This window comes from Passer montanus, unplaced genomic scaffold, assembly GCF_014805655.1.
Source record: "Passer montanus isolate IOZ18808 unplaced genomic scaffold, ASM1480565v1 scaffold45, whole genome shotgun sequence".
Taxonomy (NCBI): Eukaryota; Metazoa; Chordata; class Aves; order Passeriformes; family Passeridae; genus Passer; species Passer montanus.
Window position 1 is genome coordinate 2113600 of NW_024369373.1, and position 261281 is coordinate 2374880.

The 261281-nt window shown below is 42.4% G+C and overlaps 3 protein-coding genes and 1 long non-coding RNA gene across 7 annotated transcripts; 1 reads left to right on the forward strand and 3 right to left on the reverse strand.

Moving 5' to 3' along the window:
* Positions 1–18293: 18293 nt before the first annotated feature.
* SDR42E1 (short chain dehydrogenase/reductase family 42E, member 1) lies at positions 18294–21744 on the forward strand. The gene is made up of 3 exons (XM_039721272.1): positions 18294–18427; positions 18630–18718; positions 19985–21744. The coding sequence occupies exons 2-3, from the start codon at positions 18651–18653 to the stop codon at positions 21090–21092; spliced, it is 1176 nt and encodes a 391-aa protein (XP_039577206.1). The 5' UTR covers positions 18294–18427; positions 18630–18650; the 3' UTR covers positions 21093–21744.
* Positions 21745–25611: 3867 nt separating this feature from the next.
* PLCG2 (phospholipase C gamma 2) lies at positions 25612–81323 on the reverse strand. Of its 4 annotated transcripts, none has more exons than XM_039721392.1 (33): positions 81223–81323; positions 77501–77734; positions 64966–65106; positions 62332–62425; positions 61136–61183; positions 58657–58741; positions 57814–57897; positions 56427–56470; positions 55233–55305; positions 54255–54356; positions 53983–54101; positions 53020–53105; positions 51993–52113; positions 50785–50953; positions 48870–48974; positions 48557–48646; positions 47830–48008; positions 47249–47449; positions 45873–45992; positions 44640–44820; positions 43374–43442; positions 42135–42244; positions 41236–41332; positions 40349–40415; positions 39943–40100; positions 37224–37326; positions 36058–36267; positions 35324–35469; positions 34199–34313; positions 32849–33016; positions 32460–32548; positions 28904–29088; positions 28099–28141 (listed from the first exon to the last, which is right to left on the reverse strand). In XM_039721392.1, exons 2-33 carry the CDS (start codon positions 77694–77696, stop codon positions 28099–28101), a joined length of 3798 nt encoding a protein of 1265 aa, XP_039577326.1. In that variant the 5' UTR covers positions 77697–77734; positions 81223–81323. The 4 variants fall into 4 exon arrangements, with proteins under 4 accessions (XP_039577325.1, XP_039577326.1, XP_039577328.1 ...); XM_039721394.1 differs by having other exon boundaries at positions 81193–81297; XM_039721395.1 differs by lacking the exon at positions 81223–81323 and adding an exon at positions 78423–78533.
* A 2096-nt stretch (positions 81324–83419) lies between these two features.
* On the reverse strand, positions 83420–88349 carry LOC120508121. The gene is made up of 3 exons (XR_005628931.1): positions 88218–88349; positions 88013–88106; positions 83420–83958 (listed from the first exon to the last, which is right to left on the reverse strand). It is a non-coding gene; the product is annotated as an uncharacterized LOC120508121 (long non-coding RNA).
* A 22480-nt stretch (positions 88350–110829) lies between these two features.
* LOC120508047 (c-Maf inducing protein) lies at positions 110830–240634 on the reverse strand. Its single transcript, XM_039721323.1, has 21 exons — positions 239617–240634; positions 171903–172028; positions 163135–163185; positions 145271–145432; positions 144073–144114; positions 141408–141470; positions 139928–140008; positions 136689–136792; positions 136034–136138; positions 134929–135282; positions 127503–127568; positions 126410–126436; positions 125912–125960; positions 124359–124466; positions 121750–121866; positions 120224–120364; positions 119260–119307; positions 118375–118521; positions 116786–116891; positions 115625–115695; positions 110830–112796 (listed from the first exon to the last, which is right to left on the reverse strand). Exons 1-21 carry the CDS (start codon positions 239911–239913, stop codon positions 112743–112745), a joined length of 2319 nt encoding a protein of 772 aa, XP_039577257.1. The 5' UTR covers positions 239914–240634; the 3' UTR covers positions 110830–112742.
* Positions 240635–261281: the final 20647 nt, after the last annotated feature.

The following is a 261281-nucleotide window of genomic DNA, read 5'->3' on the forward strand; positions in this document are numbered from 1 at the left end:
TTCCCCACTGAAATGGGGTTTGTGCTCGTGCACAGCCCCTCCCTCAGACCCAGCTGGCAGGATGGGGAATATTTGGAAAGCTGGGGGTGCCACATGCATTCCTTATACACCCACCCACAGTGGTGCAAGGACACACCTGTCTGCACCCACACCCCTGCACAACAGCTGAGGGGACTGACTGAATCAATGCTCACTTTATCATTTTGAAATAAAACACAACCACTGAAGGCTTCCTTTAATGAGAGGTTGACCATGTGTTCGCCCAGGTGGGTGAATAAAATTCCATGTAAACACGTAGATCATACACACCAGAAAGGAGGTTATGATCTAAAACTGGCTGAAAAATGCCAGCATGGAGTACCCACTTCACAAAGCCCCTGCACTTCCCTGACACCAGCAATGACTGATTGCTGCTTGAGGATTTTTCAGCACAATTTTGCCACAAGGTAACTTTTATCATCCTGTGCCAACTACTCATCTTGAAAAAACACCCACATTTCTCTTTACACTTTTGAGATGTCTCCAGCTCTAAAAAGCTGCACAGCAACCCAGGGTTGTCATTGACTTTGCATTATTTCCTATTTCTCTATGCCATGCTAACTCATGGTATGAATATACACCATTATCTCACCTTCTCCTCATAGTTTCCTAGAAAAAGGAAGGTTCCTCCAAATTGTCAGGATTTTGCATCACCATGACATCTGTGTTCCAACGAGAATGGATTAAAGTTAATTGATGTGGGGCTAAGCTCACCCTACCCTTGCCAGGACAGTTATTTCTTCCAGGAGAAGAGGAATGGCTTTTCAGAGCCACCTCACAATAACCCAGTGCCCTGTCCCTTGATACCATGGCAAGTACAGAGTGTGCACTAATGCCTGGACCCTGAGTCCAGAGTCAGTCCATGCCAGAGGAAAACAGCAGCAGAGAAATGATCCTGAGCATCCTCCTGGCACCTGGGCCATTGCTGGCCCTCACTGAGCACTTTGTGCCTGTTCCTGATGTTTCTCCTGGGGACTTTGCAAGATCTCACACGTGCCCTACCACCTAAATCTCTTCATGGTACGTGGTGACTCTGGACAGTCAATAATTCAATGGCAAAAGTCAATTATTCAATGGCAAAAGTCAATTATTCAATGGCAAAAGAAGATGGCTTTCCTGGAGAACAATCACTCCATGGTAATCAGCAACATGAACAGCCAGTCTCTAAAAATTCAGCTTGTCTTCCTTCAAATCCATCAGTCACAGCATCTTTTAGCTGCTGCAGTATCCCTGTCCCCAGGACACAGCAAGGACACCTCTCCAGTGTGTGGGACCTTTGTCACAGACATCAAATTGTTGACTCCATTCTGGAGGCTAAATCACTTCTTCACAGACATTTACTTACTTCCTCCCCATTTCTTGAAGCTTTTGTCCTGTCATACTGTGCTGGCTTTATGTTTTTCAGCATGATGGATGCACCCTGTGCTTTTGCTTGCTTTCTTAACACACACAAAAAAAAAAAAAAAGGGCAGAAGAAGGTTCAGGTTGCCCAGTTCCTTTGAAATGCGGGAAGCTGAGTCTGGTCACACCTCTTTCAAATACACCACCAAGCTCTTTTTTGGTTTTTCCTTGGTAATGAGATCTCTTCTTGCTTTTCATGGCTCCCTTTTGAGTTCAGTGATTTTCCTGATGTTTATAATTTTTTTAAGCTTCTGTGACTTTCCAGCATAGTAGAAGCTTCCAGTTCAACCACGAGGTTTTCAGGCATGTCTCTGTTACCTCATCCTGCATTGTTTTTCAATTCTTTGGCACTTTTCCCATGGGCTTTCTTTGCACTTTCCAATAATTTACTAGTCAGTATTTTTTCCTTTCAGCACTTTCCCTTCAGCCAGAAGTGCCACGTGTCATATCCAATAGCTGCTGTCCCAGCTGGATACAAGTGATATTCTTCTGTCCCAAGTGGAACATCAATTTCACTGTCTAGAAGCATGAAGCACTTTTTCTACACTTCCAATCTCTGTTTCCGTTTTCTCTGCTGGTCACAGATTTGTTTTTCATTTCAGGTTATAATTTCCCACAGAACTCTTCAATTTACTGTTCTGTTTTGCCTGCTGATTCAGGCTTTTTCAGCTGTGGCTCCTGAGAGCTCCTGCTCCCTGTGCTTCTTGTTCTTTTGTGGCTTGGGTCAGGGCTCTGCGTTTCAGGTTCTGTAGGGAGGTTCTGGTATACCAGGTTTTTCCTGGAAAATAATTTCAGCATAAAACAGGTTGGAATCTGTTTCAACAAATGAGTCATTAAGCAAGACAGAAACAATATTCTAGTGATTAAGTACATATAGGACCTGTAGGAAAAAAAAATTACTTTTATTGCTGCAGCTTCTGAGAGAATACATTTGGATTTGGGTGGACTTAATGGCTACATGAACACCTGTCAGGATGTCACTTGTGGATGCAGAAACTGTTGAACTCCCCTAAACAAAATTCATTTGGGCAAACAGATTTTCCTCTTATAAATTCTGTAGAGCTCCTGTACAAAGGTCAAGATAATCCTCTTCTTTCAGCCTGTTCTCTCTTCATGCACTCAACTTGAAACACGTGAATTGTCCCAGTAAAGACAACAAAACCATTACTCTGCCTAAAGCTAGAAATGCAGCCAAGTACCTTTTTGAATTAAGATCTCTGAACTCACAGGCATAAACTGAATTAAGGCAAAAAAAGATTATGTACAAGTGAAAATAAAGCTGTGCAACCTGTCCTTTGTCTTCAAACTGTTTATTTAATAGACCCTTAGGGATCATAATTCCTGTCAAATAAAGTGTATACCTATTAAAGAAAAGTAAGAAATATCTTTTACCTCTAAGCTGCTGGAGATTTTGTTTTTAGAAATATAATAATGGTAAATATTGTAAATTCAGAGATAAACAATAGATCCTGAAGATCATCCCTTGGCAGTGAACAAAAAACTGTAGCACATCATTCCTCAAAATTCAATACCAACAAAAGACAATAATAATAACAACAGCAACAATAACAACAATTTCCTCAGCTAAATCTCCTCTTATTTTCTCAAATGGAAAAAAGAACCTCAGAGTGAAGAATGTACTGATGGCAAATGTGGACCTGTAAATTAAGACAGGGGCTGTAAGTTTTGCCTCAGTATTTACAAGAACTCTAATCACCCTCTGTTAATTTCCTGCAACAGACAAAACATCAGAGAAATCATTAAAATTATGAGCACTCCTTTGTATTTGCAAGGGAGGTTTTCCCCCTGAACTCTCCAGGCATCCATGTATCTCTGGGCTATCAGGAACAGCTAAAAGGGGATTGCACTCTTTCCAAAATAAGTAACTTTTATCAACCCAATTGTGATTATTTTCCAAGAGGATAGAATTAGAAAACCTAAAGGCAATTAGGCACTCTTTAGAAATTTAGCCAGAATCATCTCCAGGTTATCCTCATGAGATATTACACTTGCTTGCCTTTTTTCTGTCATCCAATAACATGAAACCATTTTCAGAAAACCATCAGTGAAAGAAGAAAAGATACCACTTCATCTTAGTGCACTCCTCTGACAGCAGAGACTGTTCCCTAAAACTTCCTCTGGTATATTCAGAGTAACATCCCAGCCCTGCCTAGGACAGCACAGCACAGTGCTGCCTCAAAAAATGAGAAATAAAGACATAAGCTGTACTCTCAACAGGAAGTTTAGTTTGTTTTTCCAACTAGATTTTCATTATATCTCCCTATGCCCTTCCCTTCTCTGCAGCTTTGCCTCTCTGAAGCTAATGGCAGCATCTCTGTGCTTAGAACACAAAGGATTTCCACATTTCCATAGCCCACAGCCTGATCATTTCTTTGCAGGTGCTTCCTGAAAAGCAAATGCAGTTTTGCCTGCCTTACTTCTGATGCTCTGCCCTAACCACAAGTCATACCAGCCATATCTACATCAGATAAAAACCACACTTTGCATCATCTTTCTGTAATTGTCTCCTGCATGTCTTCAAACATTGGCAGGTTGGAGACACATCTGGTTTACATCCAGCCTTTTCCATTACATCTTAATATCAGACCACAAAATGTCTTCAAACATTTAGGTATTATCTATGCAAAAGTCACACAATTTTGAGGAAGTTAAATTCATGAATAGTAGTGTAAATATAGAGGTAAACCCAGAAAATTAGGCAAGCATGGTAATTGTGATTAAAGCACATGTGGACAGAGACACTCTCTCTAATTTTGGGGAAGTTAAATTCATTAATAGCAGTGTAAATATAGAGGTAAACCCAGAAATTAGGCAAGCATGGTAATTGTGATTAAAGCACATGTGGACAGAGACACTCTCTCAAAGAGTCCCTTCAAAGTGGGGGATTTACAACATCACCAACATAACTTGTCATACACTGTAGACAGTGACAACATTAAAAATCAATCACACACAACTTAGAGCACCAGAACGTGTCTGAGCTTTGACTCTGCAAAAGGGAAGAAAGGAAATGGGTGGCAGCATCTCCCCGTTGTTGTTTGGGTTATTAACTAAGCACATTTGGGTTATTAACTAAGCACATCTGCCACGTGCCTTCCCTCCACCTGCAAACTCTTACAAACATCTCTGCCTCTCAGCAGTGGAATTTGCTTATTTTTAGGTTTTCCTCAGAGTTACATCAGCCAGCCTTTGAAATGAAAAACGAGCCATGATTCAGAAAGCATTAAGCAATCAGCCATGACAAAGTGTCACCTGCCCCCAGCGCTCCCTGTTTGCTGTCACTTGAAGGACAAGCCCCTCACTTCCAAAGGCTGCAGCCATGTGTTTTTCCTTTTTGAGGAATTGTGACCTCACTCTGTGTGTAAGCAATGGCTTACATTATTGCTGTGATTGAATGCTGTGTACTGGATGTCCCCAGTTTCCCCTTCAGTGCTGAGATCTGAAGGACGTTCCCATTCCTGGCGTTTTTCAGCCGTTTTTGTGCTGCAATTGTCAGGAATGACTCGGTGACAGATGATTCTGCCATGGAGCAGGGGGACCAAGGACCCTCAAGGTCCCTTTCAGGATCTGGGGGGGTTTGATGGTTCTGTGGCAGGCAGCATTTTAGTTAAATGGTGTTTTTCCTCTGGGCAATCCACTGACTATGGAAAATCTGTGTATTCAATGTAATTTTTTGTTGGTTTGCTTCCCTTTATTACATTGTCCATCTTAAACATTTTTTCTCATGCAGTAACCTTTCCCCTGACTCAAAAGCTGTTTGGATGTAAGCAAATTTAATCCCATTAAAATCACCATGACTATCCACTCATAAAACTCTACAGATGATTTAACAGGCTGCTGAATGACAGTCCTGAGACCCATTAGGCCTAAATGTCCCCCGAGAGCCCAAACTCACAGACACTTATGCACATTCTTAAAAATAAACACACATATTCACATGCAAGTAAAGCAAGAAATATTCACAGCTATGTTTTTAAACATGCACACCTGCAGAATTAGAGCCTGCCTTAAAAACCTTCCCCACCTGGATTTGAGATATGATAACTGATTCATGCAAAAGAGCCTACACCATAAAACTATTTATTTCTACTTTCCAGGTGACACAACTAGCAAGTGTAACTTTAAAATGAACTTTTCCAACTTTTAAAATTGGTATTAAAATATTGCCAGGCTCCAGGTGGAGGTCATTCCCAAACAGGCACAGATTCTATGGGGATAAGTCTGCATAGACACTTCAAAATAATCATCCCTTGTAAGAGATCCCTTCCTGAGCTGTGCAGAGCTCGTAACTTGTTTTATTAATAGTGTAAATTATCGCTTCACTTTTATTTTTTAATTTCCAAACTGTTTTTAACAATATATACGACAGCCTGAGGGCAAACGTCTCTCTTGGAGGCATGCAAACTTTGCTGGAATCACTAAGGGTTAGGCAGGCATAGCTTCAAAGGCAGATTTGGGACCTATAACATTAATTCATCCACCAAATGGAGCTCCAAAATCCATTAAGGAAAAATAACTAGTAACCATCTGTCTTTATTCATCAGGCTGAAAGCAGTTAATCAAACGTAGTGGACATTTTTACTTTCTTCTTTCTCTCTCAACAGCTTTGAACACAGATGCAGCCTTTCCATAATTAAGTTGAGCATTGTAGCTCCTAGACAGATTAATTCTGGAGAGCTTGTCAAAAATGTCAGATGGCAGACAGGTTCTGTGTCTTATCCCTGGGATTTCTGGGATTTTTATATTTATATCTACATATATGGGCAGATTCAGAACACTGTTATTAAAATGAATAGCCCTTTGTAATTCTTAACCCATTCTCTATATCGTGGTGAAGTTTTTCTCTCTCTGTTAGGGATGCAAGTCAGGATAGGACCTCAGCAGTGAGCAAATGTCCCCAGGAACTGAGCAGAAATATGGGATGCAAATGGGCACCAGAAGGGAAATACTTCTGCTCACCACCGAACCAGACTTTTAACTGAGGGGCAAAAATTGCTGTAAACACATTGACAGTGCTCTGAAACAACATAAAGGTGTTCCAGATTACAGGAGTTCCATTCTAACAGGCTGGAATATCATTAAATAGCTCATGCCTAAGAGCTATTCCAGGCACGTGCTTTCAGGAAAGTTCTCAGACAGTTTCTATCAACTTTAAAAGCATACACACAAGTATCCAAGGAGGTTTTTAGTTCTCAATTACTTTTAACAAGGAGCTCTTATATGGGTTTGATTCCCTTTTTCTGAGTTCTAATATTTTAAAGCAGAGAGCATATCCAATTCTTAAGGTTTTATGTTACCTGTTAAATATTATGTTTTTTCAATTTAAGTCTACAGTCAAATTTATGGACTGAAGCTAGGATTTAAAAGACCCTAGGAGTAATTTTTGCTTCCTTCAAACTGGGTTTTTAAAGAAAGTAAAAGATCATGTCAAACACATCTTCGTGCAGATAAAATAAGAATTTCAATGTCATTTAAAAGTTCAAAGTTTAAAAGTTTTTACCATTATAACTGATTACAAAGAAGAGTTGAGTACCATTACATTTGATAAAATAATGCAGCTTGAAAATGAGAGGTGCCAAATAATGAGAATGGTCCCAGAGAAAGCCACTCAATGACTGAAGCAGAGAGACAGGTGGGGAGGTTTTCCAAGCAGCCATTAAAACTGGACCACAGGAAGCACTGAGGCAAATCAGTAGATATTGATCAAACTAAACTAATAAAATTCAAACTAAATCAAAAAATGTATATGGAGTATGTCTGTATCCTTAGGAGTATAATTTTCCCTTCATGTGTTTAGCTGCTGATAACTGATTCATCCTCAGTCTTCTATCCCCACAGTTACATTGAAAATGGCAAATGGAAATGAGGCACCCAAATGCATTTGGAAAAGTGGGAAAGAATTAAGCACTTCTAGATAACAGACTCTACAGCAGGAAAGAGAGAAGAGGTATTTTAAATAAAAACTCTGCTGGCACAATCTCTCTTTCAAGGGTGCTTCTTTCCACCAGAATATTTAACCACCCAACTGTCATAAATGCTCCAAGATGTGAATACCATTCCCACAGAACACATCAATGAACTGAAGCAGAGAGATCACCTTCTGTTTAGTGAAACATCCCAGCCTGGATCGTGGCTCTCAGTCCTGTGCTCAAACACTCAGGGCTCATCCTGATGGGAAATGCTCTTGGAGCACACACAGGCGACACCCCATCAAAGAACACTTTACAGACACCACAACAAAGGTCAGCTGACAGTTGTGTTGGAGATGCTGATACAGAATTTAACTGGAGAATGAGTAAAAGTAAGAAGATGGCCAGCTGAGAAAATCCAAAGTGGGCAGTGGAGACTGGGAGGGCTCATCAGAAAGGTGTCAGCATCTCTCTGAATCAGACAGAAGTGTAAGAAATGTTTACAAATGTACATATGTAAATGGGCAGACACAGGTGGGGAAAAATTGCTTTTACACAGAAAGACAAGGAAAGAAGATATTATTAATCCATGGGAATCATGCCAAAAGCATGAATAAAACTATCATGCATGAAGATTTTGCCCATGGCCAACTGTAACTATGACACACCTGGCCTCAGTGTTGTGACTCAAAGACAAAGTGTTTCTTACACACAAGATAATCCTCTTCTATCTACTTAACTGATGTTATCATCCTCACTTGGTTAATGTCTGTTACCAGAAACAAAGTTTCAGCATTGATAAATCCAAGCACAATTACTGAAGATAAATAAATTATTTTTTTTTAATTACAGGAGTTTTAAAATTCTGAAGGTGAAGCTCTTCCTACTCTTTTGAAGGCACAGGTTGCTCAAACTTGAACCAACCTGCCAACAAAACAAGTGTCAAATCCAAGATCCTCAGTGAGGCACAAACTGTACCTGCATTGCAGCAGAGGCACATTGAGCTGGAATTTATGGACAAAGCAGCAGTGAGATGCTAATCCGGGCAAGGCTCCTACAGTGTGCTGTTCTGCAGAATTGCTACAGGTTCAGTCCTGAACACTGCCTCAGTTTCACAATTCTGGGAGGATTCTTTGCACTCTTCCCTCTTCTATCACCTTTCACACATCTTCCTTGCTCCAAGTCCAGCTGGAAGGAGCTGAGGGGGCCCCTGCCACCCACTGTGTTCCTCCTGAGAACAGAAGTACCATGAAAAACTCTGGATTTAACCAACAGGTCAGAGTGGAGATACCTCACAGATGGAAAAAGTACAAACCTGAGTCTCAAATGAGTATTTTTAAGGGCTAAGAACCACAGAATCATTTAGGTTGGAAAAGACCCCCTAGGATCATTGGACTGATGACAGGAATTGGTAACACTGAAGTCTTTAAAACTGGAACTTTATACTCTGTGAAATTTTGTGAGCATGTTAAACAGCTACTGCAACCTCACGAGGCTAAAGCACGATCCAGCCTTGTACACACCTGCACAAACAGGAATGCATTCAACAAATTATCCATGGATGTAAAAGTTCAAGTTTACAGTAAATGCCAGACAAAAAATAAAGAGGGAAATACAAAGATTTCTAATGAAAAAGGGGAGAAGTGGCAACAGTTGTTTTCATCCATTCTTCTGAATGCCATCACATGCTTGTGTTTGTGCTGCTATAAATATGTCCTTTTGTAATCTCTAAAATGCCAGAGAACACAGAAAGCTTTTATAAAATCAGTATTTACAGTAAAGGATCTTGAAGACTTGGATGAATGGTGTTAAAGGTTTACATTTGATACCTCAAATGTAAACTGCAAAAGAACAGTTCAACTACTAAAAGAGTCAAAATTGGACAGCTCCATCACCCAGAGACTTCAGAGAGTGCAGCTGAAATACAACACTCATAACTCAAAGGCTGCAGATGCAGCCACAGAACACTGGCCCCAGAAGGGAAAAAATTACTCTGACAACTTTTCTTAGAGTGCTGTTGTGAAGCCTTCAGCATGAGGCACAAAACAAGCTCCAACTACTTCATGTGAACTATACTCTGTAGTACTCACATACAGATGTTTAATTTAGCCATAATTTATACACTAGATATTTCTCTATTTATTCCATAAAGGAAGAAAGTAAATTAAAAGTTTGTAACATACAGCACCTTCGCCCCAAGATATCAGTGATGATAATCACTTCAGCTGTTATGGCCAGAAGCACCAAGCAGTCAATTTGTTCAAGAAATTCAGTGACCCAAATAATCTAATAATTCTCATTTGAAGAAGTCTAAATTATGGAACTCAATAATAATGTAACATTGGAGCAAGACTATCTGGGAAAACTGGATTTGGTGGCAACAGATGTTAACTGAGACCCCTTTTTAAAGTGTAATTTACAGGAGATGCAGCCCTGCCTCCTTGTTTAGCCCTGCCTGGACTGCTTCTTTTTGTAGCAGAGATGATGAGGGATTTTCCAGCCAAATGAGAAGAATGACTGTAGCCTGTTCTCACTGGGGACATCCCACATTTGAAATTCTCTTCAGGTTAATAAACTTCAGGACACCAGGGGAAGCCCATCATGAACAAACCCCTTGCTGGCATGGCAGAGTGACCCATTTGCACACAAGACACAGGGAGTTTGGCTGCACAATATATTCTTACTGACACCTCCAAACTCTGAGTCATTTTGGTTTCTCAATTACAATTATGGAAGGCATTTTCTTCATAAACAGATAAAACATGATGGGAGGTGGGATGGCTCTGCCTGATAAGCTAATAATGTGCATGCTGTTGAAATGTGATTAGCTGCCTGCTTGAGTTGATGCCTGTTCCTAGCAGAGATTACCTTTATTTATGGCAGAAGGGAAAGGAGCCAGGACCAGAATTGCACAGGATACACAAATGGTGAAATCTGCTGGCTTTGCCATTAACGATATGGCACTGAAGGGATTCTCAGTGGCTACTCAAAGTGCTCCCACATGCTTTCCCAGAGCAATTTTTAAAAGGGCAAAGGAGCTCAGGCGATGCAAACTCAAAGACTTGAGGAAAGAATTGCACCAGATAATGTTTTCTCTTGGAAAGTGTTAAAAAAACAACTGCTAAATCAGGCCCTCTTTGCTTTTTTTTTTTTTTTTTGTTGGTAACTTGTAGATTACGTATTCTACTTGAGAAACCTTCATTATACAAGAAAGCAAATTACTAGAACATGTTGTTCCTCTAAGTCATCTAGAAGAACATTTCAGCTTATACAGTTTGTCCATAATGTGTTTGATGTTTGATTCTTCCATGATCCTATGATGAATGAAGAATTAAGCTGATGTATGACTGGAATTAATCCAGTGTTTTCCACTGGCACAAATTCTGTTTCTGTGGGCTGGATACTCTCTGAAAGACATTGAAGCAGCACTTCAAATGCAAAGCTCCTTCAGAACTGCTTTACCATAAGAATCAAAGAAAAAATCAGATATTTCAATTCCCTCGTTATTCAGATCTTGCTTCTCCTTCAAAAGATGCAAAAAATCAAATTTAGTTATAACCAGATGCTGCACCCACAACTTCTGCCACAAGGAGTGAAAATTAGGAGCAAGAATAGCTGGCAGTAAATTACTGTAAGTTATAGCACACCTCCAGTTGAATAGCTCCTACCTTCTTTGTGTTATCATTCCAGGATAAAACATGTCCAAATAAGGCTTTTGAACAGAAGAAAAATGTATGTTAAACTATCTCATCTTTGTAACATCAGTAATTTTTCCCCATTTTAGACTTATTGGATTTATTTTGTTTTGACTAAGTGCTTTGAACCTTCAAAATTTTTGGTTCTGAACAAATCCCTTTTAAAGGAAAACTCAGGCTTGTGTCAGAAACTCTTATCTTGAAATAGCTCAGAACAGAGTCACACATCAGGCCATGATAAAATGCTTATGAATTCTGCAATCATTAGTTTCGTGGAACAGAATAAATCAGTATCAAAGATACAAGAGTGTGGTGCTCCTGCAAACACCAAGATGCCATTAAGGAAGTCTTATGGAGGTTATCTTGCTCAAGCACAGCTGAAGCAAGAGATTTTGTCTTCTTTTGAGTTTGTTTCCCCCTACTTCCCCTACTCTTACCTAATCTTTCCTCTGCAAAATTATGTAATTTTTGGAATGTTTTCAAGGTCACCACAGAACTAAATGGCAGTAACATTTTTTAAGCCAGTGTCCTGATTTCATGCAGCTCTAAGTGCCTGAAAATGAGAGACCACTGCCTAGACCTTGAACACAGAACCAGGAATATGAAAGCACCAGGAGTGTGAAGACAGAAAACATTTCTTCAGCAAATACACTTCCTTTCCCTCTCATCAAGTGCATTTTCCACTGAGAAACCCACAGAAATGCTACAACAAATTCAGGGCCTGTGTTCTTGCTGACACATCTCATCCTCACCACCAGTGTCTGCAGACTTCCTACACACACACAGAAAATTAGCACAGTACAAGATTTGGTTTAATGAACACATTTTGCCTTGAGTTGGTTCCACATATGGTATCTACAGCACATGATTAGCTGCCTGTGAAGCTGAAAGATGCCTTAGATCCTTCCAAAAGATCAAAGTAGTACCATCAACTGGGTGTTCAATTATTAGTGTCAACGATTCATAACAGACCAACCTCATCTTGCTTTTGCTGGAGGGTAAGATTTCTGAAAAGCCATGGATAGCTGAATTAAATTATAAATCACTTCAACAAGAAGCCTTTCCTTGTTATTACTGTGGTAAATAAGGGCATCTGGATGCACATCAATCACACCTGAAACTGAATCAGACAATTACTGGAATGTAAGTGTATAATTACCTTCTGAAACTGCCTCCTATTGAGAATATAGAAGACTTGCTTTAAGTAACAGAATCAAAGACATTCAGCATTCCAAAACCTGTCCTCCCCTGCTCTGAGAGCAAAAACATCTGTGAGAGTATTTGGAATAATGTTTTACTAGTCTTTCCATAAGACATTTCTTAACATACTAACTTTTACAGTATATAGTCCTTTCAGGTACAAAGAGGCTCAACCCTTGAGCCCCTGCAGTCCTGTGTGCAATATTGAAATTATTAAGGAGGGTACAGGATGAGCTAAAATTTGGCTTTTACTTCCAAGGTGCTGCAATTACAGAGAATCACCTTGTACTGCTAAGGACTAATATTAGTGCAACATGTTATGCAAACAGATATCAACACCTCAGAACATCAGGTAACACATCAGGTCAAATTACCACTTAAAAAAACACATGAGGCTTAAGAGAGCTTAAGATCAATATCACAGGAGCAAACACTGACTTCAGACACCTGGACTGAAGTGCTCAGCAGTGGGTGAGTCCCCGCAGACTCTGTTCAGCTCCATGGAGGTTATGAAGATTAATATATACTCATTCTAAGAACTGGGTTATTGATGTGCCCTGCAGGGTACACAAAGAGACACAGAGATCACAAACAGCAACTTGTCATCAAAGTAAAAAGGGAGAACACAGTCCTGTGCTCAACCGTTCACTTATCCCAATATATGCAAACTTTCTTCCCTTCCCTTTAGGATAAATAACTGCTACTTTTGGAAATGGGATCATCTACATTTTTTGAAGCATTACAGAATGGAAAATAAGTTAATTTCTGATGGCTCTACAGAATGTATGCATCACTTCCTACTGCTGAATGCACACCTCAGAATCAAGCTTGCTCCCTAAGAATCTTCACCAAGAGAATTCAAAGCATTTTCAGCGTCTTTTACAGTAATGATTTTTTCATAACTAGCTCAGTGAGGATGACCACAGTGCAACCCACCCAGAAAATCCAAGTTAGCCAGTGCATGACTACTGAGCCTAAATTGTTGTGCCCTGTGAAGGAAGGCTGCTCTGTGCCAGCCTGTTGTTTACACCACACAGGGCACATGTGCTGTGTGAAACACCTCACTGGAACTAAGCCCTACATCAAATTCAACAGTGACATTAATGCTGTCAGTGCTCCAGCAGTGCCACAACAGCTCCCTCTCCTAGGACACGGGTGTTATCTGAGTATGGAACTGCAGAAGGAACCATGCAGACACTTAAAGTAGTTGGTTTGACTTGGCAGCTGCCCAGCCTGTTCTTTTGGGGTGAAACAGATGAAGTTTGAGCAGTTTGTCCCTTCTGAAAGCTGACTGCACCCTCCTAGACCCACACTCCCAGGGGAAGGGGGAGGTGGAAGGTTCCCTCCTACACAGCCTTGAGCAGAGCTGCCTCGAGCAAATGAGCAGGGACAGAACCCTGTGAGCAGGGACAGCACCACATCCCCCTCCCTCCATGGGTTCTTCACTGGATCTTGCTTCTGGACATGCATGGAAAGGAACTTGTTAGCTACAGGTTAACATTCACCCCAAAATCAACACCCACACTCAAGATGATCCCAAAACTCTAATAAAATGGAGGTTTATTTTTTGACAGTACAGAAAGAATTACATAACAAACATAAAAATCTTCCTTCATCCAAGGACCTCAAAATAAAAAAAAATACTCTGCAAACAGTCTGATCCTTTCCAAGGCTGTCGAGTAGAGGCTACTTTCCATTTTGATAAGGAATTCACTACTCCCTGCACCTCCTTCTAGTCAGAACTAAAATGTTTATAAAGTCATATCTCCTAAAGCGAGAGAGCACAGCAGAATTAGATTAGGAAAATTATACAAAGCAACTGCTTGGATGAACAATTCAGTGAATGGCATTCACTAAGCAGTAAATACAATAAATACTGAAATCCTTTTCCTTTCTCAGTGTGGAAAAAATAGGTTAAGTTTTTGCATTACTGGAACTCAGAGGAAAAAGCAACTAGAAGCTCTTTGGATGGTCATCTCCACATCACCAGATGTGACACTTCCAGAAGCAACACTGTACAGTCAACAGCTGCCCTAAGCTGGTGCTAACGTTTTCAAAGGGTGTAACTTGCACACTTCTCTGAGCTCTTTAAGCTCCACAAATCTGATTTCCTGGTTTATTTTTACAGCAGCTCCCATCTGAGCATGAGAAACACAAATGAAACCAGCACAACTATAACCTCAGGCAGAGAGAGTTCAATGACACCTTTGTCAGAGAACACAAATCAATGCTCTGAAGGTCACTAAGGAAACCTCTGCCAGAGCCAAGATGAAAATCCAGACTAGCATTTTTATCCATAACATTCCCCCCTTGAAACATATTCCAGTCTCATCTAGATTGAATGTTGGATTCTAATTTTGAATATTACAATTTTAATTTCCCTCACAATGTATGTTCTGTTTTCACCTCTTCAGTACTATTTTAACCAACTGGTTTTATATGTTTTAATAAGGCCATAAATATGGTTGATTCTACCTAGTTTTAAATCTTGTTCTCTTCTCTCATGGCATTGTTCAATTAAAAAAAAAAACAAACCACAATTAAGTAATGCCTACAAGAAATCAATCAAATAGTAAGAAAACAGTAAGCTAAGGTTTATTTGTTTATTTCCCCAAATGAAATATTGCCCTGCTTCCTGAAATAGTACTGCTGGCATGCTTTCTATTTTGATGACCAAAATAATTTTACTAGCTAAGTATTTTAAATTGCAAAGGGAACCATATGAACTAACATACTCTGAAAGAATAATCAATTATATCATTGCTTATTCTTTCTAACTTGCACTGTTTACAGCAGCTGCTTATTTAGCTGATTTAAGGATTCCTTTGCAGCCCATTTCAGGTTCACTGCAGATAATTCCCAGTTACACTGCAAATCCTTCTATCCTGACACATTTTGCCCTAACGTGCAATTCAAGGTATCAATGCAATCTCTTCAAGTGGTCTCATTCCCTGCATGCTGAGATATGTGCAAGGCATGCTCCAAAAGCCTGGATCTTTAAGGAGAAAAGTAGGGTTTACATGTTTTTTTTAAAGAAGGACATAATCTCAGGCCTACACTCTATTATGTATAAAATAAAACTGGAAATCCATTCATTTGATGGCAAAACAGAACTTATGATACATTCAGAAAGTCCATAAAACCTTAGGAAAAGCAGAGTCTCACAGGAAATGAAAAACCAGTAATAAATGGGTTGTGCAAAACTGAGATCTGAGAGTGTCAAGTCTTAACACATCTGTCAATGTCAAAGGAGGACAATATTTACCCACAGCTTTCACAGATGTCACTGTTCTGAAGGAATGAATCTTCCTCACTAGTCTCTGAAGCCAAAAAAGGACAGCTCACTATAATGAGAAATAAAACTGATAGTGGCTTAAGAGCAACATTTTTATAGTATCTAAACCACAGCCTTATTATAGTCACAATATCCATAATTCTGAGATAACCTGTCACAGTTCACTTTCTGTAGATGACACACCAGGCAGAGAGCAAGAGAAAGCAAAAAGTACAGAGAGGGGTCTCAGTCCTGCAAATTGTCCTGGATGGACACAGCACAAAGTCCAGGGGACAGACAGACGTCATCCTGAGGCTAACAGCTGCCTGTTCAAACAGAGGGATTGACTCACACAACACGGAGGGCGAGGTCACTGCTCAGAGAGCACCAAGCTCTGGGAGTTATGAGGAGAAAGTGGCTGAACATGGAGTTTCCATCCTCAGAGATATTCAATGCCAACACAAACCCATGGAACCCCTCTGGATGGACCTGCTTTGTGCAGGGGTTCAGCAGGGCAATATTCTTCCAGCCTCAGATATTCTGTGATCTTTCAATATTCTATTCAAACACAATTTCTTTGATCAAAAGAGAGCCACCAAATGCCCTAATCTCAGTAAGACTCCTCAAAGGTAAAAAAAACTTTGTGTCCACAGATCTCAGGGAAAGTTCAGGACTCTTTTGGACTTTGCAGGTGATTAACACTTGGGAAAATAGTCTCAAAATCTTCATCAAGATTATGCATAAATCCTGAAGGCACATGCAGCCATACAGAATCCTTATATTTAGTATTCAGGAATATGTAAGGGATTTTTCTGCTTGTGAGCTAGAATTCTTACACCTCTGTGAGCACGCCATTGATTATATGTCTGGATGGTATCTTAGGGGATGCCTCAAGGCTGTTTCAAACCCACTCTCCTGCTATAGACAGGAGACAGGGCAATCAGCTATGACTGAGGGATGCCCTCCACACCAGACACTCTGCACATCCCCCCAGGTGCAGCAGCTCTGTATAACCAGGTACAGCACCAGCTCCTTCTTGAAATTTCTATTTAAGAGTCCCAGAGGTTCACCAGCAAGAAATCATTGCTAAAGAAAAAAAAATCTTTAGTACTTGCAGAATTCTTAGAATCTGCTTAGTTCTAACTCTTGCCAGCCATCCATCAAAAATACAACAGAGCCTACTGCATCTACTTCTGTCAAGGTTTTGCAAAACAGAAAGGAGTTTTGCAGAGTTTTAAGTAGCTTTGACACTGAATCCACTCTCCAGCATTCCCCAAGTGGCTCAGTTCTGCCAATGAAAAATGGAATACACCACAAGCCAGACTTTGATCGTAAGTCTTCATTGTTTTCCTATTACAGCTCTCTCTCACAGACAGCTGGGACTGCTGACGTGAACTCAGGAGCAGTTCTGCTGCAGCCAGGCAGTGCTGGGCAGGGTCTCCCCACTGCCAAAAACATCTCAACCTCTGCACAGGGCACAGCAGACTGCTGTGAGTGTGCTCCATAGCTCAGGCACATGATAAACCAGCAGGGGGTGGGACAGCCACTTTGATCCAGGGAGATGCTGAGGGCACAGCTCCCCCAGATGTGGTGGGACATTCAGTGTGGTACCTCACAGCACCAGGGAATCAGAGACTCACTAAGGCTGGAAAAGACCTCCAGGATCATCAAGTCCAGCTTTTGAACTAACACCACCTAAACCACAGCACTGGCATGTCCAGTGATTTCTGGAACACCTCCAGGTTGGTAACTCCAGCACTTCCCTGGGTGGCCCATTCCAATGCTTGACAATCCTTCCCATGAAGAAATGCTCAGCAGCAAGTCCAGAAACTCCCATGTCCACCCAAATTACCCAGAGTCAAGGGCTCCTCAGCCCCTCTTAAGTGTCCCAGACCTCTGCAGAGCCTCACCCCCTGGGATGACACTTGCAGGCACCCCCTGAGGGAATCACAGGGTGGTTTGGGTTGGAAGGGACCTTGAGGATCATGTAGTCCCAGACCCCTGCCATGGGCAGGGACACCTTCCACTGGACCAGGCTGCTCCAAGGCCAGGGATGGGGCAGCCACAGCTTCTCTGGGCAACCTGTGCCAGGGCCTCACCACCCTCAGAGGGAAGAATTTCTTCCTAACATCTGATCTAACCCTACTCTTTCAGTGTGAAGCCATTCCTCCTTGTCCTGTCATTCCATATATTACAAACAGTCTTGCCCCATCCTTCCTCTGAGCTCCCTTCAGCTACTGAAAGACCACAATTAGGTCACCCTGGAGCCTTCTCTTTTCCAGGATGAACAATCCCAGTTCTCCCAGCTGGAGGGAACTCTGCAGGAGGGGTCTCACCTGAGCGGGGCAGAGGGGCAGAATCCCCCCGTTCCCTGCTGCCCACACGGGGGGATCAGCCCGGGGCACGGGGGGATCAGGGCTGGGAAATGGGGGGGATCAGCCCAGGGATTCGTGGCCAGAGCATGTCCAGCTCCCAGCCAAAACACCCCGAGCTCTTCTCCCACAGCTGCTCCAGCCCCGATCGATCCCGGGGGCTGCCCCGACCCGTTTCGCTCCCGCGGGTTGCGGTACAAACAGCGGGCCGGGACAGGCTCTGATTTCAGCACCGAGCCGCCATCCCAGAGCGCCTCAGGCTGAGAGGGGAGGGCAGCAGCAGCATCACCGGCCCGGCACAGAAATCCACAGGAGCACGGCTGGCCAGGCCAGCACAGCCAGGGCACCACAGGCCAGGCAGCACAGGCCAGGCACCACAGGCCAGGCAGCACAGGCCGAGCTCCCCGCCGCCATCTCGGCCGGCCCCCGCCCCGCCCGGCTCCATTTCCCGGGATCGGCGCCGCCCCGGGAATCGGCAGGGACGGGCACGGACGGGCCGGGACGGCAGCGCCGCAGGTACGGGGGACCCGGGGTGGCACGGCCCCATCACAGCGCTCCCTCCTCCGGGAACAGCTTCCCTGTGGAGCCATCCCGGCCCTGAGTCGCCTCCTGCTCCCCGGCGGCTGGGCAAGCGAAGGGCCGGAATTGAAGCGAGAGCAGTGAATAAGGCCGGGAAACGCGGACTGGCTTTAATGGGTGTGTTTGCTGTGTTTTGTAGGTCAGTTCCAGCACACAGAGGATGGAAGAAGGAAACGCTGCCAAGGAAAGAGTCCTCATTACTGGAGGAGGGGGTTATTTTGGCTTCCGGTTAGTGCATTAAATAGTTATTACATACCGGAATAAATGTAAGAGGTTGCTGCTGGGGAGGCAGCAAAATCCAGCTGTAGAAGGGAGACCTGTGGGCCTGAGACACCTGATCCAGGTGTTCCCATCTTCTGGTTCATTCGGGGTCTCAGTTTTAAACCCACCTCATTTTCTCTGATTCCAGAGGCTACAGCCTCTCTAACGCTGTTATCCCGTTTCCAAGTGTCAGGCAGCAGCTCCTGGCAGACATTTACCTGTGTGCTCACCTCTGTAGAGGGGTGGATCACCATCGTCAGCCTGCTCTGAAGGACAAGCCTACACTTGTACACACATTTTTCTTTTGACCTGCAAATAGTTATATGTGTGCTTAGCTCTATAGGTTAACAACTCCAGCTGAACTCTCAATAATATATTATTTTCATGAACAGTGGTGGTTTAGGATTAGGGTTGTTAATAAGGTGCACATTTCCGTTTGAAATGGACTTCAGTGAAATCCATTTTCCCTTGCTGTAGCTGGCTCTGCAGGCCATGTAAAGAAAAAATCCTATTTTGAGCCCTAGACAATAACTGCTCACAGAGGGGAGAGAGATCACAGTCAGGACCAGAAAATAAAGTAAATTTCAAGTCAGGGGAAGGAAAAAAAATCTCAGGAGATGCCTAACTGACTTCTGCTTGGCTTTTCCCTCTGCTCTCATGCCCTTAAAGCACAACAGACATACAAAAATGTAGGAAAGGGGAAGAGAAACACCAGAGTTTGTGTCAATACCTTTGACTTGGAGTAAAATGTAGACGTGTAGCAAAGCATTCATAGCAGCTTAGAAGCATCTCTCCCACTCCTCCATAAATTTCAAACAATGGCGAAGATCAGCCTGTTGTTTTGCCAGAACTGGGATGGCACAAAAGCAGTAAGATAAAACAAGTAAACCTTTTTTTAAAAAAAATATCTGGCAATAGTTGCACATCTGAAAATTGCTGTTGCTGATCTGAAGGGGACGGAACTTCAGTTATTTCTTTTCAGAATTTTCATTTACAGCAGTTCTGCCTCTTTTTTCTTTTTTTCTCCAAGTATTGATGGAATGTGAGAAATCAGTTCAGTACCTAAACTATCACAGCTGAATCCTCCCTATCGTGGGGGGCTGAGCATTTAAAAGACTCCCACCACAAGAATAATCAGCATAAAAACAGTTAATAGTCTCCTCTCCCTTCCAGGTGAGATGTTTCATGCACCATGGTGCTGTATCCTAACGTATGGTTTCTGTCATGCTTCAGTTTAGGTTGTGCCATATATCAGAAGGGAGTCGATGTGATCCTCTTTGATGTGGTGAAGCCACTTCAAGCCGTGCCAGAGGGAATGAAGTTCATGCAGGGGGATATCTGCTGCCTGTCTCAAGTGGAAGAAGCTCTCAGAGATGTAATCTGTGTATTCCATATCGCTTCCTATGGAATGTCCGGCAGGGAGCAGCTGAACCGAAAACTTATAGAAGATGTTAACGTGCAAGGAACAGAAAATGTCATCCAGGCCTGCAAGAGCAGGGGAGTGCCAAGCCTGGTTTACACAAGTACCTACAACGTGATATTTGGAGGCCAGGTTATAGAAAACGGGGACGAGTCTCTGCCTTATCTGCCTCTGCACCTTCACCCTGATCACTACTCCCGAACGAAATCTTTAGCTGAAATGAAGGTGCTGGAGGCAAACGGTGCCGAGCTGGGAAATGGGAGAGGTGTCCTGAGGACCTGTGCTCTCCGGCCAGCAGGGATCTACGGGCCTGGGGAGCAGAGACACCTGCCAAGAATAGTCAGCTACATTGAAAGGGGACTGTTTAAATTCGTGTACGGAGACCCGCTGAGTCTGGTAGAGTTTGTGCACGTGGACAACCTGGTCCAGGCTCATGTCCTTGCCTCCGAGGCCCTCAGAGCCGGCAAGCAGCACATTGCTGCAGGCCAGGCCTATTTTATTTCTGATGGCAGGCCTGTAAATAACTTTGAATTTTTCCGACCGCTAGTGGAAGGTTTGGGTTACAAATTCCCAACGTGGCGCCTTCCCCTCTCCCTGGTCTATTTTTTTGCATTCCTCACTGAAATAGTTCATTTTCTTGTGGGGCACATTTATAACTTCCAGCCCCTCCTCACTCGCACAGAGGTTTACAAAACTGGTGTCACACATTATTTCAGCATGGAGAAGGCCAGGAGGGAGCTGGGCTATGAGCCCCAGCAGTACAGCCTGGATGAAGTGGTGGAGTGGTTTAGATCCCAGGGATGTGGACCAAAGCCAAGAAATTACAGCCTGATGCACCTGGTTAGGGATGGAGGACTGCTTGTGCTGCTGGTTGCTGTGCTGGTCTCCTGGTTTCCATCTGCAGTGACATTTTCACTCTGAAAGATGAAATGCTGAGGACAGAATTTAGTTATGTTCTCTGCTCACTCTTGGTTTTGACGGACAGGTAATAAAAGATTTTTTTAAAAATACGTATTTGTGTGATTGAGGTAAATAACAGCTTTATCCTCAAGGAACGGAACTGCTGAGTAAAAAGGTGCAATTTTTTATATATTCATTCTCTTCAAAGTAAAATTGATCAGATCACTAACAAGATGAATCTCAGCATTACTGCAAACAGCATTTTATTCTCAGGTACAACAGCACAGTACAGTGAATGGAACAAATCTCCTTAGGCTGACTCTTCCTCCCTGATGGGATTATACTCCTGATCCCTGCCCTTTATTCCTAAAGAGTTTGTGTTACGTGATCTGGAGGAGAATAAACTTACTCTTTGATCACATTCCAAACCCCAGCTCTGCTTCCCAGCTTGGATGTATATATGCCTAACCAAGATTAACTGATAAACTTCTAGACAATAAATAAATGAGGTTTTTACATTAATACATTCTGGTATGCTTTTCCTGAGTTAACTCTGATATCTAATGACATTTCTGGAAAATGCACTGTGCTTAATCTAAATTACAGCAAAGTGCTTGAAGCACCACAGATTTGTAGATTTTTTCTAACAGTAAAATATGCCTGTTTAAAATGAATGAGCCAGCTGAAGTGCATTCATAAATAAACCTATGATTTTTTCCAGCATCATTGAATGGTTAAACAAATAATTCATCAAAGACATTTGGTAAGTGATTGCATTCACGTTCCACTATTTATAAAACACTTTGCCTTTAATAATATTTCTTTAACACCTGACACCATCTAAATAGAATTTCAGCTTTGTGATAAGAAGATAAACACTTGCTACAAGGAAACTCATAATTTTGTGGAATTTTAAGATTAGAAGACTAAAAGTACAGGTCACAGCTGTCCTATGCAATTCCATCTGCCAATTTAATACATAAACTGAGAAACTTCACCTCAGATTTTAAACACAAAGTTGTTTTCCCTTAATTCATCAGCATTGCAGCTTCTATACCCCTTGATAAAAGCAGAATCCTTCAAGAATTTAAAACTTCTCTTTAAACTTTAGTCTTTCCATTTTAATGGCTGAAGCTACACTGGTCTTAAATTAATAGTAGCTTCCAGATACTTCTGTTCAACTCTGCTGCAGCTGAAATGGGCAAGTGAAGAATAAGAAGCAGAGCAGTTCCATTGCACTGTTAGAGGATTTTCAGAAAACAAGAGACCTAAAGAGATGAACCAAGTTAGAAATCCACAGCCACCCCTGCTTAGAAGATGCAGATTTTTACAGCTCATGGTGACTGAAGACAGCATTATTTTTTGACTGTTGAGTTCTCTTCCTGATAAGTTTACCTTAAAAAAAAAAAACAAAACAGCCCACACTGTTGATAACTTTTTGTATTTTTATGCTTCAAGTCTGACTTTTCTCTCTCATTCCTCTACCAGTAAGTAGACCATGAAAGAAACTAAATTTAATACTTAGCTTGAGGGACAGCTCAAGAGGGAACTCACTTTTTTTCCCTCTCCAATAGCAAATAAGCTGTTTTTGTAGCAGGAGTGTTCACTCTCTTATAAAGAGCTTATGTGGCTCCAACTGAGCGCTGATGGCACAAGGGCCACTCTCCTGGAGTCATTAATATACAACATCATCTGCAGAAAGAAGAAATCTTCTTTTTAATAAAACAGAAAAAAGACATCCATGACCTCATGAAAGCACTGGGCCAATGCTCTCCTTCCAACAGCTCTGTTTTATCAAGTGGAAACCACTTTGTTCTTTTCCCCTTTAAGTTCTCTGGCTTTGACACAATGTTATCAGAAATAGATTACAAAATTCTAATGCCAGCAGAAGACAAAACCAAAACGTAGAAGAAATTGCACAAGCCTGTTGCACAGAAACAGCATCGGTATTTCATGCCAAGTCTTCTAAAAAAATTGTTTTTAACATAGGGAACTGAACTCCTGTGCCTCAGAGGAATTTTTCTCTGCTATTTGTAATCTTTTAGCAAACCTCAGCTACTGTTATTTATAATTATCTCAACGGTGGGGTTAGTGAAAATCATCTATGGTAGAGTCCTTAAGCCAAGAGTCCTAAATCCACACTTCAGTACCAGCTGAGGCTCAGGCCCTGCTCAGCTTTTGAGGTACAGCAACAGTTCCTGACAAGACAAAAACAGCCCAACAAAACCCCAGATACCAGAAGTCCTGCAGGAGCTGAGCTCAACACGTGCAGGTAGCAGCACTCCTGACAAAAATAGTACAAAAAAAACCCCAGATACCAAAAGTCCTGCAGGAGCTGAGCTCAACACGTGCAGCTTTTCATCTGCCTGGAGTCAAGGCCAGAACTGTCTGATAACAGAGCAGGAGGCATTGTTTTGTCCCAGTGGCCCAAGAGTGTCCTCCAGCACACGGGATCAATGTGGGGACACACCCCAGAGCCATCATCAGTGCACTGATTAATTCCCCATCAATTAGCTCCATCTATTAAACAAAACACAAGTCCTGACCACAGCAGAGGTGAAGGATACACTTACTCTTCCCAAAAGGAAAACAGGCAGTCTGTGGCTTAAGGAGATACTCTAAAATGGCTTGAAAATTCCAGACCTGTAAAGACAGCCACAGCTGCTCTATTTGAAGTATTTTATGAGAATTCTCTCTCCTTTCTCCTGTTTTTTTTTTTCTGGTTTTTTTTTTTTTTTTTTAATCATTACTCCTCGTGAATGAATAGCTGGGTAAACCAGGGTAATTAATTCAAGTGTTGTGTTGTCTCTTTTCAAATTTTCATCTTACCCGTTCTCCTGAAACTGAATTTTCAAAAATGCAACTAAAAATTGGAAAAGCAGAATGAAAATATAGCTCAGATTCAATTTTTCCTAGTCTTAAAATTACTGAACAATTGATAGGTGCCTCACTACAAAGAATGATGCTGATGTTTAAAGTGAATAGTTTAAGAATACTTGGTCAGCTACCTAGCCTCAGACACAGCATTTCAAGGTACAAATTTGCAAGATATACATGAAAACTTGTACTTCTCATGTGTATTTAAATATATTTATTTTAGATGCTTAATCAAAGCAGATTTTTCTAGGCCCTTCTCCTAGGGGACATAACCAAAATGTCCCTTTGTTTCTATTTATTAATTATTTCCACATACTTTCCAAAGTATAGTGTCTTATTTAATAATTAATGTAATTTAATAATTAATAATTCACTATGTGCTGTTCAGAGAAAAGGGTCCTGAAGGCTGATAATTTACACATATTGTAAAGAATCTGAGATTAAACTGTAATTCAGGAGTGCTTTACTTAAGTCAAGCTCACAATGCTCTGTTTTGCTGGAGTAACAGCTAAAAATGTAGACTAGCAATGAATTCAACTTCTTTTAATTTAATTTAAATTCTTTTAAAACTAATAGCTGAGCATGTTTATAAATATTGTTATGGATCAGAAGATAAATTCATCTCTGAACTGATTCTGAAGGTTAATTTTCATTATATTTAACTTCTATTTCTCATGCTATAAAGAGAATTTCAGTCTGGAACAAAGCCAGCTAGTTGGACTGCAGTTAGAAATGCTGACACATGACTGAAGCAGACCTCAACCACTGCACTTCAGCTTCCACACCACATTCAGATTTTTCCAGCTGGTTTGGAGAATTCAAAGATAATGGCTGGTACACAGCTCACACCTTCTCTGAGGTTAAAGAACTGCAAAACTAACAAAATGCTTTCAACAGAGAAATATATAGATCTGTTGGGGCAGAAAAAAGTGAAAATACAGGCAACAAAACACCTAAATGTAGTAATGTTTTGGACTCCAGAACTCAAGCACACCAATACTCCCTAAGTTTGGCTGATTTAATGACCTTCTAGAAGATTAGGCTACAGACACCTCATATGGATTCATGTTCAATAAGCAAGTAATTCTGATCAAAAGATGAGAAAAAATTTGTTCCCAAGATTCCCAACAATTTTAAAAATCACCTCATAAAGACAGAGTGCATCCACCCAGCAGCAGTTCTCCCTGCGCAACCTCATAGGCAGAAAGTGTTCTGATAAAATTTTTTTGTAAACATCAATATTACTGTTCTTCCAGATTACCACAAATTTAATCTTTGCCTTGCCCAGATTTTGTTGTTCAAGCTCATAAAAATCTGACTCTCACTAGAGCTGGAGTTTGTATCTGCCTCACTGAAAAAGGTTGGTTTGGAGTCACAAGTTAAACTCGATCTTTGACCTTTTCCTTCTGCCTCGTGTGTTTGGAGCCAGAGGAAGTGCAATGATAACCATGTCTGCTGAAACAATCTTTAAGTCAGTTCATCTTAAACACACAGAAATGCCCTTCTTCCAACCTCTAACAGAGCACACCATACCACACCAGCAGATCATGTCTCAGAAAGAACTCGCTGCTTCAAATGACTGGCAAAAATCATGAAATTCAACGAGCAATGCATAAACAAAGAAACACCTGGCATCATTCACATCAATGTGAGATATCAACAATTATTTATTAAAATAAGTTATTCCAGTGATTTAAAACAGTTTCTATAACAATTTAACAATTGTTAACTTCAAAAATTTATAAATGTTTTCCCTCATGGATTAAAAAAAATAGCACACACATTCAAACCTACTTTCATACTCAAACACCTGCAACTGTGATAAAGTTGCTACAGAGTCTGCCCCAAGGAAGAACTGAGAGGTGAGGTCTTGGAGATAAAACACAGAATGCAAGAACCAAGAGAAGAGTTAAAAAATAGCCTTGCCCATCACTTGCAAGTCAGCAGAAGAGTCACTGCAGTATTTTCATTCTGCACACAGTGTAACATCATATTCTGGGGAAAAATTTTACAGTAAAACAAAATGCATCTGCATAAATACTGATGGCATACCTTTTATAACCCCTGACATTGTTCATGAGTGGAGAATGTGCACAGCACTTTTCAAAGGACTACAAAATGAGCCAATTCTTAAATATTTGCACAAGAGCAGCATGAGGGACTCACTCCTGTGTCCATCACACAGTGGCTGTGCTGTGTCAGGAATACACACACCAGTGGAGGAAGCCAGGACAAATGGACAGTTTGGTAGGGTCTGCTCTAGAACTGAGCTTAAAAAGAATTCTGACAGGTGGAATAATCCACACATGAATAATAAAGATAAAACCAGCTCTATACAGCAGTCTAGGTTATAGCTCCACCTCCCAAATCCACAGTTGATGTGATTTTTTTTTTCCTTTGTTTGAGCAGGGCTTACACCCATCTAATTCTTGAACAGGTCAATCACAGCTGGGTACTGAAGAGATTTCAGGAAGGAGGATGAAAAGCAGAGAATTGCCTTTAACTTTTCTCTGGTTTTCAGTTCGGTGATTAGTAATTAATTTCTTTATAATAAAAAATTTACAGAAGCCACCCCATTGTGGGATACACTATTATAACACTTTCATCTCTGAGACAAGACTGTCTTTACAGAACAGCTGAAACCTCAAGGGGGTTCCTCAAACCATCATCTGTGAATGCACAATGGCATCAATTAATCGCCTCTTGAAACAACAGAACTCACAGCGTGGGGAGCAAGAGAAATTGAAAATTGCTGAGGCAGCTGCATCAGGCCATGAATCCCAAATCCCTGCAAGTCCTCTGTGATCAGAAGTACAGCTCTGTGGAAGCAGCATTTTGTGCCTCAGGCAGTCACTCCGAAAACTAAACTCCTCTGCACACATTTGAACACTGAAATTGGGAATACAGATAGAAAAACTCATCCCGTGTAGAGATAAGACAACCACGAGTTTGATGGTAACAATATAGCACAAAGGAACAACACATACACAGATTATGACAACTGCTGTTAAATATTCCATCAAAGGCCTTTAGCTCTGCTCTGGCAGGAAAATACACTTGCTAATCTAACAAGTGTTCTCATCTGCAGCTTTATGTTCTTGATTTGATTAAAGGCACCAGAAGGATGTACCTCTATATTTGTGCACACTATCATTCTTGGATTAGTTACGTTTTGGGAAAACAGTCTACATTTACAGAACACTATCATTTGACTATCGTCTATGTAGGATTGCAAGATTAAAAATTGACAGTTCATTTAAAAATTCATTTCTAAGCACATTAGCAGCTGAAAGGATTTGCAGAAATGATACTGTACAAAAGTAAGCGCTTCTCAGAATTTTAAATACCTTCCTTTTCTGCAAACAAACAGATATCTCTTACTGCATATCTTAAAACTTTTCCTTCCAGTGCCTCGAGGCTGTGAACAGAAGTTCACAGGGGCTATGAATAGAGGTTCACACATTGCTCCTTTCTTGAACCTTTAAAGAGAGTTCAACAGGAAAAACACAACTACAGTAACAGAGGGTATTTGCTTTCAACAAAATTAACATACTATCTTGTTCTCAAAAATGTAACAGAAATTTTTTAATAAGAAACAATAGCTGCCCAAAATATTTTATACAGTATCAGCAGCATAATCTGCTGTCTTGAGGACTGTAACATACATGACGTGACAATGCTGGTGTAGAAGTGCTTTTACAGCATTTAATAAATTAAAAACTCACTGCTAGTTAATCTTGAGGAACCAGGTTGTTTAAGTGGTTTTATTCCATGCATGCAAATTGTTGTGATTGTCTTATCTGTGAGTGTACACACTGGGCTTGTGTACACACACGCAGGAGATGATTTGTACTTCAGGTACTGATAATGAGAAGTGAGGTCCATCCAACTACACATCCTCAAGTTTTAAAAATCTTGAATACACAGAAGTTCTGGCCTGCACAGAGGGTATGCTTTGTACAGAATATAAATTATTAGATATTAAAACAGTTTTTCTTAGAAGAAAAATTATAAAGGAAATCCATATTTCCTCTTCCTTCTCTTCTTCCAGTCACTCTGTCTGATGAGACCGTCACTGAGTAGGATGACCAGGATAAATTCATCTCTTCCTGAATTGCACCATAAAGCACACATCAAAGAACGATGGGCTCTAAGAGTAGAATTTGCTGTTACTGACTTTCTTCTCCTTTAATCTTAAGGGAAAAGAAAAGGAAAAAGTCAAGCCTAATAGGAATTTCTCAGAGGAAAACAGTCTATCAAATTCAATGTACTCGGATACCAGTGGCAAGTAATGTATCAGCAATGAGCACTGCAATTTTTCCCTCAATAAATGGGAGCAAACAAGTGATTCACGCGGCTCTTCAGAACACACAAAAAAGAGCAAAAATATTTAAAATCTTGAGATCGACTCAAAACTTCCTCTTGGTACATGAAGCCTCCCTCTCTCTCCCTCACACCCAGCCCAAAGGTGGCAGCAAAGGAGAAGGAACCTTCCCCTGAGCTCTGGCTAATGCACTGAACACTGAACTGACAATGCTGTGCTGTTACAACTCAATACTGGTTTTATCTTTTGTGGTTTGTGTATCTGTTCCCACATATCTCATATGTGCATGACATTTCCAGGGACATAACTCTGATAGTGTAGAAAGAGTGAAGAGGTTTATTTATTTGTCTGTATATACTCCCAGGCTTTCCTCCCAGAGAGCAGCAGAGAGGGATATAAAACCTGACTGGATTACAAGTGTCACTGTGATCACTGCACACATTCCTCAGCTTCTGCTGGCCTCTAGTGGCTTGAGGCCCAGCCTGGCTTCTCTACAGCCCTTCCTCATTCCAGATGAGCTCATCCTACCCTCACCACTCTTTAGATGTTCCCTTTGATATGTCTGAGGTTTCCTTACCATAAATCCTGTCTAGACAGAGCTGCAGAGAAGGGAGAATGATCATCAACCCACCTGCGGTTGCAAGTCTCTTGATAAATCTGTAGTTTGTGCTCATTGACGTTGAATTCTTTCAGAATAGCATCCCTGTTGGGATTCCTCAGGTTCATGTGGCTGTCATAGAGGAACAGCTGGGTGTTCAGCTCCTCCTGGCGCTTCCGAAGTTGCCGACAGGAGGAATAAAGCTCTTCCTCACTTTCCTTCAAAGGAATATTGGAAATCAAGGTGATTTTGTAAAATGCGTTCCCAAAATGACACAGAACCAGCAGAGTTTGGGGGGATGAGTTTGTTTTCCTAACCACATTTTAGTAACTGTATAGAATATTTTATTCATTCAGAACATTATTTATTAGCTTGATAGATGCTTCTGGAATGTTTCTGGAAACAAATTAACTTAGAAAGCACTAAAAAAACCCAAAAAACCTCAGCCCCACAGTATGACCAGCCATACTCTCTGACAGGGGCATCAGGGACATTCTAGCACAGGTTGCAAAATTTGTGTATCTAAACACTTCTATTGGAATATTTTTCTCTAATAGACCATGCTATTCTGTTGAGGAAAGAACAGAAAATAGTGTATCATGATGGCTTATCAGATTATATTAATATTAAAAATACATTTTTAAAATATTTAGGTTTTGGCTTTTCCATATTTGTGTATCATGTGACAAACTGACAATCCTGGGGATTTTCTATTGAAATGTAGACTAAAGGTCAAAATATTGACTGGTAAACAGGACCCCTTACAGCAGCAAATACTCAGATGTACCAAGAAAGAAGGACAGATCCTGTATTTCTATTGTAACTATGGCAATTCAGTACTTGCAAAGGAACCAAATAGGTCTGAGTTTCTATTGTGGCCCACAGTAGAAGGTCTCAAAATATTCTACAACCATAAGCAATAATCATGATTCCCTTTAGGATTTCAAATTATTTTAATACTTCAAAACTTTGGATGCAGAAGCTGCCTCTTTACAGAGTTACTAGTGGGGAATAGAACTGGCAGGACTGAAGTCTTAATTTTCACATCAGCAGCAAAACAAGATACTCCTTCTACAAGAAATGACATGCAATCAATAAATGTAATAAATCCAAACATTTTCAGAGGCAGCATACTAATAAGAATGCCTCTTTCTGCATTCAGTCCAGATCTAGGAAAATTGATAGCTTAGCAACATACCCAAGAGGTTTCAGTTACAGCAACAAGATCCTTTCCTAAACCCTTTTTTCCTCCTGAAACATTCCTATGCAGGCATGGGTTGGAGCAACTGAAACAGCCTCAGTGCTACGCTACTGATCAAGACTTAAAGAGTAATTTATTTAATTTTCACTTGTAAAGGGTTAGGAAACTTTGTATTCCCAAATCACAAAAGAAATGCAGATTGCTAATTACCAATTTGCAGGTGTAATCATCAAGATGCATAAGGACCACTGTTAGTTCTTGTAAACACATGTATCCACAAAGGTACAGCTTAAACTGTATTTTAAGATGTCCCCTTCAATCTCTAAGTCAAGAACATATACACCATTGAGGCTGACTGTAGTCAGAAAAAGCTGAAGAAATACATGCACTTTCTGAAGGAAGTAAAGCAATTTTCAAGCAAATAAGTCATGCCTTTAAGTGTAACAACCACCTCACTATACTATGATTCCTACAATATCAAAAAACATGTTTAATTTGTACAGGAACTACTAAGGCCCCACATAATAATTCACAAATGTGCATGTTTATGTCTACAATGTTTTCACTTTACTATTCCTGATAAACTCTACAGCCATCTGTAATTCCTCATTATAATCTTGTATTTCATCTCCAAGAACATGCAGATGGGCTCTGTATATAAACAGGCCTATTATTAAATATCATTATTTTATGGAAGGCCATCACTTTTTAAAAAGAAGAAGAGGAACAGAGGCAGCCTTGATCTTTTCTGATGCTTCTCGAATAACCTGTCTAGAGTTGACAACTGTGGTGAGTCTGGGTTGGTTGCAGGCTGCCAAACAAAAGGAAGTTTTTGGAAGTTGTCCTGCACTGCATTGCCACCAGGCATTGTAAAAACACTGAGCTGAGCTGCATCTTCATTTGGCTTAACGAGCAGAAGGGGATTCTAGAGTGTGAAATGTGCTACTGTCAAAGGAGTCAGTGCTGACAGATTGGGGGACAGACTGCTGCTATGAACAACATTTGAGAGCTGCTCCTGCCCCAGGCAATAATGATCTGGATTCCTGAAGAGAAACCACGGCAGGAGGGATTTGAATGTATCCACAAGTGATGTCCATGCTCAGCATTAGCAATGGTGACTTTATCAGTTTTCTCTAAGGGAGCAAGCCCAAAACCAGCAGCTTACCAGGCCTCCCCTATGAGATCTGACTCACTGAAATATGAACAATTTAAATATTATCTTGAAAGGATACGGGTCTCCTCTTCACACACACATCCCTGGTCTCAGCTTTTGATCTCTCCTGCTCTCAGAACCCTTGGCTGGCCCACAGAAGGAACTTAGAGGAACCTACCACAGCTTTCAAACACTGTCATTGCACACACTGTCCTTTTACATCAGGTGTTATAAAGTGGCTTCATAAAAACCTCCACAAAGGATGTTTGAAAAAGGCTTCCACTCCTCTGGGAAGAACAATGTGACTGAATTCAGAAATTTCCAGTTCAGTGTATGCAGGTACAAATCCCTCCAGAGACATAATGACTTAGAGTTCACAGAAGTTGATGTTTCAATCAGGAAAATAATGTCACTAGTGTGAAGTGCAGCGTGGGCCTGAATGGTTTGACAGACTAAAAATAAGAACTTGAATTTTTTTTTTTCTCTGAATCAGAAGGGTGCTGGAAAGCACCCTGAAATAGGCACTTCCCAGAAGCATCTTTAAACTTTCATCATATCACAAGTGTATTTAAATTATGTAATATATTATTGAGAAAGAGTCTGAGAAATATCCTACAAATCAACATATACAGCAGCATCCTTGGAACACCAACAAATACTGTTCACAGATCAGCTGCTTTAATGCCTGGATTCATGAGCACCATTATTTTTCCCCTATGTATTTTAAAATACTACTATTTCAAGTAGGTGTTTAGAGAGGCTTAAAGAAGGATATTAGTAGTTCTTTAAGAACCAGATATGTCTTCTACTTGATGGGTTGTTTAATTTAATGAAATACTGGGAGAAATTACTATCTTCTATTGCTAAAGTGATTTCTTTTTATGTAAGACCTATAAAAAAAAGATTAATCTATGAAGGCAAAGCTGATTTTAGCCAGCTTTGCATGGCATCAGTCAGTTAACAAGGAAAGACAACAACCACGCTGTTACAGCAAAAACTATTGGAGGTAATGAGGCTTTGTTTGTGTGTTATTTCTTTTAACAACCGTGTAATCTGTCCACCCAGAAGGAGAGTAACTCCGTTTTGCTATTTGTCTTCCCCAGTACCTGCAGAAGAAATGCCTGACAACAGCACATCAGACACAGATCAGAAAACTGAATCCTCAGTTCCTGGTTCCCACAAAGAGCTGATAACAAACACCCTAAGTGCCCACAACAAACCCCAGTGCTTCTCACCAGAACCTGTTGCATCTCACAGTGCACCAGGAGCGAGGCCAGCTCTATAGCTTCACTGTAGCCATTCTTGAGAGGAACTGACCTAAAACCTGCGGCGGGGGAAGGAAAACAAAGGGCAATTATAGAGTCCATCAAGGGAGAATTTGCAGTCACAGAAATAGTGCACACTTTGAACATTCTTCAGTGCTCAAATGCTCCTCTGCTGAGAGCAGGCTCCACTATGGCAATTGCAGAGGAGCAAAAGGCAAGACTGGCAAAATTGAGAAACACCTGGTTTCACATGCTTGAAAAGTAAAGCCAGAGGAAGGAGCAGGAGAGAGTCTGGCATCAGAGAGGAAGGCACAGCTCACTAATGCTCAGCAGCACCTCATTATAACTGCTGCTCTCACCTGATTTGATTCCTTTGATGGGAAAAGTGGCATGTGCTAAGAAGTTGGGATCACTGAACATATCCTCCTCATAAACAACAAAGCGCAGGAACGCCAGATTTGGGTCGTAAATTTCAAACCTCACTTGCTCTGCATAAGGTGCCCAAATTGGATTAAGGCCATTGTCATCTGTAATGAAAAAGAAACATTTGCAGTATGAAGCAATAATTTCACTTCGTTCACATATGAGTATGTATCCCAGGAAATTTTCTAGGGATACAGAAGCCCAAAAATCCTATTTGCCATCTGTCTCCTGTTGTAACCTTGCTTCAGAAAGTTTGTATTTGTTTAGTCGGTGGTGGGGGTGGGAGGAAACTTGGCAGGGATGAAAATCCATGAAGAAAAGCTATTATTTGTATTCAAACATATAAAACCGCTTAGGACATGTAAAGAAAAGAAAAAGCTAATTAATTTCTCACATTCATAAGCCTCATGTTCCATATCCAAGAGAAAGCAGGAAAAGCACTAGGAAGACTCATGTACCTTGGTCCAATTTTTGTAGTTATGCACAGAACACCAAAATTTGGTTTAAGTGACACAGACAGGAAGTTTGTTTTCTAAACCCTTGGTCACTTCCCAGAGATAGTTTAAATCATAATAATCTTCTCTGAAGTACTGAGGAGCAACAATGCACATTCTGCTCCTAATGCTGTGGTTATTTTCCACTGGTATCACTGGTTTGGATAATCAGAACCAAAGTCTGTTTTTTACCAGAGGAACACTGTTGCATCAAAAAACACTGAATGGTGAAATATGAAGTGGCTGAAACATTGCCCCACTTCAGCACACTTAAGTTCATGCACACATAAACACATTCCTTATCCAGAACTCCCCAGGACTAAGCTTTGATCAAACTCCTAATGCATTTCAAGTTAAAATATTTTACAGCCCTATACACCCAAGCTGCATCCAAAGGGATGTCTTAGAACCTCAGTTTAAATAAACACAGTCTGGAGCTCAAAGTAGTAACTCCCCATTTGGACCAGACTGACTAGCACTGTTGGAGGCAATCTCAAGACAGTCATTTTTTTAAAATATGCAAATACAGAAACTTATGCATGGGCAACAACACAACAGAATGGGACTTTTTTTTTTCCCAAACTGCAATAGTATGTTTTTTTCTAAATTTGGTATACATTGAAGTTTCTCAAATTAACAGACCCCAAGACAAGCAAAAGAACAAGAGTTTGTGACTCATCAGTCTAGAGCTATAGTTAACTTACTCCCCCTATAATGTTCATCCTCTGCTCACTTTAAGTACCCTAGAAGTAGAACCATATCCCTGCAACACAGAAACACACAGATACTCACTCACAACTGTTGTCTTGAATTTGTTGTTGTCATATTCAGCCCCACAAATTTCAACCTCTACAAAGGGACAGGCAATGCTTCTACCAAGTTTAGGGAGATGACGAGCACCTAAAACCTGCAAAAGCAACTGTAAATTAGAACCACCTCCAAAGGAAACTTGGCATCATTTTTGCTAACAGAAGGTAGCCTACAGAACTAGAGGGGGGAAAAATCCAGAACATGGAAAAGCACACATTCTCTCTCTCTTGAATATGTTTGCATGTATTATCTGTGCCAACAATAACAATACCTCCAGTAGTCTGGGTAACTCAATGATTTTCATTGTAAGAAAAAAAAAAAAAAAGACAATGTAGCTGACATTCATAACACACAGTGTGCAGCTCCAAGACAGGCCTGTAGCACAAGTTTTGTTATCTTTCTTCTGTGTTTATTACATACCCATTTCAAGACATTTCTGCTTTGCATTCACAGGCCCTATTTACCTCACCTTTAAGCTGCAGTGGAGAGTAATTAATGTGTTTCTTCTTTCTCAGAAAACATACTTTTAAAGAACCTGTCTTACTGCATAGCAACTGAGAACAGAAACAAGTTCAACCCTGCTTGGCACCCAGTCAAGATGGCAACATTTTCCAATGATAAACTCATCTCTTTAAGAAAAATGAGAATGACATTCAGATTAAGCCATAGTGTATTAAATAGGAAGTGGGGGATCAGCTTATTAGGTTTTCTGTTTCATTTCTATATTTCATTCTAAATATCTTTCTTTCACACTCAAAATCCCTGAACTAGTTAGTCTGCTGCTACTCAATCTCCAATAGGACCCATCTACTAAGAACTCATTTGATTGGAAATTCAAGTTAGTTAATTTGATGCATTTATTAGCAATTACACAAAATCATCCCAGGATTGTGTTTTCAGTCCTATGGCTTGTTCTTCATTAGCATGATAAAGACATGTATTTCTTTTCAGGAACCAGTGAAGTTAGTTTTATCCTCACACACACTGACATTTAAAAACAGTATTTTGACAATCTGTCAAATCTTGCTCTGAAACATAATAGCTTCATTTTTAATTTTATAGAGATTTATGACTTGTAAAAAACCATAATTTACTAAAGAGATTTACCCTCACTGTCATAATCATCTGCAATTTCCTCTTGGAGTCATTTGGCATTGGGTCATACTCCTCATTTCTCATACTCTCTGGCTGCAGCACGTAGCCAGTGCGTCCATTCAGGGAGAACAGGGCATGGTTCAATTGCATGTATTTATCTGGGGAGAGAGTTAAACAGTCACAACACAAGATTCCCTGGAATAAAGCTAAGGAAATACCAGATTAATGTCACCTCTCTGCAATTCTTTCTGGTCACCAGTTCATCAGAAGGAGCTGGAAAGGTGGGAGACTTGGTTCCTTCAGTAACTGAATCTGACAGGCCATTTTGCACCAATTCTAATCCCAAAAAAACCCATTTCCATCCCCAGTCAGCTTCCTATCAGTGTATCACAAACTAGCTGGCCCTCACCAGGAAGTGGAATACAGCCTTCCTGTGGCTGTATTCATCCATCTGAAACTCACTTTAAATATATCTGCTTGCTTCCTACACAGAGATGAAAGTGAAATAAATCTTTCAGGACTTGGGGGCAGTTAGGCTCAGAGACAAGGCTTTTGGAGACCCAGAAGCTTTCTGGGGCCCAGCTCTGGATGGCAACCCACACATGAAAAAGCAAACTTCGAACACCGCTTCTTGCAGAGAAGTTCAAATAATCAGGATGGTGATTAGAAGGGCAGAAGGGCCATAAAGGGGCTCATTTACAGTGAAACAGAAGGTGGATTAGATTCTTTTTCAAAGAGAAAATTACCTGGAGTTTGGAAGTTCAGAGCCACCATCTGGGAGCCACAAAGCCAGAGGCGAAATGGGTCATAGTTGGATGAGTCAACCCTCTGTCCTTTGGGGTACACACGAGTCAGGCCCTTCAGGTTGTACTTCAACAACTCCAGTGGCTTTTGCTTAACGATGCTCTCTGCCTTGGTTTCCACAAAAGAACGGATTTCTCTGAAATCAGGATTGTCTACACAGGGGTCGGAGGAAAAAACGTGGTTATCAAAGGAAGAAAGAAGTTGACATTTATACTGTATTTTCACCAAGACTTTGTTTTACTTTGTTTTGCCTTGTCCTTTAATGCAATAATTGGCACAGTTTTCAGGCAGTCACAGCAAACTGGTTGAAAATCATGCCTGAAAGTTAAAATTGCCTTCCTGCCACATGCTTTACAGAAGGGCAGATAAGAGCCTGCAGTCATGTTCTCATCTTATCATTGCTAATAACGTACTTCTGATCACTATAACACATATTTAAATGAGACATCTTTTCCTGGGTCTAAATGGGGAGAAGAAAGGGTGAGCCAGGGTTAGCCAATGTCTCAAAAAATGACTATAATTATAATGTCTTAAATGCAGTGACAGCTTATTAAAAACATTTGCAAAGAAACTTAAAGAAGAAGAGCACATTTACTGGCTTCTCCAGCAGCAATGACAAAAAACTGGAATTAAAAGTACATATTTCATTGTCAGAATCCACAGCTGCACTTACACAGGCCCAGTTATGTTATGAAGCCATACATCATTCCAACAGCTTAGTCCTGGCAAACATGTTCTTACAGTAAAATTAAAAAATGCACAGTAAACCTATTTATGAAGGTTTTTTACAAACAAATCACAAGTGTTCAGCCAGAGTTTTTAATCTCAAAAAGTCAATTGACACATAACTAGCGAGCTTCCCCATGGAATATACATCTGAGAGGGTGTCTCTAGTCAATTAATTAAAATTTGTGACAGTTCTTTTGTGATAGATGAACAGCACCAAGTCCCCTGGTGTACAATTTCAAAGTGCTATTGAAAACCGCCTGGGTGAAGCAGAGCTTTGTTTTCCAGTAGGACAGATTTTATCTTCAGACCTAAAATCCCAACTAACATCTGTAAAGATAGCAGAAAGGGTAAAAATCAGATGCAATATTAAAGGCAATACCTAAATTGTCCTTGGTTTTGCTTGTTGGCTTGCAGTAGATTACTAGATCAGATAATTCAATAGCAATTAACTGATTCTTTTCCCAGTATTTCCTCCTGTTCTCCTGAAAAACATACCAAAGTTTTAGATTCTAGGAACACTGAGTATTATGGTGCAGTAGCTCCAGGGTGCACTCTAATGAATTCCTTCTTTGGTGCCAGATTCCTATCTGATACCTTAGACACTTGCACAGATGTGATGCACTTTCAGACCCAGCTCAGAGAACAGGTAATAACCAAATGGTGAGGTTTAGTTGGGGATGTACTTTCAGGGGTGTTTTTGGTGGGGAGAAAAGTGTTGTTTTATAAGCAAGGGTTCCAGTTCTTCCCTGATCAGTCATGCTCAGAATCCTGGCAACATTTTTTTTTCTTTTAATGTGGCTCTACTCAACTCAATTTTAGTTACATTCTTAACCCTATACCTCATATAAATGCAAATGTATGCAGAAAAAATGCAAAGGGTAGTAAAGTGTTTCTGTATCTATTTATAATCCTTGGCAGAACTTGAGTCTTGTTAGTAACTCCCAAACAGTGAAATTCAAACCCTCTGAGCATCATTCCTATGTTGTTTTCTATTTGTGCACCAAACCCATCATGTTCTGTATGGAAAATCATGTGCAAGCTTGTTAAACCCCCAGCACCAAACCTGCTCTCTCTACTTCCACGTTTGCAAGCACCTGCTCTGTGGAAGCTGAGCAGTGTTCCCTGCCAGCAGAGACTGGGAACTGCTAAAAGCAGCAGAAATGTCCTGAGTGGAGACATTTGGGCTGGAGGCTTTTCAGGCATAAGAAGCAGCTACAGGATAAAGCATGTTAGAGGAGTCCCATACTGAACAGTGATTAGCTTTGGCACAAAAGATCATGAAGCAGCAGCAATCAGGAAGCCTTCCAAAAGAATTCCCTCAACAAGACAAACATAAAAGGAATGAAAATCAGAACCAAGGAGCCACAGGTTTCCAGAATATCTCACTGAACCAGAGATTATACATTAAAGTCAAAGAAAAAGAAAGAGGAATACAGTGTTTTTACTAGGAAATAACATTGGGAAAAAGCTGTACAAACCTCATTGTACTTAGTGATCCACCACAGTTCCCAGACATTGCTCAAGAGTGACCAGAGCTCTGAGCAGCAAAAGATCACTTTTTGGTGGCATGGGCTCATTTCTAGCCAGAACCCTCTAGAGATAACCAAACAGGAGAGCAAAGAACAGCCACCCCAGGGAGCATGGCAAGTGTCAGTACTGAGCAGAGAAGAGACAAGAAGCTTAGTTTTATTTTTTGTGCGTAACAGACATTGTCCAAAACCAAACTCATTTAAAAATCCCCCTGTATCACATTGCAGCACAGTCTTAACTCACTGTGCTTTTTCCTTCCCCAAAATTCAGCCTCATAACTGTACTGGCAACAAGGGCTTTTCCTCATCTTCATCCCCTCCCCAAGCAGCAGTCAGTCTGTCATGTGAACTTTGTAGAGGCCACGCTGTGAGAAAAGCCTCCCAGCTGACAGAAATGAGTTTTAAAGCATCTTTGAACACAGACTGTTTAATACTCCTCCAACTCTATGGAGAGAGAAAAAGCTGCCAGGCTCCTGAAGAGCAATTGTTGTAGCATAAAAAACATTCAATTTGGAGACACTTCTTTTAGGTCATGTTTCCCTTTTTCTCATTTTTACTTCTAAATGAAAGCCTGGCACAAGAACTGTATCTCTCCTCCCCCAACAATAGGTCAACAGCTCCTGTTGCTTCTCCCCTTGCTGTATTTACAGTCCTCTGCTTGAGATATCAACTTGTCTGCTATAAATAGGATCAGGACAACCCTCAGAGCACTTCCACTCTGTACGACAGATAAACAGCATGAGCCTGAAACACTGGAACACATTTTCCATCAACCATATCACCCACTTAACAATAAAAGATGAATAAAAGCAACAAAAAGAGAGTATCCTTAAGCACAGCCAAAGTAAGGACTTTTTGGTCAAATCAGACTTCTTAAATACTAGAAAAGATTACAGGGAGGTAAATTAGTACATCAGAACAGGAAAAGTAAGTCTTGAAGAAAGTCTTTAAGTGGCAGTAGAGGTACATAGAAGATAAACTTAGGCAAAATCCTTGAATCTCTAGGCAAGTATTTGGAAATACTATTATTGAAGAACTGGGAAATTAGTTACAAATAAAGTATTAGCCAAACAATCCTCTATCAGTGCCACTGCATTCACTGGAAAACAGAGTTAGCAAAGAGGATAAGAACAGTTTAGGGAATGGCAGCTCAGATTTCACACACCCTCACTGGTGGATTCACAGTCCTGAAAAGAACAGTCTGATATCAGAGCTTCTGCTGCTCAACACTGGGATGAACCAGTGTGACCAGATGGAAAATTGTAGTGGTATCCACTCTGGCCTAGCAAGCACACTTCACTGAGGGGCAGGGGCAACACAGCCAGTACTCTGCTGGAGAACTCCTGTTAACACCAATTTACACAAAATGCTCATTCATGTACTATTCCCCAGAGAGGTTATGGAACAAGATGCACAGCATCAATAAAATGCAGACAACAGCAATGTGCAAGAGGGTGAAGGACCATGTGAGAGCAACATTTAGCAGTATAGGGCAGCTAAAGACAAAAGCTATTGCAAATTTATAGCAGTACATTATTAAAACAACAACAGATAAATTTGCAGCAATACCTCTTCTGCTGTTTTCCAAGTGATCTCACGGATACTTTGGTACCATTCAAAGAGTTCTTCTACTTTATCAGTTGCAAACTCAACACATGGATCTTCTGGATTCTTAGGTTCCAGAATGAAGACAAAAGGCTTTTTGTGTTTTCCTTGTGGCATTTTCACTGTTAGGTAATACCATAGCAAGAAATTTATACTGAAATCCAACAGCTCTTTTTCTAAGGTGTCATTGTTGATTTATTGCAGCATTTAGTATTATCAAGTTTCAACATATTAATTCTGCTGGCTATATTAATACAAGTAGGTGTTTAAGGGGTTGGGTTTTTTTTCAAATCTCTCCTGCTTAAGATAAAAAAGTCTACTCAATAGAGAAAGGTTAAGAGCCCATATATAAGTATCAGAAAATACACACCAACATTGTAGGTATTGAGCACCAGGATGCCACGACACAGAGAGCCCAGTGGGTTGTCCTCAATGATCTGAAAAACATGAGTTAAATCTGACCCTAAATCTCTTGAGTGAACACACACAGGACATTAACAAATAATAAATGTGCACCATTAAATCTAATCTCAGCTTTATTGACAGCATGCTCACTATAATGTTTAAAAGCCTGTTTTCATATCTAAAAAACACAAGAATCTCTTCAGTGAGAGAAGACAAAACAAGACTACTTTGTAGTAGCTTCTGTTCTAACACAACTGTTCCTTTTTCAACTCTGCTTAAGGTTACAATAACCAAGGGGAGGAAATGTAATACTTATGATTTTCTCCAAAGACTTCTGGAAAATCATTGGAAGTGCTTCAGAAGAACATAAGAATTCAATGTTTTATTTTTGAAATTCAAAGATGTCAAAACTTATTACTGTTCAGTTCTGTTTTCTTTTGTTCAAGAGCTCTTTGTCCAAGACAGGGGAGCAGATTTTTTAGATTCTTTTGATAAACAGGATTGGTTTATGCATAAAAACTTGATAATGAAGAGTAAAATGACTAGTAAGGTGTGTTTGGACATAATATTTACAAATAAGAAAATAATAACACAGTGATTATACAGGAAATTCAGCTATCATAAAATCACAGATATGTGGGTCCCTTCCAATATCTCTAAGGAGATATTCTATCTCCTTAAATAGCTTTCAGCAAGGGATGTCCTGACAAAAATATTCAGCAGCAGAGAACAATGAAGAATGCATTCATCCCTCTAGTCTGCTCCCTTAAACAGACTTGGAATTGTGAGTGTATAAACCAGACTTCCACTTCAGTAGGTAGCCAAGGAAATGTAGCAAACCATAACCCTCACCTGATTTCCAAGCTCAGCAGAGTTATCAGATGACAGATCTTCAACATAATTAGATGGAAAATAATGTTGGACTTTTTCTCCATAATCTCCCTTCCACCTGAATTTAAACAGACAAGTAGAGAGAATGAAAAAAAAAGTTAAAGTGCTCCAAAAGGCCATTAATGAAGCAATAATCCCCAAGAAACTGGTCATTAGTACCCCAAAGTAGATTGTCTAGCTGCCTATCACCAAAAATATAAATGATGAAGTAGCTAAGAGCTCTAACAAAGTGATCATTAACTGTAGTAACAGATGATTTCAGAGGGATTACAGTTATTGTAAACTGCAATTAATGACTTAAGAGGCTTTTTCCCCCTCCAGTACTAAAAGTACTATTATGTGGTTGATTACCCTGTAGAAACTACAGGGAAACATTAGATTCCCAAGCTTTCCAAGCAATTTACAAGCCAGCTAAAAAAGAAAACCTGTTATGAAAGGAGACTGTACAGAGCACTAAAAAAAGTGGGTTTGATTCCTGAGAAATGCTTAGCAGAGCAAGGACAGAAGAAGAGCAGTGATTGCAATAACTTCCCAGAACACACAAATGTTCAGGAAGGATGGATGTATTATGGGAAAAATAGGGGATATACCAGACTATGAGGGTTCTGCAGGCTGAGGTTATTGCTGTGGGATAGAAAAATGAAAACGACATGAAAGGAGAATTGAAGATGAGGGGATTTTGTGTTTGGGTTTGTTTTGTTGGGTTTTTTTAAATACACTGGCATAAAGATTTATAAGGGCACAGTTAATAAGCAGCAATCAGACAACAGGCAGTTTTTAAAAACTATTACTCAAAGCTCATTTTTTCCTCCATCTAGTAAGTCACCAGAAGCCCTCCCAGGAGGAATCTTTGTCCTTACCAGCCTCCAGTTTCCTTTGTGACATTATGAATTAAAGCTCCTCGAGAGAAGCTCAATTCATCACTCCTTTTGGCTCTGTAGTCATACAAGGCTTTCACTGTTCTCTGAGGCTTTAAGAGAAACAGAGCAAAGGGGTCATCTGAGGGGACAGGTCATAAAATAATCAATAATGCAATCTTAAAACAAAAAAAATAGGGCAGATGGGATTTTTTTGTTGTTGTTATGAAGCTTAGAAAACAAAATACTGAAGTTCCCGAGTGACATCTATTGGTGGAAGTAAGTGATGCTACTTTGGTACTCTTCAAGTATCAGCTTGGAAAAAAGAGAAAAATAAAAAAATAAAATCTTTCTTGGGTGCTGCAACATAATTAGGCAGAAAACATTAAACCAAAAATTTTTAAAAAACCAGAGTGAAATATAAATCCTCTATTTTTATAACACGTTGGAGTTTTCAGGTTTAGGTGCCTACAAAACCTCCACTTCAAAACCCCATCAGCAATCCTGCTTCCTTTACGAAGACAAAGTTTCAGCAGGATGAGCTAAACCTTTATCTTGAATTTACTCCTATCCAAATGCTTCAGCAGCAATGCAAATTCACTGGTAAAAAAGACTAAAATGAAAAAAAAGTTACAAAATTTACAAGTAGGTGATTTTCATGACAATTTACAAGTAAGCAGGTACTAGCAAAAATTACAGGTAAGTAATGTTTGCTGGGACACTTTTTTTTAAAACAGTATATAAAGGATAAAAATGCTAATGACTCATTAATAGGCCAAAGGCTCGAAATTTTTAGAGAAAGGATGTAAATAAACTCTGCATTACTTGTGCATGCAGATCATGTCTGCTAATGGAACAAGAGTGCACAGACCCCCACAAACACAGAAATTTTCATGTTGTACTTTCTTTCCATGAAGATGTGGCCTTCTCAAACTGAACGCTCTCACAGGTATTTAATTTGGGGACCCACAAACCAAATCATCTCCACAGACCCAAGAGCAGAAAGTGCCCAAATTCCCAGTCTGAATGAATCACTAAAGGATTTGCACACAAGAAAATGTGTGGGTACAAATTTTAACAAGAAGCTAGAAAAAAGTCACACCCTTTAAATTTCTGTTGTCCAATCCCCCCTAAACCAAGCAGCCTGATGCTTTCAATTCTTTTTATTTCTGCCAACAGGAAACCAACAAGTCTAATTTTCAGAAGTCTATAGTAAGTGTGAATATCTCTCTTAAAGCATACCACTGTGGGGGTGATTTCACTGGGCTCCACATACATCTTGACTTCATAGAGGGAATTAATATCTTTTTCCTAAAAACAAGGAAGAAAAAATAATCAAGGTTCAGGAATCAGAAAGTTATAAAAGCACTTCATGTTTATTGAACATTTATTTCTGAAACCACCTTTTTGACAGCACACAGGCCAACAGAAGAGGAGGGAAACCAGTCACTTCTGTTTTGCTAACTTCTAGAGTTGAACATAACTGAAGATGAGTGTGTTATTTAATCTATCTATGCCTCAGTTTAATGAACAGTAAAACCTAGTGAAACAGCAATACCTCACAAAGGAATCTCTTAATCAGTCAAAAGGTTTTTTGATTGTACTTTTCTATGTGCAACCAGAAAAGAAATACCTGCACTTATTATTTCTGTGTTACAGTACTTTAGTACCAGTATTGGTTTCATTATTAGATAACTCTACAACAATATACAGAGTCATTTTTTTCATTTTATCCTCTCCTTGTGATTCCATCTGAACCCAGTCCTAAGATACAGAACCTTTGCTATAGGCAACATTATAAAAAAATCCTGAGGTCTAAAATCTTTTTAGTCTCTTTTAATCTCCCCAGAAAAAACAAAATCCCCAGATTTTGATTTCTGCAGACCTGCCAGATGTAGTTTCCTACAGCTTCTAAAAGACATATACTTGAAAAGTGAAGACAGCACCTCAGGCTTTCCAAAGCAAAGCTCCCTCAAAATGAAACACATCCATCCAGAAAATAGCCCTTTATCCTCAGTTAATTATCCAGGCTCCTTGTTTAGTCAATGGCTAGAGACAAGTCTCCTGGGGAGATTTCCTCATGCTTATCTCAGAGTGACCTTTCTGAGATACCTTTTACCACAAAGGGACACTGAAATGTCCAGAGTGAGGGGCACAGCAGAATATTTCATTTTTTCTGAAGCACTTAACTATTAGCATCTCCATGATCATTTTAAGATCACTATTGCCCACTTCAGCAATAGAAGACAGGGCAATGCTATTATCAAAAACCCATTTTAGTAGTGCAACGACTCCCAGTACACAGTGGGGCTTGTCTAATAAAATCATGTGGAAGGCAAGAGTTGGCTTTTAACCAAAGATGAAGGTGTTCTTCACACCTTTGTGAGAGAGTCAGTATAGCCATCTCAATTTCACATAAAGTGACCTGCTTAACCTCCCCAAGAGATCCTGTACCAGAGCCAGAGCCCATCCCAGCCCATCCCAGTCCATCCCAGTCCATCCCAGCACCGTGCTGTAGCGCTCCAGCAGCTCCTCTGTCACGGGGTAGCGCAGTTTCATCTTCCTGTACAGCGGGTGCTTCTCGTAGTAGGTCACCAGCTCCACCAAGCTCTCAAAGTAGGCCGAGGTGCCCAGCACGAAGTGCCGCCCCTCCTGCTGGATTCGGAAGTGCTTCACCTTCCCCTCCGCCCTGCGGAACAAGGGCACAGCTGGGAAAGGTGTCAGTGCTCACAGGCAGAGCAGCAGGGCTCTGAACTGCACCACGGCTGCTTTGTGCACCTTCGTCGTGGGAAATGAATTCTCTCTCTAACAAAGCCTCTTGTATTCAATTATCATGGTTATTATAATTATTTATATAGTTACGGAAATCAGTTTTTAAAGAAAAATAAATATCCCTTGTGCTTCAACACGAGGCTTGTGTTTGCACTGATAAAGGCAGTAAAACCATCCATAGACAACCATCCCATCCAAAAAGACCCCTACATCCTTTTCAAGGTGCTGAAGTTTTCGTACTCCTTGTTTTCCCTGGTGTGAAATGGTTTTACTGAGATGCTGCAGCTCCGGTTATTTCAATGTCTACCTTAGTAACAGCAGAAAGTTGTTGTTGTACCCCGAAGTACACAGGAGACTGGGGAATTTTGGACAACTTCAATACACAATAAGGCATGTAAGTAAGCAACTTTATGTTTTGCTAACCTACGTATTTTCAGAGAAGCACAGTTTGATCTGAAGGCATGATGCAGAACATCACAATTCTATATATTTCATTAATGCTTTTACAAGAACCACAAAATTGTTCAAAACTATTTCCCCTGGCAAGGGGAGCCAACAATTTCACTTTGACATTTCAGTTTTATGACAGGTCAGGATTTCTAGGGGATAAGGACATAGGATCATTGATGAACCTGCACCTGTACTGCAGTTTTGAAGGAAACTTCTAAACAAAACTCTTTAGCAAGGAGTGTCAGGGAATGAAAGAAGGGTCACCCATAGTTCTGTATGGGAGGAAGGGGACAGCTGGTGCTCAAACAATCTTTATAAAAGCATAAAGGTTCAGGCCAGTCACAAATTAACTCTTGCACACACTCATACATGGACCTGCTGCACAAATTAACCACACTAATTATTCAAAGTTTGAAAGCAAGAAATGCATGACTCTAAAAAGACCATTACTATTTTAAAAAGAAAAACCAGAATATTGTTGAGCTGCTAGGCAAGGTAGTCCTATCTGTCTTTTCTTACCTGAATGTCATGGCAAAAGAATCAGGTTCATCTCTCTTTCTAATGAGAAAGGCTCCATCCCGAGGAATTCGCATGAGCATGTCTTCTGCCTCACCCCGACTCAAGTTGTTGTAGTACCAGCTGCAACAGTGAAAAGCCAGAATGGGCAAAGCATTACAAGGCTTGTCAAATGTCATTTTTGGAAAATAACAGACAGCGTTATTAACAACAGAGTTTCAAACATTCTAAGAAAAATTATGCATTACATTTTCCCCACCTTGGCACCTATGACAGCAGTTTATTACAAAACATTGTAAGACAGCAGTTTATTTTGGATTAAAGCATCAAGGATATATCAGAACATCTTGTCTGTCTGAAATCATAAAACATAAATCTGCATTTGTTCCTGAAACAAAGGCAGTGCATCCTGCTTTCAGTCTGCCATTCGGCTTTCAGTATTTATTCCATTTTGACAGAGTAGATTTAAGATAAAGCCTAAATACAGACAAAAGAAAGACTCCAGGGATTTGTATTTTTATTCAGAGCTTGACTTTATCTTCCACCATAGTGATGGACCTGTCTTGGATCCAATGTGACTTCAGTGAAGCTGTGGCCACTAATAGCAGCAGTGTATCTCCAGCTTATAAAGGCAGGAAAGTTTAACCCTTAAATTCTCCTTCCCCTCTCAGTGGCCTCCAAAGTCATCTGTGAGTGGTCAGTGACTCCCAGATCCCAGAGGGGCAAAAAAAAAAGAATTTTAAAGTCACTGATTAGTATTTTACATGCAAAGATTTACTTTTGCCCACTGCATAGAAAACAAAATAAAGGGCAGCAATAACAACGTTCTGCCAAAAAACAAGAGCAAGCTCTGCCCAGGATCCATGGCAGACAATTACCAGCTGGAAATACACACCATGCTTAGCTCCTATCACATGGGGTGAAGTCAGCCTAACCAGCTCTGACAGGATGAGGAGGGTGGGGTTAGGCAAATGTAGCTGTTTGGGCTCACTGCCCCAGGAACAAAGCCTCCAGATGGCACAGGCCATGACCAGTTGGTTGCCAAACCACAGCCAACTACTAAACATCCAACCCAACCCACTGGGTGTTGTAAAACACTGCACAGACAAAGGAAGAACTGGCACATTTCCACAGCATTAGTTCTCACTGATCTTCCAGTTGCTGCTAGGAAATTTGCTCTCCCAGTGACCACTCTTTGTTGTACCAGGTTCTCACAAAGCCATCGTTCTCCCAAAGCATCTTTCAGGAAGCCTATTCCTCAAATTTCCAGGGACAGGCAACACTAACTGTGGTCCTGAATCCAGGGAGTTTTCTATGCAAAAATCCCACCTAAAGCAAGGCAAGGACACTGACATGAGAGCATTGGCTTCTGTACATACTCTTTGGTCTTGTGAGGGCAGGGGTTGGGCACAGCATCAGTGAGGCGCAGCTCAAACTCAGCACATCGCAGGTGGTTCTCCTTGTAGTGTTGGATGAGATCATAGATGCTGTCAAAGGTGAGGTTGTCTGTCAGGTAGTATTTCACATTGTCCCCATCACTGGTGGAACGGATCCGGCAGTGCTGGACTCTGCCTGACCTCCTGCAGGAGTAGAGGGGGCATAAGGGAAATACAGGGTTTGCAACAGATTTTCTCTTTTCAAAGCATTTCCCCACCCATTCCTGGTCAATGACTTGGGGAGCTTGTGAAGAGGCAAGAAAGCTGTGTAATCTCATAAAACAGCCAAAGTAACAGGCAACAAACATTCTGACAAGGGAGGTTACAGGACCAAAACCAGTAATTTTCAACTGACAGTAGTTTAAAACACGGCATAAACTTACTCTGCATAATTTGGTCTGACACCTCTCCAGGCTCAAAATCCATCTGACACTACTCCTCATAATATTCCAACCAGAAGAAAAAAGAAAACACCAAACCCAGCCAAACAAACTCCCATTAAATTTGTATGACAATGACCGTACCAGAATGACAAGGTGTAGTCATCAGGGAAAGCTTCACTTTCCCTGACCAGGAATGTCCCATCCTTGCCACCCATTTCAGCACAATATTCCTGGAGCAGTTTCTCAGCAGTTGTTCTCCCCCCTTTCATTTTCCCATGGAACCATTTCTCTTTTAAGTGCAGTTCAGTTCGTTTCACCTCCTAGACCAAAAAAAAAGAATTTTTTATAGCACATTTCTATGACTTATGACTTTGAAACTAAGTATTTGCTATTGGTTATATACAACCATCTACTATTTCAGGGTTTCAGTTCTTCCTGGACCTGAGCTCTCCAGCCAATCACCTTTATAATTAGCCTGCTTTACCATCCACGGCAGCCAAGTAACATGCTAATAACACAACACACATTAGTTCATTCTGCTTAGTTTGAGAATAGCAGTAATACTTAAAAGACTTAGTCCTTTGACAGATCAGCATTGGCATAGAAGTACTGAAGTTATATTTCATTGTCCTTACTCCTCCTTGCAAGTCCTCCACTAATCAAGGAAAAAAGTTATTTTATTAAAAATAAGGTTAACTAGAGTTGACCTTGGCAAAGACCCTTTTATAGTTTTTTTTTTATCCCCACATTTGTTATCTAACACAGAATCTCTAAAATTTCATCAGGATAAAAAATACACATCTGTAGACATTGAAAAAATCTGAAGTAATAAAAAGAACATGCTTAAACAATAAACCACAGCCATCACCTTGGATGAATCTTCATCAGCACTCTGTTCTATATCATCACTGAATGAAAGCTTTTCATCAGCAATAGCGCAGTAGTGCCGGGTCCATTTCTGAAAGTTGGGAGATATTAAAACCATTAACAGAGGGAAACTCATCACTCTTAACCACAATCTCAAAACAGGGTGCAACAATTAAAAAAAAAATACTTTCTTCCCCTCCTCTATACCTGTTCAACTTACAATGTTACTCACATAAATATTAGGGAAATTCATGTTAATTTTCAGTATTATGGAACTGATTAACAACCTGTAACAGATGTCATAGAAATAATACCTGTTCTATTGTGTCCCACATGTAAAGTTCTCCTTGTTGCTTCTTTTCTTCTTTCTTTTCTTCCAAGTTCACATCTATGTCTCCCTTCGGCCCCAGTTTTTTGTGCTTAAAAAAAACCCAACATTCATACACTCAGAGATAATCACACATAAAATCGGTCACAGTCTTTCAGCACATTCAGAATTACTGGAAGTATCTCCCTCCATTGCACAGCCACCTTCTCTCATTAACATAACAGCAGCTGTTCCACAAGGAATAATAGGACTGGAACTTTAAAATTTAGATCCCATTAATAAAAGTTTAAAAAATAGCAGAGGTATCATTGAAACACTGAAGAAACAAGTAGTTTGATAAGATCTCCCCATTCTTTGGAGAACAGAAAACATGAAGTGACACATACCAAGAAATAAGGATAAACAGGAATCCTTCTACAGAAAGTAGCACATAAGGAACAAAACTCAAAACAAAAGGAAAAGCTAAGGAATGAAAATGAATGAGGAATTCATTTTTTACGAGAAAAATGAGCACAAGGGAAATCCCTTATGAAAAAAGGGGTCAAGTTCTACCTTCTTTAGAGAGTTCACAGAAGTGTCTCAAGGGGCCACAAGCAGCATCAATTACTTAACTGCAGTTAATGATGGGATTAATCATCTCATATCAGGCCTCAACCACGTTCAGTTCTGCACAGCCTACTCTTGGCTGATTTCAGTTTGACAGGCCTATCTGAAAAATCTCACAGGCCAGTGAAGTAGGTGTTGCCTCTGACTGTTTACTGAAAACATTTTCCAAACAAAAGCCAAACAACACAACCAGCACTGGCAGGTGCTGATCTATTTAAAGACTCATCAGTGCTCTTTTAGACAGCACAGAGTGATATGGATGTTCTCTTGTGCACACTCATAATAGTTTGTAATTCCCTTTAAGTCAGATCTGTCACATTATTATTAATCATCTGCCTATTGCAAGTCCCCTCTCTGCTCTGCACGGAAACAACAGACAGTGTAGAAAGAACAAAAAAAATCCCCAAAAACTTAAGCACAGAAGTTTTCTACCTTATAGTGGGGCTGTTTTTTCCAATCTTACATTCAAAAGCATATTCTTATACCAATCTACCTTTATTTCTTCTATTCAGATGTCTAATACATAGGATGCAATACTGTTACAAGACCAAGAAAACAGAAGCACGGACAAAAGTAATTATTTTACTACAGAGATCACAAGCAGCCCTGAGATTCTTCACCAAATTTTGCCATTTGAAAAGTTCTACCACAGTTTCAATCTGAGAAATCTTTTGGTTGTGTTGTTGTTGCACATCAGAGCTCATAAAACACCTGCACTGCCCCCAAGGTCCCAGACTAACAGAGATTGCCTTCTCAGAGCAGTGCCTCTGTGTTTCACAAGTGGCTCACTAAACTGCATATTTAAATCACACTGAGTTAGCCAACACTCATCAATTTGTGAAATCCTTACAACTTCAGTGTGCAGCCGCAAGAGCTTTGGGTTTCACTTGAACGAAAGTTAAACCTTTGAAAAAAAAATACTGATCTATCTTCCTATTCAAGAACATACTTCTATCATTTTTAAGCAGGCCACATGGTGTAAAATGTCTGTGATGAACATCTGCAGCAGTGAACCCTTGCTGAAATTTAGCAGTGACATTTCAGGAGGTGGAAGACCTTTAGAAAAGAGCTGACGTTTGATCTGGCACTTGAACTGCCAACACTTACTGCAAAGGAAACCAAGAGGAAGCACTTTAATACAGAGTTTTACAGAACACTGTACATTACTGCCAAATGTAACCAGTAAACACTTCAAGAAAGGGGTTTCTTGAAACTAATCTGTGAAGTCGGAACAGTATTTCAGGCCCCTGCTCTTATTCTTCTATTTTATCCTATTTTATCTCCCAGCATCATACCTTGATGATGATTTTTTCTTTCAGCTGGGTTGGTGATGGGAGCTGATCTGCACTGGCTTCAACAGGCTTCATCAAAAGCTGATCCCCAAACACCTCCTTGAACACTTTGGCCATGTGTCGCTGCTGCTCCACACTGCAGTGCTCCTCAATTGACAGAATCACTGGGTACCTTTGGGGGACAAAACCAAGGTGAATGAAGACAATTTCTTTTTGCTACAGCTGGCAAGGCAAGGAAGATAACACTCTCCCTCAGCCCCCAGATAAGAGAAAAATATTCAAAGGAAACAAGGAAGACAAAAGGAAGATACAGACACAACAAATAATAACAGATGTGCAATCACAGAGCTGCCAAGGTCAGAAGGGACCTGTGCAGGCCCATCTAATCCAAACCCCTTTTTGGGAAGGCCCAATTCCTAGGTCAGAGCAGATTGTTCAGAACTTTATCCAGCCAAGATTTGAATAACTGCAAGGACAAAGATCCTCTCCAAGCTTTTTGGGCGCAGTTGTGCTGCTAAAGCACTATTATATGAAAATTTGTTTCTCCTCTCCTCAAAATCATGTCTGTCTTCCTTCACATGTACTCTGAGAAGAGTCTGAAACCATAGTGCAACCATGTTATGGTTGTCACTAACACAAAGTTCCCGTGCAGATATTGAGCCACATGGGAAAATATTGCCTCTCTGTGTCCAAGTGGTAACATGGAAAAACAGGACACTGACAGCTTGATTTCTTCCCCAGTCATTGGGTAATATTTCTCATGTCAAGGACATCTCAGCACAAGTTAAAGAAGGGCAGTGATGCAGATCTAAACTGATGTTACCAGTTCATGAGAGACATGCTATGAGTTCTGTATCTTCTCAGCTAAGACCTTCCCTACAACAGAAACACCATGTGACAGACTTATTTGTCAATTGTACCATTTTGGTAATTTTTTTGCAAGATTTAAGACATACTATTAAGCATTGGAAGTTCCACTTGCAACTTAATAAAAGAAGACCCAGAAAAGGAGCTGGAAACCACTTTAGGGTACTCACTATCTTCCTTAGCAACAAATGGTTATGCACTGGGACTCTCAAAACAGCATCTACTAAAGACCCACATGTGGCAATAAGGAAGGCTACTGGAATCCATTATTCTCTGATTACTTTTTGCTCTATATTACAGAGAAATTAAGTTCAGAAAGGTCTAACAGGCAAAATAAAGCTTACTCAGATGTAACAAAGGCATGGTCTTTGATTGCTTGCACTACGTCATCAAATTTGATCTTTGTTGTCCGTGTCCATCCATGGTAAATGATGGGTTTCCCATCAGGACCATCCCAGCAATCCACTAGGAAACATAAGCAGTGGGAAAAGTAAGAGACCAGGTAGCTCTGTAAATGACTTGGTAAGAAGAATATATCCAAAACTCCAGTGTTCTGTATACTGATTAACAGAAACTAATATTCTAATAAAGCATTCCATCAGATGAATTTATTCTCTCACAGAGGAAACTGACTTTACTTAAGTAAGAGCAAGACAAATAAAATACATTACAAAATGTTCCCAAAGCATTATTGTGTGGGAATCTGGAAATAAGAGATTCAGGCAACTATAGTGTCAATCTACTAGTTTACAGTAATTTTCTAGGGATAAATACACTCCAACAAGTGACAAGCTGAGAGCTTCTGTCTTTTGTTTGTTTCAACCCTGAAACTCTAATTTGAGATACATTTCACATTAGTCAAATAAACAACATGAAATTGAAGTGAAAATTCTCAGTAAGGAACACAAGTACAGAGCTGCAGACACATACACAGTTGCTGGAGAACAAAGACATTAACTGATTTACAAGCAAGTTAAACAGGATGACAAAAGGCACAACATCATAAAAATCTCTGTGCCTTGGGCTTGTCTGTATTACAATGAAGGTAAATAAACTATCTATGCTATTCAAGTACTTCAGCTTAAATCCTAAACTTTCATATGTATTCAGGATTGAATGTTTGGTGTAAAGTGAGAGGAGATTTAGGAAGACTCTCTTAAAACTGCCTGGGAAAAAGAATCAGAGGAAGTGAATGAAGCATTGGTGAGACATAAGAAAAACAATTTAGGAATCAGTGATTTTTATATGACTAACTTCAAATTCAGAAAGCAAGCAGTTCTTGATTTCAGTTCTTTTTTCTTTCTTGGTAAACAGCGGAAACTACTTGTACAGACCAAATGTTACAAACCACTCCACAAGCTCTTTACTCACACTCAATACATCGACATCCCATCCTGAGGCACCTGATGTAAGCCTCTGTGGAGGATTCACTGCGAAGCTGGTCTCCTGTCAGGTATCTAAGGAGGAAAAAAAATGTTAAAAAAGACAGGCAGTTGATTGCAACCAGTTCTCAGTCACTCACTGGGTGACATTTTGCCTCCTGTTATGGACAATGTATGTTGATTTTTTTTGGTTGTTGTTTTGTTGTTGGTTTGTTTTGGTTTTGCTAATTCTGATGGAAGAACCAAACTTTGCTGAGCCTGATGTACCAGGTTTTTGAACAGACCAAATTACAGCAGGTTAAATGCTCAATCTAAACAGCAACCAACCCTGACATCCTTCTAGAGAGCAAATCATGAGCTTAGAAACCCACCTAAACCTCATCATGCTCATGCATGAGCATGTGGGAGGGATGTGGAAGGTATTTAGAGTAATATCAAAATACAGGTGTATGCTATATCCATATCCACTTCATTGCATTCCCTGCATTGTTCTATTTGTTAATCTCTCCTTCCTCTCTTTACACTGCCAGAAAAGTCCCAGATAAGTAAATCCCCTTCATTTGAAGACAGTTCAAACTCATCATCACATACTTTGACAATTAATGAATTCTGACATGAGAACAGTGAGGCTGTTGCTGCTTGGAAAAAAAGGAGGTCCCTCCAGTAACTTAAATTTTTGAAAGCAGAGAGGCTTTCAGAACAGTTTCAAGTCAATACTTTATATTTTTTACCAAGGCTTGGGTTTTCTGGAAGTTGAGTTATATCATAAAACCTGTAAGATCTTACGAGAAGGGGAAAAAAGAGTCACAGAAACTCCATTTGCCACATTTAGACCACACTGTAGGAAGGTTTCACACATCCACACAGCACATTTCTGACATAATTTACTGTCTCTCTCACATTCCTACATTTCTTTGACCTGGGATAGACAACGGGACTTTTGGTAACTTACGTGTTATGAGAGGAGGAAATCCAGTAGTGGGACAAAGGATTATTCATGTCCTGCACATCTATTGAATCATATTTCTCATCCCAAATACTGTTTTCTTTTGCAAATAGGTAAGCGAGGAACTACAATACAAAGAGACTGAATTTAAACATTTTTACCCTATGAGAATAAAACAAACCCAGCAATGCAGCAAGAGGGGACTACAGGTCCTGCCACCCAGTGAAAATTCAGTGAAAGAAGTCTATGAGCACTACTACAAAGCACCATTATCTCACCTCATCAACAAAGAGGAAAGGTTCAGCAGTTTCTCTCATAGTGTCATCAATAAACTTTGTCATTCGTTCTCGGACTTTATTGAGATCCTGTGCCCAAGATTCCTTCAGATAATTGCAATACAGTAAAAAAAAAAAAACTTTAGAAGTGGTGTTATTCAGTACAAAAATCAAACAAGGAACAGAGAGATCTCCAGAGAGACACACTATGTAAGTACCTATGTGCATTAACAGGGAGAAAAAAGCTGGCCTCCTTGGACATGCCTTAACTATAATCTCTCTCATTTCTAAGTGCCTTAGAAAACATCCTTTGAAAACAGTGAAATTGGGAGAAAAAGAAAGTAGCAAGCTTACACAGGAAGTGTAGGTCTCACTTTTCAATCACATTTGCAAACCTGGAGCTCAGCAGTGCCTAGCAAATACTGTACCATTTTTTCACATGGAGTCTGTGATAAATCACATTACAGAAATCCATGAAAACACGGTTCCAATCCCTGCCTTCATCCTTATCTGCTTGCTGGCACGGGACATCTAACTGGCTCCATTCAATAGGAAATCACCTTTGACTGCAATGCAGGCAGGCAGCAATGTGAGAGCTGCAAAAATGGGGCCATGGCCAAGGCATTACCCCAGTGCCCCTCTGGTGACAGCAGTGACCAGACCAGGCATTCATCTCTGACTGCACACAGCATTTTCTTGTAACCTTCTCTGTTTATCTACATGACTAAGTGGAGGCTTGTTAAAACCTTATTTACTTTGTCCTCCCTCTTGTCCTCTGGTGCACCTTCAGAGGCTTTATATAGATAAAAAAATAATAGTTCTTGTGGAATTCAGTGGCAACAAAGGAGAAATCTTTCCAAGGCCAAGTATTACAGTAGCATCAATCATATTCTATGACTCTTCACATTTCTTTTTAATGAGCACAGAATTCTGTGATACAACCCCAAGAAAAAGAGTTCAGTATTTCTGTAACCTTCCCACCTGCTGCTCATGTAGCAGGAATCTCTGGAAGTCGTGGAGGTGAACTGCAGAAGCATCTGGACGGTCAGTATTTCTTTAAAAAAAGAAAGGGAAAGTGAAGCTAAAGAAATAAGAGAGGTTAATCAGAGGTTACATTAGATGACATGGGTTTGTATCTTGGCTTTACAGCATAAAGGTACTGCCATCAGCAAGAGACCTTTCATAATTTCAATGGGATTTACAGCAGGCTTGTATTACCAATTACTGTATTTTGAGCCTCCTGGATTCCTGATGTACTTTTGAGAAGGAATCATTGGGAAAAGCACCAAATCTGTAGTCACTGCTTTGTAGCAAATGAGCTGCATTAACTTGACCAGGGTTTTGCTAAGTTTAGTTGAGGCACATGGAAAAGCTTCTTTTAAATTATCACAGAGTAAATTATTATCACACATTACCTCACAAGTAATTCTTTCTTTGTAATAGTTACATGAACTACTGTGATAGACCAAAATCTTCTGAAAAAGGGGGCAAGGTGCAGCTGCACCAAAGAAAACGGATATCACTGATGTGCCTTCTGTAAGTCACAAACACAGCAGCACCTGGTACCAGGAAGGTGCTTACAAATCTGTGCTTTTAAGCAGCCTCACAGTTTAATTATTACATGACCCAGAGCTAAGGAAATACTTGGTATACTCAGAACAAACTTTTACAGTTACTTCCTTAATCTGTTAGTGTCATGTTGAAAACTAAGATAAACCAGTTTAATCCACAATCAATGGGTTAGCAATGCCTGGGATCTTCTTCATGCTGTACACATTTTACTTAAACTTTCAAGTCCATCAAGTGGAAGATGCAGAAACCATGACTATCAGCATTCAGCTGAGGTCTAGGCAAAGCCTGTGCACCACACCTCTCTCCAGACTGAAGCAAAACTTTCTGCATCAAATTGTCCTTCTACAGCTCTGTTCAGCTCTTTATAAAATCGGAGGACAGGCAACTTCAGCCCATACCATTTTTTCAGTCAGAAAGTAAAAAGCAATCACCAGGACTTACTTCCACATTCTGAATGCAAAAATATTGATGATTTCTTTTCACTTACTAAAATATTAGAACAAAAAATAAAATTAAAAAAAACAGTGAGGTAATATAAAAACAATCCTGCAACACTACAACCATACAAAAATGCAGAAAAATAATACAAATGAAGACTCTCACCCAAGAATGAAAACAGAGGAATCCTTTTTGAATTCATCAAGAATCTTAAAACAAACAAACAAAAGAAACATAAAAAAGGGGGAAAAAACCATAAATAATAAAATAATATCCATTTTTCTATCTAAGTCCATCTAATAATGTCCATTGGTTTGGAAAGGGAAATAAATGCCTGTCTACTCTAGAGAAGTTGCTCACAAGTTGGCAAGACACATTTTTAATTAAATGCATATGAAAAAACGTACTGCCAAGGCTGGCAGCTGCACTTCAGGCCTTTCAATGTGAGCACAATTCTCAGACAAAATACTTGCTTTGATAAAGCACCTTATACAAGCAGTCAAATTCCTGGGGAGCTTTTACTGTTTGATATCCCAGAAAAACTGGAATTAAGTATCATCCATCACATTTATTCAAGTGAATATAAAACCTAAATTGTTTCTAGCTTGGCACAGCATCATTAGAGATTGCAGGAAACTTATCAAGTGACCCAAAGCACTTGTAAGCAAATTGAGAAATTTCTTTGCAGTGATTCACACAAGGCAATAACAGGAGCTTAAAGAAGTCAGAGAGGCTCCTTGCTGTGTGTTTTACTCTTCAGCTTTCTGCTCAAGCTAATTAACAGGACTTTCATGGCCAAAACTAAAATCCTGCCAGTTAATCTAGGGTTTTTATCACTTCACCATGATTTCAGCATCACTTTTAAACAGCACAAGCTGTATTGCCAGAAAATCAGCATTGACTCTGACTATCAAAGCTTCTACTTTAGCATCTGCAAAATTAAAGTTGAATCCACAATAAGCACATAGTGAAGAAAGACATTCATGCAAGTAATTTCAAATTATGTGTTTTCACACAGTTTTAAAGGGTTTCTAACTTTCAGAATCACTAAAAGTATGCAGTTTCCACCAGCCTCATGAATCTGTACAGCAAATACAAGGAAACAGCAGTAAGCAGTTGCCCACTTAAATTAGCTAAAATGTAATTCCACAGCATTTATGCCTCCCAAGGACTGTCTCATGCATGTCCTGTAATGGACTTGCTGCTGGTAATCTGGAATATGGAATTGCTTCTACCAGTAAAAAATACTAGGCAAACCTAATGAAAAGACATTCAGCATCCTGAATAAATTCACAAAAATAATTCCTTCTAAAAACCCACTAATGTCTGTGCCTATCTCTACTACCAACACACAAGAAGCAACATGAATGACTTGTTCATCTCCTTAGGCCAACTGCTGATAGTGACTGTTACCTACACATCAAGTACAGCACTCTTTTTCTGGTACAAGAACAAGGAAAAAAGAAAATCAGTAACAAACTAAAAGATAACCTGCTCTCACTACTCTGATGCAGCAGTCAAACAGTATGAAGACTGTTTATGAAAAGCTTACCAATTTCTGTTGTTCAAACATGATTTTCTTGTAGAACAAATGAAATTGCTCAAAAGTAAGCTCTTCCTTGTGAGCACCTATTTCCTACAACAGAGAGCAGCACACAGTGAATTCAGAATTCCCTGAACTGCCCTTGCACAGTGAATGAACTACTCTTACTCCAGTTGGCAATCTCCAACGCATTCTGTTCTACTCCAACTTTATTTATTCATAACCACTTGGATTTTTACATTTATTTATGTTTTTAAGAATACAGACAAGACAACAGATGTTGGTTTATGACATAGTGCTCCTAACCCCTATCTTTGGCCTTGCATTTTGCACCCTCACTCCATTTCCATGACCAAGAGAGAAGTAGGGCCTCATTTAGTCATTGCTGGCTGAACAAGCAGAAGCAAGAATGTCTGCTTTAAGGGTGGAGAGTTGGAAACCAGGAAAGGGTGGGGATATTCAAGGTTCCTGTAGGAATGGAATGACCTTCAAAAGTTATTAACATTGGCATTAGTTGGAGAGAAGAGGTTATTATTTGATCACATTGGAAAAAAAATTAAGATGAAATTCATATAGAAGAAAGGGAAAGATAAAATACTTTTCTGTGTACTTGCTCAGTACTGGAGCTCAAAACCCAATGTTGGATTTGGTCACCCACACAATGAAAAGAAGGAACATTTATGTCTGTATTTTCTTATACCCTCAGATATAGGCAAAGCCAAGCTGACACATTAATCAGTAAAATTTATTTAACTATACATGATATAAATCAAAAAAAAAGAAAGTGTCCTAAAAAGAAACATCAACACTTATCAGATAATACCAAACACATTTGAGTAATCAGGTAATTACCGCAAATTTATCCTTCAAGTACTTCATGCTGCTCACTTTGAAGTTTACTTGGGGAAGGACAGTTTTCAGCTCTCTAAGACTGATACTGGGGGAAAAAAAGGAGAAAAAAAAAGATAGCAAAATCACCACAGTTGTGTTGTGTCTAGTCAGTTACTCATGTATTTTCTATCCACACAAAAATATGACTACTGAAACATTTTGTGTATGGTTCATCTCACATACCTGTAAACTTATATAAACTTAACACCTACAATTAAGCAAGGGAGACATGGAGAAACAGGCATTTCAATTAATTTGGAAAAGAATCATGTTACATAAATATGTATTTCTCTCTCAGCAATTAAGCAGATCTAGATGATCAGCTCAAATGTAGATGTTTATACATGGCCAGATGAACTGCAGCCTTTCTTCCACTGAAACTGGATTACAGACACAGAAAACATCATGCAAAGGCTGTACCAAACAGATGAGCACAAACAGAAAATAAAACACCCCAGTTTTCAATACAATTTAACCTTTATCTCCAGATGTTATTCAGTCTGGTAATGCTGATTTGCAGCAGCAAGACTCTTCCCTTCTGCAACATCTGAACATGATCTCATTCTCCTCTCCCAAGCAGGTATTCCCTTCCAGTTCCATTTACACAGACCTGCTGATTCTTTTCACAGAGTTTCAGAATGCCCAATGATATCCCAGCAACACTTCAAAAACCAAAGTTTCCTAGATAACAACAAGGCAGCAAGTCAAGGGAGCAGAGGTACAAGACCTGTAGGTCCTATTGCTGAAGCCCACAAAATATTAAAGCAGTACCAACAGTACCCAACAAAACAAGACTGAGGGACTGTGTCTTGACCTACAGGACAATTCAGAAGCCATTAAACCTCTGCAAACACAGGGTCAGAACCGAGTTGCTTGAATGCAAGAAAATCAATTAGCACGTAGATGAAAGTAACACTTCCATTCGACATTGTCCATGCCAGCAGCTACCCTGTAAGGTATTCTCATCTCCATTGTGCAAGAGGGAAGGAGGCAAAGCAAGAAGGAACTAAGCCAAAATCCATGCCCAAGCCAGATTAGAACTCAGGAAATTCCTGGCTTTCCTCCTCGTCGCCAGACCTCTGGAAAAAAAACACTATTAGGAGCAAGAACGAGCACTCCATTTGTACACCAAACACCAAGGACAAGCAATTTCCTCTGGCCAGACAAGGGCAAGAGAAAACAAAGAGCTGGGACTTCATTACCACTGGAAAAAAATTCAACCTGTGGAACAGGACTTGCCTGGTAGCCTAACCTTTACAATTAACCTCCCTAAAAAACACAGCCCTGAACACAACAGACCTCAGTCCCAACTCCTATCCTGAATTTGTCTAAAAGCATGAATAATCTAGGAAGAGAAGGAAAAGCTGCCCTCTCCACAGTGCAAGTCTCCTTGGTCCTAACCAAGCTGCCCTGCAGCAATAAAACAATCCTAAAGCAACAAATGGAGCCTCTTCAGCAGACACCTACTGTCAGCCACAGCTGCTCCACCCTAATATTTGCTTTTGCTTTGTGAACCCCAACAACACACCCCCACTGCAGGGTTAGTTCTGAAAATGCATCAGGGGGTACAAGTCAATATCCAGTAAAGGATGGGATTGTGGCCAGCTCTGAAATGGGCTCTCAGCTCAGCCTGCACAGGGCCACAGGCTGTCTGCACAAAGGTGTGATTTCCTGCAATACCACGGCCTCAGCCACACAATGAAACTCCTCATTGCAGTTTGCTTTTGGGAAAAGGTGTACACAACAAGAAAAGCAGGAGCTTTTCTACACTGATTTGTACTTAATAATAAAATGCATGTTCCAGACAAAGAGAAAAATCATGGTGAAATGATAATAGAGAAGGGAGAAAAAGTTAACATTCTTCTCGGTGTCATATGATTTCTGGAAACTCTGAGGTCAGGTGTGCAGCTGAATTTTTTTTTTTTTTAAAGTCTCCTTTGCGTGTAAAAGCTACAAAGCCACATCACATATGGACCTGAAAGGAATTACTGAAACCCAGACACATGAAGCCACACATCACACTGGGAGCTAGAACCCCTGACACTTCTTTCACTTGAGAAGCACCAGGTCAGAGGTGATTCTTCGCCTTTGGTCTGTTCAAATACAAGGCAGAGAAAAGCTCATGGCCAGGCAGCTGCCAGCCGAGCTCAGTCTCTAAAATAACACTTTGCTCTTTCTGGCAAAGTAATTCTGGGCTAAAATTTAAAACACTTAGTTGCCAATCATTTGTTTCCTCATTATACCATGTACAAAAACCTGAGGGAATGCTATGAACACACTGTGTTAATAAAAGGCAAAACTCAAATTGCTAAAGCAAGGGCAAATACCATTTTCAGGGATCTCATACTCCACATTTTGGACAATGAATTCTTTATTCTTTTCATTCCATAGAATCTGCAACAAAAATTCATTAAAAACATCTGAAAAAATAGCTTCTTACCTATTTTTTCTGGTTTGATCAACAGAATAAATCTGCTTTCTCAGCCAGCTTGTAGAAAAGGGAGAAAAAAAATAAATCTAAGAATTATAAAGAATATATAGCCAATGAAATTTCAAAATCTATAGACAAAACTCAATAGAAATACTTAAAGTTCTTAAGATTCATGTCTTTTAGCAAAGTAAAAACATTACCAGTTTTTGCAGCATTCAAGCATCCAGCCAGTTTTTTTAACCACATCTGTAAATATGTGCTTTGCTACATTTTAAAGTCACATAAACAAGACAGGAAGGGGAAGGGTGGGCAGAACAGAAAAGAATGAGTAACCAGAAGCTATAAAAAAGTAAGAGGATAAAGTGAGCCAAAACTTCAGCTAACCTAAACTGGAGTAACTCCATAAAGTCAATGATTTGTGCCAGATTTATCTTTGAGCTTTTGGCTCAAATATCTGCTAGATGCATAAAAATTAAAAACTAGAGGAAAGTGAGAGGGTTTTAAGGAATTTTAAAGAAAATCCTCATTACAGTGCATGTCAGGTTTAGATGCACAGTAAAATACTTTTAGTTGCACCAATAGTAAATAAATACATACACAATTTTGATCTAAAAGATGAAAGCACTGCTAAGCTGATCTTGAGACTCAACAGGAATTACTCTTGTTTGACAACACCAGTGTCAAAGCCACAGTTTGATCAGGGAACAAGCAGGGGCAGAGAATATCTGCACTAACAGCAGTGGCCACAAACAAAAATGCCAGCAGCGATGGAAAGCAATGGGTATAGAGATATTACTGAAACCTGTCCACAGAACTGGCAGTCTGAGCCTGAGCAGTTTCACACACAACATCCTCTAAAGGACAGAGGTGCAGCTTCACCTTCCTATGGCTGACTTTTGAATTTTCCAAGAAGCCAACACACAAACACCAGCTGCTCTTGTGACCTCATGAAGAGATTTTGTTTTGTGTGCACAGAACAAGGTGAAGTGCAAGTTCACATTAGTGTATGAAGCAGAGTGTGACTCCAGAGCACCTATGCAGCAAAATAGACATTGAGAATTTCCATATGAGGTTTCAATGACCTACATTAACTGAAAAGTGTTCTTAGTGTAATTGGCAAGCACCCCTTGTTGCACCTTAAAAATTTCATTCAGATTTTCCTGTTTCAATCCCCAGTCTCACAAAGTGAAAATATACCCACGTACCTCTCTGTGATTGCAGGTGTGGGAGCACTCATGACCTCTTGATACAAGATATTCAAGCCACACAACCATTTATCAGTATCATCTTTAGAATCAGCTGAAAAAAATAATATGCTATGTTAAACACCAAAACAAAACCAAGACAGAACTTGTTTAGATAAACCTTAGTATACAAAGCTGCTGATAACCTTCCTCTTTGATAAATCTCATTGCATAACTTTATGTTGCTACAAATAAAGCCAATAAAAAACAGCATAAATCTGGGGGCAGGTAAGCTCTGACAAAAAATACCTGCTTTTAGAAGACTTTTATCAGAGCAGGAAAGTTTAAATATTTCAGCAAAAGCAATATAAAACTACTGCTGAGCTCCTGTGGTAACACAATCAAAATTAATTCTCTTATCTTCTGCCTCCACAGTGGCAAAAGCCCAGGACCCAGATCAGAGCAACCTGAAGGACACAGGCAAAAGACCTCAGTACTGCTATAGCATAAAGCTGGTTCATTATATTCCCAGCAACCTACAACAAAAGCCAGTAGGCTTTTGACATAATCACCTATTTATCTTATCCATGCCTCTCAACACATTGTTCCAGACTAAATTTTGGCAGGACAAACAGAAAGGGAGCAATGTACAAAATTGGTGTAGCAGATATAAAACATTTTAATACAAGTCAAAAAAAGGTCTAAAATTCCTTATGTGGCCTAGCTAGAAGGCAGGTACATCTTCCTCCCTGCCCTACAAATTAGTATATCACTGCTTTGTTTTGTTTAAAATTTAGTTTGCCTTTCTATTTTTCAAACCAGAAGAGTCCTCATCATTTATCATAACTGCATTTGGTAATTCTTCAGCCCAGCAGAAGGAAGATGAGGAACTGCTTGCTGGGCACAGCTTTCCCTAGGAAATACCAGCTAAGCTGCAATAACCTTGCATGAGATGTGATCTTTACAGCCCTCAGGTGGGCAAAGCCCATTTGATTTAGCAGGCTGGCTCTGAAATTGCATGAAGGCATTCTTCAATTAAACCAGCTCTGAAAAATTATTTTCACTCAGGAGCTGAAATCTTTTATCAGCCTTCAAAGCAAACAAGTTTCTCAAAAGGTGAAGATTACATTTTATTTAAACATACTTTCAAACAATGCTTTATCCCCCAAGGATGAAGCTGGAGCCCAGCCTCAGCTCCCCATTGAAATGTTTTTCAATTTGTTACAATTTTGGAAAGAACACCCACTACCACTGCCAAACCAATTCTTCTCCCAAGACAATTCTGCCCCTTATGATAGCTACCATTCCCTTCAAGGAACAATTCTTTTCTATTGTTTTAAGAAACCATGACAAAGCCCTTCCACAAGGAAAAGGATTTCCCCTGCACTGAAAGTTATATCATGTTGTTCTGCAGTTCAGCATTACAGCAGGAGCTCATGGTACCAAGTGTTTTCAAAGCATTGGCAGAGGCCTGGTTTGAGAACTGCCATGGGGGAGGGACTGGAGGGGCTGTCAGAGGAAATCAAGCTGAAGTCCCTGGCACAGCTGCACGTAAGCACAGCCACTTACTCAAAATTTTCAGTCAACAATGGTAAAACATATTTAAAGTTTAAAACTCCTAAGAATGGATTAGTCACAAGCAGTCGTTCATTTCAAAAGCATCTGACTGCAAAAAACTTGTATTCTCATACTGCAATCTATAAGAAATTCATCCCATAAATAATAAAAAATAAAAGCTGTCAGTATTTAAACACTTAGAAAGCACTCCACTTTTCTCACATTGAGATTTTGCAATAAAGTTAAAGATTTAAATGGGTAAGCGTGTTCATGCTCAGGAAGAGAGAACTACAGCTCCAAATAAATTGTCTGTATGGTTCTAAACCAAGGACCCATTACAAACTTTTTAGAAAAGAAATCTCTTTGTAAATTTCACTAGTTAGAAATTGTATTCAGCCTGTCTCTTTCATTTCAAAATCTTTAGGTTTGTAACCCCGGATAATCTTGCCTATAATAAAATTGTTCCAACCCTTTCTATAGATACAGGGTACAAATTCTCTCTGTTTCACACAGATCTCTTAATTTTAAATTTATCACTTTCCAATTTTATTTATGGTTCCCTAGTACTTATTTAGAAGAGATTTAGTATTAATAGGTGACATGCACACAAATAGCCCAAACTAAATTCATTTTTCCAAATTAGTCTGCAATTGCTCATAGGCAACAGGAAAATTTCTGTGATACAGCTGCAATGAAACTTTTTGTGGCTATTACATCCAAAATCATTTTGGCCAGACTAAAAGTGTTAAAACAATATTCTGGCCACACTGAATAGCTGTCCTTAAAGAGGGCAATGTTACCACTGCTCTTCAGTGCTGAAAACCTTACTGGAACTATTTAACCAGCAAAAATCTACCTTGCTAGAAAAATCAGAAACGACACTCGCACAATGCACCTCTGGAAAGTGAAACATTCCAAATGCAGCGGGTCACAGACAAGAAGGGCTGAGTAAAACTTCTGGCTCCAGATTTTAAGCATCTGGTGCACTCCTGAACTGCAGAAGTTAAAACCACAGTATTCTGTTCATTCCTGTTCCATCAATGTGTTTGACTTGTTCAATCAGTAACCTTAAAGAAGAAAGAAAAAAGATAAAAGTACCTGCTAAACTTAAGGTGTTGAGGACAAACTGGGTACCATAAAAAACAGTAAAGCAGTGCTCTTCTCTGTGCCTTGCTTTGCAACGTTCAAAGTCCTTTGAATTCTTTCCTGGGCGAATTTCTTTTATTTCCATCAGATCCACTGAAAGAAAACATCCAGTAAGTACAACTGCAGAGCCTGAAATGGTAGGATGGATAACTCAATGTATGCACACACATATAAAATAGCTATATATATAAAAATGCAGGTCTGTATTGGACAAGAAATGCAAATTGTGCCAGCTTTTAATCCATAAATCCACAAATAAATAGTAACAGACAATAGTAGAAAAGGACCAGAAAAAGAAAAATAACCTGTCATATTTTTATTATTTCATTATCACTGATTTTCCACAGACAACGTGCATACACATGGCCCTTTGGCTCACAGAAAATGTGATTTCACAAATGGAATTAACTCTAAGCAAGTCATTTTCCAATTGCCATGAAAACTGTTCAGAAACAAAAAAGAATATACAATTTTACCTTACCTGCCTAAACCATCCACATAAATCTTACATAGCCAGCTAACCTTGTCAGCTAGTACAGTCACTGGTACTTTCAAAAAAATATTTGAAGCAGTAATATAAAGAGCAAATCAAGCTTAATAATTAAAATATTTGTGAGTTTTCTGACGGCCAGCTCCAGGGAGATCTGTGTTATTTAACATAACCTGCTGTATCACTTTCACTCTCAGGTCTCCAGAGAACATGGGTATGCACTGGAGCACAGAATGGGAGCCCTGCACAGCACACACTCTCCCAAAGTCAGCTCCCTTTTTTCAAGCCCTTGCTACAGGGCCTGCAGAACAGGAGGGAGACAGCACTGAAATAGAAATATGTGTGCTCTCAAGATAAGATACTTATTAGAAAACTGAGGAAGTGGTTTTGCTCTGCCTGTGGACCAGAGAAATAAACAGCTCTTTCCACTTCTGGACAGTCTTGACTTACAAACTGCAGGACGAAGTGTGAGGAAAAACATTTCATGGCTGCTCTCGAAATGTGTTTATCAGACCCAGCAAAATCCAAGGAAAACAGCAGAGGGTTTCTGTCCATGCATTTAAGAACACCATGATATAAACCCCGTTTCAAATGAGCACCTCATCAGTAACAGAAGACCTTTAACAACATAAAGAAACAGCAGCTCTGCTGCCAGACATGGGTGAGCTGAACAACGGCAAAGCTTCCACCAATGTAATGCTGCAATTCTATGATGCCAGCGTGGACAGATAAGCAAGGAAGTTCATCAACAAAATCCTGATAATGAAACATTAATTCATCTTGGAACTTCTTATTTTCTGCAAAGTATCCCAGGCCAAACTTCTGCCAGACATTCCTTTCTCACAGTCATTAAACAACTTACACTGTGAAAATGAGACCTCAAAGGTTAACCTGAATAGGATACAAGCATCTTTCTTAAATGAATTTTTCCAAGCATCATTTGTTCTCAAGGTAGCGGTTTTGATATCTCAGCCTCCGTCTCAAATCATGAAAGCATCCCCTAAGATCTGCATATCTGATTGGTGAAGACTCCTACCAGACATTCCTTTCTCATAGTCATTAAACAACTTACACTGAAAATGAGACCTCAAAGGTTAACCTGAATAGGATACAAGCATCTTTCTTAAATGAATTTTTCCAAGCATCATTTGTTCTCAAGGTAGCGGTTTTGATATCTCAGCCTCCGTCTCAAATCATGAAAGCATCCCCTAAGATCTGCATATCTGATTGGTGAAGACTCCTAAATTTGTATGTTTTCAAAATAATTCACACTGTGCCTATAAATTACCAGGAACCAAAAGCTTCTAATGATGACACTGATCTCCCCAAGTGAGACCATTCAGAGTCTCACTTGGATGCCTAAAGATGTATCCAAATTACCATCCTAAATGTCACCATCTAAAAAAGTTATCTTACACCAGGAATTTACATTAATATCAACAGAGAAGAATCAGAATGCAAAGATAGAAAGTACCCAGATGGAGAGGGGAGGAGGTTGCATGGCTGCAGTAAATGGCACAGGACTGCACACCAGCCTGCCTCATTCCAAGTGCAACCCCAGTCACCTCTTCTGCTTTCCCTTCACCCAACAAATCCCTGCTGAAAAACACAGTTTTAACTTCAAAGTGAATCATACCTTTCCTTTCAGACTCCTTTAAATCCCCACACATGAACAACACAACAAAAGGCCCTCTCAAAGTACAAACTAGAAGCAGTGATAAAAGAGATTTCACAACCTGCCTTGCTGTTGTCATTTCCAGGGGCTCTTACCTCACACTGACCTCTGAAACAAACACACAAACTTGCCCAATGTCTCCCCTCAGTTACACACACTCACTGCAGTCCTTCTCCTTGCACTACTGCCTTCCAACCCCACCATCCCCTTCTCCTGCATGAACCTATGTGTACATACAGAGTGGCACAAGGATTTTTGTATGCACAGACATGTTATTGCTCCTCCAACTGGTTTTTCAGAAAGGGTTGCACTATACCCTGATTGCTATACATTCAGTAAACAGAGGAATGGTTCAGAGCCAGGGAACAAAATTGGGTGAAAGAGAGAAGAAAGAAATATGTATATTAAAAAATTAAAAATTTAACATCCCTACTATTTTCAGGCAATATATTTTATATATATATATATCCTGCAAAATTTGGGCAAGATATCATTACGTTTCCTTAGAAAATAAATGAAACAGGTACAAAACACAATTTTTATTAAACATCCTTTAGATTTTTACAGAAATGAAGATGTAATACACATTATCATTTCAGAAAATGAATAGAAACCACCTGTATGTATTTTAATGACATTTCATAGTGTTGGTTAGGATGTATCACTCTACATTATTGAAAGAAAAGCCAATGTAGAGAATCAAAGGGAGAAAAGAGAAATATGAACAGCAAGCATTAATTCTGGTCTTGCACTAAGCTCTGCATCCTCCGCAGGTAGTCTGGAGTCACCTGGCCCCCTCCATGTGATGCCAGTAACTCCAGAATGGCTGATTGCAACTATACCAAGAAAGGAGCATGCCAGGAAAAGCTACCGCATGTTTCAGGCTCAGATTAGTAAATCAACTGTACCAACGTAGTTGTTACGCAGTTACTGTGAACTTCTTTAACAGCACAATCTGCCACTGAACAATTAAAATGCAATTTCATACCTATGCCAGAACTGCAGGGACAGCACTTCAGACATGCTATCTTTGTTCTGCCTTGAAGTACTGGAGTTTTCCTCCTTTTCAAGCCCACATGCAAATTGCAGAGCCCTGGCTTCACAGACACGTATTTCTGGGCCCTGATACACCCAAAAAAAACACAGACCTGGACAGATGCACCTTGCAGAGTCAAGTCAAATCCAATACACTTGCAGGTGGAATTTCCACAAGAAAGGTGAAAGACGATTAAAACATTTCCTAAGGAAACATGAATGAAAGCATGCCCTGTAGAGAAAGTGACTCACATCCAGCCAGACAAGGAGAGCACTCCCCCAGCCAAAGAGTTTGTAAAAGTCGAGTGCCACTCTAAAACCCACAATCAGTTTACAGTTCATCCATTCCTTTATATGACTATTTCCCCAGGTTGAAACGATCTCCTTAGCAGCCTCATAAGTCACGGATTGATTCTGACAGCTCCCTCAAGAGGCTCTTTATGGAGACCAGACTCCAAGGCACCTTCAATTACCCTGCTGTCTCGGGCTCTGATCTGGATGTGCCTTCGAGGCAGTTCAGAGCTTGGAGCTGCTGAACTTCAGCTCGTGCTGCTGTGTTTTTTGGCAAATCAGTGAATTCAATGTATCCTTACACTCCTACATAGATACTTTCCTAATACTGCACAGATTCATTCTCAGTGCTCTTCAGGGCACCTGATAGAGCTCTTTACTGCCATGAACTTAACAATAAACTTTTGATCCTCAGCATCTCCACTGATCTCCATTCAAATAATCCAGCAGCAGCGATCATGTTCAGTCACACACTTGCAGGTTAAAATTCCTGTGACATTTCCTGCAGTCACACTTGGAGGTAGATATTAAAACACAACCTGCATTTCACTACAGCAGGTGCTGTGCAAGCTGAGGGGAAGACATGATACAAAATAACCAAAGGTAGAAAACTGTGTCAAGAGGAGAACTAGGAGAACTGTGAAAAGCACATTACATTGTTATACACAACATTGTGCTGCACTGCAATTTAAAGAGAGAAGCTCTGGCTCTGTCTGCCACAATGGTCACCCACCAGCCACCTCTGGGTGGGAACACAACCATCCAGCACCTGAACAGACAGGCTGGGGAACAGACCCTGCTGAAAAGCAGCCAGTGCCACCAGCAGAGCACCTTCTGTGAGCTGGAAGTGTCTATCTAAATTCACTGGAGGAAGGTGAGTTTGCAAGAACACCTTTGGTCAAGTCAGGTAATGTCAGGCTGGACCATCAGGCTGATTGTATAGAAATGCACGGGTCAAAAAACCTTAGAGGCTGTCAGCCCATCGAGGTACCCTTGACAGAAAAGTCTACATTAACAGTGTAAAAGTTTACCCGAGTCTGCCATTATGGACTACAGAGTTCTGTAAGATAACATTCCTGATTCAAAGCCCAGATTCCCCAGGAGTCCTTCAGGGTCTGTGGCCACAAATGGTGCTCAGCTCAAAACTCAGTCATGTACTTAAGGAAAAGGAAAAGCCTACAGAGAGTTTCAGAACAGAGTCAGAAATCATGCTTGGAGCATTATTTCAGTAAGTCTGAAGAAGCCTTAAGGGAAACTACTGGCAATGTTTTGAAGAAGAAAATAAGGGACTCTGATCACCCAAGCTGTGTGCACCAAGACATGGGTTGGCCATTCTCTCTACGAATACAATTGCATTTTCACACGTATATATGTAGAGTAATATTCCGCACTCAGAACCAGATCTTTTTTTTTTTCCAAAAATTTGCATCACAAAATGTTCCAAGGTAAGTTTCATTTTAGAAAGGGAGAAAATGCCCACTGCAAGAGGCTGAGTGCAAATGAGTGCCCAGTGAATGAAGAAACCCCTTAGTACCCTTTTGCAAATGTACTTCATGGTGGTTAGTGAGGACAATGGCTGTGCTCTCACTTCTGCAGAATTAAATATTAACTACCCAGGGTGTGTTTTAACAGTCTCTTTTTTTCAGAGCAGCAATGAAACACAAATCATCTGTGACTCTAGAGGGAACAAGGTGAGGCTTCTCTTGGAGGACAAAGTCACAAGAAAGCAGAAATGTCCTGCAGCATGGCAGTCCAGATGTGGCAGGGAAAGTAATTCAGCTCATATAGAGAGATGTTTACTGAGACATTCAGCAGCCCAAGGAAGTCATTAGAGATCAGCCACAAAACTTCTGAAAACACGGTTAAAGGATGAAACCTGAGAGACAGTGTGGTGCACCTTGAGAAAGCACCCCTGAGTACCTTTCCAAGGGTCCTCTGGGGATTTAGCTGAGTGATTGACATAAGATTTAGAGAAGTGCACCTTTTAAACCCATGGGGTTTTACGCAATAAGGTCACACAGAGCTGGCATGTACAGTAACAACAAATTACTACTAAATTCATAACTTCTCACTGGATTGCTCAGTACAACACCATGTTACATGCTTCCCAGTTGGAGCTCTGAATTCAAGGGGCTGTACACCTGGCTACTGATTTCACATTAAAAATTAAAGGGCACCTCCACAAAATGGCATAATAGGGTAAAAATTACATATGTGCTTATAAAAGTTTACATTCTGCTCCATGCAACAAAACAAAATAAAAATGTTGGCATATCAACCTGACTTTGGGAAAAGGATGGAGTACCTACATCTCACACTCACTTTGATCACCCAATTTAGGGGTGCTGAGGTCTGTGCAGTTCATTCCATCCCCGTTTTGCTGGCTGGCCATGACAGGAAGTCTGGTCGTTGTAAGTTAGCATCAGACATTGCAGAACTGAGCTGCTAAAGGGAAGACATTATTTGAAAGGAGCTAGAGGCTACACATGTTCATTTTTTCATTTGACCACAGAAACCAAGCTCCATGTACTCAGCTGAAGACTTACACAAAGATCCCCTGGCTAACAAGTGAAATACAGCCATTTCAAAACACACCAAAAGAAAGGTGAATTTTAATGTTCCTTTGTGAAGCTACTCCAAAAAGAGCAAGAAGTGGACTCACTTTGCCATGACATATTGTTCTTTAACAGTATTCAGAATACAGAAAGCAAATGACAAAACAGAGACTCAGGGTTTTCAACCTGAGTTAAATTTATTTGTTACTTTAAGTCTGAAACAGTAAGGAAATTGAGACAAAAATTCTGCTAGTAGTAAGGAAAACAAAGGTCCCTAGAAGAAATCAGCAAGATCAAGTCCAGCATTCAAGCCAAGTTAAGCACTCATTTCACACTTCTCACCAGAATATATAGATGCTCATCACTTCTCCCAGAGAGGTACAGATCTGTAAATGTTTATACCATCTTCGCCAATGGGGAAAAGAAAAGTTTTCCACCACAGAAGAAATTTACATTGCTATTAACAATTCTACTAAATAAATGACTCAGCTGTTTAACACGTAGAAAAAAGATCAATGTTTAAGAATGTGGGCCACATGCATGAACACTCTCTTAGGTGTTAGTTTTGGAAGTTCCCCAATGTATCTGACAGCAAATAGATGCACAGCATAAAAATTTGCTCTCTTTGGCGGTCATTTTAGCAAAGATTTAAAAAAAAACATTATCAAAATTTAACTTCAAGACAAAGATGCTGCAGGATAAAATTCACAAAATAAAACAATGAAGATAAAAAACCCTAACCCTCGTTAGGCAGAACAGCACTGCCTACAGCAACACACAGAAGGTTGCCATTAAATTAAACTCCAGATCCCTGCTTGTCCCTCACCCTGTCAGCTGAATGTGGCCTGACCTGGTGCTGGTATCTGCATGATTCTATTACAGATCCACAGCTCCTGTAATGAGCTTTGATCATTGGATATCCAGGTGCAACATTTGGCAGAAACTAGTGATTCCTGCTTGGCAGTGTAACAAAGTCTGAAAGCACAGGACAATATCATAGATTGAGAAAAAGCAGAGCAGCTCCCACAGGTTCTAATTCTACTTTGAACATGAATTTACTAAGTCTGATTTTAGTTTTCACACTCCCTTTACCGGGTAAAAATGAAAATTCAACTTCGTTTTATGTCTGGGTTTTTTAACCATGTTCTAGAGGACAAATTCTGTAAAATCTCCCCTTTTCAGCAGGGAAGAAAATCTCAAGTGAACTTAGCACTTGATAACCCTTTTCTGTAATTTAAATGAAAAATCAGCAATGCTCAATGACTTTGAGATGGCAAATTTATTTAAAAGTGGTCATTTTTTCCTACAAACTCTGGGAAAACTACACATAAAACTAGAGCAGTGAGACAATGTGAAATGAGCAGTTCACATAAATTCTAAAATAACATGTTATGCATTGTCAAACACAGGTTTTTGTTATAAATGGAAAAAAGACACAATACAGTCCTATTGCATTAATAAAGGTCTGGGCTGCAGAAAATAGAAATGGCTGCTATTGTTGTGCTGTGGTGTGTCACGAGCATCAAAGGCTTCAATTTAAGTATAGCCTTTATTTTCCTGCTTCATAATTCTGCAATTACATTGACATGATGTCTGCATCTCTGCCACTCCCCAGTCCAGCTATTTCATCCTTTGAGAAAGTTTTCAGAACAAATTAATGCTAACATTTCTCTTCCCACCTTATCTACACCCTGACCTCTCACTCTGCATACAGAAAGAACAGTTTCAAAGCTGATATATTATATAACTTTGCTAAATATGGCCCTCTGATGCTTTAAACCTATTTCTTGTTATGAGCTTGCACAACTAAATTGTCACTAGATATTTTTATTATGGAATCTTTTGCAATAAATAAAGAACATGATTAAAAAAAAGAGAGAAAAGGTGATGTTTCTTTACCAAAAAGTAAGGGATTAAAATATGGCTTATATAACTTTACAAAAGTAGGTCACCTTGTCACATTAATTAAAAAAAAAAATTCCTGGGCTCAAAAAACAGAGAAATAATCTTCTGTCCTCAAATAGAATCTTCCTTGAAATGAGCATGCTTGTATTTCAGAGAATCACACACTTGCACATTCAAGGATGTCACCACAGATTTCTGAGAGTATAAATTCTCCTGGCTGTGAATCATCCCTTCACTCAAGGGATTCTTGGAAGAATATGCAGAAACTCACACATTTTCCAGTGACTAATCCAACTCTAGTCACCATAAGCTTTCCCTTAATAATCATCCTGAAAGCATCTGAGAAAGAATGGAATACTCACAATGGATCAGCTTTCTGGAGATTTATACCTCACCACGTGCTTGCTCTACAAGCTTAAATATCCTAACTTTGGGGCTTAATTTATTCATGTGCATATAAATGCTATATCACAATTTGGGAGTTCTGGAATGTCCTGTCAGACAGCAAACCCCAGGTGTCAGCCACACAGCCGTGTGTCCCAGTAGAGTCCTGGCAAACCCTGCCATCCCTTGGCCACCTCTCCCTTCCCCTCTGCCTGTCACTGCTGTCCCAGCGTGCACAACATCCCCTGGGACAGTCTGAGGTGGCAGAACCACCCCCAGGTGTGTGTGAGCCATCCAGACCCACACACAGCTGTAAAGGTTAAACACACAACAAAAATACACAGCAGAACCATCGGGAGGAAACACACTGCAACAGAGCATGCTGCAGCTTCACAGGTACCACCCAGAATGCAGGGATTCGTTTCTGCAGGAAGAGGGTCCATTGCAAATTAAACAAGCAAACAAAATCCCTCTCCACAAGGAAACCAAACTGTCCTTCTCTCAAGCAAAAATAATTCATTGTCTCAAATGCCGATCTGGGTAGACAGGTGATGGAATTTAACTTGGAATTTAACTGCTTAATACTGGGCTGTGAAAACATCACCTCAAACTTACGTTGTGCACAGACAATGTAAGTTGTCTGTGATCTGTCTCTTGATCTACTATTGAAATAGGATATCCTTCTCTAAAGGACACAACCAACCTATGTTCCTTCATTTAGGGGAAAATACAGAGGTTTCTAACGAGTTCCTTTCTGTTAGAAATTCCTTTTGTAAATGGCAACTCAAGTCTCTCAAAAGGTCAATGTAAAATCTCCAGTACATGGACACTGTGTGATCTGAACCACACAATGAAGACAAGGATTGTTTAAATCAGACTTTCTAGCCTTTGTAAATCCTCACTTCTTACCACACCAAAGCTGGATCTAGGAAGGGTTTGCTGAAGTTTCTCATCCAGAGAAACACATCTGTACTGAGTAGGAAATAGCCTTAATTTTAGCAACTCTTTCACTCTATTCTAAACAGATATGCTGGCAGGTTTTCAACAAAAGGGGCCTTTTTAAGAGCAATGTAATTTAAAATACACAGTAGTGCCACTTTTGGGCCCATGGGGTTGTGTAAATATTTATATAAGCATAGCTAATCCTACATCTCTCCTCTGCTCCGGTCAATTTATTCCAGAATAAGAGTAGCTGCCTTTTTGTTATTGTGAGGCTTAACTTAAATCATTTCCAAAATAATATTAACCAAACTTGAGAAAGGTCACTGTAATAATTATAATCAACCCTAGCTTAGAGGAATTTAAGTGTTTTTCAAACATTTACAGTCCATCAGCAAGAAAATCAGCACTATGACATCCAAAATTCACAGCACTACACAGGGCAGTTAGGGAGCTGAACTCCATCTTTGCTATCTATCAGCAGCCTATTTTTGTGTCCCAAAGTTAAAGAACTCTCCTCACTCTCTGATTTAGAAACACAAATCCACAGCAGATGCTAACATTGAGTTTTCTGCCTTCTGTAAAGAGCAGTTGCCAAGCTTGAGTTAAAATAGCACACACGGATCAGGAAACCATCTTAACTTTCCCACTCCTACTGAATATTAATTGGTTTTGGACTGACACACAGGCAAACTGCAACCATTAAGATCATATCATGAACATTAGATTTTGCACAGCATAAGTGTATTAATATATTAGGATACTTGAGATGATAATTCTCTGCCCTCAACCACTTTTAAAAAAATCAAGAAACAAAAATTTGGGTTTTATTTGTCACAAAGTCAATATAATACACCAGCATATATTTGGGCTCATTCATATAGACACCCATATTCAAGAGGCCACTCCATTCAATTCTCAAATAGCAAGGCTTCAAATCCATACTTTTTCCACTTTTCAAGCAAAAAGAAAGCCTGAGTCTCAGTCAAAAGAAGCAACAGCAACATACAAATAACTAACTAAATAAAATACTTCCTTCCTCTTCAGCAAAAACAGTGTCAGCAAGCTAAAACTGCAGTGACTTTCATTTCTAGTAGACCAGATACAGTTCATGGTGAGTTGGAACAACCATTCATATCATATTCTGGAACAATACCTGAAAAATACAGCTTCTTGGGGCAGGTTCATTGCTTTTTAAGCCAATAAAACAATATTTTGCATATCTGTGCTTCAGACTAGGACATATTTTCAGACCTAAAGTTCCCAGCGTTATACACGTCACTGAAGTGTTGCTCAATTTAACAAACTGCTACAGCACTACAGTTTTTGTGGAGAGGCAGATGGCTTTTGGGTAAGTCACAGATCTGGAGCAATATTCCCTGTTCTAGCCTGGATCTGGAAGCAAGTCATTACCCTGCTGTATCACTCAGGTTTAAATTACAATATTCACCTTCTTTTAGAAGCATTAAAATCCATGCACAGAGCAAACTAGTTAATTTATGATTTATTATTACACAAACACACACCAGCCACAGAAAGCTTTGATAAAAGGTGATTATAAGACAGGACTGAAAAAGCTGACCCAACATCTGGAATGCACAGTCTGTTCACTTTTAAATTTGTCTCCTTTGTGCAAATGGCTACAGCAAGACTTCAACACACAGTCAGAGATTGGTTTGGCCAGAGGACTCTGAGGTCTCCTTCCCTCACTGAGTGGTCATTTTCTGCCATGTTTAAATCTTATTGCTCTGTGTGTAAACCCCAGGCTTTATTTGCTAAACAACATTCAAGCACTGCTCTCATAACTAAATTCTACATGCCCTCCCAGGACTTCTTTTTTGGCACAGTACCAGCAATACACTTGTACTTGCATTCACACACATCACTATAGAAAGGATAATTACCCTCATTTGTCACGTCAGAAACTGGGGCAATGAAAGATTATGATCCAGAGTACCTGTTAATTGGGTGTCCAGACCTGTTTGCTTTTCCCCAGAATACTGAATATGAGCATATTTTCACACCAATGATAAAAACATCCTCCCAGACAACCAGTCTTTTATTTCCACTGTATCACAGTTCCAGTTGCAGGTCCAGTCTCCACAAGGAATGAGACAGGAATCAATGGAAACAGTGGCAGAGATTTAATACTTTTAAGTCAGGAGCATGAAGAGAAACTGCTCAGACAATCCCAAAATCATGAAAATTCTCAGTGCCTGTCTTTGCAACCTTACAGACCAAAGGATTTTTAACTTACCGTACATTTACCAAAAAAACTAAAACCTTCTAAAACTCCATACTCCAAGAAACCAATAGATGATTCTGGTATTTCAGACAAACTATTCAATTCCTTTATTGAGGACAAACACTACTTAGCAGCTGTAGAGTAAAATCATGCTCACAATAATTTTTAAAAGTTACCATGTAGTCCTATGCAAGTACTGTAATTACATCACCCTGAGCTGCACAAATCACAGAAAGCCCAGGCTGAGCTTTCTTGGCATCAGCTGTGTTCGTAAGAACTGAGGATTAGTCTCACTTTATTCCTCTATTCTAGTTTTTGCAGCCCTATCTAGCCTTACACTCCCCTTCTATTTCCTGACCTTGTTATAAATAATGGGTTTAGTCAGTTCCAATAGCAACTAAAGAGACAATACCAACTCAGGGCCTTGAAACCACCTCATATCTCACAGCTTCATCGTCCTAAGCCATTGGTACTTTCCAGTAATGGTCCTGAATAATGACTTCCATCCTGAGACAGCAAATTGCCCAGAAATACCAAAATGTGAATTCAGTTTCCTTGTATTTGAAGGTGTTTGGTTGTTTTTTTTGTTTGGTTTTTTTGTTGTTGTTGTTTTTTATATAGAAGTGGTAAAGAATAATTACTCACTTGAATTTATAAGACACAATGATGGAAAACAGTCTGTGAATTCAGAGAACACAAACACCATCATATTCAAATATGAAAACTTTAAGAACAAGGCTAAGGATAAAAGCATGTTAATCATATTTATGTAACGTTAGATACCTAAATAATGAGCTGCAGAAGATTCTTTGTCTACATTACAACAATTCAAAATATTCTCAGCAAACTACCAAACTCTTTCAGCCAAAATCTTCATAATGTCAACAAAAGACTTGTTAAATTAATATTTGACAAGTACATCAATTTATTAGTAACTCCAAATTCAGGTGCACATTGCAAATACTCACAGAAACCTTCAATCTTGTCAGCTGTCTTGCTCCATGCTACCTGCCTGGTTTCCATTATGACTTGAATAGTCCTCCTTTCTGGGCTGCTCTTCTTAAGACTGAATATTGTCATAACAGTTCCCAATTCCAAGGTCCTTTTGATCTGGCTTTTCTCATATTCAGGCAGCACTCCATAGTCTATAGTCTTTCTGGGCATTTTTTCTTTTTAATCAAACTTTTATGGTCTTCAGTGTCCTAAAGAGAAAAAATCATAAGGAAGAAAATTGAGAAAATTCAATAATGAAAACAGGATTTTAATTTCTTTAAACATCACACTTATGTAGTTAGAGACCTAACACAGACTCCTACCCATGCCAACATTAACTCTTGCTGGTTTATCCTGAAAGGAGCTACAAACAGCCTTCACAGAGGGCAGTTCCAGCAACATCGGTTTGTGTAAATTCTTGCATTCTATCAGAATTAGATGAGAGCCACATGAGAATGTAAAACAGGTAACTGTCCTTTTGAGAACTGTACTGAAGGGAAAACATGAGTAATACAAACACTAAGTGTTGTCAACGTCTAAACATCAGGTTTTGCACTTTTAAACTTCATGGCTGTGTTTCTCCTACGCAGTCTGCCTTTTCTTACCCACACGTTGGGTGGCAGATATTTGTGGACATACACTGGGGACACATCTTGGCACAGAACAGCCCAAAGAGGGATGTGAACAGAGCACATCTCACAAATATCAGCAAGTTGCTGTGCTCTCTGGTCTCCCACATCGCTGCACCAAACCGCTAATTACGAGCTTGATTACTCCTCAGTGAAGTTATTTACAAACAGGATGGTCTGCAAGCTGCGCTGTCACCCATGAACGAGTAGCATTGTCACACAAGTCGCAGGGGCTGCTGCCACACAGCTCCCAGCCATCCCCTCTAACCTGATCCCCGACAGGTTTGAAGCGGCCCTGTGCATGCAGCCACCAGGCACGGCTCCCCCCTGCTCCTCTTCCTCTCTCCTCAGGCCGCTGCTCTCCATCACAAGCAGTTTCAGTTTCCGTGTTCATGGCTAATTCGACCGTGGCACTTCTCGCTTCCCCTTCGTGACTTCTGCCAGCCTCGCCCCCTCACCCCTGGCTGGCTCCTCACTGCGCTTTGCTGCTGCCTCTTCATTAACAGCACTCGATGGCCTTTAGCACCGTCTCACCGGGAACAATCTCCCCGACTTTGAAGCTGCCCGGTGCAATCTTTGCAATCCCTTTTTGAATTCTACCACTTCAATAAACACTTTTTGTTTTTGCAAGTTAACAGAGAAGCCACAAGAGTCCTTTCTTGCCTCTGCCAACAGTGAGCTTGAAGTGCTCTACAGCAGGATGTAGAGCATGGTTTGCAAAACATACACATCATTCAGTGTTTTATATTGCCTTGTTACAGTAATAAAAAAAATGGAGTATTCTTTCCTTATACTACTGAAAAAAATTTACGTATCCCAATCCTACAGCTGGGAGGGAGTGAACAACTTTGAAGTACTGTAATCAACAGTGGATTTATTATTTTCTTCTAGCCATAATGCAACTGATCCTTTTAGACTACCTGAAAATAATAATATAAATTATGACAGGCCTGAACCTAAAAAGACACCCATTGTCATCTTGCTACAATGATTTGTTAAAATAAGAAATGAAAGGAGGGAAATATAAACAATTTAATTAAAATGTTTGAACAGAGTCTGTTTTCTAATAAAAAAATAGAAACCCTGTCTTCTCACTTTGCTCCTTTCATTAAGAATCATAATAAAACAAATAAGCTGTGATCTGGGATAAGGATTAAGCATTTGTGCAGCACTATACTGAATAACAAAAACCTGAACTTTTAAATGAGCATGGGTTTTCAAGAGATTATAAAAAAATATACATCAGCTCTGCCTCTTACAGTACAAGGTATGGCTGTTAAATGAAATATGATTTAGAAAAACAAGAAAAGAAGTTTCTAAATACAGCTATTTAAGAAAGGGCAATGCAGTAGGTTTTTTGAGAGATAACTCCCTTAGTACAAAGGAACTGCCTCTCAGAAGTGGCTTCTTAAGCAGTTTCTGTTGAATATAATATACTGTACTTCCCCTTTTAAAGGAGCTCTTTCTCCCGAAACCAGAGAGAACAGTAAATTTAATATAACTGAACTCCTAAGTCACAAGCCAAGGTTTTGACTTAAGGTGGAAAGAATATTTGCAGTATTTGATCAACCTAACTGACCACTCCTAGACTGTTCTGGCTACCTGCTCCACTTTAGGAGTAACATCACAAAAAGCTGCCTAATACTAAAAGAACTAACCAAGTCCTTGGGTAAGACCTTCAAACACCAGGAATTGTCTTACACTCACCCACAGGTGCCCCTCAGCCTTCCTGACACCCATCACTGCACAACTTAAATTAACAATCTTTCTACCCATTCATGCAGCAGAGTTCTGTGATGACCTTCATCAGCCCATTACCTGCATGCCTCCAAACCAGCAGAGTGTGAGCTACAAGGTGCTGTGTGTAACAGAAGCATCACTGCTCTTCTGCTGAAAAGTTACTTAAGCTTCAGCTGGAAAGATCTAACATCACTTACAGGACTCAGCAAGTGAGTTAATAATCATCAAAACATGCCACAAGCTCCAGCTTAGGCACAGACATGACAATTTCCCTTTAACTGTAGGAATTACAGGAGCTAAATTTTGAAGTTGTCCTGTACCATATGCAAAACTTGGATTACTTGTTACTGTTTGTGTAAGACCTGTTCTGATAGGTTTTAATTGAAAAGCCTGAACATGGACATAGAAAAAAAAAATCTATCCTGTCCACTTAGTTTTACTTCAGACTTTAACAAACAAACCCTCTTAGCAGAAGATTAGTGTATAGCTCCTAACTTTATTCGTGATTACACAGAGAGGAAAAACTAGAAAAGGCAATCTATAAACATAGCAGCTAGCAAAGAATAGCTCAGATAACCACTGATGTATCCATAGTCTGTTACAATTTCACCCACATGACACAGCAGGTGCTTTCCAGACACAGAAAGTTAACCAAGAAGTGCAGTCCAAAGTTTGTCTCCAGTCAATTTCCAAACTTTCCCATGTGCTCTGGGCATTGCAAAAAGTTTGTTGCGTCCTCTGCCCGGAGCTCTGCCTTTGGATTTAGGACATCACCTCGCCAGATGGATACGCACCAGTGACACCAGTGCAGAACTACAGCAGTAATAATTAATCACTATCGATGTGATTAATCATTAATAATTAATGTCTGTAATAATTAATCACTATCGATGCACGGCCCTGGCGCTGCAGCCGCTGCCCGCAGAGCCCTGCGGCCTGGCGGGGCGAGCAGGGGAGCGGCCCCGCCGAACCGCGGTGCCCACTGCCCGCCGAGCCGGGCCCTCAGCCCGGGCAGGGCCGCGCACGGCTGGGCTGCTCTCAGCACCGCCACACTGCCAAGGTTTCCTTCCTTCTTCTCCGTCAGCCTGGGCTGCGGCGGGGCCCGGCCAGACACAGGGCGCGGGGCCACCTCAGGGAGCCCCAGCCTGCCTTGTCCTCTCCAGCCCAAGCGCCCTCCGCCCCGCGGCACGACCATCCCTCGCCCTCCGCCGCACCGACCCCGCGCATCCCCCGCCTGCCCTCCCCGGAGCCTCCCTCCCTCCAGCCGGACTCGCCGTCCCGCCCCAGCCCCGCGGCACCTGCTGCTGCTGCCGCCGGGCCGCCCTCACCTGCGCGGCGGCGGGGCTCCGTGCGGCGGCGGGGCAGTGCGGGCAGTGCCGGCGCTGCCGTCCCGCTGGTCCCGCGGCGCCTCTCGGGGCTCCTTCTGCCGTCACCGGGAAGGGGCGGCGCCACCTGACCCCGTGCCCCGGGCTGCCCTCGGCCCCCGGGCTGTCCTGGGGCACCGGCGATGCCCTCAGCCCCCGGGCTGCCCTCAGCCCCCGGGCTGCCCTGGGGCACCGGCGATGCCCTCAGCCCCCGGGCTGCCCTCAGCCCCCGGACACCGGCCCTGCCCTCAGCCCCGGGCTGTCCTGGGGCACCGGCCCTGCTCTCCCGCGTCCTCCTCAGCGCCGAAGCGGGGCCGGGACTGCTGGGGATTTCTCGCCCCGTCCCTCTGCCCGTGTCCCCGCAGGGCCCTTGCCCGCAGCCCCTGAGGCGCACTGTCCCCTCTGCCAGGGAGCGCTGTCCCGCCGCTCGGAGGTGATGTCCTGCTCGTCTGAGGAGGGTGATGGGGCCTTAGGAAAAGGCTGTACAGTTTCACTGTCGCTGGAGTTGCCTTGTCAAGATGAAACTGACTCAAAGTGATCCGCTGCATTTGTATCGTGTGTCAGTTTAGGAGTAGCGATGCTAGGATATATTTCCCAGATTGGGATTCAGAATAGTGGTAGGACGACATCCTGCTTGCAGGTCAAGCCCTGGTACAGCCATTAGACTTGATGTGTCGGTCTTGCCCCAAACCAATTTGATAAATCTGGGGAAATTCCTACACCCATAGGCGGGATGACGAGGTCATCACAGGGAACAAGTCATGCCAGTCCAGCAGACACCAAAATAAACGCCCAGAAACCAAAGCTAGGGATGCCACAGCATTTTCGAAGATCTTGGCCATTTCTGCAAGGGCTGTGCCATGTTACAATGGCAGGTCCTGTATTCTAAATGCGGATTCCCAAACACTGACCTTAAGTTTCATGGAGATAATTCTTCATCTCCCCTCCTTCCAAAACTGGCGAGTGGCACAAGGGAGTGAAAAGCACAGGTCCTTTAACAACACTAATCTACTCTGTTGGGATAAAAAATAGTTTTCCATAATTTCAGTCAGCATTATATATAATTGAACAGTAATCAAACATGAATTGATACTTTCACCCTATACGTGCAGAAACTACTGAAACAAAATCATACTTGCAATGGGGTTCTGCACCAAATGCCACCAAAAATATTCCCTAGCTACACAGAAGGAGAAGAAAACATCAATTGTGTCTTCTGTAGGAGCAATTTGGGAAACTCTTCCCAAAAGCAAACTAACAAGCCTTTATCATGCTCAAAAGTACCAAAGGCTTTCAAATAAGCGTGATGACCTATCAGAAAAGAACTGAAGGACACATTCAAAATATACCACCACAAAAGGAAGAAAAGCCTGAAAGCCAATACCTGGGAAAGGGTGTGGTTAATTTTAAATGCAAAACAAAGATGATCATTGCAATCTTATCACTGTTTGCTATTCTGTGAAGACTTTTCACATTTTTCCAGGAGTCTAACCTGGGAAAAGTTTTTATCTTTATAAAAAGTGTGACTCCATTACAAATTCACATAACATCTAACAGGAGCCATGGTAGTAAATTAATAAGAATAGCAGAATATTTATTAGTCACACCATGGTGTGTCTCTGCCACACAATATTTCTAGCTCATCTTTCAAGTCTTCAATATTTCATGTTGAAGCTGCCTTTGAAATGATGTGAACAGTGGCAAAAAGCAAGAGCCAAGCAGCCAATTTCCCCAGCTGCAGATGCTAATATCCAAACATCCATTCACGCCCCACAGAGCTGAAGGGTGCAGGTGATCCCGGGCGTTTTACAAGCAGGAGATGGCAGTATTCACTTAATGTCAGCTGTCAGATCCAGGAGTCATCTGGGCCCATTGACAGTGAATCCAAGTTCCAGCAAACACCAGCCCCAGCTGCCCCTCCTGGTTCTGCTTCGCTTGGCCAGGTACCAACAGTCTCCTCACCAGCCACATGGCACAGCTTAGCACAGGAACCACCCTTGAGCAACCCAGGAGCCACACAGGCACAGAGCTGCTCATCTTGGTGGTATTTAGAGCTGTGCCGCAGTAGTTAAAACACTGCTGCAAAGAAAAACTTTGTTCTGGGCATACTTGTGGTTGTGCCTCACTGGTGGTGTAGAAGGACAAATAAAACCTGCCCATTCCCAACATTTCTTGCATGACCTTAGACTGACCTGATAAAAATGCTCTTAAAGCTGAAGAGTCATTATATAGCCAGAGAAAATATGTATCTTGAAGAGAGTCATAGCTGCAGTGGGGATCATAACAGTGAATCCTGAAAATTGCTGGATGTAACAAAATCTCAGATGGAGTAAGCAATCCTTAAAACCAAACCAATAAAAGAGTAACTCTTAGAAACAGCAGCTGTTACTCAGCACATTCACTAGACCTGAAATAAGAGTACTCAGACTTCCTCACAATCCCAACAGATTTGAGTTATTGTCAGAATCAGCAGCTCTGCCATCCAACAACCAAACCTCAAAAGTGAGAACTTCCAGGCAGACTACATAATTACCTGTAAGGATTATGGATTTCATAGTCACAGATAACTACTAGGTGACATCTCCAGTCCTTTTTGTAGGGGAAAAAAAACTGTAGAGCTTTTTTTCTCTGAGGAAAATGTATGCTGAGGACAGGTGTGGGAAAATTAGGTCTGAGTTGAAGAATCTGCCCCAGCAAAGCCTGTATGTTTAAAAAAAAAAAAGTTAATCACTAGAATAAAATCTTCCTTCCTTTATTCTTTTTTCTTTTCAGTTTATCTTCCTTCTTAAAATTTTTAAAGACCCCTTGAATTGTTAAAATATCACAATTTATAGTATAATATCTGAAAAGCAAGTTTTTCAGCTAGAGTATAGTTTTACATTTTGGTCATAAATCCCTCAGAAAGGGAATTTATAGTGTTCATGCTGATACTCTCTTAATTACAGCATTGAAAGTTCAACCCTGTCTTATATTTGATAATGAAGTGTTGATAGCTTCGCCTGAAGAATAAAGTATGGCACGAAAGCCTCGTGGATATAATAAATAATGGTCACAAAACTGGTGCCAATTCCTCACAGGAGATACAAAGAAAAAATAGTTTTTGTGCAGAAGACAGAAGTTGAAAATCTTTACCCCATCAATTGTAAGAAATGTTAAAGAGTGATTAGGCAGGAGAAACAAATATTTTAGAGACAGTCACAGACATTTTGTAGCCAAAGGATTTACTAACCACCACAGTCTCTGCACTCCTTAGCAGGATGTATTAGCTCAGCTAGATTTTCTGGTTAGAGCTGCAAAACTATAACCAGATGTTTCATAAAGAAAACTTTCAAGGTTTGCCTTTATGAACTTTTCATCTGCAGGACTCAAGCTGATTTTAAGCCTGTCAGGAGAACTCTGCACACTTAGAGTGAGGCAGCAACAACTGCTGCAGTCTGGAGGGAAGAGGGGAAGGATGTCCCTCCCAGTGACTGTTGCCACTGGCAGAGCAGTCCTGAGCCACCCCAGCTCCTCATGGCAACAGCTTCAGCTACTCTGGGATGCCTTGATCATCTTTAGTGGCTCAAAGGGCCTTTGTAGCATGAAGCTGACCTTTGAGAGCAATGTTCAGCTGTAGCAGCACAATTCAAGTAGTGACTTTTACAGGAGATCCACCTTCAACACCATCACAGAGTGTGACAGGTCCAACACCCCCAGCACATCTCAGCATAACAGAGCTCAGGCTCATTGAAGAGAATCTCTTGTAGAAAGTGTTCTAGTGTGTACTTGGCTCCATTCTTATCAGAGTTGCATTTTAATCTCAGTAAATTATTGTCACTTAATCATAATATTTAAAGTAAATATTGACTTAAAGTAAACTACTAAGATCACTAGCAGAAAAGCTGACATGAAGGAAGGGTGGTTGTACTTGTAAGTGGCTGGCCTGCTGCCTGCTGAAATGTTTGTCTGAGTCCTCAAAAGTTGAGCTACTCCTCAGTTCAGTCACCCTGTCCCTTGTTATTTGCAAGATCTGCATTTAAAAAATCTTCTGAGGAGTTACTGCCCACTGGCATCATACACCAAATACACTGCTGTCCCTTACAATTTCTGTAACAATTTGCATTTGTAGATGTCAAAACAATTTTTTAAAAAATGGAAATCATTATATCACATTTTCAAAGGCATCAGGCCCAGAGGGTGAGCAAGTTTGCCAAAGATCTCACAGCAGTTACATGCCTTGGGCAGAACATTGCTTCCAGGTTTTATCATAATGTCCTGACTTTGGAATGGCATTTCCTCATAGCAAAGCTAACTGTGCCAGAAAAAACCTTTTCATTTATCAGAATTACACTTTCAAAAGTTTCAGTCAAGTGAAAACTCTCCTGTGTGGTTTGTGATGCTCAATAAAAAACTTTTAAAAAATATATGTGAAAATATTTGAAATAAGTGTCAAAGTGCATTTTTTAGACACATAATAACAAGTCATTTACTCAGCATCTTGGGCCAGTTTTGACCACAGAAAACACCAGTATGTTTAAAGGGCCTGTAATCCCACCTTCAGATGAAATATTACATAAATTACATAAATATTACAGTCACTACATCCACAGTGATAAAATACCAGCAGCTCATTACCGCTGCTATCAACAATGAGCTGATACGGATGTTACAAGGCCTCAGCAGAAAAGGAAAACTGCAGAAGACTCTGCAGGGAATCAGAGAAAATTTTCTCCTGTGCTTTTTAAGCCAATTACATTAAAATATATCATAAAAATAATGTGCTTTTGAGTGGGAAGAACTGGGGGAAAAAACATCATTTGACAATAATTTTGAATTAAGCGAGTTGAAACTCAGCAAGAAACAGTCCGGTTCTCCCCCAGGTAACTTTCAGCCTTTCATTTCTTTCCCACTACAGAGTAGCACCACGGGTGAGTTGAGGAGAGAAAAGGCTCTGTTACCATTCTCTTCAGCCTCCTGCTCTCACTCATTATCCCTGGAAGCCGGGAGAGGCTCAGGAAAGGGATCTTCAGGCAGGCTGGGCACAACTCAGCCTTCAGCCACTGCTCTGAGCTCGTCCCAGGGAGCCCCAGGGGGGACTCAGTGTGACAAGAACACACACCAAGGCTTCTCTCCATGGTCATTCTCCTTTTTCCTCCCATTCTGCTGAACTCTTCTTAACACTGATCTCGCTACTGCTGGTGGAAGCTTTTCTGGGATGATAAAACTGAGATAGGCCAGGTCTTTCTTTACTTTCTACATGGCTGATTGCAGGGATTTATTATTGTGCAAGGCCTTCTCTCAGGGCACACAGGAAGGGAGGAGAAGTTCCTTGCATCTGTGCTCACTCATGCATAGATCAGCTTTAATCTGACACATGCTACATCAGAAAAGTTTAGAAAAGCCCTCTTGTTAATCAAAGCACAAGAATTCTCTGGGGATGGCAAGAGCACGCTGGTCCTAATGCAGATAAGCATGTAGTCATGTAAAAACACGTGTCAAAATGTCACTAAAATCAAAATATGATTGAAAAATTAACGATATCCATGAGTGATAATTTCTGAATAGAGATAGAATGAGATGCTCTACAGGGATATGCCTTCCAGATGCCTGTGCCTTGGAAAAGCATCCATCTGGTTATATCTCCAGGATCAGCATATTTGTGTAGAATGCAAATCACTCCTGCAACTGCTGTTATCTTTCTGCACTGTAGTCATAACTGAGTGAGTCATGTTGAAGGGTCAAAACCTTCTGTTCCAGTTTTTGTGATAAGCATCTTTTCAACATGCAGTGTTAGAGATCCCGTGTGCCAGCAGGTCGAGGTGGGAGCTGGTATGGGGTGATCTACAATCATGATTTTTACTAAGAGACTTCTGAGTATCCTGGGGAGCAAAGTTACCTTTGTAGCTTCAGAAGAGCCTCAGTTTAGAAGAGCAAAGGACCATTTTTCAGAAATGCAGGCAGATATCAACAACCCCATATGGCTGCTGATCTCAAACATAGTTGTGTGTGTGTGTATATAAATGAATATAGGTAGAATCCTATTGTTTCACTTATTATGTTATAAAAATAATATTTTTACATCTCCAAACAGATTATATTTGTGCAAAATTCAGAAACTACACAATATGTTGGTAAACACTAGCTGCAACACCTCTCAGTCACTAACATTTCACTGAAAATCTGAATTTAGACACTTTATGAGATGCTTTAAAAATAGACACAATATTTTAATTCTACAGAGAAAAAAAAAAAAAAAAAGAGCAACCAACTTTCTTTCCATGGAAAATTTCTAATATGCTCTTCATTTAACAGGAGACAATGTCTAGAATAAAGAGCCTAGCAAAGTTAATTTAAAAGTGCTTATTTGACCTGATCTCCAATTAAAAATATCTTGGTTAACTTCAGCTGAGCATCCAGGACTTGTGTGTGCTTGTAATGATTGTAAAAATGTAACACACACACATAAAAAAAATTGTTTCCTCTTTTCTTCTTAGACTGGACTAGTAATTTTCAAATACCACCTTCTCTTTAAATAAAAAAAAAAGGTTTTAAAATTTCCTTTATGATTAAGAAAGTCCTTTCATCATGGAACTAAGCTACAGAATATTTTACAGGAGAGAAGACAGAGGCTGGAACACTGAAGGCTCTGCCAGGTAATTTAAACCCAACTGTGTTCTCTCCAGAACCTTTCTGCCACACGTGGGGAATTATTTAACCCATTTTTGCAAAGGATAAGTGCCCTGCTGAGCCTCAAAGGCAGCAATACAGAGCTTACCTTTAATCCTGTGCAGAATAATGAGTGATACACTGCTGAGATTAGTGAGGCAGCGTCAAACGGAGGTTTCTTCCTCTTTGTACTCTGACTCCACCTGGGTAAAAGCACACTGTTAAAACCCCTTAAGCATACAAAATCTCTAATCAAGTTTTCGACAGCCTGGGTCTTTTAGCTAATTTAAAATTTAAAAGAAAAAAGTTGCCACCTTTGATGACACTTCTTTGCAAGGACAGGTTTTGTTATGGCTGCTGCTAGTAGGGGGGAAAAAATAAAAGCAAAAAAGTTCTAAGAAAAAAGTGGAACACTAATTCTGAAATAGGTCCCTTCCAGCCAGCAGGACTCTCTCCTCTTGTAGCACCCGCATGGGCTGAGCCTTTTCACACTCACTTGCATCGTGCGTTAATAGCCTGGCAATGTGCTAACAATGCCCCCACCTGAGGTCAGCAATTCTAAGTTTCTGGTTGTCTTAGGCAAATTTCAAATTATTTGCCTTCTGGTTTCTAAACTTTTGGGATGCCCTTTCTTTCTGTTTTAAGGTTTTTCTGCATCCAAGGGGTTTATAAATTACTTTTTTTACAAACACTAAGAACCTCAGGGACTCTGCTCATTGAGCTTTTAGGAAAATGTCAAATATCTTTAATCCTTAGGAAGAAAAAACATCAAAACCCTGAGAATTGAAAAAGTCACGTCTGTTTTGAGATATGTATTTATAATATATATGCAAACATTCGGCTTGTGTTTACACACGTGCTGTTAGGAGAAAATGGTTTAAGCATGGAACCTAGGATTTAAAAGTTAGACTGGAAAAGAACTCCTGGTTTGTTACCCTTGAGGGAAATAGATGAGGAGAAGGTTCACTTTCTTAACAACTGATAACTAGCACTCATTTTATTTTTTTATTTTAAAAATAGTGAATACTTTGAAGCTGAATAATACCGGTTTTCAATTCATTTATATGGAAATAATAATCAGAATTTATAATTAGATCTGTAGATAAATCTACTTAGAAATAAATATGATTTTAACATATTGAAATGTAATACAAATATTTATATCAAAGCACAGTTTGAATATGGCAAAACAGTTCATTTTTTGAGACATTTTATGAAAACAAAACAAAACATGACACTCTTTGACGAAAAAGAAAATACGGAAAACTAAAAATAAAAAGCCATGCGGAAAGATAACTGGAGAAGAGGCTCTTTATAGGACCTCTAAGGAAAAGAAAGAAAATCCTGCTCCCAGTAAGTGCCACTCAGCAGCTGTCCCCTGGTCTGGCAGCACAGATGGAGGGAACACACAGAGCTGCTGACTGCTGACAGACGTCTTCAGCGGGCTGAGAAGACCTTGGCCGCTGCTGTGGCAGGAAAGCCTCAGTTCCACAGCAAAAACAAGAGCTAAAGTTGCTTTTTGATGATTTTTGTAGCATGACAACAGCAGGCAGTGCAATAGCAGCAGTGCTGCAGAAAGGAGGTTTTGCTAAGAAAATTGCCAGACAAAAAAGGCATCAAAAAAATTCCTTGATACTACAGAAGGAGTATAACAAAATATTTCCACCTTCCTACTACAGTGGACACCGGTGAGGTGGTTTGATGTCAGGGAGGAGTTCAGTCAGCAGAATGAGAAAGGACAGGGCTGGAGGAGGTGATGTCTGTCCGCCTCTGCCCTGCTCTGCTTTTAGCCCGTCTTGCGAAGAGCAGCTTGCTACCCCCAAAAGATGAGAGATAAGGTCAATGGAAGTGCAAGGTGCTGCCAGACTGTGGCTAATTTTTTTTCTTTTTCAAAGAGAGGAAATAATGTGTGCAGAGCAGCAGTGGTTCATATTGGGTCAGTCAGGAAGTGTGGGGCTGAGAATTTAAAAGACAGGTATTTTTGTTTTGTTCTCTCAGAGAGCAAAAGCATACAACAAAACTTTTTTTTGCTAAAAAATCAAACTTTGAGTTCACCTACAGCTAGCTGAGCTATCAACATCATGTTCCATTCTGAAGAATGTCACTTTGAGTGGAATATTTTGCATCTGTGGCTGCGGTTATTACAGAAATACTAAATAGCTACAACCAGTGCTCCTTTGGATTGCAGCACAGATAATAGCAGAAGGAGGACAGGAAGACAATGAGAGATTATTATTAACTCTATTCCCACCAGAGAAGAGCTGAGGCATAATTGGTTTCAAGCTGAAGTTTCACACACATCTTCACCCAGCACTTGCTGTGGAAAAAGGCAGTGCCTGCTTCTGCTGCATCAATTTGCCTCTTGCCATCTCTGCCCCAGCTCGGCCCATGGAGATAAGAAAAATCTGAAAACACAAATCCAAAACTAACTGTGAATATTGCAGGTAATGGAAAATAGGGATCAGCTGGAGATATAGCTCTTTAAGTTACACAACTGCTTTTAATTTGGCCTTTCGACTTATAAGCAGTAAACAAGCTGATAATCTTTACTGCTGTAAATGGGCATGGAAAATTAATGCAACAGAACCGCTCAGAAGCTCATAAGAGTAGTCCTTGAACAGCACAATTGGCTGAAATACCTGGAATTCAATCTGCATGTTACACAGTTACCTCTACCTTCTGATGAGGAAGCTGAAAATAGAGACTGTAATTAAGCAAAGCACTGTGTGTTTTGAAATTCGTTAATGAAAAATCCAACCAGCCAGCAAAGAACTGATTCTTGTGCTGACAAAGAGAAAAGGAAAAATCTGTTGTGCCAAGACATCTATGAACAACTTAAAATACATTAAGATATATCTCAGTTGATGTGACCAAAAAAAAAAAAAAAAGGAAAAAAATAGAGTAAGAAATTTGTCAATGATTCACTTTAAAAAAAAAAAGCATTTTGCAAACACAAAAAGGATAACCAAGCAGGAGTTTTTTTAAAACCTCCATGATTATTTTAAAAATCCACACTAATAATTTCTCTTTAAACATTCCAGCAGAAAAGTTGAGAGCAGAGCTGCCTTGGAAATGCTATTTCTTGCTGACATATGTTTTATAGATATTTTTTAGACCTTCAGACATCATGGCATTATTTATGTGGGTGCTGAGAACAAATTTGCTGCCTTCCCAGGCTTGATCAAAAATATTTTTAATCACTCTGTCAAAAATCAGGCTCTGCAGAAAAAATTGGATGAGCTGAAGAGAAAAAAAAGCTGCAGTTTCTCCTCAGTGTGTGTGGAGTCCCTGCACCACGTTGGTTCAACACTATCTCCTTTTCATATTTACTGATAAAAAGAAAGATTAATGTTTGAGGGATAGGCTGGTCCTACCATCATAATAAATATGGGGTTTTTTAATTAAACTTCCCTCTGATTGAAGGAAACCAGCAGTCTTTCTGGATATGTTTTAGTTGAGAAAAAATCACTTTGTACCAAAGTGCTGGGTTACTGCAGACGAGAAGAGAGCCCAGTCAGAGTGACAATGCCAGCTGATTTTACAGGAAATGCCTTTTTAAAAAATGACAGACACATTTTTAGCAGCTGATTTGTTCAAAAAACACCCTAAAATCCCAAACACAACAAACAGATCCTCTTTATTCTGCAGGGCTTGTTGCAGGCCCTTGAGAACAAAGAGCAGAATAATAAACCAAAGGACATCACCAAGGCTGTGCTGTGGTTTTGTAGCACCAGGTCACATCTCAAACCCCACCACCTGAGCTGCTGCTGTTGTGTGACCACAGCTGGGCCACCTGCACTGACACCAGAGAGCTCGTGGCTCCTTCGCTTGCTCACATCACTGCGGGTAGAAGCCGGAGCTGGGATAAACAAAACTCTTGCAAAGCATCCAGGAGAAACCCATGAACTCAATGGAAAGCAGTTGGCTGCTTGTTTTCCTTCCTTGTTTACCCTCAGATTGTTTGGACTGCAAATATGGTGGAGGTTGATGTCACAGAGGGGACAGGAACAACTTTCTGCAGAAAGCACCGCACATCCCGAGAGGGCAGCAGCACTCCAAAACACTGAGCCTTTTTCAAGGGGTCAGAACACCTCATTGCAATGGGAGCTTCCCGATCCCTCACCAGAGGCCCTGCATGGCAGCAGCTGCCCTGCACAGCCCGGGGTTTGCATGGCAGGACACGCTTCCTGCTGGGATCACTGCCACACTCTGCTCTCCCCAGCCCTGCAGCTGCTCCTTGGGGACCTCAGGCAAATCACTCTGTGCCTCACCTTCCCCAGCTGCAAAATGGGCAGGAGATACTTCACTTGAGATTTTGGAGCAGGAATACAGGAGGCAGTGTTTGTGATGCAGTATTTGTGGTACATTATTTATCAGCAAGGCTCCACCACTAATGCAGCATTATTACAATTAACATTGCTATTGTTTTACTCCAGATGGAATCTGTGCTATCAAAAGTTATCTTGTATACTTAAAAAGTAAATCTGCATGAGTGTAGCCCTGAAAAAACAATTTTTAATTCTGAGTCCAATATGCCAGCCATATTTATTAATATCTCTATTTTTTCAGCTACCATATGAGACAATCATGTTGGCAAAAAAGAAATATATTTTATAGCGTTAGCTGTTGATGGCAACTTTAACACCTTCTGTACTCCTTTCCCAAAGGCAAAGGATTATGTAATAAAAAGAAAGTCAATATTACAGCACTGAGGTTTAGAATTAGCAGGATAAACTGAATTTTAAAACAATTCTGGCCTTATCCTGTACTTACAGATAACATAACAGAACTGATGACTTATAGGTGCTGCCACTGAGAATAAGACACAGAAAGAATATTCCTAGTTAGTAATATTCCTATTTATATATGTCACATTACATTTATATATCTCTTCTACTACATTTCCTCAAGCTAGAAGGCTGTGGTGTGTGGACTGTGAGACTCAGTCAGGAAACTTGCTCCAGTTCCAGTTTCACTCCTCCCACCTGAAGCCCTCAGCAAACCTTCCAGGAGCTCCTGGCTGCTGTGGTTTCAATCTCAGTCAGGAAACTTGCTCCAGTTCTAGTTCCACTCCTCCACCTGAAGCCCTCAGCAAACCTTCCAGGAGCTCCTGGCTGCTGTGGTTTCAAGCCAGTGACCCAGGAACATCAGCAAGCATCTTTGCATGGTTCAGATTCCTAAAATTCTCCTTCCCCAGGACATTAAAACATCACCCATGCTACTCTGGCATTTTCTTTGTTATTCATACCAGGGTCTGTGTGCATTCTTCTAGGACCATTTATGCCATCCTCCCTTTTAATGACAAACTAGTGATGGTTCAGTGAGTCCAAACGTACCAGGTGTTTCCTTCACTAGGATCTGTTGCTTGTGCACTGTATTTCTACAAGCCATGAAGAAGGCACATCAGTCCACAGGGTGAGAGGAGAGATGTCTGCTTTCCTGCAGGGAGCTGCAGGGCAGAAATGAAAGAGCAGAACAAGATTCACTGCTCAATGGTACTAATTTCCCTAAGCTGCAGTGCATAAAACTTATCATGTGTGGGCATATGAACAGAGCACTAACCACAGGTAGGATCCCCATCCTGAGAATTACCCCTGCTCAGCCTTTTATCTGTCCCTCTGCTGTGTCTATAATCCTCTTCGTTTGTTGCTCTGCTGCTTCTTCTGTGATACCACGATGCCACTCACTGCCCACATCCAGTATTAGCAGACTTTCTGCTCAGGATTCATTTAGGAAAAATGTTGCTCAGTGGAACTGTACAAGTTTCTAGCTTAGCTCCTAAGTTCCTCTTCATGCTACACACCCACTGGATCTTTTCAACTGGTCTCTTTCAAAGGGGACTCATAAGTGAGCAACTAAATCTAACTGCATCAGCAAAGTCATCTTCAGACACACCAACATCCATATGCCTTGCACTGGATACAATTATACAATTCCAGTAGTTTAGCTGTTTCAAAATTATTGCTTTCCCAGTTTCCCAATTATTTTTTTCAGGTTTTATCGTTTACCTCATCCACACAGGCTACTTAGTGCCTGGTGATCTCTTTCTAGTTAGTTTACAGCAAAGATGGATTAGAGATCAGTTTAGCTGTTAGCTCAGCCATGTCAGTCTGCCAGCCTGGCTTTCTCCCAGAGATAGGCCAGTTTAGCAGCTTATCTTCTCAAATCTGCTCTTGCACATGTGGCCCATATTTGCATATGGCACACATCCCATGGGACAGCACGTTCAGTCCTTTGCATGCTGTAGTTACTGTCCCTTGTGCAAGGAGCTTGCTCGGGGTTTGGTAACTGCCAGGAGAGCAGGCACACAGGTGTGCATCACACTGCAGATATCACCATGGGATTTACCCACAGGGAGGGAACAGTAAGAACAGTCTTGTATTAAAATTAAGCTTAAACAAAATGAAAGCAAAGGGCTACAAATTTATAGCTAGAAATGGTTCTGAGTGTGAGAAAGGGCACCAGATTTTGTCATAGCTGAGAAGCAGAGACTGTTCAGAGTTTCTTGACAGCTAGAGCTATAATTTGATACTTTTATAAAATACAGTTATTACTAGTAACAGCAGTAAAAGACCCTAATACAAAATAAAATTTTATTCTTACCATCAGGTTGTAACAGCCTTCTTTAATATGTATTCAAGGCAGAGCTCGAGGCTGTGCTTGGTCTTCAGGATAAGTAGTATTTTGCTAGGTAATAATTTGTTCTTGGGAAGTCTAGCTGATTAGCTTCCTGATAACCTTGGATGGAGAGCATAAGGGAAGAACAAAATGTCATTATAAAGAAAGCAACCACTTACCAAAGAGCAGACAAGGACCCCTGCCTAGACACATGCAGATTCATGGCTTGGCTTGTTAGGTCTGTATTTCAAGACGGTTCCTAGAGAAGCTCAGGTTTATTATTGAACACGACTTTGAATGTGACAAAGCCCAGCGATGATCAATTTTCAGTGTTATTACCGCGGAAAGGGCCATGACCATCAGCACTTGCCGAACTGCCTGCGAGCCCGCAGTGGCGGTCACTGATGGCACATGTCCTCTTCAAACCCGAACGTGCCCAAACCCGGCTCATTTCCTTTCCCAGCAGCGCCATGCGAGGGCAGCAGAGATTGCGGGACGGGAGCGTGTGCGGGGACACGGCGGGAGCGGTGCCCGGCTGTCCCGGCCCTGCCTCGGCACCGCAGGGACTCTGCCATCGGTCCCGGACATCCCACGGGATGCGGAGCCTGGGAGGAGCCTGTGTCCGCAGAACCAGACCATTAAATAAGTCTCTCTTGAGGCGATAACGCTTTTAAACTTTTGCGATGGAGTCACCATCCCTACAGGGACTAACAAGACGTGCAGATGTGGCTCTTGGGGACGTGGTGCAGTGGTGGGCTTGGCAGTGCTGGGCTGATGTTAGGGTCTTAGAGGGTTTTTCCAACCTGATTCCAGGATACCCACCCACCTTCAGTGCAGAGAGGGGAAAGGATACAGAGCAGCCAAAGCCTGTGAGCGACTTTCACCCCTTAAGCAGAAAAAGTTCAACACCGAGACTGCGGCTGCACCTGACTGATTTCCAAATCCAAGTCTGTTTGATTTGGTGACACTCAGCGAAGGAAACGCCGTCATTGCCACCCTGCGGGGCCAAACCCCAGCTCTGTCGTGCAGTCGCCAAGAGATGGAGCCGTGCACCAAATCCCAGCCGCGAATAAACGGCGACCAAGGGCTTTTAGCTCTATTTTCTTCCACTTCAGCCAGGTTGATCCTAAGGCTCCATCCAAAGTCAGCTGATGTTTACAAGCAGCGATAAATCAAGCAGAAAGTGCTGACATTAATGCTGCTCGGTATTGATCGGGGGCTGCAGGTGATGTTTAGGGGAGGGCTGGCCATTCTCTTGAGCAGAGATGTCATTACCCATGCCCTGGGTAACAGGGTTCCTTGGGGATACAGTCAGGCACCAAGGACAGAGCTGGTGAGACAATGCTTTGGGCTTCTCTTCCGTGCCTGTGTTGGGCTGTCCTGATTTATCCTTGCCCAGGCTCCTCGCTTTGGAGACTTAAAGAGGGCTGAGCAGTTTGAGTCACAGGCTCACATGGAGAGGCTGATACAGATGCTTTTCCCTAAGCTGCCTCTCGACCCCATAATCTTTTCTCCTGTCAGCCGAAATCTTCAGCTTTTCCTACAAGGGTACATTCTGCTTCCTTGCACCTCTTTGCCCCGGGTCCTGGTGTTTGCTGGCCGCCAGGGTGGATGCCCTTCTTCAGCCAGAGGATGAGCCAAGCCTGTTTGCAGGTACTGGAGGGACAAAGCATCCAAATGCAAATCCCATATGTCTGTCGGCAGCTCAGGCAAGGATGGGTGGTTGTTTGAAACTGCTCCAAGCCAAGCACTGTGATTTGGTTTCATCTGGACCATTCCACATTGAAATAGCTGTTCCATTCCTGGTGTAATTTTCATGAAGGAAAATTTGAAGATCTGTGAGATATTAGTTCTGCAGGAACACTATTTCCCTCTGAAAAACAAACATCTTGGGAAAATTCCCAAGAAGATCTGAATAATACATCTTTAACACTAATAGGCAACCCCTGTGATCATGTGTCTTTCATTGCCTGGGGTCTGTTTAAGCTCTGAATCCCATCTGTGATGCACAAGGATGGCTACTGAACATCCCAATAAGAGAATAGTGATTTATCTGGAAATACGTCCTACAATAATCTTTTCTGGTATTTGCTGTAATAAAGGGAATATTGTCGTTGATTACCTCACTGATATGTAACTTTCTGCTGGCAAATCTTTCACAGTAAGGTTATAATAACATCACTCTTCAGCATCTCTGCCAGATACTCAACTCTTTATTTTCTATTCTGTCATATAAGCTGAGTAATTTATATGCCTGTTCAATACAAAAGGTGGTTATTATATGTTTCAAGAAAGAGATTTGACAATATCTGCTTTGTAAGAAATACTGAGTCGTAGAGAGGCAAGGCAAAGGAAAATACTGTAAATCAAGAGGTGACAAGGCAGTTTTCAGATGGGAGATTAGAACACTGTTCAGGGTTCCACAAACAAATATGTTGAATTATAGACAAAAAGCCACTTTCTAGCATTTGTCCCCTGTTGCTGCAGTCCTTTTAGGGACATAAATCCCAGTGAAGTCAAATCATGTCTATAAACTAAATTCCAAAATGAATCCATAAGTAGAGTCTGACATGGAAATGCTTATTATTAGTTTGATTTGTACAAGATGTATAGATATGATTTCAAATAAAAGCAACATTATGGAAAATATTATGTCAATTGCAGTTTCGTCTGAATAAGGACTGCACAGTATGAATGTGTCCCAAAATAACACATCTGCAGTGATCTAAGTGAAGCTTAGCTAACATTCCCTGCACTGCATTTTTACACAGGTAATTCTATGTGACTGCTTAACCCCAGCTCTACAACAACATTGATTTGACAAATGGGTGGGGGAGAGCCCCTTGCTCCACCCAGGGAGAAGGAGCAGTGGCTGCCTTCCAACCCCTGCCACGTTGCTAGTGGATGTGCTGTAACTGAGGGACTGAGAACCCTTTGCTGTTTTCAAGTGCAGAAAGGCTCTGCCTGGGTCTGCTTTCCTGCAAAGGACATGGGCAGGTAACCCCAGGCCAGCAGGCAGGATTCACAACAAAAATTACTAGGGTTGGGTGCCAAGAACTGATCATGCAAACTGCCTCAATCCCCCTGAGGAGAATGCCTGAGCACCGTGGGAAAGAGCAGCTCATTGTGGACAAACATCCAGTGTTGTCAATCCAGTGCTGAACTCCTCTTTAGAGGCTCACAGGATGAGCCCACCCTGCTCTGCCACTCTGTTCTGTCCTGCTTTCCAGGCAGGGCTGCTCCACCAGCAGCCAGCTCCTGGGCCACCTACCCTGCTGTCCCTGGACACCACCATACAGCCCAGCAGCCACAGGGAGCAGGGCTTATCCTGATCCTGGGCAGCTCCTGGCTTCTGCAACATCACAGAGAAACGGGAGACCAGGGCATGGGAAGAGAAATTCATCCTCCTTCCAGCTTCCCCTTGAGCAGAGATGTCATTTTCTAGTCTGAGACTGGAAATCCAGACCCTGATTCAGAGAGCAAGGTGAGATTATTATTAGCTCTCCATTAAAACAGGAAGATCATTGCCACTGAAGATGGAAGGGGACATTCCCTGTCTCAGAGGAGCCCACGTGGGAAAGGAAAAGCACCCTCACATTACACTGGGGAGAGGAATGCACATCACTGCTCTTTTGAGGCAGCAGCTCGGTGGGAGCCTGGTGACAGCAGTTGTGATCCTCCCTCTAGAGGAGCTGCTGAACTGTGAACGTGCAGAAGTGGATTTCCAAGCCCAGCAATACCTGCTGCCTTGAGTGACCTACTTTTTTTGCACGCTATGTGAACAGGGTTAGGCAACAGTAATTTGGTGCTGAAAACTGAAACATTTGGGTAGCAACAATTACCAAGTGCTGGTGAATGCCAGGCAAACCTCAGTGCCCCTGACAAGGGTTCCTGGCCAGGACTACATTTCAGTCCCATGCTTTGGGAACATATCCAGCAGGAACACAGTGCTTTGCTAAATTGAGCATAATCACTCAAATTAATTTATCAGATCCAACAGGAGTTTTGCTTATTATCATGAGTGGTAGTTTACCAAATAACCTTACTGTTTTTAAGGTTATCTCTTAAATCACAAAAAATGAAAAGCATTTTCATGTTGAGCATCCAAGCAGCCCTATGCATCCAGATGAGCAAGGCTGAGCAAGTGAGTCTGTCAGCAGAATGAACACACCAGTACATCCAGCTTTCCCAGTGGCCTTGCCACATAGCACAAATAACACCAGTTATAAAATCCCACCCTACGCCACCATCACTCTTCACTGGGCCCTGTGCTAGCAGGTGTCTCGTGATTCCTCTCTACCATTATTTCATTTCATCTGGGTCAGCAAATGCTCACTTATATCTGTACTTATTTATATTCATCCCTAGCTGAGTCTTCACTGAGATTTTAAGTATTTGTCACTCAAACAGAGAGGAGAAATAAGTTTACAAGTGAATTACTGATTTAGATGTTGCACTAGTTTCCCATGCCTGTGCTACACAACTAATAACTGTTTCCAAAGCTGGGATTCAGTGATATTTCAGTATATATATTTCAGTATGATATGGTACTTTGTATGCAAATTTTCATTTTTTAACAAAATCTGATTTCTTGATACATTGGCCAATTAAACAGGTCTCCTCAAAATTAGCCCCGGTTACCAGCAAGAAACTTAAACCTAATAGTTGCAGCTCAAAAGCCTGGTGTGTTTTATCTCCCTTTTTTTCCCAGAATGAGATCCTGGCACCCTAATTCACAGGCACCAGAGCTGATCTCCACAGAGAGTCGCAATCAAGTCAACTCTTTCTTTGCAGCACAAAGGAAATCACATTTCTTTGAAATGCCGAGGAAATCTGAATGTGTGTTCCTGTTTAGCATGATTAAGGTGTCACATAGCACTCCCACGCAGCCCGACACAGAGAACTTCTTGCCGGCTGCTGATGTCAAAGCAAATCAGCTGAAAACACGGAGGGGTTCTGAGAAACACAACTAGGGCACGCCAGGCAGGCTGGCAAGGAGCTACCCTGTGTCACAGGGACTGGGCAACCTCAGGGACCACCCCTGAGGCAGGGCAGAGGATGGGGACAGCACAGGAGTCTCCCCTGCCCCCCAGCACATTTCTAATAAAGGCATGGGACACAGATCTTTCATCATGTAGAAATTTCTGCGTGTGAGCTGCTTGTTATAAAACCCTGATAATAACAGTGCATGTATCCATAGCAATTGGGAATCTCTCCAAGGGGTGCACTGCTTTGCTTTTGGATTTTCCCAAAACCTTCTCTGTGTGTGCTCCATTTTGGTCCCAGTTATGCAGGACATATCTGTCTATCCCTGTTCTATCTCTCATCACCCAGATGATTCTGGCTGCCATCCTCTTGCTTTTCTCCAGTTCTTTGTTCTGTATATTTTTGCTTGTGTCCTGTGGTTTGTCCACTATTAACATTAATAATTTAGGAAATTGTCTGCTTCTGCTGAAATCAATTCCTGTGCTACTGCTGCTAAGTGCTGGGCCTGGGCCCAAGAGCTGCTATGATGGGGACCAAACAAAGGAAACAAAATGAAATGAGAACGGAGGAAAACAGGCGCCTCATCCTTCAGCCCCTGTGAATTTAGGTGGGGATGCTCAAAGCCTAAGAAACACTAGCAGCAAATTTCAGTTTAAATCCCCTTTTTTTCCATAGGTGTTCCACATATGTGTTACCATCCTGGTGCTGGAAGAATTTGGCCTCAGTGCAGGAGCCCCACAAGGTCCATCTCCCAAGGCAAAGCTGCTCAGGCAAAGGGGACTGACAGTGGAAAATCCATCACTCTGTGCCTCTGCAGCTGCTCACCTAATGAAAACTGTAAAGAGCCAAAGTGCTTGTGCAAAGCTAGTGATAGCAGAGGCTCTTTCTTAGTGCCATCAAACCTCCATCACTCTGCCAGGGGCCATCTCCCAGAGCTACACCAACCTCACGAAGAAGATGCTGTCCTGACTGTGACTCATTTCCCTGCAAGCGGCAGAGGAAGAAAAGCACCATGTGCCTCAAGGTTCAAGCTGGGGGGACAAAGTTCTTATTTCTTTCTCTGACCCACAGTTACACTGCTGAGGGCCTCACGTGGGAAACTGCCAACAGCAGAGGGCATGGACTCTGTCTTGGAGACACATTTTATGTTCTTAATCCCAGGATTTTAATAGCTCTGTGAGGGAGAGAGATAAATAACAAGATAATGAAAACAGTGATTTAGAGACCAGGTATGCAGACATTTTGACTAAGGCTGAGAGGATAAATTCATCTGGTATAACATCACTGAAACTCAACTCTCATCCATGCTGTTGAGCCATGCAGCTGGGCTCCTCTGTCCTTCCTACAGCAGCATTTTAGCAGAAGGGCTTTTTTACTGGGTTTTTTAAGTAGCTGGATTAAGACACCACCCCCAGGCATGAGCAGGATGCAGCTGTCCCCTGAGGGCAGGAGAGATTGGATGGCCAGAGGAGGGCTTGTGCCAGGGCTGGGGCTCAGCTCTCACCAGGAGCTGCCAGTGCCCTGCAGCTGGACCGAGCCCTGGCACACCCCGGGACCAGCAGGAATCCTGGGAGCACGGGGACACCACCACCACACACATCCCACTGGCACTCCCGGGGAGTGGGCATGCCAGGAACGGTGTGGACACCCAGTGCCTCCACTTGCCTCCTCCTCAAGGGCTTGGCTGATGTCCTGTGGAGACCACAGGCCTGGATGCTGGGGACCCAGCGCTTCACTCCTCAGCTGGATCCAAGCCATGTCCTTTCCCTGTGCTGGCTGCCCACTCACACACCCGATGGGCAGAGAATGTGGGGACACACTTCCCATACCCACCGGAGCTGGAGGTGCCTGGAGGCTGGGCAGGAATGCAGTGCCAGTCGTGATGGGTTAGGGCCAGAAGCCAGTGCAGTCACATAATTAAATAATGAGAGCAGATTAGGCAATCCCTGTGCTTCACGTTGACAAGGCTGGAGGAAAGAACAGAACATGTAATCAAATGAGGGGGGGTTCTTTCTTTATTTACTTTGAAAGAAAGACAATATTACAGCACTGTAAGAAGTGGCATAGCATGCACTAATTCTGCTGCTGGGGATATTTCTCTCTTGCAGGTTTCAGGATAAGACTGAGGTTTTTATTAAAGCCTAAGGGAGAAAAGAACTGGAGGAGCTGGCATTCACTGGGAATTAAGCCCCCAATTCACTTAATGCTTATTCAATAGCTTCTGCCCCTCCATTTGGCTAACCTGCCTAAGAACACATTCACTTCTTCACATCAGCAACCTGCAATCAGAAAATTCACCTGTAATCCAGCTCCCTCCAGGCACAAACCGATAGCTACACAGACTCAGTGACAGATGAGGCTAAATAAAAAGCACAGATCCACAATCTGCTATCAGGAGATGGCTAAGGCTTCCTTCTTTTGATGATTTCTGCCAAGATATTCCTGCTGAGTCACTGGGTTGGCAGAGCCATGTGCTGGAGGGAGCTGCCAGAGCTGACCCAGGGGCTGCTGCTCCCTGCAGAGGCTGAACAGGAGCTGTAAGGAGAACCTGGGCATTTTCCTTGGGCTTTCCTGGCAAAGCTGCAAGCCAGGATTGGAGTGAAAATGTACTGAAGAAATCATCTGACTGGTACAGGAGGTGCTTTAGCTGGATTGCTTCACTGGCTTAACAGGCAACTAGACATCCACTTATTCAGCTCTCCGTTTCCCCAACCCAAGGATGTAATTTGGTGACTCACCACCATCCAGGTACCAGTAATGACAGTTGGAGTTTTTCCCCAAACAACTGATTTCAGATACATAATTCATTTAGATCATGTTAAAAAAATATGCTCCTGATTTTTGTCTCTATGGTGCTAAACACATCACGTAACGCCTTCTGCAGCAGTGACCTGGCTTACCCTGAATTTGGGAATCATCCAGCCAAGTGAAGCTCTCTGCTTTTTTGAGCCACCCTTCTGAAGTGATCTGCAGAGAAGCGATCTGCCTGAAAAGTGACAACCCCAGATTGCTAATAAATGTCCCCAAGCTTTAGCAAACCTGCCAAAAACTCTCTGGACTTAGCACAGCATCTTTGGTTTAAAGATAGTAAAGACCTCCTGCAACATGCAAGAGGGCAGGTACCCCGGGCTGCAAGGGGCTTGTGGTGTACATGCAAAGAGACATTTTGTCCTATTTGTGAAATTGCTGGCTAAGCTGTAGGTGACACCATTCCTTGGCACTGTCATTCGTCCTGACACCTTTTCAGTGGGAAGGCAGCTCGTCACGGCCGAGATGTGTGTGGAGTTGCCTTATTTACTCTCCTGGGGTGGCATGAATCAGAGTTGAAAAGTGCAGTATGTTGAAGTCAACCCATATTCCCATGATGTGCGAGTGTGAGTCACTCAGCAGGGAGATTCTGCCAGGGTCCCTCCTGGACGACCCGGCTCTGTTAAACACGCCGGAAAATCCGCGGATAAAAAAATCCCCAGTGACGCACAGGAGCCGAGTGGGCTCCGTGCCTTTTTGGGGAAGCTTCTGAAACGCCGACGTTTCCTCTTGATCAATAATCTGGTTGGCAGAGCGGGGCTTTGAAGCAATCCAGAAAGCTCAGCTCTCTGCTCACACGGCCACTGCTGTTCCTCGCCGGGAAGATGACGCGCGGGGTAACCCCAGGCGCAGGCAGGGGAAGGATTTCTCTTGCACATCTATTTAAATCTCCTGGAAGAGCTGCTGCTTACAGGAAAGATGATGCAGGATGTGAAAGGGCTTTCTAGAGATGGGAAAGGAAAAAAAATTAAAAAAGAAAAGTCTCATCCCAAGGTCCTAGAGCTGATTTCAGGTTTTCTCCATCATGTCCTTTCTCCCTTCTGTCCTCATTAAATAAATTTGTGGGGTTATCGTGGGCTGCTTTCTGCAGCAAGTCAGCTGGAACACTCAGACAGGGGTTTCTTGGCCTTACACCCCATCACTCCTCTGATTCTTCACTTACCAGAGCTGATCCTCCTGTCTCTGCATCCACCACAGTGAGGACACCGCTGTCTCGGCGATGTTTTCCATGCTGTTGTCCTGACTCAAAATACAAGGAAAAGCCACTGACAAGAATATTTCCAGATAAATATCTCATTAATTTCAACCACAGGCAGCTGTGAGTCATTTCCCTTTGACTACACTCCTCTCCTGTGACCAGAAATTGGGTAGTGGAGGTCTGGTACTGTGCAAAATTCATAATTATTTTGAAGGGTTATCAATAAATTGATAATTATTCTCCAAAATTCAGGCCTAAAAAATCCTTCATTTTCTCGAGAGAGATTTGCTGTTAGCTAATCGCCTTTGCTCCTACCACAGCTGTGGGATAAAATTAAGCCATTTTACTGCAGAACTGTTGGACTTTAAAGACTCAAGCAGCAGGTTGAGCTTTCCTTGGACCACAGTTCTGCCTCCTGGTAAATTGTGTCTTTTCCCCCCGGAATAAAAGTGGCATGAGGAGATTGCCACCCCTGGTCACCTGCTCTACTGCTGCCTCAGTGCCCTGGGTGGGAGCACCAGGCTGCCTCGTGCCATCGGGGTTTGGCAGCTCTGCTTTTCCCTTCCTTTCCTTCCCAGCAACTGGCTCAGCTCAGGCACGGCGTGGCTCGGAGCCTGATGGATCGCAGACCCCGGAGCCTGAGCGCCAGCAGTGTCTCACATGCCAGATGTTTCTCCTTCAGACACATTGCTGCTTTTTTTTTGCTGTTGTTGTTTTCTTTTCCTGAAATAACAACAGCTTGACCAAGACCCAAACCCCCAGCTTCTAGAATCAAAGCCAGAGCTGTACCTCGGCGTGCAGACAGGCAAGGAGACAGTCCCTGGTGGGGTGGCACAGGGCTGGCCATGGTCACACGTGGAGTGATGCAGTGGCATCATGTGACACAATCCATCACTGCAGCCTTAGGCCTGCACTCAATACTCATGTAAAAACACAAAACCAAACAAAGATTCCCAGACTGCTGTTTAATCACTGGGGTCTGCCTTAAAATGAGCTTGAAAAGAGCATTTTCCATCAGCTTTCGTGGGATTTGGATTACACTTTTTCACTGGAGATGAATTCATGGCAGGACGGAGCTCTCAGCCACCAGCCACCAACCTGCCTGCCACCATGTGGAGAGGCCTGAGGAGTCCTTCAGGGTTGTCAGGACTGCTGTGGGGGCACTGGTCAGGGTGCTCACACTTGGCCAACTATGGCATAGCTTCAGCTGAGCACAGCACTAAAATCAGGACTTTATTCAGACCCAAACCTCTTGCCAATTATTTTTCATCACTTCACTCACTGCTTGTTAGCCCTGGGTTCACCCTGGTGACTAATGACTGCTCTTGTCTGAATTCAGTGCATTTCTAGAGAATAACCAAACTTCAGGAGGAGCTTCCCATTTATACTAACGAAGAGGAGGGAAAATGTGATGGTGGGGGAGGATAAACACTGTTGTCATGTCATCAATTTCCCTAATTCTCCTTGGGGGTGGTCTCTGACGCGGTGGGAACTCAAAGGATTTTAACCTGAATCATGGGAAAAAAAATTACCCAGACCCAACCCATGTTGTGCTGGGACAACCTCCCAGCAAAGGAGTGGCCACAGATGGGTTTGTTTCATGCTGCATTTAAAGACATGGAGGAATGTAAAATATCCCACCCACCTGCTCCTCCACAGTCATTCCTCCAGCCACTTGCTGCCTTGAGGCCACACCACACCATGTCCCAGGAAAGGAAGGGTCCCCACACCAGGCTGGGCTCCCTGAGCGTGGTGTCAGCCCAAACCAGACCCCAAAACCCAAAGCAACTTCACTCATGAGCTGCAGGAAGCCAAGAGCTCTGTTTGGCCTCCATGGAGACATTGGGGCCCATCAATGGACAGCAGGTGTGGTGTGGCAATGGACAGTCACAGAGCCACCATGTCCCCATGTCCCTGCTGATTGCAGCTCTCCCTCATCATGAGGGAGCTGACACGGCAGTGGGGGCAAAAAATGGGACAATTTCACCAACTAACTTCCACATGGGACAGGGAGCAGGGTGCAGCTCAGAGCCCCTGGGCAGCAGGGCAGGGAGAAGAGGAGGAGGAGGAGGAGGAGGAGGAGGAGGAGGAGGAAGGCCCAGGACTGCAGTGGCTGGTGCTGGAGCTCGGGCGGGTTTCCTTGGCAGCCGCAAGCTCAGGGCACTCACCATACCTAAGTGAAGATTTTGTCACCATGGAAACATTGATGTCATCAGCTCTGCAGCAGCCTCAACCTTAGCTGCAACTTTTTCCTCTTTTTCTTCCCCCCCCTGGTTTGAGGTTTTTATTTATTTATTTGAGAGTTTCTCACAGGAGATGACCCTGGTGCTGGGCCTGCCAAAACATCCAGGGATGTCCACTAGCCCTGACCCTCCTCACATCATCTGGGGGTATTGGGGAGCCCCTCACTGGTAGCAGTGGGATGGGGCTGCATTTGGAAACACCCATCAGGACCTTGCTCTGCCCTCTGTGCACTGCCCCATTTTCCCTGTCCTCATAAATCAGCTGCATTACCAAGAAAGGTGTTTTGGAAGCTCTCAAATATGAAGGAGGTACCTGGACAGAGATTTGGCACCCTGGGGTCCTGCAGCTCTCACTGTGCAGGAACAAAAGCTCACTGTCAAAGGCAGAGCCACCACCACTCACTCCCTGTCAAGAGGAGCCAGACAGACACCCAAAAGAGGGAATTCCACATCTCCATGAAGCATGAGATCCTGTGTGAGTATCCCATGGCCATGCACAGCTCTGGCTATGCAGTGGAGCTTTGCCCTCAGTGCTCAGGGGAGGTTCCCCCAAGCTCTAAACCAAAAATCCCTCTGACAATGACACCCAGCACATTTTCTGAAGAAAAGAGTTGTGAAGGAGCAGGACCTGGCATCTTTACCAGGCTTGAGCAAGGAGACCCAGCCCTCTGCCAGCCTCGGTTGCAGGGATGGATTTCATCCCGTTAGCCACATCCACGATTCCCCCAGAGCCTCCTTTAACTTATCAGATAATAGTGGACTGTTGCAGAAGTCTGGGTCAGACTGTTCCAGCCAAAAATACTCTACCAAGTTCACTGCAATGTTAAAACAAGAATTTCACCTCAGTGAGGGCAGGAGCAATGCTGTGTCTGAGCTCAGCTGTCCTTGCTGCCCCTCACACAGCCCTTCCCCCAGGTCACAGGGAGGTTTGTTCCAGCTATGGCTGGGATTTTTATAAAGCTCTGATTTATTTTTTTATTGCTACAATGGACAAATCCTGCTCCCATGCTAGGCCATCGTGCAGAGCAGAATCTCTTTTCCTTACCATGAGGGGGATCTTGATGGGGCCCATCCAGGCACAGGGATGCTCCCCAAACCCTGCCACTGCTCACCCATCTGTCAGGCCTGGAGAGAACCACATGGAAGGGAGACAGCTGGTAAAACAGAGGCAGAGAACATAAAACCCTAGTCAATAGACAGGTTTACAATACCTTTTCTCTTTCATAAACAACAGTCAACCACAGATCGTGTGTTTCTAACATTATGGCCCAAACTGAAATTTGAAGTGTTCTTGATAAATGTGTTTTTGCAACACTCAGGGATCACACCCTGCCCCTCTGCAGAAGTAAATAACAAACCTAGCCCCAAGATCATCAAGCACCTGGCAAATGAGTCACTAACATTAATTATCCTTAATACCATCATAATAGGTAAGATATAGAAAGAAAAATGTCCCTAAGCCAAGGTTTCAGTATTTCAATATAAGGAGGTACAGTGCATACCAAAGACAGCAGCAACACTTCTATTAAAGTGAGACAGTCAGTGGGTCTCTGACCTCATATTCGAAGCAAACTTCACTTTTTAAAAGAACTTTTTCATAATTTAATGCAAAGGCAGGGATTTCATAGCAAAGGCTTATTTAAAAACGGGAGATTCTAGGTGGGAGAGCCAGCTATGACTTAAAAGTATCTCAGTATCTACTGAACAACTCAACTTGAAATGTATGCTGCATAAGAATTAAAGGATTAATGTTTGATATCCTATCCCAGCTGGAAGAAAAATTAACAAGAAACTGGTTACTATATCAACTGCCAGATCTGCAGAGCAAACTGGTAAATTTAGGTGCTAAGACAAATTTAATGGTCTGAACACAAACTGGGAGCTCTCTTCTACTCAGCTCTGTTTGGATCTTTGTAGAGATTGACAAGAAAAACATATTTACTTCAATAAGGTTCATCCATGGCCAGCAGATCTGGGAGGTTTGGGTATGTATGTATTTAAAATCTGACAGGGCTTACTGGAAAATCACAAAGGTATTACAGTCTTTGTTCTAGCTGGCTGGTGAAAAGCATGGAAGTGGGATTACTTGAAAAAAAAAGGTATCAGGCTAGCAGGAAAAATACTTGCATGTTTGATGTTACTGGCAAAAAGGACATTCCAAATAATAAAAATAGCTAATCTCAAATATGTACTTAAGCTTTTCCCCTGTCAATAGAAAATGGGGGAAAAATGCATTGTAACATCTACTTAAAAGAAATATTTTGATATGTGTACTCCACTTAGTTGGAAAAACTCATTACAAATTCAAGAGAGCACTATTACTGAGCGATGTGTTCTAACGGGCACAGCTGGTCAGGGGCTGGGAGAGGTCAGCACTGCCCTTAGCAGCACTTACTGCCCTACTGCTTGCAGATGTTTGTAAAGCTTCAAGGATTAAAAATCCTTGTACGTATGAGAGGAGGGTACTGCTGCTCCCAGCCACCAGGGCAGTGGAAATCCCAAGGAAGGGAACAGGCCCAGCTGCTGCTGTTTTCCAGAGCCAGCAGTTCTGGGTGGAGCTGGCATCCCTGCTTTGCTTTCACCTCATTACTAATTGATTCCTTTACTGCATTTAGGGATTGCCAGTGCAGAGCCCACTTTATTCCCAAGAAAACTTTACCTGAACAGAGGCTTGATGCTCTCTGGGAAGCATAAGGAGTATCAGAGACACTTCTTGTGCTTGGTGCTGGAGGGCTCAGAGATGGAGCCTCTCCAGGCCTTGGGGACCAGGCCAGGTCAGAGCCCCAGGACAGGGCCCACCTGCTCTGGGGACAGGAGATCAGGAACCTGAGCAAGCTGCAGATCCCCCACACCTGCCCAGTGCCACCATGTCCCACACCTCCCCGTGAGGTCCCTCAGCTGGCATCAGGCAAGGAGCCCCAGGTCACCAGGGATGGGACTGGTGGATAACCTGGCCTCCACCTGGATCCCATGAACAAGACAACCCAAGCTCCTACCTGGTAAAAATCCCACCAGACAATGCTTCAGCAGCTGTTTCAGGACTCCCCTACAAGCAAATCCATGCTGAATTCTCAGGATTTTAGGTCTATATTTCACTCTCTGAGCAACAAATAAGCTGAGCCCACACAGCTGGGAAACTGGAGGCAAAGGTACTTTGGGAGATTCATCTCTGTGTTTGGTCTTCTGAAACTCAAAAGGTAGCTGTGAGCAGTGGAAGCAGCAGTAGGAAGGCAGGACAACCACAGGCTTTTAACGAGGATAGGAGAAAATTGCTCCCAAAACTCGGCAGTGCTGAGGCTTTGTGCTCTGTGGACTTGCATCAGAGCTACTGCACGAGCTCGGGTTGAAAGCCCAGAGCTGCGGGTCAGACCAGCCCCTGGCATTCCGAGTCCCAGGAAGGTGGGCTGCAGGCACCTCCCAAATGGAACCAGGCAGCTTCTGAACTGCTCCATTATCAGCAAGCAGCAGCTGGGCACAGGCAGAAAGGCATCATTATCCAGGGAACACCACCAGCCAGCCACGAGGCCCAGCGCTCTGGCACAAAAGGCTCAGGAAAAGCGGAGTGCAAGCTCAGACACAGCATCGCTATTACAGCACGTCTAATCCTCACCTTCTGTAACCAACAGGAGAATCCTCACTCGGACACAACCCTGAGGCAGCCTCACCATGCTGCCCTGTAAATGCCACAGGCCTGAGACCCAGGGCAGCTGCCCTGGCACGGGATGACTCCAGCCAGGCGAGACAGACCCTGAGCCCCATTTTAACTCCACACTGACCACCTCCAGCCTCACTCAGACTTTGTTCAGCCTGCTGCCACAGCAGGGGGAGATTCTGCTGTTTCAGGAGACAGGAGCAGGGAGCAAGCACGAAGGAGGAGTTTCTCCCAGCAGAAGGCAGGACCAGGGCAGGTGCTGAAGGGGGATCTCACACACGCCCGTTCCCTGCCCACTCCAAGTGACCCACGTAGCATCTCAGCAAAGCTCTGTGGCTTCCCCCAGGGCTGATAATCCAGATGAGGCTCAGAACACAAACACTGTTGCCAGCTCCCACAAAGGCAGAGCCTTGGGAACTCAGGGATGGGTCATTGTCCACAGCAGGAAGAGAAGCTGTATCCAACATGTCTTCATCTCACCAAGGCCTAAAGATCTTCCTTGGGCGGTTCTTCAGTCCCTCACGCAACATCCCAGGAATATTTCTGGCTCTTCTGGGTCCAGAAAGGTTTTGTGAAGTCCTTGCTGTTGCCAGGGCAGGACAGTGGTGACTGCTCATGGGGAAACACCCAGAAAGCCCAATGGACTCGCTACAGCTGTCTGATTTCAGTGAAGGAAAAACAAAAATAAAGGCAGGTTATTCTCTTTATCAAGGGCCATCCCATGAGCACTTAGCTTGGCTGGAAGCACAGTACAAACCCTCGTGTTTCTCCATGTCCTGAAGTCTCTTTTGTGGAACAGAACAGAAATACAGATAAAAGTGAGAGTACAGGAGCCAGGTAAAACAGGTGATAAAGGCAGCTCTCAGAACACCTGCAGGAATTGGCTTCAAGTGGAGCCCATTTGTTTGAAAGCTGAAGCTCAGTAGCTGTGCAGACAATGGAGGCAGAGATGTGGAGCTCCAGCTGGGTGTCCTGCTGGCATCCAGCCCACACCCTGCAGGGCTTCATCCAGGACAGCAGAACACAAACACAGCACATCCCTGCTTTTGGAGACTACCCTAAAATACACCTTAATGTACAGAAACCCCTCTCGAGCCTGGAGATGCCCCAGTGCTTCCTTCATTGCCTACATCAGGCAACCAGTGCAAGAAACTCTTTTGATGGCCCCTGCAAGAACTCCTTAAGCCTTTCAAGGACTGGGGACAGTGCACAAACAGGCTTGGGGAGGGGTGCAGGAAAAGGACACAGAGAGCTCAGCAGTTCTCCTCCTCCTTGTCCACAGTGGTTCCTCAAGCCTGGGGAGGGGTGGCAGACACCCTGGCTGCCTGCTGGTCCCCTGCTCTGGAGCCTGCACCTCCCACAGCATCCCCACATCAGCAGCCAGCCAAGGGCTCCTTCAAAGAAAACACAAAGCACGCAGCTAAAAGATATTCACTTACAGTTTATTTTTGCCTGAAATTATTTCACATCTCTTTGTACACAGCTACAGAACAGTAGTAGTAAACCATTGGTAAAAGCAACAGTGCTAAGGAAAATGTTGGCATATTTTTTCTTCTTTTTTTTTTCTTCTTCTTCTTCCTTCCCATACTGCATCTTCATACAGTGTGGGATTTGAAGGGGGGAAAAGAAAACCTGACACACTACATGAGTTAAGACTCAATTTCTGTTTCATTATTTAAAAAAAAAGAAAAAAAAAGAGAAAAACAACATCATTTGGGATGGGGTTGTCTACATAGCAACAAACTTAAAAAAAAGAAAACAAAACCTGAACAAAAAAGCTTGGCTTTCCATTGAATAAGATTAAATATATATATATATATTCATATAAAAAATTACATTGGCTGTATGTGAAACCTTGAGGTGCTGAAGAATAAAATAAAAGTGTTAAACAGAGGAAAAAAATTCTTTTTGTTGTGTTTTTGATTTTTTTTTTAAATAAGCAGCTCTGTACAATGAAGGCTCATTATGAAAAAAAAAAGTCAACAGCATAGTTATAAAAGAAACCACAATTTTTAAAAAATCATCTTCTAAGCAACTGTGGAATTTGAAAAATGTAGCAGTCACATTTACAGACAGGTCAGAGCTATCGGATCAGCAACACCGCGATTTCCTCAGTCTCCCCAGAGGAACATGCAGAACAATGCGTGCACAGGACAGGGCAGGGAGGGGGGCACGGGACAGGGGAGGGAATGAGGGGAGGGGGGGAAAAAAAAAACCAGAAAAAGCTGATGCACAAAGTGGAGGGAGAGCTTTTTTTTCTCGTTTTGAAATATCGGACGTAAACAGAAAACAACGGAGGCAATTTGTAAAATCTACAGTTTGCAAACACCCCATTGGCAAAATAAACGGCTTGTCCCCATCTCCCATGTTTGAACCTGACATGGCTTAAAAGACTAAAGAAAATTTTCAGACTTTGGAAGGAATTGTGACTTTTATTAATCCCTGCACCCCCTTCCCCAACAACCACACCCCCCTTGATGAAGATTTTCCTTCCTATTTGATAACATTTGAGGCATTTTGAAATCAAAAAGACAACGCGATGAATGTTGACAAAGAGGGAGTATAATACAGTTTGCATTACTAAAAGGCAATTCTTCAAGGAGGACATTTCCTTAAAAAAAAATAATAATAACAACAAGACAGCAAACTAGTTTATACAGTACTATACGCAAAAAAAGGGTAAAAGAATTAACAATTCATAAATAAAAGACAGGTCCCAGACCTGTTATTTGTGAACCATTTTCTTAAATAGGTGCATTATGTAAATCTTATGTACAACAAAATTACTTTGCATAACAACTGCAAGGACATGAGGGGAGGTGAAAATCATATTGGTTTTGGTTTTCTTCTCTTGAGATTTCTGAAGTTTGATTTTCTGGAGCAAAACTGGTGAAACAGGAGTTCTGGCTGGCTGGGTGCCAGCCAAGGAAACCCAAGTAAGTAAGGACAAAGGAATATATATTTTTTTCTCCACACGGCATAAAACACAAAGGCAAATAAAATCCACAAAGGTGTTTTTTTCCTCTTTATAATCCTCTTGCTGCTACAAAGTCCTCTTTTTTTGTTTGTTTCCTTCCTTTTCAATTTAAATTATGCTGATTCTGAAATCACAAAGCTGAAAGAATCTGATGGGGTCCAGGCTTGCCCCATCCTCCCAAAACACACAACTCCACTCTGCTACCCCACAACCACAACTCCTGCCACCAAGTCCCCAGGCTCACTGCTCTACAGGAATTGGCCAAAAGTTATTTTCTGGTTTGTTTCAATCTGTCTTTTTTAAAAATCTTTTCCTTCTCACAAGAAGCAAAAGAGAAGAGTCGGAGGCAGGGAGAGTTCACCAGGCCTCGGTGTAGCGGACGTCCACCTCCTTTAGGTTGGGGAGTTTAGCCTGTGAGGGGAGGAAAGGTCAGAATTAACAACATGTTCAGGGCTCAGGTAAGAAGTTCCTATCAAATCTCATTCCCTGTGCTTATCCAACAGAGCAGTGGTATCCAGATCTGGAGGAGGAATAGAGAAGGGAGGAGTAAAGAACTTCCTGGGGAAGGAGAGCACCTTGCCTCGCTGCTGTTGGTGTTGATGCTTGTGAAAAACCTTGTATCCTGTGACTTTCTGTGTGACAGCAAGCCTAGGACCTGTGCAGCTCTGAATATTGTGCTTGTATTTTGAATGTGGGCTCCCAAAAGGGGATGAAAGCACCGCCCCTTGGCTAGGAAAGCACAGAGCCCCACTGGTGAGGATGACAGGCAGCCCAGGAGAGGTAAAGGGCAGACACAGCCTTCTGGCCTGGAGCTCCTGTGTGGAAACAATCCCTGGACTTACTCAATTCAAAGGTCGTATCCAAATCTGGAGGAGGGCTACAGAAAGGGACAAAGCACCTCCCAGCAAACTGGGAGGACTGATCTGTCAACCACAGACTGCAGGAAGAGGCGTGACACCCTGGGCACGGTGCTGAGCTCAGCAGTGAGCTGGACAGGTGGGTGTGGCAAAGGAACAGGATGCCCTTACAGACACATGAGACTAAGTCCCACCTACTCTACAACCCATGCAGCAGCCACCAGATCAGGCCATGATCTTATTTTTTATGCAAATGCTTAGCAAAACAAGTCTGTCCAACTCTCACCATGAAGGCGGTGCACTCAAACTGCAGCAGAGATAGACATGTTCCTCCTTCAGCCTCCACACTGGCCATTTTACCTTCCATGTACTAAAACAATTCATTAATATTAGCAACTTTTGGTGTTTTTGTGGTCTCCCTTCCACAACTCCATTGCTTTTGGCCATATCATGCCTGGATCACCCCACACGAGGCAGAGGGGGACTGGCTGTTTGTGCTGCTCCTACTCATCGATCCCCTTTCCATGCTCTCTGGCCATAACTGCACAGCTAATTCTCTCCAAACAAATAAACACTTTTAATTAGGCCAGGGCATAATTGAGGACTTGGAAGTTTCTAGGAGTCATTATTACCTCACTCCTTGATTTATGTGCGCGCATATTTTGATAAGAGCTATTCATAATCCTACAGACACTGCCAGCAAATAATTTTTCAGTTAGGCAATAATGACTTCAGTAGTGGGTGTTTATTTATTGTCTGGTTCAGCCTGCCTGGTACATATGTGGGTGTCTGTGTGTGTGCAAGTGTGTTTAGTAGGGTGGGGGATGGAGCTGAGAGGAAATGTCATCACTGGCTTGTGCCCCAAATGCTCTTGCAGACCAACGTGAGAAGAAGGAAAGATTTGTATCAAAAATATGTTCTTTGAAGTCTGAGCTGCTCTTAACAAACCTACAACCATGTGCCCCAGGGAGAGAAACTACTACCTTTGAACAAACACAGAGCCCTAAAATAATAGCACCAAGATAAATCTCAGTGGAAGAGGTGAAAGGGGAAAAAGTAATGCCTGCCTGTTTTCTCAGTTTTTTGAATTCTCTGCAATCATCAGGACTTGGATCCCAGGCAGTTTTACTGTTTGCCCTGGCAAGTCACTTTCTTTTGTGGCTGCTAAGGACTATTAATGCCATACCAGAGCAGAGGGAACCAGTTAGGAAAATGTGAGTTTCAGTAAGAAGTGAGTGGCAAAGGGGCTCAGAAGCAGGGGTGGGACCAGGGGAGTCTTTCAATAGATGCAATTTCAGAGCCCTGGGCCAAATACAGCATTGACCTTGATTGTCTGTAAATGCCTGGGGCCTGATACAAGCTCCATTGTGTGAACCCATCTGCAAGCCAGCTGTTAATTCCAAGGACTTCTTTGCATATACAATTGTAACACAAGTTTTTAAAACTTGATCTTGAAAACTCCATGCAAGCAGCATTGCAGCTGAGTCCCTGGGGGAGCCCTGGCTCCACAGCCAGAACCAAAGATAGATGTTTGCAGTGAATTTTGAAAGCAGAGCAGTTACAGGACTTGCTTCAAGTTCCAAACTCAACCCAAGGTTGTGACCTTTTAAGTAAACGTGGCCCAATCTGTTTCAAAATCCAAGACAAGCAAATGTCAAGTTTCATCTTGAGTCCTTGGATCTCTAAGGTAAGGTTTTGAGAGATGCGACTCACACACCACAAGAATGAAAGCAAAGTCCACGTGAACTCATGAAAGCCAACACATCTCAGGCAAGCTTTGAAACCACCTGGTTCTTTACACCATTTTGCCTAAGTGGTTATAAACTCACAGTAAAAACAGACATTATATGTTAAATTTCAGAACTGGGCATCTGTGCAGACGTTTCTGCTCAGAGCCCAATTCCAGTCCTAGAGATGTTAAGACAAATTTGCATCTTCCTTGATGTTTTCCATTCTCCCTTTGCTTTCCAAATCAAAGCTTCACAATAATGTTCACCCAAGTTACTTTTGGTCCTGTTAATAGTACAGGATATAGTGTGCACTAGATTGTTTCTGATGAGGATACAGAGACAGGTACAATCAATTTATGAAACTTTTACTGATAAAGCCTTCACTGTTGATAGCACAGGCAAAAAGACTGAGCTGCTGATTCTATCTCATACTTCTCCATTCAGTGTATTAAATGTTTCCTGGGTCCATTGAAGCCAGCAACCTCACAACGCTGATTTCAGTCATTATACCCACAAAATAAGCCACTTCACCCTCCTTCAGATAACTTTCATGCTACCCACTCCACAGGGTCACTTCTCCCTGCCCCAGCCATCACCACCATGCTCTTGCTACAGATACTTCTCCTCTTTAGAGGATGCAATTCACAAATACCTTGAGATCTTCGTAGGTATCTGCTGAAAGTTTGGTGCTGTTCATATTTAAACTACACAGGCTCTTCATGGCTGAAAGAGAAAACACATACATATTTATGATCATGCTGCATTTTCTTAAAATATCATGCTTGCAGTAGGCCAAAGCATAAACAAGACATGACTATGTGCAGCACTCCCAGGAAAAAGCTGAATAGCATAAAATATAGAAATACAAATGGATAAACAGCTGTTTGGGCCCTCATCCAGGAAAAAGTCCCTATTTAGGAAGGGCCATTAAGCATATGCTTAAGACTGCTGACTTCAAAGGAGTTCAGTCAACTTCTCATAATCGGTTTCCTGCACATTATTCTGAATAGTGCCTGTTCTCAGTGCTCTGCATGGTGCTCACAGGGGCCATGCTGATCTGGCAGTCCTCCCTCTCCTCCCCCATTCCCATTTTAGGCTCCAGTACTTAGCAGAATAGTTTCCTAAGATGAGCCATAACTACTGGCCTGTCTGGCACGTCTGTGTAGGAGCAAACCTATTAAAGTAGCCCTCCAAAGCCAGCAGTGAGGTTTGTAAAGCACTGCTGGGTGTTTCACAGGAGGGAGTTTCACTCCAGCACATCGAGCTCCTCTCAGTGCTCAGGGAATCTTGGATGTCTAGCTCTGCCTTGCCTTGTTTAAACCAAGAACAGGGACGGAGTTTCACCTCCCCAAAAACAAAGGAACAAAAAATGCCAGGAGGAGTCTGAAGCCTGCAGCACACAGTTGTGGAGAAGCTGCCAGATGGCTTTGCAATCTTCACCTCCTGTACCACTAAGGCAGGTCCCACACAGAGGGGATACCCACGGGAAGAAATCTGGGAAGTCCCCAGGCAGCAGCTGACCATGTGAGATGGGGACAGGTGCCATCAGTGAAGCAAGATCTAGAGTAAGGATCAGGAGGACAAAGCCCACACGAGGCCACCCAGTGCCATCAGGCTCGGGTGACCATCCCACAGCTGGACAGCTGCAGGACTGGGCAGTGAGGAGGGAAGGTTAAACCCAAACACAGCCACATTCTGTCCTAAACCCCTGCAGAAGCAGCGCTGCAGCACCGAGAGATCCACCCCGTGCCCAAACCCACAGGAACCCCTCAGAACCCACCCAAGTGCCCCACGCAGCCCCTTTGTCACTCACAGCTCAGTGCCAGCAGCCCCGCGTCCGTCACCGGGGTCTCGCACAGGTTGAGCACTTGCAGCATGGTGAGGTGCTCGGACAGCAGCCGCAGCCCCGCGTCGCCGAACTGCGGGGCACAAGCAGAGCTGGGTCACAACCAGCTGGGGCACAACCAGCTGGGGCACCCACACCTCGTGCAGGAACCTCAGTGCAAACAGGGCTGCGGAAACGGGGCCTGACCGAGCCCTCCTCGCTCACCGCCATGCCCAGTGACAGCAGAGAAAGCAAATAGTTTTATCTCTGCCTCGCAGGCGGGGAATGGAGAAATTAAGTGACTTGTGTGCACTTAACCACAGGCCATCACTTAATTAGACTGGTGCCTTTGAAGCCTGGACTTTGTAGGAGCGGGCTCCCACCCAGGCTATACACGATGGTTATGGCAGCCTCAGCCAGTTCCCAACCACATCACACAAAAAAAGCACAGTGCAAGTGGTATTAATTAGCTATTTTGGTCTCAAGAACAATGCACTATTGATTGGTAATTGTTCTATTGACCCACTTGGTTTCTGCTAAATTCTAGATTAATGGAAACCAGGATATCTCAAAATAAAATGGAATCTAAACCCTGTTTTTACCTTTTTTAATAAAAAAACCCACACAAAAAGCAGGCTCTTTGTTCAATAAAATCAAACTCATTTTGAACAAAAAGCATCAAAGTTTCTCAGATGCAAAAATTACGTTGTTAAGACAAATCTGGAGAACATACAGTTAAAACAAGGAAGCAATCAGTTTCTACTTCATATTCCCCACATTAAAAAAAAAAAGGATATTTCTGGGATACAAAGTAGTTAGAAAAACAAAACGAAATATTTACATGACATTTCAGTAAAAAAATGCTGCTTTTTGTGGTTGCACTGACAATAATTGTATTTTCAAGTGAGCACTATAAATAGGTGCTAACAGAAAACGGGGAAAACCTATTCAGTGGAGAACCTCAGAGAGTAAAACCAGCAGGGAACTATAGAAGAAAAAAAATTAATTTTAGAAGTTCCTTCAATCAACAGCTGAAAAATTTGTTCAGTTAACTTAGGTCTTTTTTTGCTTACAAAATAATCACATTCTCATTATAATTTCCTTCTACTTATTCATTATATGAGTTTCTTTTGTTGTTAGTGGGTTGATCAGCTTTCAAGCAATTCACTGCCTAAACTGCAAAGACTGTGCTTTGCTTGACCATATGAGCTGCACAGCATCATTTTTTCATCCTAACTGGGTGAAAGCAGAAGCATTTCCCAGATGAACAGCAGCATGGGTTCTACTCAGCACACAGCAGCAACCATGCCCAACCAGAACATTCAACTCAAGACAGCAGCAACACTTTTATAATTAAAAATAAAACAAAAATTAAAAATCAGAATAAAAAAAGGGGTGAAGAGAAAAAAAATCAGCTGCCAGGATGAGCTCAACCACAGGAAGGCCCTGTAAAAATAGCAGGAGGACAAAGTAATCTAAGCAAGCCTGTACACACACTCTTGTGCTGACGTAGTGTGGAATTTCAGAATTAGTCAGCACTGGCTCCTGCTCTGAGCCTCAGGCTGCAGAGCACTCACCTGAGTTGACCACAGGTTCAGCTGCTTGAGCGAAGGCAGTTTGATGAGGTGCTCAGCACAAGCACTTGTCACATTGGTGAAGGCCAGGCTGAGGTTTTCCAGATTCCCAAAAGATCCCGAGCTCAGCAGGCGGGCCAGGTCTGCATCCTGGAAGCAGAGAGGAGATTGGTAAGAGAGATTGTGGATGCCCAGCCTGGCAGTGTGCGGTGTCACCGATACTGGTAACCAGAGCGAGTTGCACAACTGCTCCACTTGTTTACAGTAACAGGGAACCACACAGAGCAGTTTCTGTTTGTTTGGCAAGCAGCTGGGCTCTTGTGGCAGCGTTGCTTCACACACCCTGGGAAAAATTTGTCCAAACATTAGGACAAAAATGTCCTTTGCGTGTGTATCCTTATGAGACACAAAGGCTTCGGTGTCAGAGCAAAGGCTGAAGATGGGTCTTTAAACATCATGAAGATTTAACCATGAGGTCCAGGTCCCACCTGTGCTCAGCACCATTACCTGGCCTCACTGAGGTTAGTCTGGGTTTGCACCAAGCTTAAATGCAGTAGTGCTGGGTCTCTTTGAGACTTCCATGACTAAAATCCAGAACTGGACATTGGGATGTTTGCGTTTGTAATGCAAAACTCTGTCCCCAGAGCTGCCACTCCAAATCTGAGCAGCACTACAAATGTGAGAGCCTGCTGCTGGTGTTGGAAACTGCTGCACAGACCCAAGAGAAGAAATGTGCCCTTAGTTGTGTAAACTCCAGTTGTGTTGACAGAGCAAGTGGAATGGCTCCCCACTCAACTGCCCAAAACCACTGTGCCACATGGCAAACATAAATCAAGTGTTTATATATGGAAAGACAAAGGTGTTTTTCTATTGACATGATTAACTTACTGTGGACTTGGATGGCAGTGTTAACCTTGTGGGGCCACCTTTTCTTTGCTGTAAAAGAGAAGACATTTTGGTCAAACAAGCTGCCATTCTACATTTCAGACTCACTGAAGTACAGCAAGCTCCTCACTAGCACTAACCCTGCTCCCATTTCAAAGCTTCCTGCCAGCCCTTCCACATCATCCCTGTTCCCCCTGCCCTGAGTGTGCCTGTTGCTCCCCAGGGGACACCCACTACCCACAGCTAAGTGGGTCCTCATGCCATTTGTCTGCTTCAGCCTGCCAGCATTTGGCTACTTTCACTTTAAAGGAAACAGCTTTAAAATGCTGGGCAAAGTGAGCAAAGGGGTTAAGACGGCACAGCTGATAAAATAATTTGCTTGGCTTCAAAAAAACCATCTACTTGTCAGGCTGGGAGAAGGGGTTAAAGACAAATATAAATGTGAAAGAGGAAAGAGGAAGTTTGTGGGTATGTTTGCCTAGGTGAAAAAGTGCTAATGTGAGCAGGTCCATTTTAAATCTGTAGGTCTTCTCTTTAAAACCAGGAAGAATCTTTTTGTACAGGCTTAGCTCTGAGAACTAGACCTAAAGACCATCTCAGTGAAATGCTGTGAATGCCAGAGCATTCAGAAATGCTGGCCAGCACCAGAACCATTTGCTACTCATATGTCAAAAGGTGGCAGAATTTGACAAGCTGACTTGTAAGATCTTGAGACAGCAGGGTTTCACCTTTATTCCTTCACAGGGATCCTAAGCAGGTTATTGAATATCATTCATAAACATAGTATGGGATTAGTCACGTCAGTAAATATCACACAGTATATATATTCACAGTAAAATCCTCTGAGGACTGCTCCCATCCTGTTGTTAACTGGGAATTTCACACCCTGCTTGTCTTTCTTTTGTACCTCCATTTGTGGAGAGCACAGAGCCCAACGTGCTATGGCAATGTGTGCAGGGTGACATACCAGCTCCTTTAACTCCCTCTGCCTCTCACACAGCTGTTCATACATTCTCTTTCCCACGTCTGTGCTTTCCAGGGTGGAGATGATCTGGAGCTGGGTGTCATTATTGTCAATGATGTTGTATTCCAGCATCAAACACAAAATCTAGCAGCAGAACAAAAGGAGAGTGGTCAGTGCAGGGCTTTCATTCCATTTCTTTCAAATATCCCAGTTACATTTGGCATAGTAGTTTAAATTCCAGGGTAAGTTTTTAGAGCATGCAATAAGGAGTTTAGATTAGAGGATATCATAGCAATATTTATGCCACTTCCAACACATGAAATTAATTTTTTATTTGTAAAGAAAGTGTAATCACCAAAAGACAGCCTGTCTATCCTGCTCCCCATTAGTGCTCATTCCTTCTGACTGAGAGGTGCAATTATTTGCATCAGACCTGGGAGATGGCTCCATGCCAGAGTCCTCTCCAGAACAGGTACAACTGATCCAGTATTTCCCAGGTCCAGGGGCTGGGCTGGGACACTGCACAGCAGCCTTAGGGACTTTCCATCCCTAAGTGCTGGGACTTCTGTGCAAGCAGAACACGTGTGAGGTGCACCCAGTCCACGAGGCAGGATGGGCAAAGGGCACAGAGGCTCCAAGAGAAGATGCTGGGAGCTCACTGCTGTGGCCAGGACATCCCTCACCTCACTGGGAACACACCCAGCCCACCTGGGGAAGGGACTGCCAGGAACAAGTCAGATCCCAAGGGGTGATTCCAGAGGCTCACACAGATTTAGGACACAAGCTGCCTCTCCACACTGCTTTTCTTTTTCAGCTATGTATCATGCCATTGCAATTAAAATGCAAAGCTTTTATTCCCTCCACAATTTCAATTATTTTTAATGAAGAAAAAAAAATTCAGCAGCATTATATTCAAATGCATGCAGCATGCTCCTTTATTTCCTGGATTAAATTAGCATGCAAAAATCTAAGTCAATGAAAAACTGTAACTCCTTCCATTCATTTATCCACTCTCTTTCTGCTGATAATGACATTTATCAGGAAACTTCTCTTAAGAAACCCAGAAAAATACATATAAACTATTAGCACAACAAAAAAACCAAATAATAAGCACAGAAAAGTGTATTACTGCAAGCAAATAAGGTTTTATAAAGGCACTTCCTGTGCACTGCTCATTTTGCAGGTGGCAAGAGAAGAATCAGGCATTTCATAATGCAAAAGCCTTGTGGTTGTGAATTGTGATCTCTCACCACAGCCTTCACCACTATGGCCATTTATTTCCCATCCTAACCTCTCCAGCTGCATTACAGCAAACAACCTCTTTGTCCAAAAATTCATGCACCCACCTTCCATTTAATTCACACTCATGTCTACAGAACAATAATATTCTGTTCCCCTTAATTCAGAGAACCACAACCAGCCACTGCTGGTGTTTGACACAACACAAACCTGACCCCTGCTAGAGCCAGTTCTGGGAAAGGCACTGTGAACCTCAGCACTGCTCATGACCACAGGATTTTAGGGCTTACCTCTACCATCGTCTGGTTACCCCTCAAAGCCAGCAGCATGCAAGGTCCCAATTTATTTTCAGCCAGTGAAAGCAGGAATTTCTTTGTTTTATAGCAGGATCCCATTAAAATATGAACCTATTCAAGAAACAGAGGTAAAATTAGGGGTGTAGGCTTAAGAAACACATATACCTCTGGAAGGGATATTGTTAAGCAATCAAGAAGTGTTAAGTATTTGCAATAAACCTAAAGGAATGAAAGTTCTCTTTACAGTTAGGGCTGCAGTGTCTCAACAGTTTTACTGCTGAATGAAGTGACTTTTTGAAGAAGGTGATGCCCAGTGAGCTCTGAGGGAGTGGCAAGTTTTACTCCATAAAGGAGCCCAGCTGACAGCCTGACAGAGGCTCCCCAGAAACATCAGAGCAGCTGTGCCATTGCCCCCATTCCCAGTAACCTGATGAACCCAGCCCCGGGGGAACCAGCGGGGATTTTGCTTTCGCATCTGTTTGCGCTTGGGTTTCTCTGGAAATGCCAGCTGGGGAGCAGGGGCTCTGTGGGATGGGTGTCTAGGTAAAAGGCAGTGCTGCTGGCAATCTGCTGGCCTTGGATAAAGGAGTGCTGACAGACACAATCACCTGTTCAGGATGAAGAGACAGGAGCTGACTGGGGAAAGAAGGACTGCTTCAAGAAAATCTGGCAGTCCAAAGCACTAAGTCAGAGATGACTTCATGGGTTTCATGCTCTTGGGCCCACTATCCTGCTTTCTCTTTTGCTCAGTTTTCCCTGAAAGGAAAGAACTGCTGAGAGCATGCCCTGAGTGGCACTCCTTTGAGCCCTTGAGCTGACAAAACTGTTGTGCAGACTCTCTGAAAGCTCCAGAAAGCACCATCTGATATCACATAGTAACGCCTGTGGCAGAAATGCAAAGTCGTACAAATCAAATATGTCTCTTTGCAGAAAATAAGTTGGACATATTCTTTCCAATGTAGAAGCCTTAGAGATTAAATGCAGGGAAGTCTGGGTTCATAGAAGAAAGTCTTATTTCATAACCCAGATGGCTGATTCACCATTTGCTGCAGAGCATTACGTGAGAATTTGCATTTTCCAACAGCCTAGGCAGGAAGAGCTCCATTATGTGGACACAACATCAGCACTACCCTACAATAACCTTGTAAATACATTCTGTACATTCTGTGGCCCCCCTGGATCATGGCATTGCCTGCACTATGTTCAATACTGCTAAAATATCACAACCATGCCATGATGAGGTCAATTCTATGTGAATCATGGCTTCATTACCAGCAAGCTCTTCAGAAACACAGAAAATCTTTTCTTCCTTAAGCATCCATCAGGTAGCCTTTAAAAATGTGAACTTCCAAGCCAAAAGAGATTTAATTTCATGCAGTTTTCATTAAGTTTTTTTAGAGGTTTTCTTGAGCAATGGAAAATACTGACACTGACAGTAAAGTAACATTAGGTGCATCTCAGAACAGGGTGTTTTTCCAACTTTATGGTTAGTCGTTAGCAGCTCTTTAAGTATTTATCAACATCCTTGCAAAGGGCACAGAGTACTGCATATTAATGTGTGTTAGCATTGTGCTTTCTCATGCACGCCATCTCCTGATGCTCATAAATATCCTCAATGGCTCTCAGGAGAAATGATACAGCTCTGAAGAAATTTTCTTTTCAAAGATAAAAGACAGATGAACAGTGAAGAGGGGTGAAACCTTTTGTAAACACTCTTCTTCCATTATCAGTTTCAGAGGTATCTGATCCATCTGAATTTAAGGGTATAGACAGAGATTGATGTTCTTTGCATCCCAAAATGTTCAGCATGTGGGAGATGCACAAAGTGTAGAAAGTCACTTCACTATGTACCCAAAGCCAATTTTAACAAATGTTTTCCCCCTTACCAGGGAAAGGTAGTAATATAATTTCTATCTTACTTGGTATATGGAGAATTAATACAGAGAGAGACCTACATGACTTGACCCAGGTTGTACAGGAAGACAGTGCTTAAATCACATCACTGATTAAAACCTGTTATTTTCTGTCTAGCCCTTCTCAGAGTTACAAAAGAAATACCTGCTGGAAATGGAATGCTGGTTTCTAATTACACCTCTTCACAACAATGTAATTGGGCAGAGACACTGACAACACCTTTTTATATCTATCCATCCATCCCTTGATTAAACCAATGTAACTGCTGGTTTTAAATTCCAGGGTAGCCTATAAATGTAAACTATAGGTGTGGATGTACAGAACAGTCTGTCTCCCAGTTTTCCATGTTCCCTGAGAGAGTTTTTTATACAGACAGACAAAGACAGATATTTAGAAATACAGAAATACATACATATGCACAAGCATGGTTTGTGTATTACACTAGCAGTGAGAAAACATGCCAAGGTTCAAAAACAGAACAGTAATGTGCTAACCAAACTGTGACTGCAAGGGAGGTCGATGGATTTGGTGGCAGAAAGATCTGGATTTTCTGGTGAACACTCATGGTTAACAAAATCGTGAATTTGACAATTTATTTTTTGACAAAAACAGGCAAATCCTGTTACTGCCGACTGGGCATTAGTTACTTATTGCAAAGTTTGTAAACTCCCACGACTGCAGACACCTACCATACTGGCAAAGAGCTCTCCATCATCATCACAGGCCACTCCCCCAGGGCTGTAGAGCTGGAACCAGCCGTCCTTGCCAGCCCTCACACTCAGCAAACACGAGTGGACCTGCCAAGAAGGGAACACATTGGGGAGGTTACAGCTCCTGCCAATAACCACCAGCATCTCCCACACCGGGCCAAAAGTAACTGCAGAACCAGGGACTGCTGGAAATCTCATGGTTAATATTCCAGCCTGCAGAGCTGCAGGACAGTCTCCACTCCCAGAATCCTTGTTTTTTTCAGTATAACTAAGAGGAAAGCTGCTTCATCCCTTATTGCATGGCCCTTTTCATTCCCTTCACACAAATCAAACACGAAATGGCTTTAATCTAGAACAGCTCCTTTCACTTGGGAAAAAAAAACAAACAAACCAAAACACCACCAAAAAAACAAACAAAAAACCCCCACAAATTTCTCAACTTCTGTAATTTTCCCCGTCCTCTTGTCATGTGTATCTACACATCTGATGTGATCTGCATACCAAATGTGGTGGCTGATGGCTTGCTCATTCCAATCATTAACAATTCTTGTTACTCCTGCTCTATAAAATTCAACCAGAGTCAGGGTGAAGGAAATCCACAGGGAAAACTCAACAGGGATACATAACACGGAAGCTGCACTGGAAAACTGGCACCAGTGAGCAACCATTAGTCTAAATTTGGCCCACTGTAGAGATTACTATATTTAGTCCCACAATTTAATAGAGAAGTCATAATTAAACTTTATTTTTTCCTTTTCTTTTTTTTTCCCCCTTCACTTGAAGAAACAGATGTTCCTTTTCAATTTTTGAGGTGTATGTGTGTGGGAGGTAAATTCTTTCCTTTGGGCACAGAAGTCTAGTGACAGATGAAATCCTGGTGCCATTCTAGGACAAGAAGGTCTCTTCTGACAAGGGTAACTACTGCTCACAAGAGCTAAACCCATGAAAAAGAGGAGTTCTGGGCAGTGATGATACAGCCTCACCCACAGTTTGAGGGAGCTCTCTTGCCTTCATGCCAAAAGCAAGAATCACAGTGGATGAGAGGTTCCCTGTGACTCAGCCAAAGCTGATGATGCTGAGCAGGCTGTGAGTGCAGCTCTGAGGCTGCAGCAGCACTCTCACCCCAGTAACACACCCCCACCCCCTTCCTGCTGCCAATTCATGAGAATTACGGTCATTTGCACACAACAGAGCTGAAACACAGCTACACAAAACCTGCTATTTTGTAAGCTGTGTGGATCCGTGCATTTTGCTTCCATTTTTTTTCTACAGAAGATGAAAAGCTCCGAGTGATCCCACAGAGGGTGAAAATCTTGCTGGTTGCAGAACGAGGACATCAAATGATGCCAGACAAGGAGGTGACAACACATAAACCTTACACATAAACCACCCTGAGAGGCCACTCCTGCTTAGAGACCTAGGCAGAGTAAAACCACACTGTGTTTTGGAACAAACTACTTAAGGAGAGATCTGAACAAGTGCAGTTGCAACCCCTCCAACTAATGCTCTGTGTAAACTGCCAACAAACTCACTTCTTGCCTCGGGTCTTCTGCAAATCTCTGAATCACATATTTCAGCTCCCTGAAAAAAATAAGAGTAACAAGGACAAGAATAAGCAGTTGCTGGTTGCAGTATTTGCACAAGTACCATATTTCTCTTGAACAACACCTAAAATTATATATATTAATGCACTTTAGAGAGAACCAAGTTGAACTCCTACCACAGAAAGGACATATGATGCCTAAAAGTGATTACCAAGGACAGGGTCTGCTCACAATAGCCTAGAAAATGTTTCAGAGATGTGCACTGACAAACTCCTTTGTAAATTCTATCAGCACCCACTGGCTTTAGTCCTTGGGCTCCTGCTAGCACAATAAATTACAAAGAGAACTTTTTATTGCTAACAGAACATGCCTACAGCCCTTCACAGATAAAAGCCATTACAGACACAATACTGAATAATGCATCACTGCTATTATTGACTAATACAAGAATTTATTCAATAAAACAAAGGAGCCCCAGAAACTTACTTTGTGAATTTCTCATGTGCGAGAGCCCTGAAATTCAAAACAGAAGAGTATGAGCATCTGAGAGAAAGGAGACGGGGGAAAAGAGCCCAAAAAACCAAACAAGCACTTTTCAGTTCTTTCCAGATAATAAAAGGACTTGCTAAGAAACTGCAGCACATAAGACAAAAAAAAAGTTTCAAAAAATCAGATAAAGCCTCTTTCATTAACCTAGAGGGGAAAATTACTTGGAACAAATCTTGTAGCTTTTCTTGAGTCTGTCTAAGACAAGGCTCTGACTAATATCAGTGGGAGCTTTGGGTCAGAAGAAAGTAAAAGACTTACAGTACCATTATATAATTACAGGGTTTTTCCTACCTCCAAGAGCCAGGTGTATTCTTTAATTGCAAGGCAATTAGGGTATGGCCACAGCTAATTAGCATCATACATCAGTAAAGCAATTAATGGTCATTTTGTGAAGTGCCTTGGATCATGGTATGGTTTACAGCTCCCCCAAGACTCACGTTTGACTTAGGTAATGATGTCTCTGTTACCCATCTCCAAGCTCTCACTGTAGCCCAGGTAACCTGGCATGGAGGATTAAACCTCTGTGATTCAAGACATCAGGTCATCAGGGGATGTGATAAGCCAGCAAATTGTACAATTACAGGTTGTAATTTTTGTCCATGGAGGTCTGCACTTTATAAACACCACTGCTCATTAATAGGTTTCCAGGGGAGCTCGGCTGATCCATAGGGCAGCTTCTTCATTTAATGCAAAATACAAATGACAGGAGTCTCTGTGACGCCAGTAAAGCATCCTCCCCCACTAAATCTCTCACTTTGCTCTCCTCCTCACCAGCTTTCCTCCCCTTCCTGTCTGCCTGCCTCTAGTTAACCATATTTCTTTTCAGGATCATCTGAGAGAAATGGGGAAGGAAGTTGAACGTAGGGAGGTCTTCACATCCCTCTGCATCAGCCAAGATCAACTTCAGTTTCGAAATCGATACTAGAGGCACAAAGCTCCTGTTACCACCCCTTTTTACTTGACGTATATTTCACCATAAAAAACCAGTAACAAGAACAAGCCAGTAAATACTAAGACAGTGCAAACTCACTCCTTGGGAAACGGGATAGGCTGAAGCAAGCTGGCCAGGGCTGGTCTCCAGTCATCATAGTCTGACCTGCAAAATGAACATTTTGTTAACAGGTTACCAGGTTTTAAGTATGGTTTGCCAACAGTTAGTTTCAAGGAGTTAAAAGCTTTTTACTCTGGGCACCAACAACCTTTCTGGTTTACTGAAGCACTCTCAAAATCTATAGTGACATTTCCCTTTCCATTTCCAGCACATCCTCCACTGAGGCACAATAAATCTGGTATTTACAGTGACCTGCAGAGAGGCCTTCTTTATGTCAACTTAAAGACATTTGCTGTTTATGAAACCTGTTGACATTTAATCACTAAGTAATACTTTCATCTCAGTTGGTAGAACAATTACCAGGCCACTGCTATTTAAAGCTCTTCTCTACATTCAACTGGAAATTTTCTTTGCTACAAGACATAAGCCCATTTTTAAAAACAACAATACCCCTGAATCCATTTCTGACACAAAACCCACCAGCCAAAGCCCAGACCATGGCTCCCAGTCCCATTAGTAACAATGAGTACACACAGAAGTGAATTTCACATGGCCTGAAACACCCAGGCATGTCTGCAGAAACAACCTGGAACAGCCTGCCACCTCCTCTTAGTGCTGCTACCTTTTGGATTTCAGTGTTAAAAACCAGAGTATTGGCTGCAGCTTACTGGAAACTTGGCACAAAAGTGTGGTGTGTCTTTGGGAAGGAACGAAGTGTAATGTTCTCAAATGGACAGTATCTGCTGATAGCATTACAGACAGACAACATATGCACAGGAACTGTTCCAAAAGAATGCACTTTTGCAAAGGGAAACTTCTAGCTCAGAGAAATTGAAGATGGATGCATTTCCAAAAGTCTCATCCATCTTTTTGAACCACCTAAACCAGAAATGTCCATAAACTAGTAACACACATGATGCTGGACAATCCACAAAGATGTGTTCACAGAAAAAGAAAATTTAAATGCGTGAGCAGGGTACTCTTAAGAAGCAACGTGCAGAGAAGTTTTACCTGAATGAAGAATTGTGATGTAAAAATCAACCAGGGAAGCAGTGATCACTTGCCCAAGAGCAGTGTGAGTTCAGGTTACACAAATGTGTGCTATGTCATGCAAACGACCAACCCATGAGGACCACTGTGACCTGAAAGTGCTTTAGTGCATTAAAAACCAGAAGAGCACATGTGAAGTTACAGTAATGTAAAAAAGAAACCTTGTGCCCTTGCCAGTTGTGCCAGATAGAAGCCACTGAACCTTTTTCCTCCATGAAAAATTCTGTTCTCAGGTCTAAACCAGGGCAAACTCTGAGACAAGGGGTGTCTCACAAACCTAAAGTGAGTGTGAGTCAGTGGCAGCAAGGGCACTTTGTGATCACCTATTCATAAGGTTCTTTCCAGAGATAAAAAGTCCCTCACCTGCCTAGCCACTGAACAAATAAGGAAGATGATCAACTCTGTTTCATGTCTCAGAACAGCAAGACATGAAGCAGGACTCCATTACAGGGGCTGTTTTTCCATTTAGTCAGTGTAAAGTGAATATCATGACACACCTGAGGATGGGGCTTGTCACATAAACTGAAATAATGCAAGGAAACCTCTGACACAGCATCTCTAATATGAGCTTCTGGGTTCTTTCAACAAAGCTTTGATTAATTAAAGCTATCTACAAGATTATTCATTGTCTCTGACCCACAGACACATTGAATGGGTCGGTGACACAGAACTCTGGCCTGTGTTCAGGTTCAGCTGGAAGTCTCTTGTTAAAATACCAGGTCTCTGTAGGAGAGAGCTGATGTAACCTTTCTGTAGCTGCAGCCCTGAGAAGTGCCACAGGTCTCACTACGTTTGTCAGGTGTGAGAACATAGTCCAGACATTTTGTTTTACTGAAATATGCACACCCTTTAGAAATTCCTAGCTGATTCCATTCTAAAAACAACACATTTTTATTGGCAGATACAAACAGTGCTAAAAGCAGATTTTTTGAGCAGGGGAGACTCAGAAGTCAAAAAGCTGAGTTAGAAAATCCAGAGGTGTTAAAGGTGCTTCATATCACATGAGATACAGCACCTACAAATCTTTTCCAACAGAAGGTTAACAGCTGAAAGCCACTTTGAGGCTTAGCTCCTGTGACATCTCAGGCTAAGTGTTACACCACTGAAGTTCCTTCTTGAGCAATCTGGAGAGTTGTGATTACTAATAATATGAACCAATCAATTTTTCATGGCTGAGCTTCAAAGGAAATTGCAAGAGTAAGAAAAAAGTTGTTTTGGAATGAAACTGCAGACAGAATGGGACAGTAACATTGGCTTTTCTCAAAGCTGGGGAGCAGGGCAGTGAAAAGAAATCAGTCTGCTTCCCCAGGAGGAGAAGGAAGGAAAAAAAGGAAACCATCTCCTATTGAAATATATAAAATTTGGTCGCATGAGTGGGACCTGAACATAAAATCTGCACAGCCTGTAATCCCTTCAATGTGAGCTAGGAAACATGAAACAAACACAGCACAAGAATAAAACTAAACTACTTATTAAAAGCCTATAGTGTTTCTCCTCCTCCCACCTATTCCCTTTTCAAAAACATTTTCCTTCTGTCTGTGCTCATCTCATCTGCACTCTTCTTTCATTTCAGACAGTTGCTTTTTTCTTTTTTTTCCTTTTTCTTTTTTTTGAGTCCATTCAGAACTCCAACACAAGACAAGTGTTTGAAGCAGGGAAAGAAAGGGAGATGGATTAGTTCTGGCTGCAGTGAACCACCAGTGCAATGAGCCAGACAAAGAGCCAGGAGAAGGAGGGAGCACAGAGCCACAGGGAGATCCTGGGACAGCCTGGGACAAGCTCCCTTCCCAGCTCTTCCAAGGGCGCTGGGCTCAACACTCATCACACAGCTCAAATCCCACCACTGGCCTGATAAAAGGGGGAGAAGGGCTCCCTGGCTCTGATTTTTGCAGGATTTGCAGTTCTAGGTGAGCAGCCTGACCCGTGGGCTCCCAGAGGCAGTGACAGACCCGAGCCATCACCTGCCACTGCACACAGCCTCCCTCAGCCTCAAACTGTCCCAGGGGACTGGTCAGGCACAGAACAACCAAATTAATTAAATAATCCCCGACTGCAGTGACTTTGCCTCTGGGCCATCATCGCTCTTGGCCTGCCAACATAATACATTTTCCTTCCCCGGGATCACCTTTCACCAAAATGAAAACCTGCCCGCGTGTCATGTGCGGCACAAACAATCCAAAACACACGAGCAGCCCAGGGCAACCTCGATAAACATGACATAGGATAATCCACTTGGGATATTCAGAGCATGCCACTGACCTATTGGGGAATGCAGAGCAGCCAGGGGAAGCTCCAGTGGGTGCTCGTGTTTGGAAAGCTGTGGCTCTCATCTCTGAGACACTGCAATTCCCAAGTCCTTGGGGTTTGGGGGTAATGAAGAGACAAGAGCAACTACTTGGAAGCAGCTTGTTCTCCAGACTGAGCAGGCTGACAAGGTAACCTCTGTTGTCAGATAATAATATGACCATACCCCAGACATGTACCTGATCCCTTCTTTCCCTGGCTCTAGGTTCAATTCCCTGAATTGTATGACATCAGGTTTAGCTCAGGCTGAGAAAAAGCCTCATCAGAGCCCTTGTCAATACAAGGCACAAACCTGCTATCTGCAAAACAGTGAGGTGCCTTTTCATGCTCAGCTTTCTTTTGAGATGGGCTTGTTTGGCTTTTTCAAAAAAAGAAAATTTAGCACCATTGAAAGACCCTCAAAAGGTTGTGCCCTGACTGCTGAGAACAGAAATGGGCTCCACTGCTCACAGTTGGCACGGAAGCATCAGGAAACAGCAACACAAGGTTGCCCAAAGCAGGTTGTGACACTGGCCCCAGAGAGGGGTACGAGTGTCTGGACATCTGGACAGACCCTTGCCACTACAGGCAGCCATGGAAACAAAAAATAACACAGACAAAGGGCAACAGTTTATGATACAACACCAACAGAGCTTCCCCAAGAGGGGTCTGTTCTCACAACCAGTTGACCTAGATTTCACTGCAGACAGTTTAAGTGTCTCCCCACCCCATGCAACCAGAGGGATCCTTCAGGTGAAAGAAAACTTTGAAGTTCTCCAGCCCAAGGAGAGGACACACGGCCCCTTCTACTGCATTTCTTTAACCATGGCTGTCCTGTTCAAGCACAAGTCTGGCTGTGCAAGACATTCCCAAATGCACGGAAACATTAACATGCAAATAGGAGCTGGGCAATGCTGAGCCGTTCTCAAAGCCTCTGATTTAATATGATGAACAGAAATTTTTCAGTTAATTTAGTGCATTTTCTATGCACCAGTTTAAGACTTGTAGCATTCAGGAGGCACTGGCTGGTGTCAGTAACACTACCAGGGTCCAGAATGAGTTACAGAATATTGACACAGAAGTTTGATCCACTTTTGAGTGCAGGACCAAAATACTATGTTACCCTAGAGACTGTGTCTCCCTTAAAATCTGCCCAGACTTTGGGTCATCTGCCAGCATCTTCAAAATCATCATTTTCTATTTTCCTTTAGTATGCAATAGTTGTGTTTTGTTACTCAACTACATTAGAAAAAGGGTCAAAGATGTTCTAGGTGCTGTAAGAGAACTTTCTAAACTGCCCTTTTAGCTTTCTGTGCAAAAAGTGAAGTATTACAGTGATTGTTAAATAACATCTTCATCAATATTAGAAGTGAGGGTTTTCCCCAAAAAGTAAGCACTGTGTAAGAATCAGGCAAACAATAAAATGTCCTCTATTGAAGCTACTGTTGAGAATTCTTATTTGCTAGACTTCCAATAATTAACATTTGCCTAAATAAATTACTCCCCGCTGCCCTAAGTTAATTATGTAAAAAAGATATCATCGCTGGTGACTCTCTTGTTTTGATGATGATACTGAGTCAGACACCTAAAAGAACAATCAAACTCAATGCTAAGCAACTTATTTATGTTTGGCTTACCATTGTTACTAATAAGAACATTATTTTACTGAATGCCCGCTGAGAGCTGGGCTCCTGGATAACAGTTGTTTTATAATTAATGTTTTCTTCCTACTGGCATGTTCTTCAACTCCCTGTCTTCATATTCTCAGATTTTCAAAGTACAGTAATAGTATTTCATGCAACAGAAACCCTTTGTTCAGGAAGGGTTAGAGCATGAAAGTAATCAGCATCACAACAGCAGTATCTTGTATTTTTGGTAATAACTACAAGTCCTTCTAAAATGCTTTTCCATCACTCGCTTCAGCATTTAAAAAAAAACCCCAACATTGAAAATCTTTACCTATGTTTTACAAATAAGGAAAACAAGGCACTTAAAAGTGACTTATCTAAGACCTTCCAGTGAGGCAGAATGAGGAGCAAGCAGATTCTGCATTACTGCTTTCAAGCACCCAAAAAAACCAAGGGATCAACAGGAATGGAGGGGAACTCAAACAAGTGGAGCCACAGCCAGAGCTCTGCTTTAGAAGCTACCCTATAGTCTGAGAGGTTGTGATTTCCCAAGCAGGGTGTGGGCTCTGGCAGGGCACTCTGAGGAGAGTTGCACCAGTTCTGTGCTATCACTGGTCCCTCACTGTGCACATCCTGTGGGTTTCACCTTTCAGAACTCCTCCTGTACAAGCAGAAAAAGGGCCTAAAGCTGCTCCACACCTACAACACCTCTAACAGTAACATATTCCCGTTTTCATTGCTGCTGTTGAACAACTTGATTTTTAAAAAGACAGGAAATGCATCAAAAAAAGAGATTATTTTAAGGTATGGAGTGAAATGAGCTCTTTGCATAGCAAATTAAATGGGAATTGGGACCTGGGATATCAGATGTTTAAAAGTGGAGAGACTGTGAGGAAGAACACGCCCGTTTGTGAATTTGTTTATAAGTGTGTGTCAGCTGCATGATGAAACCAAAACCGTCAATGCTTAGTGAGTCAGCATCCAAACCAGCATCAGGACTGGGAGAGTGCTCAGTGTTTATGGAAAACAGGGAGAGTCAAGGGGACAGGAATAAATACACGACGTGTTCAATGCAGCACCTGGGTGCGTGGAGACTCAAAAGCCCCCAGATGAAGCAAACTCAGATGCTGTGCTTTTCTTAATGCAATCATTCTTAAAGGCAGAATAACCTGGGCCACGGGGAAAAAAAATACAAAATTAGCCTTCACAGCAACTTCCTGCTCAAGAATCTAATGGGAACAGTATCTGGTATGCACTTGTCCTCTCTCCAGTTTTGAATGAGTGCTTAAGCAACTGCAAGTCAGCTGTGTAGTGAGTGGAAAAGTGATGCTGCAAATTTGTACCATGCATTTTGGAAAAAAATGAAAATGTGGGACAAAAACCTTCACAAAATCCTCCATCACAGCAGTTTGACTTCATTTTATTCCTTGGGAGTGTACCCCCAGATGTGCATTTGTCTGCAGTGTAGGCACATGCTCATGGTTTACAGCACAGTCCAGATTTCACCCACGTCTTGGATTCTAGAAAGTTCAACTATGACTTCTTTAGGCCTTACACTGTTTAAAAATAATTAAGTAGAAGTTTAACAGTTTGCCACAAAGCATACTGCAATTCAGTATCAGAGCTAGCTGTCAAAGTCAACAAAGATGTTTTATTTCACTTCTCTTACAAGCTCCCATTCTGCAGTCCACCTTTTCTGTTATTCCTTTTCATTTATTTATACGGAGAAAACCAAGCTTTTCCTGAACAACATTTTCCTTTATATTCCTGTTTAAGATATTCAGATTTGCCTGCCAGGAATCACCTTGCCACCATTTTGTGGCAAAGACTATTTGAACACCTGGGGGTTAATACAGTTTGCAGTACCAAATCCACTGGATTTGGTTAATCCACTGTACCAAAGCAACTGGACAGAGACTCCACTCTAATACAAGCAAATCTGAATAGGTCATAAAACTTCTACGGCACCAGAAGGGAGAATATCTAAGTGAAAAACAATGGCAGTACCCAACTCCTGCTAACCTCAGGGCAGTGGTGCTGGCTGTCAATGCACAAGCACTGAACCTACCACAGACCTGCCTTTTCTAGCTCTGTCTCAGGCAATCCCAAGAGCCCTGGAGGAGACAAATGGGTTTTTCTAATTTATTTTTGGTGGGCAAGAACAAAAACAGAAACCACTGGCACCAACCTCCCGTCTTCTGTAAAATGCCTGAGGCTCAATGTACAAATAAGCTTTCCATTTTCATCTTCCTATTGCTATTTTTAGAACATCTTGGCAGTGCCAGATGCCTCTTTCAAAGGCTGGACTCTCCAGAGCTGGAGTTAAGATTTATAACCACGTGCTGGCTCGCCACAGATGTTGAAGACAACAGGCCTGTGGGAAAAGCCCCCCCACCATTGTCAAGATGACATTCTTCTAAAGGCTGCTCAAAGCAATTACTCACAGCATCTTGAGGATCTCCACGTAGCAGCCCAGGATCCTGTCTGCCTGGGCACTCAGCTCGATGCTCATGGTGCTGCAGGTGGGGCTGACCATCAGGCAGTCGATGAGGTTGGGCTCGCTGTCGTTGCCAACGCCGGCTGTCATCTTCTGGTTGGCCGTGTTGTTGCGCTCCACCTCCACGTGGATCTCGTTGGAAGTGACAATAACTGGTTTGAGACGGGATTCAGTCAAGGTGGCCTCCTGAGAGACCAGGTCGGGACTCGTGTGAAGAAGGCGGAGGGGGAGGTTGGGCTTTCGGTCACACTGCTGCTGGCAGCCATTCCGAATTTCCTTCAGGCTTGGTGAGTTGTCCCGACTGAATTTCAGAAAGAAACAAATCATTTCAGTAGACAGACATACCAGCAGAGAGCAGGAGAGAGAGTGCAACACTGAGAAACCAGGATTTTTTGCAATTTCCCACTGCACTTCACCCCAGCCCACCGAATGGCTTTCCTCTGTGCAATCGGATTACCAAAATCAATTAAAAACATTAAAAGGCTCCAAGAGGACTGCTCTGCAGCCCCTATCTGACAAAGACTTGAGCTTTTCATTACTGTAATTGACAGACCAGTTTAGTCTAAAGGTGAACTTTCCTGTCCAAGTTGTGCAAAGCTGTAACAGAATCCATGCCCAAGTATGTATCTGGCTATAGTACATGCCCAGACATTTGTCTGCAGCCCTCGTGTCTGGAATTTGTGTTGGACATTGAGCAGCTCCTGTCCGTGCTCTACCATGAGGAAAGTCAGATAGGCATATAAACAAACAGGAAACATAGCAGAGGGGAACCCTCAGTGTCTACTGGAAACTGGCTCGTGTGTCAAGAACCGCGGCGAGTGAGGAATCAGATTTTCCACAATAACGGAGACAGCGCTGTGAAACCAGCTCAGGTTCAAAGCTGCAGATACACAGGGATTTACACACAACCCCTTCTTCAAGGTCTCACCCCTGCCCTTCCTCATTCCCTTGCTGAGTGTCAGGGAAGGAAGGTTCAGCTTCTCTTAGGTTTTCTAGCACACCCATCTCACAATGAGCTTGGTTGTGAAGAACACGTGGGAATTCATACTGACCTGTTGATGAATTCCTCATAACAGGAATAAATGGCAGCTAAGCAGACAGCTACAAGATTTGGCAGGACCCTGGGATGTGGGCATTGTCCTGTTGGACCATGCATGCTGGAAAACAAAAAACAAGATGATCTCATTGCGAGAAGGTTTCTGTGGGCAAAACCAGTCAGACAGAACGAGGTGACAGACCTGGATAGGCATCCTTGGGGGATCTTCAGAAGGGCCATAACAGAGAGATATTTTAACCCTGTAAATCCAGTGGCCCTACTTATGAACAAGGGTAAGCTGAATAATCAATTTAATTGATGTGGTATCCCTAAAGTCCTCCCAAAATCTCACACTTGAGTGAGCATGAGCTTGAAAGTTAATTTGAATCATTCTGCAGAGGCTTTGAGCCTAAATGTATATGAAGAACATACACAGAGCAAAGTCCATTAGCTTACAGTGAGGAATTAGAAAATCCCAGACTTACCTGAGAACTAGCATTTTGAAAAAGAGACTTTGGCAACACTGCCTGAGGTGCTTGATTAATTTGCTGTTTGCCAGTACCAAAAAGCACCAGCCACTGTTAACAGCCAGTAAAGCAGGGCTGGGAGAAGTAACACACCAAAGCATGGACACAGGATTGGAAATACACCATAAATGAAATGTAACTAACCTGTGAATAAACTTCTTCACCACCTCCATTCCAGCATTCAGCTCATTCAAAGACAGAATGTACTCCTGAGTAAAGAGCCGCAACCGAGGGCACTTCCCAAAATCCTGTCCAAGAAGGAGAGACTCGGTGAAAATGGTGAATGCACATCAAAACTCTGGGTTTTCAAAGGAAACCAGCTCAAACACAACTGAATTCACACTGCTATTATGCTGACAAGCTTCAAGAGAAGAGCACCACTGCACACTGAAGTAATGTTCTCCCCACTAATAATGACAGCATTTCCAATCTCTCCTTTATACACACTTTGAAAACAAAGTATTATAAGTATTAAAGTATTTCATTATATATTCTGTATAACGAAACAACTAAAAAAACAAAAAAAATCCCACCTATACTTACATTTGTTTTGCACTTTTCACTTAATATTTTTATTTTGAAATACATTTTTTGTTTGGCATTTTTGCTTCCACTCCTAACCGCAGATTTTCGGAAATAAAACTCAAAAAATATTATATTTCCATGTTTGGCACGAGCTCTACCCTTCACTTAATATTTTTATTTTTAAATACATTTTTTGTTTGGCGCTTTTGCTTCCACTCCTGAGTTTTTAGAAATAAAATTGAAAAAAAAATATTATATTTCCATGTTTGGCACGAGTATCTACCCTGGTTTTAGAGAAAATAATTTTGACATGCTATCAATATGCAATCAAGTACAAAACCAGAGATCAGCTTTTTCTCCACGGATTTTACTCCAGCTATGCTGTGAATTTGACAGGTGAGCTCAAGTCACTTTCTTTAAATCCTGCAGTCAGAGAGGCACCTGCTAACTGAAATCCTGCATCTCCTCATTTCACCTGCTATTTTTAGATGCGAAAGGAGTAAATTCTGCTGTCTGGTGAGTGTTATTCCACAGCACATTTCCTCACATTTACACAGGTGTAACCTTATTAGACAGGTGTTGCAGAACTACAGAGCTGAATTTCCAAGTGGGGAACAAGGTCCACTGAGGACAAACTAGCACTCCCAGCTATTCCTCCAGCAGCTGCCTGTGGAAGTTATCCTGGAAAAAATACATGGCAACTGAAATGTTAAAGAAATGCCACAAATGGTAATGAACTAGTGGTGGTCTGTAAAAGGAATGATAAATCCCAGAGCACTGAAACTTTCTGTTAACTCATTTTGGTTTCAGGCACTTCTGTAGCACAACCTGTATTAATACCTGGTAAGTTTTACAGCCAGAGAAAATGACCAAAAACTTGAAAACAAGCTTAGGCTGCACAATGTCTCCTTCAAGCCCTAAATGTCACTGCTGGTACTGAATGGCTGCCTGGTAACTTCACCCAGCAAAGGGACTGTGGACAATTCCACATCATTACAATTAACATCATTAAACTTTTAACAGCTCCTTCTGGCAGCTGCAAACACACTTGATCCAGGAGACCATGTGTGCTTCATAGAACATTTGATTAATTTAATGAGCATGCCTTGCAAGACAGCTTTTGCAATTCCAATTTGCTTATTCAAGTTTTCAGCCTGTCTAGGCGTCCTAACTAAGCTGGAATCAAAGTTCAAGAGATCATAAAGAGGATGACATTGCTGACCTCTGTAAAATAAATATCTCCCTAAATTTAATATAATGCCCTATCACATACCAAGCACAGAACAATACACACCACCAATACTGGCTGCTCAAAAAAAAAAATAAAAAGAAATAAAGAAAGAAGAGTTTATATTCAAATATTTGGGCTGAGTTTACAAACAGCTAAAACCCAAAGGTCTGAGAGGTTGCTGAGCACTCCTTAAATAACTCAGCACACAACAGCCTCCACTCCTGCATGTAACCAGTATTACCACCAAGACAAAAACCTATCCTGGTTCTTTTGAGGTGTTAAAATCAGAGATAAACGAGACACTCTTTCCCGGTTTTATAGGTAGAAATCTGTGGAACAAAACTTGTTGGGAATTTTCAAAGGCGCCAGAACAAGTTGGAGGCAAAGGTGGGAAGAGGCAGCTCAGTCTCCTGCCCCAAGGACTGCACGGGGCCTCCTGAGGTGATGAAGTTTAGTGTCCCCCTAAAGAGTAACTTTATTTATGTGCACACACACACACATTCTCTAAAGCACTATTCAGTACAGAAGTCCCCAGAGGGTGGTAAAGTGCCCAAATCCACTCCAATTAATACCTGACACCATAAATTCTCCAACTACACACTGCGGTACAGACATGTTGATTTTCAATCTGCAAATGTTAAGTATGGTAAATATACCCAATTCTCTGAAGCTAACCAAATACAAGCATTACACTATGCATTTAGATTTTATTTGAGACCCCTCAAGAGCTCTGGATGCTTTAAAAAAATCAGTCTGGGATCCAAGAATAACATTTACAGAATATTTCACTGAACACTACAGAATATTCAAAAATGTTTACATGTCTGCATAGTACTGGCATAGAGCCAGGAATATGACCTTTTTGCCATCTTGGGCTTTCTACCTAGTTCTGTAAACTCAGGGAGATAAATAATAAGATTGGAAAAGTAAGAAATATGAACTGTTTTCTACTGGGCTCATGCTAATCACAGCATGACAACGGATGGTCTCTAAAATTATATGTTAGTGAAAAGAAGTTGATTATGAAGTTACAGAGGTTAATCCTTGAGATCACAGCCAAATCAACTGCCTAAAATATTTTCTTTTATTTATTTGTTATTCTTTGCCACTGCGTTGTGAAGTAAGACTTCAGTAGAAAAGCATAACAATATTCAGGAAACTGAGATAAGAACTCACTGGACATGGCCTAAAGAAAAATGGAAACCAAGAGGGCTGGTAGTGTCTTACAGAAAAAGTGTTGAGGGCCCAGCTCAAAACGAACAAAGTCCCCATTTTGCTTTTGTTATTCATTTGATTTTAAAGTGTTTTAACTGCAAGGATGGCATGCAGGGAGTAAATTAGGAGCCAAGGGCCAGGTGGGAAAGAGCTGGAGCTGCATATGCTGGCACTGCTGCCAAAAGAAACATCCCTCAAAACATGGCTCTGCTTAGATGCTTTTGAGGATCCCACTGAAAGCTTATTAGCTCTGCTCTGATGAAACAACACAAAATTACATGCAGCATTCACACTTTGAGGGGCAGATTTGGATACAACAGGCATGACAGGCAACAGAGCAGCTGCTGATCACAAAAGGAGGGGCAGTAAAACCTCCCCAAGCTGCTGGAGCCCCCGTGGCACGAGCACTCACCATGTTGTGTTTGAGGATCCTCTGCACCACGGGGGTGAACACCTCGATCACCACCATGGACCGCGGGCGCTCTCGGCAGTGCTGGAAGAGCAACAGGTCACCTTGTGAGCTGCAGGGATCCTGGAGATGGGTGTCCCCTGGCTCCACACCCCATGCACGGATTACCCCAAGGTTATCAAGATCCAAGGGCTAAATTAATCTTTCCTGAGATTAAGGCACTCGTAACACTGCTCACTCCTATGGATTTGGTGGCATCTAGTAGAAGATTCCCATGGGAGCTCACAGACTGCAAGTTCCCTTCCCTGTCCCCCATTCTTCCCAAAACTCACTGCTATGTACCCATTTTGGGGTCTTACTACAACAGTTTTAAAAGGAAAGGGGCTGGGGACAGGAAGATATGATCCCACAGGCAGTGTAATGCCACAAACCTCCTTGCTCTGGGATCCTGCCTAAAAACCTGTGGTGGGTCTTGGAAGGTACCAATAACCCATTCTCCCATCACAGGATGAAATATATAATCATAATGTATCAGTCAGAGTAATTTAGGTTGGGAAAGACCTCTGAAAGTCATCTGGTCCAACCTCCTGCTCAAGACAGGGTCAATTTTGAAGATAAATTCTCCTTCTCATTATCCTGTCCACTTCTGTTCTGGGAAGTCCATAACCTGTTTCCTTTCCTTCAATTATACACATCCCACTGCACACATTTACAGACAACTGGTGCCCATTTCTGAGAAAGATCAAAGGATCAAAATATCCCAAATCAGGAATAAAAATGCATCAAGTCTGAGGCTACTGATGACCTAAGAGTGCTTATAAAAATGCAAGTCAGAGGAGTTTCTGTAACTTGACTCAGTTTCTGTAGGAAGAAGCAGCTGATGAATAACTCTGGATGGGAATTACAAGCAGCATCCAGGATGTTTGACAAATGCATATCCAGACATCAGCAAGCAAATTTAACCAGACTCAAAACTGAAACACAAACAGGTCTCAAGGAACAGCAGTATTTTTACATCCACAAGGTCTGCAATCCAAGTTTATGGATAAATGACACAAAATGCAGCACAAGCCTGGATTTTCTAGAGAAGATGAGTCCTTATGATCTTCCCACTGCCATTACCCAATGACAAAATACGACAAGGGCTGAGTTACACACACCTGAACACAGTGGCTGCAGTGATTTCTGCATTAACCAAACACAGCATGCAGTAGGACACCTCTTGTACCCAGACTGAGGTGTGGGAGTCTCAAAATTTTAACTCTCACACAGTATCAGGACAAAACACTCTGATATACTAAGCATATGATGGTATTTATCATAATGCTGCTGTTCACCATGCCAGTATCATTGCTTGCTGACCAAAAGCTGAACTCAATCTGGGCAGGAGGTAAGAAGCTACAGAAAAAAAACAACCCCCCCACTCAAAGAGCTACAGTCACAGACAACTATGAGATTTCAGAAAGCAAAGCTCTTCTGATACCTTGCAGAAGAATTCACAGAGGTCAGGAGGAGGATGGTTGTTTTCCAGCAAAGGTGCAATTGCCTTTAAAAAGAAAGGGAGAAAAAGGAGAAAAATTGAATTTCAAGGCAACAACTGGAAAAAGCATATTGCAGGTACGTATTTTCCTTGGGTGCATAAAAGCTCACTTTTAGAAAAGGACAAAAGTTTCAATAGAGAAATTAAAGGTGAACCATGTGTTCATTTCACAAGTAAGCTCAAGCACACCTCTGCTATGAATCCTCAGAAAAACTCTGCTTTTAACTACATCAGTGTAAATATGTAAAACAGGCAAAGGAGTTCACTATTTATAATGGTTTAAATGGAAACAGGAGCAGACCTTTTTGCTTTAGGATGTAATAAAGCAAGGATGAATCTGGCTCACTGTTTCAGTTAGAACATTTCCCTAAAAGAAAAAACTCATCACCACCACACACACATATCCTTTTTGTGAAGGAGTTCAGGCTCTTTTTTTTTTTTTGTGAGAAAGAGCTCACTAAAAGCAGCCTAGCACTGCTCTTACCTGGGAAGACCCTATTTATAAAAATAAAGCATCTAACTTTGTAAAAGCTGAGATCAACCATTCCTTTGTTGCTGCACAAACCAATGTGCTTATGCTGGGTAAACACACTGGAGGTCATACCTGCCACTGAGGGGGTAATGAACTTATGCTGCTGTTACTTTGTAAACTAGAAAATGGTACCAGAATAATATATTCTATGTGGTGGTGCCTTCAGGCTTTTCCACTCTTCAGTTACAGGGATTCCCAGTACCCATTTCAATGTAAAACACTAAACACAGCAGCCAGGACATTTTGTATTAAGCAACTGAACACCAGATATATTATCTGGATGGCACCTGGGGCTTTACTGAGGCTTCGCTTTGGTTTCTGCTCTCCCTCTCATCTCCTTACTCAGCCCTGTGAGTCTGCCTGCAGCAGCTGTGTTTTCACAGAGGTCAAGATCAGTGTGAATTTTAACAAGGAAACCCAAGGAAACTGCAAAGCTCTGTTTGGTTACATGTCAGAACTATGACACTCATTAGCATGTGCCATCCTTCTGCAAGTGTTCACTCCTCCTCTGGTGGTGGCCCAGCCACAGGGCACTGAAGGAGAACATAACCCCATCCAGTGAGCCAGAACATCTTTGTTCCCCATCCTACACCTGAGCTCAAGGTCTTTGCTGAACCCATCTTTGGGATTGTTTATTTAGGGTATCAACAACAGAGACAGTCACAGGTTATGGCTCTGCCTCTGTGGTCAGGGTGGAAGACTGACAGCCTGACAGGAACTTTTCCTGGGTTTTCCTCACCAGTGCCATGGCCAGAAGCAGCCACGTGCTGTGCCACGTGTGTCCCCGTCCCGAGCAGGAAGGGATTGGTTGGGATATTGATCTGCCCCAGCACCATGCAGAGAAGGAAAGCTGGTCCCATCTGCATGGCCAAGCACTGTGTACTTTCCACATGCTACATAAACACACAGTATTAGCAATTCTTTCCAGGAATAGCCCAGGTTATCTGGGTAATGGCAGAGAGCTCTGAATGCCCAGGAGCTGCCAGCTCCTTAATGGCTTGGCCACAACCTACACGAGGGCAGGACTGGGGCTGAAGAAGCCATCACCCAAAACAGAGCAGTAACACAGGCTGAAAGGACCTTTGGAGCCCACCTGGCTCACCTTCCCTGCTCACAGCAGGGCCACCTCTATATTTTATTTAAAAATCCTTCCCCTAGTTGTGACTGGGTGCCTGAACTACCCTTGGCACTGGAGGTAAACGAAAGTTATAGCAAAGAAAAGTAAATGCTACTTCAGAAACTTCTCTCAGTGGCTGATTCCAGCTAAAAGGGTACCTTAAACAGCAGTTAAACATAATTAACACCTACTAGCAGCCACCTGCCACCTTGTCATTTTGCAGAAAGAGTCACAGAGATGTGATACAATCAGGTGGTGGTGAGGCTCTAGATTAGATTACTGTGAAAATCTCCTGGAAATTGCCAGAAAATTAAATTAAATCACAGTGATGAGGAACCAAGTTCCACCTCTCTGATAAACTCTTGAGATCTTATACTTTGTTTCACAAGCAACAGGGCTGCCATTCACTTATTTCTATGTCTAAATAAATGTGACCTACAAAAAAGAAAAAAGTTGAAGAGGATATTTTTACAAATAAGTTAGCAGGGAGTTAAACTAGAATGACAGAAGAGCAATCCCTTGCTCACATACCCTCAGCAATGGAGACATTCTGTATATGGTAGCATTAGACCCTCAGGAAACTACTCAGCCTAAGGGTTTTATAGGGCACATCTGGAAATGATGGAGTTTGACTATTTAAAGTACACATACAGATATGGATATTGCTGTGCTGCCTCCTAAGGAGGCCCTTTGGAGAGACTGTTAACACTCAGCATGCTGTGCTCTCTCACACAGACTGATGAGAAAGCTTTATTGTAATTCATCTGTGAAACAAGAATAGAGAAATGACAAAGCCACACAAAAAATAGACAAATGGTTTTCATTCCTGCCTAAGCTCAGCAGCACTGGCGGAAAGGCTTTCACATCTGCCCTACTTCACTGGGGCAGAGACAGGCACTAAGAGAACTGTTATCAAACAATATAGATTTGTCCTCAGCTTTTGACAGAAAGATACTCACCACAATAATGCTCTCATGGTCTTGAGTGGTTAAGTTGTTGTTCTGAAAGAGATGAATAGAAGAAAGATGAGTGAACGAAGAGCACCCTTGAGTTGGTACATCAGCACACACAGTCCTCAGCCACCACCAGACACAAGAAGAAAGGCTCAAGACTCAGTTGCTTGTTTTCTGAATAAAAACCATGGCATTAAAATCATTCTCCTAAAGGAGGTGGTACAGTGCCTGCTGAGGACTGGTGCAAGCCTTCACTGCTCCTTCAGCTCAGCACACAAACACCAGGATGCCAGAAGTCTCAATCAGCTGAGAAAGTAAAGCCAACAACACACTTCTTCAAAATGTTTTCTTAGGACAAGCTGTATGTCTACAAAAATTATTAAAAGGATTGTTGTGGTGGGGATTTTTTGTGGTCAGTTTTCCCAAAATTCTTTCTTTAAACATGGTATCAGGAAAAGCCAGTAAATTGACTGCAAGTCACCTATGCTACCACCTCTGCAGAAGAGTTAGCTCTGTGCTTTTTCAGCAGCATAATCCATCCAGAAGTTACAACAGTGTGAGTTGCTAAGATTTTTGAATATTGCAAGAAAAAATAATAGTGGATTTTTTTGTTTATATCAAATCCTTCTGCTATCACATCAGAACTAAGACAAGAAAAGCCTGCTTGGCATTACATTTCCTGTCCATTAAAAGTTAAATATTTGAAATAGATATTATAGCAGGAGGATAGATAACTCTGAAGAAAAACATTTTTCTTTACCAGATTTAGTAAAAATAAAATAGCTACACAAATAATTGATTGGTGTGTGTGTATATATATTGGCACAAAACTTACTGGTCATGGAAGCAAAGCCAATGGAATAGGAGTCAAAGGGAGCTTAACCACTGACTTAAGTTACATGAGTTAAACCCACCTAAATTTACCGTAGATAATTAAAAAAACCAAAGAAACAAAAACCAACCAACCAAAAAAACCAAACCAACAAACACAAGATAAATAGGGCTTGTTTTTTTTTCTAGAAATCTACGCAAGATGGGTCAAATTTTCCTTCTCCCCAGCAAGTGCAAACTCCACTCAAGTGAGCAGAAGTCACGAGCAGACTCGCAGGCAGAATTTTGACAGCCCGAGTTAAAATAAAACCCACCCCCAAACTTTTAACTGTTTGTCTCTCATCTGAGAGAGACAGGAGCCCTGCTGAGGTACCTCTGAGAGCAGCTTGGAGACGATCTCCAGGGGTGCCTGGTGGATGGAGTCGTCCTGCAGCGGGGACGTCAGCGCCATGTCCACCAGCGTCCGGATCTCCTTCAGCACCACTTCCCAGCGGCTGGGGTTACTCAGCACCTTCTTGTACTTGTAAATCTTCTTCTGCAAGACACGTGAAAAGGGCCACACTGACACCACCATAAACCTCCTGTGCTTCCTATTGCCCAAGGGGGCTGCTTTGTATGCCCAGTTTTGCCTTTTCTAGTGGCTGAAACACTGTACTTGAAACATTTAGATGGACAAGAAAACCTTTTATGTCTAAACCAGTTTCTTCCGTGGAAACAATGAGAAAGCACGATTCTTTTCTTTTCAAAATGAGTTTTTTAACTCCAGAGCATCTTTCTTTTCATCATCTCCTCTTGCAAACACCTTCCTCAGGCTAACAACAGGTACTTGCTATTGAGCTGTCTCTAAATCTTAAGTTCTTTTCAAGAGACTCATTAAGCAAGGAAGGAGAGAGAGAGGCCATCAAAACATCACTCTTAGAGATCCTTTATTCTGAATATGAATTCATATTCAGAATTCATTCCAATTTCACCAAAGCAAAACAAAATCTCATAGACTATCTTCTGCCTTGAAGGAGCCTGAAAAGTCATGATGTCACCCTCCAGCTGTAACAGAAGCCAACTTATGAGTATCCAAATCTTCCACACAACAGCATTTCCACTCTCAAGGACAGCATGCCTGATTGCCTAACCCCTTCTGCCCCAATTCCCTGCATGCCCCTGACCACGTCCAAGCTATTTCATCAACTGCCCCATCCACAGACCAGCTGGATCAGCAGAGGACAACTCTTACTCCTCAGCAGCCATGTGACCACAAACTACTGGAACAGAAGCTGCTTCATATTATCAAAAGCAATCTTTAGAGAAAACCCACCCACCCAAATTCCCAGAGGTGGTTTGGTGGCACTCTACAAGCTCAAGGAAATGATGATGAGTGTTCAAACATCACATCTGAAAACAACATGAGGGGCACAGGAGAGGCAGGAGGGGCTCTGAAGAGCGTGGAGGCAGTGCCAGAGGCAGGGAAGGAGCTCTGCACTGAGGGACAGCAACTGCCAGGACCCCCACTTGTGTTTAGTCCACACTCCCCTCTCTGCACGAGCCTGGTCCTCTGCAAAAAGGGATGTTGGGAAGTCTGGACACATGCTCAGGTTCATGACACTCACATGAAAAATCAGTTTTGCACTGAAAATAGATCTTACATTCCTCGGCAGCATTTCCACGAAAATGACATGAACTGCCCATTTTGTGCAGCTTGCAGACTGCAGCTGCACGTTTTGGGCTGTACATGAGTGTAACACAGGCAGGGACTCTGCAAAGGGCCTGTGGGCTTTGTTTGCCTTCGGAGCTTTGCGGCTCCTGGCATTTCCCCCGCGCTGGCCCAGGGCAGCCCCTGCAGGAACCACCTGACCACGCTGGCTCTCTGCTTATCAGCCACTTCCTTCCCACCCTGGAGCAGAGCTACTGCTCAGCAGCAAACAGTCACCTCTGAACCCCACCTGAAACACAAGAGAAGAGAACAATGCAGAAAAATGCGGATTTCATATGCACTGGGCTTGGCAGCATTGTTAGAGGGGGGAGAGGAGAGTGGCACTAGGCTGACATGTCAAGACTGATAAAGCAATCCAATTATCTTTTTAATTAAATTCATGCCAAGTACAAAAGCACACTGGCAGTCTAGTTCACACTTCCAGTGCATTTTAAGCCACTGAAAAGCTAAAGGAACATAAAAACATGCTGCAGACATTACCAAATGTAGCTGGGATTTCAAAACTGCACAAAAGTCTTTGTTCTTCTGAGCTCCTTGGGACAGAGAATCAACAGGGACTTTAAGCAAGCAGCACGACTTCGACATCACAGATTTCTTGGACTCTTTAGGAAACTTCAATCATAGAATTTAATTTCTCTCATTCAGGTAGTGCCTTTATTTAGGGTCTTTTTGTTAAACCCACTCCAGCACTAAATTTAAGTCAACCAGATGGTTTTTTAACTGGAAGTAATTCCTTTCTGACTATTTAGACAGCTTTTAAACTGGAAACAACAACTTTCTGATTAATGGAGGACACTAAACCAAGCTGCCTCAAGAGATACAATTTCCAATGCTGAAACCTATTCCTTGGCCCTGTACTGTGAAGAAGCCAAAGCAGAATTAGAAGCTGACAAAATGTGGGGACAGTGGGAGGATGAGAGTTAGACCACTGGGTTATTGCATCCCTGCCTCTCTGGGCTGCCCCTTTTTGGTGAGTTACAGCTCATTTTCAGAGCAGCTCCTTCAGCCTAAGGGGAAGCTGCTGAAGGGAACTCTTGCCCAACAGGACGCTGCTCAGACAACTCCACCACAAATATCCTTCTTTTGCTGTCAAATCCAGTCTTGCTTGGAGTCAGGGAGGAGGAAGGGAGTTTTTCTTTCCCTTTTAGAGACGTCCATTAAAAGTCAGAATTCTGATGATGGTAACGTACATCAGAGGGAAGACAGCAGGAGCTTTACCTGCTGCCATGCAGGGAAGACCATGCAAAGCTCCTGCAGGGCAGGCAGGGACTCAAAGGGAGCATCAGGGAACAGCCACCTTTGCAGACACACCGAGCCTGCTGCAAGCACAGAATCCAAATTTATCAGTGTGTCCTGCATGTTTCCAGCACAAAGGACTGAGTGGCACTGACTGACTGAGCTGCAGCCTGCAAACAGCATTACAGGAGTCTTGAATGATGGTGGGAAAGCAGCAGAAAATAAATAAATAAAGAGAGGAGCCATCCCCAAGAGGGTTGAACTCTGCTGTCCTGAACCTTTGGCCATGGTTACAGTGCTGTTTTTCTCAGCAGAATGCTTTTCACTGTTGAGCGCCTTGCTGAAAGCCCCAATTAAAGGCTGAAACCTATCAGTGGGTTACAGAAGCAATTTGCTGTGTCTCAGCAAGCACTTAAAAACACTGAGCCATCTGCTCCATTCTACCTGTGCCGGCTCCAGAGCAGGGAGCAACAATCACTCCCCAGCTGAAAAACAAAGCTGCCTGGTAAAGCCTCACATGGAGAACAAGAATGTCAGCCCAGGAGTTCACTCCCCCTGGATGTAGGTGCAAAAGATGCCTTCAAGCTGCTGAAAAAGTTCATACAACGTTTATCATTAATAGCCTGAACAAGAAAAATACCAGGGTAGGAATCCAGTTTCTAGGGGGATTTCACTGAAAGCTCCTGTGAAAATTTATGTGAGTGAAAATAAGATATGCCAGCTTGGAATTTGACCCTCCTAGTTACTGACCAGCCAGAGCCACACAGCCAGTGTCACTTCAAAATCTCGCCATGCTGACTTTAAATGCAAAACCACTGAATTTATTAAGTACCCAGAATAAGCAGAATGAGGAGAGTAAGTGACATGACAGGGCACACTTCATTCCCAAATCACTCTAATTAATTAAGTCTTGCAGAAACTCCAAGACCTAAGTCTCAATCCTCTTTCACAGGAGGAAAGAACTGAAGTCCACATATGAAAAATTACTTTTCTAGAGTTATTAAGCTAGGAAATGTGACAAAAATCTATAAGCAGTCATTTTTACCATCAGTGCTCAAAAGCCTTTGAACACTGCTGTGAACAGAAAGTTCAAGAGAGCCTAGGAAACTTTCAGCTTTTTTCAAGTAAGATCTTCGTATATTTTTCTATCCTATAATAGCCTCATCTTGTAGCCCTTGCTCATACACCACTTTCTTGGACAAAAATGATAATACTGATGTAGTCAACGGCTAAGAAAAATGGACTCTAATGCACAAATCAGCCAGCATGGAACATTTGCCTTGTTCAGCCCTAGCAAGACCTTTCATGTTAGGAACATCTTAAAGCAGCCACCACACCTGATCCAAAAAGGGAAAAATGAAGTTAGCCTTTTTGATGACAAAATTTCATCCTTGCTTTGCTACTGTGAGAGAACATTCTGTACTCTCAGGTACCTGTCTTCCCATCAGCAAATACTATTTCATTATATAAAGAAAATTAATGGTCATCCCTAATGCTGAAGAGCCTGCTAAATTCTACCTCTCTTCCCCATTTACCACATGCAGCATGAAAAGGATTGCTTGAGTCTTTAGCAGGGAGGCTCCTGCAGGGATGGGACAGGCTGGGATTTCTGGAGGAATGGGACAGGCTGCAGCTCCTGCAGGAATGGGACAGGCTGCAGCTCCTGCAGGAACAGGACAGGCTGCAGCTCCTGCAGGGATGGGACAGGATGGAGCTCCTGCAGGGATGGGACAGGATGGAGCTCCTGCAGGAACAGGACAGGCTGCAGCTCCTGCAGGGACGGGACAGGCTGCAGCTCCTGCAGGAACGGGTGCTGCCCTGGAGGGCTGTGGGTGCCAGCAATTGTTTATTTCTTGCTGAGCAACGAGAGCAGCTCCAGCAAGAGGGAAAAGGTCAGGCTCCCGCACAAAGGTCCCCCCAGCTCATTGCGGGGACGGATGACACGGGCTAGTGTTACACTTGATGTTGACAGTGCTTATGTAAAATGGAGGTGCCCCTTGCTAGATGCAAATCTGCAGAGATAAAAACAACACTGAGAGAAGACTCTGGAAAGGTTTTCTCCACTGCAGCAGAACATTTTGTTCAAACGCTGCGTAACAAGGAACAGGAAGAGTTGCTGGCCATGTCCAACACACATGTTGGCCTGTTCTACAAAGGCCAGGTGCACCATGTATTCTACAGCATCACCTGCTAGCATTTTGACCTTTAATTCATTATCTTCATGAAAACAAAGAGGACATGGCATCCTAAAAGTCAGCCACACCTATATTCTGCTTTTAATATTAGCAGGTATCACTTCACGGTATTCTGAAAGATTTGTAAGGTTAACTTGCTGCTTACAGAATTTTCCCTGCTAGTCAGAGATGGACTTAAATCACCAGCTGGATCCACTGAAAGCTTTTGGAACTATGTTCCTCCCTGCAACATTTACCAATATGAAAAAAAAAAAAAAAGATACTTACCTGAAAAGACTAAGTCTATAGAAAGTCCCAATCTAGCCAAAGGGCTGGGCTGGGATGAGATTATGGAAACTTTTCTAAATCAGGGACTTCAAACTGCTCATGCTCCAGTAATCAAACTCTTCCTGACCTTCTGTAAGTTCTGTACAGAAAGACTAATGTGCTGCTCTCTAAAACAGCAGCAGAGATATGCTGTGGAACAGCAGCAGCAAACTTTTGCTCTCCACCATGTTTTCAGGTCACAGCTTTTTTTGCATATTTCATTCCACCTGGTGCAAAATGCTGAAGTGCATCAAGTTCTCTGCTTCAGTTGCTTCTCTGAATGCAATTGCCTTGGTCGAGGCTCACTTTCCCATAAATTCCTTGCCACGGGCCAGAGAAATGGAGGGAAATATTACAGGATAAGCTCTTCTGATTCTCATCCAGTTAAGGTCTAAATAACACTGTTTTTCGCCAACTCGGATAAAAAGGATCCTGGTAAAATCACCATTATTTATTACACTGAAACTGGCACCTGTGAATCTGTGGCCTGACTAAATACACCCAGTGACATTCTCTGCCCTGAGCAGCTCACAGTCTCGATGATTAAAAGCAGGAAGGAGAGAAAGAGCAAGAAAACCAAGGTGATTTCCTTGATGTCATATGGCAAGCCAGGAACAGAGCAGAACTGAGGTGTTCTGACCCTCAGACCTCCAAGGCAATTGCTGGATCCTGGTACCCCAAGGACAAACACCACTGGCAGGCACTGTGCCTGCAGCAACTTGAATGTTGATACCCTGCTGCTGTGCTTTCCCATCTCACCATCTCTGGCCACCACCTTTTTCAGTCTGATTCACCTGGCTTTTTCCACCAGTGTCTGCCACCTTGCTCCAGATCTCACTAAGGCAGGCAAGAACCCTCCCAAGGCTCAGGTCAGCACTGTTCCAGAGCTGCCAGAACCCCCAAGGCTCAGGTCAGCAGTGTTCCAGAGCTGCCAGAACCCCTCAAGGCTCAGGTCAGCACTGTTCCAGAGCTGCCAGAACCCCTCAAGGCTCAGGTCAGCAGTGTTCCAGAGCTGCCAGAACCCCCAAGGCTCAGGTCAGCACTGTTCCAGAGCTGCCAGAACCCCTCAAGGCTCAGGTCAGCAGTGTTCCAGAGCTGGCAGAACCCCTCAAGGCTCAGGTCAGCACTGTTCCAGAGCTGGCAGAACCCTCCCAAGGCTCAGGTCAGCAGTGTTCCAGAGCTGGCAGAACCCTCCCAAGGCTCAGGTCAGCACCGTCCCAGAGCTGCCAGAGTTCAGTGGGTTCAGCAGGCGGTGACGTGGGTTCAGCTGTTACTGATGCACGAGCTGGAACAACCACACAGACACTTCCCCCAGGCACAGCGTTTGTCCTTTGCTCAGGTACCACTGGGACAGTACCACTGCAAAGGAAAAGAATGCTGAAATAAACACAATTTTAAAAGCATGGAACAGAGACAAAATGCATTCCTGCCTGAACCAAGAGAAGTGCAAAGTGGATGTGGGACAAAGGGGGGTGACAGGGCAGGCTCCTCAGTCACCTCTCAGCATGACACTGGGCAGCTGTGACACTAATGCACAGAAGAACTTGCTCCCAAAGCATGTTATAGACCTTATCTACATATATATGTATATATATATATATCTCCTTCTCCTTTGCACACAGCTGTCAACTGACTGCCCATCCTTCTGGGTTTCTGCTCTCTGATATGCTCAACACTGCTGCAAAGATATCCCTCAGTAACAACAGGGGATGAGAGGATGGAACAGGAAGGATATTTTAGCAAAAGGAAGAAAAATGAAACCATTAAATTCATGAGCTTCACTGAAGACGAACCTGCATGCAAATGCAGTGTGTGTGTTTCTCTAAAAACTGAAAGCAACTCAAAAATTGTGGCTTCCTTCTAGCCTCCCTAAGCAGGGAGGGAAGAGGTCATCTTTGGCATCCTTGACCTCCCCACTACCAAGCAAAGAAACTGGGCTTTGTTTCTGCTGGTGCCTTGTGTTCCCTCGAACCCCTGCACAGCCCTTGAGTCTCTGTAAGATGCAGAACACAGCTGGTTGAGCCAAACCCAGCTCTACCTCATTCCTGCATCCAGATGCTGTAAACCCAGCTAGAAAACGCAAAAAGTCAACGGTGGCTCCAGCTGCACTTTGCCTGGGCTAATGTGGTTACTCTTGTAATCAGACCTGTCCACAGGGGAGACGTTTTTTGGCATGGCCGACGCTGATGCATTCCCCGAAACCCTCCATCCCTGCTTCCATTTCCTTTTGGCAAACGTTCCCATTCTTCAGGCCCCAGTTCCAGCACCAGCTTTACACTTCAGGTTGGCAAAACATCAGCTTTCATCCTGCACACAGCAACTGCTGTTCCGTATTTTTGGTGCCAGAGCCAAGCTGGGGTTTGTTTTTAATGTTGCTTTGGCTATGCGGAATTTCACTATGACTGCAGATACTCCAGCAGAGGCAAAAGCCACTCCCTGCTTGCAAAAAGCATTGGTACAGACAAAGCTGGTATCTTGGGTTGAAAATTCCATGTGACATCTCCCCAAATGAAGAAATATTCTAAAATATCTTGCCCATGAGCATTTGGGTGTTTTGGTTTTTTTTGGGTTTTTTTTACTACACAGAATTCACACCACATTTTTTCCTCCTTATCTTGGGCAGGAGAACAAACTTCAAAACAGTTTATCAACACAATTGTCCCAGACACACAGGAAAGGTCTGCCCTAACTGCAGGCTAGGGAGAAGGAAGTTTACAAACCCTCCTGAGTTACTTAAATATCTTCTGCAGAACGAGTGAGAAAAACTCATAGAGAGTTTGCTGGCCTCACACAACAGGGCAGGAGTCAGACACCCTGCCTGAGCTACAGGACTTGAGCAGCCTCTGACTCACTAGCAGAGGGAAGGTTTCAAACATGTTCAGACACAACTGCCTCCTCCTCTTGTGGACCTCAGTGCTCCCTGCAGCAGCTTTGGCCCTTTTCTCCAGAGCAGCAAATGCCCCACACTGTCTGTACATCAGGATCTCAGTGTTCTGGGAAAACCCACAGTTTCCAGAGAGGTGGGAGTCTGATCTGCTCCTGTATCTGCAGCACGACCCGGAGTCAGAAAAATAATGTCAGATTCAAATTTAAAAAAAAAAAAAAAGACTACTAGAAAAAAGCAGGAATATGTGTACCATACACACTTCACACTTTCTGAAGCCTTCAGTGGACTAACTGCATTGAGTGCATAGGGACAAAAAAGTAGTATTAAATAATTAAAGCACAGCAGACAGTGCGACTGTGGATTGTGGCATGCAGCAAACAGAGCACAGATGACACAAGGCACTGTGACAATAAGTACCATCTAGGTGTGGTCCTTGCTGTGTGTTTTGCTGTGCAGAGATCTACAGTTACTGACTAGATCATAAAATGCCTCTGACACCCAGCTGAACTGATCCAGGTTCCTAATTCCTTCTATGTTCATGCCCTTTATGCTGTACACATGATGGCTGTGTCTGTGGAGCCTTGGCATCCACCAGCTCCAGCCCGTGGTGGGAATAAATGACTTGGCCACTGCAGAGAAAAGATCCTGTATAGGAAAAAAAAAAGGAGCAGGCACAATCTTATCATCACTGCACTTTGACCAGGTCTGGCAAAGCACAAAGCTGTGCACAAGGCCACCATGGAGCACAGCCAGGCATACCTGCTGTGCAGAGCCCCCCCGCCCTGGCACTGCACCCTTCAGATCCCACTCAGGCACGAGAGAGCTGCTGATCAACGGGAAAACAGGACCTGGTGGCCTCATCTGCAAGGCTGCACAGCACATGCCAGCAATTCCAGGCATGTGAGAAGCCTGATCAGAAGAGCTGCCACCTGAGAAACCACCTCCAACTGGGAGTAAGCAGCTACACATTGTAGTAACCGCTAACAAAAGATAGCCTCAGAAAGATAATCTATCCCCCTTTCATTTTTCTGGGAAATTCCAGTAAGCTGAGGTAGCACCAAGTAGTACACAAAGCAATTATTTCTTCCCAGATATGCAAAATGGATTAAAAAGCCACGTCATCCCTTTTCTTTATTACTCTCTACTGCTGGCAGTGGACACCCTCAGCTTTTTCTGCTCTCCTCCCCTCTCACCAGTCAGCAAAACCTTCCAAATGGACGTTTACCCACCTGTTTCACTTTCTCCTCCTTGGCAAATGTATTATTTTGCTGGTTTTCTAGCTCCCCAACACCATAAATGGCTTTGAAATTGGCTTCTCTCTTGTGCACCTGCATCATCAATGTCGTCAGCAAGAGAGATGTGCACGGCTCAAGGAACATGTTTGTGTCAGAAAGCTGCTGCAGAGCCTTAGGGAGAGCAGGGACTGGATGCTGATGTGATGCTTGCAAGCATCTTAAAAGGGACTTCAGAAAAGCAGGGTATTTCTTTATGGGCTTTGAAGCACTGAATTTTCCAGTTGCTCACAGGGAGATGCCCAATTTCACAGCAGCATTTGCATTGGAAACATCCCCATCACTTTGTTCCATGTTTTTATATTGCATCTTATTGTGCCACATCAGCACAAACCCCCCAACCTCCTGCAACTGTTCAGCCTACCAAAATGTCCCTGGATCTCTGCAATTCCCTTGTTTTCCTTCTCCTTTGTACTGTGTGATGTGCAAGACTGAACGAAGACTCACAGCTTTCTGATCCCAAGACTCACAACCTTGCTGAGAACCAGAGATCACTGGGGTGCTCCCAGAATCACTGCCCACCTCATGTTCAGAATCACTCACAACATCCCTCTTGTCCTTGATGGATCTTTCCTCTGGTCACACAACCTAATCCAGTATTCTCATCTTAAGTAAGACAGTAAAGAGCACCAGAGACCAGGAGATGGGAAATAGCTGCAATGCAATGGCTTCTGAATGAAGAGAGGGGAATGAAGGATCTATTGGTTTGTGGATAGTTTTCTAATTTTAAAACCATCAGTGTTCTAGGAAAAAAAGACAAGGAGCTGTGACAGACAAGATGAACATGAGGGTTATAGCAAGAGCTAGGGCAGATGATACAGGCTGTGACACTTGCAATATACTGCTTTACAGTTTTCTTTGGTATTAGCAGCAGTTTTATTATCCCCTAATACATTATGTATACTATAATGTAAGGACAAAACTGTGCAAGAAATGACAGAGAAATTTAAAACAACACCAATTAAAACACAACACAAAAGGATTTACCCCTTTGCTCCTTCAGGGTCACGGAGTTCTTCTAACACCAAGAGTTCTCGAAGATCCAGAATGCAGAACTGGGCCCCATGGCAGCAGCTTAACAAGGCACTTAGCATGTGTCATCTCCCAGAGTTAGGTTTTCACACCCAATGCATCATGTGAAGAGGATAATTACACTCCTGGGAAAGCCTACCAGTCTTGTCCTGTCTCCACAAGAGAGCTCCTAAAACCAGATTTTTCTGCAGCCAGAAACCTGAACAAGAGAATAATTTCGGTGCAGCTCTATATTATGACAGCTATAGATGAGAAGTTGCAATTTGGTGAAATTCTTGGTCACTGTGACCTCAAAATCCTGAATTGCAAAGAATTAGTCATAAGGTCAGCCCAGGAATAATGCGGAGGAGCAATTCACCGGCACAAAACCCGAGGATCCCTCTTGGCCAGCAGCTCAGCATTCCTGAGAAACAACATATTCCAGCAATTGTATCTGCTCCTCTTCAGAGCTGAGACCTAAGCACACAATAACAAGCTGACCTGTTTATTCAGCTGTTTTTGACACCCCTCTATCTTCAGACCTAATATTAGTTTGAATAGGATAGCATCCAAGTCTAGAGGGGAAAATTTAGAGCTGGTCCTGACTTAGCTAAAGCAAGATAGAAAATAACTATCTAGTTTCTACTCAAATTTCACCACCAGGCCATTAATTGGCTTGAGTTCTGCCTCCTTAAAAAAGGCCATTTTGGCAACACAGGAGGCAGCCAGGGGTGCCCAAAGCTCGTGTGCCTATGGCTGGGTGAGGGCAGGGCAGCTCAGAGCAGCAGCTCAGATGCAGGCTGGCACCCCAGCGTGCTGCCAAGAGCCTCCTTGGGCTGGACAAAGTGCTGTGCTGACATGGATATGCAGCTCCCAATTTGAAGTGATTCATGTGAAGCCAACACAGAGCACAGCCCGTGCTCAGCTGCAGATGTACCTTCTGGGAGGAACCTGCTCCAGTGGCCCCCCAGAGAGAGTGAGGTATTTTCCCAGTGCAAGCTTTAAAAAACAAAAAAAAAAAAATCTAGCCACTCCACCTGTTCCAGTTCTTAAAACATTACCAGCATTTCATAAAATGAATAGAAGAAAAAACTTTCTGTCAACATCTTGTCTGTTTCTCATCTATTCATTTCCACCTCCCAAGTGAGATCTGTGCCTTTCTGCTGTGGCAGCACAGCTACCTCTAGCAAAATGAGATCCCAGAAACAGAAAACAAGGCCAAGAATTTTCAAGTGACTTCTGATAACAGATGGCCTGAGACTGTCAAACTTGTGCTGGAAAATGAGAGAGGCAACAGACTTCATGTGCTCATGAAGATATCTCAAGCCAAAAAGAAAGGGAAAAAAAGACAAAAAGACATCCCCTCCAACTCAACTACAAGAAAATAAATGTTAGAGAAATAAAAGGCTGTTAAGTATGACAAGATTTCCATTATGTTGTTCCTGAATTTGCAATGAGGTTGTTCAGATAACAGACAGGGTGGTCTTATCAATCACTGGATGAACAGCAGGCACACAGAGCTGCAATTCATGTTACCTTTCATATAGAAAACAACAAACCATGACAGCAAGCATCAACTTCACCATGAGAAGAAATCAAAAACTGAAAAACGGTCTCACTATGTTTACCAGAAAGCTCAAACTGATACCAGTCTCACTTCTTGGCAACACAGATCCATTCACACACCCCTTGGACCCCACATCTGTTCCCTACAAAGTCTGGCCTAGAACAGCACCATGACGCAGAAGAAAGGCAGGATATCTTAAATAACTGTTCATGATCCCCCATAACTGGTACCCAAGCATTTCAGAGGAAGAGTACAACCACCAGCCAAAAACTTGTGGGCTGCCTTTTATCTGTCCAAGCAATAAACCTGCTTGTCCAAAACTAGTGTGTCATCGAAGCCCACAATGCTCCCAAAATCCTGGGGCTGTGAAAGGCAAAACTTAATTCCACATCTTTGGTTCCCATCATTCTATCATTGACTTGCAGATAGACACAAAAGGAAAAAGAAAGAAAAAAAAGCGTTGTTGGCCTAATTGTATCATAATTATTTATTGTTTTACCTCAAAGTAAAAGAAAATGAAAACTTCTCTGTTCTGTGAAAATACCTCAGTGTTTCAGTTAAAGGAAGCAAAGAAACAGCCAAGAGAGTTACAGTTTTGTGTGCTGGGTAACCACCAAGGAGAGGCCTGAAGTCCAGAACTACCACTCCAAAGAACTGCTGAGCTCTTCAAATAGAATTTTCACTATGCAGTAGAGCATGGGGCTATGGAATTGTCACAGGGTACCAAATCTTTCTCTCTCAGATCCTAAATTAGGTCACTAAACACACTGGCCCTTTTAATTATATCCAATGTGATTTCTTCCCAGATCTCAGCGTTTTAAGGCAAGATTTACTGAGATTTGAGGCTGTAAATTTCTTTACTGTCATCATTTAAATTCTATATAACCCCCACTCCTGTATCAGCACTATTTTTAATCATTACCATAGTGACAAGGCCGTAAAGGTGCTTTACACAAGGAAAGCTTTACCACACTTTCAAGAACAGTTGCTCTTAACTTATTATTTTAAATTTCAGAGAAGAGTAACTTACTCTGAACGTTCACCATTTGACACAAAACCTGATACTCACCCATGGCTATTGCATAAAAAAATACTAATTAACAAGAAATTCATAACCTCGCCACAGTAAAGACCAGATAACATATCATCATTTAGGTCAAGTATGACTTTATTTGACAGTCAATCCCTTTGCAATTAATAGGGCTGCTTGTGCATGGAAGTATCTGTTTCCTGAAGACACAGATAGCACAATCCCTATGAGAACCAGGGAAGTATTAATCCAAAATTAAAGTTTTTGAACAAAGGCCAACATCGCTTGTTTTAGTATTCAATGCAAAACGTCTGCAAATCCCAAATGACAACATTGTTCCAGTTTCCTAATTCATGGGATTCAAAACACGGGGTCTGGGTTAAAAATGAATTTTAAAACAAAAGGTAACGTGACTGCTGACTGCAGGTCAGGGGTCTGCACGTATGCTGGGCTGCATGAGCACAGATGGATGGGGAGGGGGCTGCTCCCCTCAGCCCAGCACTGCTGCTTCATCTGCTTGGTTTGGGGCTTCACAGGCTCCCAGCAGCCTCCTACCACCTCAAAGTGAGCCCTGCATGCAAGAGGACAAGTGTGGCGTGGGTGGAGAGAGGACCAGATGATGTCCAAAGGTCCCTTCCAACCTAAACAATCCTACAATTAACACATTTGCACTGTCCCTGCTAAGAGATGTGTAAACTCCCTAACCAAGCAGCAGTACTCATTAGGGGACACATGGGCACTGGTAAAAAGCATCAGTGGGAAAGACAAGGTACATGCAAGCCTTTCTGTAAGATCCAGGTCAGAAGCACACAGAGCTCAGTTTGAGTCATGCTTCATGCTTTCCTGCAGACCTGGCTCTGTTCTTTCTGTGTTGTGTCAATTCAGGACATGCCCCCAAAGGCTGTCAACTGACATGTTTGACTGCTGCATCACCCAGCTGACCAGAAAACACGAGCAACTCACCCCACAATGAGGGCAGTGTGCAGGGCTTACTATCAGGCACGATAAAAAATGCAACATTTCCTGCATGAACTTAGGTGAATTCCCACTAAAAAATGTAAATCTATACCTGTACTCCTGGGAGAAAAACCTCACTGATGTCTTTCTAACTGAAATGCAACGTGGTACTAAATTAGTCAAGTGTACCTGTTAATGACTAATACTTTTAGCATGTGGTGTAATGGGGCTACAGGTTTTGTACAGAGGATGGTACCTCTCAGTGCTCAGCACTACAAATGCACACAAAGTGCATTTAGCCCAAAGGGAGCAGCACATAAACAAGCAACTAAGTAGATGGATGCTGGCTGGGAAAATACCAAGAGTATGTATTTCCTTATTTGTGTGTGTCCCAAAATCACTCCTCCCAGTATCTTTCAAAGCCAAGTTTAGCTGTATCCATCCCCTGCAGAAGTGGCTGGTTACCACTGTATCTGCCCTGGATCCAGCCAGGGCAATGAACTGCATGTGTTATTCTCTTTTGTATACCCACAGAAAGTGTTGTTATCTTTATTGATACACTGTTATGACTTATCAGCTTCCACATACCAAAGATTATGTATCATGGTTTCAATCCAACCTCCCTGGTTGAGAGGAACTTTCCTTACACAATGGATTAATGATTTATGTTTGAGGAGCTGGAGAGTTGTTAACATGTTCTGTTTATTCTCTGGACAAAGATAGTTTGGCTTAGCTACAAGCTGAAGGAAATCAGGATTTCTAAAAATAGGCTGAGGTGGCCAATAATCCTTTAGGAGTTGTGATACTCACTGATATCCAGATTAAATGAGGAATTATGAGTAACCCTTAGTGGGAGGGTTTGAAATGGAAAACCCAAAGAGAAGATGACTACATAAGGAAGACTTGCATGGAAGTATCCCTGAACCCTGCTGATTTCAATGAGCCCAATATTCAAGAAAAAAGACACAACTAAAACACTCTGTAAGCATCTAGACAGCTAGTTAGCTGGATGACACATAAAACCCCTTGGAGCTGGATCTAAAGCATGGATAATTATGTGTTTGGTTCTCTTATTTCTGTTAATCTGTACCATCTCTTTTATTATTTTCTGGGTCACAGGAAGAAATTATTCTTGATTTTTATTTCCGTGTTTGCCTCTAGAACAAAAATAATTTCCAGGGTGCCGGTTGGCAAATTGAATTCCCACAGCATGTTAAACCTTAAAACTGCACCACATCAAAGCTCCCTCACAGACCTTAGCACCTTCCTACAAAACCAAAGTGTGTGCCTGAACCTAAAGAGCTTCCCCAGATATTTGAGACACAGCTATTCACTGTTCCTTCCCATTTCCCATGCAGCTCAGGGTACATGCAGCATCTGATTCCCAAGGCTTCAAGCACAGGAAAAGGAGTCAGAACGACACTGACAGAATATGAATCTGTTCCCATAACTGTAATTTAAGAGAGGGCAATCCCCACTGCTGGAAATTCTCAGAATATCAGTTTGCTGTCTGTACAGTGGATTCCTCCGGCCTTGTTTGGGCAGGGCAGGAGAAAATTAAAATGAAATCTAGTGCCAAGGACACTGGGGTTCAGCTGGGCTCCCTAAATGCTCCCACCACACAAGTACAAACAATAGCAAGATCATCTCTGTTGAATGTTTTCCCCTGAACAACTGTTACAGCTATCTGCACCGGTTTGTATCTGTGTTCTACATCCCACAGAAATGTTTTGACCTATTATTTTGTAAGACCACTGGACAAATGTATCATTCATCAGCACAACCACCCAATTACAATACAGCTGTGGCAATCTCTCTGCCATCTGGTGCTTTATGTAAATGCCCCATTCCAGAAGAATAGGTTTCCTGTTTTTTGTGGGTTCCCTCACTACCTGCTTAATCATCAAACCATACAAATTATGGAGTGAGATGAACCTCAGCACCTGGCTCTTAAAGTCACAGGCTCCAGTGCCAGTAAAGTGATAAATTTCACTGAGACAGACACAACTGCACTCCCTCACTTCTCGTCTGCACTGACAGCTTCTCCTGGTTCTTCAGCCCCTTGGGATCTCACTTAAGCCTGCCAAAGAGCTGAAAGTTACCAGGTGCTCTTCCTCTGAACTATTAAGCAACAAAAAACAAAACCTAAATTACCTCCATTTTAGCAAAAAGGAATTTCTTAGTGCCAAGTACCTGGGCAGTGACTAAACCCTGTCACTGTTCTTATGGGAAAACACTATTTGCTATTCTTGGTAAAGGGAAGGGCTTTCAAATCAAGATAATGTTTCACTTGTTTTTCAGAAACAAATTTAATGGGGGTGGGGAGGGAAGTAGGGAAGCAAAAATAAATTCTACTTTGCACCAAGTTAAATTACTCAGAGTTTCCCAAAATGAGAGGCTTGGGTCAGAAGCACTGGAAAGTTTAAGAAATGCTCCTTTAAAAACAACTCCCACAGAGCAAAGCTCCTTCTCTGTGACTGAAAGGCATGCAAGCAAGCCAGGTCACTCTGTCTAGCCTGGTTTGCTTTCTTTCTTTTCCTTTTTTTTTTTTTAAAGAATTTATTTGGTGGGTTGAATGGTAGGCCCATGTTGCACCTTTACCACCTCTTACTTGATGTTTTCCAGAGCTGCATCTCCAACCCCAATTCTCCCCTCACTGCAGGAACAAAGTGGGCATGAGCCACCAGCACTTTGGTACCACAACCATCCTGGCTGGGGGTGAGGTAGAAAAAGAAATTTATTCCGTCATCATTTCTATCCATGCTTTCTCTGATCATCCCTGCCTGCCAAAGCAGGAGAGAAAATAATGGCCACATGGAGATAATGCCTCTGCATGCTTTAAGTGCTTTGTTATCCTCGGGAGTTGCAAAGAAATCAAGGCTGGCTGGGTATTGTGTTAATGATACTGTCAAGAGGCCAAAATAAAGTGCTACAGCACAACCCAGCCTCCTGCTATCAGCACTTCTGTCCCACTCTGGTTTGGGCAGTCAGGGTAACAGGCTGGAGAATATGCCAGTGGTCTGGGAAAGGAGATCTCAACACTTGGCTTTTGCTGATAAGAGCCTGGAACTGCTCAGAACACGATTCTCCCAGACACTGATGGCTACACAAAGCACACCAACACTGTAGCTCTGCCACACAACTGTTTTGCAACTATCAAATACACCTACAACAAAACCAGTTTGGTGGGAGGGACTTCCGTATATTTTTCCATGTGGTTGCTGTCAGCAGGCTGAAATCTTGATAAGCTGCACAGCCAGCTTGGCTGACTCCACTGAAACCCTGCTGAAGACAAGTCCTGAGCTGAAAGGTACTGCTTGTGCTTCCCACTGCAAGGCAAGGCAGGACAACTATATTCAGCATCTGGCCAAAACTTGTTCCTAACTGCATCAAAGATCCATCCAGATTCCATCCAAAGGTCAGCAACTACGGTTTTTGATGAGGAATGTGCTGCTCTGGAGAGACAATGCTGTCACTGTGATCCACTTTCCCTACTCAGGGCAATCAGTCCATTGTTCCCACTGAAAATGAGAAAGGCCTTGAGGTCTCTGAAATGGAAACTGCCTTTAATTCCAAATCATCCTTAAGTATAAACACAGACTGATGCACCACTGATTGATGTTACACATACAATAAACAACTCTAAAAGACACTCCTTCTCCCTAGCTTCTCAGAAAACTCAAAACCAACCAAACAAAAAACCTCAAAACTAAGAGTCCAGAGGATGTGATGAGGTGTACTCTCTATAGCATATTACACTTCACAGTACAAAACTAAAACCACACCATCTCTGTTCTGTTTAAATGTGAATTAACTGCCCATCTACTTTTTGAAGCTAGTCACATGTTGATAAAGCTGGGCTGTGTAACAAGTTAATTTGTCCACTTCATCCGAGACACAGATATGTTAAAACTGCAGACATGTTCTGATTTAGGACTTCTGCAAGAACATACTTTTTTCCATTCAGAGCTTTGACAATGAACAAACAGGGAATTCTAAAAAGTACTCTTGGAGGCAGAGAATGAAGAAGATGAAGTACAGAACTCACCTTCCACTGCAAAGAATGGAACCACTGATCCCTCAGGTAACTGTTTGCAGCCTGCAATAAAGAAAAGTTACAGACAGAATCATTAATTTCTACCAGTGCTTCAGGTCACTCAGGCACTTTAATGAGTTTATTTTCACAGCAAGCAGTGATACAAAGACCTTGCTGCATTATAAAATACTGAACCAAAACCTTACAAAATATTAAGCCCCTATAAAATGCTGTCCAGCCCAAAGACTGAAAAATCCTCTGTGAATTCAATCAGGTGTGGGTCAGATCTTTAATGCCTGTGTGGCACTTGCCTCTGCCATTAATCACTGGAAGGAGAGTAGGAAGATGGGCTGACATTTTAATAGGAGGGGTGGGTTTTTTCCATACTCTGGTTTCTTTTCTTGTCCTGCTCCTCAGTGGCCCCAAAGCAATTCAAATAATGTCTTAGCTCTTTCAGTGATATTAAACCAGTGAAAAGCCCAGCACACACAGACGTGCAGATACATGCACAGACTGTTTGCAGCAACAGCATAAATGTTGCAATAATCACTCCCAGCCATCACCCATTTTTGGCCATATTAAGCACAGCTGCCAGAAATTCCCAGTGTGAAGCCAGGTCGTAGCCAATGGAGGAATAGTTCAACACTCCCAAAGGTCAAAAGGCTTGGTATCAAAAAATATAAAGGCATGTAGAGTGACGTAAATATGCATGCCTTAACAAGGTGACATAAGTCTGAAATATTTGAGTGGGTAGAGATGCCCTTTGGCTTTTCCAGTTCCCCCTTAACGCTGCCTATGGGCGATTTTTGCCCACGTTTCAAAATGTTTTACAAAAACACTGAAAATTACAGGTTAGCCTGTAAATCCATATTTTAAAAAAAAAAAAAGGTGAGGTTCTTTGCTAGTCAAAAAGCACATACTTCTTGTAAATTAGAGCATCACGTATCAAATGTCACTCCCCAACACCTTTTCAGGTAAGTATTCAAAATCCACACTACAGAACGTATTTAATCTCCAACACTCATTCAGTTCACTGATAATGGCAGGAATACCAGAAGTAAAAATGCTGTATGGTTACCAAAAACATGTTTAATCTCAAGGTCAGCTACTGATGGTTCAGTGACACAAATTTAGACTGATTACTATGAATTAAACAGAGTAATATCCTTTTATATATGCATTACATATTATTTATATCTTAATGAGAATCAATTGCTCCTCCAGTAGATGTCGGGGCAATAAAGCAGGAATAAATATATTATAAATAATCTTGGCTGACCACAGAATTTATCAAAAACCTTCAATTTAAAAAAGGAATGCTGACATATCAGAATATGAAATTGCTACAAATGCAATTAAAAAACTTCCCTTTTCTATTTTCTTCTTTTTGCATGCAATGAAAAACTGTAAAAACATTTGGACTGCAGATCTTCAGGATATTTCAGTCACACAATATTTAATGATTTTCCATTATTTACACTGTATTTTATGTATATGTGGGCATTATAACACAAAACAGACTTTTTATGTTACAGAATTAAATTTCAATTCAATATACTTTTTACTATATTTTAATGAAATGAAAAGGTCAAAAATAATTTGCCACCAAAACACAGAAGAATGTTTTTAACATAATGAAAAACATATGAAGGAAATATACTTAGCTATTTCTTATCTTTGCCCAGAGAGAAGGCTCTGAAACCTCAACAGACTTATTTGAAAAATTTAATTTGAAACTGAACCTTTTTTTCGTTTTTTGAGGAGACAACTGGTTCATGCAGGAGAACAAAAAAAGTCCTTTCCAAATTCTAGCATCAAAGCCCTCTAAAGAGTAAGTAAAACGGAAGGTTTTTGTAGGCTTCATGTAAACTTAGCAATTGCACCAATAAGACTGAGTTTATAGGAACTATACAAACTAAGATACTGTTATTTAAATCAATATAATCAAAACTATTCTAGGGGAAGAGAGTACTTCACCCAAAGAGGCAAAATATCAACCTGATTCAGTCCCTGGTCTGAAAGTAAGAACAAATGCTGAATCCCTAAATTGAGATCTGTTAATTATTCTCCTACTTTAATGATGTCAGCAGTACAGACTGTAAGACCACTGCAAATGATTAGAGAATATTATGTGTAGATATATTCTGGAAGTGACTAGAGCCCTAACTATTAGTGAGGACAACAGCATCATGCAGAGCAGGAGGCACAAGTGGACTGCAAATACTGGGGGAGAAAAGAAAACGAAGAATGCTGCAAGACACAAAACCAGAACTGGCAAAGGAAGTACAACTCCATGGCAGCAATATACAAAGCATTTTAGAAGTAAAATTAGCAAAGTGACTAAGTTCCAAGTGTGGGGCCCAAGCACTGTCTACACACAGAGTTAGTTATTGCAGAGAAGTGATCAAGCAAATTGGCACCTGGGTCTAGGTTAGGAGTGTGAGCCCTCTAAACATTCAGAGCTCAGGCTGTTAGCCAAGACCACTTCCCAGGAAAATCAAGAGAAAGAAGACAAAGTGAACAGAAAATATAAAAACAAACCTTTAGAGAATCCCCACACTTGTACCAGTGGTCAGGACTCAGTGGTAAGAGAAGCCTGGAAGGCCAATGGCCATTTCACCAGTGTCTTTACACCATGCTCAGCACAGACTGAATACTTTACCCCAACCACCCTTATCCTGAGGGATGCTGACACCAACATTCCCCATCTCTCCAGGCACTAATCCTCCCTGTGCACCCTTCCGGCCACCTGACCCCAGCAAAACCACAGCACCACGCAGGAAACGCTGGATCTTCTGCAAAGGAAAACAAAGATCCCACTCTTGCACAGCACCCCTTGGTCCTCCCTCCTCATTTTCAGGCTTACACTGAGAAGGCACTACAGGGAGCATTTCTTTCCTACCAAAGGAACAGTGAGTTCATGGCACGGCAGGATGAAAAAAGAGCCACCAGGCTCTTGTGGGTGCTCAGCTGCCCAGCCAACTCTGCAGGCACTGACCTACTCGAGCATTCAGGTTACTGTGAGCAACATTGCTGAAGTTTAAGCGAAGAGCACCAAAGTGTAAAGCAGTGGAGGGAAGCACAAATCATTTATGGGGCTGCACACAGACATTCACAGTTTATCTGATGTGCATGGACAGAACTCAGGCTTTCTGCACTGAAGTCATCACTTCTTGGGAACTGACACCTACAGTTTTTTACTGCAGCTAAGGGCATAGTTTACTATATTTGTTCAGCTCTAGGGTACAATAAAAAGGAGAAAATGAGACAGAAAATTCTTCAAACCAGGCATTCCTTAGGCATTTTGACCACACAAGGAAAGTTGTTTTTTGTTTGTTTTTTTTACTTTCAGCTTTGCTCTTGCAGTGAGTCCAGTTCTACCCCACTCTTTTGACTGCTACCTTTCCAACTTAAAATTCAGCTGGAAATGTTTTGCCTGCTGTTGTCACAAATAGTAAATGAGACAGGACTGAAGCACAATGAAGATTCTATAATTCTTCACTGTACTTCAATACAATTTTACATACAGAGGTATGCAAAATAATAGTTTAGGCCCCTTGTGTGTTTAGTATGTTTAGGCCCCAGTTCTACAATTTTTTTCCTAAATGCAGTGGCTTTAACAGGGTAGTGGGTGACACACGGTCCAACTGAGCTTCCTGCACAATCAAGACCTCACATTGTTTTTGTACAACCACAACATAGTAGAAAAATACCTTAGAAAACAGGAAAATGTGGGAGTAAAACTCTTCAAAGGTGCAAGATTAAACTACTTGAAGCTTATTTATTATTCCAATAAGGAAGAAGAATATCGACTTTAGGAACATCTACTGTTAGCAGTATTTTTTTTAAGATTAACTGATCCTAGAACTGTGTTCTGCAGGATTTTATGTTCTTATTTTTGGGGTGTAAAGGTTCAATCAGAGAGGAAAAGCCACCTGGGATCAGCTGTAGTACAAACTTTGCTCATAGGATTAAACTCTCCTGCTTTAAAAAGACAGTTCACAGAAGAAAAACTGTGCAAGAGATTAAATGCCTGCATATGCAAAGCTTTGGTCAACATGAGTGAATTTATACCTCTGCTGAAAAAGGAAGTATTTGCTCTGCACCCCAACTACTTCATTTCTTAGTGAGTAGGAATACAAGTTTATTATTAAAAAGCAGTGAATGGTTTAAAGGCAAGTTTTCCTTTTTGGTCACAAAAATAGATGAACAAGCTTCATGCCAGTGTTACAGCCCCTGCAATAATTTGTACCCAGGCAAGGAGGAGACTAAATAGGAACATGTGTGTTACTGAGAAACAGAACACCTGAAACTCTGCAAGAAACAGAGCACTCTAAAAATTATGGTGAAGGTCTCTGCCATTTCTTTAGCAGTAAATTACCACTACAACATCCCTTGCTCCTGGCATGTGTGTTATTCAGAAGAATACAAGATCAGGCTTGTCCAGGTAGCAAACTGTTCCCAAGTTTTTCCTCACAACAGCGTCCTTCACACACGTGCTTCTAGGGGATTTTGCCATCTGAATGGATGTGGCAATAAGTGGGATTTGTTGACCCAGATTTTGGCTTTGATTCTTCCTCAGTTTATTCTGTGATTCTCTCTCTCCCTCGCTTGCTTTCTGGTCAGCAGGATGGGGGCTTTGCTGTGCTTTTTTTCCCATTCATTACTGGGACTCATAAAACAGCACTGGCTTCTCTGCCCCCCTTTATTATCAGCCACGGGAACAGAGGAGTGTCCCAGGGCTGCAGGAAGCCAAGCCCCACACAGCTGTACAAAACCTTCACATTGCTGATGCAAATCACTCTGTTCCACCTCTGCCTTGGGCAGATTTGCAAGGGAAACCTGCCACTCTTCTGCCCTAACCCAGGGTAGAGAGAGAGCTGCTGGGAATTGCTAGAAATGCCCTTTTCCTCCTTAAAATATTCCCTTCCTCTCCTGGGTTGAGGTCCTTGTATGACCTCTCCACACCAACAGCACTGGCTGGACTGGCACTTAAAACAAAAGGCAGGTTCTCCAAGGAGACCAAAATAAAATATTACTGAAAACCCAGTGGAAACATTTACCGTGGGGACTCCCTGGCACAAACAGTGTGGTCAAGCACCGAGCTGAACGTGTGACTGTTGTGCTTGTCAAGGCTTCCTGCTCTGTTTGTTTTTCCTTCTGACTACACTCAATTGCCAAGAAATGAATAAAACAACACGAGTGACAGGGATGGAAGTGGTGGCTTTAAGGCTAAAAGAAAGGACTCCACAGGAAAGCAAGGCAGTACTGTCGTGACTGAAATACCAAAGCCTTTTTCCTGGGACTCTTCCTACATTTGGTGCTCAGCAGCTCAAGAAATTGTATTGTAAGGTATTTTTTAAATCTCTTTCAAAAGGTTCTTCCAGTTTTTTCACTATCAAGGGTAGAGCATCCTCCTCATAATCATCCACACTGCACCATAATCACACCTTGTGCTTTACAGAGGGAAAGCAGAAGGGCAAAAGCCTAGCCCAGCTCAAGGAGGCCCTGCTATTCCTGATACTAAAGACCTCGCACTTCATCAAAAGCTAAATTTAGCTCCTATTTCCTGGCCTGAAGAGCTCATGGCCTAATGAGCCAGCTTCAGCAACACCTTCTTTCTAACTGCCGGGCAGAAAAAAATCAGAGATTTTGATTGCTGCTCATGGAGAGAACCAGGGATCCCATCATTTGGCAGGGGTAAAGAAAACACAAGCCCTCAGCACGTCTAGAAAACTGACAGTCCGTGATCCCCAGAAACCTGACTGCCCATGAATCCCACATGGGACAATGGGAATCCCCAAATGCCAGGCAGTGAAACGCTCAGATAGCTGTGCTTATTCAACAAACACTGAGTGGGAAGAGCTCCACACATGAAAATGACTTTTAAGCGTGAAGCCAGCCTGGATGAAGCTGTCTGCTGCCTGAGAACAGGTCTTCCTCTGAAACCCAGGTAGACACATCCTGTTACCGTGATCCCATTTCCCAAGAGGAGCTGCATCACCTCCGGCACTGCCTGTCAGGTTTCATGTGCTAAAATAGGTTGGGATGGGTCAGTGTTGCCATGGGAGGGCTTGGGATGATGTAAGGAAAGGTAATGGCACTCTTCCCTCTCTGACTCATTACTGTGCACTAATAAGCCAGAAATAGACCCTGGCGACAGCAGACAGAGGGGATGAAAACTTGAACATGGACAGGGGCTCTGCTGTGGCATCTCACACAGAATTGTTTAGGTTAGAAAACACCTCTAAGATCAAACCCAGCACAGCCAAGCTCATCACCAAGCCACGTTCCCAGGTGCCACGTCTACATCTTTTAAATACCTCCAGAGATGGTGATTCAATCACTTCCCTGGGCAGGCTGTGCCCTGAGAACACTTTTGGTGAAGAATTTTTCCCTAATAGCCAATCTAAACCTCCACAGTCTTTTCCTCACCCACTAAGCAGGTCACCTTGTCACAGGAGGAGGTCAGCTTGGTCAAGCAGGACCAGCCTTTCATAAATCCACACTGCCTTCAGTTAAACAGAAATTGCTATCTTAAATTCTCAAAAATGAAAAATTGGGAAAGCCTGTGATTCAAAGTACTAAACTGCTTCATTTTATGTCAAATCACGTCAATAACATCCCGTGGTTTTAAGGAATTTACAGTGCAGCATGTGCAAAAACACAGATCAAAATATAAAATTTATATTGATCAGAAATATGAAATAAATTTGGGGTAGTCAAAACAGTTCATTTAGACATTTTTACATATATATACACACACACTTTATTTAAAGGCTTTGGAAAAAAAAATAAACATAGAGATTTCACCAAAAGTGTACTTCAGAAGAAACAGTACTGGGAACATGTTTTGGACTAGTTTGACTTGTTCCACTATCATACACTTCCTGATACTAGAGCTGGACATTACATCAGAGCATGCTGCTGCTCAGATTAGCAGAGCAGAATGATTTCATTAAAAAATGGAAGTCACACTTTCCCAGAGATATACTGAAGTCTCTCACAAATCTGGAAATAACTGAGCTATGCAAGGGCTACTTTCTCAGCTCCTCAGTTGAAGTGTCTTTGGATACCTCTACTCTTTGTTACATAGACGAGAAAATTTCTGCAGAACTCAACTACTTCATAAATCCAGCTTTTTCAACTTGATTTCTTCAGCAGACTAAACATAACTTTGAGAACTGTTTTGGATTTGTGAATACACATTACAACTGTATAAGGGAAATCTAATTTTATACTCCCTCCAATCTGACCACATCTGATGAATCAAGACACTACCAAGGACCAAGTCATATTAAAAACATTTTTTAAAGTTTGTATTTCAAATTATGTCGAAATTCCCATAGTTATAATGTAATCTGATCCAGAGTGCTCAGCCAGGCAGCAATAAACAGAAGTCCAGCTCAGTCCACTTCTTTATGAGTTCCAATGAGGTTACATAAAGACACCAATCTTTCTGAAGAAAATACCAAAGTATCCATGCTAAGATGTCGCTGTTTCACAAACACAATTATTTATGTGTTTGGTTTGTTGGCTTTTTCTTTTTCTTTTTTAAAGAGACAAATGTCAGGCTGCTCCAGATTACAGCCTGTCTACCCTACCAATTTCCTTTCCACACAGCAGGAAGCTGTGGGTTCAAGTTTTATCTTGTATAGACCCAAAAAGGCAGCTGCCATAAACTACAGAATAAAAGACCTGGAAACAGAATTTGGAAAGGCAGGTGTAACTATTTCATCTGCTGAAATAGATATAAACTTAAATGCTAACACCACTAGGGAAATGTACTGAAAAAGCAGAATGAAAATTATCATGAGAAAATCATCCAACTTGAGAAATTTAGACAACTTTCTGTCTAATTAATGCATTAGGCAAGGAGATTTCAACAATAATGAGGGCCCTAATCTAGCTGTTGGGAAATCATGGCTTGTCTTCCTACTTTTCCCTTACACTCCTACCTGGATGAAATACATATGCACCACTGGCATGGCTGTATAAGCAATTGAAAAAGTAAAATCCCAAAGGATAACAGCTAAATTATCTTCAAAACAATGGCGAGAAACGAGAGAGAACCATGCAAGAGTTAAGCTGAAGCCAGTTTGGTATTTTTAAGTTTTGACCTTTCAAAGTTCTTTGGGGGCAATGCAGCTTTTCCTACTTCAGAGTATTTCCAAAGCTCAGAGCTGTGGAGAGCTTTTCTGTCACTAAAACTTGCAGCAACCTAAGGGGGCCTATAAAGCCTCAAATGGATGAAGAAATCTGGAATAATGTAAACACAGTGTCTTCTGCTTGCAAACAACACTTCAGAGAAGCAGCATATACAGATATCCATACAAATATACTGAAATATTTCAGTGAAGATTGAATAGTTTTTTAATATAGGTATCTGTCAGTTCCAGTGCAATTCTTGGTTTCCTGTATGAATTCAATGATGAAACTTTTAACTTTTTTCATGCAGGAATAAGACTGCATGTAAAAACACAATCATTCCAAGCCTGCATCAATGTGCCTTTACACAGAGCACTACTTTGCTGCACAAATTCAGCAAGAATGTTTAATCACTATGGCTAAAAATCTCCATTGACTGTTGACTGTTGAACAAACGGTTTCAGAGCTATCACCCTGACCAAATTTTCTGGTGGTTAGATAATTTGACAGCACCAAGTTCTCTGCCTTTTCTGAGTCCACCTAACTGAGATTTCATGCACAGGAAAGAGAATGAAGTTGAAGGAGATTCAGAGTAAGAGAGAAATGAAGTTGTACTTTTATGTTTACTGTACCTGCAGTAGGACAGTACCCCCCGGGATTGTGAGCTGTAAACAGTACTTAGGGGCATTCTCCCAGGAGAGCAGTTGAACATCTTCAATAGCACTGTAGGAAATGGAGTTTTCCATGTACCCAGTTGGCTGCAAGAAAACAAAGGAGAAGAGAAAAAAAATGTTTACTTAGCCATCATAAGAAGTTTCACAATTTTCAAGGAAGAACAGCATTATGAAAATTACTCTTGGTGTTGCAAATATCTGCAAGATCTAATTGAAAAGCAAACTTCCTACCCAGGTCATTCAAGAGAGAGCCCCATCCAGCCACCTTCCTCCAACTCGTTCAAGTGTTAAGATCACTCACATAAAAAGAAAACTAGGCCAGTCCAAGGTGTCTGAAATACAGAGATGCCAACCTGTCCTGGACCCAGAAATCAATAAAACTTAATTCCAGGTTGAACTGAGCTATGAAGGGTTCTGTCCATGCACATGCTCAATGCATGAAGAACCACCTCAGTCACACAGACAGATCAGCACTGTCCTAAAGTCCTAAAGCAAGGCTGCTTTCTTCCACATATTCCCCAGCTTCAATTTTGATCAACCACATCACCAGGATCCATATTCCTTCACTTGACAGTGGTTCTTGGGGCTCCAGAGATACAGCCCTCAAGTTTCAGACTCAAGCAAAAGCAAAGCAACCAATGTACTCATCTTGTCTATAGGTAAGCAGTGGTTTCCTAGAGAGTGCTGATGTCTGGCTTAAAATGAAAGTCACCATTAAAACACAAATAAGTAACTGCATTTTGCAATTAAATGTAGAATACAAACTGATTATTGCAGGAAAACAAACTTACACATGAAACTAATTTATTAGTATCCCTGTAATTCTTAGGCATTACAGAAGTACAATTATCTATGAGATAAGACGAAACAGAAATGTATCTATGAAAGCACATATGAAATTATCTTAAACTAAGTAAATACACAGTGCTATAGCTGTGTATCTAATGAGTATACGTACATACTCTGTACTTTATGCAAGTCATTTTAAAAGTAATTGAATATTTAACAGAGGTCCTCCAAAGACATAATTTACTTTGCTGTGCTACAGCATAAGTGAACTGATCAGTACTGCTGTGGCAGAGAAACTATTTTCATACAAAAATAATTAATCCCACCTCATGGATAAACCATAGACTTGACCATGTCTTTCAAGAGAATAGAGCTCATTACATTTATGAATTATTTTCTCACTATTACTGATTTACATATAACTTCAACTTCTCAAACTCACTCCCACTGTGCCCAATACATAAGTTATTTTTAACTGACAGTCTTGAAATAAGGAAGGCAAGGGAGGCAACCACATCTATTTCAGGGTCAAACAAGGCCAACTCCTAAAATCACAACACAGGATTCCTGGGGGCGAGTGTGAAATAAGCAAATTGCATTTGGAACGTCTCTGCTTCTAATTGGTACAACTTTCTTCCATAAGTTAAGTAGGTGGTGCATCTGGAAACCGTACTTTGGAGTTCTACACTTCATACATGCTTCTAGGCCCATAAACGTCATCCACCAGAACTGCAGTGACAGCCCTGTCACCCACCTTTGCTGCCACAAGAATTCAGCTGTTTTTTCAGCAAGAAAAACCCAGCCAGCCACAGAACTCAACCTCAATATCTTTTTCCCTAACGGTTGCTGCAGCGGCGCTCATTTTGCACCAGCCCAGGGTGAAAACAATTTTCACTGTCTCTTTAACAAAAACCTTGTTGTGCAGGAAGTATGATAAACTTCTGCTTATTCATTTACCCACAATATTGTTCTACACTAGTGACTGGAATCCCAGTGGCTTAATACTGATACTGTACGTCATGCGTTGCCTACTGGAGAGTCATTATCTCGTTCTCACAGGAAGCCAAAGGCCCAAGATCCTTTGGTAATCAGCATTACAACACTCAGGGAAAAATATCAAAACAGCCAACATAAAATCTAGTATGCTCAGGGGGAAAAGTTATCAAAAAACATGCTCTGAAAGACTGGAGAAGGGAGAAATCCAGAACCAGTTAATGCAAATATAAAATGAAATGAATCAAAGCAATTTAAATTTCTCTTTTAAGAAGGCGGTGACTGCCCTTAATACCCTCCATTAACTTCAAAGAGGATTTGAGGAATTCTCACAGAAGCTGTTTCCAAGAGAAGCTTCTCTATACCTTAAATCATCCATTTAAACAGCATTAAAAGACAGCTGAGCCAGTTGAAGCACAGCTCTGTAGCCATTCACAAGGATTTCATCCCAGGCACACACCAACACAGGACAGTCCTTCTCCTTAAGGGGAATGGAGGAGCAGAGTTCTGCTGTTTGCCAAGGATGGGAAGACTACCTAAACCATAAAATGGAATTATGCAGATGGTCAATCATTCTAAGTGAAAGCCAATGAGGTACTTTATGCAGCATTCATATGATCCCATGTCCACACCTTCCATCTAGCCATACTGTACACATACAGTTGTTTGCTATCTTACTCAAACAATGAATAGCCTAAATATACTTAAATCCCTGTAAGCATCATCCTATGCATTGCTTCTGATTTCCTCAAAAGACAATCTTCTAAGAAGTGAAATATTTTCAGTTCTGAAAACACCAGTTACAGGCAACTTCACCTCTGTTTCACAACAGAGAGAGTCTAAAGTACAGTAATTTATCACTGTATACAGCCCCTTAAAATGTTGCTGTCCAGCACTGAAGACCATGTTCCACATCAGGGCTGGGCAGAAATGCCCTGAGGAAGCACCAAAACAGAGCTGTCACCAGACCTGAGCCCACAGGGCTGTGGTACTCCTCAGAGACCACAGCACCCACAAGGGGAAGGTCAGTCCCACACAAAGGTGTCCTTCCCCTCATCCCTCCACACACAGGGCCAACTCCTCAACAGATACACGGACAGAGCTCTGTTCCTCAGCAGTGTTTTCTCAAGACCCAGCACAGTTCAGCCATTTATCAGGAAATGGCCTCAGGTAAAACCACAGCCTGAGTCACTGGTTTCTCTTAAAACACAGGTTATTTTGACATTCAGGTATGTGAACGTCAATCACAGTGAATCACTGTGGCTGATAAATAAGCAGTGCAAGTGCTGCACATTCTCATGTTGCAGCTGGTTTTGCTTGCACCCACACCCCCAGAAGCTGCATCCTCACCCCCAGGTCTCTCCATGGAAAGTCAAATCACAACAACATGCCAGCAATGTGGATTCAGAGGTTTGAAAATACCAATAATGTACAGATCCTCACCGGGTCACCACTGAGAAGCATCTGGCACAAATACTAGTCTTAAGCAGCATTCCCACCTCCATCCACCCACTCTGTCTCTGCCCACACAAATATTTGTCTGGCTGTGGCGTCAGGCAGATCAGGGAACCCATCCAGCCTTTGCCAGATTACTTTTGAGCTCCTTCACTTACCATAACTTTGGGGCAGCACATCATTTGGAAGGGGGAGCTGAGGACCTGAATACCTCAGTTTAATTATTGGTATCAGTCTAAAGCCACAGCATCTTGAGCAGCAGTATGTCAAGTTTAGTTGAAAATGTCTTTATTTAAGAAAATAGTAATTCTTATTTTTATAGTTGTCATTTTTGAAAGGAGATTTATATTTCCTGGCAAAGTCTGAAATCTATGAAACGAAGCAAGTTAATGGACTTTTCTATCTCACTCTACAAAATTAATCCTGACTTAAGAAAGTTTGGCCAGAGAATCTACATATGTCAGCTTACAGATTTACAGTTACAGTTTGAACTTCTGGCTGTTTGCTATTGAATATGTACTGAAATACTGTGCAATATTCATAAATGAAAATGCAATTTCTTACAACAAACAAAAACCCCATAAGGAAACATGTTTCTCTTCCCAGTAGCCTTTAGCCTCCTAACAAAACATGCAACTTCTCTGCTGGGAAATCAGGTATGTTTTAACTTGGTCTTTTTTCAGTTCCATGAAGATTTATTAATCATACAGCTCTGAAACATTGCACCAGAATAGGCACACACCAAAACCTACTACAAATCAAATCTTAGGGGAATCCAGTGCTCCCAAAACTGGAAGAACATGTAGGTTCCTGCGTAAGCCTGGTTTTCTCTTGTGTTTCTGGGAAAAGTCAGCAGCAGCAAACTACTCAATAATGCAAAAATCTGCCCACTTGTTTCCATGGGAAATTCTAAAAGGAAAAGAATAAACATGACGTCCATTGTTAATATGAGGCTTGTATGCACTTACTCATATAATAATGCACTAAATCTTCAGCTGCATGTTTTCCAAAGAAAGCACCTAGAAAAGATGAATTCTACAACTAGAGATGGTTATTTGCATTAAAACATACTTAGACTGACAACTCCCACCAACACAACAACAACGAAGACTTATTTTCCCAATTAAATGCTCCAGATGGTGGGGGGAAATGGGGCTGTTCCAGACCCTCTCTCTTCTGCTGGCAGGTGCTTATTTCTCTCTTGGCTGCTCTTAGGAATGAGCCATGCTCCTGCTGCAGCCCAGGATGCTGAGCATGCTGTGTCACACGTAAGTTTTCCATACCCAAATAAGATTCAGACCTGTTTTATAAGACATAGGAAGGGCTGATTGTTCTCAAAACTTTGATGGGGGTGGAGACTATTTAGTTGATACTGCAGGGTAATGGACTCTGAAACTGCTGAAAACAATGGCTGATTTGAAATAAATCTCTCTTAGAAGACATCCATGGCTCCAGAGAACGTCCCTGCAACTACAGATATTTCAGATAAGGGCAATTAACATCTTTGCTCATTAACTACAGAACCTATCAGAAGACATTTATCAAGTTCAGCAATTAGCAGTACTGTACCACAATATGCAGTACAGTACAATTTGTCTTTTTCTTGACATGGAAGAATTTACTGCCACGCTCACCTGTCATGATTAGTTGAGAGAGTTAATGTTAATCTCGTGGAGATTAACCTGATAACAAAACAGACAAAAAGACTAACAGCAAGGGGACACCCAACTCTGCCCCAAAACTACACAAAGGTATTCCTGAGCTTTCTTGGAACAACATTCTCATCTAATCCATCAGCCTTTGTGGTCTCCCAGTCTGCCCATCATAACCATTCCCTCCCCACTCCCCCAGGTAAGAAGGTGGTTTTATGTGTTGGACCACAAGAAAGATTCCACCTGCTCTGTGTAGTGAAATGGGTCTCCCCATGGGGCAAATCTAAATTATTTCTGCTTGGAGCTGCACTGTCCCTAAGTATCTCCAAGTTGGGTATGGATGCTTGGTGAGGTTTTGGTTGGTTAGGTTTGAAATTTTTTGGTACGTGGAAACAAATTGGGACACTGTGACCCAAATCTTCAGTGAGGTCCCATGTCAGTCAAAATTGAGGGTGTATTAGTTCAGTGGTGATGACAGGAAAAAGAGGGAGGGGGTTTTCCTGCACAATTTTCTCTGTGTGGGTGACTGTGTGCATAAACACCCATGCATGCCTGTGTGTGTATAAATGTACACACACACCTGCCTTTCTTTATAGCTGCACAGTGATAAAAGATAGCAGAAATATATCCCACATTCTCTACACAAAAATGCAGCAGCAACTGTCATGCTCAGGGCAAAGTAGCTCAGGTGCAGTGACAAGATCCTCCACAGAGCTGGTCATCCAAAATAAATCAGTGGAGCTTCACTGATTTATACAAGCTGGGAATCTTTACTCAGAAATCCAACAGAAATTCAACCAAATCTAGCTCAGCAGCAAAAATGTGCATAAATCACTTCCTTCCTCTAAATATTTAAGACAACCAAGACTGGAGGATGTTGCATTAATTAACCTTACAAAACCGATAAAAATATAAAAGCTGCCAGTAAGAAACAGCTTACCCCACAGTGTGCAGGAAAAAAAAAACAACTTCCAATCTGCGGTGGGGCTGAAATATCAGTTCTGTGGAGCTTTAGCAAAGGGACAGGCCAAAACTGTCTATCAAAGAGCTGACAAGAAAAAACTGCTCTCAATATTAGTACATATGAGCTTAAAATATGTAAAACCTGTGCGGCAGACACCAGCAGTGGGAAGAACTTCAAATTAATTCAGATCTGAAGCAAGTTAAAAGCACAGAAGTTCATTATTAAGAAAAAGGGAAATTAAGGTCATGTAATGGAATATGCACCATGACAGGGGAGTCAAAGAAGAAGGAAAAATGTATTATTTAGCTGAAATTCATATAATTTTTTTTTTTAAACAAGGATATTCTTGTATTTAACTGTCAAACCCAGGTGAAAGAGCACTTCTGAAGGTTCACTTATTTGAACTTCTGGGAGTAAAGTAAGACATATCTTGAAGACTTCCCAAAGAGGCCCATTATCAATATGACCTTGTGTAAGCAATCTGTAAGAAATCAACCCTTTCTCTCTGGCCAGCTTGACATGCTAAAGGGAATCCTCCTGAGGCTTCCAGTAGCACTGAATGTGAAATTGGTTACCATGCTGATGTCCAAAAAGCTCTAAGGTCAAGCCTATCTAAGAAACCTTGTCTCCTGCTTTCAGACCTCTGCTGACAGGGATGAGAACATGCTGCCAGGTGACCACAGCTTACCACTGAGATAGTGGCCAAATCTGCCAAATCATTGCCAAGGGGCAGGAATAGGTCTCAGCCCAGAAATTTGGAGAGGAAAGGGAGGAGTTGTGTTTGACACAGCGAGACTTTCACCTGGCCTGACTGCCCTGCCAGGTGGAGCATCTCTGCTTGGAGCAGCAACTCTCCAAGTGTGCACTGAAGACTTCAACACCTCCCAAGGAATGTGAAGAACTCAAAGAACAGATTTACTATCCCCACTTTCCAACTGCAAAGAAAATCTCAGTTGAGGCTGTAGCTGCACCATGCTCTTGATCACACCTGAGGGAACATGAGAAGCCTGAGAGATGTGGGAGAAGAACTCAGACTTCCTGACTCCAACCATGTGAATCAGCTTCAAAAACATCCTCCTCCTCCAAAACTGGGTCACAGATTCATAAGAATGACCAGTCCTTAGCAGAGTTCATTTTCTCCATATTTTTTCATTTATCACTGCTGTCCATGAAATTCTCCTTTGGGAAAAAATACTCCCCCCAACCTTGACAAGATGGGTATGGTATTTATCCAACTTCCTTGAAATTACTTCAACCAAGAAGGGACACCACCAGCCAAACTACAGCAGGTACTCATAGGAGCAGCAGTAAGAGAAGCAGGGACTTCTTGCAGAACAGCTAAACACACACCTACTTCTGTAAGACATTTATTAGAGGAATATTGAAAAATCCCTAACTTTTGCCCAGAATATGATATACCTACTGAGTGCTAAATAGATCTTAGGTCACTATAGCAACAATGATTTAACAGAAACAAAACCACATCCTTGTTCAAGGCTGCTCTCTATTATCAATTCTCTTTCAACAAATCAGCTGTGTCACACTCCACGAAATGCATCAAGTGCTGCTAAATCAGAGAGGAGAGAGGGTTCCATGTAAGGATTTTAGACCAAGCAGACACAATGTATGCTAGATTAAAATGCCACCTTTTAATGACTGCTTTAACCAGGGGCAGCCCTGAGAGCTGGGAGTGAAAGGTGGTTTCAAATACAGATGGTTTCAAATACAAAGGTGGCACCTGGATAATCAGTCTGCTGAGTAACTGGAAGCTGGTGTGTACTGTGAACAGGAGACCTCTGTGCAGCTGGGTTCTTCAGAACTGGTTTAGGTACTGGCAAGAGCATGTTCCTATTGCAGATCATCCTTGCATTGCAGTGGCTTTTACTTCTGGTTTACAGATCCCCAAAGCCTGCTGTTCACTATCTCTGTTAGGTCAACAAAAGGTGAAGAAGGAAACCGCATTTGTTATCAGTAGGGTCACATCCTCTGTGCAAGGATCTGCTCCTCCCATGGAAAATTTTAGGGCTTTGCAAAGCAAAAAGGCTGAAGGCAGCTGTGAGGGAAGCAACACATTCACCTCTGTCACCTGGCAATATGAAGTCAAATCTGAAAGGCCATCCAAGTGCAAATTACTGAATTTGTAAGAAGCTGAGCTATCCAGGATCTCAGGTCCCATTAGAAATACAGAATCTGAATCATGGACTCTGCAATATTGACAGTTCTCACCACTTCCTCAATGCTCATACCAGCTCATTTCTTACTACACTTTATTTACAAGAAATTAAATTGTTGCAAAATTAAACACAGCATAAGTAAAATATACATTAAGTTCTGTTTTTCATTTCAAGAAGCATTCTCCAGCATTACTTATCATGCCCATGCTTTCTACCTGTAGAACAGTGAATCCCTTAGACACTGTAATAATCAAACAATTTCCATTAACAGTTTTTTCCTTTTCTTTTTAATGCACCCTTAACCCTGAAGTTCCCAGGAAATCCAATCTCAATTTGATGAGCAAGTACAGAACAGGGAGTGCAGTAACCCAACTAAGTTTCTGAATTCCCCACAGGGAATGCTCTAATCTCCTCGTTTTTGGAAAAAATATGAACAGGTCTTGAGTTCCCAGGAAAAATATTAACACAGCTCTGTGCTGTACAGAGAGAAGAGAAAGGACATGCAGCAAAGCCTTCAGAAAAGCTATAGATATCCTGCTAATGACAGCCTCACTAAACTCACACTGTTATTAGGAAAAAAAAACAACAGGCACCTCCTGGGGATGAGTCAGAGCCATTTGGAATCACCTTCTGCTACAGGAGGAGGTGGGAAAACGTGCTTAAAGTGACAGTGCTTTGTCTGACCTGTCTTACCTCCTACAATAACTTGGACAGGTCTACTTAATTTTAGGTGAGATTCATCCCTCATGTCTGCAGCAGTGATTTCCCCCTGATTCTGTGTCTCTCAGCACTACAGAATGACACGAATGGAAAGTGCCCTTTCCTTCCCTCCAGCAGAGCCTGGAACCACCCGGTACCTCCTCCACTGCTGGTCTCCCTCATTGTTTAACATCTGACTGGCTGTTTGTACTGGGAGGGAGTGCTGCTATTTAAATAGAGCTGACTGAAGTATGTGCACTGCCTCTGAGGAAGGGAGACTGTGAGGGAATGGAGAAGGAGAGGGCAACTGCGGTGAAATACCAGAGTAAATACTGGAGAAAAGTGTCAGTTGACTCGGAAATGCATAATGGATAGGACACACAACACCAGCTAGAATATCCTTTTTAAGTTCTCTTACTGTGCAAAAAGATACAAAGCAAAGTATACTATGCAAAGTGGCACTTTGGTTTAAGAAGAAAAGTAATTAAATATTTAGCTAAAATCACAAAGGCATTGTGCTCATGGAGAATGAAGCGGCATGAAACTGCCATACCCAACTAGAAAACTTTTTGTTTCAATACAACATTTAATAGTCTAGCAAGCTACTTTTTCAAGAAAGGTGTCCTTATCATCATCTCCACAGACACACTTTGAAAAGCAGAACAGAGAACAGCCCTACAATTAGGCACGATGAAACTGGCAAACCCTTTCATCTGGGTGGCTCCTGAAAGGCTGGAGAAGAATTCCAAGGAATTGCAATAATTCCCCCAGGGATCCCAGTGCACACAGCTTTGAAGAGATGCCTCCCAGAGAAGCCCTGTTTATCAGGAGCTAATGCATCATGCACTGCTCTTCTGTCTCACAGTGTGTTTTGGAAAACTAAGCCACCTTAGTCCTCCAACAGCATTTTCTGTTCCAACAGGATGATTCAGCCCTCAACAAGACACACTCACTCGTTTCCTCTGCATGCTCTGACACAGGGCCCACTCGTGGGCAAGGAAACAGATGTACCTGCCCTCCCTGCCACTGCTCCAGAGACCAGCCAGGGGCTCCCACAACACACCAGACCATCTAGATGCATCTCTGATGATGCAATTTTGGAAAAACCCAGTTACTTGCACAGCCAGCAGCTAATGATGCACATCTGAAGGTGAAAAGAAATACAAGTGCTTCCCAGGCTGCAGGAAAAATCAGCTTTCTGGAGGTCCTATGCCTGTCTACTTGGCCTTACTTATATTCCCAGACCATAAAGAAGCCACAATGCTGTTGGGAAAAATTGTGTGGCACACAATCAATCAACACAGAGATGGCTTATACACCTGAGAGTTACAGCATCTTTGCATACTAGATTAGGGTGACTTGCCCTTGCTCCCCTTCCAGTTTCACATCAAAAATCTGTTTTAGAATAATTCCAGCCTTTAAGACAAGCTGAACTTCCAGCTGTGTCAGCACAAGGGCTGCAAGTTTCACTCCCACCTTTGGCAACTATGTTTTGGGTTTCAAGCTCAATTATACTGTGTAGGTCTGTGCATAAATCTGCAGCAAAACCCTTGTCTTCTATCAGGATTACTGCATTAATTTATTTACTATCTCTAAAGGAAATACCTAATTTCTCTAAAACCTTCAATATTGCAAACACAAGGTTGTAAGAATGAGTTTTCCAGTCACGGAAGAAAGGACACTTGTTCATGGCTTTGACCTCAAAGAACATTTACTACTATGAGCCTAGGAAATTTCCACCAAGGAAATCTGAATGTCATTAGGGAACTGCCTGCCCAAAGTTCAACTGGCCAGTGATTTTCAAACAGAAAGCCGATACTACTGAAGTACATTAGCATTTCATGGTAAATCTGAATTCAATTCCTCAGTCTTACAGCCACCAGTGAGTGTTATGATGTGGACTCAAAACACTGATGAAAACATGAGTTGCTTCCCCTTGGTGACATTTTTGTTTCGGCAGAAAACAAAAGCTTCCAAATTAGATGTGTGTTTGAACTCTACACCTGAACACACATCCTGCATTTTGCCCACTACTGCTTGCATCAGCTTTACTCAAAGCAGGAATGGAAAAAAGGGGTAAGCGTTCCTGCCCTCCTCTATGTAATTAAAATCCACAAATGCCACCACGTCACCCTATGACACCATTGCTGCACAGCTCACAATCCTAACAGTGACCTTGGAATTGCCTTGGCTACATGTTCCTACAGCACTAACAGACTCTCATGGCAGTGTTATGTTGAAAAATGTGCCTTACCAGCAAATCAACCTGAGCAGAATGAGTATGAAGGGCTGAAAATCAAAAATAATTAACATCATTTTCCTACTTATATCTTTCCAGATACTTTTTACAGAAGAATGCTTTATATAGAAATTTGTTTATTAATTTCCCCAGAGACAAAGAAACAGGTCAAATAAATATAAAGCCTTCTAAAATAAAGCACAGTATCCATGTTTAACCTCTGAAAAAGGCCCAAGTGCTCAGCAAGCTTCAACGAGATGTTATCAAGTCATTTCAGGGAAGTATTATTATTGGAAAGGAAATACAAAGCTTGCAAAATAAAGTAACCTCTGTCTTTTTCTCTATCCTGCTGAAAAAGACGTTTTTGCTTTCTGTTTCTGAAAAAATACATAATTTTAAAATATAGATCTTTGAATATTAAATCAGATTCTGTTCTTGTTTTCTTGCAACAAATTACCAGATTTTACTGGAAATTAATAAAACAGAAACCAAAACCAAATTCAACACTGTAAACAGCATAGCAGATGATTTCCAAATACTCCAACATTTTCAAGATTTTGGATCCCTAAATTCAACTCAGAAGTTCAGAGAACAACTGAGGAAAATGCTTCTCTGCTTCAGATTTAAGTTCAGAACCTTAACCTCAAACCTCGCTCTTTGGAAAGCAAAAAAAAAAAGAAGTCAGACTCAGATCCAAAGTACCGATAGAAAGTTTCAGTTTGACCCACATCCGAACACCTCCGCAGCCAATCCTCATGATTTTCTGCCAGCACCACTCTCGAAGCACAGATCAAAGGCTTTACTGTACATTTGGAGCCATTCCTGTGATGTGAGGATTAGGCATGAAGAAGGAGCATCTTATTTTCAAAGGTGTAACTGCCTGTGAGTGTATCTGGTGCATATCAGAGCACTACGAGCTCAGCCACAAGCACCAGTGCCAGATAAACCACACCTCAAAATTCTTGTCTTGTCTCCCATTTTCTTTTTTATCTCATCTAAGCTCACTGTCTCTACATGCCCACTCACAAGGAAGATATACCTAGTCATCAGCTCCCTATTCTTTTATTTTTATTATTTTATTATTTTAATGAAATTGTTTCTATTTCTTTCCAGTATATTGTTCATTTGTGAGGTTGTGACATAGAGCTGGAAACTGCAGATGCCAGTGAATTCTAACAGCACTTCTAAAAACACATACCTCTACATCTAATCCTGGCAGTAATCTACCACTAGATAAAGTGTATTATTGTCTCCAGAAATATTACATCTGGCTCTAAATATACAGCTGCAGATACACACAGGAGTCAACCACACTGCAGAGAGAAAACTTGTCTTCAGGATGAATACAAGTCCTGGTCCTTTCAAGAACACAGGCTTCATCATGAAGACTCAAAATGGTTATTTCAGTAGCTGCACTAGGTTTTACTCAAGAAAGGGAAACATAACTTTGTCCCTCAGTAACTACGAGCATCTTGGGCAAGTCATTAGGAAAACTTGGTGGACTCAATTTAGAAGCCCAGGTACTTCAAGTGGCTGCAACAACCTTTACCACATGAGTAAAGAACTGAGACTCAACCCCTAAACTTGTCATTTGTTCCCTCACACATTCATGAGCAGAATGAAAAGCTTGTGAGCTGCAAATTACAAGTCAATGCCAAACTTGCTGGATGAGGTTTTGAAGACGTCAGACTAGACAATCACAATGTTTCTTCTCAGGCGTTAAAAACTACGGTCCCTGACTAATGCTGCACCCATTCAGTTTTCCTAGCAGGAAAAAATCATCCTAGAACAAAGAAGAATGGCAACTGTATTGTCCTTGCTGAGAATGAAGTAGCACAGGCTTGCAACACTGCCACGACAAATAAACAGAGCTATTGACAAGGCATGTTAGGAGAACTATCCATCAACATTACAAAAGCATAAGTAGCCATGGCAGACCATTAAAATGTTGGATCAGAAGAGATGAAGACGACACTTTTGGTGCCAAAAATTGTTTAAGGCATATACACAGGTGCAAAAATTCATCCATTTCACTGGCAGGATGAATACAACCCTTGATCCTATTGGTCCTGTTTCCAGCATTCAAACCTGCTCTGAGCAGCTGCAGTTCACAGGTGCTGAAGGTTTAGGGGAAGAAAGAAAACCCACGGTGACCAAAGCTTTATGGAATTTAGTTGTCTCCCTAATAATCCACAACACACAATTGCTCTCCACATCATCTAATTAAAATGCCTTCAAAATGACAATTCTACAGGAATCTTGGATGCAAGTTGTCAGACCATTCCCAGAAATTACTCCGGCCCCATGAGACACAGATGATCAGCAGCTCCTCTGCCATTATACTTGAAGTTTGGACTCCTTGAAATCTCAGTCATCTCATGAACCATTTTAATCAATTAATGACATTCATTAGTATGGACTGACATTATCTGGAGACAGAAATCAGTAGCTGAACCATCAGCATGTCTTTAAAAAGGCTGAAACTGAACCAGGCAGAGGATGGAGATGATTCAGGTGATGCTCTATGACACTTGGTTATAGGCCAAGAAAAAAGTCTAATGCTCTCCACAAAGGAAAGCATCAAAGGTGTGAATTCAGACTACAGACAGAATTCAAGAGGCTAAAATATGTCCCTCTGAGTTACATAAATACTTAAGTAAATGTAGTATAGCCATATACAACTGCATTATGGAAAAATAAGAAGTACATACTCCTGATCTCTTCCTTTTTCTTCTGAATGGCTCCAAAATGCTCTAGGGCTATCATTAAAAAACATACATGAAACCAAAGAATTTAATAAATCTGAGTCTTTGCTTCTCCAATTCCAATGAGCAATCAAATGAAGCCCAGGAAAATCCAGCTTTCAGTGAATCAAACGCTAAGACTCAAATCAGGTGTCCTGGTTTCTGTACTGTATTCCAGTCCTGGCATTTCAGCATGACACCAGAGCCAAACCCAGACAGTTCACTGCCCAGAAAACAGACGTTCATGTGGCAAAAACTGCACTTCTGATCTAACTTGTTCATCTGGCCAGGCTCCTGCAGTGCTAACATTCAGTGTCAGCCAGGCACAGGCTCTCCTATACTCATGTTTTGATTCTAACAGAAAAAGCTTTGAGAATGCAGGATCCCAAAGTGTTGACATCAAGTTTTAGCAGAATTTAAAATGGGGATTGCAGGACTGGCAGACAGCAGCAGCAGAAGTCATCTCTCTCCCTAGGACCCAGGTTCACTGGAGTGCCTGAGACAAAACTAACTCCATGCTAAAGTCTGTATTTATAAACGGTTAGAAATACCCTATGGAAATATTACAGGTTTTCCTTAGAAGGTTTTTTGCATTAGTTTTGTTTGCTTTTTAGTATTAATTAGTGCTGCATAATGCACCAGGGACCCAAAGCTAATGGCAAACACAGCTGAGGGGACACAGTCACTCTGCTGCTCTCACCAAAGCTCTGCAGTTCTCAAAATATGAAACCTTACTATGTGAACCTGTCAGTTTTTACAAGTCTTTTCTTTATTGTTTATCTAAAACAATATTTAGAGATGAGTTTTCCACCATCCATCAGAAACGGTAAAAGCAGAGGATGAAAAAAGCACAAATTCCCCCAGTCAAATAAAAAAATTGCTATTGTTCTTTTTCTTTCTAGCAAAATCTCCAGCAAACAGAACAGTAAATTTGCAAACCCAGTGAGACTGATCAGAAATTACATTAGAAATTACATGCTGGCAAGAGTTCATCAACAACATGCAACAATATCTCTACTATGGGAAGAAGGAAATCTAGGACAACTTTCCACAGCCACTGTTCAAATCTAAGCCTTAAATTTCTGAATAGGGCAAGAACACTGAAAAACTGAAAGCACTGATCTGGCAAACATAATGGCAGGTCTTTTGTGCTCTCATTCTACAACACTGCACTTTATAATTTGTGCATAACTCATTCACAGAAACCTAAGAGTAAAACCACCATATGGTGAGAAGAAGCAGAATTGAAAATGGTTTATTTCTTGGTGTTTTAATCCCCTTTTGTGAAAACAATGTGTTTCTATAATGCTAAATAACAAATTATGCGTCTGCAGACTCAGGTTCCTATTTCAGTACTGAAAACAGAAAACTCAAGTCTTCCTGCTCTACTCAAATTCTTTGTAAATTATTCTCAAAGAGCAAATGAGATTTCTCATTCCAGTTGTATTCCAGCATGATCAAGACTTACTCCTTCCAGCTCAGAACCTGTAACACTCTTTCATTTTAGCGATTATTAGAAATTAGAGGATGCCAATATTTTATCTGGCAGTCAAAGAAAGCCTTTGAAGTTTGATGTCTACAATGTCAAAAGACAAGTAACGACAGAACTTGATTTGTGCAGATGAGAAACTACTTAAAAATCAGCACAGAAATTTCAGCAACACCCAGTCAGGATCTGGGCTCTCTGAATGCATTCCAGCAAATGCTTCCTCTTCTAACCAGAATGTGCCTGTACACAAGGGTGTGAGTTAGAGATAGTGACCTTAAATACACACAAGGGGAGTTGAACATCCACTCTCTGCATGCTTAAAAAGAACAAGGAGAAAAGCACAGCATTCTTTTCAGATTTTGCTGTGCAGTTCTAGACACCCCTTTCTGAACACTCGCCCCTCAAATTCGGGTTTGCTGTGCCTGGCAGTCTCTTTTGTGTCTTTTGCAACACTGCACACACACAAATTGCCTGTGGTTTCATGCTTTGCTTCCCATTTAAAACTAACACTTAAACAGTAGCTTTATTTTTGTTAAATAAAAGCTTTTCTTTTTTTTCCTGAATTCTGACATCTATTTCTCCTTTTCAACCTGAGGGGGAAATTATTTTATACAACTGACATAAATCATTCTTAGGAGTAGTATCTTGTCTTTACCGCTTTGATTCACTAACTTTCATTCATTTTATTCCTCAGCTTTTTGTGCTGTCACAAAAGCAATGACAGCAGGCAGCACAATGTTAATTTTTGTAAGCTCTTACAACAGATATATATTGGAGACTCCAAACTACAAAGAAAAAAACTTAGATAAGGAACACATAACCAAAAAAAGACCATATAACATAACCAAATACATAACAATGTGTCATCAGAAAGAGCCACTTTTCCCCAATTCTTATGTTGACGGGGATAACAAAAAGAAGTCAGGCAATTTCTATATGTGGCTGCAATCCATCTCCTCCTGCAGGCAAGACGAGTTTTTTATTATCCACTGAATGTCAGACAAAGCCTGGACAACAGATGACGCCTATATTGTCAACGCTCTGGTTGGGGACAAGAGACCCTCTGTGTTTGGGGTGTTAACAGCAGCTGGCTGTGTTCATTCAGCTTTTGAGTTTCTCAGCAAGCTCAGGTGCCAGGGAACCAGAGAAAGGGTCCAGGAGAGGAGACAGCTGTCAAAGCCCAGCCTCAAAACTCTGGCCACCGCTCAGCCCTGCAGGCAAGTCCCTCTCTGGGGAGACATCCCGCACTTTTCACACACCCACCAACTCTCCACATTCCAGCAGTATCAGCTCCTTGGCCAACAAAGCAGCCAAGAGCAGAGGGAGAGCTGTATTTACTACTCTGTATCAGCACCGTGATGCGCGACTTTTGAAGCCGTTTGTCCGCTGTGACGCGCTCTGCCTTCCCCCCGAAGATTATGAAACCACTCTCAACCCCAGAGCTTCCTCCCTCACACGGCCTTCCAGAGCTGGACTCTGCCGCGAGCACTCCCTAATTGCTTCAGCAGAAGCTCACAGACGTCAGCAACTGGACTTTCTGCTCCTTATTCCCTGAGAAAGCCGAGAAAAATCTGCGGAGAGCAAGCCTTCGACTGCAGGTTTGGTGTTAAAGCCTGGTTTTGGCCAGCTGTGCAGGGGAGATGAAGGCTGACCCTGCGTGCTCCAAGCTGTGCTCCCTGACCACGGTGACTCCAGCCAGCACCACGGCAGTGAATGCACGAGAAGCTTCTGTAATCTCTCTGACATCTGCAGCTCAACTCGTCCCAGGGAGGGAGGCAGACCTTCCAAGCCATCAAAACTGAAAAATCGGAATTGTTTTAATTGCACAACAAGGGAGAGGAGCTCATCAGCTCCTACGTTGACCAGTATGTTACTGCCCTTCCAGAAACTTTGCCCCAGCTTCCAGAAATCTATTCTGATGATTTTAACAGGCTGCTTTAACCTTTAAGGCTCTTGGAGGTTTCTAGGTTTCATGCACCTTCCTTTAGGCCATGCCTTAGGCCTGGTAATGTATCACTGTCTACCTGCAGAACTTCTTGTTTAGCTCATTTTGAAATATCTCATACTCAGAATCTGCCCTCTGTCATCAAAGAGTATCTTTTATTTTTGCCCAAAGGAAACCAAGTATGTCAAACACAAAAAGAAAAAAGAATTACTCAAACCCATTTGCTGCCACAGAGAACTAGATGCTTCACTTCATTTTCTATAGAGTAGCAAAAAAGGCACAGCCCCAAACCTGAAGAATCTGTCAAACTAAAATCATCTCACACATAAGATGCCTTATCACAAAGTAACACACAACAGCTGAGCTTATTTTCTCAAACTGCTTAAATTAACTTGGCAAAAGCAAGGACAGCACCACTTACAATGTGGTATGGTACAAGCTTACACTACGTGCCAGTTTTACAAAGCAACCATTCAGCCTGTGCCTTCCACATCCTTGCAGGCACAACCAAGCTCAAGATTCTCAACTAACACTGTCTCCTTACCAGCAAAGAGAACCTCTTCCTAATAACTCAGAGGCTCCTGGGATGCTCACAGCACAGCCAGGGTAGTAAAGTGCAGATAACACCACTATCCTGAACCAGCTCACACACACACCCTGCCCACCTACTGCCAATATTCCTGCAGGCCGCTAATGCCAGCAAGCAGAACCCCTTGTCTTGACCAGTTTTGAGTTGAAACAATGTTCATTTAGCTCCATCAGTCCATAAATTGTACTGGGGTCAGCTTTTGACCAAGCACAGACATCACCCTGGGATCACAGAAGATGCACATCCCAAGCACCAGTGCCCATCAATACTGACTGTGGGTGCTTCACACAGCAAGAGTATGCAGGACGTATCACTGTGAATTACATCAAGTGGACCAATTCAGGAGGAACACATTCCCTAGACCAGGGGACAGCATTTACAGTCCCTGCTCTTGATATGAAAACTCTTGTTATGAACACAGCACTGGGGCTTTGCAAAGGGACAGCTGGTTATCAACCAACAGAAGGAAAGCAACGTCATTCAGCCTCAAAATCTCGTTGTCTATCCCACTTAATTTCTTTACCCTAAAATCTTGAAACACATCAAATAGAAAGCAAAGTTTCTGTATGAAAAAACCTGGTAAACCACTGTCTAGCACAACCATGCCCGACATGGACTGACACGAGCAAAGTCAGAATGAAGGCCAAAGGAAAAATTGGGTCAGGAGTGTTGAAGCACCTCTGACCTCACAGGCTGTCCCCGGTGAGCAAGAGATGGGATGTGTAGTAGTGGGAGTCTGTATTGTTGATACTCCAGCTCTGTAGATAAACAGAAACATCTGATTCTGGAAGCAGATAAGCAAACATCTTTCATCAGGGCTAAAAAAGACACATTTCAGAGCAATGTGCAACTGCTACTGATCCCTATCAAAAAGCTACCTTCAGAATTCAATTTGAGAGAAGAGATCAGCTTACACGTTGCAAAATAGTAAAAACCGCCCTCCACTTAGACAAGCAAAGCCTTGGCTAACCATATGTGGGATTATTTACTTATGTCACAGATCTGTGTGTCAGCAAAGCCACTATTTCACCAATCAATTTTGGGAAAAAAGGCCAAAAATGACTGCTCTCTGTTTCCCTCCTATCCTCCTGCCATCCCTAGAGAAAATGGGAGGTGTCACAGCCATCAAAGGAAATACAAAACCCAACAGAAAATGCTAACCTAACTTATATGCAACAGCAATCTCCAAAACTACAAATTATAGCAAAATCTGAATGGCTTAGAAGGAAATTACATACAACATTCATTATGATAAGAGATGCAAGACAAATCTCCTAGAAGAAGATGGGTTTGCAGTTTCACAGCATGCAGAGCAAGGGCAGGCAAGAAGTCAGCAATTGTGGGTACTTCTGCAAAAGGTAAGGACTTCTAAGCCCACTGAGACTCAGAAACCCTTGCTTCCCTTTGGGGGTCAGTCACTGTCAGGCTGAGTATTTGCTTTGTTTCTCTGTGTCCCAGGTTCCCCATCTCCTCATATGAAGGAATTTTCTTTGCAAGGCACTTGGAGATCCATAGATAAAAGGCAGGGTAGCAGAACTAGGTCAGACAATGCTGATGTACACAATTAACTCTGCAATTTACATGGCTGGAAAGTGTAATTAAAACTCTAATCACTTGTCTCAAAGGTTCAAAATTAGACAGGGTGGGTTTGATCCCAAAATGTAAGACATACATTTGCACTTAGTTTATATAGCTGCATAACAGCTTTTTAAAGTAAATGCTGCATTTCAGAAGAAAGCAGAGGACAAATCCAGGGATTAGCTAGAAGCCACGTCATTTCCTATGATCTATTACTTTACCAAAACCTTTAAAAAAAAAAAAACAAAACGCCACACACCAACATGAACTTCCTGTACTCTGACCACTGAATGAGCAAGCACAGTTACACTTCAAGAGATGCTCTGAGTAGCTGTACTATTGCACAAGCCACTGCACACAGCACCCAAAACTCAAATCCCAAGCTGCTGGTTTCTTCCAGTGCTACCTTGCTGTACATCTAAAAATACGGTTACACCAGGGCAAATGCTTTCTCTTGAAAGATATCCACAATCTATTGGCTTTCCAGTGGTGTGTAGTGTAATGCAACACACACATTTTCTACTTTTCTCTCCTTACAGAACCAAACCCCACAGATTTCCCTGATTTCAATTCCTAGTAGACACAGCACTAAAACCACCATCACAGCTGGCAGCAGCCGGAACCTTGTCAAAGGGCATCTGTGGAGAAACCCAGAAATGACTGGCACGGGATCTCTTAGAGGTGGTCTCACCACAAGGGCAGAGCACTGCAAGGAAACCTTTTTTCCAGCCCCGTGCCCTCACTGCACGCCGATGAGCTCACTGGCAAGGCTGCCTGCGGAGCACCTCCGCCAGCCGTAATTCCAGCCGGAGGAACATACCAGCCACTCATAACCAAAATTATCAGGCTCCATCTCCAACACAGCAGCCAACACCGCCTTTGAAGTGGAAACTGAAGCCCAGGGCTTTTTGACTGTGTGATGAGGGTGCGGATAAACAGAGGCAGCCTTGGTTTCCTGGAAGAGGGGAGAGGAATGAGGGAAGCGATGCATAGCTGGGGAGGTCTGATGTTTGATTCAGCTCAGCTGAGGTCTCCCTTTCTTGCATACCTTTGCACACAGGGAGCTGGTGTGTTTTCTGAGGGCTCTGCTTGCTCGTTGGAGGTACGACAGGGACTGGCAGCTCCTGTTCAGGAAGTGGCCAAGAAATGTGGCCGCTCACAGAGGCAAATGTTGCTTCACCCACGCTTCTGCAGAAGAGATGGTCTCCCCATCTGTTCCTCCCCCCCAGCTCCCCAGATTCCAGAAGGACAGGACACAACAAATGGAGCAGAAACTGATGTTACTATCTTCTTGTAAAGCTGGTTGTAGCACTTGAGGCATAGTACAAACTATGTTTCTAGACAACAATTTAAAACAGAAAGAAGGTAAGTAAATCTCAGTGAATCCTCTCAGAAATTATTAATTCCAGTAGGTTGGATTTACTGAGTGAAATACACACACCAAACTGTGAAGCAACACCCAGCCACAGCTTTTTTATCATGTGTGTTACACAGAGAAAACATAGATAAGGGACATTTTATAGACTGGCAATGTGATGAAAGAGTAAGAAAAGGACACAGGTAAGTGCATCGTGTTTCCTTCTACCCAAAGGGTTAATACTAGCCTGGATGACCTCCAATTGCATCAAAATGATAAGCTCAAAATGAAAAGGCAAAGTCTCTGTTGGAGCCCTAAATGTTAAGGGGTTTTTTTTCTCCTCTATCTCACATATGTCAGCTGTTACTGGAATTTATTGGTTAAATGGCCACAGAGACCATTTAAGTAAGAAGCAGCAACATAAACACAAGGGAATTTATTTTATGATTTGCAACGAGGTGCAAATCCTGCCAACCACTTTAAACAATCAAATCAAACCTAATTTCCCCTCCCTGGAAGGACAAAGAGTATATAAATCTAGAAGAACTGAAAAGGCCTGTTTTGCTTCTGATCCACACAAACGTTCCTAGTAGCAATTCTAATAGATTATGGTATCATCCCCACTCTTTCTTCAGGAAAACTAAGGCATGACACAAATCATCTCTTCTTACAGAGCAAATTGTTAAAACGGTTAAAAAAAATGGCTTGCCCACAGGTCCCCAAGGTGCTGCAAGAGCTCTTCCCAAAATGCTTGGTCCCCAAGAGCCCAGATGTCCAGTGCCATGTGGGACACAACAGGAAAGAGAACCCTTTGCAGAAGGCTCAGGTTTGCTAGAGGCTGCTGCATCTGTCAGCCTGTGTATGCCCTAGATTTCTCTAAGTATAAAAATGGTCCCTCACTCTTACCTACTGGTAACTGAATTGCACCCTTTGTAACGACTGTTCCACAAGAAGTTTTACAACTAAGACTACATGCCACTCTTTTTTGCTCCTATTTCAAAAAACATTAAAATGAAAATGATAGAACAAGGTTTTCCCCAAAGGGCTGGCACTGGGGAAATGAAAAACAACCTGTTCGAGAAGCAAGCTTCACATGCCATCACTGAAATCCTCCTTCTGTGTGTTTGGCATCTGTCAGAGAATAAAATGGGGAAAATAAAAAAGCTCCGTCTTTAAAGGACAGAGCACTCTCCCAAGCCTGTTTATGGCCTGCCTCTTGTTAAAATGTTTATTTGAATTTATATATTTAGATGGGTTGTAAATGCAAAGGCTCCCTTCCTCATGCCAATCCTTCATGGAGACCGCAGGTTACATCTGCTAGTATTTATATGAGAAAGAACAACAAAAAATTTGCAGCTCTTGCAAACAAGGATAACCCACACATTATCATGTGTGCAACTGTGGTGCACTTCCACATTCCTTGTGGAGGAGATGAAAGGGCACCAGGCTGCTGAAAGCACCACACAAGACCAGCTACTCCGAGGAGCTCCAACATCAAGAAGTCTGCGCTGCCCCAGCAGCGTCCCTGAGTGCTGGAGCCACTGTGGCTTGGGCCCAGGAGCCAGCAGGCAGTAAAAGTGGTACTCTGCTTCACACACAGCCAAACCAGGGTCCCTCTCAATGCCTCCCTCTTGACAAGGTGAGGGATACATTGATCTGCTGCCATTTATGCCAGTAACGGGATGACCTGGAAGGAGGTACAGCATCAGGATGGATATCAGGGAAGGCAGCAGGAATCCTGTGGTCACACCCTGAGTCATAACTTAAGAAAACTACCTGATATTCTGAACACTGATTTTAACTCAAGGAAAAGGATACATCAGTAACAGGCTTCTTGCATTCATGCAAATCCTCACAGCAGAGCCTACACCCAGGGCTCCTGTCTCTGCCAGACCTTTATTGCTGGACCAAAAAGGCAAGTCCGGAAGGCAAAACTACAAAACTGGGAAGCACCAGCATGTGAGCCTACAGCTGCAGCGAGGAACCAGATGACCATCCCCACACACATGAATTAGCATGTTCAGTGGTGAACACAACAAAGATGGGCACCTCCCTTTTGTGTAATTCTGATCTACAAATATCTGTCACTGATAAGGTTATCCCAAAGAAATCCTTTTATATGAGAAAGGGGAAAAAAATCAGATGGCAGACATATTTTCTCCTCCAGCTGAGCCAGAAAGAAAAAGGTGAGCCCATATGCAGAACTGAAAAGCAGAACTCCTGCACCAAGGCTGGTTGCTGAGGAACAGTGGAATCACTCATAAAGTGGCTGTTCCAACAAAGGGGCTCCAAAGTGTAGTCACTGTATATTTACACAGTTGCTTTATCTGCTGTGGCTAACACAGCATATTTGCTTCTGTTTTTAAAAGTACGAAGTACCTGCAGAGGGGAGCACCAGAGCGAAGATAAATCAAATAAATAAATAGAAACCTAAAGAGAAGACTCACCAAGAAGGAGTCCTTCACCAATGAAAACAGGCACTGCAGTGTGCCTTGAACAGAGATGGGCAGGTGAGCCCTCAAATCCCACTGATCCCCTAAGAAATTACCAATTCTCCCAGCAAAAACTCAGCCTGAGACATGGGTGATACACTATCCCATCTAGCTCTGTATTTTTGGGATGCTTGTGAATCGCTGCTGTCTCAAGAGGTCAGTGCCAAGATGAGAGAAACAATCCAAAGGTCAGCACTGTTAGTGAGCAAACAAAGGCAGAGAGAGACAGACCAGGAGGAAGAGACATCTCAGGGTTCCCACTCGAGCACAGCTGCTGCCTCCAACAAAAATCAATTCTTGTATGATTGGAAACAGCCACGTGCCTGCTCTGAAAGCCAGGCAGCAAATGCACAGCATGGGTGCTGCTTCCTGCCCAACCTGTGGTAAAAGTTGTTGATTGGAGATTAGTGTTGTTGTCCTTGCTGTCAGCCTCTAGCAAAATGTTTACTAACTTTTCTGTGAAAAAGATAAACGAGTTCAAATTCTGCATGTCATAGGAACAGCAAGATGTTGCACAAAGAACAATCAAACGAGCAACAAGTGTGACAGATGAGACATTTCAGGATATCAGATTTCTAAGGCCTGCAATTAACCAAAATGTCATCACAACTCCAAAATCAACTTTGGTCAGAAAACCTTTCAGCCTGTACAAAAAGAAAAGGGAGATAAAAGGGGAGTAGAGAAGAGTAAGGAAGCTACCTCATGGCAACAGCCAGTTAAATGGAGTACCTTGCTCATTCAGTCTTGTGAAACAAAGATAAAGAGTCAAAAAGAAAGCAAAAGACACCTCCGTACTTAATGCGCACAGCTATGTTCCACTCAGATCTAGAAAATACTTGAGATATGACCAAGTCTCTTGCAGTCAAACATTTCTGGGATTTCCCACTACTTCTTGGTGACTAGACATTCATGCTCAATTCAGCCAACACGACCCAGCCATCTGGGATACAGACTGCTGAAATTCCCGTCACAGTGGCTCCTCTGAAAACAGCTCCTAAGTATCTTAACCCAGCACTGGAGTCACCCAACCCGCCTGTCACTCCCACTGCTTATCTTCCAGAGTATCAGTTTCCCCTCAATTTAACCAGGCCATTAAAACTTAACTGTAAAAGGAGCTATTCATTAAAGTTTTGTCACATCCTTGGATGAAAATGCCCAAAACAGATGTGAAGAGTTACAAGATTTGCGTTCACAACCAAACCAAAAATGAACATAAACAATTATGGTACATTTGCACACAGCATGGGAGATCCCCCTCCTCCCAGCTCCCTTCATGCTCCAGTGCTCTCTTTTCAGAGGAAGGCAGCTGTTAGAAAAACAATGAGGGAATAGAGCATACGAGAATATTTACATCAAGAATGTAAGATTAGACCTCAGCAAGCAATTTTCTCTCTTATTTACACAGGCCAAGCACTCATGCGTATATATACTCATATATATATATATGCACAAATATATGTACACAAAGGATTCTGAAATAAGAAAGGATTTTCTTCACTATTTGCATCCTTGCAATCATAAAAGCACAGATTACTCTTAGTCAAATATTGTTAGAAACTACTAGATATTCGAGTTCCACACCAAACAGTAAAATGATTACAGCCTCCACCCAACTCCTGTACTGGTAAAGCACGTCATAATAAAGGCCACACACCCCAGGTGTTTGGGAAACAGTGAGTAATTCTTCCCCAGATTTATTTCTACTATACTTCATCCAGAGTCAATGTCCAGAACTGGATAAAAGTTAGTGGAAATGGTATAAATATGGACATTCTTTTGTTGTACTTCAGGACTCAATTCAGCATGCCCCCAACTATTTTTTCTCCCACAGCAAACGTACTTTACCATTACATTTACTGGAAAACATGTCTACTTCTAAAACACTAACGCTTTCTTTTAATGACCAACAGAAGTTACAATCCCCAAATTCCCTGATAAACTTGAGCAAATTACGTCTTTGGCAACTGTAGAGAACACTGTGCATTTCTGTTCTTGCCCTTCTATCTTCCCTGCTCCTTGCTCGGTGCTTTGCAGATCATTCACACCAGCATTTGCTGGAGTCAAACACAATCCACACACCAAAACAGAGGTACCAGTACCTTGCTTATGTAGAATCTTTGTGCCAATCCAAGAACCTCCCCTAGACATGGGCACACAGTGCAATGGCCAAATTCATCTCCATCTGCCCTGAAGTGGTTAATGGTGTGTGACATGGAGCAAGCAGAGCAGGAGGAGGGGACTGGACTGGGAGCAATGCAGCATTTTGAGCGTAGCTGACTGAGGAGTTGAACAGTCCCAGGACAGGAGTTTGCTGGGAGATCTATTACGCAGGTTGTGACCTTCATCAGCCTGGACTTTTATCAAAAACCATTTTATGAGAATGTCAGAATGCCACACCACATTGCAGCATTCACATCAAGTCCGTCCTCTATACCACTCTCACTCTCTCAAAAACTGAAATTTCAGACAGTGCTGAAAAGTCTATGAATACATCTACAGTCCAGCACACACTGGAATACAGAAAACAATTTTTTTGTTCCTATTTCCAGGAAAAGGTTCCCAGAGTTCTCAGAAGACAGAATCACAGAATCATTTAGGTTGGCAAAGACCTTCAAGATCATTGAGTAAACCCATTAACCCAGCACTGCCGATGCCGCCACTAAGCCATGTCATCAGGTGCCACATGAAACATCATTTAAATCCCTCCAGGAATGATGGCTCCACCATTTCCCTGGGCAGTCTCTTCCAGTGCTTGACAACTATTCCAGTCAAAAAAATCTTTCCTCATTTTAAACCTGAACCTCCCCTGGCACAAACTGAGATAATTTCCTGCTGTCCTCTCGCTTGTTAAATGGGATATTGACCACCACCTGTCCAGCTTACTGAGGGTGTACTTGATTCCCCCAACCAGACGATGGATAAAAATACCAAAGAGACCTGGCCCAAATACCAAGCCCTGGAGAACACCACTAGTGACCAGCCCCAAGTGGATCCAGCTTCATTCTCCTGCTGTCCTGTGACTGCTGTGTGAAGGCCCTGGGGATGGGCTGCTCCATGAGCTTCCCCAGCACCAAGGTCAGGCTGACAGGCCTGTAGTTCCCTTAATCCCCTTTCTGGCCATTCTTGTAGATGGGTGGCACAATGAGACAGGTACACTACTGTGTCTGAAAAGCCCAAAAGGTTTGCTTGTGTACCTAGACCAGGCCAAAGACACAGTAAAGTGCTCGCTGCACAAGCACATTTTACTGCTGTGCCTAGGCCATGGGTGGCCCTTCAGAAGCCCATTTGTCTATCTGCAGTAATTAACAGCTCTTCTGTGCTCTCAGGCCAAAGACACAGTAAAGCGCTCGCTGCACAAGCCCATGGGTGGCCCTTCAGAAGCCCATTTGTCTATCTGCAGTAATTAACAGCTCTTCTGTGCTCCTTTGCTTTTCCACTCATCAGAGAGCCCTACCCAGTGAGGCAGCAGTTCCTGGCAGCCAGTGCTGGCACTGAAAGCAAATAATACAGATGCCAATTTCTCAGCTCAGTGAAAGACGGTGAGAGAGCCAGATAAATTGAGCTGTCTTTCTCTGGATGCTCCCCTGCAAGGTCTCCTTCCACCACAGGTCTGCTGCCACCAGGCAAACCATTTCACCTCAGCAGAACACTTCCAGAAAATAAATTAAAGCACTTCTCTGAGGAATAAACTTCATAATATTGCCTCGTCACAGACACTCAGCCAGGGAGAGATCTACCACACAATCTCTTTCCACATGACTGCAGATATTTATATTGGCTGATGAAGAATAGTTGGGGCCTAAACCCTGCAAATATCTGCCAATTCTTCCCAAATGGCTCAGAACAGCCATTTGGAGAAAGGCAACAACAACAACAAAAAAAATCTCCCTTCTCAACATGCTTTTACTGGCCAATCATTTATCTGCTTATGGTATAAACCATTGTGTGGTACATGGCACCAAGCTTGGAAAGGCAATGCAGCATCCATGCTAGCAGGTCAGTCAGCTCAAATCTGGTATTATGTGTGTCAGACCCACATATTAGTGAAACTTTGCTGATCTCAGTGCAGGCACTCTCACTGGAGTTTGCAACAATTGGCAATTAGTTTCCAAAGAATGGTGGGGAGCAACTCCTCCTGAGTTCTGTAACAGTTATCACCGCTCCAGAAACTGCAGGTACATTTTTCTTTTGCAAAGCCGTAGAGCTGGTTTAGCAGTGTCTGGCAATAACCTTGTTGAGAAAAATTCAGATTTAAAAAGCAAAATTTTACCTTTTTATCTAAAAGGCTAATATAACATAGCAGGTGGTCCTGGGCATTGTGTAGAGTATTTTAGGGTAAGTCTACAACTGCCATTAGGAGTTATAGCTGCCAGAATCTGCTTCTCTCCACTCCAGCCCAGAGAAAAACCCTTAGCCTGACAGGAGCTCAGGGAGATGTTCCCTGGGATACAAGGTCACAGACCCACCTTTACATTTTACTTTCATAACTCAAGGCTTGACAGAACAGCAACCCTGAAAGCAGATCTGACATCAACAACTTAATCTTCTCTAATTGCAGTGTTGCCTTCAAAATTTAATATATTACCTGATGAAGGGGAAAAAAAACAACTAAGAAGCCTTCTCACACGCACACAGATTGCACCACACCTTTCCCAGCAGCTGGGAGCAGACGAGCATTTTAATGTACCTGGTGTTTCAGCGTGCAATTGAAGAGTCCTGTCTTTCTGGAGCAGACTGGTAGGTGGTTTGGCAGTTCCACATCCGTCCTTGCTATTTGGGTACCAATGGAGAAGTGACAGAGCAAGGAGCACAAACCCCCTGTTTCACCTTCCAGTCATCCTCAGTTAAACTTTTTTCCTCTTTTTTTTTTTTTTTTTTTTTAAAGAAGAAGAGAATTCAAGCAAAGCTTTAGCTCTAAAAATTCCCAATAATAAACTGTAGTTATCAAAGAACTCTAGTTAATCTATAATCTTTACAGGAACAGTGTGGCAAGAACATGCACCTATAATGAAGTTCATACAGATGAATTTGTCCTAATGCAGCCAGAACTGGATGGACATGAGGTAACCAAAGCCCCCATCCCTGCCAAAAAAGCTTAGCACTGAGATCCACTGGGCTATCAAATCAGGTTTATTTTTAAAGAGAATTTGGTGCTTGGAAAATTAATGTGGTAAGGTCCCTTCCTGTAGCTTATGTGATGTGAGCTAGCACAATATAAAATAATCCTCTGGCCGAGAAGCCAACCTTGAAGTTCTTTATTTAACCTACAGTCAGTGCAAATGGACTCCTTCTCTTGGGCAAAGCTGTGACCTAACCCATTTCTGCTTTACCACTGCCCCCTCAGCTGGGCTACTTCAACCATTCGCAGGCCTGGAAGGTAAAGGTGATCAGGGAACTGATCCAGGCCAAAAACAATCCCCCTTCCTTTTTTTTTCCAGCACTGATGAATTTCTTGACCTCTCTCCCCAGGCTGCCTGTAAACAGCTGGACCACCCAGGCAAAGGGTGGTGTGGGGGTGGGAATGACAGGACAGGAGGCCAGAGGAACTCCAGCCAGCTCTTACAGACAACTTCCCAGGTGACAGCCTTTGTCAGTGCAGCAATGGCCTTTTCCAGCTCAGAAATGCCTTGAAACACACATTTTCTTTCCTAAAACTTGATTCAGCATTGGCAGTGTGCTCCCTTGCACAGCTGTGAAGAGCTTTGCTTACGCAGAGGATGAAAAGGGAGCTAAAGCTGAAATCAGAGTACAGAATCACAGAACCATTTAGGTTGGAAAATACCTCCAAGACCATAGATTCCAACCATAAACCTCCATACACAATGTGGAAAAGTAGTTTTTTCCTCTATGGTCAGGCCTGGCTGGGAAACAATTTCAAGCAGCAGTGACCAGTTTCAGTGTTTTGTCCTCTCCAAACCAGCAAGAGCTGAAAACACAGGACCTGTGTTACTCAAGTGATAAAAGATGAGTAAACTCTATTGAAATATTGTTGGGTTAGTCAACCCAATTCAAACCTGGAGCAGTGTGGATCTAAGAGCCTGCTTAAAACTGCTGGTGGAGCAGCTTATTGCAAAACTGAAAATTGCAAGAGGAATCTAAGCCCACACCTGCCCACTTTTTAGAGACAGCACTGCTCTGCCTCCCACCAGTCAGGTATCTGTGTGCAAAGCAGACACAATTTGGAATTTCAAAAAGGCCATTCAGACTCTGTTTCAAGTGTAGCAAGGGAGTTGCTCTGCTCCTCTTGCCGATGCTTATCTCTGTCTAAACTAAAAACACAGTGTTAAATTTAACTGTTGTTCAAAAGCACATTTTAGCATCCAAACAGGAAACCGGAATAGTTCTGAAACACTTGTCTTGTCTCTTTTAACAGAGAGCAGTTCTTAGTCCCCAGAAGCACACGTAACATTTCCAAAAGCTGCTCACTGTTCCCACAGACACACATACATGCTGCTCTGCTCACAACCACCCAGCCAAATTTAAAGAGTGTGAAAGCAAAGCACATCCAGCAATTGTTTCCATTCAAAATGCCTTTTGTGATCCAAATTTGGGGGTGGCGCACATGGAGGAGATGAGGTTTCCAAATAAGGATGTCAAAATAGAGGCTAAATTTGAGAAACATCGAGCATTCCGCAGTGTTCTTCATCAGCATCTCCCAAGGGCTCCACTTCACCAAAAAAATGGGTGTTTGTGAGAGAACAACTCCAGCTTTTGGCCAAGAAGATCACTTTAGCACACTAGAACCACAAGCTAGGACACTTTATCAGTTGTTCTGTATTAGCACATTTAGTTTCAAAAGCCTCTGCACTTGTATATTTGTATAAAGTCTTTGCATTATTTAATAGAGAACCCTGAATGCACACATGGAACTATTGCCTGCCGACCTACAATGAACTTGTGGACATGTTGATTTTATCTGTTTAACAGATTAGGTTTGCACTGACAGATGGACAATGCTACTGTTAGATTAATTAAAAATTAATACCATTAATGTTAGATGAGCATGAAACAAATTACCTTTCAGGTAACATACTTCTAAATAGGGGGGAAAAAAAAGCAGTTAATGAAGTTTGCAGATAATAGCTCCTAGTGCCTTTAAATATATTTACCTGCAATTTTTAATTCTTCTGTTTTTCCTCTGGCAATGTTTTTACTAGACCAGACTTATATTATCTATTTTATTTGTGTTAACTAACTGCTAGTATACTTACTCAAATTTATAGAACATAATGGCAAGCCAAATCATTTCAAATGTCCATTTCATGGAATATAATGTACTGGTCAAGATTTACAGAACTATTAAAAATCCATCAAATCACTCTATTTTCTACCATTAGCTTTTTGTTAGCAAGAAAACAAGTGAGTATTTCCTTCAGTTTCTGCTAACTGGCATTCTTACAAAGCCCATAGATCAGTTCTCATTCTCATTCTCCTTACATTTCTGAGGCAGAAGATTCAGGCTTTTGGGTAAGATGCAGCTGGTAAATTTTTCTGACATCACTACCCACACAATTTTGTGAAGGCGCCCATTCAACCATTGTTTGAAAGCAAGTCTTCAAAATTACTAACCAGGGTAAAAATTCTGCAGTGCCAAGAAGTCAAGCTGAGCTACTCATTTCTTAGTATCCACAATTCAATTAGCTGCAAATACCACAGCAGCAGCAAACCAGAGTTTCAATTTGTGCTGGCACATAACTCCATAAACTCAGTGAACAGATTTAAAACAAGTAACCTCTCCACAGCATAAATCAGACACTGATACTTAGAAATATCTTCCCAAAAGAAAGATATACAGGATGAGGGAGAGATTAGGAGTATTTTTAAGATCTGTTATTTTAAATCTGAGCTATAAGATCAATTGCTACTGCAATTATGAGTTTCACATTTTTATATCCAACACTAAAAGACTAAATATGTCGTAATAGAAGAAAATTCTTTCTCCACAGTACCCAAATATCAGAAATCTGATATCCACTGCAAGCCTACAGTATAAAGAATATAACATTCCAGTGGTCATGCTGAGCAAATCAACCCAAAGCAACGAGGACCCAAGTTATTAAAAAGGATGTGCCTGACTTCAGTGACAGCACATACAGGCATAAACTTTAGACGTATATATAAAGAGCTGTCAGAGGACACACATTTGCACTCATTTTACTGTTTATGATGATCAAGATAAACTGGCAATGGATGCACAGTTCTGTGTATTTTAACCCCAGCTGTAAAACTAACTCCAATATTGTGTTTTGAGTTCAAGATGGTAAAAGACCATGCAGGCCACAAGTTGGTAGGTTACTGGAAGGCACAGAACAAGCAGAATATGGGTAACTGCATGGAATGTGGCAGTTCTGATATCCTCATAAAATTTTATGTGTCAGGATGTTCAGTGAAATTTAAAGGAACTTTTGCAATCAATTTCAGTGGCAACTGAAATTTATTGGTATCACTTGAACATCTACAACACAACCAGTTTTTTACAGGTCCATGTATAATTCTAGTATTTTGTGGTGCAAATCAATATGGGTCAATTTCAGCACATTACTCAGCACAGCATTCAGTTATTTTATAATTAGTAACAGGCTTTTAAAGTTGATTTTCATGTAACTCTTTTGCCCCATGGTTGTATAAACTCCTCCACGTTTCTTCTCTGAGGGGCAAGAAAGGGGGAGGAAAGGGAAGAGCTCTCAACTTTGTTTCTGGAATATTTTTTTTCCTGACTACTGCTTTTCTTTCACTTTCTCTGGCTTGCACTGCTACATCCCCACCCTTGAGACAGAGTACCAGAGCATTAGCAGCTCCTGGCCCAAATGTTCAGCCCCACAGCCCAAAGCAAGACCTTGGTACCCTCTCCATGAGACAAGCTCTGCTGGTAGCACTGGGCATGAAGGGCATCTGAAACACTTGTCACACTTGTCACATGGGTGCTTCTTCTGGTGTCCTCAGCTGCTGAACTACTTATTAACTTTGCTGCCTTCGACCTGTGCCACGTTTTGACAAAGTCAGAGAGAAGCTGTTAAACAATCACTTTTGACAGGAGGGGCCTGGCATCCCTGTGGAACACAGACTAACAAAGCCTGTTTGCACTCCGGTTGTCACAACAGAATTTAGACTGGTGACTTGTTTCAAAGGTGAACTTGAGCAGATATGAGCAGGTGAAAGGCATCACTATGAGGTCACCACCCTATTTCACCACAGGACAGCCCTCACCTACAGAAAATCCAGCTGACATCCTGAGTCCCATCTGGACTCAGTCTTGCATCCCAGAAGTGATATTTGACCCTCCATCACCACTCTGTTCTTTGGCCTCTGATCTAAGTCCTCCAAGAATACTGATAATTGCTGTGGAACCATGATTATCTGATGTCCTGTTTGAATTTCAGATGGCACAAATACTTGGGGACACATTCACAAAGGGACAGAGGTGACACAACTGTGCAGTGTTTAACTCCCAGGCACACAGCTCCCCATAAAACACACCCAGCAGCAGGCCAGGCTTTGCCACCTGGTCATAGCACAGTCGCCTCTCACCAAAAGGTGCTTGTGAGAAGAAGAGGTATTTCCAGAGAGAAGAACCTGCATCAGATGCAACCCTGAGCTACAAAGATGTGAGAACACACTGGGGTTTTTTTTTCCTGTGAAATCAGTTCATTCACATGATTTTTTAACATTTTTCTGGGTAGTTAGAGGGGAGGCTAAAAATAAGAAAAAGAAAAAAAATTCCGAAAGAAGTACAAAAATAAACCCCAACTTTACTGGGCTCTGAGATGCACCAGACAGGCAGTATCAATGCCAGCAGAGATCAATACTCCCACAAAATAGTGTTCTGCTGTGCCTAGAAAGCAGAGGGAGCAGGAAGGGCTATCTAACACAAAACCACCCAAGTCTCTTCAAGAATAGCTGTGTCAGCAGCAGCATTTTCTGCAGCACACGTACAAGTAATTACTGTCAGGACTCCATCTGGATCAAAAGTTTGGCCACTGTTTTACTAGCAGCTGAATCTCCAAGTTAAAACTGAATTTTGAGTTATGAGCCAGTACCTCCCTGTAATTCTCCTTTCTCCTTCCTCTACAACCACAGCACTTAACCAAGGATTTTTTTGTTTGTTTGTTTCTTGTTCTTATCCTGCAGGACAATTTTGATTCAACCAAGAAATTTAACTCAGAGGCATACGTAATATTATTTTCACCGCAAACCATCCCACCTTTCATTTTTAAACTATTCTGTGGCAACCTTTTAGTGTTCCAAATAAATATAAATAAAAGAAGATAAAAAGAAAAGCAAACAAACACGCAACATAGGTTGCCCTCACCCAGACAGGGATGAAAAAGAACAAAAGCAAGCCCTGCACAGCTGTAAAGCCAGGTTTTTTAAGTTTAAACATGGAGCTTCTGGTCCAAGCTTTGCTGTGTCCCATTTCCTACCTTTTATGAAGTTCTTAACAGCGTACAAATGAGATCATACAGGAGGAACTAATTAACTGTACTTTCTCTCTGCTGCTTACCTTGGAATACCTTAGCTATGTGGAAATGTCCTCATGCACAGACTCCAGACTCAGCGTCCCTCAGTTCACAAGAATACCCTGACCAAACTAAATACTTTTTTTAGATTACATTTTTCCCAGTATCCACACTGGTAGAACTGCCCTCTGGCAGAGAGGGAATAGAAGAAACTCCTACTGGTGAGCTCAAACATCCAGCACTGTCCATCAGGGCACCTCTAGCAAAGCACCTCAGAAACACAAACACAGTCATTTCCCCTGTAATAATTTTCCAGCCTCCAGCAATTCACAGCTCTTCTGGGGAGAAAGAAACACCATGCAGTTTAGTTCCACTACAAAATCCCATGAACTACATTCAAATAAAAATAAAATTCAAAAAAGAACTAGGCAATAAAAACCAAGGCCCAAAAAGTAAGCTTTCAGTTTTGAAGAGACTTTTATCACACTCCAGTTGTAAGGTCCCTATTCCTCCTTCTGTTCCAAAATGACTTTCAAGGCCAGAACTACAGCAACCCTGTCCAGAGACAAACCTGGAAACTGTGTACCATAAATTCAAAGAACAGGCTACAGCTCCTGGAAAAGGACCATTCTGATTTTATATTTCCACTCCCAGCATGGGGCTTGGTGTTTGATGTGGCACATCTCAAATGAATATGTCAATACTGACCAGGAAAAGCTGGATTTAATACAAGGCATTATTAATTGGTGCTTTTTTTGTTGCTGTTGTTTTTAATTAGCTTTTGCTCATTGAAATTCCATCTGACTGTATTGTCAGCCAGGTTCTGTGGAGTAAAAGTAAGTCATGCTACAGGTTCCACCTGTAAAGACTTTTATCGTATTTGTGAGCTCAAACTGTAACTCAGGTTTCATCTTCAGCCTGTAACACCAGTAACTCATCAACCACTTCCTGCTGAACCAGCCTGTGCTCAGGCAGTTCCCTCACATGGCTCCTGATGTCTCAGAGCACAGTCACTGCCCTCTCCATGCGAGCCCTACGACATGCGTGTGCTCATTTTTAGTGACTCTTGCACTGAAGACAAGCCCAGTTCAACAACACCGCGTGAGTAATGCTTCCATAATCTATTGTGCAAAGAGTTAAAGATTAATACTGTTTTACAGGAGATGAAATAAAGGTGGAAAGGGAAAATAAATACCATTCTGACAACTATGCACGGAGTCAGCTGTAAATCAGAATTCCTGGCCTATCAGTCAGCCACACACAGCTATTACTGTAAGACATGCAAACATGACTTATGTCCTAAGACATCAACTGCAAGGGACCAAAAGTAAACACCCACTCAAAGGTTTCATGATCAAGAAGAATTAATAACTGATTAACTTAATATACATTAATTAGAAAGGTGAACAGAGTTACTGCCTATTTTTGAGGAACCATGACTAATTCTTTTACGTCTTGAGGACTTGATATTTCCTCGTGCATCTCAACAGCCCCTCCTTCACCCCTCTGGCATTGTTTTTTATTGAAATCATACCCCAATTCTGGTTCATCTAAAATTAAATCAAACAGGAAATAATGAACATGTGTGGCTGTAACAGACCTTTCAGTGCCTGAGGAGCAGCTGGAGTTAAAAGGAATCACCAAGGTTGGAGCTTTTGGGGATCCAATTCCACCCTGTATGAACATCACTCATACAAAAGGCTAATTCAAGGAAACCACCCAATTCAGTGAGTGCCAGACCCATGAAGAAGTCAGGATTTGGGTGGTAGAGAGTCAAATCTGATACAATACATGGAGTGGGGGTCCAGACAACGTTGCTCATTTGTTTTCAGCTTCCTGTCAAGTTTTCATGCAGACCAATAGCAATGAATTATATTCTGAGATGTCAGGTAAAACCTGGTCAGTAATCAATACAATACAGGAAGACACCATGTCTGAAAAGGATTGAACAGGTTTTTGTTCAATTCTCATGAACAAAAAGAACCCTACCGTGTTTTCATTTCACAGGCTGGTTTACTAATTATAACTCTATCCTACAGAGGTGCTAAATTAGCGTGGCTTTTCCAGTAAAATAGGAATAATCTGGACTATCTTCTATTCTGATCAGAGAACTGCCCAAGAAGTTGAAACACAGTTATTTATGTGGCACAAACAACCTTATCCAAGGACACATATTCTTCGAGAAGGAAACAACCAACGTCAAAACTCAAGTGGAAAAAAAATGCAATGTCAGCATCATATTGTTTCCTGACCTGTTCTAAATTAGGTGATGTGATATTTTCATCTGGGAGACACCTAAATTGTGAAATTGTGCAATTACCTCACCTAATTAAGGCAGGACACCCACTCAAGGTCTATTGCTGTTCCAAGATGAAGGGAAGAAAAGGGCAGCACTACCACCCCTCACAGTTTTCTCATGCCTTACCATAAATACAGCACCTGAGACTAAGGATGTGCATTCAGACCAGGCCTGGAAGGGAGTGTGAGCAGCTGGAGAAAAGCTGGGCTCAATGGTGCCAAAATGTGCAGTGGGAAGAAGCAGCAGGATTAAAATAACAGTGAAACACGAGGAGGCCATTGTATCAGACTGACCATTACAAGGGATTAAGAAACCTCACTGCAACCCTTGGCCTGAACTGACCATGGCATCACCTTCCCCACTGCCTGCAAAAATCCTGGCAGAGGCACCTTGGTGCTCTGCACCTGCAGCCAGCAGGACTGGGGCTCACACCATGATACAGGGAATAAAACAGAAACTGTTGAAACATTCTCATTTACTGTACTGCACTGAAGACAAGTGACCCTATCTCAGAAGTGTATGGAAATCTCAAAGGCTCCAGGGACAAGTGAATTAATTATTTCCAGCACGCAGGTCTGCCTCACTTTAGTCTACTGGGCATGAGTTGGACAACAAAAGCACCACTGTGCTGCCAAACCTGAACACCACACATTAGAGACAGCCAAAGTTTTAGCAAAATAATTTTGTGGGAGGCTGAGGGATTATGAAACTACTCAATTTTTGAGATCTTCCCAACAGTCCAAAAAAAACCATGTAATGAATGTTAGATTTTTCAATTGTCTGTAAAATAAGATTGCTCAATGTACAGAACATACAAAAATGGATTATTTATGGAGACCATGTATGTAAACAAAAACATGTGTTTAAAATAAACAACAGCAGCTAAAAAGAGGTTTTTATTTTTAAAAAGTCCTGTCTCCCTGTCATTTTGACTTGTGCTCCAAAAATCCCATTTGCATGGCTTCCATGGTAACTCTGCAGTTCTGCTCATTTTTACAAAAAATGATCCAAAAGCCACAAGAAGAGCATCCACTCAAGGCTTATGCTAAGGCCAGTCTCAAAAGCCATGAAGGAAAAGAAAGGGAAAAAAAGAGCAAAAGAAAACCAGCTAAGTCCAGGACCAGACAACCTTCTATTATTTGGCATCACCAGTGAAAACTGTAAGAACAAACAAGCTTTTAGAGTTATCTTAACAACAAACAAGCTTTTTGAGTTAAAAATCTCTTCTCATGGTCAATACACATAACTAGAGCCTCCTGCTAAGGTTCTGTGGCACATCTGAGAACACCAGCAGCAGGAGACTCACATCCTACAGGAGGCAGGACCGGATCCTTGTGCTGCTCAGAGTCAAACCCCACTGAAACCAAGGCTGTGAACTGGCAGACAAAACCCTGGGGGTTTGGAACAGGCTTCCAAAGATTGGCAGTGGATGGGAGAAGCCTGTGGGAGATCCCTCATTTACAGCACACAGAAAGGTGAAAAGGTCTTTGGTACAGGTGAACTACAAGCAAAGTTACACCTCCGCTGCCTTTTATGTCTCCCCATTTAAACTACATAATTGTTTTAAATGGCCTCTCGGTTGCATGTTGGGTTCAAACTCTGGTCACTATGCTCAGATAGTAAATCAAATGCCTCAACCATGTTATTCTTAGCATGTGTTTTCACATAATTATTTCTTTGGTAAAGACAGCACTACCACAGAGAGCCCTTCTGGCCAGAACACAAACACACCACTTGCCTCTTTTTCCCAAAGAGGTGGTTCCTCCTTGACAGTTTTCAACGCAGGATCACCTCAAATAAGAAAAAAAGCTTTAAAAGCAAGGACACTGGTATGTACTGCAAGCACCCCTCATTTAATGGGAGCAGCACTAATTCACTTCACTAAATCACTTCCCAGCATTCTGACAAAGTTTAGGGTAGAACTGTATTTATAATTCTGTTAACAAAAACATAGCCAAGACTCCCAGGACACCGCTCCAAAACATACCATGTAGTAATTTATGCTTCCCCAACAGCCAGCCTTCCAATGTTTGCTTATGAGAAATTCTATAGGATGTTTTAGATATTACTAATTTGAACTTACAAAAACTGCACTCAAAAAGGAGCCCACCCAGAAGCCACGGGGAGAAACACCTGCCAAAGCACTGTCATCATCTCACAGTGCCCCTATCAACATTTCTGAGATCTGCCCAGGAGAAAATTCATCAGACAAGTTACTGGTCTGCTGAGGGCGAAATCTTTATTTTTAAGCTAGTTTTACATATATTCTAGGCTATGTCCTTGCGTTTCTTCACAGCACCCACTAACAAGGCACTGAAGATAGTAAATCTTGAGTTTCAAGACCTTGCTTTGTTGTATTTTTAATATCTGCACTTGTTAAAAAAACCACCAAAAAGCCCAAAACAAAACCCCACAAGTAGAAGAGCTATTATCAGAGAAGATAAAGAAAAGTGATTAACCAATGAAAAAATATTGGCCTTGTTGAGAAACATGCTTGAGGCAAAATAAGCACATTTTCAGAGGCTAGTTGGGCAACGGGTGGAAGTTTCCAAAGCCTGAACCAAGAGGGCTGCAATGTTATTAAAATGTTTGATTTCTAGGCTGTCAGTGCTAGAGAAGACCATGCAGGGCAGAAAAAGCACCAATTCAGTTGCAAGTTTCTGAGCTCATGGTCAGCAGAGTGACTGCTGAACGTAAAACGAAGCCACATGAGCAGGACCTGCAGATTTGTACCACAGCCAGGAAGGGGAGAAAGGAGGGAGGGAAGCAGCAGGGATCACATTTCAGCCCTTAAGCATCTCATCTCTTTGACCCTCTGCGTCTGATTCCAAGCTCAAATACAGTTCTGACGTCCAAGGTGTCACCCTATCTCCAATTAATCAAAGGAGAGTTCTGTTTAAGTAGCCCCTTCTCAGGAATCCCATGGCCTGGCTTGGAATTTGATCTCTGTCATAGCTGTCAACAGATCCACTTCTTGCTTCTCCCTTGCTTTTGTTTTTATCTGAGGCAGCTCAGTGAGCATGAAAGGAAACATGCAGGGACTGGGTAAAGGGATACTGGGGCTTTTTACAAGAATGAAGCATCATTTTTCCGTGCTGAGGACAGAATTCTAAAGAGACGTTAAACCCTCTGAAGTTACCATTTAAGACCATGCATTATTCTTAAAAATTGAGGGAACGTGAAGCTGAATTAAACCTGACTCAAATAGCTGCCAGGATCTGTTTCATGAAGCCTAGTGTTTTCTGATTTGGGATTTTTTTTAATTGTTTGCCAATCCATTAACAAACTTTCCCGCAGTGCCCCCATGAGTGTAAAGAATCTGATCTTTAAACAAACTGCCTGGAGAGACCAGTCTGATAAGCAGTGAAGAAATAATTATGCCATTCAAAAATCAATTTATTCTCAGGAAGAAATGTATTGCAGCAATTATCTTAAATATGGGGTGAAGTCCATGCAAAGTCACTGAGCCAGACTTCAACGTAACCTTTTTCCAGTGAAGTATGAGAATGACAGCATTATCCTCTCTACATATGAGATTAAGAGTGAGACTGGTAAATCTTTTTCACTGACTTTTGATCAAAACATTTCTAACTCTGTAGAAGGAGGTCTCTGCTTCCTGATAGCTACAGCTATGTGGAAAAAACATCTTTAGGAAATCAATGCCCAGCCTTTTCAACACACACCTAACCTTTGTCCTGTCATTCACTGCCTTGCATCTTGGATAAACACCATTTCTTTCCTCACAGGATACGCCCTTCACAGGCAAACTGCTAAACCAAAACCTGCACAGCCTGAAGTTATGAGGATTATTTGAATTTCTTTCCTGCACCAGAAAAGCAAGAACTCCCCCAGTTTTTCCCAAATAGTCTTCTACCCAAAAATATCTCAGGGTGATTCTAAATATACCCACTGTGCTAAGCAGCACAGCACTTTGTGGTCTAATCCTGCAAAATGCCAAGGGCTTCCTCTAAAGGCTGAGCACCCTCAACTCCTACCCACTCCTACCCATTCACAAGGGAACATGAGATGCATAAATTTTGCAATTTAATCTGAGAACCAGGAGCTAAAAATTAACCACACAGTAAATAAAATTATTTTATAGAAGATATGCAGGTTGATCACATGCTTAAACAAAATACACGGCTGCACAAATCAAGCAGGTGCAGAAGAGTGATGGGACTGGGTGGCAATTTTGGGGGGATATAACTCTGTTGTTTTCAGTACAGAGTAACAGGCTTAAAACCAACCATGTAATCCCCAGGTTCTCAGCCCTTGACAACATGTGAGAGAAACCCAGCCTTGGCTGTAAATGTTCAGCTCAGTACCAGCAACTCCCCATTTGATGCCTCTGCTTGCTTTTATTTGCCTATTGAGGCAGAATCCTCACAACAGGAAAAATAAGATAGAAAAAGATAAAGAAGGCAGCACTGATCCCAGAAATAATGTAACCAGGCCTGGTTATGGTCACCTACTGAGATTAATGAGATAAGATTCACCCCTCTGTTCCAAGCTCATCGTAGCCCCAGTTTGAATCTGGAGAGGTGCCCTTCTAATTAAAGGCCTGAGCAACATCCAAGCTCCAGTTGTGAGAAAAAGCAAAACACAATAGAGCTGCCTACTGCAGTCCATCCTAGTGAACACTAAGTAGGAGGTGTGGTTGATGGGGGATTTTTCTTCCTTTTTTTTTTGTTTTGTTTTTTATGTCAGTGAGAAAAGAGATGGCTGTGAATGAGATTATTGGTAATCTTTCAGTTTGAATCTGCTTCCTGAATCTTCTGACTAATAAACCTTTCACCTTGCACATCTCTCACAAGAGTTCACAAAGCAGCAAGACAAGACCCACAAAATAATTTATATGAAAGGAGTAACCCCTCTCCTGACATGTGCCACTTGCAAGCACACACTCGTCCAAACACACATTCAGCTGGCAACCAGTCTCCTTTTCTTAGCTGTCCACAGAGGAGAACATAATCCCACACTTTCACACAGATTTTAACTGTATTAGAGAATTTCTTAACTATATTAGAATATTTCAGTTCTCCCTCCTAGTGATTTTTATTTGCAGTATTTTCACTCCCCTATGGAAAGACTTTCTGTTTTGTGAAAGAAACAAAGGGAAGACTTGACAGAAGAATTTTTGACTAGTTCATATCTAAGAAAAAGTTTAACAGCTTCTCCAACTTTATTTTGATCTACTATTTCTTTCTGGTGATAGTTTTGCTTTTGTTTCTCTGCTATTTGATCACTATTTATTAGGTGATTAAATATGGAAATATTCCTCTCATTTTGGCAAATGGCAAATCCAAGGTATTAAAAAGGTTGTTTTATGTTAATTTTATAGCAAAGAACTCTTTGAATCTTGTGGATTCATCCTCCCATTTTTTTCATTTGCCTTGCAAAATGTTAATGTACATGTAGTCACACTCTTTTCATCTCAATGCATATTGCACAGGGAGGTCTGGAAGCCAAAAAAAACCCCAAGTTTTTCTACAGTATTTGTCATGGTGAAACTGTGAGCCCCGAGAACAGCTGCCTGAATATACCCAGAAAGCAGCCTCTCCCTGCTCCTGATCTCTCAAAGGATATCTGCTACAGCAGCAACAACCCACCGGGAAATAGAGAGTTAAATCTTTGTTAAAACAAGGCATTCCCCTCCACAAAGCTGATTCATGTGCTGAAAACCCAAAGCCAAGACTCTGGGAATGGGAAGTAGAATTACAGAAGTGCGTCAGTGATTCTGGGTTCCCCTTTTCTCTTGCTGCTGAATTGCTGTAGCTTGCACCTTCTCAGGACACAAACTTGAGTAACAGCAAGAAAGCCATTCTCTAAATCCACTGAGCTGAAGAACTGCCATCATTTTTGGTGGAATTTCCCTAATCACTTGGTTCAGTGAAAAGAAAAAAGGCTACTGTGGCCAGTGAGGAACAAGACACTCTGCAGCATTTTAATATGTTAAGCCATTATGACTTGCTCAGCAGAAACGTCAAGAGGTTTTGTTTGCTTAAAAGGAAACAGTTAAAGTAGCTGTTACAGTATTTGCAGTGACTCTTTCCCCAGACTCAGAGCTATTAATGACTGTAATTCTGACTGGAGTGTGATTTAGCAATAGTCACGTTGACCCCGTACAGCGTATCATGGGACCATGCAGCTCCAACACGCTCAGCAAATATTAACCTGGTTATTCCCGAGGACACAATTTTTATTTCTGTTTTTCAGGTGAGGAAACCAAGACTGAAAGAGCATCAAAAAGACAGAAAGAGAGAAGTAGCTGTGGGAAACAGCAGCGCTCTCGCTGATGAAGCGTTTGTTCAGTAATAGAAATGTCATATTTTGATTGCAGGACAGCAATTTGCTCAAATCAGCCGTGGTATTTCAGTGGGACTCTCATTGTGCATGGCTTGTGCAAACCAATACTAAAGGTCAGTGTACTTAACAGCTACATAAAGTTAACATTGTTTATTGAATGCTACTGGTCTAATACAGTAAAAAACCCACACAAATAAAGACACAAGGATTTGGTCAGGATGACCACAAGCACAGCAAAAGCCTGTTCAGGGTGAAAGAGAATGAATGCCCTCAATTCTTTAAATAATACAGTGCCAATGAATGTCTGCAGTTCTGGTCAGAGCCAGTTCCTCATGTGCAGTAAAATTCTTAGTGAGGAAAAAATGCCTTGGTTTTCAGAAGGTTCCAGTCCCAGTGCTTCTACTCCTCTACTGCTGTTTGTAAAAACCCAGAGAAAGAGAACAAAAATCTGGCTCAGCGAAATGGAGAAAATGTCACACCTGATATCACATTAATCCCATGAGTTAAAGCAACTTTTCCAACCAGAATTACTCTGGTTCATTCTTAGTGGAGGTCCTTCCTAACCAGGTAATTTCAGGTAAATCTTGCTTTGTAAGCCTCCCTCTGACATTGGAAGGACACTGTTAATTTTTCCATAGCTGTAACCAGGGAGTTTCCAAGTCATTCCCCTGCAGAAATGGAGACCTACAATTCTTTAGGAAACTGCCAACAACAATGCTCATGAAATGGAAAAGACGCTTGTCTGCTACCACATGGAAATTAACAACGTATTCATCAGACAAGCTGAAAACCTGCTTTCTAAAATCCTCTGACCTTCAAAGATAGAGACACTACAAACAAGCAGCAACAAGAAAGTAGTAAAACACAGGTCTGACAAGTGATGTGTTTTAGCAGCATTGGAGATAGAGAGGCTGACCTACTTTCCTAGCCTTTAGTATCCATTTACATGTGACTGGGAAAACAGATTCATAATGACATGTAAGACACAGACAGAGGATCAGAAAACATCTTCACCTATCACTTAAGAAATATCCTTACATTAGAAATTTCTTTCTGAATGAAACTGAAAAGAGAAAAAGCTGAATGAGGCACTACGGTTGAACATTAAAGCTCACTTTCCAGTAGCACATAGTTAAATGCTTTATTCCATGTTTGTACAAGGATCTGAAGATATAAACCTGTCACCAAGTATTAGAAACATTATTTCTCAAAAAACCTTAATGATGTAGGGGGTGTCCAATTTCTTGAGCACTTCCAGGAGGGAATATGCCTTTAAGAACAGCTCATCAGTTACTTTTCTTTTTAAATCTTTGCATGACTTGAACACAATTTGACTTGAAAAACCTTAAATTGCCAAAAGTGTCTGTAATAACAACTGGCTTGCTATTTTAAGAGAAGGTTGTATCAGGGTTAGAAATGTCTGTATTCAAAACAACCTTTTTTTTTCCTCAATATTCATTCAGTTCCTTTGTTTAACTTGAACTTCTGAAGTTCTTCTTCCTCTGACAGAGACTCTGGATTTGGTTTTGGATAACAATACATGGCTCCACTTCCCCACCAAAGATCCACAGATAATACTGACCAATTAAGAAGCGTATCATGAGAAACCACATCATGATTTATCAGCTTCACTGGGATAACAGTCCACAACAGGTAACTTCAGAAGTGGCAGAACTGTAGCAGACAGTCATAATGAGTGTTGGGAAATGCCCCTTTGTGTGACCCCACACCAATGAACAATTTGCCATTTGACATGCAATATATACAAAACTTCTAAAATACTTCAGAAATATTCTTCCTTGTAAATTACACTTCCCAGCAGAAAAACAAAGCACTCTCCAATAATAACAACTGTTAGAAATCGTGCTCCTCAGTGTACACATTACTTACACACCAAGTACAAGTCCTAAAGTCCTACGACTTAATCCAAAGGCCACTGCAGCCAATCCAAACATCTCCCACTTTAATTAGGTTTGCATCCAGCTCCTACACTGCAGTTGTGCATGGCTGCAGCTCAGAACCCACATAAGGATCCTGTAAGCATTTCCCACCACAGACAGCTCTGTCATGATGAAATGAGTGTTTGCCAAATCACTTCCCAGTGCATGCCTACCTGCCCTGATTGCTTTTTGGCTCCCACCCTGCTTGTTGCAGAGCACTCCATTCCCAGCAGGATTTCAGGGTATGCAGCATTTTGCAGTATCAAGATGTACAAGTCCTGGCTGTTGATTCCCCAGGATCTCAAATTCATTTTTAATGTGCATGACACCTACAGTTTCATTTCCACTTGGGACTGCCAGAAAGCAAAATCTGAAATGAGCAACATCCTCAGCAAGCTTATTTTCTAAACACATACCCCAAATAAAAACAAACAAAATGCAAACATTACAATTCAAATAAACTAATAAAACTATTTTCTCATAATCTTAGGAGCCTTTTGTCTGCAGGACAAATTAATCGCCTTAATATTTTCAGTTTACATTTTTATAATTCAAAACATGTTGCTTTTGTTTGGCAAGCTTTACACATCCAATTCAGCAAGCCATCAGTCACATCCAGGCTGGAGCTTCCTAGCGGGTGGCTGTTCCTACTTGCATTACTTAAATTCCCTTCCATTGACCTGAACATCACACAAAATGATACTAAAGCCATTTTACAAATGTAAAATTGTAAGGAGAACCATCCAAAATTCACGGGGGTCATTTTGTGTCTACTCCAAGACATTTAAATGGTTGTAGCAGAGCTTTTTAAAAACCCAAGCAAATATTTTACAGGCAAACTGGCCATATTAAGTACAGCTAAAATGGACTAATTTGAGAAAACTGCTGCTAGCACATAGTGGAGACTTTCTGTTTGCACATTAGCAGTCACTGCTAAAGTCTCAACGGAGCAAATTAGATTTAACATACATTCATTTGACAGTTCAGAACAAACATCTACAGTTTCTCAAAAAACAAATCAGACCAAAAAAAAAAAAAAATCACTTCCAGTTTTTCTTTTGCACTCCAAACCTACAGCAGAGCTGCTGCTATGCTGCCAGTGACCCCAGCCCGTGGCAGTGGCTCTGCAGGGTAACAGGGTATCGGTGTCACAGTTTACTATCACCGACATGACTACATGTGTAAGAAGCACATTCTTCCCATCACTGCACTTACTCCATAAGGAAACCAGGAAGGGCAGCAGGCCAAAGTCTGGTAGTTAAGCAGACACACTATCAGGTTTCCCACATTCAAAAAATCTTGCTGCCAGGGAAGCATGAAAACTGCTTCCTCCAGGCTGGGTGGCAGACAGAAAATTAAGCAAACCTGGGCAAGACCAATACTCTGCTGATCTGCATAGGGCTTTTAAGATTTTTATCTAGCTGAAGTCCAGCTTTCAAAACACAGGAGTTTCCTCTTATCACCCAACAGCTCTTTCATTTTCAGCTTCAGTTCTTTTATCATAGCTCCCTGACAGAGCTTTATCTCAAATCATCCCTTTGTGAAAGCCATAAGATCTCCTGAGCAGTTTTTATCTACCTCCAAACACACATATGAAGGCTGTGCCCACTGCAGCCTTTCTCCCAGCATCTTGGCTGAACTGTTTCCAGTGACAAGCTCTGAGTAGCACTGATAGAAAGAAAACCTCCCACAGCCTAACACATACCTCCTGCTCTGGCAAATTCACTCCCAGCTCCTCTAGGGCAAAGAACAACTTTAGGGCCTTCCTGACACGACAAAGAAGGGAACGTAGTTTGTTACATCCAGGTGATTTCTGATGTGGGGTATATGGTGGAGATCTCGATGTTTAAGGGTGAGGGTGTTACAACAACTCAGCAGCAGAAGACCAGTGTGAGTCAGAAATTGGTTTTCTGAACCCAAGCCAGTGAGCTCAGCAGGGCAGCCCTGATGGAAAGGTCACTCTGTAAAACAACCAGGTCCAGCCCTTGTGCAAGGGGCCAACAGACAGAGCTGGGAGACTCTGCCATGGAGTTCAGGCAAGGCCCACGCTTGGGGGAAACAGCTCTGCCCAGAGCACAAGCAAGGGAAGCTTAGGGTGACTGCTCAGTCCTTGCCTGATGCTCCACACAGAGAGCAGAACAGTCCTGAACATCCATGAGGGGAGCACCAAACACAGCCCCTCACAGGAAGCATCAGTAACCTGTACACCAAAGCTCTGCTAAGCAATCAAAGAGTTACAAGACAAGGGCTGAAATCTTTATTTAATGGCATTTCTCTCCAAAAGAACTCATTTACTTGATGCCCCTGGTATTCACTGCTGCATAACAACTTGGTAATGCATGTCCCACTGCTACCAGAGCACATGAATGTGCTGGTAAACAACTAGCTCAAGTGAGAGAATTCAATATGAAAACTGAAGTTATTTTTATGCATATGGCTGTTTTGGCTACTTCTGAAAGGTAAATCTTGTGCTCTCTGGCCCCAAGGCAGTATCCATTAGTTACCCATTTCATGTTCATATAGGATCTAGACAGAAAGACACACACTGGCTAAAAGACCAGAGGAAAACAAAACTGATTAATAAAGGTAAAGTAATCCTACCAGCATTGATAACAGGCAATATGCTACTCCCTAGTTTAAAAAGGAGCTTTCTTTTACTCTATAGAATACTCCCTGAGTGGCCAAACATGTATACACAATTGCAGGGGGGATCCCAAAAACCTGAACTGAGGCCAACACAGAGCACACTGAAAACTCTCATTCCCCTCTGTAAGGCAGTACTGCCTGAAATGCCTCCAGACTCATGCATCCTACCTGCTTTGATCACTGCCTGTACCAAGGATGATCAACTACACCAAAACACCCAGACCATACACATTTCAAAGGCCCAGTGCAAAGCCTGATAAGCCAAAGGAAAGCTTCATATCAATTTCAGTGGAAGCTGGGTCTAAAGAAGGGTTGGACAACAAATACAGTTGAATTAAACTTATCTGAACTTGGCCAGTCAGCAAAAAATTCAACCAGCGGACCTCAAACCCACTGATATTCTGCAAAGAATTTGTGTCATGTACCATTATTTGCTGGACCAAAGGAGACTCAAACTGCTGTTAACAATAACACCACCTGGATTATACTTTTTCCCCCACCTGAGCTGTAGTGCCATCAGAATGTTTAATTTCAAGAGCTGGGTTGCCCATCCAGTCACAGCCTGTTTGCACAGGGGTCCAGCTTCAATGGAGTGCTTCAAGAGAAAGGAGAGCAGTGCTTGCATAAGGAAAGACAAAAGACAATCCTTCATCCCAAAACTTAGTCCTGATGCTGTTTTCAGGGCTACCAGGTTTGTCCTATCAATAATTTCTCCAAGACATCCAGGCAGAAGTATTTGCAGAAGAGCACCATGGAATATTTCCTTTGGTTGCTACCTAATTGTTGACACAACGTATGCCTCCAAATAAATCCTGCTCCAGTGTGGTTGTGCATCCAGACCCAACAAAAGGAATCCCAGTGAAGAATCCCAGTGCTGGAGAACATCACTGGTGTTTTAACAGGCACTAGGTCCCAAGGAAAGCAGTTGCTTCAGCTGCACGGATGTCACACAAGCCTCTGTTTAAATACTGCAAAGTGGTAATCTCCTGCTTTTGCTACTTTGAAACTGAGGAGGCAAAGGAAAATATTTGAATGTGCAGTCCTGAGGTCAGAGCTGAAGTTTGATTTGGGCTGGTTTGGATTAAGGAGAAACGTCCAAGAACAACTCACTGATTTACTTTATTTCAGGACTTGGCACACAGCTTGGACCAAGCTCAAACCCAGTGACACTGTGCCAGAAAATGCTACGGAAAGAGCAGAGATAGGAGACATCTGGACTGTGTTAGAAACTTAGAGCCATAAAGTCCTTTAAAAATATTCACTGTTCATGTTGGGACTACTCTTGTTTTTGTTTCAAACAATCCAAATGTTAAAACTGTGTTTCAAATTAAAAGGGAAAAAAAAAAACACCACCAACAAAAACCCAAAGCCTCCCCTCCCCCAAGAAGAGCAAACTAAGTCAATCACAAAAGCAAAAACAAGATTATTTTAATGACCTCAGAAGAAAAATGAACACTCCTACAGTGAAAGCAGTAATTCCCAATAGCAGTGCATCAATGCTCCTACAGTGAAAGTGATAATTTTCAATATTATTGCATCACTGCAAACTTCTCACGCAAGTAGGACAGCAAATGTGTCCTATAAAAACACAGCCTCTCTGATTATTTAATATTTCTGCTTTGACACTGTTTTAGCCTATCCAAGACACACTGAGAGCAGTGGCATTACCCAAAAATCTTCTTGTGGTCTGGGTTCTAGGATGTAACTGGAAAAAATATTTTTAAATGGTCATTTAATTGTTTCCATCTTAATTCCACATATTTGGCGGCAGTCGTGCTGATCACTTCATAGTTCCTTAAATGCAACATAATCAGTCGTGCACTCCCTTTCCAGAAAGGCCCTTACAAAAATGAATGGAAGGAGATGCATTTGGGAAAAAAAACAGCTATTGTCAATGTTTGGTAGCAGGAGAAATACAGCACAAATTATTCACAGAGCTCTATCAGAAAGCCAAGTGGTTTTATAAAGGGATTTGTCTCAAAAATTCCAATTGATGCTGCCTAATTGATTAAGCCTTGAAATAAACCTCTGAGAGGGAGCAGGCAGGGCTCCCCAGCCCTTTGCCTGGCGGGTGTGAGGCAGGGGCAGAGCTGGAGGAGCACAGGAGCCCCCAGCCCTGCTGGGCTGACCATCCCTGGGGAAGGACACTGCAGCCATTTAACCATTTTGCTTTTATTCAGCACTCTCCTCACCTGCAGCTTTCCCCCAGTGGAGCTGCCTGACAGCAGGTGACAGTGAAGTGCTGGGGTCCACAGCACATGACATGCACAAGACTGCACCTCCACTCACTGCAGAGTCCCTTTTGTCCCCTCTTCCCTCTCTGAGGATGACTTGACAGACCAAGGTCTTTAACAGTGCTCAGACCTTTTAAGATCTCACAAAGCACAGGTCAGGCTAGCAGAAAAGGATTTCTGTGCACAGAAAAGGCATTTCCCAAAGCTTGTAGCATGTGAAGAATCCATTTTAGCTTAAAAAAAATAATTCTCCTTAAAAGGCAAGGCAATTCTAGCCTAACCTGTCTTCCAATACAAGTTCAAGCAGGACAGCTATGAGCAAATAACAAGCAAAACCAGAGTACCAAGAGAAGAGTGTGCACAGCTGAATTCAAGACTACGACCAAAGCTGAGGCTCAAATATTACTCAAGCAGGTTTGAGTGGCAGGTCTTTAAATTATTCTCCAAAAATGAAAACTTCTGTTAAGGGTGGATTTCATCTAAAAACATAGAACCTACTATTTGTCAGGGATACACTTAAAAAAATTTTTTTAAAAGTCAGCCAGCACTTCATTTATTCCATATTCTTGATTATGCATACCAATTAATAGGACATAGTATCCCATCCTTCCAAGTACATGCCTTGGCACAGCAAGGACTATTCTGCATTCAGCAACGTGCATCATTTCCGGCAGCCCAGCTCCAGGAATAGAAAACCAAGGAAAGCAAGACTGGCAGATAAACAAATCACTGGGATACCTGAAAACCCTGGAGATACTGTAGCTATTGTCATTTACACCTAAGCTCCTCTGAGGCATTCTGACAGTGTCAAATGCAGATGAAAGTAAAGAATTAATGGAAGCAAAAAAGAATTCACAGAATTATGGTTGTAAGCAAAGCAAACAATCCAGAGACTAAATCCTGCAAAGGACATTTTAGCACACACTGAACACTGCCCCACTCAACACAGCACACTCTCTTTGGTGACTGCACCCCATTTGTTCTGTGCTCAATGACACACCTCACTGAAGATCGTTAGTTGTGTCATCTGCAAATTCTTTGGTATTTCATGGGTCTGATGTTGCTTCGATCGTTTGTCATTAATACCGACTTCTAAACTTCTACTAAACCTGTACCACAGCATTTCACATGCAGTACAGGAGACAGAACTGTCAGCTCTCATTCAAAATATTGTATCTCAAAAAACAAAGAGTAAGAGTAGAGGAGCACAGAAAGAACAGGAGTACAGAAACAACAGAAAAAAATACCTGCTAAAGACAGCACTTTAGAGCAACATCTCTGCTACCAATTAACCCCAGCTGTGATGGTCATGCAACAACACCAAGGCAGAAAAGTCCTTCCAACCCAATGGAGTTGGGCCAAATACAAAATCATTTTCCCCCCTCATCCATGAATAAACAAACCCTTTTTACTGCAGATAATATTCTTCTCCTACTTCCCCATAATAACTCATAAAGCCAAATCAAGAAGGACAGATGCAGGCCTGAGCTATAAAATCCAGATTTCATTTCCTATCGCTCCCCTCCCCCAGGAGCTCAGGGGTGTTTAGATTCTGGGCTGTGGTTTAAGTCCATCTGTGTTCTTCAAGTATAAACATCTTCATTGAAACCAGACTCATCCTGCACAGCCATTCATTTAGTGAGCTCATCCGTGAGAGACACGGGCTGGCACATTTCTATGACAACCAAAAAAAAAACCCCCAAAAAACCCACCCCAAAACACCATCAGTTTGGCACAATTTAAAAAGCTTTTTTAAATCCTATTGTTCCTGAGGCTGCCTTCTTTTCCTCTAGCACCTATAGCTATCTTGGACATCAACCCAGAACATCCACCCTCCCCAAACTGGGCCTCTTTCCATAGGGAAACAGAAGCATTTTGTAAGATTTCCATGTGAGGAGGAATGCTCAAAGAATAAAAGAATCAAAGCAAAGGAAGTACTGTCCTTTCAGCTCTCTACTGAGCTAGACATACATACACATCCTAAAGACACAGTTCAAAGAGGGACCTAAAAGCCTGTAAAAATGTTTCCCCCCAAAAAATCACCTCTTTAATAAGGAGTTCAAGTAGCTTGTTTTGTTTAAATATTTTGCTTTGAGTTAACTCTTGATAAGAAAAATTAGAAGTGCCATTTTCTCTCCCAGAAGAACAAGCTTCACCATTTGAAAATATGCTCTTTTCCCTTGCTGGACCTCAATATGGCTTTTTGCTTTAACACTAAGCCATCCTAGACACAGGCTTCAGCTCAAGGAACTGATACACTCTCTTAAACCATTTATTTCAAAGTCCACACACTAAACCAACTCAGTGTCAGAAATAAAGCAGAACTTTCTCTGATATATGCTGCCTGTCAATGCAGAATTCATATTACCCTTCTGGTTGTTATTGCATCCCCTCAAATCACTCACTGGCAGCTTACACAATTCATTAATTGTAAGTAGTTAGGATTGTTTTTACTAGTATGGCACAGATGCCAAATCACTCTTAGTGATTCCCAACAAGAGAGAAAGATGCTATGAGTAAAAACAATGGAATGGACTCCCAGGATCTAAACATGCCAAGCCACAAATATAATGCCAAAAAAATATTTTTTTTTTCTCTCCTTTGCTCCACCTTGATTTTCTGAGATTCAGTCTCAGGCTGTACTTTGTTGAGATAGGCAACCTTCTGTGGCTTCTGCCAAGACCCCACATGTTTGCAACACCTAGAGCCAAGTGATCATAGAAATAATAAATCACAGGAATAAAGAGACTGATTTTTCTTTTTTTGGGTCACAGAAACCTCAAGTGCAACTTTGTCTACTATGGTCGGTCAATCCTTTCTCCTAGCATCATTAAACGATTCCCAGTCACAGATAGACTGTACTCATCAACTCAATGACTTTCATCTCCACAGTGTTTCAACCTGATCTTTTACTCACAAGTCATCTTGTTTAATTTGCTTCAGACATTTTTCCACACACAATTCAGAGCAGAAATACACTGCCAGGCAAAGTACTGAAATGTTCCCCAAGGCACAGATAAAGGAAAACTCAGTTAATAGTGGAGATAAAAGGTACCTGCCACAGATGAAGAGCACAGCTAGCATGCTATGGCTGTTCATGGTAGGTGTGAGCTCGAGTCACGCAGCTGAAACCACTGTGACCTCCTGGTGGAATTAGATGGTAGAGAAACAGGAAATGTCCAAGTCCAGCCCTAAGGTCTCAATGGTACTACCAAAACTCTAGATAGCAGCAGCACAAAAAGCCACAGAAAGAGGCATTTCCTTTCACTGACCAGCTCTGCTTAGCCAACAATCAAATCAAAAGATGAAAGGTACAGCCTTTATACTCAAAAATTCAATCAAGACTACTCTTGATTTTGGCTGATTTCTAGTCAAAAGAAAAGTGCATCCTTTTCTTTTAGTAAGTAGCTATACAAGTGGTAAACTGTATTTTTCTGTACAATGTCTTCTGTGCCATAAAACTAATAAAAACTCAGTCTGAAGCACAGCCTAAGAGGTCACATGATAAATTATGACAAATGCCACAGGACCCACCCTGTACTAGCTCTCACCTAAGCCTGCAGTGGGCAAAAGAGTGAGAAAAACAGGCACTTGGGCAAAACCAGAATCACAGTACAGCTGATTCTGTGTGATATCACACACAGCAAGACTGATTTCCATAAGTGTAGCACGTTCTCTTCTCCAGTTTAAATCTGCAAATGGTGGGCTGCAGTGTTTATGTTCTGCTGCCTACACATGGCATCAGATCTACCCACCAGGAACACATTACTGTCTGCAGGAGATGAGCTCCCATCCATTCCAGAACAGACCACACAAAATCATTGTATTTCCAGGTCTCTGCACCTATGACACATCCTGTCTCTATTAAATATAAAGATATGCTTCTAGTGCTGTGGCCAATGCAATGCAGATCGTGATCAGCTACAAGCAGGAACCACCCATCCTTCTGCTGCACTGCACTGAAGAGCCCAGCAGCAAACAGTTCCCTCCTCGTCTGCACTGCTCACATTCCTGGGCACTCAGAAATGCACATCTTTACACAGCTGACTTTAAAGGTCCCCACAGCTGATAGGTAACAGGGCAAGTGAAAATTCGAGCTACACAGCAACAGGTTTAATACAGGGCAAATATGATGGACAAGACACACAACCTCTTTCTACAAAGGTCAAGACTTACTTGCAACCAGAGAGAGCCTGTTTTTTTCCTACACAGATGAGACTTTCAGTTCCCTGATGAGGAAATGAAGTGATGTGACATTAAGCAGCTCATGAATCTCTTCAATTAATGCATTCTGCACAACGGAGACTTCCAGGGAATTATCTGCAGCCACAGCAGTGCCTCATTCCCATTGCTGTGTCCCTGGGAATGAGTCACTGCAATTCCCATATTCTTGCTGCAGGCAGAGAGCTCAGGACTATTCCCTTCATCAGGCAAATGGCTGGACTCAAACACTGAAACTACTTGCACAGAACTTTAATTAATGTTACCTTATTTTCTGAAACTGTGGGAGTATATTTACCATCAGCACCCCACTCCTGATGTTGATTAGGGCTCATGCTACAGAAGGTAACATTTCCATCCACCACCTTCAGGGAACAACTGAATACTGTGCCAAACAACCATGCAGAGGAGGGCAAAGAGGAAAAACAGAGTTCTGAGATAGGTGGAATGCCTTACTGCTCTCCATGATATGGGTCACAAAGATCAGCTTCAACTGCAACAGGGCTCTCCCAAGCCACAGCAATACTGTGGCAATTTAAAAGAGATTTTACCAATACTAAACTAGCTTGGAGAACATAGGGACACGACTGTGGCTGGTTTTACACATTTAGGAATACTGCAATTTTAATTAAAAATAAAAAATCCCCAGAAGAGACACAAAATCTGTGTTACAAGTGTTTTCAAAATTGAAAAAGCCTTTGCTGGATACAGCTAGTAGTCTATGTTTCATGTGATTTGCAAACTAGAAACACTGGAATTTTAGGCCAGGAGGGTGTCATTGACTAATGGGGGTTCTCCCTTCTCTCTGGAGTGTAGGTTTATAGAAGAGTAAAATCATGTTCTCCAGGCAAGTTTATATGAAATGATTTATCTCTAGCCAGCTGCAGTCAGACATCTGCTTGTTTTTATTTCACTACAGAGAGATTCACACCCCCCCTTATCTCCAGAGGCAGCCAAGATTATATCCAATTGTAAAGAGAAACCTCCAGCAATTATCAAAACTAAAATTTAACAAGTTAAGTAACACAGAGGCCACAGACGCACCTAAGCTCCACCTAAAGGTGAAGAATTCACCTATTTAATGAACAGTATTGACTTTAAGGCAGAGCCATCACCTCTGCATCCCACGGTTTACACACAGATCTGCCCAAATACATTGAGGTATTTCTTTGTTTGGAGAATCCCTCACACATTCCACATGGGATCACACAGACAGTCCTCATGTGGTCAGACATTGAGGTATTTGTTTGGAGAATCCCTCACACATTCCACATGGGATCACACAGACAGTCCTCATGTGGTCAAATAAAGTTTGTGAACCCATGCCTTTATAGCTTTTCCATATTAATCTGCACTCTGGGCATATATCCAATTAAAGCCTCATGTATAGATCACTAGGTTACTAACTGGCTTGCATACTGGGGGGAAGGGAAATAACAAGCTCATGACTGCACAATTTAACACTGCCTCTGCTTTCACTTTTACATGCACCAGTCTTTTTTAATCTAGTCTTACCATAAATAAAGAGTAATGACGCTTGCTGAAGAGCAGCTCGGGTCCCTGCATGCTGGAACACACAGTAGCTGATGCAGAATGCATTCACATTAAGCCTGACTCCAGTGCAAAGCAGACAAGGTCTTTTCACAAACATGCTACAAAAACAGGAAGCAAAAGGGGGAAACTTCACAGTGTTTGGAAATAGCAGAGCATTGTTTGTACACGTTTTTCTTACAATTCCAAAATAAAAAAATGGGTAGCATGAAATCTGAGCACAGCAAGAGCCTCAGATCAGACACAAAGGTCTCAAGACAGAAGCATTCCAAAGATCTCCAGGTACAGACTGTACAAGCAAGAAGATGCACAGGGTAAGTTTGTTCTCTTATTTCTGCTAAGAAAATCTAACAAGTAGAGACACAACCTCCCGAACTGCTGACGTTAAACCTAGATAACGTTACACAGCACCACATCCTTATCTCAATTAAAGTGGCTATGATAAATGAAGAGGCATTAGGAAACACATAAGCCACCAAACGTAAACATTCCCTCCATTTTTTAGCTGTGTTCAAAGGGAAGGCACAATGGCCTCACACACTGTGGGCTAGCAGTGCCCATGTGAAGAAGCTGCACTGTGGGCAACATCCCTTCGAGATGAGTCAAAACATTCCAGTCACAAGCACACAGCAGCCACCAACCCAGAGACTTCCCTCTTCATCTGGAGCACACAGATCCATCCAACCCCTCCCCTGAAGCTGCTTTAATTCCTTCCTCCCATCACGTCCTTCCTTGCCCTCCCTCCTTCAATCCCACTCAAGCTACGCTGCAGCACCACGAACACACAATACATAAATAATGCAGATAATCAGTGCTGCCTCAATCCCAGCTCATCCCAGGTTTAAAACTGACCAACCTACACTCCAATTCACAGAGCAGCAGAGGACCTGCTCCTGCTTTTGGGTAAGCACCACCAAGGGCTGGGTAGTTTCCCATGCCGTCTATCTGCACAAGGGAGCAGCCTGATCCACGGTCAACTCCCACAACACATTATGTGATTTCACCATATTTAAAGCACGTTAGTCAACCCAAGTCACCAGGGACATCTGAAATCACTTACAATAAATCAGGAGATTAATATCAAGGGAGGCAGTGACATAGCACCAAAAGAAGTGTATACTGGTGTTAGTCAAGAAGCCACTAGAAACATCTCCCAGTGTCAACAAATTTTTCACTATAAACACCACAGAAAGAAGACATTGCAGTCTTCAGGGCAAATGCTGGGCTGCAAAGGCAAAGTGGTTACCTGGAAGGGGTATGTCAATATTTAATACCAAAGTGCATGTCCGGTCCTGCACATTTCATTTAATTTCAAGCTTGTCCAGCCTTATTTCCTGTTTCATTCACAGCAATCACAAAAGATTAATTACCCAACCCTAGGAAATGTGTTTTCAGTCAGACAAGACATGTTGACCGTGTCTCTTTCACCTTCAGTAACAAAGTTCTGTCCCAACATAAGTTTTATGCTTGCTTCAATGTCCACATTATTTGATTGCAAAGCAGATGGGATTTTCAGTGCCAAGACACCACTCCAACCATTTGCTCCTCTGGGAGAGGATGAACCTGTTCCATGGCTCTGGATGGATGTCAGGCTAATTTTTAGTTAAAAATTAAAAATCTTTCCTCAAAAGTCACCATAACAGCATTGACAAAAAACCCCAAAACACCAAAACAAACAAGAAAGAAAAAAAAAACTTGGAGGATCTGAAAGAAACACAAAGAACAGAAAGAAAAACTAAAGTAATGCTGCATAATTTGCACTTGCATAAAATATCTTTCATCAGCACTCTTCCCTTCCATATAGGGGCTGCATTTCATACCAAACATGACAGGGAATACTACTTCATGACAGGGAATACTGGAGTGGCTATTCCTTTAGTGTGGAATTTCTGAAAAATTACCAGTGCTCCTGCACTGAAAGAATTACCTGAAGCTCCTTTTCAAATTCAATAATTGTGCCACTATAACCTATTTACTAAAGGCAGAAGTTTACAGCAATTGCATAGATTTTCTTCTGGTTTAAACAATGACTGAACGACATCTGTGACATGACGTTGTTTTCTCTTCCTCCAGACACCCAAATAAACCTCTCTGTTCTACGTTCCTGCGGATAAGGAACACAACTGCTTCACTGAACATGATTAATCTTCCACGAGGAATCAACAGGTACCCAAACTACAGACATGTCACTGCTGAGCAGCAGGACAAGGACACAGGCAGATCTCATTCAACACAGTCCATTGAAGGAGATGGAAATCTCTGCTGCAAAGGTAAATGCTGTTCTTCAAGAACCACTGGGCCTTTCATGGTTTCGTTCCCCTCCTCCCAAATCCTTCACAGAGCCAGGCTGCTGAGCAAACTGTTCAGATGACAGAGCACAGAGGGATCAGCAGAGCGTTGTGGAGCCAGCCAGGCACAGCTCTCCTCACTGCCACCAGCCTGGCACAGAAACCTCTCCTTGTGCCACCACCCCGGGAGCTGCCAGCCACAGCAACTGCATGGCCACCAGGAAAAACGAGCTGAAGAACTGCATTATCTCCCATAGATCCTCTATTTAAGAGTGCACATAAAGTTCTGCTTTCACTTTCCTGCCTTCTTACAGCTCACGTTTGTACCAGAGAGAAACGTTGTGTTTTAAGATGCTTCTGCAGTCATATTCTTCTCAAGGGATTCATAAATTTATGAGCTCAGCATCAAGAAGTCTGTATAGTAAATCCAAGGTTTGAGAAGGGAGAGAGAACTGCCAATCTTTTCACAAAAAGGAATCGCAACACCCTGCTTCTTTAACAATTTTGCAAGCTCATTGTCATCCTGAAAATTTCAGTGTAGTCAAGGTTTCCCTGACTTTTTATTTCTGAATTCAGTCTTAACAGCCTCTGAAGCAAGAGCAAAGTGGTAGGCTGTCAGAAGTGACTATTAGGAGAATACACAAAGCACACATGCTGCAGAAAGCAGAGACTCCAACTGATTGGCACCTGGCTCCCTGGCAGATATTTTCTTTGCAGGAAGATTGAAGGGTAGTAAGAAGAGCACGACACACTGGGCCACGTTCTGCTGTCAGTCACTCTCCCACGCTCCCACTGATTTTTAATGACATTTACAACCATTAAGAAAATTAATAGCCATCAAAATCAGGAGGGAAGGTGCAGCCTAGCAGACAAAGCAAAGGAAAATCATTTCTGCTGCAGCTCCCACCAGTGATTTACCAGGAGCATTAGGGCAAGGCACTACTGAACCTGGGTGTCCATCCTCAGGGCCTTCAGAGTGAAACACAGATGCACACACCAACTAAGAAGGAACTGCAAGCTAAGCATGAACCAACAGTGGCAAACATGTCAGATCTACATTTATCTGACTCTGTTTTCCTCACATATGAAAATACTGACCATAAATCACTTGGAGATGGTTGGAACCCAAGGATTACTAGAATGAAGATATACTGTCATCCAAAAATCATTTTTTTCCTTGTTTTGAAGGCCAAAAATAATACCTCTTCTCTTTTGTCCACAGGTCAAACAGACACTCATATTTATGGAAAAAACCCACACACCCTTAGTATTTTGATTTAAAAGTTGGAGTCCAGTTGGCAAGTTTCAACATCTTTTTCTTTTTAAAGCAGTCTCCACTGTTAATAATGCCCATCCCTGGAAATGGATAACAAAGTCATTCAGTTTTATTCCAGACAGCAAAAACAGCCTGCTCACAATACTCACTGGTTTTATTACAGTAGCAAACAAGAAATTCTGTGGTACAACAGAATGCTATACAGCAGGAACCAGCCACGGAAAGAGGCACCTGCCCATCCCAAACACTTATAAACAAATAGCCAAAACACTGGGAAGAAACAAAAAAATCAATATCACAGCTTCACCATTGAGAAATACCTGCTCAGTATTTTGAAATGTACTTGGGGAACACACCATGGGGTATCTTTAGAAGATTCAGGGGGGAAAAAAAGGTGCTCTTTTAAAAATTGTCAGAACTGTCTCACAGCAAATGCAATTACCTAATGTTGCTCAGTTGATGTTAATTGTCCATATATAAATAAAAAATGAGGGCACTTTTTTGTTTTGACAATTCTTGCCTTACCTTTGGGTTTACATCATCAAAAATCTCATCCATAAAATATGCATGGACATTCACACACTTCAAAAGATATAAAACTTATTTCTAAGAAAAAAATTACTATTTCTGATTCTCATCTGCTAACACAGTTTCTCTTTAGGTCTAAGAAAAACAGTATGCAAAATTTAAATGTAAAAGAATCGTATTTGGGAATACAATTATGTATTCTCAAAAAAACCCTTGATTTAGCCTCATCTCAGCTTCCTTCTAAGGCAACACTTACTGTACCACATGTGGCATCTTTGAAAACAAAATCTTACAAAACTTAAATCCATTTCTGTATGCTAATATGGTTTGAGTTTTAAATTTTTCAAAAGGAGAAAAATCATTCATTTTATTTAGCCCATCTTTAAGCACTAGAAATCCAAGAAAGAAAAGTTATTTAGTGACAGTGCCAAGCATTCAACATTTCCATTCTTAATATCAAGAAATTAGTGACCTGGAGTTTAAAAAGCATTAGATAACCAGTTTTTAGTCATCTTTTCTGAAGTCCTGGTAATTACTCTTTTAATCAATGAAAGCAATTATTCCTTTTAAATTTTTCATCCATTGAGAAAATCATGCAATCCCAGGAACAAGAACTTTAGGGAAGCTGCAGCATACTTTGAATAGTGCAAGAACTCTTACCCCTGAAACAAGCTGATACTGTGAGCAGACATGGGAGAGGAGACAGAAGAGCCTTACTCCATTTTAAACCTCTCACTTTGCCACGGCCTCAGAAGTGAAAATGGCCACAGGTGCAAATATCAGGGTAACAGCAGAAGCAGCAGCAGCATCTCCTACACCTTCAAGGAACTGGGAGCAGCTGCCCCTGTAGAGGATCCACCCTCCTGCAAACTCCAGCCACAACCACATACCACAGCAGCATTTCAGCAAATTTGAGACCAAATGGGGAAAAACAGAGCTACTTACAGCAAGCAGCATTTTTTTCTTATTAAAACTCTATTGTCTGAGGAAGGGAGACAGGACAGAGCTGGCACATGTCCCACAGAGCAGCAGTGATGGCTGGAGGATTCTGAGTGAGGTTTTCCGTGTAGATGAATGTCACAAACTCACTTTCCACCAGGACAACGTTGGCATAAAATGGGTGACAGAGCAACAGCTTCTACACCAGTTCTAACCAGGAATAACAGGGAATTTTGCAGCAACCCTCTCACTCACGGAAGAGCCATTCCAGCCACTGCAGGTCACTCAGCACCTTGAGATTTGCCAAGCAGAGGAAGAAAACGGGGCTCTGAGAGCTGGACAAGGCTAAGAGGAGAGCCAGCCATGCCCCCAGCAGCAGCCAAGAGCGAGCTGCACGGTGATCCCTCCCGAACCTTCCTGGCTTTCTGAACAGCACATCCTGCCATTCACGTTCCAGGCAATGAATGGTAATCCCTCTCCTCAAATTACCCTCCTGATTTCAGCAGAGCGAGACCAAGAATGTACGTGACTGAGTGTACTTCCAGTTCAGATTTAAGTCATTGCAACTTGACGAGTTTCTTAAGCTCAGTTAGTAATGGCACACATCTAGCAGAAACGCTCAAATCCAGAAAAAACATACGCCTTTTTATTAAGTTGCTCAAAAAAGGAAAAATACTTAATATTATTTAAAAGCTTACTAAAAAACTCAGATTAAAGTAGAAGAACATGGCCTTCCCCACAGCCCCATGCCCTGGACACCACAGTGTGTGCCTGGCAGGTCACCTGCTTGCATTTCCCACTCTACTGGCCCTGTCCCATCAGTCATGGGACAGCCCAAGGGGCAAAGCCAACAAATCACTTTAAGTACTGGAAATGGCAGCACTGGTAAAAACAATGTCCACAAATCCTGGAACATGTGTCCCCCTCTTCCAAAACATAGAAAGTATTGTTAAATGCTCCTGACTTTTAAGCCTCTGAAGTAAAGGCCTTTTAACTTAGCATCTGGTGCTGACTTCATGTTTTCCTCCACAACCACAAGAGCTAAAACTTCATTCATCACTGATGTGATCAGTTATAATGTATGCTTTTCAATTGTCTTTTCCCTTTCCTGGTGTTGTCCCTGCATTCTTAAATATTGTGCAAAACAGGAAAATTTTACGTAATGATTTAATAATACATTTTTTTTGGCACAAATTCCAGCCTGCCATGTTTCCCGCTCTCTTCTTCCTCAACAGTCTGGCGGACTAAGCACTGAAACACATCACCTCCCTGATCCAGTGAAAAGACAGACAACAAATCTGCAAAAGGTTCAAACAGAGAGAGTGCTCCCCAGCCAGCTCACGGAGATTTTTCTCAACCTGACCCTGCAAACTGTTAAGCACTTACAAAAGATGGATTGACAGGGTATGGCACAGATGCAGAAATGAACGGCACAGGCCAGGCCTGACTCAGCCAGCACTGCTGCCAATGACACTGCATCGGCAGACGGTGCAAAAAAAGTTATTTTATTGAGTGCACATACGTGCACAGGCTCTCTGAATGGATTACACATGCTGAAGTATCAATCATCCTCCAACACCTGGCTGTTTGTGGAATCGAGCACTATGTTATCTGTGAATGCACAGAACAAAACTGATGCAACTAGCACTGCTCAAAACACCAATAAACAAGCCACAATCTACCCATGCAACCCACAATCTAATTACTTCTAAAGACTGCAAAAGGCTTGAACTATTTGAGGTAGGTCTCTTTACTCATAAATCCTATATGAGGAGATGACTAAAACCCTATTAGGTTAGCCATACTTATTAACATAGAAGGAAATTGTATCATGTTAAACTCATCTGTTACCTAGGAATTTCAAAAGTACCAACAAATTATATGCAATAAATTGAACAGTTCCAAAAAATCACTTTTTTCTATGTACTAAACCTACCAGCTTTTTCCTCCAAAAAGGCCCCTCAGTGCACACAGTTCTGTGTATGATTTTGCTGAGATCAAGGCTTCAGCCTCTGTTCTCCCACAGCTGCTTAACAAAGCAAACCCATTGATGCAGATGGGACTCTCAACGTAGCCTCTCACCTCTGAAAAACCAAACATTCTTGTCGAGTTTCACAGAAACATGAAGTGGTTTGGCTTGGAAGTGACGTTTAAGAATCCTTTAAGGATTCCATGCCCTGCCATGGGCAGGGACACCTTCCACTAGTCCAGGTTGCCCCAAGCCCTGTCCAACCTGGCCTTGGGATGGGGCAGCCACAGCTCCTCTGGGCAGCACATCCTTTCCTAGAAGGACTTCAGCCCACCTTGCAGGGTTTATCAGATTCTTCCCATTACTACTATAATCACAGTTATAACGTTCCACTACAAAAAAAATATAAGGTATTATTCAGAGCTCCACAAGGGTGCAGCCCTGTGAGGGATGCTGAGCTCTTCCAGGCCCTGCTTTGATGCAGGATCAGGTCCCAGTGAGGACCAGAGGCAATTTACAGTCTCTCCCACGGGGACTATTACCACCACATAGTTACTAGCACCACATCCTTACTCCCCAGCCAAAACGAAAAATGAGGCACAAGTATTTCTGAGTATCCCTTTTATTTATGTTCCTGAACATGTAAAATTTACTGGCTGGGTGCTAACACTAATAGCCTTGAGAGCTCTCACTCTGTCAATGAATATAGCTTCTGTTTTCATATTTTATATATGCTCTGTGACATATAAACACATACCTTAACACTACTGGCTTATAAATATGCTCTTTAACCACTGCAGGAACTATATATGCAAAGGTATGTTTGATAGGCATTAAACAACTTTAAAGAAATATCATTTTAGGTTTTCTTATGTTGAACTACTAACTAATATAGCAATAAAATAAGTTTGTCACAGCAAAGCAATATTCCATTAACTCACCAGGTCTTCAGAAAAATTTGGGGGTTGTTAATGCAGGCACATGCCTGCTTTCACTTGTGAAAGAGAATCTCAATTTCATCAGTACAGATAACATGGAGCAATTTGGTCTCAATTTGCAGAGAATTCTAAATCGTAACGGCTTTTATGCAAATGATGACACTCAGGGCTCTTACTGATGCACCTGAACCAAATACCTGGGAGACAGCAGCAACCCAGAACAAGCAAATATGTACACTACAGGTACCACTTCTCATCAAATGAAAGCCATCATCTGCAACAGGAAAACCATGAAAAATGTTAAATATAAATAGTAATTTATCCTTCCATTAGTATAACAAAAAAAAAATCTAAAATTGCTTTGTTATTTGTACATTTTATTTATACATGTAAAGATGACAGACACACCAATCTAGTTTGAAGTCACATTTGCAGAGCCTCATCAACAGTGCAGGACTTAAAGATGCACTTGGTTTATTGAACGGTTTACTATTATTATTACAATACATTCATATTAATTCTACTTGCAATCTGGATAATACTACAATATTTCTTTTTCAGGAAAGCTTTAAAAAATTCTTCTTGTGAGATTGTTTTGAAACTTTTGAGCTCTGCATAATACTTCCCACTTGAGCTAATTGTTTTTAAAGGGAAATTTAATTTTTAAAAGTGTGTTTTTCTAACTAATGGGAATCTGTGCTAAAGTAAACAATGAGTCCAGCTTGATAGGAATTTTTGCTCTATCTTTACCAAAATAAGGAAGGAAAGAAATGTAATAGCATGCTGAAACACATGCAGTAGCAGAATTGTTGAATTTTAAAAAACAATTAGAAGACAATTTTCTACTCCACTTCTCCTGTTTGAAACAGATCATCCTGCCCTGCCTCATTTAATATTAACTGGGTACATTCTTGTCTCTAGAAGAAAACACAAATGCAGTTCCCTAATCCACTTACATTCTTGCTTCAAATGCATTTACAATTAGCCAGCCTGTCGATAAACTATTGTCCTCACACATCACGTCTGTACAGCAAAATGTTTAAAAGAAACTCAAGTCTTTTCAGGATTGCCACCAGCTCTGAACAAAACATTTACATTACACCCAACCCACCTGCCAAGGCAAAACCGAGAAATGCGAAATGGGCACGAAAAGCCAAAGTTTCCACCTCCTTGAGGGATATTAATGAGTAACTCCATGGTTTCAATAAAGCCTTATCTTCCCAGATGGGAATAGAGAGGTCATCCCTAGGCAGAGACAATGAATCACTTATTTATTCCTTCCTTGTCTGCTGCACATACATATGTATCACAAGTCTTCCCTGCAAGCCAGGACTTTAAAACTCACTGTCCTCAACATCTACTCCCCACTGGTGCAAGAGAAAGAATGAAAGAGAAATGAAAGAGACATGAAAGAGACAATGCAGAAGGATATGAAAGACACAGAACAGTTATGACACCCATGTTTAAACTACTGAAAATCAAATGTTACATTTCACATGAAGAAAGGGTTACTCCTAACCCCACCCTGCCCCTCCCAAAAAAAAAAAGAAAAAGAAAAACATGTAAGAAATATTACATTTCACTTTGTTTCTGTATTTGTTTTTACTATCACTGCCCCTCAAGCTGTGCAAGGACAGATCTCACTGGTGGAAAAAAAAAATAGTAAGGGTGCTACATTTGAGTTTGGTAGGTGTTTATAAAATAAACATTATTCCTCCCATGGGGGAGAAAGTCAAATTCATCCCCAGGCAAGCTGCTGTCTGACAAACAAAGTTTTTAAGTGTCAAAATTTCCTACTGGGACTTTAGCATTTACAGTAACAAAACAAAACAGAAAAAAAGCTACAGACCTGTATTCACTTTCTCCAAAAACCCCTTAACCAGAATGAAACCCGGGACATGATGCGAGTGAAACTGTTACGGTGACACCGTGCTATATTTAAGCAATTCTTTGAGAAATAAGAACATGACACAAACAGTGGAAACACACACAAATCAGATGAAGTCCTAACACCTACAGTTATGGGACTGTCCGCAAATAAATACCTTTCTGCATTTGTTAACTGGGTGCATATGCCAGTTCAGAATACACTTATTTTATTATAATTATTTGATTAACATGGACTTATTTTAATTGAAACAGTCACTTGTCATCATAGAGGACATTATTTTTTTCCACCCACTTTTGCTAAAGTAAGATGGCCTAACAGTTGCTCCATTGCATTCTTGCACACCACTTCTGCTACCAAAAACTATCTTGTCAGCACAAAAATTGGAGCTGCCTAAATAAACAAAAGCAGTTATATCTCAAAAAAAAGTAGGTTGAGTCTCATTATTCAGACTTATATGTATGTGGGCACATACCATGTCTATTCATGGAATAAACTACAGATGAATAATCCATACACAAACTAATGCTAACTTCTATATTGCAGCCCAGAGACTGACAAGTAAGAGCTTGTGGGGAGAAGAATTTAATTCTAATGTATGTCTCAAGTGACAATAAAAAGGATATAAAGTGCCTAGAATCAACAAATAACTTATCCTCTGTACTCAGGGACATAATTTGCCAGATCTGGATTTAGCTGTCATTACAACTTGTGCTTTCAAATGCAAAGCAAAGTGATGTTATTTTCCTGTTCAATTTTATTCATGTTATATAAAATGCAGTAAAACTCGTCATGCCAGAGGATTTGCAAAGGGATGATGTGAAGGTTAATTACTGGCTGCTCATAAAGCATCCTGCCTGTCGAAAGCCCCATGTGTAAAAATGACCTTGTTATCAAAGCTGTTGAGTGCTCCCACCGGCCACTTGCAATGGGCAGAATGGGTATTTTTCTGTAGCTCTTGAAAACCAAATCAGTTGCATTCAAATATCTACCTCCAGTTTGAGGAGGTTCTGGCACTGCGCCTGTACCCCATTTCTGTAGGGGGTGGGGGTTAAACTACCAGGGATTTTGCTTAAATCATGTATTTCCAGGTCAAAATGAAAAAGACTAAAATGTAGGTATCAGAGAACCAACATCTGAAAGATACCTGCTAAACCTCCCCACAGAGTCAGGCAACAAGTGAATGCAGATCTCATCCTTGCGCCCTAATTACCCCCTGGAAACCAAAGACACTACTTGAAACAATAAAGCACAGGTATTTCTGTGATCAACCATATTTGTAGGGTGAGCTAGCACTGGGAAAAAATGGTAAAGCACAAGACCAAGCACGAAGAGCAGTGCTCAACAAAATGGAGCCTGCAATGCTACGCACAATGCTTCAGTATCTTCTTGCTATTTATACACATAAAATAATTAGGAATGAGAACACCTTAACATTAATTAAAGCACAGCCCCATAGGACTTCAGAAATCTTCTCAGAGATGGTTTCTCGGGTGACAGCTATGCCAGCAAGCAGAGTTTGACGTGTCCTGTAAAAATACAACTTCATGCCTGGTATTGCCACACTGCAGAGAACAACATCTGAAGTGTGATCATGCCTCTCTCTACCCATATCCTCCTCCTCCTCGGCTTGGAAATAATCAGCTATGGATACTGCCAGGAAAATGCCTCATCTCCACTAATATTCAACTCCCCCTCCACAATGATGGTATCTTAACAAAATGAAGAACTGCAAAAACTCCTCGTGCTTGTGTCTTTCAGGAGCTTTCTCCAACAGCGCTCGACCAAATCTTCCTTCTCCCTTTAAGCAGCAGCTCTATCAAAGAAAGAAAATATTCCCTTTGAAACATCCTTGAGAGCCCAGTGGAAAGAGCAAGCAGAGATGTCACTGTGGCACAAAAAAGAGCTCTGTGAGAACAGGCAGCTGGCCTACCTGAAGGTTAAAGGAGCTCCCACTGAAAACCTGCTCTGAATACTTCAGAGCAGAGCACGATGCAGAACAGACATTTACACACACTAGGTCTGTGTACCAAGGTGTGAAAAAACCCAACCTCCGAGCACAGCACAGCCTGGATGAAATCCATTGAAATACACCATTAACAGAAATCTACACAAAAGCCAATCCACTCTCTCGTATCAGTGCCCTATAGGAAGGCCAGAATGAAGCCATTGAGAAAAAATGAGACATTAACATATAAATCAAAAAAAGACAGGATCCAAGTACCGACTGATTAAAGATCAGTGTAAAATATATTTTTAATAGCTTAATAGATAAAATCTGTGTGATAAAATTAGATAAAATAAAACCGCTCTATATACTCCACATATATTCAAATAATATTGGCCATTACATTTTAACTTGGATATGAAAATATAAATCACATTTTTCAAGACTGCATCTGTCCATAGTACATCTTCTGTAACGCTGATATCACCACCTCTCTTTTTTTTTTTTCTCTTGCATCATTTTCCAGCAGGAAGAAAAACCCTGAAGGAATCTCCATATTTTCCAATCGCATTGCCTGTATCCGGGCAGGTTATGTGACCGCCAAACCAGAGCCCCCAGAGCAGGCCTGAACCACGGCAAAGTCCGCGCACACCCCGAGCCTTCGCTCTCGAATTAAAAGCATCCTCCACCTCCCTCACCTCCAACTTGGCCAAGGTGCCAGCAGGTATCTGCCGACTTTGGTTTCGGATACAAAGGGCTCGGAATGGTGACTGTATGTCGGGTCATGTTGAGAGGGATTTTTTTTTTTAATAAAGGAAAAATATTCAACAACAATAATAACAGTAATAGTAGCCTTGCTCGGAAAATAATAACAATAAAAAAAAAAAAAAAACAACGCCGAAACTGCAAAAAAAAAAATCCATAGGATTACGAACAAGAGGAGAAAAAAAAAATCCTTTCAGGATTTTCGCCGGCATTCCGGAACGCAGTGGAGCCGATCCCACCCTCGCCCACCGGCGGCCCCGGGGCTCCAGCCAGGGCCAGCGGGCATCTCCCGGCCCCGCCGGACCCGGGCGGGCTCTTACCGTGGCCGAGGCGACGCTGTTGTCCGCCAGGGTCAAGTGGTGCGGCTCCCACCGCCGCAGGAACTTGGAGGTGAGGATCTTGCTGAGAAACGTCCGGGGGTGCCGGATGACACACACCTGGATGTCCCCCTCCTGCAGCAGCTTGTACCTCATGCCGTTGCAGTGGAGCAGGGCTCTCCGGCACGGCGCGGCACCCATTTTATTCCCCTCGGGAGCGGACATCTCGCCCAGCAGCGGCTTGCTCTCCTCGGGCTGCCTGCGGTCGCTGCCCCCGCCGGAGCCGCCGGTGCGATCCATGGCAGCCCCGCGGGCCGGGTCGGGGGTGGCGCTCGGCCGCCCGCGGGGACCGGTCTCTACGGCGGGTAGAGACGGGTACAACCAAAGATAAAATTCAAAATAAAAACTGTAACAAAAAAAAAAAAATCCAACCCCACGCGGCAGATTAAAAAAAAATAATAATAAAAATTGCACGCTGAAGAAAAAAATAAAAACAAAACAACAAAAGCTGTCGGGGAAGATGGGGGTAGGGGCTGAGCCGCACCGAGGGGAGCAGGGGGAAAGGGAAGCGATAAAATCCTTATTCAAACTTCCCAATCCGCCCCCGGCGGGTCACAGCGCCGCGTCCATGCTGCCGGGCGGGCGCCGGCCGAGCGGAGGGTCGGCTCCCGCGGGGGCGGCGGACAAAAGCCGGCGGTGGTGGCGGCGGTGGCGGCGCGGGGGGCTCCTGGCGGCGGCGGCGGCGGGGGCTGCGGGGCGTCCGGCAGCGGCTCCTTCCTTCCCCCCGGGGCGTGTGCGCGGGAGCGTGCGGCGGCGCGCGTGCATGTATGTCTGTCTGTATGTGGGTGCGGGTGCGCGCCCGTGGGAGCGGGTGTGAGTGCGTGTGCGAGCGTGCCTGCCTCTGTGTGTGCGTGTCTGTGTGTGCGGGTCCCCACGCGCGCCGCCGCCGCCGCGGCAGCAGCAGCAGGAGGAGGAGGAGGCGGCGGGAGCGGCGGGCGCTGCCGACACAGCCCCTCTGCCGGAGCGGCTCCGCGCGCCGCGATTGGCCCCGCCGCCGTCACGTGCCGCCCTGCCTGACGTCAATGGCCGGGGAGCCGCTCCGGGCAGCGGCGGCCGCGGGAGGTGCGCGGGAAGCGCCGCGCCCCTCACGGAGCCGCGGGATCGTTCGGGCTGGAAAAGACCTCTGAGATCACCGGGTGCGACCTGTGACCGAACGCCGCCTCGTCAGCCGGACCGCGGCACCGAGTGCCGTGTCCTGTCTTTTCCTTAAACACCTCCAGGGACGGTGATGCCAGCGCCTCCCTGGGCAGCCCGTGCCGATGTCTAGTCACCCTTTTTGTTAAAAAATCCCTCCTAACGTGCAACCTGAGCCTCGCCTAGCGCGGCTCATCGGGGCACGAGCTGGAGGTGTGCGGGCAGCGCCAGGCCCCTGCACCCTGAGGGCAAGCCCCGGCTGGCCGCTGCGGGAAGGGGCAGACTCCGTGCGGCCGGTGTCCCCTTCCCGCAGCCCCCTCAGGAGCCCGGGCAGGGCGCGGGGGCTGTGACCACCTCTCCCTGAGGGCGACAAATCACCGCAGGGTGAGTTCTGAGCATCCTCACTCCAGTTAAGCTCTTGTACAACCCCTGCAGAGAATGGCCAAGGAGCCCGTGCCAGGCTGCTGGCACTTCAGCGGTGATATTCCCTTTCCTCTGAGGGGAAACTGGGAACGGCTGCGCTCCCCAGTGCACCAGCCCTTGGAAGCCCGGGGAGAGCAGCAGCTTCTCGCACTGTGCTGGGCAGGGTGTGGAATGTCCTCTGATCATCGGTGAAGAGCACAATCGTTTGTCAAAAAAAAAAAAAAGAAAAGAAAGCATTGAAAAAACCAACTCCCTTCTAAGCCCTTTAAACCTCTTAGCAGCTGAGGGATGCTGTGTGCAATATGGATGCCGTGCCCAGAGAAATGATACCATCAATACTTGCTTTTTTTCTCAGTGGGAGAACTCGGATCTTGTTTCCAATATCTTCATTTGCATAATCAGGTTAGGACCAATTAAAGAAAATACGTTTTATGAAATACATGCACATGCCACTGACTTCACAATGAGTATTACCAAGGTCCAGAATTTAGAAGGAATTTACAGGGCTGTTTTAGATCATGCTTGCAACTTTTTCAGAGAAAGTATAAACCTTTATTCTTGAAATACTTAAAAGTGTAAGCTCACTTCTGCCAGAGGGAGGTTGAGAGAGGGTCTGCTCTGTGGTGAGCCGATTTTTCCAGAGCGTGTGCCATGACTTGGTTTCTAGTGGCATCTCCCTGTGCAATAGTTCTCTGATAGGTCACCATGCCAAGAGAGGTGCCAGCAGTTGTGGGCAGTGTCACCAGCCCGCGCAGAGAAAGCTCTTTCATCTGATCTATTTGCATCACGAGTCACACACAGATTATCTGTTGGAGAGGCAAGCTGCTGCTGGAAGGGCTTGGGAGCCTTTGCCATAAAACCTTTTGTAGTGGCTGCTGTCAAAGACAATGCATGACCGGCTGGACCACAATTACAGCGAGCGTGTCCATCACGTGTGTTTGCAGCGCTGTTCTGTTGAAATGGGCTTGCATTTGACAGGAGAATTGCTGTCTAAACACGTTCAGAAAGGAAGGTTTTTTAACCTATCAATTACTAGCAAATTTGAGGGATACTTTTGTTGCATGTCAGCATCAAAATTATTTATAAAAAGCAAGGAAGTCTCCAGAGTACTCCCAAGTACCACTTGATAAAACGATGCAGAATTATCCAACTAGGCAAAGGTTAGAAGAAAGCTACTCATTTAATGACATAAATAATACAACCAACAGGAAGACAAAAATCTCTTTTTCAGAGGTTCAAATTATCAGTATCTCATAGTCCTGGTAATCACGTACCTCCTGAATTAAGCAAAGTGACTGGTCATTGTGCAGTAAACATTACAGGCACTTCCCACAGAGCTTTGGACACCATATACTGCAAGGGGTGAATGACACAGGCATTTACCCTGAAACAAACCCATACCTTACTCATACCTATAAATATGGATGCAATAAAAATCATACCTATAAATATGGATGCAATAAAATCATAATAAAAAATACTTGCAAACCAAAGTATAAAAGGACGGCTTTGTTTAGATACAAGTTTTCGGTGCAGGAACTGTCTGTTTCCAGGAGTTCATAGGGTGCCTGGTACAAGGGAGACCTGTTCTTGTTTGACCCCAGGCACTGTTCTGGTACAAATGATAATCGTGTCAATAGTAGTTCACATTCACTCACCTGCACCACACCTCACTCAGAAATAAAACCAGTGGGACTATTCCAGTGAAAGTCTGTGCAAATGAGCCACCTGCTCAAACCACTGCTTTAAATCTACCACAGTTGTCCTCTCTGAGAGCTGCTCGACAACGGGAGGACGTTATGTAAGAGTCTGGTGTCCTTAAGTGAATTTCCTGGTGAATTAGAGCAGTTGTTTTCCACTTGTGTTCCACAGAAGGCAGCGAAAAATAAAGGCTGGTCAATAGCGATCAACCCATGAGTTACCTGAAAGGATCCACATCTGGAAATCCACCACTCCAAAGTGTTGAAACCCACTGAGACACTGCAAAAGCCACTCCTAGAAACACCTGTCAAGGACAGGGATCCAAATGCTGTGCATTTGCAGCTCCCCCTGAATCCCCACTCTCAGGCTGCAGGTGTTCTTCTCTCTGAAGTAAACTCAGCACAGCACGGTAAGATCAAGGCATGAAATCTCACATTGCTTGCCAGAACAGGGCAACCCAAAACCCTGTCTAGACAGGTGAAATTGAAACAGGCTGCTGGCTGCCCAGCTCACCAAAATGCACATTAGCCATCCAACCCACAATAAATAGCCAGTGTGTGACCCAGGGCTGAACACGTTAAAATTAACACCCTTCCTCATATCTCCTATCAATTCTAGCAAACAGAAGTTGGATCAGTTGCAATCCCAGCTTTTTTTGTTCTTCCAGACTTCCTCTTCTGGCTCCATGCAGCACAACAGACATCTCAGGTATACAGGCTTGGCAGTATTTCAAGGTGGTGTTTGGGGAATTGCTGCGTGTTTTCTTTTTTTCCCTCAAATGAGCCAATCCAACCAGAAATTTATTGTGAATATGAGACAATCATTCCTTTAAATAATAAGCACTGAGCAAATAATTCACAATAAAAAACACATCAGTGAAAATATACCCCTAGCTATCACAAGGTGCTTCTGGGCATGATACCAGTTTTGAATAATTCAAGAATTTGTGAGGGTTTTTTATGAAATACTTCATTTCTGTGCTACAAGGGAAACACAGCCTCTGAAAGTGAAAATTTAATATTTATTCATTATTGTTGATACTACTACCAAGTAGAAGCTACTTTAAGTCAGGGCCTCTAGGTACAGATCAAATTTGACTAGGGAAGGAGATAGAGAGAGGTTTGTTCTACTCTGCAGAAATATCAGGGCAGTTGGACCAAAAGTAAAAAGTGGGGCTGGCAAGGAAGTGAGCAGAGGTAAAGATGTTTTCTCCAGAAGAGAGGAAGGACATTGATAGAAGGGCAATTCAGACCCACCTGCCAGTTCTGTACCCTGCTCCTGGACTCTGCCCACTCCTGGACTCTGCCCTTTCATTTGCACTTCTTTGTATCTTGCCCTCTTTTTATTATTCACTGCTATTTCATAATAGGCTTTGTAAACAGAAGCATCGCTTCCTGAAAGACACTGTAGCCTGGAAACCTGGGATATACCTACCATGGATACACCCACTGGAGCTAAACCTACCAGTTTAAAGCAGATAAGACTTCTGGGTCAGCAACAGACTTTTTCCCCCCCCTTTTCCAAAACCAACTCAGTTGTGACATATATTACTCAGAATATTCTTCTACTCAGTTGTATGTCTGTAAAACCAGGAAAGAGCATTAACACAATCATTTGCAAATACCTGGGATTCTAGTCTTAAGAAAAAACTGCTACTTTTTATGCATTTCCAGCATTTGGTCTTTTGGAGATCCGCACTCAGTTCCATCAGGTGTTCTGCAGAGGTCATTTCTGGGTGCTAACACAGAAGCAGTCTCCTGATATATCTTCTTAAGCTTAGTAACACCCACCTACAACCATGTCTTAGAAACAAAAGAAATGTAATATTCTGAAGGAAAAGAAAGAAGCAATTTGTGTCAAGTGCTCAGTGCCACTAGCACAGGTTTCATAGTAGTGAGGCACTTGGAACACCCATGAGAAAACACCTGACATGCCAAAACCTATGCAGAAAAAAAATATTGACTAAAGTCACCTTGTCTGAGTGTAAACCCATACAGAGGACACCTGTCCAGCTATGAGGCAGCTAACAGAGCAGCTGTGGCAAGGGCCAGACACAGAAAATTAGATGCCTCAACAGGGGATGTGCTGACCATTGTCCCCACAGGGGCTTTGCAGATTTGTTGTATGCTCTAAAAGAGAAAACGAGAAAAAGGAATAATAATCACTTACTACACTATTAATTACTCCTGGTTCCTTTTACACTGTTGCAACATTAACACATGGCTTGGCAAACTCTTTTCCAGTCAAAGAGGGAAGAAAAGATCAATCTCCTTTTACTGTCTCTCACTGAAATTTTCTGTCAGAGGCTGTAAGGGCCTACCACAGTCATGCTTTCTGTAACAAAGTAAAACAAATCACTTCTCTTGTCTGCTTAGCACATCCCTGGGAGTTTTCTGTTCAAAGATGGGAGATTACGGTTTTTCCAAGCAGAGCAACAAGGACCAGGAATTCCCAAATTGTATTCAATATCCGTTTAGACTCTTACACAGCAGCTGCTCCTCTCATGTTTGGATCCTTGATGCATATTAGAGATAATGGAGCTTTCTTCCCTTATTCACAGAGGTGCTGCCTGGATTATGGAATTCATTAGCCAATGCTTGCAAATTGCCACTGTTGACTCAGAGCAAATTCCTGCTATGGACTCACTAGTCAGCTCATTTTCATAACAATGCTGTATTGTTAAAAAATACTTTTAAGCCACTCTTTAGAGGAACTGGGGAATACAACACATTAAAGCAAACACCTAAAACATCAAAGAGATGCAGTCTCAGTAATGCTAGAAGTCCTGCATTTGAAGTGTGTTTAAATTAATCAGTGTGATGGTGTTAAGAGGATTCAGTAAGTCATAAAACTTCGGGCAACTGAATTGCTTCCCAAAAGCGGTGACCGACATTTAAACCTAAATAGATAAAGATTAAAGGAGCCCACCCTGCAAGAAGTAGCTGCCCCTGAGGAAAGGAAGGCCTTGATTAGGGCACCATTGATCACAGGTGCATAAAATAAAGATTGGATTTGTAAGGAGCTCTTTCTTTTCCCCAAATTTCTCCTTACCCACTCCTGAGACTAACAGTAATTCTGAAAGACACCTCACAGTGGAGTAGTAAGTGGGAAATCAGACTCTGCTGTGAGCTTGCAATTCTCTGACATCTCTGGCATTCAGATTTCTACTCTTCTCCAAATTACTCAGTCTCTGGATTCTTGCTTTCCCAGTGGATGCACATTACAGCACAGAGCTGACTGCGAGCAGTGCAGGCCCTGGGGACAAATATATCTTTGATTCCTCACTGACATAATGCACACTCTTGAGTGCATGATGCAGAAATACTTTTTTTTCCTGCCTGTCATCATCAGATGCTCTGATGTAGGGGGATGTAGGATGGAGCTGGTGGTACCAATTGCTAGAAGGAGCCTGCCATCTGCTGATCTGAGCAGCACTCCAGTCTGCCTTTTCCCAGATCTGATTTAGTGGGATGAAGCTCTATACAAAGTAGGTTAAATGTATCTGAAATTAAAGAGAATTAACACAGTTTCTGTGGTGAAGGGATTAATTTAAGTGGAAAGAGGAAGTCCCAACTCGTACAATATCAGATCTAAATCTGAATTGGACAAATAGAAATAAAGAGGCAAATAAAACAAATTAGTCAGTAGGAAAGAGATAAGCAGAAGATACAGAGAGGAAAGAGCCTGAAATTTCTTTTCTTGCTTTCCTTCTCCCAGCCAGATAGTACAGCTAAGGTACCCCTCACCTTCACCCTTCCAACTTAATAGCAATTCTAAACTTCTTCTTTATGGGCCTTCTTCCAGGGTCACCCACATGCCTAGGCATGAAAAAACCCTGGAAAAGGTGAGCTGTCATCAGGCTGCCCTCTCCATTTACTTTCATGCTTACTGCCATCAGGATGTGTGCAAAAAATTATCATTTGGCAGGACGCAGTGAAAAGTCACCATTTCCATTACACTGCATTATTGTTCCCACCTCCAGCTAATATTTCCTATTTCATCAATAGATTACATCCCACTAGTCATTCCAAGCTGCAAGTGCTAATCAGTTTGAAATGCTCTATTAGCTCTTGACACATAAAACATCACCGTAAGACAACCAAGCATGAAAAATCAAAGGGAAGTATGGGGTATGATGCAGAGCTCTGAGCTTGTCACAATAAGGTGAAGTTTCCCCAAAACAGAGGAAGAACAGCTAAGAAAGAAAAAAGTAGTCCCCAGATTAGGGAAGTGTATCTTTTCTCACTGAAGCAACAAATGGGGAAGTGAAATTAGAAGTGGATGAACTGCTAAAAGGTTTGGATTATTTTTTTAAAGACCAAGGGGAGAAAAAAAAAAAGCAGAATAGGGAAAAAAGCACCAAGTATTAGCAGGATTAGTATCACAGGTTCTCCAGTGAAGAGCTGCCATAGAAAGAGAAGATAAAACATCCTTAATTAATGCTTTTATAATGAAATTCCTGTGTTACAATCCCTTCAAAACAATGTTACACAAAAGGCAGCTGAAACTCTCCTACCTTTCCACAGTGCTTTCCTTACCTTAATAGGAGCTGGGCTATAAAGTGTAAACTCCCATCTGATGATAATGCACATCATCCAGTGCTGGAGGCTTTGTTGTGCTAAGAACATTGTAAATACAGCTAACACAGACCCTGGACTAAGAAGTCTAAGCAAACAAAGGACAGGGAGCTGCATCAATTTAATGTGGTTATCTTTCATAGTTATAGATTCACAGATGCAGCTAAAGGAACACTTTGGTCATTACATACCTTGTCATTTTTACCTGCCCATCAGCAGAGCATAGATTATTACTTGAAAGTACAATATCCTTGAAGGCCTTAGAATCCAAAAGGCAACAGAAAATAGAAAAATAAAGTAACTTGCTTAGGACAGTCCCCAGGTGAAATGCAACAGAGCAAAAAGATGACAAATCCAGAGAATTCTCTGAAAAGAATAGGTGGTCTGTAATAGACAGACTGTACCATATACATAGAAGGAATGCATCACACATCATAAGCAAAGAAAAAAAATCATTTTAAAAAAGAAACAATTTATGCCTGTAACTTTTATAGTGCCCAAGGCTGCAGCTGACCATTAAAATCAGTTTCTGAGCTACTACAACACTGCCTAATGGAGGCATTTTCTATGATATATAAATTTCTTCCAGTATACCAGGCTATTTTTTCAGAACATGAAAAAGATAAGCTGAAAAGAGTACATTTGGATTAAACTCTTCACTAATGCTATAGAAAGCTTTAAGATAAAAATGCAGAATGAGACATTGCAGGAAAGCACCAGCTATCCAGCCCCAGCTCTTGAGCCTCTACTAAGACCTTGAGAGCATTAGAGATGGTACAGCTGTTGCTGCAAAACATCTTGTGGATTGGTTAACTCCAGCAGCAAATTGCACCAAGGCAGATATCAATTTACATCTGTTTACCACAGCCACACAGGTGATGGGAGCAAAGGGAGTGGATGCAACGTGGGCAGCGTGGGGCAGGGTTGGGTTATCATTATCAACAGCAGGAGAATAAAGGCATTCTGTGTGTTCCAGACCTTGTTTGTGAGTGCAGGCAGCTGGGGTTTGGCCTCTTGTTTGTCCTGCAGTCATGAGCAAAGATCATGACAGTCCTAAACACTATCTGAATGAAACAGAGAAACAAGAAGCACAGAAAATGTTGGGTGAAGTTAGCGGGACTGGGACAGTGGGTAGGAAGGTGTAAGCAGGGATGGTAGGGCTGAGTTGTCAGGTTCAGAGGCCTCATAGTACATAACTTACACCTCACTGCAACCACAATGAGGATACAGGTGAGTTCCATGGTTCAAGGTCATCTCAGGAAATTACACTTAGCTTAGCAGTAGTTTTTAATGAGAAATCCTGCATGTGGGCCTGAACAGACAGATATTTGTCCACTTTAATTCATGCAGCTGTTTCAGTTAACTTACATCTATGGCTAAAATGCCTCCTTAATTGGGTGTGGGAGCTGATGCTCCATACTTGGAAGATGATGGGCATTCAAGGAAAAGAGCATTTAATACATTAAGAGCTGTGAAACTGGGTTCTGGGAATAATTTGTCCTGTGACTGTACACACAGATTCAGTTTGCTCTCATATCTTTGAGCAAGAGAAAAGGAAGTCATGGCTGTCCAGAACAATCAAAAGTGGGAGTTTAGGGATGCAAGTTCCAGGAACCACTCCTTGCCTGGAAACAGGGGATGATTTTGGGATTGACTGCTATGCTGCTCTCACACTGATTTTTGATTATGGATGTGTATGGGTTCACACTTGCTATGCAGCAGTAGTTGACCTTTCCTAGGACAAGCCAATTAGTCTGCAAGAGTGAATAAAGAGATATTATCACCTTTAAAATCTGCTGCTGCTGCCACTGCTTTTCCAAAATACTCTCCTGTGGGCATTAAAGTGATGTTTTCATTTATCCACCAATAAAAACGCAGCCTTAACCCATCTGCCTGTCCCTCTGTGTATATATCTGGGTAATTTAATAAATGCTTCTGGGTGTTGATTTACGTCATTGTATCTGTATATAAGCCTGCCTCTGTGAGCATGCTGCTGGTTGTCTCTGAGCATTCATTGTCTGCCTTGTGTGTGTGTGTCTGTGTGTCTGAATGTGGTTTTGTTTAACATTTTTCCCTAGAAAAAACAAGAAGTCAGATGTTTCATGAGGTTGTTCGTTAAAATCAAGAGAAGGAAGGAGGAGACAGTAAGGGATAATTTAGAGAGAAACAGGGGTAGATTTGGCTACAGTTAATCATCTGCCTCAGTCTTCTCTGGAGGAGATGGGGGAGTTCATTCCAGACATTAAAATGTCTCAGGGGAGGATCGTATAGATCATGCTGGAAGAGAAATGGAAAGACTAAATTATCCAAAGGCTCAGAAAGCAATGGAGCCAGACGTCATCTGATCCCAAAGCCAGGATAAAAGCAGGGAGAGAGAACCTTCACAAGATATGCCCAGGATTCTCTGAGAAACTGTGGGTAGAGATAGGGAAAATGATTTCTAACTGCTATCAGTGAGGCAGATTGCTACAATACCAGATTAAGGTGTCCTGGTACCCTGTTTCCAGCTGTAATTCTGGCTCACAGGGAAAGGTGTTATTCTGAGTCAAAATGCACAACAAAAGAACATTAAAATGGAAGTAAAGGCAAAGTTCCCTAACATGCCAGCATCCCCTGAAAAATAAGTCTGAACAATGGCCCAGGAACACTTTCATAACACGAGTCTCCTCAAACCAGCAGCACAAGGGGTCGGATGGATTTTCCAGCTCCGGTGCCCAGATCACTTTGCACACACATCTTGTTTTCCTGCACTTAATCATGGGCCTGACTCACCACCCCTTCTCTGCACTATTCACTATTCTCCCAGTTCAGCTGCAGTGTAAACAACTGAACCAGCAGCACCTCACCAGGGGAAACACAGGGAAGCAGCAGTGGCCCTGTCCACGCACTGTGACACTCTGTGTCAAACAAGAGGAAGGTAATTCCTGTTTTGGAAGCTGCTACACACCCCAAGACCACAGATACTGTCATGAAATACCAGAATCAGAAGTTTTCAGCATTGGTAGCCAGGTATTCCAAGGACAGCAACGTGCCCATGCCACCTTGGAGTGGCCTTTGTCAGGCAGACACTGTGAACACAACGTTTTTGTACATAAAAATACTGGGTTTGTTACCTATGTCCTCCATGGCATCTGGCTGCGATCCAGTACAGTTCCTGAGAAACACCTGGGAAGTTTTCTATATATCTTTTTTTTGCAGAGGGACTCCCACACAGCACAACTCTTCCCTATAGTGCTGTTAAACACAAGTAACATCAGCTCTGATTGTTGCACACACTTCCTAGAAAAGGTAAAACAAACTGAGGAAATTAGAATTTACATTCCCATGTATGATCCTTCAAATGAAAACTACCAAATGAAAATATTATCTGCGACAAAATAATATCTTTCTTACAGAGAAAAGCATGACTCAGACCTTGAGGCACTTGGACACTTGCAAAATGAAGTCCTACTAAATTCATAATAAGAATTCCCACTAAATTCATAAGCCTCTGACAATCTTGTTCACACTTGTTCTTTTCCGGAAGTTTTCCCCATATTTCCAGACATCTTTCCTCTTTATCTTCCATAAAGTAATTTCTTTCCACAGCACACTACAGCAGCCCCTAGATTTCAATCCAGTCCCTAAATTTGTCTCCATCCTGTCTGGGGTGCAGGTGTGACCCTTCTGCAGGGCCCAGCAGTGCCCACAGCCCATCAAAGCCAGGCCATTCCAGCACTTTGCTCCGTGCATTACAGGGGATGTGTCAGCCAGGGCTATTGTTTGGAACAGGAAGCAAGTTTGGCCGCCTCTGTAATTTAGATTGTAGGCAATAAGCAGGGGTGTGGTGTGCAAAGCAAACAAGGCAGGATTAAGAGCTCTTTTCACTTCTGGACAAGGAATTGGTGGCCCACAGGATCCTGTCCAGTATTGGCTACAGCTTCTCCTCCTGACCACAGCCAGGAGTGAAAAACCAGAGTGTCCTCCAGGCTTTCAACTGGAGAGCAAAGATAAAAGTCCAGGCCCCAGGTTCTGACAGAACTTTATGAGCTAAACATCTTGAAATGAGATTATGAGAGAAAATTAAGAACAGCCTTCTCCTTTCAATAGGTCTTTAAAAACAATAACCAGGCCTTACTGTAAATTCATTTATTTTCCCTTGGTGTGCCAATTCCCAAGCTGATATGTCCTCTTTGTACCAGGGATATATATAGATCTAAATGTGGCAAGAAGACAGAAAGATTTTACAGGACAGCAATGTGGGGAGTTCTTTTTTCCAGGAAAAACTCACATCAGAGAGTGAGTTACACATCTTGTTAAAGAAATACTATGAGGTAAATAAAATCCAAATTATATTTAGCTCATAGGAGGTGACAAATACTAGTCAGGTTGACTATTGCCTTGCTGGAAGTCAGTCAAAAACCACTGTCAAATAAAGCACAAAAATAGAGAAAACAGAAGAGTCTGTATTCTTGCATTTGCTAAAGTGAGCAACATTTTTCTGTTTATTGCCAGCATGTTTTTTAAACTGGTTTTAAATACAAGGAAAGGTACTTAAAGTCAAATCCTGGCCTGCATTCTGCTGAAATCACTTAAAGGGCCTGGTTTAGACCTCCAGAACAGTCTGAAAACCCCTCACTCAATGCAGAGGATCATCCATGGCAAACTCAAAACCTGTGTCCATTGTCCTGCCAGGTCACCGCTGCTGTGGCACCACACACATCCCTCTGTGCCTTAGCAGGGCCACGTGCCCACATCATCCCCCACTGCAGCAGCTGTGGGTAGGGCAGGTTGAATGAGGCAGGGGCAAGCAGAGGAAACTCAGGGGTTTCCTTGCAAAAACCCAAGCGTGTGACAAAACAGGCCCAGACGTCACTGTGACAGTGTGTGTTAGCTCAGAGTAAACTCAGAGCAAGCAAGAGGCAGCCATAAGCATTGAGATCTGGATCCAGACATTCATTTAATCCATAAGACCTCTCACGCAGAACTGAGCTTTGTGGAGATGTCCTAGATCCATCGGGTGATCAAACATGCTCTAATTTGCTCCCAAGGCAGAAGTGCCTCCTCTCACTGAGCACTCCCCACCCTCTCACAGCTCCCTTCTGGGTCAGCCCTCCCCACAGGCGAGTGGGTGCAGGAGGATCATCATTCTTTCCTGGCACAGCAGCTAATCCACCCAGCCTGACTGCAGAGAGATAGCTGAGTACTATGTGGGGGAAGATTTTTTAACCTATTCTTGCCTTGTTCTGTGTTAGGAAGCCACAAACTCACACAGAGGCAGCTGATAAAGTTGCCTCCTCTATCTAGAAAGGACACCTAACCAGAGCAACTGGAATGTAACTTCAAGAGTTAATAAAATTTTCAAGCAGTCATTTATGTGCTCTCTATCAAATGAACATATAATTATCAAAAGATTCCCCCCACCTTTTCTTGGTTGTTGGGGTTATTAAGGGAAAGCAAAGGTTTAAACTGCTCCCAGAGACAAAAGGGCCTGCAGAAAGCTGCTGCCTGTCCTTAGACTTTGCTGTGCTAACACTGCACAGTCACTGTCTGCAGTCAGAGTTCCTCAAGCACTTGAGCAGTGTGAAGGCTTGAGGGGACACCGCCTTGGCCTAGAGATAGATTTTGGGTGAGATTTTGGAAGAATGGTTTGCATACAAGTAGCAATGTGATCACCACTGGAATGCTGGTTTCCTGCTAGACACACACAGAGAATTTGTGACCCTGTGTTCTTTTACAAGAGACAAGTGACCTGCAAAACCCCAGCGTTTCATATCTCATAGTGGTGTGGCAATACAACCTACATAACAATAATGACTCACTGGGAAACAGAAGGATCAAGCTCCAGGGATCTCCTCCTCAGTACAGACCTGCAAAGACACTGGAATAATTTGCATTGCACAGCTTGCCTTGCAGAATCCACAGATAAAAATCGGGCTTGGCATGGCTAGGGTATCTGAGCAATATTTAGCAGCAGAACAATGAGCCAGCTGGGAAAGCATGTACTTATCCAAATTCAAGTGGGCAAGTAATTTTGGGCAACGTGGTTACTTAGGGATTGCCTGCACAGGGAAGTTGAGACAAAGCAAACTAAAGTTTGAATGCATGGCATGTAAACCTATTCCAGAAAACAGTGGTGCAAACAGTCCAGGTTTTCTCAGGGTAGTGCATGAGAAATGCCTGTGATTTTTTTGGTAGCACCAGAGCAGAGGTCCCCAAATACTTGGGGAGCTGACACAGCTGCTTCTTTCTTCTGCCTGTGGCCTGAGACCCTGGCTATGCACAGTGACTGGAGAATTGCCTGTTCTCTCACTCATTGCAGAAGTTACTGCCTCTTTAACAGGAACTGGAAAAGCCAGCCTTCCTCAGCTCTTCAAACCCTCCAGCCCCTCTTTGCTGGTGTAATTACATGCAGTGATGTGAAAGCTACACCAAAGCTGGGATGAAAAAGCAAGACAAAAGTAAGCCTGCACAGATCTCGCAGTGTAAGCCACTAGGTGCAAATGAAGCATGGATTCAGGTCCTATTATTTGGGGCTCAGACTATAAATCACAACCAACCCTCTTCATTCCCAAAAGTCATGTGTCTGGGTGACACCCCAGTCTCCTCCTCCAGCATGGCAACACAAACAGTGGTGATCTTGGGGAAGGCAAAGACAGAGGCAGTCCCAGGGGTGCTTACTGTTTGTAGGTACAACTCCCTTTAAAGAGGGGAAAAAAAAGAAGGAAGAAAAGACAAGAACAGCACCCAGGAGGAGCCACAGAGAGGGAGCAGACCCCACCAGATGTACCCAGAGCTAAAGGCCCTGATCAGACTTCCCTGTCCCTGACCCATCAGACACACGACCCAACTTGCTAATACTGAAAGAGCACTGGAGGAAGTGGGATTTGGCACCGTGTGCAAGCAGTGGGGAGCTCAGTCCATAGTGCATGACCAAGTCCATGGGTGTTTTCAGCACCTTGGCACCTCTGGGAAGCTGTGGCCCTGGCTGTGTTAGCTCTGGGTGCAGGCTGGGCTTGGCCAGCACCACCTGCCAGCACCAGAGAGAGGGGCACATGAGATTGTCCTGCACTGCTCACCCAGGCAGCCCACCATCCCATTTTTGGGAGCCCACCATCCCATTTTGGGAGTCAGGCCATTTCTGCCTGTAGCAGCAGCCACATACAGAGTTTTTTGCACTGAGTGGCTACTGTGGGTTTGTTTCCCTGTGGGTGCAGGCAGCTCCTTTCTGCACAGAGTCACGATGATGCTGATGGGGCAGAACAACTCCACTGCCACATGGGAGGGCTGGATGCTGCAGCAGCAGGACTTGGGGAGTGTAAGCTGGAACCCAGGAAGTTTCAGGAGTCACCACTGCTCCTAAATTCCCTACCCCTTGGGGATTTTCCAGGTTTAGTGCATACCCCTGCTAGGACTCTAGGCACTGGTGAGCCCCAGGACAGCCATGAGCAAAATGGCATTCAAGCATGACCTATCTCATAGTTATCACTCATGGTGAAAGTAAGTTTACATACAATTTGCAAAAACTTTGGGTGGGGAGCCTCAGAGAAGGTTATGGTGCCACTTGTCACCAGGCAGCTTCATGAAGGCAAATTGAAACGTGAATCTACTGAAGAGGCTTTCCTAGAAAGGGAAGGAACTCATTCCTCTTGCCTTCAGAAGTGCAGGGGCATTCACAGGAGGTTCATTTTCCTGGAGAATATAGTTTCTGAAGAGGATTAAGGTGACCAGAAAAGCAAAGAAAGTGAGCAGGGAGGCCTAAAGATGCAAGAGCAGTTTCATCTTGTTCATGCTTCCTCCTTGCAGCAGCACTGCTGTGCACTGAGGCATTAAAGGTGAGAGCTCTTTGCATCACACTGGGCCCTGTGGCACAGGAGACACCCGTCTGTCCCTGCAGCTATGGGGGAGTTTCAGAGCAGGAGTGGTGCAAAAAATCACACTTATCTCACAGTCAGCTGACAGCAGAAGCTCCAAGCAAAGTCCTTCCAATCGTGATGGTGTCAGCCACCTCCCTGAGCAGCCTTTTCTCCCTCCCCCATGTCTACACATCACTGAGATGGTTCTGCTCCCCAAAAAACCTCTGGAGCTACAGCAGGAACTCTGACAGCCTCATTCAGGAAGGGTGAGAGCTTTGGTCACCAAGGGTCAGCACTGAGGGCCAGTCAGTTCTGTGCTCCCCTGACAGGAGCAGCTCTTCCAAGGCATGACCTACCTGACTTTGAAGCCAAGAGCTCAGAGGACCATCCTGAACAACTTTCATATTCAAAGATCTGCCCTCTCTCTCACCTGCCAGCCCCACAGATGTGCAAAGGGCAAGGACCAGAACTGGAGCCACCAGGGATGAATTCTCAATCCTTTTGCTGGACCATTTGTCTTCACCTCTGCTGAGCTTCTCACAATAGCTCTCCAGCACCGTCACCTGCAGCTCACTCACTGACACACACCAGGTATGTTACCCCAGCTGCCCAAAGCAAGGACAAGTAACTGAGGGAAACAGATAAAATTTTAGGTGCTTTTCTGATACCAAACAACACTTTTTCAGCATGAAGAAAATTTAAACTACCATAATTTCAAGTTACTAGGACCTCTTTTTTTAAAAAAGAAGAAACAAATGGTTAAGGTTTGAGGTCTCCAATAGAAACAGAAACAGATCACATTTACGAGATTAGGATTTAGTATTTTTAGGTAATATTGGGAATTTGATAACATTTATGATTTAATAGGACTGCAGTGCAGAAGCACTAAATCTGCTTTGAGCTTTGGACAAATCACTTAATCACTCTGATTCATGGCATCCAGCACTAATGAGAAGAGTCTCTTACACTAAACTTATCACATATGCAAGCTTTGTTTTGCCAGTCAGGACTGTGCCAGGAAAGTGCAAATACCCAAAGATTATAGGCAATGGTAACGGGTGTAGCAATAAGGATGATCTTGATAATTATGTGCCTTCAAAAGAGAGGAGAAACTTGTTCTGACTTGCAAATGGAATAAACCTGTCATAGCTCTGATAGGAGTCACCCAGGCTGGCAAGAACTAGGGTTTGTTTTTTTTTTTCAGGTCTCTTTAATAAACTGGTACCATGGGGGAGTGGTGGAAGATTCTGTGAGAAGCTCTGCTGAGAACACACTCCCGTGGTCCTCTGAATTTTCAGATTTCCCAATCTGTTCTGCTTTCAACCACACACCATTCTAGGTCCAAGCAACACTTTCCTGTCTAGCAGTCTGCTACATTCACAGGTGCCTCACAATGTCAGAGCAAAGGCTTTGCAAATAAAAGCCTAAGGAGAGCTCTAAATATTTGTTGGATTGAGGCCTTACTTTGAGATCTTAGTGCTGCTCATAATCCAGGGTGTGCCCTGAGAGTGACACTGACATAGTATGTTGGAAACGCGGTGTTGATTCAGCCCAAGAAATTCTGGGGAATATTCCTTCCTTTCCAATTTCTCTGAAACCAACAAAGGGATAGAGATGCCTGTGGTGTTATGATGGTTGCTTCCTCTAGTGAACAGCATCATTCTAGTGTTCTCCAACTCAGTAACTCTTTTCCCAATTGTTAAATGCAGTCATAGAGAAAGAGAGGACATCTCTCCATTTAACCACAAATTGAAAGCACATCCAAGAACTGAATGTACCAGGGAAATCCTGTAGGAAGATGTTCTCTCACACCGCCAATGAGATTGAAAAAGTGGAAACAGAGAAGCCTTCTCATTTAAATTCACTTCTACAGACATGAAAAAATTTGGAATAATATCATACCTTTCTTTTCAAACTCAAGGATAAAGTAGGCAACAGCTATGCTACCCATAAGTTATTCCCAACATCTATTTAGGCAAGAAAAAGTTAATCTTTAGGACCTTTATAAAAATGTGTTTGTACAAAGTAAAGCAGATCCAAGGAGCATCTGTCATCTCAGACCATGGTCTGAGGGTGGTACCATTTTAATTACATCAGCTCCAAGGAACAGACTGAATTAAGGAAAAGAAAAAAGGAGCCCAGAAAGCTGGAGCAGTCGATAGCAGGTAAATTATTAGATTTTGGGTTATGCCAACCACCAGACTAATATCTCAAGGATACAAAATGCCATTCAGCATAAAGGAAAAAAAGTTGGGAAAATATGTAAACACTGAACCGAGTTTTGGTGCACTTGATCCTGATGCTACATCTCCAAATGGAGCATGTCTGTGTTTAAAGCCACTTTTCCAGCACAGGAGATTGCTACAATGGCACAGTGTTACACCTGTACCAAGAGTGAGTGCAGCATACCTCCCTGAGCAGGGACTGGTTAACCTTCAGCACTGCTCACACCTGAAGGGTTTGTCTCTGAATGTTCTTCCTCAGCCCTTTGCTCTCTCATTTCTTAACATGGGGGTTACACAACCATTCAACTGCAAACCAGGTTTGTTTTCATTTTAGCTTTCACAACCTTCCTGTTGTCTTTAAATAAGTACAAGGTAGTGAGGGGGTTTCTTTGTTATCTTTCATTGAAATATTCATATTAAGATGGAAAATTCCAGGGAGCAGTTAAGAACGGAGAAGGCAGGATTACCATACATCAAAGGCAAGCAGCATTTGCTAACTCCTTCGTTTTACATGTATGTGATTCACAAACTGCTTCATGAAAATGGAAAAGTGATCGAGGAATCGAGGAACCACTCAGGTCCGGGGAGAAAAAAAATAAACTAATAGCAACAACCTAATTTCCATGAAAATGGGCTGGTCTCCAAAGCATCTGCCAGGACCAGACACTGTGGTGCTTGCAGCTTTCCTTTGTTTGCTCTTCAAAGCAGGTAGAGCCAGGAACATTCCCGTGCCTCATGCCAAGCTGTAAGATGTGGTACACGACTTTCAGATGAGGGAATTTCACATTTCTCCCTGAATATTTCACACTACTACAGCAAGGAGAAAAGCACAGACACAGCTGAAACGAGGAGGAGATTAATTGAAACGCTAAAAATGGATTCTTCAGCATTACTCTGTAGTATGGGGAACTGAGAAGGCAATTAAAACCAACATGAAAGGGGATTTAATTGCAAATCAGCGAAACCTGCTGAAGCACAGATAGCAAGAGGCAAAGAATCACCTCACTGAAGTCCAAGCCCTTGGCAGAGGAGAGCGCTGCCCTCAGCTCCAGGGGCAGCTGATGGCGACAGATCGGCCCTTCCCAAGCTCTGAGGGCGCAGTCCCCGGGGAGCGGCTCCTCTGCCCGGGCTGCCGTGATTCACCCTTCCACACAGCCACGGCAGGGTGTAAAAAGGGCACAAGTGCGGGACAAACCCAGGCAGCCCCTCCGCGGGGAGCAGCAGCACAGCCCAGCCTCGCCTCCCCGTGCTGCCGGGTCACCAGCGCTGAGGGAGAAGCCGAGGCCAGGTGGAAGGAGGGCCCGATAGGCCTTGCTGAGCCACTGCCCGGCCGCCTCGCTCTGCGCCATTGTTTCTGTGCCTGGGATTTAAATCGGATCTCTACGGACTCCTAACACCTTCCCCGAGGAGGGGCAGGGGGAGCCGGGAGAAGGGGGAGAGGGAGGCCCGGCAGCTGATGAGACCACAGCGGGAGGACAGGCGAGACTGGTTTGGAGGGGGTGGGCAGCGCATGGGAATGGAACGAGGCAGGGTGGGAACACCCTCAGCCCGTCTCTTTGGTCAGGCAGCTTTTAGCATTTCAAAGCGTCTCTTTCCTTTGTGACTCCAACCGCTGACTAAAAGAGGCAAGCAGGTATTTACGGGATCAGCCAAGCCCCTCCTGCCTAGGTGGCCCGAAAGGCAGCGTTGCTGTGTCCTGCAAACAAGTCGGGGTGTCTCGTTCCAAGGCTTTCCTGGAGCCGGGATTATGGAAAGGGAGAGCAGCGCCGGCTGTGGAAAATGGGGCATAGGAAATGTCAGGGCCCTGCTGCTTCTGCTGGTAAGGTGAACCCTGGACGGGAGCGTCCCTGGGTGCTCTGCTGGGTGGCAGAGTCCAGATAGGCACGGTGACAAACAAGGGGACAGGCGTCCCTGGGTGCTCTGCTGGGTGGCAGAGTCCAGATAGGCACGGTGACAAACAGGGGGACACGTCCAGCCCCCTTCTGAGCAAAGCGCCCCAAGCCAAAAAGCAGCCCAGAATCCACCTGATGTGCTGCTTGCTCCAGAGGCACAGGGTGGGGTACGAGGAGGGGAATCTGCTTTCCTCTTCAACACTGAAAAATTAAAAGCTTCTGGACGGGCTCTTGGTGTATTTTGAAACGCAAAACGGACTAATTTCAAAGCATTCTTTCCAAAGGTCTTTCCTGAATATACATCACATGCAATGGAAAAACACTGCATGCCTGGCATTTAGTATTTTTCACCTGTGACCCAGGATTGATGTCTGTGTAACTCCCTGATTTAATCCAACGACATGTCTCAGCAAGAAAAAAAAAAAACCTTTTGGAGTTTGAAAAGGAGTTGGAAAAAAATAAAGTCACGCTCAACACTTCCCCTTCCCTGGAGAGATAGGAGTGCTGCTTGCCCTTTCCTGATGATAAGCATATCCTGGTGGTTAAAAATACATTTTGCTCTTACCGTAAATTCTCCATTAGCCAACTCATTCAGCCCAGCCCACGGTGTTGGGGTTCATGATTCCTTAGAGGCCACACGTGACAGAGCTTGGCATGTGCGCGCCCAAACGCGCTCAGGAAAGAGCAAAAGTAACAGCTCTCATCCTGCTGCCATTGGCTTCACCTGGAGCAGAGAAATCTGTGGAGTGGCAAAAACATTCAGCTCAAATGACTTGTACCAAGACCCCATGGACTCCACATTCATTTTTTGACTTTACTGCTGCTTCCAGACAAAAAGTTACAGGTTGTATTGAATTCTGCACAGCAATTAATTCTGTTAATTTTACTGTTTCCAGTGATCATTGTGTAAAGGGACAACTCAGTAAAATGGAGCTTAGTGAACAGCAGGGTCTGGCTGCTTGATTTGAGATTCTGAAGGCCAGAAGCCTGTTTTTCACCTGGAAAACTCAGCCTGTTACAAGGTGGCTCCAAAACTTGGGCTATGCAAAGGACACAGATGCCACCTCTCACCAAGGAGGACCAGCCCTGGGAAGAGCCTGGCTCAGCAAAGCTGGGGCTGCTCACACACCCAGATGCCTCTACAGCAGCTCCAACCTGCAGGGATCCTTTGCCAGCTGCATGCCTCTCCTAGCATATTCCTGCCAGGAGAAAGCTGATGGGACACTCCTCTCTCAGGGTGAGGTAGAAGCTGGTGAACAGCTGTGACTCCCTGTGAAACAGAAATCACCAGAGTCACAAGTCCGGTTGCGTAAATGTAATGCTTTGCCTTCTTGGCAAGTATCTGGCAGTTAAAGAGGCACTGAGAGGCCTTGCTCCCAGGCATCAAGAGCTTCAGCTGAAAATCCTGTCTGAAGAACCAGTTCTGGATTTCTCCTGTGAGACTTAAGGAAAAAAATTTGAGGGGTTAAAAAGAGGCAGAAACGGGAACTTCAAAAGTTGTATCACTGTGCATACGAGGTAAAGGAAACCAGGCTGCAGCCCTCTTCCTTTTCTGTTACAATTCCAGGCTGTGGAATAAAGATAAATCCAAGTTCACCCTCCTGTCTTTGTTTCCAAGACTCAGTAAGAGAGGGGAGATATGGCAGAGCCCATCTACACAGCCATAACCATAGGAACACCAGCAACAAGGGTAAATCAACATGAGATTCCCTATCATCAGTCTGTGTTTACACTGGAGGCCTCAGGCTCCCTGCAACAACCTGGCTGGCAGTCCTGGACCTTGGTATGGCTGTGGAACTAAGTAAGGAAAGGGATTTATGG

Bases quoted from the DNA above. Each gene is read 5' to 3' on its own strand.
- PLCG2 (XM_039721391.1), bottom strand. From the start codon at position 77,696: ATGCCCAGAAAGACTATAGACTATGGAGTGCTGCCTGAATATGAGAAA. The intron at 53,106-53,982 runs GTAAGTTACCAA...TTTCCTCCTTAG, and splicing joins ATTTCCTCCTCTCATAACAC to ATACCTGACAGGAGACCAGC. The intron at 35,470-36,057 runs GTAATTTTCTCT...CTCTCTCCCCAG, and splicing joins TCTGAACTTCCAAACTCCAG to ATAAATACATGCAATTGAAC.
- LOC120508047 (XM_039721323.1), bottom strand. From the start codon at position 239,913: ATGGATCGCACCGGCGGCTCCGGCGGGGGCAGCGACCGCAGGCAGCCC. The intron at 140,009-141,407 runs GTATCAGAAGAG...TTGCTCTTCCAG, and splicing joins TCTGTGAATTCTTCTGCAAG to CACTGCCGAGAGCGCCCGCG. The intron at 115,696-116,785 runs GTGAGTGACAAA...TTTCTCTTTCAG, and splicing joins GGGGCTGCTGGCACTGAGCT to CCATGAAGAGCCTGTGTAGT.
- SDR42E1 (XM_039721272.1), top strand. From the start codon at position 18,651: ATGGAAGAAGGAAACGCTGCCAAGGAAAGAGTCCTCATTACTGGAGGA. The intron at 18,719-19,984 runs GTTAGTGCATTA...GTCATGCTTCAG, and splicing joins GGGGGTTATTTTGGCTTCCG to TTTAGGTTGTGCCATATATC.